This window comes from Pipistrellus hanaki (assembly GCF_964339955.1).
Source record: "Pipistrellus hanaki genome assembly, chromosome: 14".
NCBI lineage: Eukaryota > Metazoa > Chordata > Mammalia > Chiroptera > Vespertilionidae > Pipistrellus > Pipistrellus hanaki.
Genome location: NC_140516.1, coordinates 22417234 through 22705591, shown reverse-complemented (window position 1 = coordinate 22705591; position 288358 = coordinate 22417234). Strand labels below are relative to the sequence as shown.

The following is a 288358-nucleotide window of genomic DNA, read 5'->3' as shown; positions in this document are numbered from 1 at the left end:
GGCTGTTTGTGTTATCATTAAGACTCTGGTCAATAGTAGGCTATTAGTAACTAAGTTTGGGGGCAGTTAAAAGTTATACCTGGACTTTTAAACTACCCAGGGGTCAATGCCCTAACCCCTGCAGTATTCAAAGGTCAGCTGTATATTCCTACAAAAGGTAAACAAACACTCACAATCCAGAGATACCAAGAAGTTAGAACATTCTTATTCCCATGGTAACTAAGGTGGTGGACAAAGAACTTTGCCATGATATTATCTTAATCTTATTGTCAATTCTGTATTCTGGCCATAATAAATGGTTACCTGGATTGCAAGCTGCTGAATGATATTCTGCACTTCCACAACCACCATTCCATGCACAGATACCATGAATATAAAGCACTGTTTACCAAAGAACATCTGAGGTTAATCCAGGGAGCCCTGACTCAGGTCAACACTTAGTGCCATCAATAATAAGTAGAAATTCACAGTACATTAGGTCGGAAAGTACATGCATTTATTTCTCTGTTCGCATAGAGCTCGCAACTTTCCACCATATATTTGGTTTTCATCTTGGGTGCCATGCATAAACAAAGCCATGTGCACTGCTGTGAGGGGTGGTGAATGTGCATGCCTCTGTTTACTTGGGGAATGTGAGAGCTGTGGGGTTTTAATTACCCTGAGCTGGTAGAGATCAATTTGAAAAACAAACATATTAGTAAACCGAGCACTCTTTTGCTGCCAGAGGATTGCAACTTGAAATTAGAGTGTCCTACAGCTGAGATAAATGGCAGAGATTAGGAAAGCCAACCCCCTCATTTTGTAAATGGGGGCCCTAAGCCCCAAAATAGATCAAGAGCTTGGCTTCTGTTCTAAGACAGACCTTGCTCAAATCCCAAGTTTACAATTTACCAAGTGACCTTGGCAAGTAATTTGACCTTTCTGGGGCCCAGACTTCTCATCTAAAAAACAACCCTAGAAAATTGATTGGATGAAAGAAGATGAAGGAATTAGCCAAAGAACATATATGTACTAGCATAACACATGGACACAGAAAACAGTGTGGTGGTGGCCAGAGGGAAGGTGGATGGGAGCTGGGTGGAGAGGGGCAAAGGGGGTGAAAATAGGGGCATCAGTAATAGTATCAACAATAAAAAGAAAAGAAAAAATAAAGTAAATAAAAAATAAGCAATGTGGACACTGATAGAGTTGTGAAGATTAAATGAGATAATATGAAGTACTGAGCACAGGACTTGACATAGTCAATAATTAATAATGCTAATATTTATTATTATCATCATCATCATCGCTGTCTAAGTCACACAACTTATTAACAGCATTGCTCTTGCCTAATACTCTTTAACACATATCTGGGTTTGTTTTTATGGATAGTAAGAAATAAATATTTTTTAAGACTTGTTCTAATAATCCTATGGTCCAAATTATTTTCCAAATCATTTCATAGTAATTCAGTGTTCTCCAGTAACCACTGAAGCTTCCAATACCTGTGTAGCCTACATTATCCCAGTTCTGGAGATGGAGTTCACTTAACATGAATATATACTTGTCCTAAGCATGGTCACTCAAGACTATTAATGATTTACCAAGATGTTTTACTTTGAAGAGTACAGAATCTCTTAGGATATTTGACTAGAATTCTTTTTATGCTTCCCAAACGCCCCAATTTAACAAAACACCATGCTTTTTGTGGCCTGGTCCCAATGAATTCGTTACTCAGAAAAAGATGATTTTAGAGCATGACATGCAAATGCAGAATCCATTGCTGTTTGTTTAAAATCCAGGCCCTTTTCCTTGACTGCATTTACTAAAATTAGAAGACTGGCCGCTCTCACAAGGATTACACACACACCATTGGCAATGTCATATGTGAGATGCCAGAGAAAAGATTAATACTTTTTTTGCTGAGTGGCTAGAAGCTGTCAACTTGCTGTCTTAAAAAAATAAAATAAATGAGCTCTGCCGAAGTGGCTCAGTTGGTTGAGTATGGTCCCATACACCAACAGATTGCCGGTTTGATTCTGGTCTAGGCACATGCCTGGGTTGTGGGTTCGATCCCAAGTCACAGCACACGTGGAAGGCAACTGATTGATTTTTCTCTCACATCGATGTCTCTCTCTCTCTCTCTCTCTCTCTCTCTCTCTCTCTCTCTCTCTCTCTCTCTCTCTCTCTCCTCTCTCTCTCCCTCTTCCTCTCCCTCTCCTTTCCTTTCTCTAAGAATTAAAGAAGTGAAGTTCAGAGAAGGAAAATACTAGGCTGACAAGTAAATATTTGTTGGACAAGTAATACCCGAGAGAAGAGAAGGCTCTACAAGACTATCGCTGGGATGGTGGGAGATAAGAATGGAAGGACTGTGTGATGATCTGGCCTAGAATAACATGGTGCTTTCAATGGCACAGCTGAATTTTGTGTGGCCCAAAGCTTGTATAATTGACAGGAGCTTTCTTAAGTAAAAGAAAATAGAATTATAAATAAAAACTCCGGGGGCCTCTCCCAGGGTCTGAGGAAGGACCCTGGCAAGTGAGGGTCCCTGAGGCTTCAGCTTCATTAGCTTCATAGTAAATGTGTTCTTTGGTACTTTATAGCTTATTCCATTAATCTCTGCAGTTCTTGGCAGTCTTTGTGTGAACTCCCTGTTGAGACAAGAAAAAAAAAACTTACTCCTGATTTACAGATTTCCAATTTAACATTTTGACACTGATTGGGCTCATTTTAGTTCTGCCTTGTACTCCTCCCCCGGCACTAGCCTGGGTACATAATAGGTGCTCAATAAATACTTTTTACTGAATTAATATGATTTCTTTCATGCCAGCTCCCCCATTAGGATGTATGGGTCTGAAAGATAGACCTGATGTATTATGCATTATTTGCTCCCTTGCCCTCATTCCCTCGAGTGATTGGCATAGTATCTAGCACATGCGAAGGGCTCTATAAATATTTGTTAAATGAATGAAGTATTGATGGCAGAACTGCCAACCTTCATAGCTTCAAATTTCTTCTGCTATCTGTTCAGGCCTTTTGCTGCATAAATCTTTCATATTGGTGCATTACAGTACTTGAGAATTTTCCATTTGAAGAGCTCACCAGAGAATATTTCCCATAAAGAGGAACAGGCCCCTAAATTACCTTATTACTCACTAATTTCATAAGAAGTGCTGTTTGCTGAATTCCCCCAACCGGCTTCCTCCTTGTTTTGCACTTTGCCAGCTACTATCTGCTTTGCCCTCAGAGAGCCCCACATTCTGTGGGAGCCCCGGGCAGCCATTCGGAGCCAAACCTTCTTCCTATTGAAACGCTCTCCTTCTGAAACAAAACCTCTCCTCTTCTTGCCCCAGTGTAGCTAGCACATGTTCTATGCTGTCCTCCTTGACTGAAGGAATTTCCATTTAACACATCCAGCAAGCACCTTTATAGATCAATGACTCAGCAACTGACTTTTAACACTCAATCATTATGTGCTATGTTTCCATCACGGGGTGGTTAGATTTAATTTAAGACAAAAAGATTTCTCCTACGTCCTTATTCCACTTGGCTTCAGTTTCCAAGGCAATTTGTGTTCGCACAGAAAGCAAATGTGCTCTCTCCAGGCAGGTGGATGCTGGTGTGCTATTCAACAGGTGCTTACCTACTACTTATCTGCCTGCCTATCTGCCCACCTTTCCCTATTCCCTGCCTTAATCATTTCTCCCTCTGCATAAACCTGTTTTTTAATCAGTTTAATTTATTTCATCTTATTTTATTGTATTCATTTTTGTAAGCTACTTTAACCTATTTAAAATAATATGGTTATAACTCTATGAATATAAATACAGATGATAGAGATAGAGATAGAGATATATGCCTAACACAGACCTAAGGCCAAACCTAAGCATAGCTCCTGACACCCAGAAGCTTAGAGTCTTGCTAGAAAAATAAGACTAATTTGAACAATGGAAGGAAGTGAATGGCGGACAAAAGCATGTGTGCAATAGATTCCTAGGAGGATATATTTGCCCTAGCCTGTTTGGCTCAGTGGATAGAGCATTGGCCTGCAGACTGAAGGGCCCTGCGTTTGATTCTGGTCTAGGGCACTTGCCATGGTTGTAGGCTCAATCCCCAAAAGGGGGCATGCAGGAGGCAGCCAATCAATGATTCTCTCTCATCATTGATATTTCTCTCTCTCTTTCCCTCTCCCTTCCTCTCTGAAATCAATATTTTTTTTTAAAGAAGATTATGTTTGAAGGGACATTCGGAATCATTCAGCTGAAATCAGATTTTCTGAAAGCCACATGAATATTTAGTGGCAGAGTTGAAACAAGTTCTTAGATCTAACTTTAAGCCTATGCTGTGCCAGGTCCTTGGTACCTCACCCAGTGCTTAGTGTTAAGGCAAATATATATAGTAATCCATTTAAGTGGGTCACTCAGCAGATGTGAAATAATTTGTCATCATAGAACAAACAGCATGTGTTCTCTTAAAGTTAACCAAGCAAATATCTGTCCTTAATCATAAAGTCTTTTTCAACATTTTTTCCTGAGTTTAATGGAACTTTGGTTACTGTTTTGATTGGCTGAAAGATTCTCTACTTCGATTCGATTTTTTAAAAACTTTAAACAGTCATCTCTCTCCAAGAAGTATTTGAAGCAGCTTATGGGTGGAAAAATAAGATTAACAAAATAGGAACAAAAAAAGGAGATACAGCCTTAGAAAACATAGTTTTGACAATAGATGCCTTTGCATTTTAAACATGTCTCTGAGCTTCCCAGGAGCCCAATCAAAAAGGGAAACACAATTAGCTGCATGGTTCTCTTTCACTGAGAAGCAGAATTATATTTTCTCCAAAGAAAAGATAACCGAACTTTTCTTATGTCAACGTCTGATAATTTTCTCACAGGGAGCAATATGTGGAGGAATGTAATAAACAATATTTTCAATAACAGCTCTCAGCTAAACCAGGAACAAAATCCACTCAACTTTTTTCGTATCAATTCTACCTAAGAGACCAAAATAATGTCTTAAATTATATGAGAAAGATTCTGTGAGGGATGCAGCAGTCAACTTGATCAAAGAAAAAAATGTAGGTAATGTAGAGAAAAGAGCAAATTACATGAGCCTTAAGTTATCTTCCCTCAATTTTTCTCTCTTCCAGGATCTTGACAGGTTGTAGATATTACACAATTTCAAGACCTTACCCTCTAGCAAGAACATAGAGTACAGTTATCCTGAAGATTGTTAACTGAGAGCAAAGTTAAAACGTTGACAACATGTAAGCAGATGTTAAATTTGACATCCCCTCCTACAAGCTCTCAAGCCTAGGCAATATTCTTGCCTGAGTGGAAAGCCTTCACCCAGAGACTAAATTGTCTAGTAAGAAAGTTCCACAACTCCAAGTTGTCTTATCAAGGACTTCCTCAGTTTCTGCGCATGTAAAATGGGAATACAAATTGCCCAACTCGCAAAGTTGCCAGTGGAGAGTGATTGTGATGATAGGTGAATACACTTGCACTTAGTTGATTCTCAATCAAATGTTTGTTGCATGCATGAATAAAGTTGTAAGTTTCAACTGATACTAAATTTTTCACTGACTACTGAACATTCATCATTCCAAAAGACATCACAAAATCAACATTTAAAGGACATGTATATTGTCTCTCCTTTTAATGTATTGTTGGGTATATTAACATATACCCAAGTATCTGCAGCAGAAGTTGGCAAACTACAGCCCTTGAAATAAATAAAGTTTTACTGGAACTCAGCCACATTCATTCATTTACATACTGCCCATGGGTGCTTTCTTGACATAATAACAAAGCTAGTTACAGCAGAGCTAATATGGCCCAGAAAGCCTAAAATATGTATTATCTGTCCCTTTACAGAAAAAGCTTGCTGACTCTTTGGTGCCAAATATTATATCAAATGCGACACGTCCCAAATTAAGATTTTTCATCTAAGCATGTGCATTCATTCATGCACACACATATGCACACATGACCCCAAAATATCCACCTTTCCCTTTTCAACCTATCAATTCAGGTTATTATTATTAATCCTCCTGTTTTCTGAATCCAATTAATTAGTCAAATCCTATACCTTCTTTCCATTTAAGAACTTTCACAGCCTTTCCACTATATTCACACTAAGCCTTGTTCTAAAATGCCATTTTACACAATTACAATCCAGCTCCAGAGCTTACAATGGCTCCAACTTGCCTTTTTCACAAAATCTGAATTCATTCTGCCTGTCTTTTGAAATAGTCCATAGTCTGGCTCACAATACAAGTAAAACTTCAAGTCCCACCTCTTCACAGTCTACACTGAGAACTCTGGTGTGGCCCATCTCCATTAGCAGCCACCTTGCTAATCTCACTTCTATTCATCACTCCCATCATGGACTCTGTTCTGGATTGAATTGAGTCCCCCAGAATACATATGTTGAAGTCTGGACCCCCAATACCTTAGAAGATAACCTTCCTTAGAAGAAGAGTCAAGCAGACATAATTAGATAAGAAGAGATCATACTAGAGTAGTGTGGGATTATAAGTGTCATTATAAAAAGGGGAAATTTGGTGCCGGAGACACAGAGAGAACAATATTTGAATATCAAAGCACAGGTCCAGGGGTGCAGCTTCAGGAAATGCCAAAGACGTCTAGCAAACAACCAGAAGCTAGTGGACAGGCACGGAACAGATTCTCTTTCACAGCCATTGGAAGGATCCAGATCTTCTGATACCTTGATCTTGAACTTATGGCACCAGAACTGAGGAACCACTAATTTCTATTTTTTAATTGAATCTATTGAGGTGACATTGGTTAATAAAATTATATAGGTTCCAGGTGTACAATTCTATAACACATCATCTGTATGTTATATATGTGTTTACCATCGCAAGTCAACTCTCCTTCCATCTCCGTTTATCCCCCTTTCCTCTCTTCTACCTCCCTCAACCTCTTTCCCTCTGGTAATCACCATACAGTTGTCTATGTCTATGTTTGTGAGGTGATTTTTTTCTTAATCCTCCACCTTTTTCCCCAGCCTCCCAACCCCCACCCCTTGAACAGCTGTCAGTCTGTACTCTGTCTCTATGAGTCTGTTTCTATTTTGTTTGTTAGTTTATTTTGTTCATTAGATTCCACATATAAGTGAAATCATGTGGTACTTGTCTTTCTCTGACTTATTTCACTTAGACTTTTCACGCCCATCCATTCTGTTGTGAAGGGTAAGCTTTCCTTATTTTTCGCAGCTGAGTAGTATTCTATTGTGTAAATGTACCAGTTTTTTTATCCACTCATCTACTGATGTAAATTTCTAGTTTTTAAGCCCCACTGTCTGGTGCTTTGTTAGGGCAGCCTTCATAAACTATTGTAATACAGCCTATCTGCCCAAGGCTCGAAAGGCTTTCTGGAAGAAGACAGCTCTGAAGGCCCTACGACACGTAGCCATAAGAAGGGGAGAGGTGAAGACAGCTGCAAATGGCAAGGGAGCAATCAGTGAACCAGCAAACTTGCCTGGGCCCTTCCTTCCAAAAGGAAACCCAGTCTGCTGGCTCATAAGTCTGAGAGGCTTTCCCCAGCCTCATCCTGCTCCTACTGAGTCAGAGGGAGGACAGGAGGAAAGGAAGCCCAGATAAGGCAATGCTCTCCGGGGATCTGCCTTCAGTGAGCTAGCTGCTTTTGAATATCCAAGCTTCCTCACTCTTCCTTTCCTCTCTGAAGACTTTAAACCACAACTGTTGTAGACAGCAAGTTCTGGGCCAAATGAATCCACTTCGGGAGTCGAGCGCCTGCTTGCTTCTGTCCTGGAAGTCTGGAGAGTCCATAGTCCCTGAACAGAGGCCGCTGCAAGAGGCTGCCAGGTCCCGAGCATTGTCCAGGAACTTCAAGGAGGCTAAATCGGGACCTATCAAATCATTACAGAGACTTTTTGCAAGGAAATGTGGCCCAGGGGACTGGTGAGAGGCAGCGTGGAGTGCTGCAGTGCTGTTTGGCTATGACATGTGAGTCCACATGACTCTGGCTGGTTGTCAGTGAGAAAATGAAATCCCCTCCAAGGCACTGGATTCCAGGAGGCCAAAGGCCAAACTAACCCTCCAGCCACCAAGTCATCACAGACCGTGTGTCTGTGAGCATGTTATCCTCTTCCCGAGACATTTGCTAAGTCCAAATGGCTTGTTGAGCTTCTTATCTAAAACGATGCGGGGGGAATAGCAATCACATTTTCTTTATCTCAGAGAAAAAAGAAGTGCATGCACTAAAAGTGAGAACATCACTAATTAGGAGGAAGGAGCCAGGCCAGCTTCATGGGTGCAATGTGTGCACATACCCCCGCATATGGTTTCATGCTCTTCTTGCCACCTTCAAATTCTTAATAATTCTTGAACAAGGGGCCTTGTATTTCCATTTTACTCTGATCCCTAAAATTTACATAATATTTCTGGGGAGAAGTGTGTGTGTGCACACATGTGTGAGTATGTGTACACATGTGCACATCTGTGTGAATATGTGTTCAGCCGGGGGGGGGGGAGGTTGATGAGTAAGGAGTGGAGAAGAAATGGCCCCATTTCAAACCTGGGAGTAAACAGTAATGAAAAGGACAGTCAATTATCATTATTTGGGGTAGTTATGTTTGATAAAGTTGCTGCGAACAGTGAATTCGTGAAAACTGAACCATTGCTCCTAAGGAAAATAGAGAGTGAGGTTCCTGTGAGCCTCTGATCACATTTTCATCAACTTATTAACAACAAACTACTTTCATATGAGTTTCTGTTTAAAGACACGATATAGATATAGATATAGATATAGATATAGATATAGATATAGATATAGATATAGATATAGATATAGATATAGATATATAGTTGATTCATTAACATCAAATTCACAGCCAATAGCTCTATAACTCAAGTCTGAACTAAGCTTAACTTACACATGTTTTTCTCCACAAGGCACATCAGTCTTTTTGTCCTTAGGAACACTATTGAGTACTTCAGTGCTTGGGGGCTATTTTAAACAGGGGGCGGGGAGAGAAGAAGCAGCACAAAAATGTGAAAACATGGCACTAAACACTTGTTAAATGAATAATTTGTTTACCTTATGAGGGAGGAAACAAGAAGACAAAGTATAGCCTTGTTTGACCTCAGCTGGGAACATGCCTGTCAGGCAACTCAAGTTTTCATCTCTCTGCACAGTCCACAAATGACTGTGAAAATACCTCAAGTATTGGTTTGAAGTTACAGATCAATTTAAGTGAGTGGGCAAATTCACAAATGCAGAATTCACGAATACGGAGGATTGAATGTGCGCTCATTGACAATTCAGTTTCTGCTCTGTTACTGTTGTGTGACATCCATCAAGTTATTTACCCTCTCTGTCAGTTTCTTCTCCGTCTATTAAATTTCTACTCAACCGTCAAGACACCCAAACCACCACTTTCTCCATGAGGATTTTCCAATAACCTCAGTTGAGGACGGACTATTTCTTTTCCCCCCCTCTGAGTCACCACTCTTCTGTGGATATCTGCCATTCATTGGTCGCTGTGCCTCAGATGATGGCCAGTTTATTGGAGCAACACATCTTGTGCTGCTTGGTTCTTCCTCTCCACCTTCTTTGATTGCATTGACTGCTACCTTTTGGCCCTCATGGTCTATGATGCTGTGTGGCCATGTGATAACCTCTGCTTAAGCCACCTCTTTGAGCTTTGTAGCTGGGGTTGATGTTGACCGAATCTTCAGTCTTACTTTCTTCTTTCTCCCAAATATTCTTCATCATTTTGCCTGTTCTGCCATTATAATGCTGAGGTAATTATGCTTTATCATAATTCATTATTGACCCTCTACTATTTTGATAGGTAGATTATAAAATATGATAGGAAGGGATTACATGATATTCTCCTTTATATCCGCACACTGCTGAGCCCACTTTTTCATAAGGCAGGTAATGAATAGGGATTTATTAACTTGAAATGGGAATAATAAGCCTGGACTAATCTAGCAACATTTCTTTATTGTGGTAAAAAGTAAATAGCATAAAATTTACTGTTAGTAACGTTTAGTACATTTATAATGTTGTGCAACCATCACAGAATACCTCATCACCCCAAAGAGAAAGGCTGTACTCTTTAAGTAGTCATTCTCCATTCTCCCTTCCCTCAGGCCCTGGCAAGCACTAAGCTACTTTCAGTTTCTATGGGTTTGCCTATTCTGGACATTTCATAGAAATAAAGTTATAAAGTATGTGGTCTTTGTGCCTGACTTCTTTCACTTAACATGATGTTTTGAGGGTTCATCCATGCTGTGGCATATATCAATACTTTGTTCTTTTTAATACTAAATAGTATTCCACTGTGTTGGATATACCATGTTTTGCTTATTTCACTCATTTGCTGAAGGCCATTTGGGTCATTTCTGCTTTTCATTGTTTAAGGACAGTCTTCCATAATAATTTGATAATATGATTCACTATAGAAATGTTAGTGATGAATATTTTTGTTATGCAAATGGACTGCCTGTTTGCCTGTCCCTGCCCCATCCCCACTAGACTACAAGGTCCTGTAAAAAACTTTGTCTTGCTCCCTATAGATTCCCCAGGGCTTTGGCTAGTTCTGGCACAGAGTACATGCTCAATAAATCTATTGACCATTGAATGATTTCTTCTTAGAAGATTGACTGCCTGATCATAATGGATATGAGACATAGCTAAAGTTGCTCATAAAATTATAGAATATTAGATCTTGAAGCAAGGACCATCTGGTCCAAAATTGTCATTTAATATTCTTGGCACCTTTACTTCCTAGCTGTGTGACCTTGGGCAAGTATCTTAATCTACTTGTTACTCAGAGTCCTTATCTATAAAATAGAGGCAATAACATGATCTACTTCATAAACTGTTTTTGAAGATTAAATGGCTTACTATGTATTCAATGCTGATTATCAGGAACGAAGAATTAAGGTCAAAAAGGGTAAAAAAAAAAAAAAAAATACTCAAGATCGCATAGCTCATTAGAGCCGGAAGTAGAACTAGAACCTACATTTTTTAGCTTCCCATCTTTCCTGTGGTCATTTGAAGGCTATTCAGAACCTGATGGGAAATAGCTTTCCTATATAGGAGCAGCACTGCTTCCACAGTCACATTCTCTGGGGCAAACATCTCCTTTCTTTGGACAAGTGGCCTCCAAGTTCTGGTTTCTTTTCTCCTCCTTCCATATTCTAACCTCATGTCTACATCTGAAAGAAGAAAGATTCTGACTGTCTACCACTCAAAGCAATTTTCCCTATGTTCCCCAAAATGTTCATTGTACCCAGGGTAATTTGTAGGCTGGGGGGAAATAAGATTCCTTGGCCAAATACTTTTAAGAAATAGGACATCTCCTGGAAAGGGAAAATGCAAAGTAGTACATAGAGGCTACTAAGAAGTTATACATCTAGATATCTGCTCATCCAGAAGTTCCAGAGCATAAATATGCAGTCTTCCCTCAGCGCAATACGTATCCCTATACTTGGAATGCCACTGGCTTCAATTGCTACCCTTGGCATCGATTGGAAGGGTCATATTTGATGCAAGTTCTATGAGCGAGCAGGTTTTGACTAGTTTTTCACTTCTGGGACAGTACCTGGCACACAGTAGAAATTAAATAACCATTTGATGAAGAAATAAATGCATTTCTATGGAAATCATAGCTTGGAATTTGAGGCATCAGCCATTGTTAGAGAAGAAGCCAACACATCATCTGCTGGGTATTCAGTCTGGTTGTCCCCAAGCAGGAGATCCTCCCAGCGTTGGCTCTCCCTCAAGAAGGAGGCTCCCTTTTACCCAGTCCTGGTCTGGTCTCTTGCCTTCCTGGGTCACTAGACTCCTTCCCCACCATACCTGCTCATTTCCACACAAAGCTCAGGTTCCCTTACAGATCTGATAGGAGTCAACAGGCTCCAACCTGAATGCTCATCAAAGACTGAGCTCCCCTTCCCTGGCCCCAGTCAGCCCTTCCAGGCTTATCCAGGCAGCAGCCAAGAGCAGTAGGGAAAGGGGAGGCTGCTTCAACTGTCCTGGCCAAGTGGCCTTCCTCCCTAGAAACTTCAGCTCAGCTTAATGGAGACACCTGGTGTTTGCTGTCGCAACTTCAAGAACAATGCAGCAAAGATCAGGCAGAAAGTCAGGCTCCTCGTAAAAGCTGCTTCGTCACAAAGACAACTAGTAGCTCATCTCACCCCCACCAGTCTTTCTTCCCCTCTCAAATCGTCTGCCCTCTGCTTAGTGTTTTCTCCATGTTCTTGCCTTTTAAAACATGTAGGAAAAAGACAACTACAGGGCAACCCAAATCTGTGAGCGGCCAGGAAGGAGGAGAAATCTTTTCCTGGTTACTTCATTTTGTCAGGTATTAAATCAGAGTGCTAACTTTTGTGCAATAACTGTTTGGTAATTCTTATTAAGTAGCTGGTGTAGCATAGTTCCAAAACAAAATTTTTTTTAAGCCTATACAAGGCCAAAGGAATATTAAAGTTTCACTACAGAAGAAATATGGCCACTGCCAAGAACTGATTAGTCATAAAATCCACAGCATTATCTTCATCCATCATTGCCTTTCTTTTAATGACTGAACAAAAAGAGAGACATCAAAGTTTTCAAAATAAGGTTATAAAAACGCTGTACACTGATGAGGCCCCCAAATATTTTGGTAGAATCTGAACAAAAAAAAAAAAAAAAGAAAAGAAAAATCATTGAAACAAATCACAAAACATATGTTGTTATGTTTTGCTCTAAAAACCATGAAGTTTATCCAGAACCCTATTATGGTAACTACTTACTTTTCATGCATTCCTAAATTACCATGTAATCTAAAACCTTGTTTTCAGCTGCCCTATATTGGAAAGTCCCTTAAAATAATCAGGGTGATTGCAGGCTAGTACTCAGAAAGAAACTTGCTTGTATTATTGTAAATGAAAGTGTTATTTATAAGACAGGCTCCTTAAAAAAAAAAAAAAAAAAAAAAAAAACTTACCTCAGAAACACAATGCAATGTATTCAGGAAATACCTAAACCAAGGATTGCATTTTAGGCTTTCTACATTTTCAAACACGTGGATAGTTGGTGTAAAAATATGTTCCTTTCCTGCAGGGACTTGACTGTAATTAGTGTATGCCAAAACTCTCTCACAGAGATTTCATTGTCTTATCTACTTACATCATCTTAATGCGATTTTATTTTACTTTGTCAAAGTCATATTAATGTAAATGTGTTCTTGATAGCAGAGTTCTTTTTTATGCAAAACAGGATTCAGCTGACTCTAATAAAACAGCTTGCAGTCTATTAGACTATAACAGTAATGTGCTTATTTTGTTTCTCAAATCAAGACTGTGTCGGAAAGCTATAGATGGAGATTTGTCTTGTTTTTCACAATAATTGCTAGGGTGGGGTTACATTATGATCTTTAAATGAATAGTATCGCTTAGAACAAACACTTCATATATCTTTTATCTTCCCCTGCATACAGTTCTGAGCTTTCTTTGAAAATGCTGCGCTACTTTTCCACATAAGTCATCGAATGTTTCCAAAGAATTTTAACTGCCAGATTAATTATATCTTGCAAACAAAGATAGATTGCTTACATTCTTTATTCAGAATTCCTGCCAGTATGGAGCAACTGGCAACAAATTAATTTCTTTTGCAACCATGCAAAATGTTTTGCTATGAAAAATCTCTGGAAGGTAAATGGATCCTTTAAAAAAAAAAAAAAATCAGGTTGCTCATTCTGAAAGGCTAATCTGTAAGCAAAGAACAGAGGATTAAATGAACTCAACTGCTCCCCCCCCCTTTTTTTATTTTATTTTAGCATCTATGTTATAGCCTTTCGTTAATGTATTCAGTTAATTAAGCATTGCTGTGACCTAGTGGCAATTTTTGAAATCCAGGGAATTTTTCCCCTTTTCAATTCCGCCTCCCCCACAGAGCAGAATATAATCTGTTTCCAGTCAGTTTGTTTATGTCAGCTGTGCCTCCACCACAAGCCTCTAAAATGTTTTAATAAATTTATCAACCAAAAAACATTACAAACATTTCATTTCTTTTGATTCAGACGCACATATACACCAAAAAAAGAGAAAAAAAGAAGAAAAAAAAAAGCTTCTGCCTTCATTGCAAATTCTTGCTGGTATGAATCATCCTAAGTAATATTTGCTTTAACTTTCGTGTGGTTCTACAAACAACCTTTATATGGCTGCACTTCAAAGCTAGGAGAAATAAAGGTTAGAAATGCGATAGGAGTAATCTATTATTAGGCATGAAACATTAAACCACTTTTAGCTATAAGTCTTAAAACCTGAATAATCTAGGTGTGTTTTTTTTTTAAATGTAGCGCATATTTATTGTGCTTTCACTCACACAGGCATTTATCACAGAGGACTGTTTGGAAGAGAAATATTTTCCATTGCACTATGCGCCACAATTTGGTTTAATTTTTCCTAATATTTAATTTAGAAAAACGGTAATATTATAACAGGGTTCTCATGTTTCCTAGCCAAAATGCTTGGTGTGCCTCACAGAGTAAAATTAATCTGTTACCAGCCCGCTGACCTGCAAGTCAGGTTTCAGTAAAGTAGGCACAGAGCACAGCAGCGCGGGGAGGGGAGGGCAGAGCAGAGGAAGGGGGTGAGTTAGGGTGGGGAGGAAGATAAGATCTCTTTCTTTGACTAGGAGGGAGAAAAAAAAAACCGCTTGGAGGAATGTCTCAACCCACCCATGCCATCAAATGGCAGAAAATAAGCTGAACGTGTATTTGAGCCGAGGAGTGTTTGAAAACATTTATTAGCTCCATCCATAACGGCATCCACTGCAGGAATGTTAATTGTTAAAATCTGTACTGCAGTTATTTCTTTAAGTCGGGGGGGGGGGGGGGGGGGAGGGGGAAGGAGAGTGCATTGTGTGGAAATTCAGCTCCTTGTTTCTCTTTTTCCTCCACATATATTTGCACTTAAAAAAAACAACACACGAGTGTTATGAAATAAGTCAGATGTCAGATGGAGAGCTTTCTAGCACAAGGGAATGCAATACAGTGTTAAGGATATATGCATCCACGGGAACAAAGACAAGACGTTGGTAACATTTTGTTCTTGATTAAATTTGTGTTCCTGATACAGTAGATTCAAAGTAAGTCCAACAGGGAAGCACGTTTGCGGTCAGCCACCGCCCAGTGCCAGGAAGCAGCTACCCCTGGGCCACTGGCCTGACTCCCTCTGTAGCCTGGAGGAGACAGAAGAAATCTGACCCCCAGGAAACCTGACCGCTTGGTCCATCCATGACCCTGCGGTTTGGGGATTCCTCATGTTCCTCTGCTGAGTAAATCCCAGAATCTTCTTTGTAGCTTCTCACTCTTTGTCAAAATCCGTGTCTCCTGGCAAAGCTAAAAGAGAATTGGGGCTTGGGAAGCTGGAGAAAATGTGTCAATAGCCAACCACAATCAAGGCGCTCTTTGGGGAAAATTAAAGTTGTCGTCTAATGGGCGGTTATTTGTGAAACTTGTGTCCTTTAAGAAGACTGTTGCTGAAACTGGTTTGGCTCAGTGGATAGAGCGTCCGCCTACTGACTGAAGGGTCCTAGGTTCGATTTTGGTTGAGGGCATGTACCGTGGTTGCGGGCACATCCCCATAGGGGGTGTGCAGGAGGCAGCTGATCAGTGTTTCTCTCTCATCGATGTTTCTAACTCTCTGTTCCTCTCCCTTCATCTCTGTAAAAAAAAAAAAAAATCAATAAAAATGTATTTTAAAAAAAGATGATTGTTGTCAGTCCCACCTTCTGCTCCCCAGATATTTTATGATGGGGGCTAGAGATAGAATAGAATCCCCCAAATGCCTGACCTGAAAGACACTTGAGAGGTCAGAGCCAGTTCTGTCTTTCATGGATGATGGCCAGGGAGGTGAAGGACTGGGCATGGCCCGCATGACACCGGGAGGCCTGGCCTCGCTGGACACGGGACCTAGGCTTTGGTTTCCCCAAACCTGTCTGTTGTGTGATACCACACCACCCTTTCAGTGTGTTCTCCAAGGCTGGAACTCAACCTACGAGGAAGAGAAGTAATATATTTCTCCAGGTTATTATAGCAATGGCTAGTTACTTAAACTATGTTATTACACCTGTATTGTGTTTTTTTAGAATATGTGTATTTAAAAAAAAAATACCAACTCTTCTATTCTTACTCCCCCCTTCCCCCACACACATCCTCCCCTGCAGCTCCCGCTCCAGTGCTCTTTTGTGGTCTTTGGTCAATCTGGTTTAATAGGTTACCTGTGGCTGCCGCCCTCACTTCACACAGAAGGGGAGCTCTCTGCTGTAATGCTTTCTGGGAGCAGCGAGTATGAGGCCGTGGCATTTGTAAATCTAGGAAGTAATAGCCCCCCAAAAGCAATGCGCAGAGCTGCAGATATCGCCAGGAAAGAAGAGTTAATTGAAACTATTTGGGGCATGCAGCCTTGAACAAGGAGATGGTTTCTGGGCAACACATATTGAAACGTGGCTTGCCAAAGATCCGCACACTTTTAATTTGCTCTACAAATTTGGTTAGCCCAATAAAGTGTAAACATCAAATGCTGGTCGTAGAGAACATTAAACATTAACCAACTGAGACCCTAAAGACTTGAGTAGAACATAAAAAAAAAAAAAGATTACTAGAGAAAGATAGGCCAGGCCACTCTGGGAAATTAGGTTAAAACTCCAAAAGAGAATGTTTGTTGGCTGAGTAGAAATAAAGTAAAAACCATTTTGAGATCAGTAACCATTTATCTCTATAGACAGACCATTTCCCCCTGAGATTATATTTTTTCTTAAATCAAGCAAACTTACTAAAAGTCAATTTAATTTTCTGATTGTTCTCCAGGATGAAATGTATACCAGAAAATGAACCCCGAAAAGGGGTCTTTCAATTGCTGTTCCCAGATCCATGAATCCTTACATGGAACTGTGGCTTTTATTCATTTTGCATGTTTGTGTGTGTGATCCATGTTGCTTAGCCTGGGGTTCAAACCTCAAGAAGGTTCAATAACTTCTGTTGCAGAACAAAATGAAAATGCCCTCTGAGGCTATAAGGATGGCTCCCAGGTTCACCCATTTGGATTTTTTGGACAAAACCCAACAAAAACCTGCATGAATATGGGATATACCTCCTTCTCAACAAGAGTAAGTAAGTGCTTCCTTTGAAATACATGGTAAGATTCAGGAAAAATAAAACAATAGCATACTCAAGAACTTTGTTCTCTAAGTATTCTTTGCCCCAGCGGGTCTCACAAAATAAATTTCTGCAAGATAAGAACACCATTTTTTCTCAACTATTCATTTGATACAGTATTTTTTCAATATCTACTAAAATTCTAGAATATAGTAGGTAGCAGCAGAATAAGTAATGAAGAGGCTGAGGTAAACATGAATTAAACCACTATTACACCAGAACAATTTAAGTGGCTGCCTGTTTTCATAAGATTCAAAATATCCACTCATGACAAAACCAAAGAACCTGAGGAGCCCTGTCTTAATTTGTCTCAGAAGTAGACTCTGAGGCAAGGATTTGAGTGCAGGAAGCTGATTTGGGGGGTGGAGGGAGGGCAAAAAAAAAAAAAACCCCACCAGTTAGTGAGCAGGAAAATGAGAAAGAACAGGGAAGGCAGCCAACACAAAAAGTACTAACATGCCAGCTACCATTGTGGGCAACTGAAGCTTAATCTCAATGAAAACTCTGAAAGCCAGTGTAGAATACACACCTCAGTTACTCCACCAGAGAGATGGGAGCTGAAGTGTCTGTACACCAGTTGCCATCAGTTTTTGGATGAGGTTGTTCCTTGGAGACACTATTTCCAGGGCACTTGCTGCCGGCCACTTAGGCAGGCAGTGCGGGTTTTGATAGCTAAAGGAAGCTCTGGGGCAGAGTAATGTAGGAGATGGCAGCTGTTAAGCAGGCCAGCGTGCTCTGAAGTCATCAGGGTGAGGGACTGCAGACAGAGCTCTTAACTGGCCCCTTTGGTGGGGTATCTAAATATCAACAGTAAGTTCTAGGAAGTTTAACTGCAATTCTTGGTGTGCCTAGTGTAGTGGCTAATATCATTGGGAAGTAAGCAATATTTGTCAAAGGAAGGACAGAATCAATCAGTTAATAAAATTTTTTAATGCTTCACATATATGGTTTATGTTCTGTTAAATGTTGACTAGTTTAAACTTTTCTCTGGAAGCTAATGTAATATGAGCTCAGGCTTGGTATCAGACAGACCCAAAGTTTAAATCCCACTTCCACTACTTTCTAGCTGTGAGAGCTTAAGCAAATTACTTCACTTCTTGGAGTCTCAGTTTCTCTATTTGTAAAATGCCTATTTCATGGTATTAAATGATATAAGGTTTGGAATAGTAAATGACACATGGTAAATACTCAAAGCAAGTATAATAAGTCAAAGGTCAGTTCTCTAACTTCAAATTCCACTTATGTCACCAACTATTCATATACCTTGGAGCAAGTCATGCGGGCTCTCTGGTGCAGGCCTTTCCCATCTCGAAAGTGTAGACAAAACTTGCCTGCTGCTCATTGTCCAGAGGTGAGGTCCTAAGCAGATACCATGAACACTTTATGGTCTACACAGTCCTTGTATTTTATTTTATTTTTTAAAATATATTTTATTGGTTTTTTACAAAGAGGAAGAGAGAGGGATAGAGAGCTAGAAACATCAATGAGAGAGAAACAGCCATCAGCTGCCTCCTACACACCCCCCACTGGGAACGTGCCTGCAACCAAGGTACATGACCTTGACTGGAATCAAACCTGGGACCTTTCAGTCTGCAAGTTGACTCTCTATCCACTGATCTAAACCGGTTTTGGCTAAACAGTCCTTTTAGATGTATCATCTCATTTCTGATCAGGAAAATATTTTTTACTTACAAATCATTATTGCAGGGTAGGGCAGTGCTTTTCCATTTCTCCATATGCTCCTAAGTCTTGTTTGTCTTTGGGTTAGGTTGTAAACTGTGAAATTATCCAGAGACTTATAGAAGCTGCACATAGATACCCAGAGGAAATTGGGTTTGACTCATCAATGGTTGGCCAGCCAGTCGGGGTCAGGGCAGGGGCGGGGGGGTGGGGGGGGGATTGAGAGTCAGTGTCCAGCAGGGACACACTCAAGTCGATCTTATAGGCTTATGTTCAGGATAGGGTGTTTATAAATATTCCAATAAACCAAAAGTAGAATTTATACCTGGACCCATTGAACCAGTGAAATCACGTAGCCAGGGATCTGATTGAGCCTGTCTGGATGAGCAGGTAAGGTGGGTCTCGTGCATACCAAACCAGGAGCCAGCAACTTAAAACTTAGCCTGAGGATGATTCCTCTAGAATGTATGAGCACTACTTATGCACCAAGCATGATAGAGGCTACAAGGTGAATGCCCTTGTATTATCCCTGTTTCAGTTGATAAAACCAAGGCTTAGAAAAGAAAAAATTACTTGCCCAGACTTTGCAAAACTGTAGTCCAGGTTGGCCTGATTTAAACCAAGGCATAAACACTGACTTTCTAGGATATCATAACACTTATATACCATTCAATGTAACTATAATAGATAAAAACAAAATAAAGGAAATCTGATAATATATCTTTTTTAACTTTTAGCATCCCAGGGGGAAAATATTTCACAATAAGCATTTGCAGTCACTGGACTGGGTATTTGAATTATGAATATACTCTACTAGTGAAGACAAAGTCATGGTCGAGACTCTCCAAATGTTCTTATTCTAACGTGTGGCTAAGCCTTCCACAAGAATTCAGCCAAATCAACAAGAAAATTTTTAAGTAATTTGTTTTATTTGTGATAAGTTGGCTTCATTACATCTCAATCAGCTCACTTTAAGGGGATCTAAGAATCAAATAATAATTGCTAACTTACTATTCATTTACTAAGGCTTTGTGTCAGGCACTGGGCTAAATGACTTACCTAGGTTATCACTGTATTTCTCTCAATATCCTTCTGGGTTAAGTACTATTGCGTTCCCCTTTACTAGATGCAGAAATGAAGCTCATATAGGTTAAAGAACTTTTCCAAAATCCAGTTAAACCTACCAGTAAGTGGAAGGACCAGATTAAAATCCTGACTGCCTGATTCCAGGACTGAGTTCATGGTGCTATGCAATCTTTGGAGTCTTGAATCTAGTAATGGAAAAGCACCCATTTTCATTTAGACATTCCTTATTAGATGGGACAAATATGGGCTTTCAGTACTGTAAACAACTTTTTTAATGTGCTTTAGCAAACTTAGTTCCCAGGAATTCTTGAGAACAGAGTATAAATTCCAAAACAAAGCTTCCCCAATCCAGCCCATTTATAATTGTATAAAAAAATAGGATATTCAATTGCATACAATATATGATCCCAATTTCATAAATATTTTTCAAAATTTTGAGTAAATATATGTTTGTAAAATATACTTTCAAAAAACATATTTTATATGCAAGTTTATAACCCTGACTTTTACTTAGTTTTACAATCTTTATAACAGTCAGCCTGAAAAAATTCTAAAAAGGAATACATTGAAAGTCAAAATGTGATCTCTGATTTTTTTTTATCTAAAGAACAAATGTTACATGAATCACCAGGAAAGAAAATAAACATTAATATTTGCTCATTTGCATGCATTAGGGACAGGACTGGGGTTTTACAGTTATTGTCTCCACTAATATCCACAATAAGCTTATTTTGTCCATTTTTCTAATAAAGAACAATGTTCAGAGAAATTAAGGGACTGTTCCAGGTCACACAACCCAAAAGTGGCAAAAGCAGGATTTAAATTCTGCCTAACTCAGCCTGAGAGTTTTCTGCACTACAGCACAGCCCATCCTACAGAGCATTTATGGTGGCATTCATATACGTCTCTGTGACAAGACTGTTTCCTGAGATATTAATTATGGCATGTTCCTGATTTCACAGGTAGCTAGGAGCAAAACAGTATTTTCCCCTCCCAAAGTCAAATCTCTCCTTTCCCAAGATGGAAGAGATTGGAGAGCAGAGGTGATCTCCAAGAGGAGGAGACCTGGACTTGCTAGGGGTGGGGCAAGGTGCTGGGTGCCCTGGGAGGTGGCCCACCAGGCCCCCAACCTGGGCGTTTGCCCAAAGATCCCGCTGCCTCAGGTGACCTGCTGCACAGGGTAAGTGCGGCTGCCCATCTTTGAAATAAGGAATAATAGGATTACTCAGTATAACTCGAAAAGCTCCAAACCAAGGAATTAAAATAATGGGACTCGTTTCCTCTTTGCTGGGTCAGGGCTCAGACTTAGCAGGAAGGTGGTTACTCAAACATAGGCACGAATCCTGCCTCACCCAGGCCTCTGAGGCATTAACTCCCTGGCACCATGCCTGGGAATTCATCCCCGTTGGCAGGGGCAGGACAAGATGCAAAACGCGGTGAGTACTCCAACAGTCCAGTGCTTGTGTTTCTTTCCATCGTTGCTCCTGAGGCAACATGGCTGCCCTTAGGAATGAGAAGAGTTGACTGCCTGTGAGAAAAGCCTCTGATTCCACCCAATTCCATGGAGCCAGTGGACCATGCCATGTTGAACCCCCATCCTGTGCCCCCTTCTAACAGAAGCCATTTTTCAGTCCTACCAGCTACCCCTCTAGCTCTGGCCTGCTTAGGGGCTCCATTTCAATCTTTACCAATCGGTAGGAAAATGCATGAAAGCTCAGAGGGGAAAAAAAAAAGTGGCCTTTTCATTTACGGCACTGCGATTTCTGTGCCTGTGCTGTGGCTAACATCAGGCCACAAAGTGGTAAGGCAGCTCCCCAAGCCGCTCTGCTTCCAAGCTCGTTAAACTTCGGAATGGGGTTTGTCCTTCGTGTGCGCATGTGTTTTAAAGCTGTTTTATGACACATTGTCAGGAACTCAGGTACTGGGCCTCTTTAACTCCAGCTTTCAGCAGCTGCCTTTGCACTTCCCTTTCACATAATTAAACACCCTACGGTACTTAACAGAGTAATAAGTAGCACATCAATAAGGCAATAAATAATGGTATTCAAGAAAACTCCAGAGCCATCATCCATTAGCCAGCAGCTGTGAGCAATAGTTTGGATTGATCAATAAGGTTGTATAATAGGAAAGCAAACGCCGGTCAAGGGCCAGGGAAGAATCCGCCAGACTTAACTGCCACGAAGGAGTCCTATCTCTGAGGTAACTTGCAAGGAGAATAGCAATTGGGAGCACCAGCAGAGAGTCCCTGCAGCCGCAGGATGCCCCACCTCCAGAAACTAGTTAAAAACGCTAGTTAAAAACAAAGAAGCAGGACGATTGGGCTCTAAGGCAGGAGGGCTGCCTACTGCGAATATGGAGTGAGGGCCCCATAAAAGCGCAGTGTGTCTCGACTTCAGAAAATAAATACTCGCAGCTGAGCCGAGGAGCCAGGAGGAGCATGGTGGGCCCGCAACTTCATCCCTGCATCCACAGTAAGCTTGTTCGGGGACCACATGGGAGGGGGTGCCTCAGCCCCCTGCCAAGAGGGGGATCCTGTAGGAGTGTTGTCAGACCACAGCTCCACGGGCAAGGCCAGGGCGGAGCTGAGGGAGTAATTTGGGTAAGTTTGCTTATGGCCCTCAGATTCACCAATGGAGCTGTGCTTTACAACTGTTTGCAGGCCCGGTGCCTGCAAAGAGGATTCTGAATCTCTGGAGGAGGGACCCAGGAACGCGTTTTTTTTCACGCACCCCTCCACTCCTGCTGCTGGTGCTGCTTTATGGCTGATGAGGAAACCCTCTGGTTTGGAGACCTCCCCTGGGCCTGGTGGGCTGTGAAGTCCTCAGCTTGCAATGTGAAACAGATCTCTGACACTCTCATTTTGTAAATAAACCACGGGCTCATCCGTTCACACCAATAGCCTCTAGAGCAGTGGTTCTCAACCTTTCTAATGCCTCGACCCTTTAATACAGCTCCTCATGTTGTGGTCACCCCCAACCATAAAATTATTTTCGTTGCTACATCCTAACTGTAATTTTGCTACTGTTAATGAATCTTAATGTAAATAATCTGTGTTTTCCAATGGTCTTAGGCTCCACAGCAGCTGTTCTCAACCTGTGGTTCTTGACTTTGGGAAATAAATACTCGCAGCTGAGCTGAAGAGCAAGGAGGAGCACGGTGGGCCCGCAACTTCGTCGGTGTGTCCACGGTAAGCTTGCCCGAGGATCCCATGGGAGGAGGTGCCTCAGCCCCCTGCCAAGAAGGAGACGGTTGCCTAAGACCATCAGAAAACACAGATATTTACATTGCAATTCGTAACAGTAGCAAAATTACAGTTATGAACTAGCAACAAAAATAATCTTATGGTTGGGGGTCACCACGACATGAGGAACTGTATTAAAGGGTCACGGCATTAGAAAGGTTGAGAACCGCTGCTCTGGACTGTGAAGAGGTGCATGGTGCACAACATGCCAGGGGCTTGTGTCACACGTCCCCCCACTGACTCTAATGACACTGGCCCAGTAACAGTCATGTTGAGAAGCATGCATTCATTCAGTCCACAAAATACCGAGGACCTAATGTGGGCCAGGCCAGGGATTCTTTAGGGGTGAAAAGGAACAAAAACCCCTGCTCTCGGGGAGCCTCGTTCTGGTGGTGCCCAGGAACTGGCCAGGGCTCTCAGTGCCTGGGAGTGTGGGCCCTAAGCCAGTGGAGCCTTGCACCCCTGTATTTATTTTCTGAAGACAATTCCAACTCCATTTTAACAAGACAACTATGCTCTTATTATAGACACTTTAAAGCATAAACAAAAGTAGAGAGAATAGTATAATGAGCCCCCATGTATCTCTTACCTTGTCTCAACAGCTATCATCTCATGGTCATTTTCTTTTATACTCCACCCTCTTCACCCAGGTTTTTTTTTTTTAAAGCAAATCCAGACAACATGTCATTTCACCATGAATATTGTCAGTATGTATCGCGAAGGCATACATACATACATACATTTTAAAAACATACCACTATTCTACCGAAGAAGGTAATATAAATTGTGCAGTATCATTAAGCTGATACTCAGTGTTAGCATTCCCCCAAATGTCCCACATATTTTAAATGTATGCATTCAAATAAGGATCAAAATAAGGTCCAGACATTGAAATTAGTCCATATGTCTCTTAAGTCTCTTTTGCTTTAAAACATTCTCTCTCTTTCTCTCCCTCCTTCCCTCCCTCATTCCCTCTTTCTCTTTCTCTCTCATAAACATGTTCTTTATTCTGTACAATGCTGATTGCATCCCCATGGTATCATTGAACATGTTCCTCCTCTGTTGTGTGCATTTCCTGTAATGTGTTACTTATAGTCAGAGATTTGCTTAGGCCTGGTTTTGGTGTTTTGGCAAGAGTGTTTCAAAGGTCTATCAGGAGATCTTTCATATCTGACTGATGTTGAGTTCTTTGTGATATTAGCAGCCATGTATGGCCATTGTCCGGATCCCTTATTTCATTAGGGGGCTCATGAAAGAATTCACGGACCACTAAGAGAATTCATCAGGATCATTGTATTAGATCCTTATTCCGCAGATGTTATTCTAATTTTAATAGCTTTATTATCAGCTGCATACTCCTGTGATGAAAACTTCTCTTCATCAACTTTCTGGATGCCCTGACGTTTAGGAAAGGCAGGATAAATGATTGTGTGTGTTTTTAAGGCTCCTTAGCATCAATCCCAGGTTTTGTTTTTTAAGTATCATTTTAAGTATCTGGATTCTAACAAGTTGATGTGCTTTCATTCATTGCAGTTAGTGTCCTTCTGGATTCTCATGTTTTCACATTTCTGTGCAGTACAGGAGCTGACTCAGATTGGTTCCCAGGTCCTTGTTATATGACCCGTGTAGCTTTGATAACTTTTTCTCTAGTATGTCAAGATGTTCTAGGTGCTTATTGTACCTTTCCTGCCCCAGATCTGGAATTAGCCATGTTTCCAAGAAGCCCTGGTTTATTTTCAGTGAGCAGTGATATTTAAAGACCAAATTCTGCAGCCCCACTTTTATGTCTATTATATTTATTGAGCTTTGGCATGAGAGTCCCATTGAATAAAAGGTTTTACTACTTAAATATTTCTCTAAATGTCACCTGTCTTTGAAAGAAAAAAAAATAATGAAGAATCAACATGGAATATATAAGGAATTTCTTTAAATTAATTTAAAAATACCAATAACTCAATAGATGTATAGGCAAAATATCTGAATAAGCTATTAAGAGAAAAGAAAATACAGATGCACAATAAACACAGAAAAAGTTCAACCTTCTAGCTGTCAGAAATTATAGACTAAATCACTAATGAGGTATTCGTTCTCAGCCTTCAATTTGGCAAAAATGTAAAAATTTGAGAGTTGTGCTTTAAGTGGTGCCAGAGATAATAGAAATAGGCACTCTCATACACTGATGTTGGGAACATTAATTGAACCAACTTTTTTGGAAAGTGAAATTTTTAATGTGTACAGACTTTGACCCAATAATCCCATGTCTAGGAATCCAGCCCATAAAAATGAAAGCACACATATCATATTAGCAGATTTTGTTGCAGCATTGTTTACAACAAAATTAGAAATAAAAGGACTTAAATTTCCACTAGTAGCTCACCGGTTGAAATTGTGATCTGCATTATAGGATGCTATGCAGCTCTTTAAAAATATTTAAATTTGTATCTACCAGTATGTAAGCATATCCACACTATATAGTTTTAGACTAATATATGTAGAATGATAAATAAATTGGTAGAGGCAGAAAGACTGAAAAATAACCAAGAAAAGATGCAGAGTAAATTTGAGTGATTATCTTTAGAAGGTGGAATGAAATGGGAATGCCATTTAAAATTTTAATGGTTAATTTCACGTTATTGTTAATAAAAATTGGTGACAAAGGAGTGTTTTTAGCTCTTTTCTGTTTGTTTTAAATATAACATCCTTCCCCAAAACACACATACACATACACACACAACCTTATCACCAGCTGAGATAATACCATTTATCAAAGATCTTGACATAGATCAAATGTCTTCTTCATAAACCCATTACAGGTACTTATGTGAGAGCATTGTGCTCAATAGAAATTGCTACTCACGTCAACTTTCATAGTTGCACCCTCTACACCCTCAAAGCCTCTGTGGTCATAGTAAGATGAGATGTCCCCCAAGACACCCCTTTCCTTGAACTGAAGTGCCTTTCTGTGCTATGGCTTCTTTCTGTTCAGGTGTCTGGGAACCCGTTCCCCACAAAGCCATTGCCTCGGACAACTGTGGAAGCTCCGGAGTGCTCTTGCTAAACTGTAAATCTGTAGATCGTTATTGGTTTCCTGGGACTCTCCCCATGACACACTGTCACTGATCCCATGAACTAGTCAAATGAGGTTTTTACCAAGGTTTTATGGAAATTGTTAAGAAGAATATAAAACGTAATCAAAAGCATTAGCAGGGCTAGAGGCTGGCATTAAGTTTAATGCTCTCCATTAGGTACATAATAGCCTGTCCTGGCTTCCCCTCTAGGTCCCATAAATTTTCTGCAGGACAAGGTGGATATATGGCTCTTCATCCTCTTGGAAATGTTTAGGTACAGAACCCTTGATCATCAATATGAGGTTAATCTAACTCAATAGCCAAAGGACATGGATCAGGGTCACAATCTTAATAAGGAGATCTAAGCACTCTATTACCATTTCCTTGAGTCCCATAACATACTTCCAAATGTTGATCCTACCAATATTTAATCTCTTCATTCTTTCCATTCCCAGGTTAATAATTCCTTGGATGTTTCCCTTTTGCTTTATCATTAGTGACATCATCTCATTGATAGTCACCTCTTTTTGAGTTCTATTTACCAAGTCCTAGCCACTTGCAAAATCACACACTTGTCTGATGCCATTCCAGTTCCTTTCACAAGACTCCTCAAGATGCCTCCAGCTATTAAAGAAAAGGCTGTGTGTTCATTTCTTTGAATTTACGGAGCACCTGTGTATTTCCCGTGCTGTCTCTATTCCAGCTCCCTACTCCTGTAGAACACTGGAACATTTTGGATTTAGAAGGAAACTCAATTGCAAGCTGGGTCAGCCCCTTGTTAAAAACCCAAGGAAATACTTAAGTGGCATGATTTGCAATGTATCATAAAATCATATCAAAGATCATATCACAGTAGTCAGGGCTCAAAACCCACTAAAATGTGGTTCTCCTGGCATGGTTTATGCACATACTCTACTCCACAGTGTAAATTCAACTCCCTCTTTAGTCTATTTAAAAAAAAAACAAAAAAAAAACACTTTCATGCTTTCTCCATCCTTTTGGTTCAGACTCGCCTTCAACATTTTCTATCTTCCTACAGACATTCTTAAAATCCAGTTTTCCCCCTCCCCAAATAAACTTTTCTGAGCTCATTTCTTTTAAATGATGATGTGGCTGAGGGTGAGTCAACATAACAGAAAGGGTTGGGATTTTGGGGGGTGATTTTCCTTTTGCTTATCTGGCCAACAGCAAATTCCTATTTATCTTTCAATGCCCTACTCAAGTTCTAGTATTATGTCTCCTTGTGGCTTTCCCTATCACACACTTTATCCCTTGCTGGGCAGAATTATTTTCCTGCATCTGTGCTGTAGTTATTTTTAACATATTGGTCTCTTCTGCTAGACCATGAACTCCCTGAGCAAGTAACCAGATCTCATTCCTTTAATGCCCTTAGAGCCTAGTACAGTGTCTGGCATATGAAAAGTGGTTGGTAAATGCTTGTAAAAATAAAATTCAATGGAGAGCTACCACCTCTCCTAATGAATTCTTCATTTCCCCCAATATTGATTTCTTATTTATTTAACTTACAATCTCTCTATAACACTGAATAGTTTCTGCTTTTAAATGTGACATGCCACCTAAATATGGTTGGAGTTCAAAGCATTTATAAATCATACAATATCATCAAAGAATGGGGTGTTTCACATAACAAAAATTTTAGAGTCTTCTTTTCAGCAATAACATTTCCTTATTTTAATTACTTGTCGATAACCTTTGTAAAGAACACAATAGACAGACTTCCTTCCTTTCTTAAACAGAATATAATGATTATAATGTATTGTTTTCCTGACGAGTTAGGCAACTTTATACACACCACTTACTGCACTCTCACATCCTATAATGAAGCCCTTGAGGGCTACTAAGGCAAGTAAAATTACTGGCCCCCATACCAAAGACCCTAAGGTTTCAGTGCTTTTAGTGCTTGAGTCTGTCTCAGAGCTTCATGTTTCCTTATTCAAAGTATAATTGTTAGCATCAAAGAGTGAGACCTGCCTCTCCTTATTCATATTTTGTTTTCAATAAGTCATTGTTGAATTTGGCAAATTGGTTAAAAAGCAAGGGCTTTTTGACAGCCTCTCAGCGCTTGTTCCTGCTTTCCAAGGAAAAGGGAGCATTATTGATGTGAGAACAACCAGTCAGCCGCAAACCAGGAAAAATATTATATAAGTATTGTGTGCAGGGCTCATGAGATGAGAAGCTTAGGGGATGTGAAAGAATAGGAACTTTCTGAAGGATTCCAAGGGGGTAAATAGACAGAATTAGCAAATGAACTACACTCCCTAAAACTCCAATCTCCCCCACCAATTTCCAATTCTTACACTATCAGACATCATTAAGTCAGGGTGTTTGTCTTTCCTACTGAAGAAGGCCTTACAATCCTTCTGAGCATTTGTCTCCAGAGAGCCAGTCTCTGTCAAAGATGGCATTAGACAGTACACCTACTTGTTTTTAACCAAGCAATTAAATGGGGCTCATTCTATGAATACTATGAGGCAGGTACCATCCTAGGTTCTGGGGACCAATGGATTAATAGGTCCTAAAGAGATACATAAGTAAATAGAGAACAAGAGTTGATGTTTAAAAGGTACAAGGATTTTGTTTTTATTCAGGTTCAGTGAGGCCAACAGATCAGAATAGATTGCCATTAAAAATATAGTTTATTATTCACAGTTCCCAAGAGGAGGAGGCACACCATGGCACTCAGGGTCACATGGGAAGTACCCAGGTCAGCCAGGAGGCAGGAGTGAGGGGAAAGAGTGGTGAAGGCCTTCATCATGGGGAGGAATGGGTAGACCAGTAAGCATTGAGCAGATTGAGGATTAGACAGTGTGAATAATTTTGATGAGCTCTGAGCTGTACAGATGGTCTGTAGGACCTGGCCATGGGGTGGTTTAGGGCAGGGGGATAGTGTCTGGCACTATAGGACCTTGATAAAAGGAGGGGGTGGGGATACCACTCAGGACTGGTTGGTTTGCTGGTGTTGAAGGCAAGTCATTTGCTCTCTTTAGTAATTAGCTAGCCCTGGGAGGGGCCATCCTTCCCAGGACCCTATAGGGTCCCCAAGATGTCAAAGCATCTTAAAATATAGAAAATGAAAAACATGGTTAACACAATTGGGGTTTAGAGAAAGACAATGCTCTGTGGACTGGTTAAAGAAGAAGTAGAAATTGAGCAGAGGTGAGGTCTGGGGAGGAGCCTCAGACAAAGAGAAGAGCACATGCCAAAGCCTGGCCCTTGAAGGGGGGAGGAAAGAGGTGGGGAGAGTGAGATACAGATGAGGGGGAGGGGCAATGCACAAGGACAAGGAGTTTGAGCTGTCTTCAGAGTGTAAAGGAAGCCACTGGGGGGGATTTTTGGTTTGTTTGTCTGCATGGTGACTTCTTATTATAAAAAATTTCAAGCATTCATACAACTAGATAAAATAGTGTAACAAATCCTTATATTCTCATCAACCTGCTGAGACAATTGTCAACTCAGCTGGCCTAATTCCATCTAAACCCGTGTCCCAAACTCAGGTATTCCATAGAAAGAAATCTTGACATCATGTCATTTTATATATAAATGTTCATGCATATATTTCTGAAAGATACCTTCTTTAAAAAAAAAAAAAAAAAAGGTCATAGTATCATAATCAGGCCTAAAAAACAATTCCTTAATATTACCAAACATTCAGTCTAGTTGTCCCCCACACACAATTTTTATTTTAATAATACCCAAATAAAGTTCATATGTCTGTCTCTTAAGCCTCTTTAATCTACAATGTTCTCCTCCCCCTCTGCCATCACCAATGGGTGACCGACCACCCAGTTTACCTGAGACAGTAAAGGATTCTAGATGCTGGACTTTAAGTGCTGAAACCAGGGGCATCCTGGGCAAAAGGTAGGAGTCGGACCCCCTCTTTTTTTCTACTCCTTGCTATTTACTTATTAAAGTAGCCAAGTCATTTGTCTGGTAGCTTTTCCCACAGCCTGGATTTTGCTAAATGCATTCCCATTATATACCTTTATCCCCTGTACTACCTACAAATTGGCAATTGGCTCTAGAAGCCAGATTAGATTTGATTTTAACATTTGGGCAAGAAAACTTCATGGTAATAGTATATACATCCGCACATGTCAGGTTGTCTCTCGCTTTTTTTTCTCTCTTGTCTGAAATTAGAAGCCACTGATTATTGTTACCTAGATTTATTTTTTCACTAGGGGGATTTTAGAGAGTGGTTTTCTAATACTATCATTGCTTCTTTATTTATTCGCAGAAATACTTTTATAAAGAGAAGCTTTTCTCACCCACTGTTGCTTACCTCGAGACACAGTTGTTGGAGGGTTCTGACAGAGAGTGTCTCTGGATATTTTTCTAAACATCACCCTGGCTGCTGTGTGAACAGTGAACGGTTAGGACTTAAGAATAGATTCAAGAAAAATGTAAGGATGCTGACCCAGTATTTTAGGGAAGAGATGACAATGGCTTTAACGATGGTAGAGCCAGTGGAGAGGAGATAGCGTGGTCAGGGTCAGGTGGAGAGCCAATGCTGATGGATTGGATGTGGAGCGTGAGGGAATGAGGGGGGACATTAATGTCTCCAAGGTTCTGAGTAACTGAGTGAGTGACAGTGACATTTACTGAACTGGGGAGAATTTGAGGAGAAACAGATTTGAGTTTAGAAAAGACAGAAAGTAATACAGTGAAACAAAATCTTGATGCCTGAATTGCATCAAGAAATTTGAAACCATTCCAGAGGATCTTAGTAATCTCAAACTCCAGAGAGGCCTAGGCTGCTAAAACTATCAGCCTTTTCGTTGTTTTTTTTTATTTTTAAATCTGTGGTTCTTGCGTCAAATAAGTTAACTCTTCTAAATACTTAGAAGGTGCCTGATTTCCAGCTTATCACCAAGGCTATACCACCAATGCCATCTATGAAAGCTGTGACAGTCAAGACTCCAAAATGCCCATGTTTACCCATGATGGTGAGACATGAGGTCTAAATGGTCACAAACACCACATCCCCACATCTATGGAAAGCAGCCAATGCTGTTAGAGCAAACCAACTTAGTCTAGAGTGTATACTAACAATTCATGGAATCCAAGAACAGCCAATTTTCTCTCTCTGGGTGTAGCCTTCCTTCCGGGGCCACTGTGTATAGTTGTGTAGGTACAACGCCAGTAAGTGCCATTCACACTGTAGTCCATGTTCTTCCCCCCCCCCCCCTACACACACACACACACATTTCATTTCCTTGGAAAAATCCTGATAAGAAATGGAAAAGCTGCCCACCTAGGTGGAGGGGGTGGCTGTTCTCTATGCAACCAGAAAAGCCCTGAGCAACGCCTCTTCCTGCAGATTGCTGTCCCTGAGACACCTGCCTTTAGTCACACTTTTGTGGGCTAAACTGAAATAGAAACAGACTCATAGATACAGAAAACAGACTAACAGCTGTTAGAGGGGAAGGGAAATTGCGGAGGGCTGGGTGAAAAAGGTGAAGGGATTAAGAAAAAAACACTCATAGACACAGACAATAGTATGATGATTACCAGAGGGAAGGGTAGGTGGGGGAAGGTATAAGAGGGTCAAAGGGGATAAACGGAGATGGAAGGAGACTTGGCTTTGGGTGATGAGCACACAATACAGTATACAGATGATGTGTTATGGAATTGCACACCTGAAACCTATATAATTTTATTAATCTATGTCACCCCAATAAATTCAATAGAAATGTTTAAAAATGAAATACTACTCCTCATATATTCATAAGCTAAAAAATGCCTTTCGCCCAGAGCTCATCCAAAGTGCCTCCTTTCTTTTGATGTCACATGACCTTTTGAATTTTACAATCTCTGGTGCATTAAACCAAATATGAGGTGAAGGTCCACAGATATCACTAAGGGGAGAGGGAAAAAGCAAACAAACTTCATGCTTCTCAGTAAGAAAAAGCAATACACTCCATAGTTGTCAGCATGGGAAGTAAGGGAGGGATGTTAGTGAGTACATTCATAGATTTATTTGTAATCTCATTCTCACCATGGGGTTGGAGGCCATCTAGAAGATGTGGTACAGAGCTATAAAATATCATAGGACAATGGTTATAATAACCCAGAGGTAGATAATATTTTACCCTTAAGGAAATTTTTTATGCCATCTCTTGAAACCTGCAGCAAACTTGTGCATTAGTCAGGGAAGGGAGAATTTACCCCATTCTAGCAATGAGAAAATTGAGATTTGGAGAAGATAGCTGATTTGCTCATGGTCCCACTGTTTATGAACCACTTCCACATCTCCTGACTTCAGGGTCTTGGGTGTGGGGGCCTCTTGCCTGAGGAATAGTAAGTGGTAGACTTCAGGTTTCAGTGGGATAGATATTACAGGCCTCAGTCTTTCCCAAGGCCTTGTGCACAGCTGTGATATGAGCAACCATTCTTTCTGCCAATGCAACAGACAGAAAGTTCACTCTCCTTCCCCATGCCCTGGATGTAAGAACCAAACCCAGTGCCCATCTTCTCAGGAATCTCTTTCCTAGAAAGCAGACATCTATCAGAAATGGCTGTTTTGGTTTTCTTTTATAATGTACCATTCATTTTCTCCTAATTGTAAAAAGTATTACAAGTTCATTTTTTTTTAAAAAAAATGGAAAATACAGAAGTGGGCCCTTGTTTCTGAGATAAAAGCAATTCACAATGTGCTGTAAGTCATCTGGAATCATATAATACAGATGTTTCAATAACTAACTCTACATACATTGGGATCATAATGCTATTCCATTTTATAGCCTGCTTTTTTTTTACTTTATGGATTATGAGCATATTCTCAACCATTAAATATTTTATTAAAATATTATTTTTTACTTCTGCAGAGTAGGTTTAGCCTACCATATGGAAGTATCATCATATATTCAAACAGATCCTTTTTAATGGAACATGTCAATTTCAGTGGTTTGCTTTCCCTTTTTTCTCTTATCAGAAAAAAAATAACAGATTCATATGCACCCCAATATTTGTCATACACTTGAATCCTCCCTCCCCCTAATTCCACACATCTCACCAATCACTGAGTCCTGCTGCTTTCACTCCTTCCTTCTTGATCTTTATTTCTTCCCCCTCCTTACCTATTACTGGTACTCCAGTCTACACCCTCTCACATCTCTCTTCTGTGCTGAACCTGTGCCAACAGCATCTTCCCTGGGTTCCCTAAAGTCCATCTAGGCCCATCCCTATCCATCTCCAGATGGATAATATTCCAAAAATTCAAATTGGACTATGTCACTCTCCTACTTTTAAGTCACCCAGTGGCCTTCCATAACCAAAAGATAATGCCCAATCTCCATTACTTGGAAGAGGGGGCCTTAGTAATCTGGCCCCTATGAGCAGGTCTTCAGTCTCATCTCATGCTACTCTCAGCCTCCAAGTTTACACACCAGATATAGCAAATAGCCCCAAGCCCCCATTCCTGCCCTCAGCAGTCACATTGTACATTTTCTAGCTTTGTCATCTCTACCCATGCCACTCAGCTGCCCAGAAAAAGGTCATATCACTGAGATAGCTCCTATCAACTGTTCAAAACTCTGATTGGGGAATTTTCCTTGAGGAAATTTTCCCTTGATGCTTCACCCCATCTCCCCACCTATCCCCAAGGCTGTGCTAGGAGCTCCTCCCTGGTATTGTCACAGACACCTGAGCATACATCCATCAAACACCTTGCACATGGTGTTGAAATAACATACATACTTGCATGCCTGGCTACACTATAAGAAAATGCTAGTGCAGAAACCAGCTCTCTTAAATCTCAATACCCACAACACTTGGCACATCAGAGATGCTGAAGAAATATTTAGTAAACTCAACTAACTTTTTTCAAGTAAGTTGTTTCCTTGTGTGTTTAATGTAAAATGTGTCCTACATTGCTTCTGAGTCTCATTTCTTGATATTTACTTAATCTGATCATCTACCCTGAATGGTATGCTGATAGTCTACATGCTGTGCTTATTCACATATATCACTTCATTTAATCTTACCACAAATCATGCCTAGTAGACAGCTGGTATTTTTGCCTAGCATTCACTCTTTCTTCATCACACAACCTTACTCCAAATTTTCTTTGTAGAACCACCCAGCCCCTACTCCAATAATATGGGTGGAGTGAGGGGTGCTAACAGCACACAGCAGTGAATGGGCATATGACCAGGACTAAAGTCAAATAATATATCTCATTCCCTGGCCCAGTCATTGTTTCAGGGATGGCACATGACCAAATGAGTCAGTGGGAGGCAAAAAAACATGTAGCTGAGCTACTAAGAAAAACATTCTATTCCCCAAAAAACATGTAGCTGAACTGCTAAGAAATACATCCTATTCCCCAAAAAAATGTACCGCCAGAACTTCTACAGCCAACTCGCCCCACCTGAGCCTCTGATGACTCCAACAGAGGGGAAGGCAGAGCCAAGACAGGGGAGACATGAGTCGTGATGATGCTGGAGAAGCCCTGGACTAAGCTGGGCTTGCAGCCACTCCTATGAGGCCAACTTGTCATTTATGTGAGCAAATCAACTCCTTTTATTTATTTAAGTCAGCCAGAATGAGGATTTTATAACTTTCAAACCGAGTCTTAATATATAAGACTATAAAGGAAGTATTATTGAAAATAATTATTATAAATTAAGACTCCAAAACATCACATTAGTCAAATTATAGCTAATAAACAGTACAGCTAAGATTTGAATTTGACATTTCCTAATTCTATATTTTGATGTTCTCAGTCATGAAGTAAAAAGCCTGACACAGTGTTGATAAAAGAAACACACACACACACACACACACACACACACACACACACACACACACAATCTCTACACTTTCCCATGAGATTCTTAAGAAATCTCTATAGGTCATTCTGCTACACTGTCTAATCAAGATATAAATTACACTAGAAATCTCTGAAGGTCTGCCTCAAACAATATAGGTGAGTATTATTCCTAAAAATGTGAGTACTCATTATCTTTATTAACCAATTTTTATTATGTAGAGATAGTCTTTATTTAAAGGAATTTTATGCTGAACCTTCTACAAAGTGAAGCCTGTGCCCTAATTTGTATCTAGGCATTGATCAATCAGGATTTCTTAAAAATAAGCCTGTATTACAATTTAAAGAGAAAGGGAACCTTGACAACATACAGATTATGTATAAAAGATCACTTCCCTACTCTCTGTTTCAAACGTTTGGACAAATAAATCATTCAAAATGTCCAAAATGCTTCCAAAACTCTCACAGTCAGAGTTCCTCAACTATGTCCAGGAAACGCGACAAACTTTGAGTTACAACAATTGAATTATCTAGTGGCCAATTCATTTTATTTTTAATGTGAGTTGTTGCTTTAGTTGGCAACTACTAAATTCCAAGGACTGTGCTTGGGACTTAATATTAAGCAAAATCAAGAGAGCCTGTGCTCTGTAGAAATTGGGCAGAAGGAGATGAATAAAACTGACACCATTGCCACCCTCACAGAGCTTGACCAAGTGCAGCAGCTCTAAGCTTTTTTGATGGCTTCACTCCATTATTAAAAAAGCTCTTAGACATGTATCTCTGATAAATATATATTTACTTGTTTATAAATTTTGTACTTGCTTTACTTTCAAATATGTATAGTATAAAACACACACAGAAAGCAAAAAATGATGAGACCAAAATTTAATACAAAGAGTTCTATTATTTTCTCCCCAGACTGCTGGTCTAGCGGGCTGGGCTTCCAATGTCAATGCTTTGACCTAGCTTGGGTCAGCTCCCTTTAGGCATGGTCAAGGATTGACCTGCACGCTGGGCCTAGGGCTGGGCTAAGTAGTTCTCTTTGTCAGGAACCCACCAGTAAAAAGCCTAGCCTCCCTCACTGGTCCTGTCTGGGATCTGCAAACACCCAAAACCACTCTTGAAATCAGGGCAACCATGGTCATGTCAGTTGTTTGACTGAGTTTTCACTTTCTAACCATTCATTTTGCCATTGGGTAGACATACTGCTGGAGTGAATATTCCTCACAAAACATCTTATCCACTAAGCATAGCTGGTAATATTGACCAATGCCAGAAAACTCAAGGACTAAGAAAAACCTCTGGTGCATTCTCTCCAGAAATACATTAGCTGGACAAGGCTGACTGCACACTCCAACCAGGCCTTCGGTTATAAAGCATTAGTATTCTTGTCATCCTCTATTTCCAAGGCTAAATTGTGCAGCCCACAAACTACAAGAACATGTTGTTTCCCTACACCAACATCTACTCATATTTCTGCAAATTAATTTAACCAGCCTTTATTGAGTGCCTACCTTGAACAAAACACAACAAATAGCAATTTATTTCTGCCAGATGACTTGAGCCAGCATAGATATGTGGCTTAACGGATCCAGTTATAGACAGCGCCCCCACTTTAGGAAAATTATTTCCCAGAAAATGATTGCTAAGTGGGGTTTGCGTGCCCATCCCCTGCCATTATTGTGAGCATACATTAGCAGCCAACAGCATGCTTCCTTCCCACACACCCTAATGAAAAATGATAGCTTGTCTCTAAAACCAAACCAATTATTCTTGTTTTTGTTTAATAGAAATTCAGCTTGTGTTTAGTGACAGAATAACTAAATCAGTCTTATTTGGAATCCGAGCGTCAACGTGGATCCTGTCGCTTTGCTGACAGGAAATGTAACCCAGATAGCTTATTTGATAAAACAGGGCTATTTTGGCTTTGAAACAAACAAGCAAACAAACAAAAAAAACCAACCTCCACTCTTGCGACTTTAGAGCGAATGAACCATGTGCCCCCAGCTCCATCTCTCTCTTTCCTTGGCAACAGTCCCTAACGTGGCACATAACGAGGCAGCATTTTCCATAACCAGCGGTATCTGCGCCGAGCTGGTGTCCAAACGCCTACCTGATTGAATATCACCATTTCAGAACTGCTGTCTAATCACCTTGTTTCAGGCTGTGTGAACAAAATAATGTTTCTTTAATTACGTGAACTCTTTATTTTTGATATTTTAATGACATTTCAGAAGATAGAGCAGCCGCTTCTCTTAGATCGGGTGGTATTAATCAGGGATGACAGCTAGTTTATTTGATACATTTTTAAATCCCACTTGTGTTTTCCCACAAGTAATCTGGGACCTGATTTCTCTGTCTTGGGTCTGTAATGTCACTTGTGTTTCCACCCATAATGAGCAAAATAATTGAACCAAATTAGCACTATCTATAATTCAGTGCTAGCTTAGAGGCCTTACTGTATTTTTTAAATGAAATTATAAAGCAGTCTCCCCTCAGGATAAATGTTAATAAATAAAGGCCTGAGAGCAGCATCTTCACTGGGTGTTGGCCCAACCTACTTTCCCCGCGCGGCACCCAGCTGCCCGGCTGTCAACATGGCAGGTCCATTTCCTCACTGAGCATGTGCTCTGTGCTGGGAGATGCTCAGACACTCCTGGGGGCTCTATTACCTGGGTTGGAATGCTGGGGACCATTTAATGTGCCTTGGATGCTGTTTGGGGATCACAGAGTATTAGCATCACGTAGGGCCTGGGCATGAGTTAGTCGTAAGTGCCACAGTTGTTTATTCTTCTCTCTGGTGTACTGAACTGCGAGGCCCCAGGGGACTGGCCCTTGCTGCCTGTGCCTCATTGTGTTGGAGGCACTGGCCCAGAGGCCACACTGATAGTAAGTGTTGTTGTGAAATACAAAGTATAAATATTGCTTGGTTCGCTCACTTTACAGAGAAAGATGATGAGGCCCAGAGTAGACTTGATCAAAATTGGCACCAAGCAAATATACTTGAGTTCTATGCTCACTTCCTAGGGCACCTTCCATTTATTACCTGGCCTTTTCTGTAAAGCGAAAGATCCAAATATTCGGTCCAGCATAAGAGATACAGAGCAGTGCTTCTCGAACTGCAATGGGTAGAGGAATCACCTGTGGAGCTTGTGAAAATGCAGATCCTGATTCAGTAGGTCCAGAGCAGGGTCAAGAATGGGCCTAACAAGCTCCAGCAGATGCAAGGCCTGCTGGTCTGTGAGGGGTGAGGCCAGAGAGCAGTGTGACTGATCCTGCTGGCTCTGGGGTCACTGACTGGGTTCAAATCTGACTGCTACTTTCTGCAGGTTACTCTACTCCAAGCACAGCACGACTGCCATGTGCCAGAGACACACACACCCCTCCCCCCCACAGATAAAGCCTTTTATCTGTGTTCAAGATTTCTTGTAAAGGAACCAAGTGAACAAAGCAGACAGTAGGGAGTGCAAAGGACTGAGGCAAACTGGAGCACATGTGCTCTTTCTAAGGGAGTAGTTGCTGTTTATCTTTACTTAGTTGTTACATCAGAGAAACAAGGGTCTGGTGCTGCTAGATCTTATGAAGTTTTAGAGAAAATCTTTGCATTGTGAACTTCATATCTGGGGAAGGAAAGAATGATGAAAGAAGGTAGATATATAGATGATCATTAGATAGATTGATAGATATTTTTGTGAGACCTTATATGTTTTAAAAGTTGGCAACTACTTAAGACACTTTAAAACACTTTTTAAGGCCATGCTCGAGCTGGATCCTGCCTCCAGTTTGTTACTTCTTTACAAACATGTTCTCACTAATCTTCAAAACAACCCCATGAGGTAAGCAAATGTTATTATGATTACCATTCACCATAAGAAAATTGGCTTAGAACCATTCGGCACATCACTCCTTATAAGGAACTAGATGCAATCAGGGCTGACTCAAGGCAGGAATGACTGATTCCAAAGTTCATTCACTGCACAGCAACGGTGATTGCCACTAAGTCCTGCCCAAATCTCCCCGGTCTCTCAAGTGTCCCCTGGACCATGGCTGACACGCTGTGTTCCAGAAAGGGGGAGGGAACAGGGGGAGAACACTGATAAGCATTAAGAGAAGTTTCTTTCTAGGAAAACCCAACTGGCCCAAAAGATCAAACGTTAGACATGGGCCTCCTGAATACTGTGCTATCTCAGTCCAACCAACCACGGGCTCTCTCCTCACACTGTTTCAAGGTAATGGGATGAAATGACTAAAAACACAACGTTGAATCTTGACACTGCAATTTACTTAATGTACATAGGCCTTCATCTACTATAATGCCCACTTGTATTGGACTAGTGTGAGAACTAAGTGAGAGTTGTCCCCATAAATCATTTAAACCGAGTATGTAAGTGGCACTCAGTAAATCGCTGCATATATGTGTGTGTATGGTGCCTGCAATCTCGCCGAGGACCTGAACATGTAATCCAGATGCTCTTTGTATGCAGGAGCTCGGATTCACAACGTACCTTTTCTGGTAGCTAATCAAGAGGAAATCTCATTCCATGTGAGCAGCGCCTGGTATCCCAGGGTAAGCATACCTTGTCTCCCTGTATCACTTTCTCTCCCTACCACACCTGCGCCACCATTCTCCCAGTGAAGGTAATGCAGGTGAGACAGCCTAGCCATTGGTCGGCAAACTACGGCTCTCGAGCCACATGCAGCTCTTTGGCCCCTTGAGTGTGGCTCTTCCACAAAATACCACGGCCTGGGCGAGTCTATTTTGAAGAAGAGGCGTTAGAAGAAGTTTAAGTTTTAAAAAATTGGCTCTCAAAAGAAATTTGAATCGTTGTACTGTTGATATTTGGCTCTGTTGACTAATGAGTTTACCGACCACTGGCCTAGCCTGTGGAGACAAGAGCAGCCTGTCTTGGTCTGGAACCTGGTCTGGCCCTGGCTGTGCCCACTCGGTATATCATAAAAGCCATTGGAGCTCCATTTCCCCAACTGAAAAAGAGAATAGCAATCCCTATCTCCTAAATGTTCATTTTGTTTTTGTAGAAATTAAATGAGATGATGTATTTTTTATTTCTGCATCTATCACTTCTGGCTAACCTTGTCCAGAATGTCACCAGGTAAAGAGTGAGCAGATTACCAAACTACATTCTTTCTCCCAACTTTGAAAAAAAATAAAGGGATAGCTTCTTGTAAAATAAGGCAAAATCATACGACATTCAGCCCTGAACTGGGACATTTATAAACAACCAGGAAAGTGCCAACTATCACTCACCCCATTTTAAGGATGGGAAACTGAGGTTTAGAGAGGTCAAGTCACTTGCCCCCGAGCACTCTGCTATGAACCAGGACTCAGCGAGCCTCGCTCCCCAGTGGGTACACACCAGCACAAGTCATTTCACTTCATGGAAGCTTCAGTTTCTTTATCCACCAAACAGAGATATTGCCAATATCCAAGCACATAAGAAAATTGTGTTTTTGTTCTGGGTGCTCCCCGTCAAATCCTCCATTGAGACTAACTCACCATTGAGAGGGAGCCCAAGGGCAGCCTCTTGCCCTCAAGTGCACTGTTCTCAGGCAGTCATCATATTAGGCAGCTCTTGTTTGGTGATCTGCCCAAGCCTCCTTTCAAGCTGGCCTGTGTGGACAGTTGGGTATTCTCTCTCAGATCTAAACTATTTTCAAGTGGTTCAGATTTCCAGGATGGAAATGATCCTTTTGATACAGATCAAGTTCAGCTTTGATCATTAAACCGTTCCCTACTTCCCTGTGAATTTCAACCAAAGCAAGGAAACTGAGCCAACGCATGCCCGTCAGCTCAGAGGAGAGGGGCAGGGGTGACAGCAGAGTCCCCTAAGCTGCATGAAGACACCTCCTTAAGATCAAAATCCAGGGTAAAAAGAGGTACTTTAATTAGAAATCAAATACTGCTACTCACTCTTTCTCCCTCCCCACTCCCTTGCAGATAAACACAGAAGGTTTATGATTGGATAAAGTTTGGTTTCAGTCCAAGCATAGAAATGGGTTTAGAAGATTTCAGCTTCCTGTCTCCTAACTTTCCTGACCACAAATATTTTTTATTGTAAGCCATGAAAGCAAAGGGTTATTTAATAAATTAACACTTTAAATGCTGTTGGTTCAGCCATCACTTAGTTCTTAGCTCAATTACTGGCCTCTGATTCATGTTGCTCCTTCAGTCAGTCCTGCCTTGCCTGGCTCTTAATTCCTTTACCAAGAAAGCTTTAGTGCCCATCCTTGCTGTGTTTTATGGTTTTACAATACTTTATTGAATTGCTATATTGTAATATTTCTGCCCTTCCCCTCCCCCAAATAATCCTTTATGAGGAAGCAGACACAGTCTGGAATGCAGTGAGGTAAGCACAGCAGTCTTTATAGCATTTTACAAATTTCTCTTGGCCTCAGAAATTGCAAAATAATCACTTACAAAAAAAAAAAAAAAAAAAAAACCACCAACAAAAAAAACTAGCCTGCAGGACAATACATGGTTTTTTATTAAAAGAGGAATTTAAATTCCTTCTGTGCACAGGCTGTTTTAACTATAAAGACTTAGAAATTAATTTTTGCCTATAATCTCTTATAGATAATACTATAAAAATAGTTCCCCTTTAAGAAGCATATTTCATGCAAATATCAAAAAGCCTTTTATCTGTGTTCAAGATTTCTTGTTCTATTTCTGTCCCTTATTTCCTTCTCTGAGTAGAAGATCAGACTTTGAGAGTCCTGGCTCCCAGATTTTAGTGCTGGGAGGCAGAGCCCCGGGCCCGGCCACAGGTTGGCCTGCTTGTGGTTCTACGAGCAGAGAAACTGAGGATCGCAGCTCAACTTTCTGCTGTGTGTTGAGCACCGTGCCAAGCGCTGGGACATGGAAGTGGCAGATTCAAAGGGCAAGGGAGGCAGGGTTCCAGCCAGAAATAGGCAGGCGTCATGCTGGAATAGCAGATTGGGCTGGCAGTGCAAATGAGAAGAAAGGGAAAGAGATACCATCTTTTAAGCAGTGTTACCCACAATTCCCTCACTCACAAGCTACCTTCAGGATTTTTGCACACACCAGTGCCACCTGTATTATTATTTAAAAAAATATTTTTCTTTCGATGATTTACTGTTTTATTTTCATTTAGCCTCACTCTAAGAAATAATATTGGCAAAAGTCACTGTTTAATGAGCTGGTGTGTGAGTGTGTGTGTGTTTTCTAAATACACATTCAATTAATTATATAACTATTAAAAAAATATTCAACTGTATAGCCCTAAAAATTTCTCAGGTACACACACACAGGGAAACCCTGCTGTTATGGACTGAATGTTTGTGTCCCCTCAAAATTCATATGTTGAAATCCTACCCCCCAGTGTAATGGGGTTAAGAGGTGGAGCCTTTGAGTGATAATTAGGTCTTGAGGGTGGAGCCCTCATGAATGGGATTAGTGCCTTTATAAGAAGAAACACAGGCACTTGCCTCCCCTGCTCTCTACCTTGTGGGACATGGTGAAAAGATGGCTGTCTGAAACAGGAAACAGGCTCTCACCAGACACTGAATCTCCAGGACTGTGAGAAATAAATGTCTGTCATTTATAATCCACCCAATTTAAGGTACTTCTGTTACAATAGCTTGAACTGATGAAGACACCTGTCTTAAGATATAGAAGAAACCAGCAAGCCAAATTACAGAGGAAAAGGTAGCTAGGACTTGGCATTTGTAGAAAAAAAAAGAGTTTTCAAACTGTCTCTAGTGGTAGGAGCAGGAGGATTGGGGGGGAGGGGGTGCAGGGGAGGGTGTCTCCCCAAACCCATCTATATGCATACACACCCAATGATGCTCACTCCTTCCCCATCTGGGGTCCTTTCATCCTTCTGTCCCCAGAACAGACACCCAGGAGACTTCAGGCCAGGCCCTGGAAACTCAGTTTGACAGATGTGTGGGTCTGGGTAAACCTGCCCCACTCATCATGGTCACTGGAACACCCATCCAAGCACACATCCTATCATTGCAATCCATATGATAAGCTTCCACGGGGAAAAAAAGCAGTGCTCATTGTTACATTCAGCTGCCATCCACACAGTAAATTTAGTGCTCACCAAGGTAGTCATGCCCCAAGAATTGAATGTTTTGGTTTGCTAATTTTCTGAAGGCAGCTAAGAGCCGAATTACAGAGTCAATTCTATCTTAGCATTTCTGCCCAGACACTGACCAATTGTCTAAATCTTGTGTCTCAACCTCCACCTCTGTAAAATGGACGTAATGATACATACACCTAACAATTTATTTTTTTCCCTTTTCTTTATACTTTATTGATTTTTTACAGAGAGGAAGGGAGAGGGATAGAGAGCTAGAAACATTGATGAGAGAAACATCGACCAGCTACCTCTTGCACACCCTTACTGGGGATGTGCCCGCAACCAAGGTACATGCCCTTGACTGAAATGGAACCTGGGACCTTTCAGTCCGCAGATTGATGCTCTATCCACTGAGCCAAACTGGTTTTGGCAATTTCTTTTTTTTGAAAGGGAAGACAAAATAGTGTATGTAAAAATATAATGCCTAGCACATCATTTGAAATCACACAGCAACTATGTTTTAATGTGAACTATGTAACCATTAGAAATGACAAAATCATAGCAATGAGAACTACCAAAGCACTATCAACAAATCCTTAAGATAATTTCTAAATAGTACAAATATTCCAATATTTCAATTTTAATATATTCTAGTATCCCACTGTGTGTACGTGTATTCACTCTATTTTCACATTACAAAACATACGCATATGTATAGACAAAGACAAAAACATGAAAAAATAACATTTTTGTGTGTTAGGGCTGAGAGGCAGTTTGCTGTAAAAATTAAATTAAGAACATTAGCTCTGAAACCGGGCCTTAATCCCAGCTATGCCACTTCCTAAATATATTATCTTAGCTAAATGATATAGCCTCGCTAAGCCTTCGTTTTCTTTTCAGAAAACCAGGGATAGTAATAATAATAATAGCAATCTCCTAGGGTGGCTTAGCTGGTATTAGTGAATTCTGGTGTTTAGTAAATTCTCAATCAATCGCACCGATATTAAGATGGTAGGATTATGGTGATACTTTTTACCTTTTAATAAGGGAGCTTTGTTCAGAATAGAAACTGCGAGTTAGCCACATTACAACTCCATTCTCTGAGTTTCTATTGTTCGCCCCAACGTTGCCCTGTGGGAAAGAGAGAGCATAGCAATGGCACCGCCACCACCAGGCTGCCCCACTGGTGCTAGCCCTCACCTGGGCGGCTGGTGGCCAAATCAGAGGGACAAAGGCTCACCCCCCACCTGGCACAGCCAAATAGGGCCTAACGATCCAAGCGCTTTATTCTCGCAGAGAACAAATGCATCTGAAATATCCCTGGGCTGTGTCTACCACTGCCACTTCCAATTTTACTTTACAGCTTTATCAGAAAATGTCAAACTCTCTTCGACGGAGGCTGCTTTTATTTGTATTCAGACTAAGCTAGAGTGTGTGTGCGCCAAGGGGACAACTTGACCATTAAAAAAAAAAAAAAAAAAAAAAAAAAAAAACCTGTTTGACTACATATATTTTTATCAGTTTGGGAAAGCTATCAAAGCAGGCATGTTTCACTTAAAAGCTTGGAAGTAAAGCTGATATCTGGTTAAGGGAGGACTGAGGAAATCACTTATAGCAAAAATAAAATCCTCTTGCGGATCCAGTTTCACTTTGCTGTTGTCATGGACAGGATGTATATTCAAATGTGTTTGCATATTCTAAACGGATCGTACATCAAAATTAGAGCCATATTGTTCCTTTTACAGTGAAACTGTTTATATAGGAAATACTGTACCAAACATTCCCTGCCTCCACCCAGGGTTGTGACTGATTACCGAGAGAGATAAAAGCACTTATGTCCACAAACAGGAGAAAAGCCGATATACATGCAAGAAATCAAAAGAAGGTGAGATTTTAACACAAACACCATTATCAACCAAAAAGAAAGAGATTACTAGAGTTTATGCAAATCCAGAGAAAGAAAAATGCACGTACTTACACACTGACAGTTTGAAAATTAGGGGTGGGATTAGATGATAGTAAAATTCAGTTTGGTGCAGTTCAAAACAGCCTCTTGATGGCCTTTTGTTTCCATGTGTCCAACTGAATTAGAGTCATTTACAAGAGACAGATATGGCCCAGTAAGGGGAATCCGTTTCCTAATTTGCTATGGGAAAAGGTAATTTAAAGCTGGTCCCTTCTTTAGTGTATTTTCTGGAAGGGCTGAGTCCATTTCAAGAAGTTCAGCTGAATTTTCCCTCCTCCACAGTCAGCCATATATATATATTTTTTTCATCTTCTTCATGCTCAAAAGCTTGCTCCAAGTACAAAGTGAAATGGGAAGTTGGCAATTATCCTATAAATCCGGGTTATGTTGTTAGGTCAACAGAATTGCAGGTTTGATGGAGCTTAAAGGAATTTTAGAGATTATCCTATCCCACAGCTTTCGAACTTTAAATATTTTGCTAATGAAATCATGTAGAACTCCAACATATAAATTAGGTTTTAACAGTATTCCACTACTGTAAAGTTATTTTAAAAGCAAGCAAGAAAAAGTCCTAATTTTAACATTTACCTTTTATTAAGTCAAAAATAAGAATGATAAGATTGATTTGATAAATCCAAAATAATTGAAATTTGGAATTTTATATGTTATATAAAATTTGCCTCTTATATCTACCTCATTATCTAGTTTATTGCTATTGAGAACATAATTCCTCACACAAATATGAGTGTAAAATCGTAACCATTTTGCCCTAGCCAGGTAGTTTAGCTGGTTAAACCATTATCCCAATATACCAATATACCAGGGTTAAGGTTCAATCCCCGGTCAGGATATATACAAGAATCAACCAATGAATGCATAAATAAGTGGAACAACAAATATCTCTCTGTCTCTCTTTCTGTCTCAAATCAACACATTTTAAAAATTAGTAAGAGTTTTATAATTTTTTAATGTAATCAGGATAATTCATTCTAAAATTCAAATGTTAGAAGACATGCTATTCTAAGATCTTTACAAAAACAAGGCAACCTGCCACATAAATAAAAAGATTGCTAGACTTTAATAAACAGAATTTTAGGGAATATGGTTTCTGTTGTTACAACTATTAAAATTGAATAAAAATATACTTTAACATTAAATTTAAATAAATGGTTGCAAAACCTCTGAATATGGGTTGAAAAACCAATTACCCAGACAGAAAAACCAAGACCCAGAATTGAAATGACTTGCCCAAGGAGACACTGTAAAATAAGTGGCCAAGCTTCCTCAGCTACCACTCTTCTTTTATCTCCCATTTTTTCTTCCCTATAGATTATTCCTTGTGCACACACACACACAAAAGTCTTCTTATCTCACAACTTTAAAAGAAAGGCTTTGTAAGAAAAGTTTCAATGACCCAATGCCCCAACATCTTTATCATCTTATTACTTACAAAGCCTTTCTACTTTTGATTTTAACTTTTCTAAAAAAAAGTATCTACAAATACATATCTTCTTTAATCACCTCCAAACTGATCACTCTCTTACTCTTCGACCAAGTCCAGAGTCTACTTCCTTTTTGCTAAACTTTATTAATCTTTTACCTATATTAGATTGCAGAAATTATTATAATAGAAATGTTTATATTTTGTTCATTGACCCATCCTGATTACCTTGTACAATGTCTCATTTATAGTATAAATGTTTGTTGAATAAACTAATAAGTCATGTTAGAGGCCCTATCATTTGTGAATAAAGCAGATTGCCCAAAATCTCTAAGGACAGAGTTCTGTTTTCAAATAAAACTAGGTCAAAAGCAATTGCCCTTCACCCTTGCCACAGCAGGGGGTGGAGGTTCAGTTGGCTGGAGAGTCCCCTATATACCAAAAAGGTTTCAGTTTTGATTCCCCGGTCAGGGCACACACCTAGGTTACGGGTTTGATCCAATGTTTCTCTCTCTTTCTCTCTCTCTCAAATCATTCTTTTTGAAAAGCAATTGCCCTTCCATTATACCTCAATTAAATTTTAAAAAAAATTTTGAAAAATGAAAAATTTTAAAAATAAAAAGCAATTGCCCAGTAAGGATCACTACAATAATAATCAATCAAGGGCTCTGTAAACACTTGGATTGTTGTAAGTAACCAAGTTTGAATCTGACTTTGTCACTAATAGGCCTTCGCAGTTTTGTGTTTTATCAGAGTTCTGCTTCTAAACAGCTACATAAAAGGTTTGTAAACCACTGAAATCTCATGTGGCAAGTGACTTACTCTCTAATCCTCAATTGTAAAATATGGGAAATAATATGTTTTTCTGCCACACAGGATTGTTGCAATGCCCAACTGAAATCATTTTCATAAACGTGGGAGGTATTATCATTGTTATCTTTATCACTACCTTATTGAAGGCCAGCAACAAGATCTACACCTCAAAATCATGTCATCAATAGGGCATAATCTGGGTCAGCCATACTGGATATACATTATTTCAAGTTTAAAATAGGCAATAATATAGACTTCAGAGAGGAAAAGAGAGGGAGAGAGAGAGAAACATCAACAATGAGAATCATTGATCGACTGCCTCCTGCCTGCCCCCTACTGGGCATTGAGCCCCAATACCCCAGCATGTGCCCCAACAGGGAAACAAACCTGACTTCCTGGTTCATAGGTAGATGCTTGAAAAACTGAGGCACACAGGCCAGGCTAGGCAGAATCTCTGAAATTAAGACCTTGCATAGTGGTAAAGTGTCAGGAATCCAGGTTTTGCAAATTCAGAATATGTCACCCCTTGTAGGGAGCTCACGTAAAATGTACGATTGCACCAATTATGAAATAAGTACTTTATGTGTAAACAAGGCTTCAAGGGAGTATTGACCCTTCCCTTGAGTTAATCTTCAAAGCATTTTGCTGAGAACTTTACAAAGTATTTTCAAAGGACCTCTTCCTATAAATAAGTAATACAGCAATTCTGAAATATTCGTACTTCTTTGTTATGGCAATTCCCAGAAGGACCTACTCACAAAGCTTTTGTTAACTGGGGTTTTCTTAATTAAAGTTGTATTTGCTGGAAATATTTTATGATTTAAATATTATACCAGGAATAAAATTACCTCTTATTTATTTATGAGTGCTCATTGATGTCAGGCCACTGTTTAAATGTTTTCACATACATATCATTTCATTTAACCTTTATGATAACCCCATGATATATTGTAGAGGTGATTTTTTTTTTTAACTACAGGAAAGCCAGGCTCAGAGTTTATATAACTCATCCAGTAATCCTGAATCTTGAAAGTCTGATTCTAAAACCCCTTCTCATAACCATTTTTCTATTCTGTCTCTTCATGAAGATACCCTTTGATCAAGGATAGGCCAACTTTATAGGGACTTTACTGCTATGAACTATGCTAAAAGTCTCCATCTTCACACCATCCTTTGACATGTAGAAGTCAGTAGCCACCCTTGACCAAAATTTTATTAAGTCCATTCAGCCTGGCTGGCTGTCATTATCTGTGGATGCCACAGGCTTGATACTCATGATGACTTCCAAGTTCTTATTGCCAGAGAGCTGATAAGTTTAAGGAGTGATGTGTGTAAGATCACAAATTCGCCCTGCAAATGGGAAGTGGGTGTGGAAGTTTAACGGAAGGTCTAGTAGGCTACTCTATCGTTTTTCCATTGACCTTCTGTGACACTGTTCCATGCAGCAGCCCTGGCTCTTGGAGGGAGGGTAGGGGACAAGGAGCATGAGTCTTTCTTGGTCCTGTCTACTATAGAAAAGAGAACCAGCTGGAAAGGGCAGTGCAGCTTTTCACAGTAATGCAGGCTTTCAAGGGAGCTGGCCCCCATGTCAGGAATGTGCAACTCTATCTGCAACTGATTTTCTCCCCAACAAGAGACCCTCTGGAACATGAACTTCAACCAAGAGTTGGATTTTTCTTACAATGTCAACAATTACTTTGTTATTAAAGAAAAAATCTGGGAGGGAGACAGCAGATGGACACATCTGACAGGGAGCAGGGAGGAGGGAACAGTGTTCCAGGTAGTGGAGAAATTGCTCAAGGACAATTTGTGTGTGAAAATATAACCCCTATAAATCTGCCAGAGCCAACGGGGGTGAAGACGAATCACTTACAGAAATGTGTCTTCTCTCACAGCAAAGCTGACCACAGCTTAATTTAGGTGCCCGCCTTGTTTGTGCTGGGTTTCAGATTTTTTTTTTTTTTTTTTTAAGTGAAGCATGGGCAACAAAGAAGTAAACTGATATCAGTTCCTTTGCTTTGTCCCATTAATAGCATCTTTTGCCTCCCGGTATTTTTAGAGCTTTGATTCAAAATATAAAAGTCTATGCCATAATTCAGACCAGCGAGCATATCATTGCCATGGCAATAGAATATTGGCCTAAGAGCAAGAGAGCCAACTTTTGTTCCCAAAGCCACCATCAACTTTCTTGTTCTTGTCAGCCTGATTGAAAAGAATGGAAGAGCTGATCCATTATTTAGCCAGTTAAGAATTGCCTACACTGCTCATTCAACCTATTAGGATATAAGTCACATTAGGGCAAGAAATTTTTCTTTCTTGTTCACACTGTCTGTACCATGACTTGTTCATAGTAAGATGTCAATCATTATTTGTGGCATTAATGAATGAGTTATCTATCCATTTACATACAACCTCAAAGACTACTACAAAATATGGCTGGCTTTTCCTTCCATGGAATTGCAAATGATACTCATTATTTCTCTCAACTTTCTCTTAGGGGCCATGGGTAAACATACTTCTATATTACTTTAACCACTGGTCCAAGGTTTTGAAATAGGAACACATCTCTGGGAATATCATTCCCCAACAAATATTTCCACTTAATTTGCAAACCCTCCCCTACCAATTCTTTATTGCAGTGGCCCACTTTTTCAGCTTCATGTGTTCACCAGCTTGGATAATGTAGGTTGCAGACAATTAAACAAAGAGCTCTGCTCAGAATTATTTCTAGATTATCAGATTCCATCTTTATTCCATATGATTGTTTACATGAATCATCTGTCAGCTTTTCATAGAAGGTTTTAAAAGAGAGACTTTTGATATGAACTTAGTTAAGTCACTTCTTTTTTCTGGCCTTCATTTTCTCATCTCAGACAGAAGACAACAATTTCTTTAATTACTTTGTTATTAAAGAAAATATCTGGGAGATTTTTGGATCAGATTTATGACACCAATATGGCAATACTCAGAGTCAATGGAAACCATGGACACATTTTTATTTGACCTGCTCAGAAGTTTTCGGTTTTATGTTAGTATATGTGCGGTTGAGGTGGGAGTTGGGGGATGGGAGATAAGATAAGGGAATTTAGTTGCTTAGTTGTCAAGAGATAAAGAAATTTTCATATAAAAATCCAGAAATCCAAATTCCTGCTTTTTCTTTAGAACTCAGATCTAGCAACATTGGGTCCAATGTCTAACATAGGAATAGTTAGAGGCTGTCCCCCTTTCTAGATAGTCTGATCTCTCTAGTTCTCCCAGTGCCCCCAGATCCAAGTCACTCCTTAACGTTAGCTATAATATTTAACCCCTGACATAGGTGAGCTCTGAAATTCCTTCCATATTGAGCTTTCTATTATTCTACAATTGTATGAAATACTGTCAATCGGTATTGGGTCACTAATAAGCATTTAATGAAGTCTACATTAGGTAAGACTGTGTTTTCACTATATTATGACTTATTTGTTTTTTAAGATCATGGGTACATTTTATGTTCTGAGTTTCAGTTTGTTCATCAGTAATAAGGGAATGTTTCTTGCAACTCTTGGCCTCACATGACTCTGAAGCTAAAGGCTTACAATGCTACCTGTGTTCCTTCTTTTCAAATATGCCCAGATATTAACTTTGAATGGTTATTAACTATAACATTTTTCTCACTGGTATTCTTCTAGTCAATGAAGTAGATAGTTGTAAGATGGTACATTTTCCCCATGGGACTCAATAAAGCTATTTTTATTTTGAATGAAAAATAAATAAGTCCATAAATTTAGTTTATATTTTTCTGAATAAACCCATTTCTCAAATTATTTAATGCTGTGGGGTTTTTATGCCTTTTTCCATCTAGAACTGGAGATATTCTTCAAATATCTTATTGGTAGAAAAGAATAAAAATGAAATTGCCTAAATATGCTCTAAATTCTTTTTGCATTTCAGCCTCACAGGAGCCCTGTGAAGTAGATATTATCATCCTACTTTTATTGTGAGAGGCCAGTAAGAGCTGAAACCAACTCAGTGTGGTCTGATTAGAAATCCCAAGCTTTTCCCAGCATACTTCGCAGCCTCCTAGAAAAGTCTGTTTCCCAAACTGAAGACAATAAAATGATTTTAGATGGAAGTAAGCATTAATGAGTTGAATGTCCCTCTATTACTATTAATAAATAGATATATACTTCTCGTTTTAGATATAGAAATCTGTACAACTCTCAGGTTTACCATCATTATTTTTTATTGTTGTGTTTTATGTTCATTATTTTTTTGGTTAATCCTTATCTGCGGATATTTTTTTTCCATTGCTTCTTCAGAGAGAGTGGAAGAGAGTGAGAAAGAAAAAGAGAAACATCGATGTAAGAGAGACACATCAATTGGTTGCCTCCCCCCCACACACACCAGGGGTGGGGAGTGAACCTGCAACCCAGGTATATGCCCTTGACCAGGAATCAAATCCAAGACACTTTATTTTTAAAAAATATATATATATATTTTATTGATTTTTTTTTACAGAGAGGAAGGGAGAGAGATAGAGAGCTAGAAATATCAATGAGAGAGAAACATCGACCAGCTGCCTCCTGCACACCCCCTACTGGGGATGTGCCCGCAACCAAGGTACATGCCCTTGACTGGAATCGAACCTGGGACCTTTCAGTCTACTGGCCAATGCTCTATCCACTGAGCCAAACCTGTTTTAGCAAATCCAAGACCCTTTAATCATTAAAATTTAATGCCTAGACTAATACTTTAACCACTGAGCACACTGGCCAGGGCTATTTTTTTAAAACTTTTAAACAACATTTTGTTTTCTTTGTACTTATTTTTATGGTTACCTTCTGTTCATGGCAAGTGACAATAATTTTTCTTTTAGTCACAAAAATTTTTATAGTGATTCAAAATAAATAAATAGATAACTGGGGGGAAACCATAGAGATGACAAAAGACATGATAAAACTCAGAAAAAACAAAAAACAAAAAACATGTTAATGTCTAAAGTTGGAGGACCACTATCCTAAAGGAGGAGGTGTGTGGTCAAAGTTCTTGAGAGGAGCCTGCTCTATCTTCAAGTTAAAGTTTCTCCCCAAGGAGCAGCCAGGTCATTGGCCTGAGATGGAAAAGGGCCAGAAATAATGAAGTGTCAATAAGGGAAGATGTTAATCAAAGAGATCTCTTTCTGTATTCCCAGTGTTCCTCGTCAATCCACCTCTAGTCTGTCCCCCAACTCCACCCCATCCAGAAGCTGTTATTTTTTCTATTAGGAAACTCCTACATTTTTAAATCCAGCTTAATTGGTTGCTGACACATCTGGCTCCCTTCGTGTGCACTAAAGTCACTCAACTCAAATAAAATTTTTATCCTATCCTCACTACAGCAAATGGCAAGTATCTGTGTATTAAAAAACAACCTAGGTAAATAAAAATTACTCCTATAAGAAAGAGCATCAACAAGAGCAGAGAATACCAAACATTTAGAAATACAACATGAGCTTTATTTTATTTAAATGCTTCATTATTTGTAATAAATACTTAATAGCTTGAAAAATCCAATTTTTTCCACTACCAATTTTAGCCTTGGCCACTTGGCAAAAACTGTTTTTTCTCTTCTGCTTCTGTATCCTAGTGCAGAAGCTGGAGATTTGGATATGTGGATCCTGAATTATGAACTATTACAATAAAAATAATCAGTTCTATGCTGGGTGTAGCATCAAAAGGTATCAAGAGACAGAAAAATCTGTAGGGGTAGTTGAAATGTAATGAAACCCTTTTATAATTTAGAAAACACAATTGCCTCTAACATTTATACCAAACACATCCTTCTTGTAGCATAATTATTGCAGGATTAAAAATGTATGACAAATATGCCATAAACCCTCCCGTCCATATCATGGCAGACATTACTAATCAATCATCAAACTCTTTCCTCTTGGAATGGGTCTGGGAAGGAAGGTCATAAAGGGCAAGAATCTGCCCTACTCCAGGTGTTTCTGTCTGGTGGCGTGAGCACCATATAACACTTCTGGTTGCACCCTATCTCCTCACTTATACTTCCCCAGGGAAGGAAAAGATACATAATCTGAACAGTGAGCTTTGAAAGAACACCAGCCATGGGTTGCCAAGTACACTCACCCAGAGAACATATGCCTCTGATTCTTCTCCACCAGCTAACAGATATATCAGTGAAAGCCTTGGCCTGTGGGGGAGACTCGAAGTGACTCATGGCTGTCTGAGCCTGGGTGTTGTTTCTTTATTGCCAGAGGTAAGAATGAGAAACCGACTTACACAATAGCTATAACTCACAGTTTTTCAATATCAACTTTAGCAATAACAAAGGTGATGTTTTTACTCTTTCTGTCTTACTCTTCTGCCAATTTTAATTGAGTCAGACTGTGGGCCAAAGAATAGGGTGATATTTACTGGATCTTTTAAGATTCACCCCCCATTCCCAAATAGCAAGTGATTAGGGCACTTACAGGAAAATAATGTGCAATCTAATATACTTCAGGAGCCATAAGATTGCTCAAGTTTAAGTTAAAAGAGAGGCATAAAGTCAGTGTTTAGAACAATCTGTTGAGCACCTAGGTAAGACCTTTCACGGGTGCAACTCTTTCATCACCAAGTTCCAGAAACTGCAGTCCAGAGACTCAATTTTGTCATTGCTGCAGGCATCAGATTATGCCAACACCTCATCCAACTCATAAGCAACTCTCATGTGCTTCTCAGGGAAATATAAATTGGTACCATCCTTCTATGGGCCAATACAGCAGCATATAGCCATATTGAAAATTTATTTTCATTTTGTCTTGGCAACTCCACTTCTGTGTATCTTTCTCACAGAAAATGCACACACAAAAAATGACATGTCCAAGTTTATTGCAACACCTACTGTAATAAAGTAAAATCGGAAACTACCTAACCACCCAGCAATGGAGAAATGATTAAATAGTTATGGGATATGATACAATAGCTGTTTTGTTCTTTTATGAAGTATATCTATACTATGTGTCAGTGAGAGGCACGGGGATAGATGAGAAGGGGAGCATTCAATTATTATTCTTTATTTCTTACATTTAAAATTTTAAGTGAATATTAATTTTTATAACTAATAGTCAATTGGAACATTTGAACATTGATTTAATAATATTTAATTCATAGCACTTCTTTCTGAGCTATGGGATGCTGTTGCCCATCATTTAGATGTACATTATCACAGTCCCTGGAAGCTGAATGAGTAATCAGAAGACTTGTGGGTGAGCATAGAATTGGGCCAAGCTAGCAGTTGTTTGGAGGGAGGGTTCTCCTAGCCCCAAATGTGCCTGCTATGTCATGAGTAATACACTATAGAAAAATTTGAAACCACCAAAAGGCACAAAAAAAACCCAACCCTAATTGACTTAATTCTACTAGTGGCATGAACTTGTATGTCTTAAGTTAAAAATATTTTCTTTTGAATATATTCCCAAGACAATAAACATGTTTCTATTGCATTCTTAATATGTGCATATTTTTCCTTATTAGGGTTGCACCAAGATTTATTTAGCCAATACGCTATTTCAATTACTTACATTGCTTCCAATTTTTTGTTATTTCAAACAATTGTTCTGGTATGAAATTTTATATTCCTTTTTTTGTGAGCTTGTCCAAAATTTTCCATAGCATAAATTCATAGAAGTGAAATTTCTGGGTCTGGGGGTATGCTGTATCTATAGGACTTAGTATTTACTGCCAAATTGTCTTTCAGAAGGACTGTATAAATTGGCACTCCCCCCAGTGGGGCAAATTCCATTCTCTCAATTTCAACCCAATCCTGGCCACAATTTAAAATCTTTGCCAAGTTGATAGGTCGTAGATTTAATCTCATTTTTAATTTAAAATTTAGTCACAAAATTGTCCCGGGAATGTAAAGTACAGCATAGGGAATATAGTCAATAATATTGTAATAACTATGTACGGGTGCCAGGTGGGTACTTGAAATATGGGGGGGGGGGGGCACTTTGTAAAGTATATGGTTGTTTAACCACTATGCTGTACACCTGAAACTAACACAAAATAATCTTGAATGTAAACCATAATTAAAAAGTAAAAATTTAAAACAATTTATGGAAAGTGAAGAAGAACATTTGAATTTGTTCTTGTGTGACATCCTGACACTATCAAGGAGATGGTAAAATGTGTTAAGAGCACAGACTCTGGGCTGATTACCTGTGTTTGTTTGCTTTTGTTGTTGTTATTGTCGTTATCTTTGTTGTTGGAAGTATTATATATGTTCTCCTTTTCCCCCATTGACCTTTCCTAGCCCATCCCCTCTCCCTACCCCAGGCCTTCACCACACTATAGTCTGGGTCTGAGGGTTATGCATAGATGCATACAAGTTCTTTGGTTGATCTCTTCCCACCCAGCCACCCTTCCCCGACTTCCCTCTGAGATTCCCCAGTCTTTTCCCTGATTACCTGATTTGAATCCACGCTCTAATCTCTTTCTAGCTGGGTGACTTTAGGCAGTTACTTGTCCTCCCTGCGCCTCAGAGTCTTCATCTAAAATCTGGATAGTGCTTACCCATACAGTGAAGTATGTGCCAGCATTTAGGACAACAAGCTGTTACTGTTTGCCCATTTTTCAATTGTTGTGTTGGACTTCTTTAGGTGGACATGATGAAGAAGGCAAGGTGAGAGATATCCAGAAAAAGTAACAGCATAAACAAAGGCATAAAGGAACACTGGGGTGTCATGCTAGATCCTGCATTTGAACCTTTCCAATAGTTCCATGTGTTTTAAAGAATGAAGAACAAGAAAATCTTCATGTGTTGTTTTCCACTTCGTGAAACCTATTTAAACCAAACAGAAAAAAAATAGCTTTGACAAGTCATCATGAAGTTTTCTTGGTCTATGTATGACACTCTACTCCTCGGTCTAGCCCCTCCCAGGCTGTGATGTTTTTCACCTATAATGAGGTGATGGATAATAGGCATAGTAAGGTATGACTACATTTGTCCCAGAATCTTTGCCAACCCCAGCCTCTGGATCTCAAAATGCAAATGACAAAATACTACCAACACAAAGGGAAATGCTCTAATGTTCTCCTCCATGCTGGGTGATACTAGATATAAACACAAATGCCAGAAATTTCATGGATGGGCAACGGGAACCTCAGAGCTCATCTAGTTCAACCACTTCATTCACAGAGAAGGCCTTCTAACCTTTGGAGTTTAGAGGTCTTCTATGTAATTTGTTTTTAAAATTTTTAAACTCAACCCCAGGGTTGATGGATCAGCAAAAGATGGGAGGAGCCACAAGTACACAGCTCCATTCGGCCCAGACACGGTGTCCCAGAATGGTTTGAGGCACCTTATGAAGGTGGAATTCCATAGCATATATTTGAGAACCATTTATCTAATGACAATCAGCCACCTCTTCCTCCCCTCACCAATATCCCAAGCCCTTCTTCTCAGAGCTTTGTCTTACAGAAGTCACCCAACACTACTTAGCATTTCTGGGTCTCAGTTCCTCATATGTAAAACAAGAGCATTGTTTTAAAAGATTCATTCCAGCCCTACCTGGTTTGGCTCAGTGAATGGAGCTGAATGGAGGTTCAGCCTACCCACTGAAGGGTCCTGGTTTGGATTCTGGTAAAGGGCACATGCCTGGGTTTTGAGCTGGATCCCCAGTAGGAGTAGTGTGGGGGTACAGGAGGCAGCCAATCAATGATTCTCTCTCATCATTGATACTTGTATCTCTCTCTCCCTCTCTTTTCCTCTCTGAAATCAATAAAAATACTTTTAAAATAAAATAAAATAAAAAATAAAAGAAGCCCTCCAGGACAAACATTTCATGATCCCATTTACAGAACTATATATTGACTCAAATAACATACTTTCCTTAGACAGAGTATTTTACAACCACAGAAAATCACCACCCCCATAATTACTATTATTGAAAAATAGCCCAAGGGATCAGCAAAATTCTCAGCCTGACAAAGGATCCAGCTCAGGGCTCCTGATTTCCAGACCTTGGTGAGCCAGGTACACTCAGAATGGATACAGCCTCAAAAATAAAAATCCAGGTACTAACTCAGGCAAGAAGGGATTTAAAAGATCAGCTTGCCCACGTTTAGAATGAGAACTTTTAATATTTCTGAACTTTAATTGTTCTATCTTAAAAACTCCCCAGATGAGTCTAGTGTACCTCCAAAATTGACTGCCACTATTCTAGATGAATTTCTCCACAGTGGGGTGCATAATTCATTTGCATGCTGAAAAAAAAATAGAATTCATTTTCATATTTTATCTCATTCTTTTTTAATTTCTTTTAATTTATATCTTCAAGTATATTCCTTTATATTAGTACATTTGTAATAGATTGGTGCAGTAGTAAATATATAATTTTTAAATGAATACATATTTATCTGGTGTACATTTTGAAACAAGGGTTTTCTGATAATACCTACATGCTCCAAACTTTGAATCAAAATAGTTCATTGGGTAAGTAGCTGTTCCTGCTAAGTAGGCATTTCTTTAATTATAGTCTTTGTCTGTGCTTAGCTAACTTCTATATTGTTCATTTGCCTTTCATTTGTGCATTATGTCTTGTGCCCCAAAGTAGGTTGTAAATGCCTTTTAGGCAAAGACTGTTTTCTACTTTTTACTGTTCTTCACATTTCTTGGCATATTATGTAACCCATGGCTGTTCAACTTTGAGCAAGATTTAGTTTCCTATTAAAAAAAATATTGATAATAATAGTACTAACTTCATAGCATTATTATAAGGATTAAATCTGAGACAATTCAAACCTAGTCCCTCACATATATTATGGACTCAATGCATGGGAGCTATTTTATTGCTTGTTTATTGGATTGAATTCTTATATTCCACACATACGAAATAACAGGTACCATGCTAGAAAATGAGGGGGGGGGGAGTATATAATACATGTTTCCCCTTTAAGGAACTCATAGTCTAACAACAATAACAAAAATACAACATAATAGACGCTCAGATTGACATATGTATACAGCACTATGAGAACATAGCTAAGGCACTAGAAAAAATTAATCACTCCCTTAGCTATATTCTTAGAGTGTTACATACATAGTGCCTTGAAGCATAAATAGGAGCTTTCCTGTAGATAAGGAAGAGGCATATGCTTGGAAGAATAATATAAACAAATGTATGGAACACTGGTTCTCAAAATGTAGTCTGGGGAACCATGGGAATCCCTGAAATCATTTCAGTTGGTCCATTGGGTAAAAATAATGACTATAAGGATACTAGGATACTATCTCCTTTTTCCCCTTTGTATTATTTCACAAAAGTATAGTGGCATTTTCCAGAAGCTATATGACTTGTGATATTCAACAGATTAAATGTAGAAACAGTTATGAGAATCCAGTTGTCTTCCATCAAAGAGATTTGTAAAAATGTAAAATAATGCCTCTCTTTTCACTAAGTTTCTCTGTCTTGAAAAATATAATATAGTTTTTAATAAAAATATGTTATGTCAACATGTATTGGATTTAATATCATTTTTAAATAAGTTAATGAATATCTTTAATATTTCAATTATTTCTAATATGTTAAATATAAAAACATATTTTACATACCTCTTGTTAATATATAAAACCATCATAAGCAAAAGCTCTTTGAGGTCCTCAAAAATTTTTTTAAGTAAAGGGTCCTGAGACTACTAACATAAAAACATAAGATTGCATGGTGTGTAAGGAATAAATGAATATATGTAGTTTGCTGCCTCCAGTTCTTTTTGGGAAGTAGAGTATAAATTATAGATATATACATCACAGATTCATACACAATGAATATGATTATCATATACTTTCAGCCCATGAATAACATAAAATACACTAGTATGCAGAAAGGGTTAATCTGAATTTATTGGTAATATTTGGAAAGGAGAAGGGAGCAGATTTAGTTAATTCAATGAAAGTCATTGCATATAAATTTGCAAACTAAAATACTCCCTGGGCTGAGGTCATGGTTTAATTTTAGCAAGTAGGGTGAAAATGTTTGGGTAGGTATTTATATTGCGCAGTGGACTGAGCTGGAGATAGGTTTGACAGTGGAAACAGTGATACAACCTTTATTATTTTCAATGCAAAAAAAATGAACTATTAATGTGATGTTCTGGTTGAGAATTTAAACTCTCAAAAAAATCTGGAAATTCAAAGTCATGGTACCCATAGCAACCATAACTCTGCCCCCTTGCATGCCCAGTGTGGAGTATTTTGTATTGCAGTACATGCTGTGAAATCTATGCCTAAATGTGCTATATAGCAGAGTTACAGTTGCTGTGGGAACTGTAACTTTGAATTGCCTGCCTTTTGTGTCATTAAACTTTCAGCTGAAGTATTGCATTAAAGGAATTTTTTTTCTTCTGCTGCATTTCCTCATTTAAAAAAGAATTGATTGTGTATGTATTTTTAAAGGATGTAAATGATGTTAGTACTAAGTGGGAAGATAATACGTTCTTATTTCCGAGATATATGCACTGATATCATTAGTGAATTACATTTACATATATCAACCTGCAATAACAAGTCATAAAATAATCCTCTATTATATAGCACCTTTAATCCTGAAGGGTCCCTTCATGCATATAGGCACACAGTAACCGAACCACCTTGGATGAGAAAACTCAATAAATATTTAACATCATCCAACAAAATTATACAGTGCTTTAGGTCAGGCAGGGAGGAAGAAAAGCACTGTCATCAGGCAGCTGGAACACAAACCAAGGAGTGGAAAATCTCACGCTCCATTCTTACTTTTAGGAGAACAGTGTCTCTCTCCTTCATCTTGAGCCCATGAGTTGAATCCCACCCAACTCTGGGTATTCCATTTTCTGTATCTGTTTACTGAGGAAGTATTTCTAGGGCTAATGTCAAGAAAAGACTTTTAAAATCTTTTGGTTGTGTCTACTACTCCCAACCAAGGAATGTCCCTACATTTTCAAGAACAGGCAACTTCTACTCCAAATTTCTACTACAAATGGCAAAATAGTAAATATTTTAGGCTTTTAGAATCATGGTCAGAACTACTCAGTTCTGCCATTTTAGCCATAAACAATACATAAATGAATGAGCGTAGGTGAGGTCCAATAGAGTTTATTATGGACACTGAAATTTGAATTTCATATAAATATATATCTCAAAATATTTTTAATTAAATCTTTATTTTAAAATTATTACATAGGTCCCCCTTTTCTTCCTCATTGATCCCTTCTAGCCTGCCCTGCCCCAGGCATTCACTATTGTCTGTGTCCGTGGGTTATGCATATATGCATACGAGTTCTTTGGTTGATCTCCTCCTACCCAGCCACCCTCCTCCACCTTCCCTCTGAGATTCCACAGAAAATATTATTCTCCTAGTGACTTTATTCAACCATTTAAAATGGAAAACACAGTCTTAATTCAGGGGATGTACAAAAATGAGTGCCACACCTGCTCTAGAGAAATTTGGGTTGCATGTGAGATTCAGGCTACTTTTAGACAGAGGTGTGCTTCTATAAATGTTTAACTAGTTCTCCACCCATAAAAATCTATATAATTGTGTAGATCTAGATGTGTATATATGTTTGTATACATATATGTGTGTGGTGTGTAACTTCATTATATACTTTGCTACTACACAGGAAGTGCAAACAAATATACAAATAATAAAACATGCAACATTCTTACTGTAAATTTTATATAGCCAATCTATTTTCATTGAGTGGTCTTATTAACTATTTTCTGAACTCTTGTATCTATAGCTATGGATACAATCTATGGTTGCGATTTACAAGTGAGTATAGTTCCGCATTGAATGTTAGTTGATATTTTCGTTTATATTAAGGAGTAAGATGAAAGTGAAAAGAAAAAGACATATCCCAGAAAATCACCTCCTTTGTCAATGACTTGAGCTACCTCTTAGATGAATCAGATAATAACTTTCAAGTATTTTCTCAATGTTTTGTACTATTCACAATATAATTGACTACAGACTTGGCACAAATTTAAGTTTAATGTATATATTAGGGTTCGCCAAAGACACAGAACCAACAGGCTCCCATGATTTATGAAGTCTAAGATGTCCCAAGATATGTAGTTGGTTCCCAGGTGACCCAGCAGAGCTGATGCGTATTTCCAGACTGAGTCCAAAGGCCTAAGAACCAGGAGAGCCTATGTTGTAAGTTCTAGTCTATAAGTTGGCAGGCCTGAAACCTTAAACAGCTAATGTTTGAACCTGGCTGGTGTGGCTCAGTTGGATGAGTGTTGTCCCATTCACCAGGAGGTCACCAGTTTGATTCCTGGTCAGGACACATGGCTGGGTTGGTGGGCTCGACTTGATCACCAGTAAGGGCGTGCAGGAGGCAGTCGATAAATGTTTCTTTCTCATCCATGTTTCTATCACTCTCTTCCTCTCTCTCTCTCTCTCTCTCTCTCTCTCTCTCAAATCAATAAAAGTGTATTTTTTAAAAAGCCAATATTTGAGTTTGAATTCAAAGGCCAGAATAAAAAGCCCATGTCCCAGAACAATTAGGCAGGAGTTTCCTCTTACTTAGACTTTTGTTTTTTCCAGGCCTTCAACTGATTGGCTGAGACCCATACACATGGGGTCAGTCGAGTTGACACATAAAATTAACCATCACAATCTACATACAATATTAACATTCTCTCCATCACTTTCTTAAGTCTAAGCAATCAGCAACACAATAAATCAAGCACTGATTTGTAATGTTTGCTGAGTTCCAGAGTCTAAATACTCCCACCACAGCAAATTTCAAGCTACCAATGAAATGCCAATGGCAGAGATGCGAAGTAGCACACATTATATTGGACTGCAACCATAAAGATACACAAGTTCAACATAACCTCAAGAGTACAGATATAGTAAAATAATTAGAAAGTGATATGTTCTGGATCTGTTTTTAATTCATTTAATTGCAACTTTATATAATTTAATGTTTAATAATGGATGTGTTTAATAGCCAGCTTGCAAAATTGCTGGAAAGTCCTAAGAGCTGGTTTTAGCACCGTCTGAGAAAGGCATTGTGTAAGCCCTGAGTGAGGCTCTCTGGTCCTCTACCTTCTTTGTGAAAAGCTTACCCAATTTCATTTTGGCTAAAGCTTATTGAAGATGAGAACAGAAACAACCTCACTATTCTTCTTGGTATTATTTTTCCTGTGAAGTACTCAGATCTCTTTACATCCTCGGTGAATTACTACATCTACATATTTCAACCTGTAATAACAAGTCATAAAATTATCGGTCTGTGTCATGGCAAAATGTAGGTGGAAGCAGCCTAGGGACTTGCTGGCGCTTCCGTGGGTTTGGTTGATGACCTAGCAAGGGGTGGAGGAGAGAGAGGGTTTGTGGGGGGGGGGGGGGGGGGCTGCCATACTGGTACACAGATGACCAGTCTGGATAATTTTGGCACAATTATCTGAGAAATTTCAACAAAGCCAGAATTAGGGTTTGAGTCCTGCAGGTAATTATAGCCATGGACAAGGAGACGTAGAAAATCAGTGAAGAATGGCCCCCTTGACTTTCGGTCTAGTGATTTACCTACGCTACCCACTCTGCCTCTAAGTAATGAGTTACTTAATGCTTGTCAAGTAATTTAAGATATAAATCACCAAATACCAGGCATCGTTAATGTCCATTTGAAACTGCACAGAGAAATTTTTTGTAGGCAGTATATGAGTCCCCCAGTGGAGCCAAGACTTTATGTCTGTACATTTTTTTGTCTTCTTTTCTAAAAATCAGGTATGGCATGATGTTTTAATAGCCTCAGATGGCTGTGACCCCTGTTTTAGAAATGATCTAAGATAGCTATTCACAGCAACCCCCCAGCTGGGGGTCAATTTGATCAAATTCTTTATTAATGTAGGCATCCCAAATGAGTCTGAAGAACAAGCAGCTCTTTCCCCCAGCACCTCCCCACCTGACGTGGGATGCTGTGGCATTCTGCATATGGGGACAAGGTCACAATTTAGTCAAAAGTCACATCACCATGCAGTGCATGCCATTTTTTAAAAATAGGGGGGAGAAAAAAAAGCTTAGTTATTCCTAAACTAAATAACCCATAAATGTCAAGGGCACTTGAAGGTAATGAATTGTTAAATTAAAGGGTGTTTGGGTGTTATTTGTGATTAGGGTGAGGGAGTGGGAGTTGGTTTTAATTTACAAACAAATTAGAAAAAAATAAATAGGCTCGGCATTGCTATTGTAACTGGAAATGGCTTGGGCCAATTTAATCCAACTCCCCTGAGAATACTTGATTAATCTCAGACCTGGGAGGAAAATCAAGATAAGATAGGAAGTCTCCGTTTCTCCAAGGGCAGAGGAACGTGGGGCCTCCAGTGCCCACAAAGGGCATCACATGACCCCTCCCAGTAGATCCATTTCTCTGAGTCCCCTGCTTCTCTCCTGGTTCTGCCTCAAGTCCATGAAAAATCTGTCCCAAGCTACTGGCCTTGACTGCCTGGCCCTGAGTTGGAGACCTAACCCCAGGATACGCCTAGGAGATGAGACAAATAGGAGGAGCCCACAAGTTAAGATGTAGCTCAACCTTTGACCACTAGAGGTCTCCTGAAAAGCAGTGACCCGTATAACCCGGTTTATCCTCCTTCAAAACCAATAGACTTGTTGCACTGAGACCTGGCCAGCCTGCTCTGCTGGAGGCTGCCTTGTGAATAACGCTACCCACCCCCTCACGGTGGCGCCAGGCTTGCCAGGGGGAGGGAACTGGGCGGTGGCTGACCCTCGGATAGGGCTAGTTTTTCAATCCACGAATCAGTCTCGTGGATTGAAGGGGGTCGATCCTACTCGAACCCCATTTCTTGGAACTGAGAAGAACGAGACAGAGCCCCTAACCCCGAAGTCCTCAGGTGGGCATTGCTAAGTCCCACAGCCTTCCAGCACGCACTAGGCTAGCCAAGGGACCAATGTGCAGCATCACCTAGCATCCGATCCACCGGCAGGCCAGAATCCCCCCCCCCCCCCCCCAATCTTAGCTCCCCTCATTCCTCCCCGCCCCCCCTTCCCCTCCTCCCTTTGCCTCTGGGTCGCCAAAGTGATCGGAGTTTAACCAGTAGAAGGAGATAAGGGAATCATTTTGTTCTGATCCATGCCTGTATTTTCTGAAAAAATTAGAGGCTTCTAGCTGGAAGAAGAAAGAAAGAAAAAAAAGGGGAGGGGGGGGGGAGGGAGACGAGGGGGAGCAAGAAAGGAAACAGCCAGGTTGAATTCCCAGTCTTTATCAAGCAATCCGCTCACCAATGACAGAGAGCTGCAGTGGCAGATTCGAGCCACATGCGGTAGTGTGTAGCAATTAGTAGATAAAATGCTGACTAAAGTGCTAAAACATGAAGTATTATTGTAGCCAAGGTCAAAAATGCTTCAGTTGTCTTTTGCAATTTGGGGGGAAGGGGAGGCCCAGAGGCTGGCAGAGAGGTCCGGATTTTGGAAATGGTCGCCTTCTTTCTCCAAACTGTACTTTTTCAAAAAAAAATTTTTTTTTTTTTATGATCCTGTTTATTATAGTCCAAGCTGCCTAATTATGTCACTGCTGGTTTTTGCAACTAACTTAATCCTCCTGATCCTTTATGAAACGATTCCTAGACACTGAATAATGTGTCCACCGTTCCCTCAGCCCCTAGAGGGGTGAGACTGATTTTTATTTTTATTAGTATTATTTTTTTACCTTTTAAAAACCACATAGCTGAAAACAGAGTGGGGTGTTTGGCTAGCTAAGCAGCAGGAATATATAATATGTAGGTATGGGTTCCTGTGTCTCCACAGGAGAGCCCAGAAATAGTGGATCACATAAACATTCACTGCTCCCCCCTCCCCACTCCTCTTTTATACACAGTGAGTCCCAGCCTAAAGCTTTTTTAAATAGATAAATAGAGCAGTTGCTTTCATGATTATAACTGTCCTGAATGGATTGTCTTCTTACAACATCCAATCTGTTTATGAGTATTTACTTTACATTAGCCCAGGGACCCTGCGCGGCAGGAGTTTGCCTCTATTCCCCTGGGTGTCTGTGTCTCAAGTCTTACATCTGCTCTGTGATTGATGGAGCCTTGAATCCACGTTATTACTCTCTCACAAGCAGAAATCAAACAGGCTATTAACTACATTACTTCAAAGAACTGTTTCAGTGCAATCTCCTTATCTTAATTGAAAGTTTCTTTGTATGGATATTTGCTACACAGATAATTTACAGGTGCCTATCAAGCATCATACGAAAGGGGGTAAAATAAAAGGTGGCTTTTTGGCCAGTTTTTGTTGTTGTTTTTTTTGTTTGTTTTGTTTTTGTTTTTGTAAACACACACCATTGTGATCTATGCTTTTAAAAGCCATTCACAGTATTGGACCCGAGGTTTGATTTATTACATTTTATTATGTTCATGGGGATGGTGGGGATGGTGCTGTAAAAAAAAAAGAGAGAGAGAGAGAGAGAGAGAGAGAGAGAGAGAGAGAGAGAGAGAGAGAGAGGAGACACCCCTGTGATTCAATTTTGAAATTTGCCACTCATCTGATGGCAGGGCTGCAGATTTCAAACATATTCAGACCCAGATCCCTGCAATTGTTAACATCACAAAAAACCTTATCGGGGAGTTTGCGAGGAGAGAGATTACGCAGCAGGCAGCCTAGTTCAGCGCCTACCTTGAGCAGACATAGAAACAGGGTTTCTAATTAGATAAAGTCCCTTACAGATGCTTAAAGACATATAGCGCCACAAACAGTACAAGTTGCTTAGATGCTGTGTAAAGAGCTGTGTGTTTTCTGAGAGATTTAATATACAACCGAGGGATACCCTCAGGCATTCTTGTTGAGATTTCCTGCACAAATGCTGCTGCATTGGTCATACAGGAAACTGACTCAGAGTCGATCTTATATATGATCTTGTCAAAATACTGCAGCTCAAGTTTTTTAATATAGGATTACTTGAACTGAATATATGTATTTATGCAAACACGACAGACACACTGAAGCCCTAGGCATCTCTCATGTATTTAAAAAATTATGTAAAATGCCCCTCAGTCAAGTCCATTCATATGTTAAAAAATGAACAAAATGGGTTATTCTAATCAAATGTCTGCAGTATGCATCATAAAGTTAAAAAGAGAGAGAGAGAGAGCAGAGCAGAGGGCTGTAATTTCTCTTTATAACCCATGTTTATAAAATAGAAAGATCAGATGAAATTTCAAGGAAGATAATTAAAGAGTGATGTGCAAGTCATAATTTGGCTAATGGAAAAGCTGGGAGACTGTGAATTGTTATATTGTCCTTCTCCGTGATGCAGACTCGTGATATTACTTTAAATTATTAAAATAGTTTTTCGACATCTTTCAGAATACCGGCTGTTTGGCATGGGCTTTTATTACTTATTGTAATTGGAGGATCTGCCATTTTCTCTCGTTTATCTCTTTGTGTATAGGAGCGAGATAGATCTTTTGCCTTTTATTACTTCCCCATGTTCTGAATCAAAAAATGTGGTTTAGATAATGCTTAAGTGCCCTCATTCTTACTGCAGTGGACCCGGGCATTAGGAAAAGGCATAAAAAAAATACACACAGAGGATCTTTCCACCTCCAGTCCACTGAGTATCTGTGCTGTCTGCCCGGGTGCATTAACTTCAGCCATGTGAATATAATTTTCATTAAAGTAATCCTGTTTCAACTAGATGCTGTGACTAGAGGTGAAACGTTGCGAAAGCGTTAAAAATAGCTTACTAGTAATTTCAACATCCTGTAATTTTATCACAGATCAAGTTTCAACAGTCATACTATACAGACCTTATTCCCCATACAGTACATGTTTACTTTTTTAGCATTGCCAGACCCACTTTGAAAAGATTGGTGCCAATATAATAAGATCGGGGCGGGGGGGCGGGAGGGGGGTGCTGGGAGGAGGAGTGGGAGGAGAGCGGGGGAGGGGGTGGGGGAAGCGAGTACACCATTTTACATCAACACTGCGAAAATGCAATCTAGCCTGGCTCGGAGGACAGGCAGCTGAGTCGGAGCGAGAGCGAGGGCTTTGCAGTCTCTCTGCCTGTTCCTTGTTCTGTCGCTCTTAAGTTTCTCTGTGTTTGCATAATAGCCATGCATGCAAAACCTCGCAATTCTCCAGGGCTCCAGAACAATAAATATACACATGTAAAGCCTTTATTGTCTGACGGTTCATGCCCCCCCCCCCCCCCCCCCCCGCCCCGGTTTTCAACAGCTTAATTTCTGGTGGTATTTAACTAGTTTGCAAATGGATTTTTTTTTTTTTTTTTCAGTTTCAAACTATTATTTGAGGCAGCTCCCCTCCCCGCTTTGGGCTGGGGGAGGGCGTGGGGGTGGGGTAGGAGTCGGTATATTATTCCTGTAGCGCTGGGTTATATAAACACATTATCATTTGAGAGCGCCCTTGGCGTCCATCAGCATGGTAAACACGTACTGGTGTATATACTTCAAAATTAAAGAATGCACATGCAGAAACCGGGAGCCCGAATTCATATTCCGAGCAGACTCGCCGCTCGCGTTTATTGATTTATCATGCATCGTTTATTGTTCCAGTCCCTTAAATGCAGTCTCTGTCCGTTCAATATTGTTTGAAAAAAAAAAAAAAAAAAAAAAAAGAAAGAAAGAAAGAAAGAAAAAAAAAAATCCCTGAGATGTGTGTGCATTGCTCACTTGTCTTGCTGGTCTTTTTATTTATTTATTTTATGCTGAGTTTTTTTTTTTTTTTGTTTTTTTTTTTGCGAAGCGAACAAATGCATTAATATTTATATGTTTATATAATCGATAACCCACTTTCCCCCTCCCCTGTAAATAGGCATCCGAAGATGATTTAACAGATTAGTTCTCGAAAACATGGCAGTGAGGAAGCGTCATTTAACTATCAAACAAATCTACATGTCTAATAACAGCAAATCTGCTAAGGAGCATTAGAAAGAGGAGCAGCGCCCCGGAATCTCTGCAGGAAATGTTCTTTATATTAGACATATACAAGCAGGTCCTGTCAGCTGCACAGCGGAGCTCGTCCGCTCTCGTCTCCCCCAAAAAATCCCATCGGCCGACACCCACCGGCGAGGGAGACTGGGGAGAGGGAGATCTCATCTTCCCGCAGTTTCGGGGTGGATTTTATTTTTACAGACCTTCCTATACGCTTTTTTGCCTCGATCCATCCGCTCCCCGCCGAGGTCGGACGGAGCCTCTCTCCCGGTTATGAATTTGATCCGCCTGCCTTCGGAGGGGATCCTGCTCGGTTTTGACAGGAACCCAAAATTGAGTCGTCAGAGAAATATTAGGGCACATTTTCAATCATTTTGGTGCCGCAGGGGAGGCGAAAGCTCGGTTTTATATTGAGACATTACGCCGGCTGAAGACGGAGAATGCTTTCCCCTGCCAGGACCTGATGCAATCCATTCAAGCCAACAAGTTTGGAGAGAATGTTGAGTTCAATCAATTCAGAACGTCGAGATGGAGCCCAACTCACTCCAGGTATTTTCGCTCTCCTCCGCTCCTCCGATCCCGGCACCCCCCGGCACCCCCCGGCACCCCCCGGCTCCCACACACCTCCACACCCACCCACACCCCCCACAAACTTTTCACCAAACTTTTACCCTCTGCATCCCCCCCCCCCCAAATCATTTTTATTGTTTTAAAAAAAAAATCCCTGCACTGATCATACATACATCATGTAATTTTACCGCCTCGGATGGAGAGGTAGGGAGAGAGGTTGGGGTGGGGGGGACCCCTCCGGAGGGTTTTTTTTTTTTAATTTAATTTTTTTATTTTTTAAGGGAAGCAGAAAATTGGTGGGCTCTATTATTTTTTTATTTTTTACACCCAGCTTTCTATCGGATGGCCCTTCTGTATTCAGAGTGTGGATGTCTGTGTGTGTAAATGTGTCTGGAAATAGATGTGTGTGTGAGATCTTAATAGCTACATTATTTATTTGGTGCTTTTTTTTTTTTTTCCTTCTTCTTCTCCCCCCTGCAGTGGGTCGGCTCACCGTGTGGCTTGCACGGACCTTACGTTTTCTACAAGGCTTTTCAGTTCCACCTTGAAGGCAAACCAAGAATCCTGTCCCTTGGCGACTTTTTCTTTGTAAGATGTACGCCAAAGGATCCGATTTGCATAGCGGAGCTCCAGCTGTTGTGGGAAGAGAGGACCAGCCGGCAACTTTTATCCAGCTCCAAACTTTATTTCCTCCCAGAAGACACTCCCCAGGGCAGGAATAGCGACCACGGCGAGGTGGTAAAACTTCTCTATCTCCCTCTCCCCTTCCCCTTTATGATTTCCCTCTCTCCCGTAATGCTTATTACAGGGCAAGCTCGGAAAATACTGTATTCACTTCTGCAGGCGAGGAGCAGGCTCGGCTCCTTTTTTAAAGGGGTAGCGCCACTAGCTGGGGCTCGAGCATTTTTGCCATTGTCAGAGTTTGGCTGTCAGCTCTACAAAGAGGATCCAACTGCTGATTTTAGTCGAGATCAGATAACTTGTTCGGGGAAGGTTTTTTTTTTTTTGTTCAAGGATGTGTGTGTGTGTGTGTGTGTGTGTGTGTGTGTGTGTTCGCATTCCTGCTATTGCTCCCACCCCCATTACAAGCTTTTATTTTATTTTTTAATATATATAGATAAATATTTTTTGCCTTTTGAAAATGTACCTTCGCGTCTGGCTCGCTCGGGGGCTGAGTAGATGATTTCTTTTTCGGTGGGTTTCGATATTGTGCACGTCTTTTTTTTTTTTTTTTTCTCCTCCTCCTTCTTCTTTTTTTAAGTTAAGTATTTGATATGTTTAAGAGGGCGGAAATTACGAAATGGAGGCAAGCGTGAGATCAAAAGCGATTGAGTTGGCAAAGACGTGTTGAATAAAGTGATAAATGACAGGTACTGGAATAATACATCCAAAATAACTTGCAGATCTGCCCGGGCGGATTTCAAAGCGGCCGTGTAACCGGCACAAACACGTTAAGCATTAACAACTATCTCTCGCCCCTACCGCCCCCCCCCTTCCCCTCGCCCTCCCCCCTCCCCTCCCTCCTCCCCCCTCCCCCTCGGACAAGCCATTTGATGTTCTAGTTTCCAATGACTCCACGCCAAGTGGACGTCTTCCAGCGCGATCTGTCTGCGGGGCTGTGTGGGACGGGGACTGGGGAGGGGAGGGGAGGGCAGGGCAGGGCAGAGGGGTGTGTGCTCGCCCCCCTGGCCCTGCGGGTCCGGCGGCGGCGGCGGCGTCCCGGGCGCCCAGACGGCGCTCCCGGGGCGGGTGGGGCGGGTGCGGAGGCCGAGCCTCCCCGGCACGTTCCCCGGCGGCCGCGGGGGCGCTCGCCGCGCTCCCGGGAGGGGACGCCGAGGTGCGCCCGCTGTCACCGGGCGCGGGGCGGGCGGGCGCCTCCCTTGGGCTCTGTCATGTCATTCTCTCTCTCTCTCTGGTGTGGCCGCAGCTCTGCGAGCTCCCTCCCCGTGTCAGCTGACCGACCTCCGAGCCCCGGTCCCTAACCCGGGAGGGGAACTATTTTGGGGAGCCCGTGCCCACGGTGCAGCGGGGAGCGAGGGCGCAGCGCCGCCTGGCACAGGCTTTGTGTTACCCAAAGCGAGAGCGAGCGAGAGCAGGGTGCGCACACGGAGACTTTTGAGGGCAGCTAGCTCGGTGCCAGGCTCTCTCGAGCTTTCGAGGTAGGTAGGTGTGAGAATCTTTTTTTTGTTGTTGTTGTTAAATGAATGGCTCCCCCCCCCCCCCAGTTTAACTCCGCCCGGAGCTTGGGAGCTGCGGCCCGCCAGTCCTTGCAGAATTTCCTGGGTCTGGTGGAGTGGATTGCACTTTTTTTTTGGCATCGCCCGTCCACTCCCTCTCCCCGGGATCGAGTTACCCATCAGTGGTCTTTGCCGGGTAATTACCGGAGTTCGTCCAAAAAACGTTCGCCCTCGGAGGCCGGCCTCTTCGGGAAATAAGCCCCGCCCTCCGCTCAGAGCACCGCCCCTTCTCCCCCCCCCCTCACCCTCACCCCCCCAGCCCCGCCCTCCGGGGCCAGCTTAGGGTTTTAAATGTTCACGTTTCCCCACGCCTGCTTGCAGTTTTATCAAGGTGTTGTTTGCAAATGCTGCGAAAAACCCTGCTGCAACCTACCAACAGGTTGAGCTCTTTCCCCCTCCCGAGGTCTAGCTCGACCCCCTCCCCTGACCCAACTTTCCTGCGCAGCTGTCTTCCTCCTCTCCCGCCCGCCCGCACCCCCCCCTCCTGATTTCTTATTTGCTTTTCAAATTTATTACTTCAACATGGCCTGTGATCTGGAAAAGGAAGGATTAAATATCCAGAAAAAGAGCTGGTGCCTAATAGACTTCTGACTAAACCCAGAAGGAAATTATTCAGTGTTTTATGGGATATTTTGTGGTCACTTTTTTTATTTTTCTTTAAATTGAAATTGGGAAAAAAATTTTTAAAGACCCCCACTTGGTCCGATTTTAATTCCTGTTGGTGTAATTAAATAGTGAATCCTGATTTAGGAATAAAAGCCAATATTTTTAGCGGAAGGTTGCATCTGTTAGATCTGCTGATACTGAATAGATGTATTTTTAAATACGGTTTAAAAAAAAAAAGGTTCATTATGGGAAAATGAAAGTGAACCATTGTAATGATCTGTGTATTTTGTTACTGCTATAGAAGCCATACCTGAGAAAATTAATCTTGCCATTTAAAAGTAAATTCCAGGGGATTTGGGGGGAGGGAGATGGCTCTATTTATAATCCTCAGCTGCATATACATCGTCTAATATTATGCATGATTTGTTTTTTAATGCTAACATGGCTGGTAATTAGCTGTATGATTATACTTGTATATTTCATTAGGACTTTGGCTGATGTCATTGTGAATTATTCAGCCATATTAAAACAATTTTCAATTGAGATAATGACACGCCTCAAAATTATGCAAATACAGGCTGCATTGTGCAAAATAATTATGACAAATGTAAAGCAGGTAGAAAGTTTCCCAATGCAGATCGGCTTTCCACCCGGGTGATGTCATTTTCCCCCCTGGCCTACGTTAGTCATTCATTAGCAGAATGGCAGCAGCAGTCTCCTACAGAACCCGGCACTTACTGCTGGCACCTGGGGGGGGCAACAGGGCCCTCTCATTAAGGAATTTGCTTTGTTTTCACTTACTCCATTAACTTGTTTATATACAGTGAAATGATTTTTATTATTGATTTTAAATAGTTCTGAACGATGCCTCTGCCATTTACAACGTACAACCGCAAGAGAAAAGGTTTCTTGGTGATGTGCACTGCTACTTGGAGAAAATGTTCAGCACATTTAATCAGCCAGCACAGTTTATTTTAAGTAACCAAATGGAGGTTAATAATTTCCTGATTGAGCTGACATCAGCATCCATTTCCAAAGGACAGCCAGAACTCAGTACGCTTTTTTTGGGCTTAAGAGAAGCAGTCTGTCTTTGTATGATTTCTTGAGGTGCAAACACGTCAGTTCTAAAAGCAGGAGAATTGTCATTGTGCAGAGATTACAAATAGCATCCCCGTGTGCTTTGCTGTGATTGGCAGAGGGCTCTTTGGATGGCTGTTTTCTTGCTGACCTTTGTAATGATTGTGTGAGGCTGGAGAAGGCGGGGTTTTGTATGCCCATTTTACAGATGTAGACAAACAAAAGCTTGCAGGGTTTATAGGGTTTGTCAAAGGTTGCCAGGCTAGTAAGTAGGCCTTTTTTAAAGCTTTAGGGTTGGTTTATTTTTCCACGGAAACCTACCCTTGAAAGCAGAGCCTGAGGACATCAGATTATGTTGTAGGAGTGTGTACTAACGTGAACAATTTCTTAAACATTTTGAACTATGACTGGTTAATTAGCTTTGCCAAAGGTCACCAGATGTGTAGGTGGCAGAACCATTTTTATTCTATAAAGTTCAGCTAATGCTAGCCAGAGGTCTATGACAAGAACAGTTACAATTTAATAACATTATTAATGACCATTAATATTTTATTTTTAGTTTTAATAATTAGGATAATGAGTTGCATGCTTATATACATTGCCGCCTTCATTTACTTTCAGCAAGAGTCACATCTTGATTCTGCAACTTACTATTTATATGATGATTGAGTAATCATCGATACTCAGAGCCTCAGTTTGTTCAGCAACAAAATGGGAACAATAATAAGGATTGCTGTGAGTATGAGGAAGCATTGTATCAGCAATAGGTTTAAGAAAAAGAGTTACGATTATGGTGATCTTTATTCTAGATATTCTTAATTTATAAACAATAAATACAACAATATTTATGTCTATGTGGAGTTTCGTGGGCCTAATCATGTTTTAAATGAGCATGAAAGTGAATAGCAAGGCCATATGCAAGAGTTAAGTGTCTTCAGTAATTACCCACAATTGCCACATTCAGCCAGTAGCTCTTCAGAGGAGGAAAATGGCAAAGTGGGCGGGTAATTGGTTCTGTTCCTGGGTAACTTCTGATTACATTCATTTTCAAATTGCCAAGTGCTTGATCTATTGGCAATATTCCCTCTTAAAATAAGATAGGTGGATGTGTAAGCATGGATTTCAGCCTGGCTGTCCCCGCTGCATTCTGCAAGGTTTGCTGGTAATCTGCAACAGCGAGTGTACACGAGTAAACTAATGATGTCCGGGAATCAAGATCAGGCTCATCTGGGCATTGTAGATTCTGGCACACAGGCAGGATTTCTAAAAGTGGTTTGATTCTCAGCCTCACCATGGGTTAAAAACAGTTTAAAATGCATAGTCTGGTACCAGGTATGGAAATTAACTCAAAGCCCTGGCTGAGTAACTCCGTTGATTAGAGCATCATCCCCATAGGCCAAGGTTGTGGGTTCGATTCCCCATCAGGGTACATATAAGGATCAACCAATGGATCCATAAATAGGACAAATTGATATCTCTCTCTCTCTCTCTCTCTCTCTCTCTCTCTCTCTCTCCTCCTCTCTTTCTAAAACTAACTTTAAAAATTAAAAATAAATAAATTTACTCAATTAGAAGCTCTGGACTTGGGGTCCAGGATTCTGTATTTTAAACAGTTTCACTCTAGCTGTGTGATCTTGGACAAATGGTAAATTCCCCATGCCTCAGTTTTCTCTTCTATAAAATGGGAATATAGTACCTACTTCTAAGGATTATTTGAAAGGTTTATATGAGTAAATACATGTAAAGTACTTACAATGGAGGTTGGCACATAGTAGATTTTTCAGTAATGTCATTATTTTCATTAACATGACTGTTATTGTTCTCACTGAAGTATGAAATCACTACCATGGACCCTCCTAAAGAAAACTTTTCTCTGAAAGGATGGAATCTAGGTTAGTTTGCTAGAATATGTAGCCGGTTCAGATCCCCCCAAATCAGGTTGGCTCTCACCTATATGGTGGATTTAGCTGTGTTACCAAAATAAAAGGCTCCATAAGACATTTTAGTATTGATGAATGCTGACAACTGGATGGGCAGGATTTTTAAAAATATTGACTGATTGTATCACAACTGGGGGTAGGCAGACACATTCTGAAATCTAGGAGGTGCTGGACTGGCCTTACTCTCAATGTGAATGGTCATTCAGACTCTGGTCTGTATCATGTGGCTGAGTTTTTAGAAATTTCTGAGCTCTTCAGTGACCTCATTAGCCTTGGACATTTTCTTTAATTTGTCTGAGCCTCAGTTTCTTCATCTGGAAAATGAATTCAATGATCTCTACTTTGCTGAAAGAATCCTATATAATTAAAGGGTAATATGCAAATTGACCCAAAGGCAGAACGACCAATGGCTATGATGCGCACTGACCACCAGGGTGTAGACGGGGGTCACTGTGCTCCCACAGGGGGGGTCTCTGCTCAACCACAAGCTGGGCTGACAGCTGCAAGTGCAGCAGCAGTGGTGGGAGCCTCTCCAGCCTCTGCAACCCTGAGGATGTCTGACTGCAGCTTAGGCCCGATCCCTGGGCAAAGCGGGCCTAAGCCACAGACGGACATCCTCGGAGAGCCCCCAGGCTGCCAAAGGGATGTCTGATTGCCAGCTTAGGCCTGATTCCCCCAGGGATTGAGCAGGCCTAAGGTGGCAGGTGGACACCCCCCGAGGGGTGCTGGGCTGCAAGAGGGTACAGGCCAGGCTGAGGGACACCCCTCCCTGGAGAGCATGAATTTTCATGCATCAGGCCTTGAGTTCTAAATAATAATAATGAAAAGAGCTTGGCAACACAGTACTTCTACAGGATAGCTCAGCAAATTATAGATGGAGTTATAATGGTTTTATTTACTTTCAGTAGTGATCTTAAGAGAAGGAATATATTTACTCTCTGACAGGTAGAGCCTTTAGTTCTAGGGTGAGAACTAATGAGTTATATATATGGAGAGAATTTATTGGACAGTGACAAGCATTAGCAGACTAATAATGCCTGAGGGTCAAATCTGGTCCACTCTCTGCTTTTGTAAATAAAGTTTTATTGGAACGTAGTCAGACTCGTTTGTTTATGTATTGTTTATAGCTGCTCTCAGACTACAGAGGCAGGGTTGAGTAGTTGTGACAGTGACCATATGGCCTATACAGTGGAAAATACTTAATATTTGGTCTCTTACAGAAAAAGTTTGCTGACCTATGGGGTTCATCCAAAATAAGGAATGTGACTGTGTAACCTATTTCTCTTTCCTACTTGAGTTTGAAGCAAGATCCAGTAATTTAAGAAATAATTTAACATTACTATGTCAGAAAACATTTGTAAATACAAAACTGTATTTAAACATTGGGTCTAAGATGTTGACATTTGAGAATCAGTAGGCTAGTAAGAAGTTGTATTTTGTTGGTATCATCTATCTTGAGTTAACAAAAAACTACTCGTTGAATGCTCAGTGTTCTCCCAGTACAGAGACAGATGCAAAACAATTCATGGCGTGGCCCTTTTTCTAAAGAAGCTCATCAATCTTGATAGAGAGATGAGTTTTTTAAAATGTAAAAACAATATAAGATGTTGTATAACACATAGGTGAATTATGCTGATAATAATCAGTATGCATCCAAAAGAATACTCACTATCTACATGTTTTTGGAAAAATAATTTATTTAGCTCCTCAGGTGTGGTTGAAGACCTAGTATGTGCTGGACTATAGGATATAGAGATAAAGGAGAATGTCCCCAGCACCTCAAAGAGCTCATAGCCTAGCCCCGTGGATATAGCGGTTACAGAAAAGCTGTCAGACTCTTTGTATTCCCTAGTTAAAGTGGGAGATTACCTTTCAAGAGCTTCCTGGAAACTAGGAAGTGATATCTTTTTTTAAAAATACATATATTTTTTTAAATTGATTTCAGAGAGGAAGAGAGAGATAGAAACATCAATGATTAGAGAGAATCATTGATCGGCTGCTTCCTGCATGCCCCCTACTGGGGATGGAGCCCGAAACCCAGGCATGTGCCAACTGGGACCTTTCAGTCTGCAGACTGACGCTCTATCCATTGAGTCAAACCCGCCAGAGCTTGGAGGTGATATGTTCATCTGTGAAGTCTCATTCATTCCATGCATATTTATAGAGCACCTGGTTTGTGCCAGAGCCTGTTCTAGGCCCTTGTGATACAGCAGTGAGCATGTCAGACAGAAACTCATGCCCTCAGGGAGCTTACAGTCCCACTGTGGGTTTTAACCTCCCATGGAGGGTGCATTGCATAAATTCCTGTCTGTGTTCTTTCCCTTTGCCTTCTCCCCATAGCATTGTTCTCAGAAGCAGAGGGTGCATCTTTTTTACTTCTTGGTCCCTCCACAGTATTCAGTGCTACTCACTAAGTATTTATCGAATGACTAACAAAATAATTAAGATGCCTTCTTTCCCACAGCCTGCTTTCTCTAAGTTTGGTCCAATTTCTTTCTGGCAGGGGGTCTATGACCCGTCATTCATATGTGGGCCAGCCCCAGCACCCCATCTCACACTTTCCTCTTTTCTTTCTTTTCTAAAATCCATAGTCATGTTGCATCATGGGATATGGGAAAAAAAAAAAAAAAGTGAGAAGGTGTTTGTTGTTTTTCAGGAGTATACCAGAGAAATTAGTAGATGTTTGGGACTGGATGATCAGGCTAAAGCCAGTGTCTGTCTCTCTTTTAAGTGCTTTTTCAATCTCCAGCCATCAGTCCCTAAAATGTCAGGGCTTTGGGCTGGCAGTCTATAAAAAGACTCGACTTCCAGGAAGAAGAGCCACTCCTCACCTGAGTGTTGGTTGACAGTTCCTATGAGCCAGTGCATTCTTCAGACTGATTGCCCTTAAATTGTGGGATACTGAGTCAAAATTGTAAGCAATAAAACCTCCCTTGACATTTAGAATGTCAGGCACATACGAAGGAAATGTTATTTTTATGAAGTACATGAGTCCATACATGTAAATACTTCATTATTAATTATTAATAAAGCATACCATTGTTCCTAGTGGCATCTAGTGATACATGACTCAAGCTCATTTATCAAAGTCTAGTTTCAACCAATATCCAGAATATAATTGCTCGAATCAGAATATAAATGCATTTGCTTGTCATTTTTTTTTTTTTTATAGCCAGGGTAGTTGGATATTTGCCATCTTCTACTCAGAATAATATTGTAGCTAGTGATTACCCGTTGGCTTGGCTTTTAAGGGAATTTAAAACAAATTTATCGATTGTTGGTTTAAGGATTCAATCGCCTCTCATAAATGTGGTCATGGATCCAGCATTTCTTGAAAACTCTGTTTCCATTTATAACTCCCTCGCACAAGGATGTCTTTTTGCAGTCACACTGTGTTCTCCTCCATCTCGCTGGAGATTCGAACCCTGAGTCCTAGCCTGAAGAGAGCATGGCTCACATCCTGGCCTATGAATGTCTATATTGACAACACATTTCAAACGTGCAGATGATGATGATTATTGAAATGGTTCTTTAGAATCATGCTAATGGCATCAATCTCCCAGCACATACTTGCGTAAATTAATTCTGCTTTTAAAATCAGATGCACTGTTAGCAGCGTTAGAGATGGAGATTTGACATTTAACCGCCCAGGCAAGGATGGGTGGTTTAATTACATGAATTTTCTGTTGAATCTTTTTGGTTGTATCAATAGTCCTACTGTGCTGTGTGTCCTTGCTCAAGTGACCATCAAGCCCACAGTCCCATCTCCACCCAGGTGCCATAGTGAGAAAAATGGGGACGGGGGGAGGGTAGAGGCAATGTATTGCTAGTCAATCTAGTGGTCCCATACACATCTTTCCCCCTACCCTTTCCTCCCTCGTGACTCCAAGTGCAACCCAGCTGGGTAACACACCCCCTCCTCCCCACAGTGGAGTTCCAGCCCGATCAGTGGCACTAAACATTAAACTCTTGTCTTTGAGAATAATAGGCTTTGCTTTCTACACCCTCAAGCATGTTGAACTACTGTGCAGGCTGGAAAATAAAAATGTTCTAATTGTGTCTTTTAAATAAGCATAGGAGTGAATTAATTAGACCATATTTTGTCTTTAGTTGCTTAGTTACACAATAGTATTCCTGAGCACGAGTAAGATAAATTGGCTCTTTTTGTGCTGCCTGTCCCTTAATCATAATTATTGTACTGCTTAGGAGAGTAAAGCATACATAGATTTTGAATTTTTTATTAATAGTCAAAAATATGCATATGATATATAAAGTATATGCTGTTCAACCTGTTTTATGTGCTTTTATGTGGGAAGAAGTTTTATTGTGGTGGTAACATTTGCATTAGTTGCTCAAAGATGTAGTTCTGGGAAATACATAATTGAAATGTTTTTGAATTGCTTTTTCTGGCCTTTTCAATCATATTCAAAATAATAGTGCCTCCAGTCCTGGAGCAGTCATTCTCATTTGATTTAACATCTTTCTTTGCACTGCATACGCAGCGCCCAGTTTTAACCCTGCAAAGTCTAGATGAGGTTCTGTGTGAGTCATAGCCCTCATACATTACACCTTGTGTTTCTGGGCTCACACTGTCCAGGGTGAGGGGCATTGGGAGGGGGGCCTCAGAGTGCCCACATCCCACAGACATTACTCCAGTGCCCTTTGCTCTTGGCACGCTTCCACATTCCTTGCAGAAGGCTCTGGGGTTAGAGATCATAAGAGTTTGTTTTAGCTTGTCTTCTGGGGTCTTTCAAAATAGGATGTTGCTACTGGAACTTGGGATCCCAGCCCCCTGCTCCCTCCCCTCCACTCCACCAAGGAGGCCAGGAAGACTTGGACAGCTTGATATAGTTATTGAACAATGGGAGAGGCTGGCTTAAGACCCAGGATGCATGCTGGGTAAATGTATGTGAAAATTGACCCCATTGTTCCATGGTATTTGAAGAGCAAGTAAATTATTTACAGATATTTGCTAATTAAAGCACATGTTGTTTTACCAGCACAAAAGAACACTGTATAACTGGAGACAAAGAAGAACTAAGTGTGAATAATTTAAACTTGCTAATTCTGTATTTTTTTTTAAAGGGAGGAATATATTTTTAAATAAGTATATATAGATATATATTACAGTGGGTATATGTGTATACATATAGTGTGTGTGTGGAAGGGGGGGGCGTTTATTGGATTTTGGGTTGATTTAGCCCCTATAAGGGAAGCTTTGCATGCAATAGAGATAACAGGCCAAATTACCATCCAGTGATTGGTCACTAGACCTGTCCCAACTCCCCAATGGAGCACTGGAGGTGGAAATCATTTTGACAGAATACTGTTTTCCCTTTGGTCTGAGCTTTGCTTGCCATCATCTAGTTTGAGCTCAGTTCAGAGTACCAATGGGCAGGAGGGGAAGGAAACGAGTCAGATCTTGTACCAGAGAATAAACATCTTGTCACTCATTATCTTGTCCTCAGGCTTTCCTCAACGCCAGGCCCAGTTTAGTTGTTTTTCTTCTCTGACTACCCAACTTGGGCTGGCTTTGTTCCGGTTGGACATTTGCATTGGAGAATGAAGACCACTGACATGCACCAAGGCAGGGAAGGTTCCTGACAACTTTCTCTGAGATACCCTGGCTTAAAAGTCGGCGTATTCATGGGTGCAGTTGGTGCTTCTGGCTCTGCCATCTGCACAGGTACATTTGCTTTTAGGCATGAACGGCTGGAGATTGCTAATAAAGATGATCAAGTCGGTGGTCTCTCAGAAAAATGCTCTTGTCAAATTTGCCTTGGGCATTTTAATGACTCCCGTGATTTACAAGATCGGAGAGGTGGAAGAGAATGGGTCAAGCCCCCTTTATTTAATAGATGCAGAAACTAAATGTTGGACATGTGCTCAGAGCTAGTGAGTGACGATTAGAACTAGAACCCAGCACCCTCAGGCTTCTTTTAGTTCTTTATTTATGCAGCATCGGGTTCTTGGAAGCCTCTATCCTGCTCTCTAGGAACTTGCAGTCACATTGGCAGTTGACTGACACACAGATAAATCAGTAGGAATTCTGTGCACTTGTGTAATGAGATGTTTAAAAGGGCTCTTTGAATCCCATGACTCCCGCGGCAGGCACACTGTGCCTCCCGCACATTTTTCAAGAGAAGATTCCCAGACCCAGTCCCTTCCGAGTACCTTCTGTGTGCAGAAATAGAGGTGGGAAACCAGGCAGATCCTGCCTTCGTGGAGCTGCCTTTGGGTGGGGAGCACACACATAAATAATTAAACTATCACAAACAAATAGCTGATTTTTGTGATGTGGTCATTGTGATGAAGAGAAAATACAGATACCTATGCTGGGGTGTCTGGTCTTGTTGGGAAGGTCTGTGGAGGCATTCTAGATGAAACAATGTTTGAACTTAGATCTAAAGACATTCTGGTGAAGATTGGGAAGAGGTCCTTTGGCAAGATGTGGAAGTGGGAGCAGTCTCCTTCAGCATGATTTCTGGGCTGAGCCTGACCTTGGTGAATCTGGTAAACAGACTACAGATGCCTTCTGGTGCCAACTGGGTTGTACCTAGATGTTCTCGAGACACCTAGATAGCATCTTCAGAGCTGATTGACATTGTCTGGTTGAGGAGATGGCAGAAAATAGAAGTCAGCAAGGCCTTTAGGCCAAATCTGGTCTGCTTCCTGTTTTGTAAATAAAGTTTTATTAGCACACAGCCAGGCCCAGTTGTTCACAATTTGTCTCTGGCCTCCTTCACACTATAGTAGCAACAGACACACAGAGCCTAACATTCTGGCTCTTCACAGAAAATGATTGCCTGACCTCTAGCCTAAAAATAGCTTCATATGTGACCTTTTATTTATTTCTCATAGCAGTAATACTGTGAGATAATATGGCCAGGAATGTCATCCAGAATTGCCAAATCTTCCCATTTTCCCAGAGAAGTGCCAGAAATCCATATTTTTGTGTGAATTTAGTTGGCAATTCAATCCAGTTAGATAAACAACAACACACCAGTTGGTGGGTCAAATAAAACATGTCTTCAGTCTAGATGTGGCCCACAGGCCACCTTACAGTTCTGAGAGCAAAGCTTTGGATTATTACCGTTTTAAAATTTTCTCATTACCCTGGCCTTTTTCTGTAAATAGAGCAACAGGAGCCTGTTGGTCCTGAAGGGGCGGCAAAGGGAAGAGAAGGGGCAGCCAGGCAGATGAAGCGCCTCACCATTCTGTCTAGTCCGAGTTCTAGAGTTTGGAGGGACAGAAAGAAAGGATGTGCCAGGAAGGCTGGTTTCTGTCCTCGGGCCTCAGGGAGGAGAGTCCAAGATTGGGATGTGGAAAGAAACAAGTGTGTGAGTAGGAAGGTGGCTTGTAGCCATGCTGAAGGTGTCCCAGAGAACGGGAGCTTGTGAGCAGGCCCTCGAAAACAACTAGGACTTTCTAGGGTGGAGATTTGTGAGAAATGAGGGTGAGAGATGGGGAAATCCTTGGCAGAAGACGTCATAGGTAAATAGGAAGGAAGGTCATAATACTGGGGATGTGGCCTGCATTCAGCAAGAGAGCACGGGTATAGTGGAAAACAAGACTGAGGTCAGACCTCAAGGAATCCAGCAGGTCAGGTTTAGAAGATTGGGCTCGAATCTGAAGGTAGTGATGATTAATAATTTAACGTGTCTTTTCTCCTTCTAATTAGAACATAAACTCTTAGTCTTGAAGCTTGGTAGAAACAAGTGTGACTATTTATTCCACCGGTTAGTAGCTCTACATCATCTTGGTCAACTTCATTTCTCTGGAGTCTCAGTTTTCTTATCTGTGAAATGGGTTAAGTTTGCTGGTCTGTGAATATCAAGTGAGATTTACATGAGCATAGAGCACCAAACCACGCCTGGCTTACCCCAGCTCTTTAGCTGATGCTAGTTATCGACCCTAACTTTACTGGCCCATTGAAGCTTCTCATGGTTTTAGACTTTTATAGTGCATAACAAGTGATTTATTGGGTGAGTCACTGGACTACTAACTATTATTTGAAAAACAATAACTAATTAAACTAATAATTTAAGTGAAGTTAAGCTTCCTGGTTCTCTGGGAATATTTTAATTTATGTTAGAGGTTTTAGTCACTGTGAAGGGGTCACCCTCAAACCCATTGTGTTGGGTTCCATTTAGATCCTAAAGGATCTTTAGGGGCATCTCTTCTATCAGCCACCACAAAATAAAACGAGATGGGAGAAGGATGGAGTTGGGAGACAAAAACCTGCATTTCAGTTGTTCGATATCAGTATGCCAAAGAACTTCAACCTGGTGCTCCCCAAGTCCCTCGCCTCTCATGATGCAACTTCCAGGAAACCTGTTATTGACCCAGTGATTGTACACACTTACTTTATTTTTTAAAAATATATATTTTATTGATTTTTTACAGAGAGGAAGGGAGAGAGATAGAGAGCTAGAAATGTCGATGAATGAGAGAGAAACATCGACCAGCTGCCTCTTGCACACCCCCTACCGGGGATATGCCCACAACCAATGTACATGTCCTTGACCGGAATCGAACCCAGGACCTTTCAGTCCACAGACCGACGCCCTACCACTGAGCCAAACCGGTTTCGGCTGTACACATTTACTTTAAACACCCTCATTTTCCCTTCATTTTAAAGAAGCCTCTCCTGTTTCCTCTTCTTCAGAGCACTCCTAACTTGAGCATTTGTTTCACCCCCTTGTCATCTCTTCCTTCTCCTCTTCTGTTGGTGGTGGTGGCAGGAAGTGTATTAGAGACCAGCTCCTTTAAGATGTATGACATTGGGATCTTTTACAAAAGCAAGAGGCATCAGCAAAAGGATGTAAATGGAAGGGTCCCAGCCAAAATGGCTGGGGGGATCTTAGAAGAAGGATCTCAAACTAGATTGCCTGCTGGGCCATTAAATCCTTTTGCTTTGGGTTAATCCCACAGTGTATATCAGATTACTAGAATTCAGATGAAAATACTGCTCTAATACTCAGTCTCTTCGCCAAATTATTCTCAATTCTGGTGTACATGAGTTATAAATATAGAAAATAATTGAATTTTGTATATCTTAAGTGAAATAACTGGTTCTGTTCTGTTTCTTGTGAATATTCTCCATAATGGTCTAATTGTGTTCTGTGCTCCTGGCTGCTGAATGTGTTGTTCAGCAGCAATGCAATGGGTTGTAAGTATGCAACCTAACTATCTTGGCAGGCATAAAGAAGATTCTAGTAAAAAGGCTAAAGGTGGTTTCCCTAATGCAAATTGTATGAATCATGTAAATGCCAGTGTCTTTTAAAAATTATCAACAGGCTCTGCTTTGTTGGTTTTTTTGTTTTGTTGTGTGTGTGTGTGTGTGTGTGTGTGTGTTTTCTTTACTGTATAGGTCCTATTTTTCACTCCACATTTTTGATGTTACCAGATCAGTAATTCAATAGACAGCTAAGCAGGTGTGCAAATCACTCCTGACCCCCAGATTCCTTAAATGACCCCTTGAAGTAATGGAGTGAAAACATTCTCAGCATGTCAGAATATTGAGATATTTTAGTTGCCTTAATATTTTTTAGTCTTAATTTTTAAAGGCTGTTTTCTGCTTGTCCTTCTCCCACCACCCCACCTTACCACCCCCCACCCCACCATGCCTCTTGATTTTTAAGCAAAGAGAAGCCTTTATCTGGATCTTGGCCATGAGGATTGGAGGATGTGTTTCTACAAAACCTATAGATGTGCTTATAGGCAACAAAGTTATAAGTAGTTGGCTATGTCAAGGGTCTTTAAAAGATGAATATTGTAAAGGTGGGAGGATGAAGTGAGAGATGAGGCTTGGGGCTCTTGAAAATCATAATATTTCTATTTCTAAATATAGGACTTTTGACTATAAACTTCCAGTTCAATTCAATCAATATTTATTAGTATATACAAGGAACTATGGGAGTGATAAAAAGATGAATATGATTAGTCCCTCTCCCTCTAGTTGCTTAGAGGAGATAAAACATAAAGTTAGCCTTATTTAGTAAGATTCTATTTTATTTTGCTTCACCAATTCTGAGAAGTATGCTCATTTTATTAAATAATATTCTTGGAAATCTCTGTGAATGTCCCCCAAAATAAAACATATCCTGTATAGGCAGTTGTTTCAGGATTTAGGCAGTGGCATACAGTATTTTTCCCATGACCTGTTAACCTCTTAGCAGCAGTTAATTTCCAGGCATAGCTGAAGCTCATATTTAGCACCTTGTTTCGCAGACTATTTCATTGTCACATAAAAATGTGTAAATATATGCCATATTAAAGATTGGTGTATTAAGCTATCTATTGTTGTGTAAAAGTTACCCCAAACTTTGTACCTTAAAACACCATTGATTATTCAGTGTGTGGGTCTAGAGTCTGGGGAAGGGTTAGCTGGGTGCCCCTGGCTCAGGATCTCTCAGAGTTCTGTTGGGGAGAATTTACTTCCAAGCTCACTCACCTGCCTGTTGGCAGACCAAAGGTCTTGGCAGACTGAGGTCCTCATTGCTTGCTGGCTTAGGCTTCCTTCAGCCTCTTGCAAGGTGACATGGGCTTCTCCATAGGCCAGCTTCCAAAATGGCTGCTGACTTCCCTCAGAATGTGAGGGGGAAACAGAAGCCACAGTCCTTTTGTAACCTAGCCTCAGAAGAGACATCCCACCACTTTTGCCTAGTTCTGTTTTTAGAAGTAAGACATTATGGCCATCCCATACTCAAGGGGAAGGGATTCCACAAGAGCACAACTACAAGGAGGTGGGGGCCATTGGGCTTGTCTTAGCAGCTGCCTACTACCATCATCAATGGGACCAATCACTTTAGGATAAAGCTCATCTGATGAGGGTTGAAAGATATTTTTCTTACCCTGTCTTGCTTTTTCCCTCCCCTCCTTTTGCAATTATTATGCATTCTCCGTGGGTGGTTCCTTCCAAACACCCATTCTTCTGGGCATATGATTATAGGGGACATACATAGTAGCCAGCAGATTGCTTTAATCTTTTAAAGATTTGTTAGTATTAGATCATATCAACAAGCTATTTTGAGTCCTTTTTAAGCTTCATTTGTTGATAAGTGAATTTGGAGAGTTTTGTGGAAAGGGTATTGTGTCTGGTGCGATGATGAGTCTTCAGAGAGAAGGGAAAGGAGGATCATGGAGGAGGTATGATTAAATAAGCTCTTAATGCATAAGAAAATTGGTATGTTTCATACACAGAGGTTGAGGAGAGGCACTGTATCAATTCTCCATATATCCAAGTAAAGAAGATCTAAACATCTAAATGAAAGGGATTGGTGTCCCAGTTTGTGTTTCTAATGAATGTATCAACAAGAGATGAGCATCCCCTAGCCACCCTTCAACCTTGTGCATATATCAGGGAATAGGAATTTGTAGGAATTTGTCTGTTTTATTCTTGACTATAACCCCAATGCCTGATATATAGTTAGTGCTCAATAGTTTTTGAATGAATGAAATCATTTATGACACTTATTCTTCATTATATAAATCCCACTTAGCTGTGGGCTATTGTGTGCGGTTTACTGGACCGGTGCCCATGAGTCAGGGGCTTCTTTCCCAGCTGTTCCTCGTGCCTGGCCCAGCTCAGAGTAGATGCTCAGAACACTGAGAAAGAACGAGTGAGTGGATTTTCTGACAAAGGTCTAGGATGAGCGTTACCTTCATATTGTAGGCAAGGAAAAGGAGACCCTGGGCCCTGTGTGTTTCTGAAGGGCAGTACCAGTATCTTATTCATCCTTCTCTCTCCATGGGTGGTCCTGGCACAGAGCAGCGTCAGTTGGATCAGATGAAGTTGAGTTAGGGAAAAGCTAGAACAAAATCCCTCTTGACAACAACATTGGATGAAGCTCAGCTTATGAATGCTCCCTTAAAGGTGGCAGGGATGACTCCTTCTATATTTTCTCCTGCAACATTTTTTTTTTTTTTTTTTTTTTTAGAATGCCAGGTAGCAGCTCTGGCCAGATTGCTCAATTGGTTAGAGCAACTCATATGCTAACACTGTGGGTTCGATCTCTGATCGAAGGTATGGAAGGCAATGCAAGTTTCAGCCCTGCCTTTAAAAAGCTCACCTTGAGGGAAGCTTAGGCTTTTGCTCCTGAGGTGGCAAAGGAGTTGGAATCTTGGGTCTGTCCTCTGTGTTGGTTTCCACACCACAGTCTTTGAATAGAAATAGAAAGGTCACCAACTGTGGTCGCAAATTGGCTCTTGCATTAATCCTGATTTATTCATAAATACTCAGTATTTTTCTAAATTGAATTTAGGGCTTTTGATTGAAGCCTGAATCATTTACCTCGACAGAGCATATCACCAGTGTAGGAAAACTAGAACTTAAAAATACAAAAGCCCCTTTAAGTAATCCAATATAGGATAATTACATTATTAAATAAAGCTGTGTGTCTCAAATTATTTCTCTGCCATTGTACAGGTGAGGATAATAATGTGAACTGTGCTAAGCGAATGGAGAAAAAAAAGGGTTTAACAAGAAGGAGCATGTCTAAATCATATGTTTATGTTTAAATAGAGGCTACACAAAATGAAAAGATTTACTTGATTTCTACTTTAAAGTGTTCTAAATAGGCATGAGACTTTCAGTGATTCTATGTGAATATTGTTCTTCTATTAATGATAGCAGTAGATCAAGACACGGTGCCAGATCACCAATAACCTTGAAGAATTCAGAGAGTTTCCACCATGATTTTCATATTCCAACACGGCAAAAGTTTTCTTCCTTTTAGGGCCTTTGTGGAATGTGGGCCCTGTTGGATTGCATATCTGGACAGAGTGTCATATGCTGGTAAAACTAGTTAAAAAAAAAAAAAAAAAAAAAAAAAGGTTGAAACCGGTTTGGCTCAGTGGATAGAGTGTCGGCTCTCGGAGAAGGGTCTCAGGTTCGATTCTGGTCAAGGGCATGTACCTTGGTTTTGGGCACATCCCCGGTGGGGGGTGTGCAGGAGGCTGTTGATCGATGTTTCTAGCTTTCTATCCCTCTCTCTTCCTCTCTGTAAAAACTCAATTATATATATATATATATATATATATATATATATATATATATATATATATTTTTTTTTTTTTTAAGATCAGGGCATGTGAAAGTAATGGTTGGGCATCAATCTGCATATTAGAACATCTGGGTTGAGTGGTGGTTGACTTTGTGACTTTGTGTTACTGTTTTTGCTTTTATAGAATATTCTTATCGATAACTGAGCTTAAACACCAAAATGGGTGGCATTAATCATTTTTTTACTTATGTTTTAATAGCCGGAGCCAAGTGTATAGGTTTTTATTATAGCAACTTGAAAGTAGTTTAAAAAAACCCACAGAATGTAGAGTTAACACCATATTCATTGAGTCAAAGTAAGGTGGGCAGGTTCAACCATTGACTTAAGGCATTTCTATGTATAACAAGTGCTTGCCTATCTAGAGAGAAAATATCTAGGACTCTGAGATGTATTTTTTTGCTTTTGGTGTAAATTGGTTTTAATTTTAGGGAGCAGAAAAGGTATATACATGGTAAACCCAGAAGGAAAGAAATGGAACTGGGAATTAATGAGAGGCTATGTCTGGTGCTTTCTTTTTTTCTTTCTTTTTTAATATAATTTTATTGATTTCAGAAAGGAAGGGAGAGGGAGAAAGAGATAGAAACATCAATGATGAGAGAGAATCATTGATTGGCTGCCTCTTGCATGCCCCCTACTAGGGATCGAGCCCTTGACCAGAATCAAACCTGGGACCCTTTAGTTGGCAGGCCGAGGCTCTATCCACTGAGCCAAACCTGATAGGGCTCTGGTGCTTTTTTGAGATATGGCCTTCTGGTCAGGGGAGCAGGCTGCAGCCTAACAGGTTTCAGATTAGTGTGTATTAAAAATGTATTTAGGAACATAAAATATTTAGGATTTTTGAATTACTTGTTTGATACGCAAATGCCTTTGGCGATACCAAGAAGGATGATTGCATTACATTTGACAAATCTCGCCTCAGAGCAAGCTTCCCTTTGCTTACTCCCTCTCCTTGTGCCAGGATGGATTTCCAAAATCCACTGAGTCACAAGCTTCACCCAAATGGCTGGTGGGGGTGGGGAAAAGGTTGGAAGAGAAGGCGCTGGCTTGGGAAATAGGAACCCAATACGCTAATGAGCCTCCATGGCAAATCCATTTGATCATGTTAAGGGAGTCAAATTAAACCTCAGTGCATACTTGAGAGGATATCTTCATCACTCAGACAACAAAAAATTCTTCACATTTTTTACTGGCTCCTGAATGCTGATTTCTGTAGTCTGTCCTTTGGGACAAAAACACAATGCAAGCTAAAAAAATTAAAACTCCTTTTGTTGCAAAATGACTTTAAATCCCATACACCCCAGGAAATTGGAGGGAATTAGGGGAATGTTCTGTGTCCCTGGATGGCAGTGGGGTCAAGTGTTACTACTGAAAGGGCTTAAGAGACCAATTTCCCAGAAAGATGATGATGCAAGCAAAGCTGGCTTCTGGTTCCACTTCAGTTTTCTCCTCTCTAAAATGGGCCTAAGAACACTCGGCGAGTCCTTGTAGGGATTAGGGATAGTAATGTCTGTTAAATTCATAGATTAGTGTCTGAGTAAATTAAGGCATCTCAGAGTTTCTGCAGCTGTATGTATCCTTGAGAGCTGAGGAGAATGACTCAGAAACCCAGACATTCCTGATTGCTTTTGGCACAACTTTCCTTTCGAGGTACCCAGCAGGAGCTACAGGGATATTATTGTTCCCAGACAGAAAAGAAGTAGGTTGCCCTGGTTGGTGTGGCTCAGTGGGTTGGAACATTGTGGCTTCAATTCCTGGACAGGGCACATACCTAGGTTGCAGATTTGATCTTCTGTCCTGGTGCATGCAGGAAACAACAGATTGATGTTTCTCTCTCTCTCTCTCTCTCTCTCTCTCTCTCTCTCTCTCTCTCTCTCTCTCTCCCTCCCTCCCTCTCTCTCCCTCCCTCCCTCCCTCCCTCCCTCCCTCCCTCTCTCCCTCCCTTTCTTTAAAAGCAAGCTTTTTTTTTTTTTTTTTAAGAAAGAGATAGGAATTCATAGTTACTCATAGGCGTCATCAATACCACTCACTCTTATTCCTTGATTTTTCAGGTCAAGTGATAGTATGTGATATAAGTAATAGCCATTGTTTCTTGGATGCCTACCCTGTGCTGACAAGTGCATTACAACAACTTCAACATCTGAACTACCCTATGAGATGGTTCTTTTATATGGTTTCCCCCTTTGTTTAAGATGATGTCTCAGGGGCATTAAACACGGTAGGGCTGCATTTGAGCCTGGGCCCATCAGAATCAGAAGCCAGTGCTTTCTCAGTGTCCCTTATTTTCTCCCAGCGTGAAACACCTAGAGAGTGTGTACAATTAAAATAAGTATTTGTTGCATGCATGCTCTAGGCCCAGCATAATCCATGGCTCTCTGGGAAATATAAGAGAAGTAGATGTTAAAGCTACTTGCCTCTTAAAGTCTCTGTAATTCAGGTGTTTACTGTAGAAGGCAAAATAGTGCAATTCAGCATCAAATACTGATGCCTCGCAAATATTTAATATTATGCCACAGACAATAACAGCAATTCCCAGGTCTGGGACTATCTTAGTGTTTATATCATTTTATTTTGTCTAGTAAGGATATTAGAAAAACAACAACTACTAACATCTATTGCCATTCCCATTTCAGAGGGGGGAAAAAATGATAATACCAGATAAAAGGAGGAGAGATAAAGTCTTAAATGGAAAGAGGGTGTGGAGGGCCACTCCAGATCAAGGTGGCTCCCCTCTCTCTGCTCTGCCCTGGAAGGTTGACCTGTGAAGGCTCCATTAACAGGACCCCCAGGCCTGTAGCTTCCAATGGGATTCAGCCATAGAGATGAGGGGAGGAGAGTGAAGGCAGGTATCTATTCCCCGTTCTTTCCTATGAGGTTCCTCCAGGCTGATGGTGTCCCTCTCAGGAAGAGCCACTGCCACTAGCAGAAAGATCTGTTCTGATCCTGGTAACCACCCCCTCTCACTTTTGACCCTTTGGCTTAGGAGTGGTGGTAGCTGAACTGCTACTAGCTATACTATCTGTCTCATACGGTTGTTTTACATCTCACCCACACCTTTGTCATTAGTGTGGGGGTGGTCAAATCAGCCAGAACCAACGGTGGCCTTTTCTTTCCCTTGCCTTAGTCCTCTGGTGTACACCATAGGCACAAAGTCCTGGCAAGAATGGTTAGGGCACTAGCTGGTATAGTTGCTAGTGGTCTTTCTAAAAGGTGACATTTAATTTTATTTTCATCTGTAGCCTCTATCTGGATAAAAATTTCAGACTCTTATGGAACCAATTAGACTATTGCTTTGGTTTTACAATATATGTTAGCTAGCATCCCCAGTTGATGTGTTTTGTGTTCCCAACATTTATCACATTTTAACTACTACTACAAAGAACATGTTTAAAATCCAGGAAAAATTGAGGTGAATATGCTGTGTTTTGCTGTTTTCATCCTCCTCACCCTCCCCCCCCCCCCATTCCCCTCTAATATTATACTTATGTGTTTATTGTCATTTGGACTCTATTCACACAGCTGAGTATTTCTCTCCTCAGGAATGATCTGTGACTGGGTAATACATGGTGTTATAAGGAAGGGCATGGCCTGAGGTTTCACACATCACTAATATTCATCTCATAGTGGTTTGAACTTTGTCACGTGGCTGCACCTGGCTATAAGGAAAGCAAGGAAATGGTGCCTTTATTCTGTACCCAGCAATTTAGCAGTTTATTATCAAGAAGAAAAGAAGAATAGATATTCAGGGAAAGTTAGCCACAGTTGGGGAGTGTTAAATTCCCCTGTGTCAACTAAGATGTTTTCTTACACATAAGCCAAATGGGCTGTGCAATTCCATTGAGCTTCAGCTGACTCTGGGACATCTAAATTGGCAACAGGGGACTCAAGTCTAAAGGAATATTTGGAACCAAACTGTAGAATGTAGCCATGGGCTAACAGGCGAACATTGTAATTCCCAGGGAAAATGATTTCTTCAAGGAATGTTTTGCAGGGAAAGAAAACCTGGACCCAGACTGCATCTAAGGATGTATGTTTCCTACATTTTTTTTTTTGGTAGGGAGATTGAATAAGGAGGAAGGGAAATTGAACAAAGCAAAGGAATAGGGCGGTGGTAGGTGTTGGGTAGGTGCTCTTCTCCAAGGATCTCTCGAATATCTGCACATCTTGTGAGCACAGCCAGTGACTGCCTTTGTTCTGGACTGTTTTTGAAAGATTTTTATTTGTTTATTGAACAAACAGCCTGGAAGATAGAGCAAGTAACTTCCTCTGGAACAAAGGACAGGCATGCTTACTAACAGGTGTTAAAGATTTGGGTTCCCTACATTCAAGGTCCTTCTCCTATAATGCACCCTACAGTATATGCAGGTATTATCTCTTCCATCTCTTTTTGGGAAGTGGGTATTAAGGAACCGAAACAAAAGCTGATACTTTGACTACAACTATTGCTGTAATTCATCCTTTGTCAAATGATGAAGAGACCTGTGTCCTTTGCCACTGTCAACAAAACTGTGGCAACTGGTAAATTTTTGAAAGTAGAGTAAAATCTCAGACTCTTCACAGTTCTTAATAAGAGGAAGAGTTTCATTTCAGGGTAGAGCTATTCATTACCAAATGCTACTAAGAGGTCAAGGAAGATGAATAAGAAAAGGCCTTGGGCCCTAGCCTGTCAGGGTACTGTGGGAGGCAACCAATGGATGTGTCTCACCTTGATGTTTCTCTCTTTGTATCTCTCCCTCCCTTCCATTCTCTAATGGAAAAATATCCTCAGGCGAGGATTAACAAAAACAAAACAAACCCAAAAACAACATCAAAACAACAAAAGAAAAGAAATGACCTTGGTTTAATAATACAGTAGAGTGGTTCTCAAAATTTTTGGAATCAAAATCTTTCACACTAAAATTATTGAGGAGCTTGTGGGTTACTCTATTGATATTTAATGTGTTAGAATTAAAACTGAGAAATAAATTAAAATATTTATTTAAAAATAAAAATAATATAGCATTCATATGCAAAAAAGGAATGTCAAGCTGACCATCACAACTTATACAAAATTAAGTAAAATGGATTATACTTTTAAATGTGGAACTATGAAACTTTTGGAAGAAAACAGAAGAAATTCTTCATGACCTGATATTAGGTCATAGACATAACAGCAAAACCCCAATCCATAGAAGTAAAAAACTGATCAATGGATTTGATCAAATTTTAAATTTTTCTTTGTGAAAGACACTAAAAAGAATGACAACACAAGCTACAAATTGGAAGGATATATTTTTCAAACCACTTATCTGATGAAAGACTTGTATCCAGAATGTATAAGAACTCTCAAAACTCAATGGTAAGGAAACAAAACAACTAATTTTAAAAAATGGGCAAAAACTTAAACACACCCTTAACCAGAAAAGATATACATATGGTAAATTAGCACCTGAAAAGATGTTCAACATTATTAGTCATTAGGGAAATGAACATTTAAAACATGCTGAGAAACTACTAAATACATATTAGAATGGCAATAATAAATTAATTAACAGTGATATGCTAAGTGTTAGTGAAGATGAGAAACAACTGGAACTCTCATAAATTGCTGGTGGGAATGCAAAATGGTACAGCTACTCTGGAAAGCAGTTGGGCAGTTTTTACATAATTAAATATTCACTTACCATATGACTCAGTGATCCCTCTCCTAGGTATGTACTATGGAGAATGGAAGATGTGTGCTCACAGAAAACCCTGTATGTGAATGTTTCTAACAGCTCTGTTTATAAACACCCAAACTGGAAACCACTCAGTATTCTTTCAATGGATGAATGAATAAACCAACTTTGGACACATCATACAATGGTATACTACTCAGCAATAAAAAGGAACAAGCTATTGATATGTGTAGCAACATCGATTGATCTCAAAGGTTGTTATGCTGAATGAAAGAAGCAGTCTCAAAAGATTTCATACTGTAGGATTCAATTCCTATGACATTTTGGAAAAGAGAAAACTATAGCAAGAACAGATCAGTGCTTGCCATGTGTTAAAGCACATAGAACTGCACACCATAAAGGGATATTTAATCAAAGAACATAGATGCATATATAGCCATGGACACAGACAATAGTGTGGGGAAGGGCTGGAATGGAACATGGGCTGGGTGGAGGAGGGCAAAGGGAGAGAAAATGGGGGACATCTGTAATACTGTCAATAATACATTTTTAAAAAGAGGTATTTTACTGCAATTTAACTTTAAAAATAAAACTAAAATGGCAAAATAAACCCATTATGTAAATGAAAAACATTTTTATGAAATTTAACCACATTTTTGGAAATAAAAAAATTAGTAAAAACTGGTATTGTTTTACATTTTTGTCAATCTATTATCTAGCTTAATAGAGACAGCTGGATTCTCATATCTTGTGGGTTATCTCTATTGATAGATAATGTGTTAGAGCATTTGCTGGGTTGCCATTCCATACGTCATGTAGTCTCTGGAAAACCCCAACTTGAAAGAGACTAAGAAAGAAAAAAAGTAAATAATGTCTGAGTATTATTAGGATCATTGTTTTGACTCCGTGGACCACCTGAAATAGTCTCAGGGATTCCCCCAGGCCCCAGGAACACACTTTGAGAACCACGGATCTAATACATCTCAGTCATTTTCATAGCAACTTGGCTTTTTTTTTTCTTTTTTTCTTTTTGTCATACCGACATGTCCCCATGTTAACTTAATGGTTTTGTTCAGATTGGTCAATTTTTAAAAACATATCTATTTCAAGAGGAAACTTTCTATAGCTCCTGTAAATGAGAAACCAGTTTCATTTTCTTGTAAATGGAAAGTAGCCACACAAAAAAAATAAGCAATGTGTAACTTACATTTTAAAAAATAAATTTACCCATGAACGATCCAAACTCATCTCCGAATGGCATGCTTTGGAAAATGGAATGCAAAGGAGTGATGATAACGACAGATGACATACCACTTCATTTACATAGCCTATTTAATCCTCATAATTATCATGAAAGGTGGATTATTATTTTATAAACATTTGAAATATATGTGTGTGTATATATCTATATATCTATATCTATCTATATATATATACGTATACATATAATAATCTGGCCACTCAGTGTGTGTGTGTGTCTGTGTGTGTGTGTGTGTGTGTGTGTGTATGTGTTTTAGAAGCCCAGTGCATGAATTCGTGCATAGGTGGGGTCCAGCCTGCCTGGCCAGGGGGAGGGGACATGGGTAGTTGGCTGGTCTGCCTGCTGGGCCAACTCCTGGTCTAGGGGACAATTTGCATATTAGCCTTTTATTATATAGGATATACACTGAGTGGCCAGATTATGTGAAGTTGTCCAGTGTTCCATGTAAATTGCAGAGTTGGGATTTGAACCCAGGCAGATAGGAAATCTGGATTCTTGTCCAAGTTCTAGCAGAACTTGCCACTAGGCCATGTCCCTGAACATTATTGTCCTCATTAAGAAAATGAAGTAAGTGGACTAAATCAGAGTATGCAAGTTCCAACACTGGGTGCTTGCCCAAGGGACCAGACAGGTAAGGGGAATGTGGACAGAATGTAAGGCAATGCCAAGTTGTGGGGACCGTGGTAATTAGAGATCTCGAATCTTGTCTAAGGAAGGCAACTGCTACTCACATTCAATTGTTTTTTGTTGGTGATCGTGGGCTTTTTGTTTTTGTTGTTTTTGACAGATATACTTTTATTTCATTTTATTTTACAAGGGAAGCTGCTAGTCTGGATACTTTTGTATAATTTATCAGTGTTTAGAACCTTGGAGAGGCCAGCCATACACACGGGCTGGCTGATTTATGACCTCTTGACTAGCTGATCTCCTCTGACTTAAAGGATTCCATGATTGAATAAGCTGTTTTTACACAGTGGTGGAAACAAAATCCAAATTACAGAAAGAGGCAGTTTAAAACATTAATGAAAGGGAGTATGGATTTAGAAAGTGTCTCAACACAGCCTACATAAATATTGATTAGGAGCCAGGTTAATTGAAAAGCCAAGGTACACTAATAGAAGAACAAAGTATTTCTTTGTGTTCCTTTTGTGTTGTATTAGAGTAAATCAGCAATATTTATCCAGTGCTAATTCTCAGTTTGCAGACAGCTAATGTAATTATGAGATGAGCTTATTGAAATTCTTTCCTTAGACATAGAGACTTGCCTAAGAATGTTGAATATTAGGAACTTTAGTCAGCACTTGTTCAGAATAGTAAATTCGAGCATGTGATCTATGCCATTGTGTGTACAAAGTAATGTTTCCTGAGACATTTTCTATATATATATTGGCTGTTTTGTTTTTTGGGTTGGTTTGTTGTTTCCCCTCCTCTGCTTATCAGATTTCCTTCTAAATCCTGGCATTTGACAATGTTGCAGGGCCAGTTTCTCTGTGAATCCAGTAAAACATACTGGTGGTTTCACAATTAAGCCAAATTTGGGTTTATGGCTTATGCAGGTTTATGTGAATTCCTGCGTTTGTTTTTGTGTATTGTGTATATATTCTGAAGGTCCTTTTTCACAGAGAAAAAGGAGGGTGTGCAGAATCTCTGGTCTGAATCTTGAAAGATGGGTTTATTCATCAATGACATCATTAGGACTGTATTTTCTCTTGGTTAATAAACTATTTGTTTGGCGGGTATTGGAAGCCAGCCAGAGCTAGTCATGCCATTTCTTGGAAATGATCTGAAGCAACTGGTAATTGAAATGATAATCATTTGATCAGAGTGAGAGCTATTTGAAAATAACACTCATCTCCAAACTTGTCTCTTCTAAGGAACCATATTTGGTAAAATTGTTGTCAAATTCCATCTTGGCTAATGTTGAGACTTATATAGCATGATAATTATTTTCCAGTCTATTCTAAACTAGATTTCTGGTTTGCCCTGTCCAGAAGCTGTTCCCATATGTTTTGAAACAATAACCCAGGCTGAATTTTCAGTCTGACATTTAATAATAACCATGTAATAGCTATAAAATGCGTGACAACTACAGATCTTTTATTGCAAGAGGATAGTGTAGTGAATCAGAGTGAAATCATCCGTTGAAATGGGACTTTGTAATATGCCCCATTGTTTACGTAAAGCATTGAAATATTTTTTTTTTCTTGAGCAGAGGGTCAAAACAGTTTCCACTTTGTCTCCCATTTAGTGGAAGTTCATAGTTAATCGTGATAAGAGAAAAGATTCCATTACGCAAGTTTTACTTTTCATTTTTGATAGAGTATTTGTTATTTTGCTACTGCCTAACAAACTTTCTTCTCAGAAGCAACTTGGAACTGGAGGAACAAAAGTGTAATTTTAGATCCCACCTTAAAATATTTCTAAAAACTAAACCCAGGGTTATTGTTTTTTTTCTTGTGTGAGACTTATGTTAATAAACCCTTTTTTGTTTGCTTTGGAGTAGCGTGTATAATGCTGTGGTGTGTGTGTGTGTGTGTGTGTGTGTGTGTGTGTGTAGGAGGAAAGAGTCATGTTTAACAGCCAAATTTGTCAAAATCACTTGTGAATTCCTTTTGTTTAATAGCTTAGAGACATCTTCCTGTTGTTGTTTGTCAAAAATATTTCTCAGATTTTATAAGCTTGGGGGGTTTTCACAGCGAAGCTTTTTTTTTCTTCTTCAGAAATGTGAAGTAAAAGAAATGAAAGCAGTCAGTTCAAGTTGAAATGTCAAATGTTTCAAATAATTTAACTTAAAACCCAGTGAGATGATCTGAAGCCTTTTCCAAAGAATCTTTGAGTGAGAGAGGCCTTCCTCTGCTCCATGTATGGACATCTAATAAATATCTCGCTGGATTAATTCTGAGTCAGAAAAGTTGGTTGTTTCCTGGAAGCAATTAGAGATGCTTAAAATTCAAATTTATGAGCCATAGGAGGAACTTAAGTTTCAACTACTTTTCTTAGATTCAAAGGCTTTCTCCTCACTCACCCTCTCGCCTCTTACCCCATATGTATTAAAAGAAAAAAATCAGTTCATTTCTCAACTTACAAAGTTTTTAAGAAACATGAGTATGTGTAAGTTTCTTTCAGTGGGAAGCACATAACATTTATGAAGTATTTCTTTTGGGATTACATCACAGTTTTATTTAATTTTTAGGACAAAAGTTAAATTCAATATTTGTGTATAAGCCAAGGGAAAATGTACCATAAACATAGGAATTTTAGGGTGAGTCAGAGTTCCAAGAATCCCAGATTTACTTAGACTATTTATATAGAGACAGGCTAACCATTAGTCATCTAGTTCTCACTTTTTTACTTTTGCAATTAATTGCACTTAAAAATTAGCTTTCACCCAAGTGGTTAGATAGGCAGAGTGAGTTTTGGCAACTAGCATTAAAAAATGGCTGTTAGAATTACTGCCTAAGTTTTGTACTTTCTAATCATATAACAAATATATCTTATAAATTATTCCTCAACTAGACAACCAGCAGTGAAAAACCACTGAAATGCAGTGAGTTATTGAAGAATCTCTGTCATCGAAAAGCGCATTGTCAGCTGGCATAAGGTTAAGCTGCTCAAATAGTTTTTCAGATGGGCTTTGTTGAAAATTTAGCATTTACCCCAGAACCACAAATAATGATTTTTGTTCTTTCCCCAACCACCTATTGTAGGATGAAGTCATTGCTGTTTCTGAAAAAGTGATTGTGAAGCTTGAAGACCTGGTCAAGTGGGTACATTCTGATTCCTCCAAGTGGAGATGTGGCCTCCAAGCTGGGTCCCTGAAAGCAGAGGCCTTGGGAAGGAACGGACAGAAGGAAGCTCTGCTGAAGTACAGGCAGTCAACCCTCAACAGTGGACTCAACTTCAAAGACGTTCTCAAGGAAAAGGCTGACCTTGGTAAATACACTCTGTGCTTCTAAATCCAATGTGTGGGCGTACACAGTAACCTTCTTGTTTGGTTTAGATTTTCCTGGAAACCCTGATATATATTTGCCCATATATATATATATATATATATATATATATATATATATATATATACACACACACACACACACACACACACACTGATATATATGTATGTGTGTGTATAACTATATATATATATATATATATATATATATATATATATATATAATATCTCCTGATTATATATATATATATAATTTTTTTTAACTTTGAAGGGGCCTGAGAATATAGATGGACAACTACATCACCTGTTAGATCACATTACCTCCTATGTGTTAACCCCTGAGCCAGGAACTGGCTGCTGTAACTTCCAGTTGGGGTCAAGGTATAAGACTTACTTAGCCACCTAAACTGAATCAGTGAAGAGTTTGGATATTTGCTCTAAGTAGATAGTATGACATCAATGTACGCCATGTTGGAATTTCACATTTTCCATTGGATGGAAAGCAAAATGAGGACAAGATGAGTTGCTTAATGTGGAGCAGGAGAGCAAGGTCAAAGCAGTGCTGGTCAGCATAGGTTTTTCTGAGCTTTTGAGGCATCACTATCACCTACATATTTTTTTCTTTCCTTCCTTTCTCTCTTCCTCAGTAGATTCAAAGGAGAACTGGGATTTGGAAAAGTTATCCTAATTAGTGTTTGAACCCTAATTGTGCTGCATACTTAGCTGTGCAGCCTTGGGCAAATAATTTAACCTCTAAACCTCAGTTTCTCCATCTGAAAAATATTGGGACTTTATAGGGTCAGTGTGAAATGTAAGATATAAAGGGTCAAGCACAGAAATTGGTGTAGGAGGAGCTCCACAATTAATTATGTTGCTTTTTTTTTTTTTTTAAACATTTTTCTCCTCTACTGACACTTTTGTACCCCTTGTGGTTTTTTCTTTTGTTTGTATCTCCCTGTGGCATCCACTGACTTACTCTTCTAGCATTGCTCAAGACCCAAGCTGACCTCTGATTTAGACTAGTTATTTCCTCCATAGGCAAAGAGGAACCTTACTTTTAGTATCTTAAGGCATCTTTTTCTTTCATTCTAACATAATGCTGATTTTCATAGCCCTATTTTATGCCTCAATATGACAACTTCCTGTTTTTTTTTTCCACCTAGTATTTAACTATTTCAACAAATATAGACTATCTTAATTGGTGTAAAGAGACTGAATAAAACCAGTGGCTGACTATCTTTCATGTGATTCTGGTTTGTGATGAGCTTTGGGAATAGCATTAATATTTTCTTGCAATTTGAGTTTAATGATCAACAGTTTCCTGGCACCTTTTGGTAGATGTCAGACAGTAATATTTTGGACATGGCAGCCTGATTGTCATGTGCATAGTTAAAGACAATTATTAATCTAATGGTTTTCCTTTTAAAGTCCAAAGAACTTTTTTTTTAAAGAAATCTTCCTCTACAGTATATACAGTTGCACCCCTCAATTCTGTGAACACACAGACAAAAGTCCTCTGACATGTAACAGCGCTGAATAATACATCTGTTTTGTCACTTTCCTAATGTTTGATCTAAGGATTGCTATTGTCTTGTTTTCCTTACCATTAAAAGCTTTCTTTTGTTTGAATTTTTTTTTCTTTAGTTATGGAATATACTGTTACTAATAAAAAACTAAACAGGAAACCCACAGGGGACAAAAGGATGTGTAGATGGTTAAGCTTGATGTCACACATATAAACAAGAGTATTTATAGCAAGGTTATTTTGTATTTTATTTTAGAGGATGAGCTTTATTTTTTAAATATATTTTTTATTGTTGATAGTATTATAGATATCTCCATTTTTTAAGGGTGATCTTTATTTTTTATTATTTTAAAATATATTTTTAAAATATATTTTTATGGTTTTGTGTTTTACCATTATTAATGGACATGGAAAGAAACCAAATCTCTTAATTCCATAAAGAGATTTACAGGTTTTAATATTTTGAATTCTAAAAAAAATGTCCATATTCTACATTTTGAATAATTGATTTCAGAAGTAATTGGTTTCAAGTGAATATTCAAAGTACTTAGTGGTTTTAAAACCTAGTTGTTCATTACACACACCAGGGGAATTTTAAAAATAATACTGATTGCTGAGTCTGCTTCCCCAGATTCTTCTTTCAGTAGAATTGAGGCAAGACTATGGAGTATTTGCTGATAAAGGGCATTTTAGGGAATTCTAATTTTCTTTTTCTTTTGCCAGAGTGGGGTATCTCATTTGGGAAACAATTATACTATTAGTGTTGAGGAAAATAAAATAATCAACAGGAGATTTGATTGGAGGCTCTTCTCTGCTGAGCAAGAAACATCATGTACTTTTTCTTTATTTAATGTAAAATACCCCTTTAAGGATAGAATTTGGACCTTGAAATTCTACTCAGTTGGTATGAACTGTGGGGAATTTGAGACAAATAGCTTTTGTAATTGGAATGCACACTGTGTTGTAATAATGTGGAAAGAGAAACAAAAACTTTCCTTAATGTAATGAGTTTCCATTATCTGCTTGATCTAAGGTTTACAAGTCTACATTGTTAGGATTTATATTGGGGAGACAGGGGGTGTCACTTGCTATATGCATTCCTGTCCCAGCAACTTTCTCTTCAACCTCTTCATCTCTCTGTCTGCAACATCAAAATATTTGTTGTCTGTACTTTTCTTTATACACAGTGGTTTTCTTATCTCCCTTCTCTGGGCCACACTAAAACCACTTCCAATACCACATTGTTAATGGAAGTTCACACACTTATTAGGTTTTTTCCTTCTGTAGAACCCTTCCAACTCCTCATTGTTCTTACCAAAGAAAGAAGATGAACTCTGAGATTACTTAAGACCCCCCTCTTTTTTTTTTTTTCTGGTGGAAGTAAGCAAAGAATGGAAAGATCTCACCTTTCTGTGTATAAAGTAAAACTGCATTATTTTTCAGCTGAGTTATTTCATCATGTTAAAACATCAATAAAAACAAAATAATTAGGGTGACTCTTAAAGCAGGGATTTTACCATATAAAAGCTAATTAAAGAACTCTTCCTGCTCCTTGTTTAGGTAAAATAAATTCCCTTTAATCTCAGTTTGTGTCACTTCCTGTCTCTCTCTGAATAGTAAAAAAAAACACACACACACAAGAATGTTCTCATAAATGTGTGTCTGCCAACAAATTAATTCTCCACAAAGAGAAACTCTGCCCCAAATGGCAGCTTCCAATAACTGCTCTGATTCAAATCACAACTCCTTCATTTTTTTTTTTATCCCCTTCCCTTTCAAGGACAATATTTACAGATGTCATATTTGCTTTTTTAAAACTCTCTGGAGTTTTCATTTAAGATTCAAAATGACTGGTGACTAAAACTACAGATCTAGATAGTGGGAAAACTAATAATCTAACACTTCTGAGATGTGTTAAAATACACCGTCCCCTTCCTCCTCTTGGTCCTTTTCAAAGAAAGAAAGTTCAATATGAAACCAATTCAAATTGTGACTTTACTCAATGAGATGTTTTACCTTCTTTCAGACGTTTCATACCAAAGTTTGTAGAAAAGAAAAAGAAAACACAACCCTCTGTTAAAATAGAAGGGTTAAGGAATGTATTATTCATAAGCATAACGAACACAGGAACCTGTTTTTCCAGAAGAATCGGGTTGATTAAATCATTCACTACACAAGCCTCCTGTTATTTATTTTTGTCTTTAGAATTACAGTGCTTAGCTTTTGTAATAAAGTGGACTTGATACCCATATTTGGTATGGCAGTTGGAACTAACCAAATGAATTATTTCATTTTATGAAATATTTAGCATTTAAGGAATATAAACACTATCAGTTAAATGTAGCAAACTTGCTTTTTTTTTTTTTTTAATATTCCTTGGGCAATAGTTTGTAAAAAAAAAAAAAAAAAAAAAAAAAAAAAAAGAAGAAGAAGAATCAAATTATTTTATATAACACTGCTTCTTACAGAGTTCCTTTAAGTGAAGTATGAAAGCTGCAGTGTAAGCTTTATTGGCCTATAAATATGTCATTATAGTTGGACTACATTTATATGCTTTGGATTGTTGTTTAAGCCAAGAAAATATGTCTCTACAGGTTGACTTTTTATTGAAACCCTTTGAGGCATACAACAGAATGTATTTTAGGCCAAGGTTATTAAAACAGCATTTTCATTTTTTTTGCAGCAGGCTCATTGTCAATTATATTGCCACAAACTGTCTGTGGATGGGCAGTTATGAATGGCTTCATCTCCAAATGTGTCTTTAGAAAAAGAAAGAGGAGATAGAGGAGTCTAAACTGAAATTGAGAAAAGAGACCAAAAGATCTGGGTGGGGGGATATAGCTGAATTTAATGATGGGAGTTCCCTCGATTCAATTTCTGTTTCCAAAGTCCCATCAAATTGAATAAGAGTGGCTTCCCCTGTCCCTTCTGTTGCTGAGACTTTGGACTTTGGGGAATGGACAACATGATAATGTTGGAAGAGCAAGGATGGGATGTCAGGAGAATCTTGGCTCTCCCTGTAGATCTGTCACTCACTGGAGAAATCATTGACTGTTTACACGTTCAGGTTCCTTGTGTGTAAAATGGAGAACAGTGTGTATCTGGCTTTGTTTTGAGATCAACTGAGAAAAAAGAAATTAATATATATGAGAGCATTTAGTACTGAAATCTAAGACGATATTATCATTATATTATTATTACACAGTACAGTGTTAGCTTATCTGTCCCTTTTGAATTTCCCTACTGATTTAGGGCAGGGTTTACTTTCATTACTATGTGCCTCAATAGAAGGTTGTTATTAAAATTCTTCAGATCCTTACTTTTATTTACATATCTATAATAATAAAAGCATAATATGTAATTAGACTGGACATGCTTCTGGACCACCTTCTGCATGAAGCTGGGGCTGCGAAGGAAGTCCGGGTCCCAGATGCCAGAGGGAAGCCCGTGCCAGCAGCCGGGAGAAGGAAGGCCTACTCTTGCACGAATTTTGTGCATCAGGCCTCTAGCATTTTATAATACATAATATATAAAATATATACAACTGAAACTGGTTTGGCTCAGTGAATAGAGCGTCAGCCTGCGGACTGAAAGGTCCCAAGGTTTGATTCTGGTCAAGGCCATGTACTTTGGTTGCGGGCACATCCCCAGTAGTGGGTGTGCAAGAGGCAGCTGATAGATAATTCTCTCTCATCGATGTTTTTAATTCTCTATCCCTCTCTTTTCCTCTCTGTAAAAAAATCAATAAAATATATTTAAAAAAATAAATAAATAAAATATATACAAATGTGATTTACATATTTCTTTACATATACACGATGTCCCCCCAAAAAATGTGTACACACTGTAACAACTGATAGCTAGATTTTGAAAATATATTTTTATAAACATTGCCTTTATAATTATTCAAAGGGTGTGTGTACATTTTTAGGGATATCCTGTACATTTTCATCTTAATTAAATAACCTTTCTCCTCTAGAAAATTCTGTCAAAATAAGGGGACCATAAGTGGCCAGTAGTATAAGTCACTTCTCAGATACTCATAGTTAGAAATTAACTATGATCTTTGCTTAGAAATTCAGGAGGCCTTGTATTTAAGTGGTTATTTCAGATTTCTTTTGAGTTTGATATATCAACTTGCTTCTTGGAACATGGCTATGGAAAGGATTCTTACTCTGTGTTGAAGACAATATACATACACAGCAGGCAGTTTGTCATACTAAGGATTTTCACCTAAGACAGCTAGTGAACTTGTTAGGCTTCTTACTGGGACAATACTACCTTCCTAGATGTAAATTTTATATGTATATTAAACAGTCTTGTGAGATGTATCTGTTGCTTATACTTTAACTTCCACTGCTGAGCTAGCTATACTATCTTCCTTAAGATTGAAACTAGGGAGCTTTCTTCAAAGACAAAATCGTTGAATTATTCTACTCATGACTATTATGAGGAATCCCTACAAGAAGGGCCTCTTTACTGAAACAGATTTGGCCTTTACAGTACAGTATCCTTGAGTTCAAAATAGAAATCCATTACATATGGGGCTTACCAGAAATTTGTAAAGATATTTTCCAAAGGATTTTCTCACAAGGTTCTCTGACAGTGTTGTTGTGTGAACTGTGCATTCTTTAAGGAACCTAATCACAGCGTAATTAACACCGGGGAAGCATGCTGTTTAAGTTGCCAGCATGGGTCTTGCGTCAAGTGGTTGCTTCATGCCATTGTAGAGTGATGGCTCAGAGGACCTCTGAGAGGAGCACGCTCACACTTCCAGCGTCTGCATCCAAGACATTCAGAGCTTGGAACAACTTAGTGACAGGCTGTTTTTCAAGAACCTGGGAACACATAAGGGAGTTTATACCATTTCATTTCAACGTCAGAATTCAGCTTGGACAGCTAATCAAAGAGTTGAACATTGTCCTGCAATAATGGTAGAATGATTGTGTTAAAAAAAAAATGTCTTTAAAAAATAACAACTATGTCTGTTGTCTGCACTGAGCCATCTTGGCTATCGCTGCTGGAAGGAGAGTCTTTGTAAAATCACACTCTGTGTGAGCCATTTAACAGCTGGTCATCAATATTGCTGTCTAGATATTTACACGGCCATCACTCACGAAGGCCTCATTCTAAGTTGAGACCCTTTCATTTGGAATTTCTATTGACTTCTGGGTCTTCTAGTGTTTTCTAGAGTGAGGAATTTTTCTTTTAGAACTCTAGATTGATACATTCTTTTAATGATGGATAGTCAACTGAAGAGAAGTTTGTAGCATTTAAGAATTTATCCTTACTTTTAGAATTTGAGATGTCAGGACAGAAGTGGAAAAAAGTGGCCTTGCTGGTTTGGCTCTGTGAATAGAGTGTTGGCCTGAAGACTGAAGGGTCCCAGGTTCGATTCTGGTCAAAGGCTCTATCCCCAGTAGGGGGTATGCAGGAGGCAGTCAATCAATGATTCTCTCTCATCATTGACATTTCTATCTCTCTCTTCTTCCTCTCTGAAGTCAATACAAATATTGACTTTTTAAAACATATATATATATATATATATATATATATATATATATATATATATGTGTGTGTGTGTGTGTGTGTGTGTGTGTGTGTTTTATATATATGTTTAAAAAAGTGGGGGAAAAGTGAAATTGAAATTATATATATATATATATATATATATATATATGTATATATATGTTTAAAAAAGTGGAAAAAGGTGAAATTGAAATTTTCAGTGCTATTTTGATTATTCAGGTTGCTATTTTGATTTTTTATCTCTTGAATGCAATGTGTGAACAAGATAAGAAACTTGTGCTTTTTTGGAGCTTTTCATAGAATTGTCAGGCTGGTCTTTGGTCAAGTTGATGTCTCCTCCGCCTACCCTCCCCACTTCAGATAACACTTACTTTTGTTGTTGTTTGGCTAAACAATTCCAATTTTTAAATTCTTCCCCAAAATGTGGTTTCAGAATTCCTTACCACCCTGGTTATCCATCTCTGGACACACTTTGCCTCTTTTTTTAAACCAGTTCACCCATTTACATTGTACAAGCTCATCTTTGCTAAGAATCCTAGAGCTAGCTTCCAGTGAAGGCCATCCACCAGGCTTGGCTGTTTCCGGGTAGGACATGGCACTGGCAAAACTCCTTTGAGCTTTATGGTCTTTTTCTCCTCCTCAAAGAGCCACTACACCTTCTGAAGTTTAGTTACCTGTTTGTGTGTGTGTGTGTGTGTTCTGTTTTTGTTTTTTGGTGTTTTTTTTAATATACTTTTATTTATTTCAGAGAGGAAGGGAGAGGGAGAGAGGGGGCATCAATGATGAGAGAGAATCATTGATCGGCTGTCTCCTGCATGCCCCGCACTGGGGCTGGAACCCACAACCTGGGCATGTGCCCTTGACTGGAATTGGCCCTTCAGTCTGCAGGCAGATGTTCTATCCACTGAGCCAAACTGGGTAGGGCTGTTGGTGTGTGTGTTTTTAACAGTAGTGTTAAATGTAGACTATTAACTAATGAATATCATTGTCAACTAATATGGCTGGAGCCACTGTGGCTCAATATCAGTGCCTTTTGAGCTTCTGTAATGCCTGTAGTTGTATACTGTAGCATGTAGGCTTTTCCCAAATTGGTTTCTGCAGCAATCAATGTCCACAGTAGAATACCAACCTGATATCTAGCTTGTTTAAGCTGCTCTGATCAAATACGATAAAAACCAACAAGTCTTCTCTAAATAATTAAATGTGTTAGTTAAATTTATTATCCTCCTTCTAGAAATAAAGTTGTTTTTGCTTTAAAAATTTTTTTTTCCTGCTGTTTTGTCTTGGTCATATGTCCATACCTGTGATTAAAAAGACCATGATAGAGAAGGCAACCAACCCATATTTTTGTTTTAGCTTCATTATTGAGAAATGTGAATTTCACAATGAACTCTCGGTGGTGGTCACCAGCTGACCAGATGATAACCAAAAATGGCAAAAAGTCAACTGCAGTCTGAGTCTGACGCTATGTATGCTATAACCTTAGTTTCTGGTTACATGCCTGGGGCCTGCTGGGAAAAGTCTTTGAAGCAACCTTGGATTCTCACAAGATCATAATAAATTACTGGTATCATAGGTAGATTGGCAAAACTTGGAGCAATAACTCCATTTGCATTCGGTCTACTGTGAGGAGCAAATCCAGTCGGCCCACAATGGTCTATTAAATATCTCTTAAAAACTACCACAGTGACTGTGCCTCAAATTACTTTAAAATGAGGTTTGACTGAACAGTTCCCCTTCCAGTTGGAGGTGCATAATGCTGTTTTCCTTTTATTTCAATTCCAAAATGTTTTTGTTTGCTTTCCACTTCTCCTCTCTTTAGCAACTGCATGATTACTGGCAGTAGGCAGTTACAGCTGTTATCATGATAGCATTACCTTGGATCACAAAGCATATATGTCCTACATGTGAATTGATTTGGCTTTTTCCAGAGGGTTTTGTGAGCAGTTATTTGATTTGGGCATTTAGGCTTAATTCTCTTTAGTATTGACACTGATTCTTCCAAACAGCTCATTTATCTTTGAGAGTACTTTAAATGTGAGGTTTTATTGCAAAGCATTAATATTCCTTAATGTCAAAGATGCACTTTCCTTCTCTCCTCTAATATTATGTGTTTGAAGTCTGTAGTTTGTACAGGTCACTGCAGAGGAAAGCTGAGGTTTGGACTTTTACCCCATTTTAATAAATATGTTTATTTAGGACAGACTGGAATAACTGTGAGTTTTCAAACGCTTTCAGAAGAGCTTCGTGTACAGTAGGGGGCTGAGCAAATAGTGCTGCTGATTTGAGGTGTTCCTTGCTGCCTTGCCCAGTGAGTTTCCCAATTACTGTGCTGGGAAGAAGTGGTGTCGCTTCTTTTTCCCTATAATTCTAGAGCCATGCCCTGCCTTGAACTCTCTTCCTTTGGACCTCCCCACTTGCTTTCTCAATCTAATCATTTCTAAAGCCTTCCTTTAAAGTTTGACTTTCGGCCACTAGCCTCCAACCCTCAACCCTGTCTTCACCAACTTCATGCCTCCTGGATCAAGTATAGTATAATCGTCGGCAAGCATCCCATGAACGGTTCAATCCCGGCCTCCATTTCTTTTCTTTTCTATTAAATAACTTCCATTGTCATTGTATGTTTTGTCTTACCAATGTCATCCATGTTCGTTTTACAAAATATAGGCGCTGCAGATGAACAAAAGGCAGGAAAAGTTGCTTACTTCCCTCCCACCCAGAAGTAACTGCTGTTAGCACTTTTGTATGACCATATGCCAATGTGTAGGAATGTGTGTAAAGGTAGGAATTTACATGCATGCTCTTTTCCCCCATAAAAAAATGAAACCTAACGTTTGCCACCCCCCCATTTAAATGTATATGAATGTTTGTGACAATGCCTCCATCTTGAAAATTATTCTACACTGTTTTGTTCTACCTGCATACTGTTTCATTATAGAGTTGTTTCCGTGGTTGGGCATTTTGGTTGCTTCTGTTTTGAAATCTTTGTAGCTCTGCGCACATGCAGGACTGTTCTGTTGTGCTGTATATACATTTGTGGGGGTGGAATCGCCAGTTCAAAGTGCACACAGAATGTTAAGACAGCCTATCTCTCTACCTCATCTCCTGCCCCCTATGTACACCTTCTGCCTTAGCCTAACTAGTCTAACTGCTCGGTCTTCTTTCTCTTTAACCACATACTTGCCCCTTATACTCTCCAATGAGTTTTGAGTGGCTCATACCATGAGTCATTCCTAGAATATCTCTTCCAGGATTCCTACCTGTAGAATTTCTCTCTTTTATTTAAGACTCAGTTGAAGCCCTTGTAAGCCATTGAACTCATGGGATTTTCGCTGTGTGGAGCTCTTATCACACTGTGTCTCCACCACCTTATTTACACCTTCCTCTGTAACAAGCCATATAACGCTGTATCTTTTTTTTTTTTTTTATGTGTTTGTCTTATCTTCCCAGTAACAGTCTTAACTCTATTGTGTAGGCACTCTAACTTCAAAGCCGTACCTAATAGGTTAAGCAAACATGCAACTTTTATGATCAGACTTCTCAGAAATCTCCGGAGCTCTCTGTTCTGAGTCTACTGGGGAGTCCTTTGTACTTAATGGTTGACTAGTGTCCTAGGACCCCCTTCTAATGGAGGGTCTGTCTCATTGGTAGCTGGTAGGAGAGGCAATGTGCTTGCAGTATTTAGTTTCTAACTATGCTTGGCTTAGTTCATTGTCAACCATCTATAGACTTATTCTGGGGAAACGTATGGAGAGAGATTTGGAACATGCCTGAGGTTAGCCTGGTAGCCTAAGGACTATTGCTGGTGGTGCAGGGGGTTGCTGTGCATGGACATTTTATATATTAAAATTGGCACTTTTTCCTGCCTCTCTTTTTCAGGGGAGACTTTTTCATATTTCAGGATTATAGCAAGGACAAAAATGTACAGGGCAATAAACCAATCCTGACTGGACTGCTCTGCCTTATCTTTTTCCTTATCAGATTGTTTGAAATTCTCTCTCTCTCTCTCTCTCTCTCTCTCTCTCTCTCTCTCTCTCTCTCTCTCTCTCTCTCTCTCTCTCTCTCTCTCCAGGTTATTAAGGAAATGGTTTTAGAAGGACATCTAATAGTTGTTATTCTAGGCATTTGCCCTGTGTTAGTCCTCATCTACCGTAAAATGGTTACTTGCTAATCATGGCGGAGGGTATTCTCCACCTTCCGGACACCCATTCTACTGCTTTGGTTCACAAAGAAGGCACTCTATTAGGCTCTACAGAAACAATGCTTCATGCCTGGCCTCTTCACTCAATAAGAAATAAATCATTGTTTTCATAGCCATGCTGATAATAAGGCAGATTTCAAAGCACGATGAAACGTATACTTTTCTAGCAGAGAAAAACCTATAGTTACCTGGCTAATTACCCATCACATAATGGCTGTGTGCAAAGATAGGCTTTACACATGTGCAGCTTCTGTGTGGGTTTTTTGTTGTTGTTGTGTGTTTTGGTTTTTTTTAACTGAGAATGCTCATTTAGTTACCATCGATGTTTCTAACTCTCTTTCCCTTTCCCTTCCTCCCTGTAAAAAAATCAATAAAATATATATATTTTTTTAAAAAAGGAAACATCTCCAATATCACAGTGGATTAACACAAGAAAGATTATTTCTTATTTATGCACAGTACGTTGTGGTGTATGGGATTCTACAGAACAAACTGTCCCCCTTGAGACTTCACCTTGGACCTCTATATCAATGTGTGCTTCTGTGCTCAAAGGAAAAGGGGGGAAAGGTGGAGAGTTAAATCCTAAGTGTTTGCACTTGACAGTAACATGAAGTAACATGCATCACTGCTACTCATACTTCGTTAGTCAACAAGGTGATTAATTCCAGGATCATGTCTTCCATCAAGAAGGATATATAGTCCTAAAGCACTCTTAGAGAGGAAAATTGGATGTTGGTTGAACATGTCCTTAAGATAATGACAAATGCCATAGAATAATTAAGTCTCAGGGTCGATCATCCAGTTACAAAATTCTAGTTATAACATCTTTCCTGCACGTGGTACCAACTTAAATGTCCTCTGCAGAAATCTTGACTTTTTGACTTTGTTATATTTTTAGTGATCGGGGCGTCTCATTACTTTGCAAGGCAGCTCCATTTCATCTTTGACCCGTCTCTGTGTTAGAAATTACTATCTTTGATGAATTAAATTCAAAATGTATGGCCTATAGTATAAATTCTAATAAATGATATATACCATTGTTACTAGTTCTGTCCTCGCAACAGCAGAGAGAAAATCATATTTTTCTTCTTGTTGAGAGTGTTTCAAATATTTGGAAAGTGATGCCTCTGCCCCCCATTTTCCATTCTCTAGATTAGGTCAAACATCAACAGCCTCAGCCCCACATGCCTTCTACAGCAGGATTTCTAGTTCCTTCGCATTTCCGGGGGTCTTTACCCAAAGAAATCTAAAGTGTCTTTGCCACTGTCAGAGTGTAACTTTCCCTTTATTTAAAGAAAAGACAGATCTTCAATCTGGTTTTTCTCTTTGGTTTTACTTTTTATGCAATACATGTAAAAATTTAAACCATTCAGAATTTAATCCTTTATTACCTCCTTTCTAATTCCACGTTCTTTTCCCAGAATTAGCACAATGGTAACATTTGGTAGTTATTCCTCCAGTTATCTGTGTGCGTAAATTTTTCTGCTAGTGTTAAGTAACCTAGAACTGTGCTGTCCTGTATGGTAGCCACTAACCACATACAGCTACTGAGCATTTGATATGTGGCTACTTCAATAGAGAAACTGAGTTTTTAATTTTATATACTTTCAATTTAAAATTAAAAACTGTAGCGGTATAAAATATTTTTTGTTAAACATAACTTTATTGTTTTGGTAGGACAATATATCACTTTAACTGTTGAATACTTAGCATGCAAATTGGATACACTACAAGTATAAAATACACATTGGCTTTTTAAAATTTAGCATAAAAAGAATATATATCTCATTAATGATTTTATTTTGGTACCTTGTTGAAATAATAGGATAAATATTTTGGATATGTTGTGTTAAGCAAAATATTTTATTGCAATTAAATTTACCTTTTTATTTACATACATGGCTACTAGAAAAATGCAAATTATAGATGTGGTTCACATTATATTTATACTGGATAGTGCTGATCTTGAGAGATTTGGATAGCTGCAATTTTTTGCCAACCCTTTTAGTTTGAAATCGAATCACTATTGTATGTACTGAGTGCTTCAGAATGCTAGCACTATACTTGCTATGGAAGGAAGATGAAAATGAAAGAGACACAGAATTGCCCTCAGGAACACGAAATGTAGCAGGGCAGACAGACACCAGTTATAAGATAGAGTTCAGCTGGTACATGGATGACGCAAAGTGCACAAGGTGCATAGAAGAAGGCCCTTAAGTGCATATGTTACACGTGAACCAACTTGTAAATGCTTAAAGAGCAGGAATTATGACAGTAGTCTCATGTATATGACTATTGAATAAATGAGATTACCAACCCAAATTATCTCTCTATTCTACCATGATATTACTTTACCATGAGAAAATAAAGAATCTCATGGTCTACTCTGGCTTAGATCTTTCTGAAGGGTCTATTCATCCCACTAGGAACTTGTACTTAGTTCAACTTGACTTTCCAGACAGAAATCCTGTGCTTGATGTTAAGTGCTGAACTTTCATTGTCTCTTTCATATCAAGGTTGTCTGGTAAGCAGAAGAAATATGCATATTATATATTCCTCATTAAAACTCCCAATATTTGCCAAGGCTTTAAAAACCCAGAAAGTGTTCTGAGATGTTGAAGGGAAGATAATTAAGCTTAAGGTTCTTTCTTGATTTATTTGAATTTATAAAGTTTCAATTGTTTCATAAGTATGAAGACTTTTCATGCCTATCAATGCATGTTCTAGTGATAAAAGATCAGTTGAAACTCAAAATGTTACATTTTTATCCTCTTATTGGATGTACTTAATTCAACAAAGCAATGTTTTCATATTATATTCTTAGCTTCTATTACTTATAAGCTAAGAAAAAAGTTAGCAATTTCAGATTGCAAATGATAGAACTTATCTATGAAAATGTCAACTTTCTGCCTAGTTACGTTATTCGTGGTTACATATGGAGCTAGTGTGGTTAATAAAATTAACTCATACAAAACGGTGTCTGCTGAAGAGTGTTAGTGGTAGATTTCACAAAATCAAAAACTTCACCCTGGGCAGAGCTTTTTGGCTAAATAAAAACTTTTGTTGAAATTGTTCTGTGAGTGAAGATAGGGATTGTGTAGAATCTCTACTGTAGATGGCAGGTTCAGGATTTGGCAGAGATGTACTAATAATTATCAATTTTCTCTCCCACCCTACACCCTCTCTACCCCAAAACAAAACAAAACAAAACAAAACAAAACAAAACAAAACAAAACAAAACAAAACACCTGTAACTTAGGCTATAGGTCAAGGCCCTGAATGTTCTGCTGGGCAATCATCTGAGTCATGGGTTCTTAGCTAAGAACTGATGGATAAATTCTTATGGGTGTTCCTAACCCCCTTAAATCTTCATGCAGAATTCTGTTTTAAATACATGTTTTCTTGGGAAAACATTCATAGCATTCATCTGATTCTGAAAGGGGTCTATGATAATAAAAAGGTTATGAAATACTTTTTATGCCTGATTATCAGTTACCTTTCTCCCGACCTAACCCCCCCTTGGGTACTTTTGCCAAGCATATTGTCTGAACTCTCACTGTAGTCCATGCACATGTGACAAAGACAATTGGATTCACCTGCTCTGATGATGCTCAACCTTCGGGGCTGGGAGATGGCATAGATCAGTGCTTCCCAAACTTCTCTCATGATGAGAATCACCTGGTGGAGTTGTTAAAACACAGATTCCTGAATCCCAACTAAGAAGTGCTAAACTAGAATTTTTGAGAACATATAGGTAAAATTGCATACCTAACTTAGTGCTCTGTATATAAAATCTGTCTTAGAGCACTAGTTAAGTATACAATTTTACCTATATGTTCCCAAAAATTCTAGTTTAGCACTTCTTAGTTGGGATTCAGGAATCTGTGTTTTAACAACTCCACCAGGTGATTCTCATCATGAGAGAAGGTTGGGAAACACTGGCATAGATGACTTTCACAGTCTAAAGAACACTATGGATGCCCTATCCAGAATGTGTTTCCATCCACAAAGTTGGAAGGACATTCATGGGCATTCTCCTGATTGAATTCTTGGTGAAAGACGCTGGTTGACTCCCTTGAAAGAGTACAGAATTGCCGTGCTTTGAAGAAGAAACATGAGGATGCTGTGTGCCCACCCACAAAGTTGGTGCCACATACGGATTTCTTATTTTCCAGCTGTTGTGAGAAGGAAGAGCATGTCTCTTTTATCTCATGTATTTTTCTTTTATATTTTCAAATTAGAAATATTGATACCTGGGATGGACAGTTGGTAATTCTTTTTCTGCTGTCCGGATATGCTGTGGATTCCTGATATGTTTACTAGTTACTTTCTGATTAAAGTGCTCAAAAGAGTTATGTAATTGTGGGAAGGCCTCTGAAAACTCCTTTTGGTGGAGTGGATAATGTAAGGTGAATACATTTCACATGGCTTAATTTTTATATATCACATTTTCAGGATACGTGGCCTGCCTAAGGATTCTTTGGAAAGCCTTTTTGTCAGTTCGACTCGATGGCCGCTCCTAACAGCGGTTTGTTTATTTTGTGAATCAATCTCATGCTCAATATTCTAAATATTTATAAGAGAATGACTTTTGTTTTTACTTCGGGAGCTCTGCGTATTGTTTATGGGTCTCAATTCCCTCTGTTTCCTGGGAGCATGAGTTGAAGCCCAAGATAAGAAGCCTTTTCTTTTCTATTCTGATCAAGACCCCATCTGCCATTTACTAGACTAAACTACTTATAGGGAAGGGAATGAGGGTCCATCCCAATCTTCAGTCTTAAGAAACTGTCTGGTATGTGTTAAGCGCTCAGTAGTATGTTGGGTGGATGAATGGGCTTCAAATCTTATACCTGGAGGCAGCATAAGGTAAGGGTAGAAATTTGGCAGACCTGGACTTGAATCCCGGATCCCCAATTTTTAAAAATCTGAGTAATTCCTACCTCCCAGGGAAATGTTGTAGGATTTAATAACATATTGAATTCCAGATGCTTAAGACAGTGTCTGGCACAATACAACCTTTGATAAATGGTTGCATTATTAAAGTCTTAGACCTTACATTAGAATATCCTAGGCTTTCGTCATTTACAACCTAGCATTACAATTTTTTTTGTCATATCAATACCTCCCTATTTTATTATTCTACTTAATTTTTTTAAAAAAAAATTGACTGCTTTTTCACTTAAACAATTTTGTGTAATAGGAAATTTTATATAATGACTGTAAATGAAAAAACATATCACTTGCTATAAATAACAGTGAAGTTAAAGACATAATTCTTAAAATAAAAAAAAATATGTTTATCCACGTACCGCCTAAAGTTGACTTGGGTACCACTAGTGTACCCACACTTAAGTCATTTCCCTTGAGGCTTTTTTCTTGGGCAATGGCCCAGCCTAGGTTATTGATAGCAATGAGACCTGCCTGGGCTGTGGCAAGCCTCATGTCAACAGCAGGCTAGGAAGGGCTGGAACCAGTTGCACTGAATTAATCTATAGGCTTAGAAGTGTAACTGCCACACAGATGTGAAGTCTGAAAATAACCACCATGCACCTGCCCTTTGTGTGTGTGTGTGTGTGTGTGTGTGTGTGTGTGTGTGTGTGTGTTACGGTGTTAACGCAGTGCCAATAGATGCTGTAGGGACAGTAGAATGAAGATATGACTCTTTCCTTTGAGATGCCTGGACTCTTATGAATGGGGATGTGGACTTAAGAGTCTCAATGTGGGGCAGTTTTTGAATGAACATGCATCTTTATTGGGTAAGGAAAAGGGTAATTGTTGTTACTACCAAATGGCCCCTGAAGAGTGGTTGTGTAACCTTGCAAAATTGAGTCCTGGATAAAACTGGCTTCTTTAGAAACTTGCCTGGCCAAGTTGATTTGCTGAGATTGAATCCTTCAGATTTTCTGGATAAGAGCAATTCCCTTGCCTACCAAAGCATTGGGTTCAAACTAGTAACAAAGGAAACACATATGCTTTAAAAGGAAGTATATTTTAGCAGCACACAAAAAAAACAAAGGTGAAGGCTCGCATCTGTGTTGTATTGCATAACTGATAAAAATTGAAGCAGCTCTAGAAACAGGCTCATCGTCCATACCATTCTCCTAATCATTTAAGTTAGGATGCTCGCTAATGACTCTATGGACATCTTGGTACTCAGAATGTGACTTGTGGCTTGAGAAATATGTCTGCCTGTGTTTGCCAGAAATCTGATACCATCAGTGTGCTGAAGACCATCCTCAATTTGACTGTGCTGAACTCTGTTATGCTGTGAAAGAAAAGAACAACTCAGCAGAGTCTTGCACCATTGCCTAGAAACACCATGGTTCTGAATATAAATATGACTAAAGGTAAATGAGTCATTAAGAGAATAGTAGCATAAAATATTTGACAAATGAACTCCGAAGGTTGGAGTAAGATAAATGTTACCTTCCAAGCAGTTTCTTCAACCAACTACCAATAGTATTCGTTGTCCATTTAAGTCGCCAAAAAGCATTTATGGTCTTAGGGTAAATGATTGGTAATTAGGACTTACAAGGTTATAAATACAGAGCAGGGATTCGGTGATATCATAGTAAACCACAAGAGAAGCTAGAGTGGTTTCTAATGTTGGTAGAACCTTGAGAACTATTTAGAGCTGTGTTCTCAGCACCACAGTTAGATTTTTTTTTTTTATTGGTGGGGTGGGAGGGAGACAGCAACTAGTGTTTTATCAAAAAATGTGCAATTCTTTTCCAGGAAGGCCAATGGGAATAGACGGACTGTCTTCAGGAGGTTAGGCTCTTGGTTTAAATAATGCATGAATCTTTTAACAAGCAGAATATATACTTAAAAAGCAATAACATATTTCCCCCGATCCCTCTCTCAGTGCTTTCATTTCTAGTCCCTTTCCTTTGAATGAGTTTTGTATAAATGAAAAAAGACACCCAGGCAAAGGTCCTAGGCCTTTCAGCTAAAGAGCTCTTTGGCTGTTTATCTCCTGTTTCAGATTCTAAGAGGTCAAACATCTATCATCCCAGGCCTAGACTTTGTTTTTCTACCTTGATGCTTGTTGTTCTGCTTATGGTGGAGACATTGAAAGGTGTACCTATCCACACCTGTCTCTTGCTCACAGCCACAGAGGGATGGACCATGAGAGCTAGACTGAGTCCAAGACCACAGCCTGGAGACATCACAGCAGTGTCTTAGTTGAAGGATACTCTATAGGCCTGTGTCACTGCCCTGCAGGACCAGAGAATCTTATATTTGTGGAGCAAGGCAATTCCTTGTAAAGTCCGGCAATCCCACAGAAAATGCCACGGAGAATGATGGCACCAAGGGTTGGATGTTGGAAATTGCTTGCTGCTTCTTAGCTGCACTCTTGATTTCTGTGCCTCTATCTTTGTTTCGGGAGACTTGGATCATCCTTGACGATGTGTTTCTTGAGCTTCTTCTGTGTGCATTTACAATCATTGTATCTAGTAGGTGTAAGGCACAGGGAAAGAAATGACCTATGCAGTCAGCACACCTACATGGATGCCATTAGCAACGGTTAGTAAGTGGAGTTCGTGGGAAGGGACAGATGTGTGTGGTGTGAAAAACATTGCCGGAATCTGCCCCAGAATGGTTTTATTTTTCACACATTTTTGTCGTCCTCAAATCCCTTTTAGATTTGCACCTTTCTTAACTTTGAACTCCAGAATCAAATGCAAAGTGCAACTTATTGGATAATCGAATAGAGTCAAGGGTGACTATCAGCACAGTAACAATTGTAAGGCACTAGTCAGAATAGACACACACGTCAGGGCTAGGGCAGCAACCAGGGACACCTAGTGTGGCCAGGAGTTGGGGATCTTGGATCTCCCAAGGGAGGATCCAGGATGAGGGGGAGGAGGCAGAGAGGGACTCTGGAGGTCGCTATTTACTAACCTGCATGAAAACCTTTTGGTATTTCACCTGGTAAGGCCACAGTGGTGTGTATCAGCTCCCTGTAGTCCAGTGTGATAACACAGGGGCAAAAAACCTTCAAGATTCTGTTCCTGGCTTACTGAAAGCCCACCCTACAATGCTTAACTGAATAGTGCTCTTCAAAATGCACCAACTAAAAATAGTTTCATGTGCAGTGTGAACATAGTTTCGTATTTATACTAGCATCTGGCCTAAGGAATTGAATACTCCATTCTTTAAATAACTTCACTCCAGCTCTTGAATACTCTAAGAAGAAAAATCTCCCCAAGTCAAACACCTTGTTTACATAGCCATGTTTAAATGCAAACAAGTTCCCATTTTGAAATGCAGAAGAATACTAATTTGGGAGTTAATGGTACTTTTGTGTAGTCTTGTTTTGGGGGGAGGTGAGAGAGGAGAGGTTGAATGGAGAATGAATTTCAAGTATGCACATTTGGTAAAAAAAAATAAATAAATAAATAAAATAAAATTCTGAGATAGTTGCACTCTTTAAACTTTTGTATTTTACTAAATTTGATTCACAAGCATGGAAGTCATCTGTGTAAATTTGGAGGGCCTTCTTTACCATCATATGTGAAGCCTGTTAGAGTAAAGTTCTTGGGAAGAAAAATGTATGCTTGCTGCTAATACCCAACAATAATAGAAACATAAGCCTAGATATACTTTAACTTTTTCTACCAGCAAATGCTGGAGGGCCAGAAATCATTTGCCAGCAGGCATTGGATGGTCTTTTGTTAGTCTTAGGGGGATACTAATGGTTAGTCCCCATGAAGAAAAACGTGAAAATAACACACTCAAAGGTAAACATTACGAATGGATGGCTAATGATTAGCTGTTATAGTCCAAAGGGGCAGAGTATTTTTTTATAGTTTTATGACCCTTGCCCAGCCTTTATTGAAAGAACATTGTATATTCAGTTATATATTTCAAACTTAAACCTCCTTTGTACATCCTTCTTTAAAGATCATAGCAAATATGCACCACGTGAGATGTAAGGAGGAGGATTTAAAATGTAAACAGGTTTTAACATTATATTAAAGACAAGGGATGAATGATTATTTTTTAAATCCAGTTTATGAACCCAGAGAGTGGGATAAAATAACAAATCTTCACCCTCCACTGAAAATTAAGTAAGGACAATTGTTTTGTCTAGTAAATGTGTTAGTATTTAGTAATTATTGCTACAGGATAGTCAAAATACATGCCTGCCTGAAGTGAACCGCTTTTGTGCACATAGGCCAGTGCAGACAAATAAAAAAAAAAAATGTTCACGGGTTGCATTTTTTTCCCTTATTTAAAACAAAAATGGCTTTTTTTTTTTTTGAGTCCCTGAGGGCTCCAGTTTTACAACTTAGATTAACTACTTTAGTAAATAAAAGAATGTCAGTAGAGCATTGCCCACTAAAATGTTAACATGTGGGCATATTTGAAAAGTGTAACATAAAGGCAACTTTTCAGTCATTGATGTTGAAATTAGATTTGAGGCCACGGGTTGTTCTTCACGGTCTACGAAAGTAAATGCTTTGGCTCAATGAAAACTATGTATATTCTCTGGGAAACATTGAAATGTCACAATTTAAACACCACTTTCATTTCTCACCAGTGGGACTTTTCTAGATAAAAATCTAATCTAATTCTAAATCATCCTTCTAAAATGTTTTTCCCCATTGAAAATGTAATATCTTTTTTTTATTATTATTACAAGAAAGTAAAGACATGCAAAAAGAAAAACTAAAAATCATCCCTAGTCCCACCACCCAGAGGCTACCACTGTTAACAGTTTCGTTCCAATTTACTATGTTTTCTTGATCCTGAGATGCCAGTGGTTGGAAAGATGCATCATTGATTTTCAACAGCTTTTGGAGAACAAGAAACAATTTCATTCCAAATATAGACATAACTTTTAGGTACATAGAAAGTTTAGAAAATTAAAAATTGGAGGAGGTGGGGCAAGGAATGCCTTTTAGAATTGATTGTAAAAAGCCCAGTTCTGTTCCTTCTTCCCTGAGAAGCCATACTGCTCCCTCAGTTTCCAGCAGTGAATCCCTCCTGGGTACAAGATTCTTAGAATGGTAAGGAAAGGCAGCTGTGACAATAATCCTTTCATTGTTCTTCCAGTGATACTGAATTAACTTCCCTTACATAGTCATGGATTTTTTTTTTTCCTTAGCCATAGATTTGTTGTTGTTGTTGACAGTCTCTGAATTTTAGGAAGTTCTTTGTTTTTTATATTGGACGCAATGCTATGGCTCTGCCACATTGACCCATTGGGACCAGTTTCCTTAAAAGATCCCACAAGAGAAGGATATAAACTCTTCTCTCGCATAGAAATCTTTCAGATACTTCAAAGGCAGTTTTCACATTGCTTTTAAGAGTTCCTGAAATCTTGGTCATTCTGACATCTTTTTATTTCTAGGTTAAACATCCCTGGTGCTATCAACCTAGAGTATTCTTTTTTAAAAATTATTATTATTATTATTATTATTATTATTATTATTATTATTATTTCAGAAGAGAAGGGAGAGGAAGAGAGAGTTAGAAACACCAATAATGAGAGAAAATCATTGATTGGCTGACACTGGGGATCGAATTCACAACCCTGGCATATGCCCTGACCAGGAATCGAACCATGAACTTCTGGTTCACAGGTCAATACTCAGCCACTGAGCCACATATCCAGGAGTATTCTTTATACTTCTCTTCTGTTGGGGTGCTTTAATTAGTGAATCAAAGTCCATTTGAAAACACTGTCTGCAGTATTATGAAGTACTTTCTTTTGATTCATTTAGAAATTGTGGTTCACTAGGAAAAAAGGATCTTTTTTATATGAAATGTTGTTAAGATGGGCCATCACCCTCCCATTCTTATACAACAGTTTTTAAACTATGTTTAAGACTGAATTTTCCCTTATTCCATTTAGCATTATTTGCTTCCAGCCAGTTTTCACCTTTTTAAGAGGTTCTTCATCTTGACTCTTAAACATTTGCATCATATCTTCCAACAGTGTCATCTGCAAGTTTGAGAAATATCTTGTGTCTTGACTCAAGTAGTTGATTAAAACAAGCCACCATCTTATAAACACAAACCATGATTATTGCTTACATGTGATCAGATTCCTACTTAAATTTATTTTTAAGCTATATCTTCCTAACTTTACTCCAAGTATCTTAACAAAACAACAAAAAAAGTTGTCTTACTGGTAGCTGTTTGTATTATCCAGAGCTGCTAGTTCAGAGTTAGAAAAGTTTTGATGGATCCATTGGCCATTAGTGAATTGTGTGTCTACCTTTCTTTCCCTTCTGCCACACCCACAATTCTTTGTACATAAATAAAGGGGCTATAGTGGTGTGAGATCACACAGTGGACCTAGGTAAGATGATGCTTCATATATACTGTGTTACATATCGTAACAAAAAAAAAAAAAAAAAAAAAGCCTTTTCTTTCATCCATGTGTTTTCTTATACCATGATAAACAGAGCTGGTTGATAGATAAATGTTCGCCTTGCAGCTAGATGATTTATATTGTGCAGACAAACTGCCTGAACATTTAACTCAGTTTTTTCCCTTCCAAGCAGATGTTTCGGTAGAATATAGACAAAGCCTTCACAGGTCCCTTTATGGCCTGTGTTAATGTCTCTGTTACTACTGGTATCTGTGCCATTTACAACAGAAGAATGATGCTGGTATTTCATTTGACAAGGTGTTGGAAGTATAGCTCCATGTAATAAAGGAGAGCTACCCAAGTCCACATAGTAGTCCAAGTAACCTTTTGATTTAGATATGCTTGCATTCATGTAGATAACCACCTGTTTATATATTCTCATATTTATTCACTCATTAGTTTAGTAAATACATAAGGGCCTATTATGCTCAGTCTCTATTAGACTTTAGCTTTAAAATAAAATTTGTCTTTGTTGTTGAAAGTTATTACACATGTCCCCCTTTTTTCTCCATTGGCCTGCTCCACATCACCCCCTGCCCCCACCCCCAGGTATTCACCACACTATTGTATGTGTCCTTGGATTATGCATATAGACTTTAGCTTTTTAAAAAGATTCTTGAATATATCAATTTGCTTATTGCATGGCTGTGTTAGGGATGGCCCATTTCATGAAAATTACCTAGAAAAGAATTTTTAAGTATGCGAATACATCTAATCTAATGTTCAGTAATAATAATCCTAGAAAATTTAACATGGTGAGCTAGTATACACACACAAATATTTATATTATACATGTATATGAGTAAGTATGTAAATGTACAGATATACTGGTAAATATATAAATTTATTTATTTGAATCAGTTGTTTTCCCTAACGGGACTTCTCCTACTATGAATGATGTACTTTAGGATTTTCTTTCCTATTCTATTTCACTTCTTTAAAATATTGTTTGCAGCCCACCTAATAAGTTTTGTAATCCTACTGACGGGCTGCAAAACTCAGTTTAAAAAACACTGACCCAGAAATGATCATTTTTTCATAATGTCTCCTTTCTGGTTAAGCACACTATTTCCAAATTTAACTAAGTGTTTATGGACCTGAATTTGGCCAACTGTTACTTAGGTTCTCCCAGCCCTATAACATTCACTACAGAAATTTGTATTTCTTTTCCAAAGTCTAGTAAACCTTTCCAAGGTATCCTGTTTCTATGGACTATTACTGCTACGATTCTATACTCCTTTTGGTCATCTAATATACAGTATTGTCATAAGTAATTAAGCTGCCCATGGCTAAAAGAAAAAAGAGAACTCCACACTGTAGTTCATGAAGATCACAATGCCCTTGATTTTTTCAGAAAAAAAAAGTGGACAGGTTTGCAGTTCTCCCCCTATACAGTGTTTTCAAAGAATCCATTTTTTTAGGCATTGTCTGTATCGGTGTGTTATTCCTCGGTGGAGAAAAAGCAATAATTTCCTGCCTCTTCGCCTTCGACCTAAGAGAAACTGCTTTCAACATCCCAAAGACAAAGAAAAGCTTCTATTTATAGGCTTCATGTGGTTTCTAAAATTTTAACCAAAGTGAATAGAACAATAATAAATTGCTTTCACATTTCTGCCCATAGAATTGTTTATTTAGCATTTTCTGTAAAACAAGAGACCTTCCATCCACATGAAAAGACTGTATTTTGATTGCCTGGGAGATTTGAAATGATTTCTAATCTTGCCACAACTGTCTTCTGCTATATAAATGAAATGTTTCATTTTCAAAGAGACTGTCAGGATATTCTGAAGACAGTTTCTTCGCTGCTCTGCAGCCCCTCCTCCCCCAAAATAAAGTGCTTTGCTTGGTATTTTCCAAAAGAACAATGGCATTATTTTTTATATTGAAAGATATGATTTTTAGCAAGTCCTAAAAATGCTTATTTTCTAGCCTTTTTCTTTGTTTTATTAAGCTCGTAGGGTTCTTTTATGATTCACCAATTATCAAGAGTTGCCAGTTTTATTAGATGGTTAAGTAGGACAGAAACCCTTTGAATATGGACCCAGAAATGAACCTAAAATATTGTCTGCCTGCAAACCATTATTTATTTTTCAAGTATGTGTAGGGGGAGGGGGAAGTGGTCAGAACAATAATCTACAACAAAACTTTCTTCCTTTATTAAATTGGTCTTTTCCTGATAGCTGGACAAACCACACCATGGGACCTGCCATTTCATCATGATGTTGAAGAGGACTGAATTTACCCTTAATCACTTTTCAAATTACTTATATTTCCATACACCTCGCATTGCTTATCTCTAGACTTGCCCTGTGTGTGAAATAAGTTCAGTTTTTTAATGACATTTAACCCAACCAATTTTCACATGAGAATCATGCGAAAATTGGTTGGGTCAAATGTCATTATTTTATTGTCTCACAATTGAGAGAGAAAAAAATCAACATTTTCCCCATCAATTCACTAGATGCTTTAATTTTGTTTAGAAAAAGTCTTGTGATACTTTGAATATTATTTTGCCCTAAAGTTTTGATTTCCATGCTAAATGATCTGACAAGACTCCCTTTCTTCAATGGATGCATCCAATAAGGGGACTTTTTTTTTTTTGTATTATAATTACACTTAAATAATTGGAGTCAAGTTTTAGGCATATATTATGGCTTTCCATTATCAGAAATGTGACTAATATCGACACAGAAAATAACAATTAGCCCATCCTTGAATTGTGTTAATATGATCACATCTCCAAGCTGCACTTAATCTATATATTCTGCCTTCATTCCTTACATTGAGATACTTGAAACCCTGAATTATAACATGAAGCTCAGATAATACTTATAAATGCCAATAGCTCTTATTTACTTACAGTCAGCAATTGATGAAAAAGCCCTTACTTAAATGAATTGACTTTAAGAACCAGGGTGCAACCAGAAGCATAATTCATTCATTTTATAAGTGTTCCTCCCTGCTGTGGACTTTGGCCTTTGGCATCTGACCTTTAACCATCATCTATGGCTAGATATCGCCGGGGCATTGTAGGAATGCTGAGGTGAAACTCGAATTGCATAATGCTTGAGAACTCCAGTTAAAACAAGGCGGACTGAAATTTAAAACATACTGTAATATAGACAAAGGAATTGTTATCGTAGATGAAATGTATGTTGAAGATATAGGAGGATTATTGTGTCTGTTTCAGATGTAATTTCATGCCTGAGAATTTACATTGAAGGAAAAATGGTCTGGATCCCATTAGTGAAAGGCCCTGTTTTGCTGTCAGTTTAATTAAATGGAAACTGCTGGCAAGAGTGCTGAGGAGGTTGATAGAAGCAATATTATTTTGTATGTTGGAACAGGAAACTGCTAGGTCTTCCAGTTTGAAAAGGATACAAAAAAAAAATGAAACCTGTGATTCATTTTTGTTTACAAACTCCCTCCTAGTTTACAGTCACCTGAGTGATAAATTAACTACAGTAAGTTATACACAGTATACAGGACAATGGCTTGATCCCAAGATACGAAATGCTAATCTCTGATGAAAAAGGTAGAACTTATTTTAATGTGACTTTCCTCCTAAACAATGCATTATTCAACAAAGTAATTGTTTTCTTTGGTTTATTTTTCTGGGAGTAGATTGCGAAGAGAGGGAGGGGTGTTCAGTTTGCTTTAAAGTGTGTGTGTGTGTGTGTGTGTGTGTGTGTGTGTGTGTGTGTAGCAAAAGAAAGAAAGAAAGGAGAAAAAAGGAAGGGGAGGGAGAGCAAAAGAGACCTTGGAATAGTGATTTATCTGTTAAGTGTGTTTGGCACCTTGCCTTTTGGCTGGAATTTTGAGAGAAACATATTTGGTGTACTTTAATGGGCAAAAGCTCTGAACCTCATTTGTAGAAAAAATAAAAAGAGCATGTTTTCTTTTCCCTTTTTCAGTTCAGTTTATTATATCTTGACATTCTGTCTTGTAATTGAAGAGTAATTCTGAATTGAAGGCTGGGGAAGGAGGAAATTTAAGTGGGCCTTCCTCCTCCACCTCCTCCTCATGTTTCAGAGAAAAGGAATAGCTGATCCCAGCGTTTTATCTCTTTTCACAGCCAACCTTTGAACTGGCACAAAAATAAAAAAAAGAAAGAAAGAAAAAGAAAAAGAGAAAAGATTGTTTAATTTTGCTGAGACTATGTAGCTTTCTTTGTACCTTGGACTGTGCTGAGGGTTGTTATGTTCGTGTCCATTCTAATAATGTGAAGTCAACACGTGTTTTTAGAAGGAAATTTGCGACCTCAATTAAGCATAGATCGCCCATGAAAGCATTCTAGATGATGCTGTCATGGTGGATATATGGCTTTAGGCATTTGGCAAAACCCAGAACTACAACACAGAGAGTGAATTCTAATGTAAACTGTGGGTGTGATTAATAATGTATCGGTGTTGCTTTATCAGTTATTAACAAATGTACACACTAATGCAAGATGTTAAAAATAATATTTTGCATGAAGATTCTAGCAGCAGTATATATATATTCCTAAGTCCAATTTTCTTCCTTAGTTTGGTACAGCTGTTTGATCACTATTATTAACTAAATATGTTCATTGAATTTTCAACATCTTACTAGGCTTGTCAAGGGGGATATACCAGAGTTACAAAAACATAAAAATCAGGTATATGAGTTCAAAAAGGTCTGATTAAATATCTGGGCCATCCAACATTGGAGAATTGACAGGGTGTCATGTTCTTTCTCTGTGTCCACATTTTGTCTTCATCTTTTTTAATGATGCTTATTTTCTTATATTGTAAGTTATGCATGCCTATCATGATAAGATAATACAAATAAATGAAAATGGGAAGAGAACACTTAAGTTTCCCATAACACATCATGCTAAGCTTACTGCTGTATTTATTGTCTTAATCACTCCTTTCTTTCTGTCTCCTTATATGTGAGGGTATTTTATTTACACAGGATCTTCAGCTTTATATCGGACATTTTTTTTTTACTAATATGCTCTTTTATACATAACAGATAGTCATCTTCAGTATCATTTTTAGTAACGGACTCTCCTATATTTTATTATAAGGAAGTGCCGTAATTTATCTAGCTGTTCTCCTTTTGACTATGATAAACAGTGCTCTCAGGAACATCCTTGGAGTTATATCATTGTTTGTATCTCAATTGTTTCCTTAGGATAAAATCTTAGAAGTGAGACTTGTGAGGTCAAAGGTCAGAGCAAATGCTGAGATTTTGCTAGGTTAAATTGTAAAAAAAATAAAAAAAAATTGGAGTGTGATTGGTTAAGTTATAAAGAACATTTTTAGTTGAATTAGGATATCATATATATTGGAAAATTCCTCAATGCTTGGCATTGCTGCAGCCAATATAAAGTAAAAAGTACATTATTTAGTCTCAAGAGAAGCAGGGAAAATTTAGATATAGGCAATCTTGGGCAGACTTGTACTTGTGTGCAGAACATGTTCCTGGACCCAGAATTCTATTTCCAGTTCTCCCACTGTAATCAGGAAGAACAATCCCACCCTAAGAGAGCCCCTAACTATTCCCTTTTCCACCTGCCAGACCCTCTCACAGTCTCCTTTGGGGACTGTATTTACACCATCCTTCCAGTGGCAGACACACAGCCCCTGACTTTTTTCCCAGCTCCACGCTGTGCCTGTGTGTGTGTATGTATTGGGGTGGGCGTTGTTCTTCCCCATTCTCTCCGTGCTCTCGCAGGTGAAAATAGGGGACCCACATTAAAGAACTCACCAATGATAGGCTGGGGCATCTTTGAGAGGGTTAATCTGAAAGGCTGGTGCAGCCAATGAGCACTTATCCTGATGATGTCACAATGGTGATATCAGAAGCGCCCGGGAGCTTGTTATGAAATTACTCAGAACTGGAAATATTCATTCCACTCTTAGTGGCTTTTTTTTTTTTTTTTTTTTAGTGCAGCAAGAACAAGGATAAATGGAAGTGCTAATAAAATAGGCCTCTGTGTGTTTCTCCAGGTTCCTGAAGATCATTATTTTGAGTACAGTCAAATTAACACACAGCCACACATACACACACACACACACACACACACACACACACACATGCATGCACCAGATGCTGGTGTATAAACAGGGAGGAGAGAAGCTTTTCATCTTTGTTATTGATTTTCTGTGTGTACAGTTTTATCTAAAGAATACAGTTTTACCAGCCACAGCAGGGCTGGGCTTGAAGGCCAGTAAAAAAGCTTTGGTCCTCAGAAAATAAAATGAGATATTCAGGCAGCTAGTTTATTTTAATTCCTTTTTTGCTCCCCACTTCATGACAGTATTTCAAATAATTAGGTTGATTTATGATTACAGATAGTTTTAAGATGTAGGATGCTTTCGCAGTGCAGTCAGCGCTGGTTTATTGTATCTGGCCTGATCCAATTATAAAATTGAGTTTAGTCATGTAATGATCCTCTAACTAAAATATCAATCACGGTGAGTGGACTTCTGCAATGTATATATCGAGAGTCTATTTTGAGCTTCTCCAAGGCATCCTCGCATGTGAAGATGCTTACTTGGCTCTACTCTTTAACATGGAAGAACACATGAAACTTTGGCTAAATTTAGCCTCCTGAGCTAATGCACATGCCTGGTGACAGCAAAGGGGTGGGAGGAGTTGATGCCGAGCAGGATATGATAGACTAGAGTAATTATTTCTGCAAGACAATGAGTACCCTACATTATTTGTGCAAATAACACAAAGTGATTATGTGGCCGTGTCCTGGTAATGAAACAATAAAGATCATATTTAATTTAGAACAGTACCTCCCCCCCCAGGGTCTTCTTTTTAAATTCAGAGCATTTTTGGCTACTAAAACAAACAAGATTTGCTGCTACAGTTAACAAGAGCAATTTTAAGAGAGAGAGAGAGAAAGAGAGAGAGAGAGAGAGAGATTTTTTTTTCTCCCTTTCCATTAACTCTAGCATTCCAGAAATCACGATAAGGGCATGTGGGACAGGAATGTTGAAATGAGTCACTTATTGAAATAAGTCGCTTATTTCACTATTCTTTCCATATTGTCCACATAACTGTTTATTTACAATAATTTGAGTAATCTCAGAGTTCCTCCTAAAGGCTTTTTTTGGCCTGGATAAGAAAGTACAGCTTTAAGATATTTCTCCTAAAATAAATTTGAGACGGTCTCATTTATAGTCAGCAGTGCCTTGATTACTTGCAGACACACTGGAAATTTACATGCGCTTTTCTCCTTTATAAAACACTGATCTGTTCATATCATTAGTTCCCTCATGACTAGCGCTTGGCTGCTTGCCAACGGGTCTAAATCTGTAGTTGTAAATCGTGAGTTGAAATAGCAGAAAGTGGATTTGTAACTTAAAAAGTGTAAACAGTTTGGAAAATGAAGTAATTTTGGAGGATGATTGATTGCCTTGTGATTGTACTTTAAATTAGCCTGGGGTCTCGGGGGCAGATATGTGCTCTAACTGCTTATTATACATTTTCAGTTTTGGAAGGAATAAAAGCATTGTTGGTAGGCTTTTAAACAATGTATGCATCTCCTGGAGTGACCTTTTAGGAAATGAATAGTTTTATTGTGTGTCCATTACTTTGCCTGAAACAACATTTTTGAGTTATTAATTTGACTTGTTCTATAAATAAAGAATTCGAAATGCAAAGCAGCTGTGCAATCCCGAGCACAGTATATCATGCCTGAGCTTCAGAACCACTGTTGGAGATTGATAATTCACAGAACAAATGGTTTCTTGGGTGATAAATTAATAATGATTGCTGGAGCCTATGGTTACCAAAGATTAGCCTTTCAATATTGCAGAAGCCAAAAATTATTATTAAGGAGGACAATCGATTAGTTGGCCTTCTGGGGCACTGGAAGCATAGGTCTGCTTTTGTTAAGGGATCGCAATTCATTTAATGGCACAGACAGAAAGTAGGAATAATATAGGGACTGAGATAGAGAAGAAAGACATGGAGTAGGAAAGTCTGAGCCCAAATATTACCAGCTGGGTCATTCTAGGCAAGTCACCGAGTCTCCTCTGATCCTCTTTTTTCCCCATCAATAAAATGGGCATAAGGTTTCCAACCTCACAAAATTTTTGTGAGATTCATAAACAAGATATAAAAAAGAATTATGGAAATGGGAAATGCTCTATATTGCATGTTGTCATCAATATCCCTATCATCGTTATTATTACTGCCACTGTCGTGTTATTATTATATTGTCTTTGGTAACCTTGTCTGCCTGATAATATTGTAAATGACCCACGGATGTAAATTTGGAGCCACAGTCTCGTTCACTTTCTGCTTTCACAAAGAGGCATCTAAGGATAGTTTTTTTTGTGTGTGTTTGTGTTTGGTAACACTAGAATTCTAGTTTTTGTTTATGGGAACAGTTTTCCCAGTATAACTTTTCTTTGTGTTTTTTTCATTTTTCCTTGTCTAATTCAGTATTTCTTGGGAACACATTCTGTTCCCATGTTTAGAGATGAAGAATCTTAGTTCCTTAAGCATTTATTAGAGCGTTTACTGCATCAGGCACGGCCTGTGTTGGGCATAAGGGACATAGTGGTGAAAGAATTGCAGCTGACCCAGCCTCAGGCAACGCTTTCCAATAGAAGCTGCTGTGATGACCACCCGCTCTGTATCTGTGCTAATAAGGGCCCACCAGCCACATGTTGCTATGTGGAGCATTTGAAATATCGTTAGTGTGTCTGAGAAACTGAATTTGACTTTTTTTTTTTAATTTGAACTGATTTTAATTCATGCAACTTTCAATCGTTGCACGTGGCTAGCAGCTATTGTATTGAACAGCCCAGCTCCAGAATAAAGCTTGGCTATTTGGCCCAACTGGCATGGCTCAGTTCAATTCCCATTCAGGTCACATGCCTGATTGCAAGCTCGATCTCCAGTGTGGGATGTGTGGGAGGCAGCCGATCAATGATTCTCTCTCATCATTGATGTTTCTATCTCTTTCTCCCTCTCCCTTCCTCTCTGAAATCAATAAAACTTGTAGTTAAAAAAAAAAAAAGATTGGCTAGTTGAATGCCAGGTCTCAAAGTCAGCCTAAATATTTTGTAAACACATGGAGACTACATTGCCCTTGTTCCTATTCTCCATAATGAGACCTAATGCCAAAGCTCAAATAATTGGAATTTGGATAATACCAGTGAACAAAACTGATGAATTGCTTTTTAGTGTATATGTAGGGAATTGGTAGGTATCAAAGGGGGAAATGAATGAAATACTCAAGCAAGGCCTGAGCTCTGGGGAGCAAATGGTGATAATGCTGAAACAGGACTGCTGGCTGGAGAAAGCCCAGCCACTCTGGGGGTGTTCACTTGGCTGCCCCTGATGAGTGAAAGCGATTTGGGGGCATCAGTACCCAATAGTCCAAAGTGCGGGATTTATGAACATCGAACTACAAAGAATTCTGTGCCCCACAGAGAAAATGCAGCACTTCACACGTTCGTTTTCAGTTGTCCTCGTTCATTCACGTCCACGGAACAGAGACGGCTAAAGGTATTGGGTGTGGGATGCAGCTGTCCGAGATGGCAATACATAGACCTTTGGGACAGCGTGGTATGTGGCCAGAGCATGTGTGGCCTGCCCGTTGGAGGTGCTGCCTGCAGATTTCTGCGGCATGGGATGGTGATGCATCTTTGCAAGCCATCAGGTTCCTCAAAGGCCTTCCTTCGTTCCTACATGGCCGAGTTTCCTCTAGGACAGGAAGCAGCTTTTGGCACCGTGGAATAGTATTTAAATACTTGTGGTGAAAAGTCTAATATTAGAGTGGGAACGATTTTAGGCATCCTGGAATACAAGCTCCTGATTTAGATTTTATTCTTTAAATTCAGCATTCCTGGTTGAGCAGTGGAGATCTTACTAAGAATTTCAGAGTCCATGGGAGAGACAGAGGGCTTGGGTTATGTCCCACACATCATACTCCTATCCAATGCCATCACTGACACTTGATGCTTCTTCTCTCCCTGTCTCATTCTCATCAGCTGGCCACCCATAGAGGTCCTCCTCTCCACCCTTCTCTCACCCAGGACCCACCATGTGCAGGGCAGCATTGCTCAGGCCCGGCCTATCCATCCCCAGGCCTTCGGCAGGCAAGGAGCTTGCCCTATCTCCAGGGCCAGCTTCTCAGGTAGCCATAGCCGGCTGGGTGCCCGGGGGCCTATTTTTATTGATTTCAGAGAGGAATGGAGAGGGAGAGGGAGAAGGAAAGGGAGAGGGAATGGGAGAGGAAGAGGGAAAGAGGGAGAGGGAGAGGGAGAGAGAATATCAATGATGAGAGAGAATCATTGATCGGCTGCCTCCTGCAAGCACTTTACTGGGGATCGAGCCCGCAATCCGGGAATGTGTCCTTACCTGGAATCAAGCCCGGGACCCTTCTCTCTCAGGCCAATGCTCTATCCACTGAGCCAAACCAGGTCGGGCGAAAATGTTTTCATGTATAATATGTATAGATGCGTCCTTATCACAATGCAGTCGTAAAATATAGTTTTTAATACTTACCTGTGGAGGAAGGGGCCCAGGGGGGCAGTCATGCCTCGGGGTTGAGGGCCGATGCTGCCTGCCCTGGTCCCACCCTCCTTAGATGGCAGCGTCCCCACCGTGTTCCTGAGGAGGCTCCTGCGGCCCAGGGAGGTGCGAGGTTGGCCCAGATCGCAGAGCCAGGGCCCGGTGCCCGCTCCTTCTGAATGCCACTTCTTCATGGGCATCAGGGAGACTCCTCGAGACCATTTATCCCAGAGCTGATTTCCCCCGACCGTAATGTAATTGTACTTTAATCAATAACAAATTTCCTGTGGAACAACTGCGAGGGGGGGTGGGGAGCCGAGAAGCCCAGCGAATGTTGTTTATTTGTCTCTCTTAAACAATGCTTCACGTTTAAACCAGTTGCAAATGAAATGAATTGTATTATAACCATCTCAGAAAAAAAAAAAAAAATAGCCGCCGATCTCATAAATGCATCCAGCTTCCTGGTTCCAAAGGCCCCTCTTAAAATAATAATGTGTCCTGTACAGCTCAGAAAACACTACCTGCCTCCATTAGCGAGCAGGGAAGGAATTATAACGGCAAAACCAGAGCGCACCCCTCCTGCCCCCTCCTCCGAGGTAGGCGGCCGGTTCTCTGCTGACCGTGAACCGGAAAGAGGAGGATCATGGCTTCCCGGGACAGTGACTCCTGTCCTCTGTTTTATGTGATGCCCAGGTCCCAGATGCCATCGCTCAGCTAATAGGTTGCTCCTCTGGGCATCCGCCCTGCCCAGCCCACAGCGCACAGCCCTGTCCTGCATGCTGCCTCAGTGGCCGATCCCTGGTGTCAGGTTTATCTGGGTGTGTCTTCTCTCAAAACCACTAAGCAGTGGTGATGGGATCAGACAGGGGCTATAGGATCAGACAGACCTGGGTTCCAGAGTGACCTTGACCCAGCTGTTCACCTCTCTAAGCCTCAGTTTTCTCACCTATTAAATGGAAGCAGTAAACATGTCCCTTACAGGGTTACTGCATGGACTAAATATACATCAAGAGCCTAGCGCAGAGGATAGAGCGTCAGTCTGCGGACTGGAAGGTCCCAGGTTTGATTCGGTCAAGGGCATGCACCTTGGTTGCGGGCACATCCCCAGTAGGGGGTGTGCAGGAGGCAGCTGATGGATGTTTCTCTCTCATCGGTGTTTCTGACTCTCTATCCCTCTCTCTTCCTCTCTGTATAAAATCAATAAAATATATTATAAAAAGAAAAAAAAAGAAAAAGGCAGCTGTACCCTATCTACCTGGGCTATGTTGGATGACTGAATATTGGGACAGACAGCCTGAAGGTTTTTGTTTATATTTCTCGTTCGTTTGGTATCAAACATCATGACCACTGCAGTGTTAATAACCATTGGGAAGTGTGCTTGGCCTTCTGCAAACTTGACCATGTTTTACCTGCCCAGGTGTGCGAGGTCGCCTAGGAAAATGGCTCCTCGTCCGTTGTACACGAACGTTGTCAGCGCTGAGGCAAGTTTGTCAGGTTTAAGATCGCCTCAGAGCCTACAGTGTCTATTTCTTGGTGCAGGTCTCTTAACACCTGTCTGTCACATGGTGAGGGGCACATGAAGATGCACCAGGCAGGAAACAAACCCCCCGACGTGGGTGTGATGAGCTTCATTATCTCCCCATCAGACGTCCCTGGCACAGGAGGAGACTTCAGTCTCCACCGACCTGAGCCTCTGAAGGGTTTCGCCAACTGTCTTTACAGAGTCTTGTTGGAAACAAATGGCATTTTAAAAACGTTTTTCTTTCTGCAGGTTTGGAAATCTTATTTAAATCAACGTAATGAGACACAAACTGTAGTCATCTCACTTCTCCATGTGTTAGAGAGTCAAGGTTCAATTGAGCTGGTTCTTTTCACACAGACTCACATCCTTGCCATGTGCTCTAACTTGTCACAATGTACCATGTAGATAGGATTTTTTTTTGAGTGTTTACTAAGTAAATTATATTCTGGAGGAACTAAGAGGGCTGTTATTTCACTACAATGTTTGAGTCAGAAACCTCAGATCTGAGCAAAATTGCTAGACCAGGTCTCTGGTCTTCTCTTCCAGGTGCTCTTCAGGTCTGGAAACCAAGGTTCCCCAGTTTTCTAGAATGTTCTACTGAAGCACGAGTGTAAAATTCCATTAAAGTACAGAGGTTGTGAGGTCAAGGGATTCTTCATGGTATCTTCTACAGTAAAGATATACTTCTACTTTAGTTTTGAAATTAAAAAAGAAATGTGTCAGAAGAGAAGAGAATTACCTTTCTCTTCTGGTCTTTTCATGGTTACCAATGAAGGAGTAACTCATTGATGAATACTTGGGAAAGAACATTTTAACCCAAGATAGCATGTGGAGGGGAGTTTGTTGGAAGCATCCCTTCCACGAACCTGTGCATGAGAACACTCCCCCCAGCTCTGAAGCTCAGTTCCACTAGCGAGCGGTAAGAGAGAAGAGATGCCGGTGGGGACGAGAGCGAAGGAAGCCTCTGGCTTTGATTCTTCTCATTGTGCATGGGAGGACGAGACTCAACTTCCAGAGTTCAAAGTATGAGCAAACCAAAACTAAGAAATAACCACCCGACGTGGTATAGTAGATGACTTTTTAATCTAGAAAGGGGGCCCCTAAACAGAAAGAACAGGGATGACTTTAAGTAATCTAATTTGGGGGAAACGGAAGGTGGTCAAGGGATCTGACGGATCCCAGCTTCTTTCTTGGCTGCGTAAGACTTTGGATCGAGGTTTGTTTGGGTGCTGCGTGGGTGTGCTCCCAACCAAATCCTTAGAATAACTGGTGTTGGAAATCCTCTCAGCTTCAGGAGTTGTTATTGGAGCAAAGCAAGGGTATTTGGAGTGTCCTGCTGGACTTAAAGCAAGGACCTGCAAGCTTAACAGCCAATAAAATGAGAGCTGGATGCTAACTTTAGGCCAGAGCAGAACTCAGTTTCCCAGTGCAAGCCCTTTGCTGCCCCTCCCATTGAGAATGGCTTAGTCTTCAGGGAGGATGAGAAATAAGTGATTTTTCTTAAGCCAGAGAAGGAGATAAACGTGGAATTTTTCTAACACGTAATATTTGCTGGTATTATGTGTACTTTGGTGGCATCTTGGCTGGTGTTCAGACTCTCTTGAAATCTTCGTGATTGTGAAGAGTCACTAAATGGAGCTGTTACATGGTGCTTCGTGAATTATATTTAGCTACAAAGCATTGGTCGCATCTTGGCCTGGTGAATGATAACACGTTATTTACGTGTTCTCTGCCCTCATCCCATCTGAACAAAAGCAAATTGGGCTTGCATTTCAGGGGAGGCAAAATATATTAATATTAACCTTCATTATTAAAAAGGGATCTCTGCTGCTTCTATACCCAGAGCGTGAAGTGCTTGCCCGGGTGGACATGTGGGTTATTTGCAAGACAAGTGCCAGAAATAAAAATGAAAAAGGAAGCATTGAAACGGTGGGCGATGTAGTTGATGGATCCGTTTTTCTTCTACATGAACCTGCTCATAATCCAAATTGCATTTTTTAACCCCCCTTTTGTTCAAACTTTGTATTTCACTGACTACCGTTTCGGAAAATTTCAGACTTAATAATGAAATAAAAGAACACATCTCTGTAAGAGCCGGAGCACAATACCCCCAAAGAGTGGGGCTCTGGAGTGTGCTTTGCATGTTGATTCTTCATCCCTTGAGCTTAGTCCTTTAGGAACCCAGAGCCTTCACTCAAGCCATGGCGTTTTAATTCCAATGTCTTCACCGACTAAAAATGCATCTCTCTCTCTCTCTCTCTCTCTCTCTCTCTCTCTCTCTCTCTCTCTCTCTCCTCTCAATCATTTCTCTCTCTCTCTCTCTCTCTCTCTCTCTCTCTCTCTCTCTCTCTCTCTCTCTCTCTCTCTCTCCCTCCCTCCCTCCCTCCCTCCCTCCCTCCCCTATTTATCAACAATTATTTTATTTATTTACTAGTATTTAATTTAATTTATCTTTATTGTTGAAAATATTACAGATGCCCCCCTTTTTTCCCCATTGACCCCCTCCAACCCCAGGCCTTCACCACCCTATTGTCTGTGTCCATGGGTTATGCTTATATGCATTTAAGCTCTTTGTTTAATCTCTCTTCACCCAGCCCCTTTCCTCCCTCCTCTACTCACCCACCCATTGCCTTCATTTTGTCTCACTTCTTTTGAGGTAACAGTGGCAGGCAGACCTGGGCACTGGTTCAGATCCATTCGCTAAGCCTCCTTAGCAGTGTGACCACTGGCAAGTCACTGAGTGTTTTTTCTTATGTGTCAGTCTTCTCATTGGGAAAATGGGGATAATAATTACTTCCTGTAGGATTGTCTACCAGAGGAGACAGATGTGCTCATGACCAACACAGAAAAGAGACTCAGTGAGTGATGGTGTTTTTCCCTACTTACATCTTGTCTCTGTATCCTTCCAAACTCAGCTGGAGCTCTCTCTGCCTGAAGTCTTCCTTGACACTCCATTGGTACCAAGGACCTGTCTCAGTTGTAAGTCTTGTCAGAAGACTTATTTGTATACGAGAGGCCCAGTGCATAAATTCCTGTGTGGGTGGGGTCACTCGGCCTAGCCAGCAATCTGGGCCAATAGGGGCTGATTGGGGCCAGCCAGTTGGGGGTGGGTGTGAGAGGGTGAGAGGAGGTTGGCTATGGGAGCACACTGACCACCAGGGGGGCAGCTCCTGTGTTGAGCACCTGCTCTCTGGTGGTCACTGCACATCATAGCTGGTCATCTGGTCTTAACGGTCACGTATGCTTTTATATATATAGATTTTCTCTCATGCCCACCATCTCTACCAGGGGAGGGCCATTGGCTCTCTGATATTTGTTTTCCTGCCACCTGCCACCTCCTAGTCCTCAGGAAGTGGTGTCTGACCAGTTGATGGAGGGTCATTTTGACATTCTGTTAAAAGATACTATTCCTGCTATCTTCCATGATATAGAGCATACAGTTGTGTGAGCTGTGTATGTGAGATGAGGGTAAGATGGTTGTGGGCCTTTGTCTTGGAATCCAAAGTGAGGAGGCAATAGAAATAACACTATTGGTTTCACCGAGCCTACAACTGGCTTTGTAAGGGGTTAAAAGTGGAGAAGTGTGTTGATGAAGAGTATCTTATACAATGCCAATCTCTTTTCAGAGGTAATCTTCCAAGTATGGAAAAATCAAGCTTCACTTTGGGGATTGTTTTGAACACAAGACTGGCAGGGATACTTTAATAGCACAACCTGAAATGAATAGTTTGCTTCTCATTAGTTCATAAATTCATGAGGGATTCCTAAGGCCACTGGCCCACTGGAGAGTCTCAGATTCTCAGGAATCTGCCAGACTCCCTCTCAGAGGCTTTGGGCCAAACAGAAGGCAGCAGGGGTGTAAGGAGAACAGTGTGATATTGAATGCCAGGTGACCTGCCCCTGCCATTAGCTGGTGACCTTGGGCAAGTCCTACACCTTGTTGAGCTTTCTATGTCCTCTTGTACAAAATGGGGGTATTCGTTATAGACTTCAAGAGGGTGGTTCTGGGAGGGTTTCGTGAATCTAAGCACATGAAGGGGCTTTATAGATTGTGACGTGTTTATTCAGGTGAGTGATCATATTACACATAATAACCTATTTGTAATTATATAGCTAACTAAGTAGGGTGTGCTTGCAGGAATTGGAATTGAAGGGAGCAGGGATTGCCCTATCAACATTTGAGTGAGTAGGTACCAAAATGTGATCAGAGAAACATGAACCTGTTAAGGTGAGCCATGAATGACAAAGAAGAAGAAGAAGGAGAAGGAGAAGGAGAAGGAGAAGGAGAAGGAGAAGGAGAAGGAGAAGGAGAAGGAGAAGGAGAAGGAGAAGAGAAGGAGAAGGAGAAAAGAGTAGGAGGAGGGGAAGGTGTAGAGGAGGAGAGGAAAGGCGTGAAAGGGGATTCCATGATAGCATAAATTCCAGGAAAGTCAGCATATTTCCTCCCATCGATTACAATGCCCATTTGCATGGTGAAGACTCCAAAGAGACCATCTGTTTAACTTCGTTAAACTTAATGTTTTCCATACTCCGGTGCCCTCTTTCCACATAACACTTGGGAACACACTTCCTCCTCTCCCCAGGAACTAGCGTCTTTGGAATATGCTGAGAAACAACTTGCAAAGCAGTGATGATAGTGGCTATCAGTCAGGTGTTTACTATGCCCTATAGTATTGCCAGTACTTTTCATCTTTTTAACTCCTATGTCCTCTCAGGAATATGCCCATTTCTCAGATTAGGAACCTGATCTCCCAGTGAGTAGCTGGTGAACACCATGCCCTGCTTTGTGCTTGCATGAGAAAGCACATGCTTTCACACATGCTATCTTGTTGACTCCTTCTACAAATGCTTGAACTACAGGGCTCATACTTTGCAAACTCTCAAAGCAGTGGATCCTCATGCTCACAGCTATGCTGGTGCCGAAACCATTCAAGCCAGTATGATGGAATATGTGACTTTTCAATATGTAGCTTACAATATAAAGCTCAATCGTGTTACCAAGACAAATGAATAATTCCCATTTTTAGCTTCCATAGCACCTGTGGCTTTCTGGTAGGTAGGTAGCTCTGAGCTCCTTTTTTGCTTAATCCTCTCGTGCTGACACATCTGACTTCAGGACCTTTAAGACACTCTGCAGTTGCTTCAAAGTGGTTTTGTTTCTTATTTTCATCCCGTCCCCAAACCTGAATTTCACCATCTGTTTCTATAGGTGTATTGGTCCCTAAGGTACTTGTTGGAAAGCATTAGTCCAGAGACCCAGCACAGCCATCTTTGTTCAGCGTGACAGGAAGGGGGCCCAGGAACCTTTGTTTTAAAAAGCCCCTCAGTGGTACTGATGTGACTGGTCCACAGAACACGTACCCTTTCTTGGTTTTCACTTAACCTCTGAGTGTGGGGACATCCTACTGAGTTACCACTTGCCAGATGGGGCCCTGGAGAAATATCAGTCAAGGTTGAGGCAAAAACAGATTTCCATTCAGAGGGCTAAACTGAAGAGATGTTAACAGAGGGAAGACTTATAGAGTGTGGTGAGGGTGACAAGAACCAAGAAGGAAGGTTGAGCCCAGCCAGTGTGGCTCAGTGGTTGAGCTTCAACCTCAGAACCAGGAGGTCATGGTTCAATTCCAGTCAGGGTATATGCCCAAGTTGCAGGCTTAACCCCCAGTGGGGGGCATGCAGGAGGCAGCCAATCAATGATTCTCTTTCATCATTGATGTTTCTATCTATTTCCCTCTCTTTTCCTCTCTGAAATCAATAAAAATATTTTTTTTTCTAAAAAAAAGAAGGGAGGTTGAGGCACCCAGGATCTAGTAATATCAGGAACATGAGGAGGAAATGTGCTACCTAGTGGAGGCTGGAGCCCTGAGGGACTGTCTGATGGAGGAGTGCAGCCACAGCCAGAACCCTGGTGCTGGAGCTGAGAGGGAGCAGGAAAGAAACACCCCAACTTTTCTCTTTCCCCCAGCTGGTCTCCTGCTGTATCTTCCCATTGCTGAACTAAGCAAAAGCTAGGTTGTGAGGGAGCTCCCTGATACTGATATAACTTTTTCAGGGATCATACAGCAAGGTAAAGAGACCAGGTAATGGGCCGGGAGGTGGGGGCGGAGGAGGGAACACCAAATAGTGAAAAACCAGAGATCATGCATTTGACATATTAATGGAACAGCAGTTAAAATGAGCATTGATGGAAAGCCTACCATGTGCTTCACTACATTAGGGATTCACACCTGCTAGAGACCCACCCAGCTCCTGCCCTCCAGAGAGCCCGCAGACAAGAAAGGGGTGCCCGGCCTGAGTAAGTTCAGTGACGTATCGCAGGGCGACTGCATCTCGGGAGTTACGTTGATATCAATGATCCAAACTAAGAGCTTCCAGGAAGCAATTATCTGTTCTCCAGAGCAGGGGTCCACAGAGACAGAGAGCAAATTCTTCAGACTTATGGGCCAGAAGGTCTGTGTCACAGCTCCACAACTCTGCCTCTATCATGCTAAAGCAGCAACAGCCAGTGTGTTAATGAATGGCCATGGCTGAGTTGCAAATAAAACTTTATTTATAAAAAACAGGCCAACCCCTTGCTTAGCATAAACCTTCTAAGAGAAATATCTAAGAGACGCCCAGCACTGGGGATCGGTAGCACTGGTAACTCGTGGTGTGAAACCACAGTCTTATCCCTGGAATTAATGTATTAGTCACCAGCGATGTGTTTATTATGTCTTTTATGAGAAAAGGGAAGTTGGCTTGTATATAAGAGATTGGGGAAAGGAAGACTTTAGCAGTGGAAATGATTTTCAGCGGATGATAGGTATTACGGGAAAAGTGAATAAACCCAGTTCTTCTTCTTCCTGTCTGACATCGGCTTACTCACTGTCAACACTGGACAGCACCGAGTAACCCAAAGCGTAGCCAAACCGTCAGCCCTCAGTGAAGTTCTTCCACCGTGCCCTGGGAGAACACATTAGAAGGTGCCGGAGTTTTTATGTGACTGTGCTGCGGTGAGATTGAAGAGTGGTTTCAGTTTCCAGTAGGTCTTATAAGTCTCTCCTTCCCTCAGATGGTATACTAATTTTCATATTCTGCACACCAGAAAAAAAAGAAGAAAGGGAAAAAAAACCCAGTCTGAATGACTGGTGTCCTCCTGGCATTGGGACAGAGACCAGGGCGGTTTGTGGAAATGGCATCAGGTGAACTTGTGGCCAGTTATTGTAGGCGATCAGACATAACCCGTTGGAGAGGGCTCAGTTATAGCTGAAGTTTGTCATGTTTTTCGTGGTTTTTTGTTTGTTTGTTTGTTTTTGTTGTTGTTGTTTTGTTTTGTTTTTGTTTTTACTGTGAATTGATTTTTATCATTGACCAGAAACCAAAGGTGGCAAGCAAGGATCTCTCCTGAAGTAACGATACAGGGTTGCTCACTGCCCTTGGCCTTTGCTGGGTGTTGGTTGTCAGCACAATGAAATAACAGCCATTCTGGTGCCTTTTCCTCCTGTTTTGTTCTCTTCTCCCAATGGTGTTTCTGAACCTCTTCTCTTAAGGTTGTAGGAGCCCAGGACTGAAAGGCTCTGCCGGGACTGTGCCAGGTGCCCAGCACAGCCCATTCCTGCCAGCCGCCTCTTCAGGCCCAACTGGTCTAACCCACTGGTCTTCAAGTTTCTTTTCTGATGGACTACTAAAGCTATCTATCCTATATGATGGCCACTAACCGCATGTGGCTATTAGGCCCTTGATATGTGGCTTGTCTAAATGAAGATGTACTATAATGTGAAATGCGTACCAGATTTTGAAAACTTAATATGAAAAATGTAATGTAAAATATCTCACTGGTAATTCTTTATATTACTCATTTGTTGAAATAATACTTTGGGTATATTGGGTAAGATGAAATAGCTTTAAAAAAAAAAAAAAGAATGTACCCTATTTTATGGTAGCCTTGCAGAGCATTCCAGCTATAAGTAAAGGGATCAGCATCATTAACCTTTATTGCTCTGGCTTTTCTGAATTCAGAGCAACTTAACACAGGCCAGAGAACTCTATTTGTATGGCCAACCTTCTCCTCTAATAGTGGAAGAAGGGAACTATCACAAGCCTGTGGATTAAGGTGACTTGATATATCAACGCAGGCTTCTCCGAAAGCAATATTTTGATTAGTCTCTAGTGTAATAAACTGGGGTGGAAGGTGGGTGGAAAAGGAGATTGGCCATGTTAAATGCAGGCTCCTTCTCCACCAGATGAATTGAGGAATGAGTAACATAGATGACGAGGATCTGTCCCATTCCCATGTCAGTTCCTCCAGGATAGTCTTCCTGTACGCTCTGGGTAAGGATCCTCTGGTTTGAAGACCAGGACTTTCAGAAGAGCCACTGATAAAAGATAGAGGCCTTTACCCTCTTTTCCTTAGTAAGCTTCTCCAGAAGCTGTGTGATGCTATGAAAAAAGACAGTGCAATTTACATAACTCTTGTCACCTTAGGATGGGAGCTATCGGAGGTCAGTGTAGTTGTTTGGAGCTAGCTTAGCACTTTGAGGGTGTTTCACAAACTCCTCAAGTGGTCAGATTATTATTATAATTATTATTATTATTTTAAAAAGCCCGCCCAGCATGGCTCACTGGTTGAGTGTGGACCTATGAACAAGAGGTCATGGTTCATTTCCCAGTCAGTGCACATGCCGGTTGCGGGCTCAATCCCCAGTGCGGGGCATGCAGAAGGCAGCCAATCAATGATTCTCTTTCATCGCTGATGTTTCTATCTCTCCCTCTCTCTTAAAATAATAAAAAAATATATTTTAAAGAAAGAAGATGCACAAAAATGAGGTGACTGCCTGCACCCATGCCCCTTCATTTTACAAGGCCTGCCAGCCAAATGACTTCAGCGCTGTTTGGTAGTTAACTTTCTCCAGGTTCCTTCAGCCTTTGAGGAAGGTCTGTTGGTCCAGAATCTAGGGTGAACTGATGACATGACTGCTCTAACTCCACCGGAAGGTTCATATGTTTATTGCAACACTGTCTTTTGGCAATTACATTTATCAATGTCCCTTCAAAGATGGGCTAACAAGAAATTAGGACACTGATTCTGTGCCTGCTGGGAGTTTATATTCTCGTTGCTGGTTGAAGAGCAGCAAGAAATAACTAAGAGTGTATTGACACAGAAAATATAACCCCTATCAGATGTCCCTCTCTTTTTTATTTTATAAAATACACACACCACAGCATTTACCATTTTAATCATTTTTAATGTACAATTTAATGGCATTAGATACACAATGTTGTGTAACCATCACCGCGATCTATTTTCAGGACATTTTTCATCATCCCGAACAGAAACTCTATACTCATTAAGCAATAACTCCTCATTCCTTGTCCCCACCTCCCTGCCTACCCCTCACCCCAGGCCTTGGCCACCTCCATTCTTCTCTCTGTAGGAATCTGCCTAGTCTAGATCCCACATGCAAATAAAATCATACAATATCCGTCCTCTGATACCTGGCTTATTTCTCTTAGCATAATGTTTTCACGGTTTACGCATGTTGTAGCATGTCTCAGTACGTCATTCTTTTTCTTTTTCTTTTCTTTTTTAACAGCTGAATCATATTCCATTGTTATGTATATTCCACAACTTGTTTATCTAGTGATGGACACGTGAGTTGTTTCCACTTTTGGGCTCTTGTGAATAACGCTGCTGTCAACATTGAGATACAAGTATCTGTTTGAGTCCTTGTTTTTAATTCTTCACCTGGAGGTGAAAGTATTACGTTTAATAATAATTCTATGAATAATTTTTTAAAGGAACTTACAAACTGTTTTCCACCACAACTACACCATTCTATATGCTCACCAGCAATACACCAAAGTTCTAATTTCTCCCATACTCACCAACACTTGGGGCGTTTTGTTTTTTAAATAATAGCCATCTTACTGGGTATGAAATAGTGTATCACTGTAGTTTTAGACTAATGATGTTGAACAGCTTTCCATGTGTCATTTATTTAACTTCTTTGGATAAATATTTAAAATTCTTTTCTATTTTAAAATTAGATTGTCTTTTGTTGCTGTAAGAGCTCTTTATAGAGTCTAGATATTAATCCCTTATTAGATATATGATTTACAAATATTTGTTCTTATTCTGTGGGTTGTTTTTCACTTTCTTCATAGTGTCCGTTGATGCACAAAGGTTTTTAATTTTTATAAAATTCACTTGATCTATTTTTCTATTCATGTTGCCTGCATTTTTGGTGTCATGCTTTTAAAAAAGTGTGAAATCAAGTTCATGAAGCTTTTCTTCTGTGTTTTGTAGTTTAGCTCTTAAATTTGAGTCTTTGACCCATTTTGTATTACTTTTATGTATGGTGTAAGGTAAGAGTCCAACTTCATTTTTTTAATCTATGGGTATCTAGTTTTCCCCACGACATTTGTTGAAAAGACTCTCCTTTCCCACTGAATGCTCTTAGCATCCTTGTCGAAAATCAAATGATCACATGTTTGAAAGTTTATTTCTGGACTCTCTATTCCAATCCATCACATTTTATCCTTATGTAGCTTTGCAGTGAGTTTTGAAATAGAAGGTGTGAGCCTTCCAACTTTGCTCTTTTTTTTTTAAGACTGTTTTGAATATTTGAATTCCCTTGAAATTCAGTATAAATTGGCAGATGTTGCCACATTTTAAAACACTGCACAGTTAAAATGCAGGCAAACAAAGGAGAAAATAAGAACCACAGATAATTTTAAACCCTAGAGGCACACACTATTACAATTGTTAAATATTAAACAAGACAACATGAGATACCACTTCACATCCCCAGGATGACTTTCAAGAAGACCAATAATAACAAGTGTTGGAGAGGCTGTAGAGATATCAGAAGCCTCGTTGGAGAGAATGTGAGATGGCACAGCCACTTTGGAAAACAGCTGGCTGTCCCTCCAGAGTGTGAACATAGAATTAGCATATGACTCAGTAGTTCCTTTCCTAGGTATATACACAAGGGAAATGAAAACAAATGACCATACACATGTTTACACAAATGTTGTTTTCTGATAGCAGTATTATTCATAATAACCAAAAAGTAGAAACATCCCAAATGTTTCATTCCCTGTGGAATGGTTAAATAAAATGCGGTATATCCATACAATGGAATATTATTCAGCAGCAACAACAAAAAATACAATACCAATATGCTCTACAGTATATATTGGCCTTGAAAACATGCTTAATGAAAGAAGCCAGTAACAAAGAACCACACATTGTATCATTCCATTTTTATTCATTGTTCAGAATAGGTAAATCCATGGAGACAGAAATTAGATCAGTGGTTCCCAGGAGCTGGTGAGGGGCAAGAGGTGTGAGAGCAGGAGAGTTTTGTTTTGTTTTGTTTTGTTTTTTTAATGGGATAATGAAAATGTTCTAAATTTAATTGTAGTGACAGAGTACAACTCTGAATATACTAAAAGCCTGTACACTTTAAATGGATGAATTGTCTGGTATGTGAATTATGTCTCAGTAATGCTATTAAACAAAAGACATGGATGGGGCAGAATATATTTTTTCATACTTTTTCTTTCCCCCCCACTTAATATGACAGAAGCATCTTTACATGACCTGAAATGTTATTTGATTTTATTGTTTTTAATGGCCACACACAGTGTGTGTGTGTGTGTGTGTGTGTGTGTGTGTGTGAAATGATTCCAAAATGGTAGGCATTAGTCAATCTGACATTGTTTGGTATTTAGTTCTCCAAAATGTGTTTTGTTTTTGTTTTTTGGTCTCCCTGATATAAACCATGTTGGAAATTATAATATTTACTTAGCCTGATCAGTGTTGTGAAATAATATCCATGAAAGTAGTGATTAGTTATTTTGTTAAGGCACACGCTTGTATCTTACACGCTATGAGACTAATGGATGGAAGTTAATCATTTAGCTATCAATCTGCCCAGCTGCACACCCTAAACACCTTTATTCATGACTCTGTGGGCTCAGGAGGCCCTCTCAAATGTAAAGGGTGTATTCAGCTGCCGCAGGAATGGGAGTGCAATGGTGGCAGGCCCAAGGCACAACTTGAAAAATAAAAAATAAAAAACTGTGTGGATGTTCTAAGAGGAAAAACAGCAGGTGTTATTATTATGATTAAGGCCATTTGTGCTAAAAATGGTCAAGTTTGCTTCTCTTAGAGCACATGTGTCAAACACAAGGCCCGCGGGCCAAATCCAGCCCGCCAGGCCTTGCAATGTGGCCCGCACCGCGCTGTCATCACTGCACTCCGCTGTCAGTTTATGACATTGTCAGTTTATGACTGTTCAGTAAACCATTCAGCCCCTCGATTTAGGCTGGATTTTAGGTTTTGGCCCCTTCTCTGATTGAGTTCGACACCCCTATCTTAGAGCTACTTTGGATTATGATAACCAGGGGACTGGTTGGAGTAGCCTCTTGCAAAACAAGAAAAGTTGAGTTTTATGAAGTTCAAATCCAATGTAATAGCCTTGCCTGGGTCACTAGTAGGTAAACAAATGCATAAGCTAATGTCTGAGAAAACTTCTGGCGCAGTGTGAGGTGGGGAGTTTTTGTCTAAACCTTGGCTTCCTGGTGTTCTTGTGGGCTCACTTTATTTTTTTTTTCAGATACCGAAGCTCATTTATGCTCAAGTGAACAGCTGACTCTAGCTTCACAGTTAACCTTGTGAAGGACGGGGGTGTGGGGGGAGTGAGAAGGGGGGGCATGTTAAGGTAGGTCAGGTCCTTTCTATTCACATCTCAAATGTGGACCCGAGTTCACCCACACGCCAGCCGGGCCCTGTGGTCTCACCAGTAGGTACACTTATTGCATAATGCCTGTTGTGTGTGCCACTTAAGTTTGGCTTGAGATGAGCCATATGGAAATGAGATGCAAAGTTCTTAAGATGAAATCTAGAGTGGCTCCTGGAGTGTGGCGTGGCACTCAGGGAGGTGGGGCTGGCTCGCTTCCCAGTGGGATCCTGTGTTACTCAGCGAGGGCAGCGCTGGTTTTCCTTGAGCTGCGCTGTCTTCTTCTGAGTGAGGAAGCCCCAATAAGGGCAGAACTGATAGTAACATTAATAACATATTTTTATATTTGTGTGTCCATTTGTTGGAAGCGGCTTGCTTTTGGAAACAGCACAGTTAAAACCCTGGGTCTTGCATTTGAAATATTCTTTGTTCTGTTTGCAACCATGCCCTGATATATTTTCCCACATTTTCTTTTTTTTTTCTTTTTTTTTTTATAAGTTCTCCAGTGATGTTTTTGTTGCCCGTCCTGGGAAGATCTGTCTTTCCATTTATCAAAACAAATGGCAAGCTGGGGACCATTTAAAGTAGGGTTTTTTTTAGTTAATAAAACCAATCTTCTTGTTCTGTTATGTTAAAAGTACATTATCTTTTTATTGCCAGTTCTGTATGGCCGGGTCTGTTTTCTGTCTTAGCCATCTCTGAGCTGCCCCCCGCCCCCCCCCCCCCCCCCCCCCCGCTTGCTTACTGTGAAGAGAATTACAAAATCATTAAGGGTGGGGCTGCACCAGCTGACTTACAGTACAAACCATTTCTCAAAATAACCACAACAGTGCAAGACTGATGTGTAATTTACGTCACAGTATGTTTTTATGAAATAGTTTGTGGCATTTTCATTTCTATTCCGGATGGAATCTTGTTCTCTCTCCCTTTTAATCAGGCATTTAATTTATTTTCATTATTAATATTTTCCACTCCTTGATTTGGCATGCCTCCAATTTAACAGCTTTTATGGGGGGGCGGGGGGGGGCAGACAAAAAAAAACACACCAAAAACCAAAAACCCTGATCTTCTCCCACCTCAACCCCTCAACATCAGTTTAACTGCAACTGTATTTTTCCCTTTGATGTGTACTAACTTTGGAGACTGAGTTTACCATCTTAAGAGATTTAGCAATGTGGTGGGGCACATTACACATTTACACAGAGTTGTAATCGGGAATTGATAAAGTTGATACACAACTTTGGAATTTTAAACACTTTCAAACCACTCAGGCTATTTAGTCACATGCATTTTCCTTTTCTAAATGTCTTTCTGTATAATGTCCTGTAATTAGAACAGGAAATCATTGAGTAACTGTAAGATGAATAAGAGCACTTAGACTGAAAGGAAAATTACCTTCCGAGAAATTATATTCTTTTTTTCCCCTTTTTTCTTTTTTTACGGCATGTTACAATGTTGATAATGATAGTAACAGCTGTAGCTACTCTTATCTGTAGAATTTTCATACTTTGGTTTTCTGGAATAAAGAAAAATTATTTTCAGTAATAATAAAAAATGAATGGATGGAAAATAGGAAATGCCTAATTATGACAAATATTCAGTGTCACAACAGAGCAGCAATTAAATGGAAACTTCATTACCATTGTCAATAGCAGTAAGAATTGGACTGGTGCCAGGGATATAAAGTTGATGCTTTGCCTTTGGTTGCTAGGAGCACAGCGAAAAGTATAAAGCTTTGAGAAAGGAATGTCTAATGTAATAAAGTAACAGAACGAAGCATAAATCATTGCAAGAGCCTTTCATATTGATATTATTTTACTTAAATTGTCTCAAAACCAGACATCAAGTTTCATAACATGAACAAATTCATTTTTGCTTGGAAATGGGGGGCGGGAGCAGACAGGGAGAGGTCAATGTGGTGGGGGGAGGGAGGGAGGAGACATATGTACAGCTTTCAACACTAAAACTTATTATTTTTTTTTTTTTTTAAGAATACTGTATGTTGTCTTTGAAGGTTGAGGGACATTGTGTCTCCAAAGTAGCCTTCTTACATATTTGGAATCTTTTAAGTGAAAATCTTTAAATGCTTGTTTCTATTGGCATCCAAATGCATTTGCCCTAATACGATTAAGAGAACTAAAGGGCAAAATACTTGGCAGATTTTTCAGTTGAGGTAATTAGGTGCAGGAAGGAACATGCATACTTTTTCCACCAGGCTCTATAAAATCCTGGTGTGAAGGGTTGTTTTTTTTTTTTGAAATATTTTTTTTTACAGCTTACTGATGTTCGAAGTAGATTACAGTGGTTTTCAGTGAGCATAATGGTGTGATGTTTCTGAAGCAAGCTTTGCCTCCTCCTCCCAGAATGAAAAAGAAAGTTACATTTCTAAATTGTTGTGGAGGAGATAAAAGCACATTTCTCCTCTGGAATTTATGTTTTCAGCCTTCTGTGCGTTTGGCCACCATTATCTTTTTTTTTTTTTTTTTTTTTTTTAAGAAAATAGCATTATGGATATTTGAAAGTCAATGCTCCATTAATTCATTGTGTTTGCTATTTCATGCATCTCTCTTTGTACAAAGACAACTTGAGCAACATGCTATTCAGAATGAATGCCTGCCTTTACCCTCTCCCCCTCCCCCTCCCCTTGCCCCACCCCCAGCCAACTCTGAGCATTAAAAGCAATGGTATACAGTTACTGTTTGAAAAGCTTGGGTGGAGCCTCGCATTATAATTACAGTTTCTCTGTGGAATTCTGTTTTGGACTTTGAAAATATATAAATAAGTGAAAAATTGACATTGAGAGAGGTTAACAAAACGTGTAATTATGATATAAGCACAGGATTAGAGTAATTTTGGTTCAAGCATTACAAGCCGTGTACTTTAGGTATTAACTTTTAATAGGCAAAGTTTTTTTTTTTTCCACTGGAGTTGAAGTGAAGTTTGGCAATTTGGGTTCTCTTATTCCCTTTGAATATTTCATTTAAAAACAGGCATATTTGCTTTTTTTCCTCATGGAGTAGGAGAATGAGATGACATTTTAATAGGATATCATAATTACGGTTTTAAATTTCAGCCTTTGGTACCAGCAATTTATTGCTGATCATTTTCTGTTGACAGAAATCAAGTAATGTATATATAACCCAACCGGCAACAACTGGCTAGAGTGTGTGAGAGAAGATTCCTTGGGGTAATACTTTGATTTCTTTCCTACGTGGGCGTGGTTGAAAGAAAATCTTTGTTCCGAGAACACTTTGTTTGTGTTTTTGCTAAACAAACCTGCAGTTGATCCATTCTTTATTCATTCTTAACTTTATCTGCTGGACCCATGATGAATTGGGAAAGGGAAAATGTCCTACACAGCATTTGCAGGCAGCTCTGCCTCATGGGCAAACTTTACTTAGGAGTGTTTGTTTATGGGTATCTGAAATGCATAAAGAGAAAAGAAGTAGCTGCGGAATTTCAATAAGATTTCTTGAAAGGGTTGTTTGGCTCTGTTTCTTAGTATGCTCGGGCAAAATAAAAATATGACAGCTGTTGGACAATATAATATTGTTGTAGCTGTATCAGGAGGAAGCTAATTTAATGCAAAGGCTTAGGAGGGAGTTACAGGATCATAGAGTTTTAGATCAAGGAAGCTCTCCGAAACTCATAATTTTATACTCTGGCATGTATTCCTCTCATACTAAGGTGACCACGCTGTTCCCACGCTCTTGAGGAGGGGAAAAAGTGTTCCTCCAGTTGGATAAAGATGTCTGCTTAGACTCCACAAGAGAGACTCGGGGTGTCTTCACTCCGGGAAACTTTGACCTAGATGGATTGTTTTTTCCTCCAGGTCTCACCTTTACCCTGGAACTTCTCTTCACTCTCCCCAAGAATGATTTGTTCACCTTCTCAGGAGTCCTGAGGGTCTCCAGGGCTTTCTGTGGTTTTTGTAAATATTGAAGGCAACTCCTCTGGGGAAATCTAATTGTAAGGTTGGAAATTTGCCTCTGTCCAAACAATGCCAAAATCCTGGTCCTAAATGGGTGGTTCTGTTCGTAAGCAACATTATCATAATTTATGTTTTGGCATCACTCACCATTGCCACTGTAGACCGGGTCCCAACTGTGCCTCCGGCCTCTTCGTGTGGAAAGAGGTTAATGAGGAGCAAGGGTTCTAGGCTTGCACAATGAGAGTTGGCTTTCTTTCTTGTCACGTGGGTAGAAAATGGAAAATTGATATGCATGAAAGGTGTGTCAGTAATGTTAAATCGGTACAATGGGAATTGCAGTGTTCCAAAATAATAACAAGCTAACTTCAACAGAGTAGCAGAATTCTGGCCTCTAACCGCCTGCATTCTACAGTTCTCCATGAAACAGAAGGCTCATATTTTACTTGATCAGAAGCCCACATTCTCATCCCTAATATTGAGAATAAGTTAAATTATTATTATTATTATTATTATTATTATTATTATTAGTGCTCATCACACTTAGAGTTAAAAGATTGGGTTATAGACTGACCTCCATCACTTTCTAATTCTTGGAAAAACTGGACTAGTCTCTGCGGTGTCTGAATCTCAGTTTTCCCATATCTAAATTGGGGGATATTAACAGGAAGTAGTGCTACTTATAGGGTTGTGTGAGGAACAAAAGGGACAGGTTATGAGAAACACGTTTGTACCTTGTAGTGATTTGTTAGTAGTACTAGAAATCACAATAGTATTTGTTCTGCTTCATAAACAGGAGAGCTGTCCTTCAGCTCTTCATAGTTTTGGTTGAGAGCTTTTTTTTCATTTGCTGTTTTCTGTGATACCTGCAACAATCCTGGGAAAGTGGCAAAGAGAAGGGAATTTGGTCCTGGATTCTGTTCCAGGTACAATGGTGGTTTGGATAAAAGCATATACCTGAAAACTGAATTTATTTAATTTATATATATAAGAGAGAGGGGGGGTGTCAAAATGCAAACTAAGTAAATTACTATAGGTCTATGCAAAAAGCTAAACTCAGAATTAGAATTAGACTTTCCTGAGCCCCAGCCTTAAAGATTCTGAGTCGGTGGTTTCTGATAGGCCCCGGAACCTGCCTATGTGCAGGCACCTGTGTGGATCCCAGATGGGCAGTCCCAGGAGCACTCAGAGACATTGTCTCCAGGATGAATGGACTCATTGGATGTGTTTTCATGACTTAGGATCAGAGGGAACTTCTGGTTTTGTTCCAGCCCAAAGAGAAAACTCATGGCCTGGTTGCTGTGTTTAGGAAATGTGTGAAGAGGGGTAAAGGTTTCAAGTCAGGATGAGATGGAAAGGAAAAGGGAAAGGAAAGGGAGAAGGGAGAAGGGAAAAGGGGGAAAAGGAGCCATTTCAAAGCACAGAAGTTAGCTAGGAAGCTAATTTCATCCAGAGACTTGGAAAGGTGTGAGAGATAGCAGCCTCATGAAAAATGGTCAGAACAAACCAAGAGGAGAATGAAGGGATTGGAAGGGAGTGAAGTGGTCCCGAGAGTCCACGTGACAACATTTGCTAAACATTAACTCTGAAGTATCCACTCTTTCTCCATCAATCTGAAAGGCTCAACTTTCTCTATTGCATTTCAAGAACACTTCAAGAAACTAGTGCAACTTTCGCACCATTGCAGAAAGCCAAAGCACAACCAAGATAGAATTTTAGAATCAACAAGTATTTGCACAGACTTTCCTATGGACTGGAGATAGTGCTAGGTGCTGAACATGTTGAAATAATTCCTGGGGCTTCGTAGTCATACCGCTCTCTCAGCTTGCCCAGTCTTGGGCAGATCTTGATCATCTTGGACAAATAGAGTGTAACATTACAAATTGAAACATCGGAGTCTGTTTCTACAAATAGTAGATACACTGGAATTCTGATAATATTTGCTGAATATTTCCACTTAATATTTTTTGGGTGGTTTAACTCTATAGAAAGCAGAGATGCCTTGGTCTGTCGTAAAAATCTCATATTGGCATTTCTTGGGACACACATCAACATCTCAAACCTCTTTTCACTGGAGGACATACCTTCAATGTAAAACATGCTTCCTTTTCATTAAGTGTGCCAGCTGACAAAGTGGCTACCCACAAACCAAGCAGGAGTCTACGAAATGTAAACTGTTAATAGATGTCATCTTGAAAGCAGCTAAGCATCTCCGTTCTCGAAGAAGCCTCCAGCCTGAGGAACTAAGTGAACATAATTAGAAATACATCTGGGTATTGGCCTCCTATCGGAAAAGGTCACACACGCACCTTCCATTGGTGCTGGTTATGTTCCATCATTATGTTATGTCCTCACTCATTCGTCTCCCACTGGTTACCAGATGGCCACGATAATGTTGGGATCCTTAACAACTGTCTTGTGCAATTCCCTGCAGCATGGTAAGGGCTCGAAATAGTATTTTCCCTTTGGATAAGCAAGTGACATGTCTGGGAATTGCTCACAAACGCTCTGATGATGTGGTTAGAGAGAGAGATGGCAAAATGGGTCATGGGGCCTAAATTCAGCGTGCCATTGTGCAGGTGGCAGGCTACCAAAGGGGGTAGGGGGAGAGTGTTTGTCATTTCTCCAGCCTAAGAGGAAGGGAGGATTAATTCATGCAGAATCTGGTTTTTATAAATAAGCACTTGGTACAGTGTGGTGTAGGTAAGCATTAAAGATGAGGGTACGAGGGAGCTTCTTTAATAGTGCTGAGACTTTCTCCTGGGTTAACTTGGTTCTTTCACAAGGTTGCTCTGGGGAGTCCTCTCAGTGTGGATCCCTGAGCTGTGCCAAGTTACCAGATGGGTTTGAGGAACATTAGAAGATAGGGGGTATGCGATGAGGGGAGGGCAGGGAAGGTAGATGTATCAATCAAGTTGGGATAGATCACGCTGCAAAAACAGAGAAACCGCAAGGCACAGTCTCACTCAAAGTGAAATACAAAAAGTTTCTTTTCTGCTTACAGGTCCTTTTAAGATCGATCAAGCAGGGACTCTGCTCCATGTTATTCTCTAAGACCCAGACCGGCAAACTTGCCACTATCGGAAACATTACAGATGTTCAGAGCAAGGGGAGGAGAGAGGGTGGTCAAACACTGGCTCATAAAGGAGTCACTCACTTTCGTCATATTTCATTGGCCAAACCAAGTCATGTGACCACTTGACTCCATTGAAGACTAACCAAAGAACTTGCATGCATATATGCATGACCCATGGACACACACAAACAATAGGGTGGTGAAGGCCTGCAGGGTGGGGTTAGAAGGGATCAATGGGGTGGGGGGAGGGGGGAGAGATATCTGTAATACTTTCAGCAATAAAGATAATTTTTTTAAAGGGAGAAGGAGGGAGAACCAGAAATATCTGTTAAAGAGCACTAACCACCAAGCAGATGATGATGCTCTTTGGACATCTTTTGGGGGCCAGATGATTTTCTGAGCCTCCAAGCCCTGAAATATTTATAATAAAAATAAAAAGAGCCATACCAGGTTGTGGAAATAAGCATAAAGGAGCTCAACAAAATTCTGATTTTTCCTATAAGGATGACTTTCATGGTTAAAATATATATCCAATTCTTTCACAACAGTTTTCTTTGGTTCTGCTGCTTGCTGGGGACCCCAAAATTGCTTAAACCATCTCTAGGGCCATCCCTCTGTTTGTTTTCTCTGCCTTTTCTTTTCTCTACAGGTAGCCTGAGGCTTTGGGGGGGATCTGGACCGAGGAGGTGAGGCTAGGAAGGTGCATTAGCCAGTCTGTAATGAAGATGAGCTGGTGTAAGAGTCTTGTTGAAGACCTTATTTTTATTACAAAAACTGGAAGAGACTGTTGAAATCATGCCATGGCCGTGGCACTTGGAGGGGAGAGGATAATGGAAGTGTTTTCTTGTTTGTCCAGGAGAGGACGAGGAAGAAACGAATGTGATCGTGCTCAGCTACCCCCAGTACTGCCGGTACCGCTCGATGCTGAAGCGCATCCAAGACAAGCCGTCTTCTATCCTAACGGACCAGTTCGCGTTAGCCCTGGGAGGCATCGCCGTGGTCAGCAAGAACCCCCAGATCCTGTACTGTCGGGACACCTTTGACCACCCTACTCTAATAGAAAATGAGAGTATATGTGATGAGTTTGGTGAGTCTTTTTACTTTCTTTTTTTTCCTACATGAAACTTGTGCGTGCGTGTCTACTTGATTTCAGTTCTTGTGAAGAGCAGTGATGGGGAACAGGGCTTATTTTCACAAGCCTAATGTGCTGCCCCACCCCACCCATCCCCCAAATTATTGCGGCATAAGGCCTCACTGCCTTCCTTTATCAGCCTCTGTTTACTAGGGTAAAAGATTATTATTTAGAATTTGTTGTTCAATATAGAGTCTGAAGTTGCTTGGTCGACCTTGAAATTGGACTTTAGGACAGGAAGCTTTCATGGTAGTTTTTTTCTTGAAAGGCTCTGGCACTCAGATACTATTTTTTTTATTTTACTGATACTTTTCAGTTATAAGGAACTGTGAAAAGGCACCAATTGTAACTATTTTCATACTAGAAGGTGAATAGATAGATAGATAGATAGATAGGTAGATAGACAAACAGATCCCCATACCCCTAGATTTTTTTTTCATATATATGTATGTATATGTACATATATATTCATCTTTGGTGGGCACAGTATATGAAGAAATAGGTCTATATCTTTATATATCCATATACCTTTATATATTGTGCCTACCAAAGATGGATATATGCACACATATGTTTATCTGCACCTCTGCCCAGCCGCTTGGTCATTTATCTCTGTAGATAGAAGGGAAGGAGGAAAAGATGTATCATCCGTTTGGAAGAACTTGCATGATTGGAGGCAAGCCAAGATCTCATCTCTCACATCTTTCTCATCTGTGTGTTGAAGTGATTGGATCTTACCAGTGCTTCTCAGTGGGCAGGAATATTAGAATACCGTGGGGGCACTTTATCAAAATACACATGTTCCCTGGGGATGGTTATACTTACTGAGACGTGAACAACCCCCAGCCTCACCGTCTCCCTCCCCTGGGAATTGCCACCATTGAGTGACCAATATGATGAATCCCTCATGGGTAACTGGGTTGCAAAGAAGGTGAGACTCTGGCCTACAAAGCGCATGGGTTCCCTTGAGCTGGAACATTCCTTGTTTCTATTGGCTACATTTTCTCAAGGATCCCTAGTCTGCAGATTATTCAGATACAGATTATTCTGCTTAACCATTGCCGGCCTTGGCATGGCTTTGGAAATCCACTCTGGCCTCTCGGATCTAATTATTCATGAAGTCAGCAGCCCTGTAGTTTCTGTGGGAGGGTTATTGAAGGAGGATTACGGCAGAGGAAGGGTGTGGATGAGGGGATGGGATATGATGATCCAAGAGGAATGGGGACCTAAGTTCATTGGACATAACATTGTTTTTTTACAGACTGCTTTGTTAGATGCCTTTCACATCTCTTTGTCAAATGGCTGTCAATCAAACTAGAGAGCCATAGTTTTTATACAAGTTATATTTTCCTTCTTCCAAGAAGAATTTATTCTCATATTTAAAATTTTTTATTGATTGGTTTGAGAGAGAGAAACGTTGATTTGTTGTTCTTCTCATTTATGTACTCATTGGTTGATTCTTGCACATGCCCTGATCTGAGATCAAATCCCCATAAGCTTGGTGTATGGCGATGATGCTCTGCCCAATTGAGCTACACAGCCAGAGATATTGTTTTATTTTTAATATCCAAAAAATCTGTATATTCAGCTGGATGAATGTATCCAATACATTTTTAAAAAAAATACCCTCTCTTTTCAGATCAGCATTTACAAATCTTCCCATTTCAATACTTCCATCTTGAGTTTTTCTTCTCCCATGCTCTCTACCCTGCTTGGCCTTAAAGAGATCTATAAATTCCTGACACAAAATAAAACTCAAAGAATGCTTTCCCTCCCTTAAGAGTACTCAAAATTAGAGTTTCACCATGTAATATAATGAAAAAAATGTTTCAACCTTTTGAGCTAATTTAAGAATTATTAGTCATTGAGTTTCAAAGCTTTTGCATCTAGAACTCGTAATAGAAAGAAATTCTAGTTTAACAGTGATCACAATAGTTAAGTTACTAAATTGGTTTTAAATGTTCTCACAGACACAAGCTTCTGACTTGAATGTTTTCCTGGACTTTCCCCTGGTAAAGCACACTTTAATGCTCTTTTTCTTCTCCAGCCTCTTAAAGTAGAAGCTTTCTTTTGAAATAAAGGTGTCTTTAAACAGCTTCTAGATGGCTAGTTTAATCGTTAGAATATTAGATTTTTTAAAATTACATTTGTACTTCAAATAAGAGTTTTGCGTTTTAGTAAGTGAACCAAAAAGCTTATTTTTGTCCTGATTTGAACACCTTCACCAACACACCTCCCCCACCTTCCACTTTTACTCACACCCTAAATTTCCAGAGAACACATATTTAAACCTCCAACTGGTTGTATTAGAAATCAACATGAGTTAAAGGGTTTGTTAAAACGTGGGGTTGGGTTTCTCCAACCAAGTAACAGTTGGTGGAAGAACATAAATTTAATTAGTGACTAGCATTAAACAAATGTTCCTAATATTAAACACTGCCAGATGACTGAAACACTTCTGTCAGATTACCGCGAGTGCCAGGGGGCCCACAGATGAATTTCCACACAGTATATATTCTGTACCACACGCTCGGTGACTTCAGTAATTGGTCAGATGTAATTTAGGTAACAGTATGCCTTGGCTGTAAAAATCAAATTTTATTAGCCATATCACCAGGTGGATGAATGGCGGAGCTGATGGCAAAGGGTTTATAGCGTTTAGCAGCTACACCTTTGACACATGAAATTCATAAATTGTCATAAAATACCTCCGAGGCCCTTCTCAAAAGGACAGTGTCTACTTTCCTATGATTAAATAATGTTTATTTTATTAACTAATATATTTCTTGCTTTCTTCTATTAAATGGGATTATGGAGTGGAGCGGGGAGGGGTGTTCAAAAGGTAAATAAAGCACAGTCCCTGCTAGTTTTGAGGATTTAAAATCTAATTGGGGAAGACAGGAGTAAGGCACCTGAAAGTTAACGAATGTTACAAGAAAGTCGGTGATGAAGTATTTGGTGAGTACTGCAGAACGCAAGTGCAGTCAGAGTCTCACAGTGCATTGGGGGTGGGAGGAGTGAAGTGACTGGAGCTCATGATTACGAAGAGAGGGAAGCCGAGTGGAAAGGGCAGGACTGGATCTGGTGTTAGGGTTAAGCACAGAGGTTATGAGAAACCTTTTACACATACCTGGGTCATTTAAAATTCATGTCCTGCCCTGGCCCATGTGGCTCAGTTGGTTGAGCGTCATCCCATGCACCAAAAGGTTGCCAGTTTGATTCCCCTTCAGGGCATATGCCCAGGTTTCCACTCTGATCTCTGGTATGGAAAGCAACCAATCAATGTTTCCCTCTCACCTCAGTGTTTCTCTCTTTCCCTTTCTTTCTTTTTTTTTTTTTAAATATATATATTTTATTGATTCTTTACAGAAAAGAAGAGAGAGGGATAGAGAGTTAGAAACACATATTGGGGATGTGCCCGCAACCAAGGTACATGCCCTTGACCGGAATTGAACCCGGGACCCTTTAGTCCGCAGCTGATGCTCTATCCACTGAGCCAAACCAGTTTCAGGTCTTTCCCCTTCTTAATAAAAAATCAATAAAAATCAATTACTTACCTACTTACTAAATAAAATAAAATAAAATAAGATAAAATTCATGTCCTGGCTTTCCATGGTAGGAATTGCTACCTTCACCCTGGTCAGTTGTTGGCCTCTGGTAGGTTTCCTTGCCCTTAGTTACCACCCTGAGCAGGTTTTTAAATGGCCGGATGCCCTCTCTACCAGGGAGTCATGAACTGAGTGTGTGGACCAGGGCTGAGATGATCCTAAGCAAATGGCTTTGGAACTAGACCTGAACGTCCCTTCTTGGGCTGGGATGCCCCACATTTTCTCTGCATGCTCCAAGGCTTCCTTGCATTCCTGGGGTTCATCTCTGAAAACGGGCATCGCTGTGTATGTGACAACCTTGCCCAGCTTCCCAGACACACCCCCCCTTCCCTGTCCTTTCAATGTTGTCCACTGAATAAACAAGTTTAATTGATCAATAAAAGTAAGGCATGGAAATCTATCGTGAGTCCCCATAAATAAATTCTCTGTGGAATTTTATAAAGCTGTTTAATGAAAAGTTTGATTAGAAACTATTAAAGAAAAATAACGTAGATGGAATTTCATCATTTGGTCTCACATTACAGTAGTGTCGTTTCGATTTTTATTTACATTGAGATATTCCGAACAGAGTAAATATATCCTGGCTTTAATTAACTATCCTTCTTACTTGCAAAAGGTTATTTTAGGCTTGAAGGGTTTTGATAGCATACCATCTGCTTTCTTCACTGTTTTATTCAAGTCCTTCCCTTGCTTACAGCACTGTGCGGTGTCTAAACCTATGACATAAGCATAAATTGAATCATATTAATGGTAGGTGATTGAAAGCCTTCAGCCTCCACATCCTGCCCGCATTCTTCCGTCTTGTCAGTCACACTGCTCTTAAAGGCAATGTGCTCTTTTCTCCGCACAAGGAAATTGACTATATTTAAAATTAAAGCAACTGGACTCCCTATTACAGCACGATGAAAACCGGTTGGATTGCTCATGCAATTAGGAAATGAGATTATAATAACATTTGGGGAAAGTGACATTTTTAAAATGACACTTTTTCTCATAAAAATCTTTACCCTGCGAATAATTCCTGCCCCCACCGCCCTGTTAGAATCACCTACCATGAGGCTTTCTCTCACAGCCCTCCCCCCACTTGCTTTTTACCTCTTTTATATAATTCACTTCCCCTTTTTGTGAAACACATACTGCCACTTATATTGTGTTATTGTCTTTGCTGTAGGGAAAACACATGCATGCAAACATATTGTCTATTTTTCCTGTTAGAACAATGAAATGTCCACCAGTTTGTAATGCACAATGTTTACATTAATGTCACACAGATTGATTTCATCTGTGCAAAGTGTTGACAGCTCACGCCAAACAAAGGCACATGCAGTACAGTAGGTAAATGGATAACTCAAAGGTACTGGCTTCCATCAAAGAGATGTAAGGTGGAGCCAAAATGCATACCCTAGATCAGCCTTTAGAAGTGGGTGGAACTGCCCTGACTAGTATGGCTCAGTTGGTTAGCTGGTCATGTCATCCCACACACCAAACAGTCTTGGATTCAAGTCCCAGTCAGGGTACATTCCTAGGTTGTGGGTTCTGGGCAAGTGCTGTGGCAACCAATTGATAGTTCTCTCTCACATTGATGCTTCTCTCTCTCTCTCTCTTTCTCTTTCTCACTCTCCCTTCTCCCTCTCTCTAAAAATCAATAAACATGTCCTCCAGTGAGGATGAAAAAAAAAACAACAAAAAAACCCACAAGTGGGTGGGACTAAATGAATTAAGATATGTTTTATTAAAAAAAAAAACTAAAAAATGTATAGTTTATTTCATTCTGAGTTTTCCATTGCAAAGAGATATTAGTGTATGTTGGGCTTCTAAAGTTCTTTGGAGTTGGTGGGTGCGTGTGTGTGGGTGTGTATTTCTTGATTAAGAATTGGGATTGAGTTGAAGAAAGTATATGGTAATTTACCTGAAAAGTACACCATGAGATAGACCGCCATCTAATTGATCCACGTGTAGAATACCATGAGCTCTCACCATCAGGGAGAGGTTGGCTATGTCAATATCAGTGGGCAGAGGGGTCAGCATGGTGTAGTGAAGAGTACTAGGCTTTCAAAAATAGTCCAGATCTAATTAAGACTCAACTGTCTGATTTTCTATTCTCTGAATGAGTGATATAGGCCCCTCACTTATCCCTCTTAAAATTGAGTAGTAACAGCCCACTCACCAGGCTCAGAATAAGTTTGATTATTCATTTTATTAAAAAAAAAAAAAGTCCTCTTGATAAATGAAGATTCTCTACTGTTTCTGTAGAGTATTAGACCATGGACAATTTATAGTCGTCTAAATCGATTTGCTCTTTGAACAATAAAGAAATTATTTCCCTAAGGCTTTGAACTCTTATGAGAACTTCAATGGAAAAGTTTTCTACTTTTTATAATGTTTTAAAGAAGTTTTTCTGACGCTGCACTGAATTTTCCCTTTCTGAGGTGCAATAATAACATTATGGCCAAAAGAAGTAAAAGCAAAGGGAAGGAGGGAAATGGAAGAGAGACAAAGCCTTGATTTACAAAAGAAAGTGCAGGACCTAGAAAAATTAGTTTGAAGCATAAAAGATGAGCTGGACTTTGCCTCTTCCCCTCTAAACATCACATGTTTTGCTGGAAATGAAAGGAAAGGCAGTTGTTTTGTTAAGGATCATGAGAATTTGTAAGTGAGTAAACATTTTTTTCCTTGCCAAAAGTAGGTTTCATGGTCACAGTGGATTTCGATGCTTAAATGGCTTTGTTCCTGGCCCCTGTCCACATTCAGACTTTTGCTGCCTGCCTGCGGTGCCCACCGATCTCCCAATGATAACAAGGCAGACATTTCCCTTTAATTGAAGCCAAGTGGGAAAGGAGCTGTGCTCCTTGTAGACGGGGCTGTTTGTGCAGAAAACTTAACCTGCAGAGATCTCACTCCGGAGGACTGCTTTGTCCTGGAAATTTTCTAGAGGTTCTGTTTATCATTAGAGAGTAATTTAACTAAGACCACTCTTGGTACCCTCTCTTTTTTTTACATGTGCTGCCAAAGTAGGGACAGAGAGAATGTTAAGTTCATCATACAACACAGTAAACCCAACTCAAATAAATCTGCTGGTAGAGGTGTACTGGACGTGCTCTGTAGGATGTGTAATGATTAACATATGGCCTTGGCTTCCATGACAGTAAGGCACAAAGAGGGCCGGGGAGCAGACGTCCTTGGGCAGAAGTGCAGGAAGCTAGGGCACCATCTCTCAGGGGTTAATGAAAGGAATGTTTATGTTTCTACTATAAATTAATTTACAGAGTCATGATATATGGAAAGGGCGGGATTAGTGGATTCCTTTTCTATTTTTAGAACTTGAAAGGATACTTTAAAATAACTCTGAACTCCTTTTGTAGCTGAGTGGACTCAATGGGTTATTAAAAACTATTTGGACTCACGAGTACAATAAACTCTTGTTCACCCCAGAAGAAAGGATCTGTGTCTATATTGGCTAATATTTCACCTAGCATTTTCATCTAGAAAAGCAAGAAAGTTATATCCTATTACATTATCAAGATCAACATATTCCTCTTGAGGGTGAAACAGATATTTTTATCAATTAAAAAACACACGCTCTAGGAAAGAGCCAGACCATTGAAGAAAAAAAAAAAATCACAAGCAGAATGATGGTTAGGGGTAGGGATGGTGGGATGAGGTTCAGGATAAGTCTGTATTCACTTGATTTTTAAAATCCTCTTGATAAATGAAGAGTCTCTCTACACCCCTTCATTCTGTCCTGTCAGGAGAGCTGGATTGATTCAAGTTCATTCCAGTAGGTGAACTGTAGGGTAGGTTGCCTGGGATGTTTAGAGCCAAGAACCTTGCCTAACACTGTGCCCTTAATGCATTCATGCACTTCACCAATCTCATTGCATACCTACTATGTGCCAAGTACTCCTCTGGTCCTTATACACATAGTTGTGAATGAGAGGAAATGTATTTACACTGTAGTATGTGGGCAGGGGAATGGCACAATTAGGATAGCCACGGACCATGCCTTGGAGATATAGACCATACCTAACAAGATTGTTGTGAAGTGTGAGTATGACTTAACGCACTGAGACAGTACAGGGGAAGTGCTCCTTCAGTACTCATTTTTATCCAGTTCTTTTTGGGCCTCTTACACCTCTCAGCACAACCATAACTACACATTGAGTTTGTAGTGGTTCTTTAAAAACACACCCATAAAATTGTTTCACACCTATACTGCTGGGAATAGTGAGGTATCATTTGCTACTAAAAATCATTCAACATCATTCATTCTAGAAATACTTGTTTGTTTGTCCTCCTGCATGGAATGTGTTTCTCCAGATATCATAGGTCTGGCTCCTTCTCATCATTCCAGCCTCAGCTCAGATGTCTCCTCCCCAAGGAAGTATCCTCTGACCTTCTCCTTTCCACAAGTCCAGCTCTATTCCATCATGCATTGTGGAATTATGTTCCTATAACTCATCAGTATCTGAAATTAACTCCTCTACTTGTTTCTTTATATGTATACTAGAGGCCCGGTGCATGAAATTTGTACATGGCTAGAGTCCCCATCCCACCCATACTATAATGTCAGAGCTGGGAACTTTTCTGTCTTGTTTACAGCCATGTTTCCAGGGACCAGAACAATACTTGGCACAAAGTAAATGTGTAATAAATATTAGTTAAATGAATTTATGGATACATGCATGCTGTGCATCAATATAATTGATTATCCCCAGTTTACAGATAAGGACATTTAAGCATGGCAACTTTACACAACTATCAAGTGGAAAACCAGGATATGAACTTGGACAGTCTGGCCCAGCATTCATGCTCATAAGCCATTACATTAGACTGCCTCTTAGGGTGGAGCCAGCACAGAAAGATCTTTCAGGCTTCCTGAGATCAGGCTGACTGAAAACAGATGCACAATAGGTTCAGCAGGATTTAGAGAGATTGGTGTGTGTGAGAGTGGTTAGGAGAGGAGTTATCATGAAACCAAAAAACCATTGGATTGGCACCCTGACCAGTGTTGTTCAACGGTTACAACATCAACCCTTGCACCAAAGGATGGTAGGTTCGAGTCCCAGTCAAGGGCATGTACCTGGGTTGTAGGTTTAATCTCTGGCCCTGCTTAGATTGCATACAGGAGGCAGCCAATAATGTGCCTCTCTCACATCTATGTTCCTCTCTCTCTCCCACTCCTTCCCTCTCTTCCACTATCTAAAAATCGATGGAAAAATTATCCTTGGGTGAGGACTAACAATAAATAAATAAATAAATAAATAAATAAATAAATAAATAACAAATACTATTGGATTAGGATCAAGAAACTTTGATGCGAACCACCAACCTCTCTTGTCTATATTATACCAGTCTCCCTGCTTTAGCCCTTGCTATCCTTTTGTCTCTTTTCAACACACCAGCCAGATTGATCCCTTCCCTGCTCAAATTTCCCAAAGACTTCCCATCTCATCAGAGAAGTCTATATGAACATAGAGCCCTTTAGAAGCCGGAACTATTTAGAAGTTGAAAGGGACAGATAGTCAACTGCCCTGTGTTCTCAGGGGCTCCTTCTAAGACATGGGGTTGCGATGCTGACAGGATTCTCATTATCTACCTCTCTATAATTTTCTGCTTAGAACACATTGGCTTTCACAACTTGGCATCCTCCTATAATGAAAAAATTACAGGTTTAATTTCAAAAATTGAAATGTATGCAAGCTTTCCTGCTTCTGTCACTTCTTTATTCCTGTAGCACATAAATCATTTCCCTTTTCAAAATTAAATTTTGCTTGCCATGATTTGGTAATGGGTTTTCAAAGGAGGCAGAGTAGCCAAGCTCCTGGCACCAGTGCCGGCTGCATAGCCTGCTCAGGAAATCTTCTCACTGCTGGCTGGCCTGGGCCTTGATGCCATCATCTGGGCTTTATGCTCCCTTTGGAAATGACCTAGAAATTCTCTCCCTAAGAATCTCTTCTGTGAATGGCCTTCCTGGCTCTCCAGTCTTCATTTTGGAAGACTAAAGAACAGATGGGACTTGGGCAGTAAAAGACTAGTGTATGCAAATATTTCTTGGGTGCTCATTCATTCATTCATGCATTCATTCATTGAGCACTGGGTTTGTTTATGGCAGAACTGCAGGTACGGTTGGGATATCGGTCTCAGTTCTCGAGATAACTTTAAAATCAGTTTGGCTGAGATAAGACATAGAGCAATGGCATACTACAATTATTATCTGGGATCCTCTTAACAATCGTGCTTTTTACCACGAGTGACTTGTGGTGACATAACTACAACATGGTCATAGACCTAGCCTGCTGCTGAAGTGGGAGTTGGGGCCTTCACAGTCCAGTCTGCTGACCCCAGTGGGCAGACTTTTCTACCACAAGGACGAGCATGGAGCTAGGAGTCAGGAGTTACTCTGACATTCAAAGGAGATGCTATCTGCCAAGCTTTGTAAATGGGAAAGATTTGACGTAGAAGCAACACTGAAAGGCCTTCACCTAAGGGCTAACTGCAGAGGTTAAAGGCTGTGTGAAAGAGGGTCCAGATGTCAGGGGAGGCCTCTCAGAGGAAGTGCGTCTACAACTGGGTATTGAGAGATTGAAAAAGGAGGAAGTTATTTCAGGTGAGGAGGTGGAGAATAATCTGGACTTTGAAGCTCAAGGAAAGAGATTGTTTCCTCTGCCATTTTTATCTTTCAGCATAGATGAGGAACAGCCTTCACGAACAAACCTTTTTTTGCTTCCTAAAAGATGTTACCTTCCCTTGAGCGAGCAGGTGCTCCTGGGTCCTTCTCTCACAGGCTCCACTGTGGTTAGGACCCAGGGGAAGCCTCTCCGAGGAAACCTCAACTTGTCGATGATTAAATTGGAAATGGCCCCTTGGGTATATAAGAAACAAAAGGAAAGATGTTCCAACTTTGCAGTAGGGATAAAGGAGTGAGGTGCTGCCTGGCTGGTTTGGTTCAGTGGATAGAGTGTCAGCCTGCGGACAGGAAGGTCCCAAGTTCGATTCCAGTCAAGGACACATGCCTGGGTTACATGCTTGGTCCAATGTGCAGGAGGCAGCCAATCAATGATTCCCTCTCATCATTGATGTGTCTATCTCTCTCGTCCTCTCCTTTCCTCTCTGAAATCAATAAAAATATTTTTTTTAAAAGGAAGGAGGTATGTTGCTTGGTCTCCAGGCTGTGTAAAGGGCTGCTTCTAGGCAAAAGAGTTGCTTCAGAATAATCATCTTTACACCCTGCTCCTAGTTCCTCCCATGTCATTCTGTACTTTTCCAAAGTTGGTTTTTCTTTCTGCTTGGTATTTAAGTCAACAGATTCTATTACATTTCTCTTCACTAGATTCTAAGCTCCTAGAGGGGTAAGAATCATGCCTTACTCATCTCTATATTAACATATGTTTGCTGAAGTAATATAAAAACCCGGCTAGATTCCAGAGAGCTCCAAATCTCCATTATCTTATCTCCTTTACTACAGACAAATATTTCTTGTCCTCCATCATTAAGCTTTAGTTAATTAACAGTTGATTTAATTCTTAAGGGAAAATGTCTAGCTCAAAGGAACTGTTTTGTGTGTGTTTTCAACAGTTACTCACCTTTCCAAACCTGAGGAGTATTTTAAATAAACTGGTCAGTATCTTTGGTTGAAGATTATTCATTCCTTATGATCCTTTACTGACCTGGAGGCTATATACCCTAAAAGGGTGTTCTTTCTGGGGACGTTGAGGAGCATCCTTAAGATGGGGAAAATGGTAACCGGAAGTCAGCATATCCACCCTTCCAGCCTTTAACCCACAGATACCAAAATTCATTGTGGAAATCAAGGAAGAATGGGAGGACTGTTAGCATACAATACATTGGCAGGCTCTAATTAAATATGGGCTCCATGGACCAGGAACACAATATAGATCACAGTCCAGGCTGGAATCGTGGCAGGAACTTGTAGGGAAAGGAAAGGCTCAGCCAGTACAGTGTTCGTTATTAGGAAGCCTACTAGGTGGATGGCACTTAAAAGCCAGAGATATGTTATGGGTCATTGACTTGCCCCGTGTTACTTGCAGATGGTGATGAGACCTTCTGTCTCTCAGGGGAGTTCCATGGAGGATCCTGGATGAGACATGTTCACAACACACGGTGTTTAGCAGATCACACTTTCTTCCTCACAGTTTCAGACGTGAACATTAGGTCTTTAAAATGAGGGCTAAAATAGTTTAAGGATGACATCACACACAGTGTTAGAACCTATATCAGGACAATGATTCCTGCCCCATTCCCCAGTGCATTTTTTTAAATATTTTTTATTGATTTCTTACAGAGAGGAAGGGAGAAAGAGAGAGAGTTAGAAATATTGATGTGTGAGAGAAACACCTATCAGCTGCCTCCTGCACACCCCCCACTGGGGATGTGCTCACAACCAAGGTACATGCCCTTGACCGGAATCAAACCCGGGACCTTTCAGTCTGCAGGCTGACGCTCTACCCACTGAACCAAACCGGTTTCAGCCCCAGCACATTTTTTACTAGTTGGTCCTAGTTGGTTCTTTTGAAGTTTGTCTTTACTACAACACATAGGGCAGGTCCCGTGTTATAGAGAATGCATTCTGTGCCGTAGTTCTTGAAAGAAAAGAAATTGAACTGTGTCGGGATTAGAATAAACAGGGACTGTTGTGAAGCCCCACTAAATCTTGCTGGGAGGTGGACTCAGAGATGTGGAGAGCATGGCCCCACTCCCAGCACTGGCAACTGCTCATCCCACCCTCAGGCCTGCCATTCAGTCCTCACAAGAGAGGACAGTCCTTCACATGGAAGAGCACCCCTCAGACTTTTCATAGGGCCTCCCCCCACTTTTCAGTGTCTTGCCTATGAACAGCTCTATAACCAGGAGGACAGGCAGTATTGATCCAGTTGGGCAGCTGAAGAACTGGTCAGGAGAACCAGAGGCCACACATTAGTGCGGCAGTAGGGAGACCAGAATGGGACTCGGGCATCATCTTCTCAGTCTGTGCTCTTAATGCCATCCCCCTGAACGTGGCCCAGTGCTGAGGATGTGACATCACAGCGGCACGATTGTATGCAGCGAACCCCGATTAACTAGAATCTTCAGTTAACCAGGTGCTTCTTTCCCTCATTCCCTTTATACAATATTTCAGAGATAAAAACAAAGTAAATGGTAAAAACAGTTTAGTGTTTTCCAAAATATTTTTTTCATTATGAAATTATTTCCATAATGGGAAGTAGACGTAGAATAACAATAATAACTATTGCCACTCTTCTCTGCGCATGTGTGATATGCCAGGCCTTATATTAAGTCCTTTTCCTACGGGTATACTTTCTTACTCACTTCTGAGAGTGCCTCTGAAAGGAAACTCATGTTAACCATCCCTGCACAGGGGAAGAAACAGAGACTAAGAAAGGTTACATCAGCCCTAAGTCACACAGCTAGTAAGTGGTTGGGCTGGATTCCTGTTCAGGTTTGTCTGGCTTCAAAGCTGGAATGCTTATCCAGTCTCTGATACTGCCTCCCAGGGAAATATCGATAATATCATCGTGTCCATCTATTCCCTTACAGTCCTTGTCCACAGCATTTGTATTTACTTAAAAAAAAACGTTTTCCGTATGCAGTTGTTACATTTTAAAATTTTAGTTTTTATAAAGTGAGCATTTCCCTCTATTTTCATAGACATTTTTAGAAACACCATTTTAGTGGTTGCATAATATTGCATAAAATGGGTTTATTGGGGACCACATAATCCCTTTCTATTTGAAGTTTATGTTTTTCCTCCAGGATTTTGCTTTTTGTTGTTATTGGTTAAATGTATAATGTATAATTAACACTGCAATGAACATCTTCATATATATATATATATATATATATATATATATATATATATATATATATATAAAGCATCAGCATTCTTATGGTTTCTTTAGGACAAATGCCAGGTATCCCTTATTGCCAAAATTCTTTCCTTCTAAGCGATAGCAGAGCTATCAGATGATCGGAACCTGCTCCAGGCTGAGTTCACCATCAGCCCTATCTGCTGAACTTTTTACAGCGATGGTGGAGGACACTGGGAATCAGTGTTCAGAGTGAAGAAACAGAGTTTCGCCTGGCTCTCAAAGCTCAACAGGAAAAAAACTTCAGTGAATACTGGGCTTAGGCAAGAAAATGAGCCCAGGCAAAGATTGCCCCATCAATGTCCATCTCCTGAAGAATTTATTAAACTTTTTACTTTTAGTCTCAGATGTCCTGTTACTGGTATTTTAATCACACTTAAGATTGAGACTCAGTGCTGTAGGAAACGCCTGAAGTTGGGGTCAGTGGCGATGGTAATGGAGAATGGCAGTGGGCAATGTAGTTATTAGCTCCAGCTCCTCCTTTCTTTTTTAAGAAAAGAATTTTTAAGCCGCACCTGAGGATTTTTAAAAAATTGTTTTTTAAAGAGAGAGGGAAAGAGAGAGAAACATCGATTGGTTGTCTCTCCTATTAGGGATCAAACCCGCAACCTTTGGTGCAAAGGACAACGCTCAACCAACTGATCCACCCAGCCAGGGCTCCTCCTTCCCTAACTGCTCTGTCCAGGTACGATGGAAGAACAGCTGAGCAGCAGCTGGTGGCGACTTGAGCTTTAAAGTGTGGTGAGAAGTAGCTGCAGAAGGTGGGGTATGCTGCCTGGGCAGTCAGGCTCGGGAGCAAGGCCTTGCTTTCAGTAAAAGTGCAGAGCCCAGAGCCATGACTTTGCAGGGATGAAATTACCAAGAAATTACAAAAAAGCACAATGCATAGAGAGGGCACTTGCCTGGGAGTCAGGAGAACTGAGTTCAAAACTGGACCCTCGTACCGAATATGGCTGCATGGTTAACCCCTGTCTCCATGTCTTATATGCTGGACTGGATCTTTGAGCTTTTTTGGATCTCAGCCCCCTTTGAGAACCTGATGAAAGTTATAAATCTTCTCATGAAAATGTGCATACAAAAATCATCATCATCATCGTGGCTGTGAACAATGGTATGAGCAAAAATTGATATATCAAGCAAATATTGAAAATTCTGCATGTATTTTTTTCATGATTTATAAACTATGTGAAACCTTGGATTAAGAACTCCTGGACTGAAAAGTCTTTAGGTCCTTTTCTGTTCTCACTTACTTGCATTCTATCAGTGAAACAAAGAATGATTTGTAATGATTCTCTGTCAACTTTACATTTTGTTAACTAAGGTAGCTCATTTCTGAGAATTCTGGTTAATTAAAAAATAGTGCCTGGTCAGCGTGGTGGCTCAGTGGTTGAGCATCAACCTATGAACCAGGAGGTCATGGTTTAATACCGGATCAGGGCACATACCCGGGTTGTGGGCTCCATCCCAACTGTGGGGCGTGCAGGAGGCAGCCGATCAATGATTCTCATCATTGATATTTCTATCTCTCTCTCTCCCTATTTCTTCCTCTTTGAAATCAGTAAATATATATATATATATATATATATATATATATATATATATATATATATATTAAAGTAATGCTAACAGTAGCTCATGCCTTTTATTGAGACTATATGTCAAGCACTTCGTTAGGTGCCTAAGACAGTTAGTGGCCCTCAATGATATCCATTTGATAAAGCCTGTGTATTTAATCTGATGAATCGAATCAGTGAAAGGATCAGTGAAGCCAACCTTAACATTGATTGGTCACTTGCTCCATACATTATCTCCTTAAACTCTTACAACAATAATTGGAGGATTTTGTTATCCATTGGGCAAATGTATAAAGCAGTGTTTCTATGGGGGAACAGGGCATGGGCTTCGCATCCCCTTGCGGTCTCTGCTCCCCCTGAACCATGTCCAGTTAGTGCGTCATGTGAGTTTAGACATGCCCAGTCCCCTCAGCCTTATCTGCCACGCATTGGGCGCCTGCTGTAGGTGAGTCGGTAGGCTGGGAAGACTGTCCAGTGTGACAAGGTTATGCCCTCAGTGAGTACAACATCAGGCTTGATGTCCCACCAGTGTGCACAGCCGGTTCTGTTCTCCCCGGTCAGTGTGCTGATTGCAATCCAGTTTCCATAGGGCAAACGATGGCCTGTGGGCCACATCTGGCCCGTCGCCTTTTTATAGAGTTCGGTTGGAACCCTGCCACGGCACTCATGTGCTTGTGTCTTATCTTTGCCTGATTGTGTGCTACAAGGGCAGAGGTAACTATGTTCCACAAAGCTGAAAATATTTATGCTCTGACACTTTGCAGAAAAATTCGCTGACCCCTGCTACAGACCAAACAACTAGGTGGTATATTTCATCGTATCTAAGACAACATTGTAGCGCACATCATTTTTATTTGTATTGCCAAGAAATAAAACGCATTATAATTGTAAAATGCCATCGAGGGACCACCCTTTCTGAAGACATGTGAAAAGAATTGTGTGTCTTATCATCAAAATTCGGCACTTTATTAAGATGTTTTAGAGACATCTTAAAAAATGTAAATATGGATTGTCTTAAAGACTGTTTTCCCCTGTCCATAAATCAACCAGTCCGTTGCCTACCCATGAAACCTATAACAGGCCATGTGAGGGGAACCAGTGAATTAGGAAAAACGCTGGCTTTCTTGGCATCTGTCTTCCCAAAGACTGCTGCTATTAATGAGTGGAAAATATTTTGGCATTGTTCTCTGAGACTATTTTCAACTCCTGTTAGTATAAATATTTAGGGTGTTTCAGTACAGTGGCTTGTGTGGCGGTAAAATTGTTAGTTCTTTTATCTTAGGGCTGGACTATTTAAACAATATGCTTGTTCTTAAAAATGTGTTATGAGGCTGCGTATGGGAGGCTTTGCAGTAGTTTTAAATGGGAAGCTTCTCAGATGCTGCTCGTGGTCAGATTTTTACCAGTCTGAAAAATATGCTAATTACATACAAGGCTCTGAGCAAAGCAAGTGAACTCAGTATCACAATTCTTCCTCAAAGCCAAAACAAGATGCTACTTAGGGCCTTGTTTGTGGTCACAGATTTGCCGTTATGGGTAACACACATTTGTAGATTCACATAAACTGCCCAGTTAGTATCCATATTTGAAAATATAAGTCATGGCATTATGATTCTTTTTTTTCTTCAAGAATAGAAACTTAGGCCTTCTGAGTCAGGCCACTTATTTATGTGGCTAATTCCGCTGCAGGGTAAATTATTAATGACCCCCAGATGTTGTTTAGGTATTTTCAGTTGTGAAATTATATTTTCTTTTTTTTTTTGTACACAAGTGATATTTCTTAATGTGCTGTACAGCATCCGAATAAAAGTTTGATGGCAGAACAGTTTGCACGTCCCATGTAATAGTTTCTAAGTGAGCTCTTCATTCTTCACATTTTTGCTCTAATTGCTTTTTTTCCCATATGTCTAAAAATAAATATTTGCAAGTCTTGTGTTCTGCTACTCATTTTAATACATAAAATATTTGTACACTGAGCAAAATTCACTGATAATGTTCACAATGAGTGATTTAGAGAAAGTGAGGTTTGTGTGGTAAGAGGAGATAGAACACATTTTTATTAGTATAAATGCCAAAGAAAGCCTTTTATCACATCTTGAAAGAATATTTTTAAAAGATTATTTGACCTCTGGGACTGCTTAAATAGATTCATTTGGTAAAAGAGATCCAGACTCAGAAATAGTCTGTTTTGCTATATAATGGATATTTTAAATGATCTTTGGAAGGTAGCAATTAATTTTTGATTATCGAGAACAGGGGCCCACTCTGTAGATTATCCAAGCTCCTGGCTTCCCTGGCAGGTCTCCTCAACCTTCATTTGAGTTTATTCCAGCTCATTAGCACCTCCACCCGAAGGTTGGCAGAGAAAAGGAGAGGAGGAAAAAAAATGAAATGACTTCTGCTACTCTTAATAGCCTTTGGAAAGAATAGATCATGAATGAAATAGAAACCATTGGGAAAAATAAGCTATTGGATTTTCTGTGCTTTCTTTTATCCATGCCTTTCTTCATCGACACAGATAATCAATAGTTGGCTTAAAGACTTTTAAATGAACTCTACATTGGAAGGCTTTATCATTATAATAGCAATATCATTATTCTCTTTACACTCCCAAAGACTGGGTGAATTCAGTATTATCCAGTAATATTTATTTATATTTATTTATATTTACTGGATGTAAATATTATCCAGTGTCTGTGTTGGCAAGTTCCTGAGCCTTTTTTTTTTTTGGGGGGGGGGGGGGGGGGAGGGGTGTGTGTGTGTGTGTAAATAAAAAAAGAAAAAACCCTTCCTTTAATCAGTTTTTACACTCAAAATACCCCCTCTCATATTAAAGGTAACAATTATTTGTCTGTGTTCAGACAAATAAACATCTGCTTGGCCACCACCACCTATTTGTGATCATGTCTTATATGGACCTGGAAATACTTTGCATTAATGAAAATTGGCAGGCTTGGTCTTCCTCATTGTGTTTGCTTCTTTTTAAAAAAATTACTTCATTTTATTATTTTTAATTGATTTCAGAGAGGAAGGGAGAGGGAAAGATAGAAACATCAATGATGAGAGAGAATCATCCATCACCTGCCTCCTGCAAGCCCCCTACAGGGGATCGAGCCTGCAATCCAGGCGTGTACTCTTGACCAGAATCGAACCCAGGACTCTTACAGTCCACAGGCCAACACTCTATCCACTGAGACAAACCTGCTAGGGCGTGTTTGCTTCTTAATGTGTTGTTATATTTACAATTCACACAGAACAATCTGTGACAAATGTTCCCTTTTATCAGAACAGCTGCCAGATTTATACCACATCCCAAGGTTCTATGAGATGTGACAATGCAGTCATTCTTCAGCGTTTGTGTTACTCAGCCATCTTTTTGATATGTGTTCTTCAAGGCACCCTGGCTACATGCATCTCCAATTTCAGCCCCTCTTTTGGACCACCGCGCAGCCCAGAGCTTTGGAGCTTTGTCTTGGAAGCTCCTTCCATCAATCAGAATCCCAAATTTACATTGTTAGGTTCCCTGGAGGTGTGAGAGCCCTGGATTCAGCAATTATTGTGAACAAGAACCTTGCAGCCAGGGTGAGTGCCAACATTCCTAGTGCGAGCACAATGGAAAAGAGAAGTAGTTTATGTTAGAATATGGTCACATTCTTCTGATTAAACCCACTCGAAAAAAAAGACAACATTGTAATATTTTCCAATGACTGTTTATCATGAATTACGTCAGCCTTCGTTTAAATTGCCATTATTTCTCCTTAATGCTCCGTGGTGCCTGCATAATTTACGGCACCGGCTGCCTCGGGACTATGAAATAATCTTTCACAACCAACATACAATAGTAAAGAACATGGCGTTTTTGTTGTTAATTATTATAGGGCTCCTTTAACTTTTACAAAGTGACATAAAATATTGTTGAGGTATTTATGGCTCCAGCTACTTTTACATGGATCTATTTTGCTTCTGGCTAGTTCTTAACTAAAGCAATCATTTGTGGTTATTAGGCCGCCGGAGATATTATGTCAGAACTGGTTTAAGAGTATTATTATGTATCACATGTCATACACGACATGTCAGCACTTGAGGCTGTCTTTCAATAAAAACAAATGTAATTTTCGTTTCTGCTCTTTTAGGGATCGGCGAATTGTAAGCTAACCTGAGTTCACGAGAAGGTGTCCCGAACTGCTGGGGAGGGAGCCTGTCTCAGCCTTCCATCATACGCTGTTAGTCTCTTTCCTGTGGATTTAAGACCTTTCCAAAACAAACTTTGGCAAAGGTCTAATTCAGAGTGAGGATTTGCTTCTGGGGAGCAACAGAATTAGCAAGGACTGGTTAATTGCCCGTGGCTGAGCTGGTTTTGATTTCCCCATTCTGTGGTTTTTTCTTATAGGTTTTCTAAGCACTAGGTCCTATGGCTCTCCGACTGGAGGACTACCCCAGCCCCTAGAAGACCCTGCCTCACCCTGTGTCTCTCTACCCCAATATTTGAGAGCAGAGTCCTGGGCGAAGGGTGACAGAAACCAAAAGGATAGGAACACAGTTGAATTTCCACACAGCTACCCTTCCAAGCAAACTTTCAATTAATATGTCACTCCCCTGGGTTCCAAATCCTATGCATATTTTCCAGTCCTTGCTTATTTAAAGCAAGAAAGGAAGGGCGTGCCAGCAAGTTTTTAACAAAGAATGAAAACACATTAATGACTCATGTGAACAATTACTGATTTTCTTAACATATAATTTCTTAATTACTGTCAACCAAAACAATTTGCATGATAATATTTCCCCTCCCCATCCCCCACCCGTATTTCAGAGCCTCCACATAGGGATCAAAGAGCCCCGTTTGATCAATAGGAGGGAAGTTTAACTCCTTAATTCTTAGTGGATTGATGGGACTGACACTGGATATTCTTTAGCAGAATCACCTCCGACACAATGGGCGAAATGAGCGTCCCAGTAAAACAAACAGCTTAGCCGTAGAGCTCAGGGGCATTTTCTTTAGCTTGAATTCAAGGAGGAAATGGTGACTTTTATGAAACTTGCATAAATTTACATGTATCCTGTCAGAGTTTTAAAATTAGACAACATGCCTGAATGCCCTGGAAATGAGTCTGCCATCCAGATTTAGAGTGCTTTTTAGCTTTTTTAATTAAAGACATTTCACCAGCCAACCCAGGAGAAGAAGAGAATTAAGCATTGCATAAGAATGTAGCAAAGTTGGAGACTTAATGAGTGAATATTGCCCATTTATAAAACGGAGATAAAAGGTATGAAAGGAGCAGTTATTGGGAGTTTTCTGCATTTTTCTTTATGTAAAAAAAAATTTAAAAAAATGGAAGAAGTGAAAAGGCCAGGCTGCCATTTGCTGGAGCCTCATTCTGGAAGCGGTTCAAAGCTCTCAGAACCCACTGTGGGGCTGAGAGGCTTGTTAATGAGCACTCATGGCAGTGAACTGGGATCATGGGTTTGTCACATGAATATATATATATATATATATATATATATATATATATATATATATAGCAAGGGTTGTTGCTACCATGTGGTTGTGAGAAACCCAAAACAATTAAAATCATCTGAAAGACCACAGTTATGAGAACTCAATGCTGAAACCTACAAGGGCTCATTTTTGCATTCTTTAATAACTGCCGGTAGTGAAATATCGTTATTGAAAATTGTTTTTAGCTACAACATGTTATACCATTTTAAAAACTTAGACTAAATACTGTCAGCCTGTGTTTGCTTTCCTAGCGTGTTACTCATTTATTGAGAAATTCAGAATGTAAAACAGCTGGGGATAACTCGGTGTATGCAAAGTCATCTTCAAAATGTGTATATTTTAGAACTTCTTTTGTGTATTTATTTAGAAATATGGGAGAAAAAAATCTGTAAACATGTTCCGGGATATATGTAGCATTTGAATATGAAAGGGGAGAGTTGGCATCACTGAAAACCCAAATTTCATTTTCTATAAATATTCCTCTCTTAAGAGGAATGGGTTTCTGAAATTAGAAGATTCAGATGATGGTGAGTGATATTTACAAGGAAGTGTCTCTCTTTGCCCTGCACTGGATGTGTGAACCGGCAATGTCCATTCTGGCCCTTTCTGTAGTGTGAGGTGATGTTTATGTCTAAATAAAGGAGTTAATTTATTTCAGCATTTCAAGGCCTAGCTGGAGCTGTACAAACCCAATGGTGGGGATATAATAGAGTATGACCAGAAGGGCTGCACACTGCGGAGTTAATAGCTCCCTGGTTCAGTTCAACAATTAGTTCCCATATTTTATAGCTGGGCCTTTAAGAAACTGGTGTCATCAGCACAATCACAACAGTTGGAAGATGACACAACATAGAGAGGAGTCAGAGAAGGGAACTTATTAATGATTTATAGTTTTCTCCATTGGGAAAAAGGAGAAATAAGACCAAATATCATATAGCTCTTCCTACTGCTTATAAATTGCACGTTTTGTAACTATTTAGAAGCTCTAAAGCCCCAGGGTCATTCCCTTGCCCCAAGTTTCCTAATCCTCTTCTTTTACTGAAATAGAATCCGTTCCTTGTAATATGGCAGAGCTTAAAGAATTAACTTTCTTGACGTAATCCAGTGGGCTGCACCAGACGAACTGGAAGATCATTCCAAACGCCTCTTTCTTGTTTGGAGTCCTCTGGACAGCACATAGGTTTCCAGCTAAGGGACATTCTTGCTTTATTTTAACCCACCAGGGTCCTTTGAAAACCTCACCGCTTTCCTTGTGCCTCATAGTCACTATGATCTCTCATTTGTAGCTTTGGCTCTGGACTTGATAGGATCTGAGGGCCATCATCAAAGAAATATTAATATCAATTTTGTTTTCCATGGGCAAATATTTCCTGGTCTTGTAAAGAACAAAAATGAAAGGGATTGGGAGCATATTTTCTGGCAAGGAAATTGACTTAAAATGCAAACCAAACATGAAGTGTGAATAATTCACAGAGATCTCCTATAACTGAAAGACAAGGTTAAATTTGTTCATTGACCAGGGCAGCAAAACCCATTGAGTCCACGTCACTCACTTCCCATCGAGTTTCTTAAGAGTTTAGATGAGGTCTCTAGATCAAGGAAATACTGAAAACAAGCCAAGGAAATGTGCCTCTGAGTTTATCTCTTTCCCCTTCCTGGACTTGCAACACACTTAGGCAAGTCTCCCACCCTATCCCTAGCACCTAGTAGGAGTGACAGAACTAGGTGATAGTGGATGATTCAGAGATGACTGTTTAGAGGATTTTAGCCCTTTGAGGTTGGCCAGCTCACACCCATTCCTATGAACTCTTATCTGTTAAAGTAACATGCTCTTTGGACATGCTTTGTTAGCAAATAGTTGAGTGTTTGAAAATAACTTAATGCGTATTAGAATATTCATTAGTTCAGACTGCCCTTGGGTATGCACCTTAAATTTCAGCTCGGGATCCTTCCCCACCATGCCTCCTTTGACCACCATTCATTGTTAATTCACCAGCCCTGAAAGAAGTATAGCTATCTTCAGTCTACTCAAACCAACTAGACCAAGTGGCATATTGATACACAAAAGGGTAGGCCATTGCCAAATTATGAGGCATATTCTTATACCAGAAGAGTGAAATACTGATGATTAAACAGATTTGGAGGGAAAAGAGGTTAAAGATTTGGTTCAGGACAGGAAAAAGTGTGTGTGTGCACAGGGGAATGGGGGTGGTATGACAAAGAAGGAAGAGACAGCTGTGGCTCTGAATAGAAAGACAAGGAGATGTGACAGTGATCAAGTGAAGGGAAGCCTTACTAATAAAATTAATAATAATGGCCCTGGTTGGTTGGGATCATACCATGCACCTAAGGGTTGCCAGTTTGATTTCTGAACAGGCCACATGCCCGGTTGCAGGCTCAATCCCTGGTCAGGGGTATGCAAGAGGCAGCCGATCAATGTTTCATTCTCACATTAATGTTTCTCTCCCTCCTTCCCTCCCTTCCTCTGTCTCTGAAAATCAATTTTAAAATCTTAAAGAAAAATTAAATTAAATTAATAAGAACAGTACTTTTGGACAAAGTTAAAAGGGATATTTCTGATCTGTCAGTCAAGCCACAAATATTTATTGAGTGTCAGCTGTTCTGTTTTGAACTGTGCCCTAGGCATATTGGAAAACACAGCCTATTTGGGAGAGCAAGTAAATGTATTTGAACTGGTTAATAAAACAAACTGTGAATAGAAGAATAAAGAACTATCTGTGTTATGAAAACTACATAGAATTGAGAAAAGATAATAATTATGGCCCGGATGATCAGGGCAGCTTCCTGGAAGATCTTTAATTTGAAGGAGGATAGAGGCTTAAGTACCGTATTTTCGGGCGTATAAGACGACCCCCTAATTTTACAGTTAAAACATAGGTTTAGGCCTATATTTGCTGCATAAGACTACCCCCCACTTCCGAGGCAACACCAGTTCTTTTTTTAATAGACCGCCTCTCTGACTCTGGCCAATCTGAGCAGGCTTTTTTTCATTTCAAAAGTCATCTTATACGCCAGAAAATACGGTATATCCACACTGTTGGTACACTGTGTTGACAACTTTATCACACTGCTAAGAGAGGGCAGTCACAGCTGTTAGTATTTATAGCCCATTGGGATTGGTGGAGGTTTGGATGGATAGAAGTTACTAGAGGCCTAGTGCAAGAAATCTGTGCTAGGTAGGGTTCCTAGGCCTGGCTGGTGATCAGGGCCAATCTGTGAGGCAACTGGCGGGGCTATCGAGGGGCCTCTGCTGGCACCCACCTTGACCAGCCTGGAGCCATTCGCTCTCCAGACCCACCCCTCGCTGCCTGCTCGCTGGCCAGCCCTGTCCCCTGTCACCACTGGTCACCTCCCTCTATGGGGCGACTGGAGAGGTGATGGGGGCAGGCCACCCTGCTGGGGGCAGCTCCTGCATTGAGTGTCTTCCCCTGGTGGTCAGTGCATGTCATAGTGACTGGTTGTTCCACCAGCTATTCCGCTGTTCAGTCAATTTGCATATTAGACTTTTATGATATAGGATATGAGTCCATTTCTCATTATTGATGTCTCTCTCTCTCTTCCTTTCCCTCTCCCTTCCTCTCTGAATTTAATAAAGACATATTTAATTAAAAAATAATAATAAGCCGAAACCGGTTTGGCTCAGTGGTAGAGCGTCGGTCTGCGGACTGAAAGGTCCCGGGTTCGATTCCGGTCAAGGGCATGTACATTGGTTGCGGGCATATCCCCAGTAGGGGGTGTGCAAGAGGCAGCTGGTCGATGTTTCTCATCGACATTTCTAGCTCTCTATCTCTCTCCCTTCCTCCTCTCTGTAAAATATCAATAAAATATTAAAAAAATAAAATAAAATAAAAAATAATAATAATATGAGCCCATTACCACAGATGCAGAAACAGTGTATTGGGACTCTTGAGATAAAATGTGTTAGTAGAAGAATCTGCAGTAAACCAGTACTTGATTCAGGCACTACTGCTCTTCTTGTTTTCTAGTAATGGGATGCTGAGCTAGAGGCTTCTTGTGGCACTTAAAAATGAAACCATTGCTTTGCCATTGCTACTGTCCATTCACCTTTGGGTAATAGACAATAAATATTTAGGAAATTTACCCTCAGGTTTTTGTAATGCTTGGTCTGCTTTCTTGTTCATGCCGTTGTTGTTGTTTATTAAGTTAGTTAACTTTTTGAGTTTTCTCATCTCATATACAAAAATAACCACACTTGTTTCATATGGTCATCATAAAGATTAGCCAAGATAATGTATCGGAAATCTTCACATTATATAATAGTGGTCATAAAATAATAACAATAGTAGTTATGATCCAGGTCATACAACAATGGAGCTAGTGGTATACCCTCTCCTGCTTTACTCCTTTTGTGTCTTGGATAAAGATAAGAGACTTCAGATATTGACTTAAATGCCTTCCCCCTCTGCATAATCAGCTCTGTGTTCAAGCATCAGTTTCATTAGCTTTAAGATAAGCATGATGCCTTTTGCTGCTGTGGCTCAGTTTGTTGGGTGTCATCCTGTGTGAGGAAAGATTGCCGTTTCAATTCCTAGTCAGGGCTCATGCCTGGGTTGAGGACTCAGTCCCCAGAGGGGGAGAGCCAATTGATGTTTCACTCTCACATCAATGTTTCTCTCTCCCTTTTCCTTCCTCTTTCTCATAAAAAAGTTAATTAAAAAACCTTATATAAAAAAGAAATGTTTAAAAATAAGTAAAATAAGTATGATAGCGCATTGGGACTGGTGGAGGTTTGGATGGATATAAATAATGATGATGATTAATATATCACAGTGCATTATTACCCATCCATCTGTTCTTCTTTTGATTCAGGTCATCATTCGTCAGCTCAACAAATATATTATGTACCAGATATTTCATTAGATCCTGAGTCAACCTTGGTGAATTAAACAGACATAAGTCCCCGTACTCCTGAAGTCTAGATAGAGTCTAGGAATATATATATATATATATATATATATATATATATATATATATATATATACACACACACACACACACACACAATTTCAGAACATCAATAAAAGAATATCAATGCAGATGATAATTTGCATATAGTGGGAACTCTGTTAATATCTACCCATTAAAACTTTTCTGGATTTTCCTCAACTCAGTGATTTGGTATTCTTTGTATGTTTTATGTATAGTTGCACACATAGACACAATTATAGATCATGATAAGAGCTACTAATATAAGCCCAAAAAGATGGCTGTCTGGATTCAGTGAAATAATGTGTGTGCAAATGTGTCATAGGCTATAAAATGTAAAACTTTTTTGTTTTGACTAAAGTTTGACTAAGGCAACACCTGCTGTCTTTGTGGCAGCTCCTGGCGACTGCACATGCTCAGTGCCTGAGGCTTGATGCTATTGCCACCACTCGTTTTTCTCTGAGGCTTATTTCAGAAAGGAGAGTGGAAGGGAACCTTTCTGTTGGGTTTATAATAGCAATTACAAGCTGATAAGGACAAACCATTCATCAAATGATCATACCTCCGGACTTTATCTCTTTGGGTCAAATGCTTCCTGATTGATATTGACTATCCTATCTTAAGCAGCTTAGAGTAGATAAGAAGCTAGAAAAGAAATTCCTTTGAAGGAGATTTGATGAAATTATGTTTTCTGATTTTTTTTTTCCCCTTTAAGGAGAGAGATTAACTTCTCATTGTTCTTCTTAAAGAATACCAAATCACTGAATTGAGGAAAATCCAGAAAAGTTCTCATGGATAGATATTAGCCAAGTTCCCACTATATGCATATTATCATTTGTATTGATATTCTTTTATTATTATTCCAAAATTGTTTTGAAAGAACTTTTAAAATATTGAGAATGGCTCTGTACCAGATACTTAGGAATGGACAATTATTCGAAGAAGAGATAGCCCCTTGATTACTAAAGTATATAAATGCCCTACTGGAAACAGCTCTACGTAAGTGTCTTGTAGGTTAACTATGACTCATTTTCATATAATATTATTTGTAGAAGCAAATGTTTTAAATGTGGGGAGGGCAGATTTCTGACCATGGGCCTGATATCCAGCTTTTAATTGAAATGACCATAAACATTGTAATTAATCAACTATGTACTCAATTATAAAGTATATAATTACATTCTGAACAGCAAAAAAGCTTCCCAAAGTGTATATAAATCACTTAAACGGGGCCATACTGTAACTGATCACATGAAATTATATTTAATGAGATGTGTCATCCATCACAGTGTTTTCCACATCGTTCTTATCTTACATCTTTGTGATTCATCTGTGCCTCATTTTTTTGCTGCAACAAATCTCAGAGTCAAGGAACTACTTTATCTTGGCCACAGAATTTAGTAACATTATTTGGAGTAGATTTACATGGGTATCTTTAAAGAGAGTTTAGAGGGGGTAAGATTTTGGATCATTTCTAATCATTTTTTGGAAAAGTAATCTGGAATTGTCTGCCTGCCTTTTCTTGCTATATACATTTCCCTATAACAAGCTTGGGCATTTGTACTTACATTGTGGTCTTGTTAACTGTACCCACAGTTGGCATCTGTTGCCTTCAAATTAGCTAGATGACCTATGTTTTCTTGTGTACTAACTGCAGGAGCTGCTAGATATTACAACAGAGGTGTAATTAGAAAAACATGCTAAATACGAATCGCCCTTGATCAAGTCACTACACGTTGGGAAGTATAGGGATAACTTGTGATTATATCATGGCGCCTATATTTATGTAAGTCCTTCAAGTTTTATATATACAATCAATCAAGTCATTCTAAGCAGGCTGACCCAGGGCCAGTGGAATCGAAGCAAAGAAAAAGCATATTCACATGTTTAACTCCAGCAGATTAAAAAAAATGTCTATAATATTTTGATAAACATATTCCAAAAGTTACATGAAAGTAAAGAAATATCATGTAACTCCAACAGGGATGACTTTCTAATAAGATGGTGATGCCGCTCATTTACCTCCTCCTCACTCCTTTTAGTTGGGTCCAGATCCCAAGTGACTCTTCCATAAGTGAAGTCAGACTCGTGTTGAGTGGTTATACCCAATCCTTGTTGCAAGAGACAGAGCCATACAGGACAACCAGCCGAATGGGGTGACATCAAGTCCTCTCCTCCATCTCACTGGGAGCTCATGTGTTCTTTTGATTCCTTGTTTTCCTGAATTATGAACTAGCAGATACTTGCTGGTTGTGAATAGTCTGTTTGTGCATTTATTCATGTGTTCAACAGATATGTGTTGATAAGTAACCATGTAATTGTATGCTGCTCTATGTAAGGATATAAAGCTATTACAACAATGGACACAGCACAGTGCTGACTATTGAGACACTCACATGCTAGTGCTGGCATTAAACAGACACAAAACATTATTGAAAAAACTGTGATAAAGCTTACTGACTTCTTCCCCTCAGATTCAGAAGACAGAGAAGATACTTATCTCTTTTATTTCAATGATTCCCTTGAATATTTTACTAGAACTGATGTAATTGAGGGGCTGGCAAGTTTTACAAGTGACTAATATATTAATCCCACTCTTTCCTTCTGCCTTATGAGATTGCCGGTTGAGTCAGGGCTTAAAAATGGAACTTGATGAGATTTGCAAAGATGTTGACTAATACCAATTAAACTCCTAAACATCACACACAGGTTGATTATGTCTTTCTCACTCTTTTTAAAGAGTCAGAGATGCACCTACTTAATAACCTGCTCCATGTCCTTAATAAAGAGCAGGCTAATTAAAAAAAAAATGTTTGCTAGCCGAGAATGAATAAATGAAGAATCACATATTAACACAGGCACCCGTCAGCCAGCACAGGAGCCGAACAGGGCTAGTGGGGAATGAAAGGAGTAATTGCAGGCCCTTTATCACTGAGGATGACATGTATAAATGTAAAGTTGTGCCATGGTGACTGGGTACTGGGGCAAGGAGGCTCTTGGAGGGGCAAGCAGCCAGGTTAGTCTCCACCTGTGTCCATAATAACAGAAGGAAAGAGCAGGGGAATGGAATCTGTTTTTCCTCTCTTCCTTCCTTCCTCTTCCCCAATCCTGCTCTCCATCAAGCCCCATCCTACCACAAGTCCTCCACCAGCCTTGGAACCACTGTCCCAAGTTCGCATCCTTCATATCCCAGGTAACCTGTCAACCTCGAAGGGATGTTTCAGTTCTGACTCCCTGAAAACTTGATGTCACTTCCCTAGAAAGCAAGAATCGTGGCTTATGTTTTTTGGTGACCTTCATGAGTTTAACTGGTGTCCAAAAATTATTCATTCAAAGGAACTCCTAGTTCTGGTATTATATTTCTCTCAGCTGAGAATGAGAAGAGGTAGTTTGTTTTTTATTTAATACTGTGTGGGACAAGGGAGAGAAATGAACGAGCTTGGGCTTGTTTCTTTCCTAGTTGGAAGGAGTTCCATAAGCACAAAAATACGGCTTGATAGTATTGAGTGAGCAATCTATGTTAAGAGCGTGCCGTTGTCACTGCATCCTGCTTTACAGTCTGTCTCCTCCTTGGCCCCCTCAACTCGGGGAACCAAGTCTGTTCCCAGGGAGGGTCTTCGAGCAGGCTGCTCTGCAAAGGCAGTTGGCACAGCGCCGAGAAGATGAACTCTGAAGACACAAGAGTCTGGGTCTCAGTCTCCACTCATTCTTACTCACCACCTTGTGCTCTACTTAACCTCTCTATGCCTCAGTGTTCTCATTTTTAAATTGACAATAATGATACTACCCACCTCAAGCGGGTATTCTATGAGGATTAAATGAAGTGCTTCACGTACAGCTCTTAGCACAGTGACGGGGATAAAACACTTGTTAGAGATTTACGGTATATACAAGTCACCTAAATCGAGGTAGATCTGCTAGCTGCCATTTGCTCTGGTGGTAGGTGCACAGAGAGGCCTAGGATTTATTTATCTGTGCAGAATATTCCAGAACCATGATGTTCCTACCTCCCTTTTTATTCTCTTCTTCCCCTCCCACCACCCTAACACTTGTATACATCATACAGACCACTCTCAGTTCTAGGTATGTCATGTATCTCTGTGGCTTCCCAAAAGTTAACTTGAAAGTCTAAAACCATATATATTTATTTTAGTATATTTTTTATTATCATTGATAGCAACCTCTGATTTTTCTAAGTCTATTATCCTGAATGTTTTTCTAAGTTGATTTCAAAGGAAGGCATAATCTTTGATTGTAATTATATGAGAATATTTGGCTAAGAAATAGTGAGAAGTCAAATGTAGGACCCATGACTCAGAAACAATAATGTTAACAATAATTAATAATAAACAATAATGCTTATGTGTCATTTATCATGTGTCAGGTGCTCTTCTGAGCCCTGAGTCATTTTCTCCATTTTATAGATGATGAAACTAGTTACCCAATGTGAACCATATAGTGGAAAGAGTATGTAATTAGACTAGTTTTCCCTTAGGACCCTATCCTGATTGAAAATTATTTTTCTCCACTTAATACCAAACAAAAGAGGGAGATGACCTTGTCACAAATTCAACCCTTGTTTAGTTTAGACATTTAACTCGATTTATAGAGTCTCTTTCTTTCTAGCTTGATCATGATATTGGAATGTCAAAAAATGCAAGGAAAACACACTATAAAATGAAATCTACATTTACTGGTAAGAAGCACAAAGCACTTGGCATCAGTGGAAAGTTTAGTCTTTGATGTGGAAAATAGAAGAGTTCTTACTGTTTCCACTTGGGTCAGAGAAAGAGATGATTGCTCTATGATAAGTTTAGTGGGTTCTAAAGTTAGATGCAATAATTGAGGAACCACAGTTGACCTGCCCTAAGGACATGCAAGTATGAAGTATACATGTCAGGAAAAATATGGTCAATGAGGGACCACACAATAGGAAGGCAGAAAATATTTAATAAGGCAAATTCCAGTTATCCTGTGAGTGAGACTTTTGTTATAAAATGAGGCTACTTGTGTATCTGAGTGGGAGGGGGATGAATAGGAATGATAGAAGAAACAGAGAGTGCAAATGAGTAATTTTAGGTGAATCATCTAACCCCCTGACTTACAGAAACCAGCAGTCTGCAATATCCCTAGTCTGGACAGCAGCCTAAAGAGGAAATGTTTCCTTTTAGGTATGGCAATGTCCTCAGTTTTAAATATATTTCCCCTGTTTTTGAAAATGTTCACACAATGCCTCTTGCATGTATTCAATAATAGTTGCCTAGCAACCACCAAGAAGCATTTTTGGAGAGCAAAGGGTCTAAAAATGAATGAAGAGCAAATACAGTTTGAGTTGCAGCTGAGATGACCAAATTTCTGATACCTATTTCAAAGCAGATCCTCCAGGAACCAGGTCATATGTCTTTAAGAGTAACGAGATCTTCCCAGCCCATGTGGTTCACTGGTTGAGTGTGGATCCATGAACCAGGAGTTCATGGTTTGATGCCTGGCCAGGGCATATGCTTGGGTTGCATGCTTAATCCCCAGTGTGGGGCGTACAAGAGGCAGCCAATCAATGATTCTTTCTCATCATTGATGTTTCTATCTCTTTCTCCCTCTCTCTCCCTCTCTGAAATCAATAAAAAAATACATATATTTTTAAAAGAGTAACAAGATCTGGTCTGGCATCTTGAGAGACTCACTAAAGTGTCCTATTCATCTTGGCACATGCAAAGAGGGAATATGTCAATTTAAGAGGGACCTTGTGTAGCTTGCTCCACTTTTTGTTCCTTGAGGCAGGACTGCCTCCTACCTAATCCCAATTGGATATGTAGATAATAGAGTTTTGGGAAAGTCTTAAGAAGAAGGACCTCCTCTGGTAATCCACTTTAGAATCTTCCCTTTTTTGGATAAAACTATGGGTTAATCAAGGAATTAAGTTCCTCTCTTCAGATTATTGATTTATCCCATTGTTTGTGTCTCACAGTCACACCTTATTTGAAATGAAAAGAACCTAAGGGACCTTCCAGATCAGAGGCCACAAACTCAGGAACCAAAGGTGCCAACAGGGAATTTAGAGGGGGAAGGAAATTTGGGGCCTCTAAGAAATCAAAAAGTAGTGGATATCCACTGCTCTTTTCAGCCCCAGTCTTTTGTTGTGTTGTAGGCGTAGAAGCCCAGTGTTGTCAGATCTCTCAATTCTTTAAGAAAAACCAGACAAGTCCTGTGATTTTCAATTGATGATGATAATAAAAAATGTTCAAGTTAAAAAAAACGATGCCTCTGGACAAATTTGGTCCATGAATCTTGTCTAATGAACCCCTATTATCAATGAGGGAACTGAGTGAGACCTGGTGAGTGAGGATACTTATTCAACATCATTGAAAATGTTAACTCCTTAAAGTCAAGAACTCTGTTGTCTTCTCTGTTTTATCCCCAGCTGGACTAGCACAGGTTCAGGCATATGATGGCAATTCATATTTACTGAATCCACAAAGGTTAGATGTGAGAAGCAAAACCAGGACCTTAAATGCTTCTTCTTAAATGACCCCTTTTTCCCTGTCTTTTACATAGATAGAACTTGCTGTTCTCTTTTGCTATATAGTGACTCCTTTAAAATGAGATCTGATTAATAGGAATGTTTGAGTGAAAACCCCAGAACAAAAGCCTTGAACCCTATCTGGGTTTCAATCTTCTCATAGATTTATCTATATCGGGATTACTGCAAATAATAGGTTGCTTTTTTTTTTTTCTTGGCTGACCCTACTAAATTCTATTCAACTTATTGTCTATTTATTGAGCTTCTATAATGTGCAAAGTCCTCTGTATGCTCTTTACAAGACTTAGGGGATTCTGATTGGCCTGGAAGTAAAAAGAAAACACTCAATGATTAATTTTAGAGAATGAAAATACTTGGCATAGTCTCCTTTTTATTTTTATTTTTAGGGTCCAACTTAGGCAACACTTTATGGTGTGGTAATTTCCTTTCTTTACATTCTTGTTTTGGTATTTAAAGTTGCCCGAAACATAGCATCAATTATCTCAGAGACATGTTCTCCTCTTTTAACCACCTAGTTATTGCCTCTATGTTGGAAGGCACTGCCAAAGTAGATACAGTCAGCTTCTTAGTAGATATACAGATGCTTGCGTCAAATGATCCTCTACCTTTCATGGCGCTTATGCTTTCTTTCTAGCTACTGCAAGGTGTTTGTGCTGAGGATTCCAGTGTTCCCAGAGTGTCCATATAATCTTCCACCAAAGAACGATTGGCCTCTTGAAAATGCTTGAAGGGATAATATTGCTTCCATGTATCTGTGAATATAATAGTAATAATAATGCCATCCACCATTTATCAGTGTCTCTGGACAATTTCTACCTTGATACTGAATGGTGTGCTAGGCATTGTTGTCTCTTTTTAGCTCATCCGTAGCTTTTCTCCATCATACTCTTTCGATCTGAGGATATAATCCCCTTTTGGTAAATGGGATTTCAATCCCAGAGAGAGATGGTGACTGACCCAGGCTCACTCAGTTACCTGGTTAGTGAAGTTAACGAAGGGCTGCCTGTCCCCAAAGCCTGTACCTTCTTTTCCCCCCTTGGGAAACTGGGATATCCAGCGCCTGTTTAACCAACTTCACCAGCATTTGGGAGGTGAAAGGAGAGATGCCATATCTTTTTTCAGAAGCAAGCTTTGGGGATATTTTAAATTGAGTTGATGAGTTTGCATGATACTGTATTTAGTTTCAGAACGGGAGTTCTTTGCTGGCCAAGATGATCAGATGTAACGTCATCTGCAACCTCTCCGCATGCGTGATTTCATAAAACTCATGTATCAGTTTATTATTATAAAATTGCTATACCATAGAACAAACCCGGGATGCAAGCCAGACGAAATAGACAATGAATAGTTATGTAAGGCTTTGGAAGCACATGCAATAGAACACAAGCTCACTGTATTATCTCCTCAATTGTCTGCTGTTTGTTAATGTTTCCTTTTCAACATGATTGCATCTCAGTTTAATAGCACTTGCCATCTCAGGCTTTATGGTGCCAGCCTGACATAGCTACATCCCCTCTGTGCTAAAAATATTGCATGTATATATTCAACCGCAGCCTGATGTGTTTACCTAATGGTTACTCAGGAGCTGTGCACTTATATAATTAAGTGATGTATGTAATTTAGTGTTAACACATTTGCAATGTGTGTTTCCCTGGTGATTGCAATGCTTTATTCTGTATAAAGCGTGACATTTTAATTCTAACTGAACAATTTCCTACCTTGATTGGCCTTGTTTGGTCTTTATTTTTGTGTGTATGGAAAGAGATTATTTTGCAATCAAGATAAAAATCATTACTTATGAAATTTCTAGACTGTTCCATTACGGGGAACTTTTAACTTCAGACCAATCTCCTATTTTATTGATCTTTGTTAAAAAATCTTTATTAGAATTTAAATGTAATCTCTACACGATGGATTTGCTTAGACTTTCGTCTGCAAGCACATTTTTTTTAAAGGCAGCTTTGCAGGGATGGGGCTCCTTAAAAATTAATTCTCACTGGACAGACTGCCATCTGCCCCGGGGACCTTTATTTCTCTCAGGTGTTGCTGACTTCTCCCTCATTAAGTTCTCCGGGACAGTGAGCTTCTTCCCTGTGAGCTGGAGGTTCTTGGCCAAACAAGCCAGACCTGTAGATTTGCAGGCAAAGAAGGTTTCTGTTAAGCATTTAGGTGGTTGACAATAACTGGGTGTCAGAATGACATAGTGGGAATGAAAGTGTGGGTGCACATTTACCCTCTTATTAGTGGCATTTGTGATCAAGGGAACCTCCCAGGACAGCCCAACCATCTTGCCTTCTTCAGAGGTATATCTTTTATTCCGTAAGGTCAGCAGTCAGTACAATTTAATGAACACTTACTAGACTCTCGTTAAGCACCAGGCATTGTTTTTTCAAAATATGATACAGAGAGAGCCATTTGTTCAGTCAATGTTTACTGAGCATCTACTATGACAATGCTACCGTGGCCAAGATAGACAGCGTCCTCTGGAGATGAGGGAGAATAAGGACGCTTTTTAGGGGAGATGATGCCCAATCCTGGTCCCGGAGAGCAGACTCCTAGATGTAGGAGCTTGGGCAGAAGGGACAAAGGTCAGAAAGTCGGGGCACTGTTGTGGGAGGAAGCCCCAGAGCATGGGCACTCCGGTGTGAAGCCCTGCGAGGTGCTTGGGCCTCTAAGGCACATGTGTCAAACACAAGGCCCGAGGGCCAAATCCAGCCCGCCAGGCCTTGCAATGTGGCCCGCACCGCGCTGTCATCACTGCACTCCGCTGTCAGTTTATGACATTGTCAGTTTATGACTGTTCAGTAAACCATTCGGCCCGCGATTTAGGCTGGATTTTAGATTTTGGCCCCTTCTCTGATTGAGTTCGACACCCCTACTCTAAGGCATCTGTTACTGCGAGAAAGTCACAAGGATGCTCCAAAGCAGGGGTCTTCAAACTACGGCCCTCGGGCCACATGCGGCCCGCAGAGGAGTCTGATCCGGCCCGCCAGGTTTTTTGGGCAGTGAGCGCAGCTGAGGTGTTACAGTAGGAATTAGTAGTTCATATAGTCCGGCCCTCCAGCTCTCTGAGGGACCGTGATCTGGCCCCCACTTTAAAAAGTTTGAGGACCCCTGCTCCAAAGCAAAGTAGGCTGGAGTCCATTTCTCCTGGCCCCCAGAGGCCTGGACTTCCCCAGGTCTCTTCTCATCCCCTTCCTTTTACAGAGAAGCCCAATAAAAGCAAGCAGGTGGCAGGCACCGGAAGCCAAAGGCTGGAGTATTGCCCTCACAGTTCGCTGGGGCTTTCCTCCCAGTCCCTCCCTCCCCTTTGGGTCTGAGCGAGCTGCTGGGAGTGTGGTGCTGCACAGAAGTCCCGCCAGAAGGACCCACAGCCCCTGCGCTCCAGAGAGCGTTCTCGGTTGTATGTTTTGGCTTCGGAGCACAGCGGGGACCTCCTTGTCAGCTCCCATTGGCCTTTATTAACCGCAGCTCCTTGGAAAGTGCGCTTTAATAACGCGGTCTTGGGATGACACATCTCGCCCTGCAGAGACCCAAGAGGAGGCATTCAGGGCCCATTGAAAAGCCATCTGCTGCCAAGGCGCCCAGGCGGCCCGCGGGCACCAGTGTCTCTCACAGCTCTGCCGCTCGCTGTGCAACCTCAGACTTCGTAGGCCACCCTAATGCTGCTGTGTAAAGTAGATGGGATATATCTAAGGTTCTCGTGAAGCTCTAGAATGCCGTCATTTTATACATGACTCCAATGAAGATGCCTGCTGTCATCACATCTGTGGATGCACCACCAACTCCTACCCTGTTTCCCCGAAAATAAGACAGTGTCTTATATTAATTTTTGCTCCCAAAGATGCACTAGGTCTTATTTTCAGGGGATGTCTTATTTTCGGGGAAACATGGTAGCAGTGATCTTTGGTTCCAAATCTGTTTGGAAAGCCAAGAACCACTTTCTGAACTTCATGTCCTTACAGGAGCCCTGAACTCTATATTGTAATTTTTTATTTATTTATTTTTTTATGATGCAAAGGGAATCATCAAGCCTCTGACTATTCCCAGGGTGTATGGACCAACCAGCTAATCCATTTTATTAGCCTGGTCTCCAGAGGCCGCCACCTAGCAGCTCCCTATTGTTTCCAGGCCCCGCCCCCACCCCCACTTCCCAGAGCCCCGAGGCCGTGGTTCATAATGTCAAAAGAATGTTTTAAAATTGCTCTTCTGTTGGTTCCAAAGAGTCAGGGCCCTCACGTGGTTAGTCCTGGGCGAGGAGTCAAATTCTAAATTTAATTCCAGCCTCTGTGAACATCTTAACTTATTTCTTCCCTTCCTCACCTTTATCCACGTTTCAGTTTTCTCATCTGCAAAATAGGCGTAAGATGCCTGGCTCCCCCGAAACATTTGCAAACAGCTTTGCTGTCCTCCAAGGATTGGCATTCTATTAGGGCAGAATATCATTTTCCATTCTATAATAGGAACCGAACAAAAGCCCTTTTCATTATGTACCTTGTGTGAACGCCCTGTGCTTAAATGCCGATGAATTTCAGAGGTCAGCAAGTACCAGCCCCTTTCTTTATTATTATTATTATTATTTTAAAGCTAAACAAGGCTAACTAGGGAATTCATTTTGGAATAAAAAGACATGAAAGGAAGGGTATTTCAGCTTGCACAATAGTACAAAGAGGAACAAGAATCATCATGTTTGCTAAAGAACTCACAGCTGTTTAATTTTGTAGTAAAATTACTTTAAGAACTTTTGCTAATTCAAAGGCAAAACCAAACAAGTGTTGTTGAAAAACTGAACTTGCACGTGTGAATGGAAAAGCCAAGTTAAGATTAATCTGCCCCTAAATTCATGTTAAAAACACAGAGCGTTTTGTGTCCCCCCCCCCCCCCCCCCTCCTTTGGTTAATGCTGGTTGGAGGAGCGGCTTTTATCAAACGAGAAGACACATTTACGGGTAATAAGATGAAAAATAGTTTATGATCTCATGTACTTTGCCCCCAGCTTTTTCTTAAGCTGCTCGGTCTGTTTTTATACCAGGTTTGTTTGCTTTGTGGGGATGGGCCTGTTAGGCAGGAAATTGTCAAAGAGAGTACAGCAGAAATTTTAAGTGGTGTTTTTAGAAATTAAATACCAAATTGGGTAACCAATGATTAAATGTGCAGTTCAGATTTTTGTAAAATTTAGTGTTTAGAGGTTATGGATAAATTCTGTACCTACACTGGCTTCTATGAATTTCAAGTTTCAACATGTTGCCCATTGTCAGAAACAAATAAATTGTTCCTTTTTTAAAGTGGTTTCTTCCATATTAGGGAATTATTCAGACTTCTTTCTCTGGTTCCTATGATTCCAAACCAGTTGGGACACCAGTCTATTTTGGGTTATGAAGGAACTTTTAAAATGTGGGTATGACTTTTAAGGCCCTAAATCTCATAAAAAATCAATTTGCCACATATATAGCAGTTACAGTAGTAAACATAGCTGTCATTGTATTCCAGAAAGACAAAGTTCTCATTTCCATATTATAAGCCCCTCCTCCTCCGATCCCTTTCCTTCTCCACATGGGAGGGCTGCTAAATGTAAATTCCAAAACATATAAAACCACATAAGGTTGTGATTTGTGACTTTTCTGTCAAAGATGGATGTTCTTACCTGTATTTGATTAAACTCTCTGGATTTTTATGGTTTTCCCACGGCATCACTTAGACTCACCACGAGAGGGCAACCGAGAGTCGGCTTTCAGCTAACAAAGCTAGAAAATGCTTCTAATATCGGCTAAGTGTTTTAACTCGCTAAGGATTTATCTCCCCGCCTTCTGATCGCCACACAAGCAGCCTCTGAGCTTTCACTCACAGCAATAACCCAAATAAAGTCTTTCTGAGGGAAAATATAGACAGGCTGGTGCAGACAAGAGCTTTTGCCCAAATAAGGATCCCTTTTGTGGAGACCCCATGTGTTAGATAACCATCAGCTGACAGTTGGTCATGAGTTAATAATGTTGGATGCTGAAATATGCATGCCATGTGCTATAAAAGAGTGTGGAGGACAAAGACAAATACTGCTATACTTAGATATCAGAAGCATGCCAGAGGTGTGCAGACTGCTTCACTGGACATAGCTTATAACCCGCCAAATAATTTCATAAAGAGTGTTGTTTTAATTATTATACAGTGGAAGGCATCATAGTCATTGTCTGTTTTGTTGGTGTTGCTGGGATTTTGGTCTTAATCTCTCTGCATGTTACTGTCTAAAATGCTACGGTAACCCTTGCCTTCTGAGAAAAGAAAATATTTCCTAAGCTTATTTCCACTGCTACCATTGTTGTTCTTTTATTTTTACCATGGGGGCCATAAAAGGGGGTGAGGGGTTCCCTAAAATAACCCACGTGGGTGTGTAGCCCTTTGATTGACATGCTGTATCTGGAGAGCTGTTAACTGTCTTGCTTATATTTTTGTGTTGCTGCCTCTGCAGAAATCAAAAAGTGAGGGTGTGGAGGGTGTAGGCTTTGGTTTCTCCCATGAGACCAGTTATTTGAGAGGATGGGACACTGGACCAAGTGGGCATTGAGCAGCCATTTTCTCAGAGTGATGTCCCATAGTCTTTTGGTGCTAAGAGCTATTGGATAAAGAATGCTTGTCCTCCTCTGCCCCCTGGAGTTCAAACCTTTTAGTCCTGTCAACTTTTCTGGGTTTATTGGAGTCTGTCTTCGATGAGTCATCTCAGGTTCTTCCTATAAAACTGTGGCACTTGAAGCATCTTGGCAAAGCCAAGAAGGCCATGCCCCTGCATTCAGGCCTGGCTATCTGTACCTCTCTACTTACTTCCCAATGAAATCTCCAAAAAGGAAAACACTGCCGGACCATGAATGTACTCAGCCATTTGTGGATAAGAAGCTTCTACCTTATAAACAGCCAAAGTCCCGAAAGATTTATTTTCTCTGATTCTGTTTGCAATTGGCTCACATTATACCCATGTTGGTAGCAGAAGAGCATAATTAGTAAAATAAGTAATTAGCCTCTCTCTTTCTCTCCCCCAAGCCTGTGGTCCAGGCTTAACATTTGCTTTGACATTTTAGTTAAGGAAGTTAATGAAATAACATCTTCACCAGGGCCATTTATTAACTTTGAGTCAGTGATTACCAGATTTGAATTTTACAAGGGAGACAAAAATTTCAGATACTAACGTCTACACATGACTATCCTCCATAACAGTAAATACAATCCAGAATTATATTGAAATTTCCGAATCATCACTTCTGCTGATTATTCTAGGCACAGATGTTAATCTTGTCATGTCTGCACTTCAACACATATTTCCAAGGACAGATCTATAATCATAACACTGAATTGTTGACTAAACCAGCAACACCCAAGAGAAAGATAATGCAAGCCACATGTAACTTAAACTTTTCTAGTAACCACATCTTAAAAGAAATAGGTAGAATTCATTTTAATAATATATTTTATTTAGTCCAATGTATCCAAACTATCATTTCAACATGCAACCCTTAGAAACTGTTATTAATGAGATATTTTGCATTTTTCTGCATTGCCCTGGCAATCCAGTGTGTATTTTACACATATGACATGCCCCCATTTTGGACTAGACATATCTCAGAGGCTCAGTGGCCCCATGTGGCTAGTGATGTTCATCATGGGCCCAGCAGCTCTGAACAGTCACAGAAATGATTTATCTTATCCTGACAAAAAAGGGGAAGAAGTGCTAACCTTCCCTGTGTGTTCTCTGTTCGTCATAAGATTTACGTGAGGATTTCTGATGGTGCCCATTTCTGTTTGTCCACTCATGCGGAGTCCCTGATCACCCTGGCTGTCCTAGTTCAACACAACACCGAGTAGTATGGACCCTGTCGCAGCCTCTCCATGCACAACCTTGATCCTTTTTCTTCTCACTGTGGACCCTGACTCCACCCTGCTCCAGCACACCCTCTTTCCTACCATCCATGAGTGCCCTGGTATCACAGTAGAGCTTTTAAAGTAGTTTTCTAATATGTGGCTCTTATATACCCCCAGACAAAGGAAGCTCAGAGCTGGCACTGGTAGCTCATGAAGGTAGGAGGGATGAGAGGAATTCACCAGAGCAAAGGGGATTCACCCCAGAGTCTCAGACAAACAAAAATAGTTACCTTTTTACTTTTAAGTAAGAGACTCTTCTGCTTATTTAAATTATTCTTTCTGAAATGTAGAAAAGTATAAACAGAGTAACAAAGCCCTATTAAGTACACATTCCTTTTGGGATTAAAAAAAAAAAAAGAAATTGGGAGCTTATTACTTGACATTTTACTTCTTCTTAAGTGTATGTGTTTGAAAAAAGAAAATGTCTCTCATATTAGTCCAAGTCTGCAAGAAGTTAAACATCTCCATGTTAATACACACACACACACACACACACACACACACATGCTCACAAACACACATACATACAGAATTTCTTTTATTTATTTCCAAGAAAGGGATTTTTTTCTTTTTCTTTTAAGAGATGTAGCAAATCAATTATCCTCAATGTTGAAAATGGAGTATCTCATTTCCAAACCTGGAGAAATGGCTGAACAAGAATGTTCTGTTTATATATGACTTTAAAAACTGTACTGAAATTTACTGCTCCTTGCCAGGCTGTTCAATACAAAAATGTAGCTTTCATTTTTGTGCTGTCATGTTCAATAGTAACACCACAGAACATATCAATCAAAGACTAGAATGAGCAGGTTTATTGATTGTGACAAAACAGAGAGGGAGAGAAAGGGAGAAGGAGACAAAAATTAATTCTCTATGTTTTAAAGGTCCTATTTTTATAAACTTTATAAATTACAAAAATCAACATGTCCTTAAAAAGCATTTCTAGGACAGATCCTTAAATAGCCTTTAAAAAGACAAGTATCTTAAATTAATATTCTGTTCTTATTATAGGCAGTCATACTAAGAAAGACAAAATCTGTGTTTATTGAATAGTTCTCAAGAAATGGAAACATGAACTATTTTGAAATCTTAAGAAAAAGTACATAGTGAGCATTGAAACAACACACCCATTCTAATTGTAATCGCTTTCACATAGTTGTTTTCTCAAAGGCCAGCGTGATCTTTTCTATAAAGGAGGAGCCTGGGGGCTGGGCCTGGAAATGGCTATGGGTCCCAGCATCTGGGAAGAACAGTAGCAGAAACGAATTGCCCTGAAGATGGGAAAGTGGACATTTGAGCCACTACACATTTTTATTTTATTTTTATACTAGAGGCCTGGTGCACAAAATTTGTGCATGGGTAGGGTCCCTACACCTGCCCAGTAATCAGGGACAATTTGGGATTTCTGCCTGCCAGCCTGGGCCTTCCTTCATTCTGTGCCTACCCCTTGTGGTCAGCACATGTCATAACAAGCGGTCAAACTCCCAGTCGGTCGAACTCCCGAGGAGACAATTTTCCTGTTAGCCTTTATTATATAGGATTTTAAAAATATATTTTTATTTATTTCAGAGAGGAAGGGAGAGGGAGAGAAAGAGAGAAATATCAGTGGTGAGAGACAGTCAGTGATCGGCTGCTTTCTGCACATCCCACAATCTGGGCATGTGCCCTGACATCCTGGTTCATAGGTTGACACTCAATCACTGAGCCACGCTGGCCGGACAAGCCACTATGTACTTTTAGAGTCCATTTTTTGTTGTTGTTGTTATTGTGATTGTGACTTCATGATAAGACCTTGCAAGGAGGAGGGGGGGGGGGGGGAATCAGACCCTCTGTGTGCAGTATGAACACCTGTACCCTAAGGACCAAGCTAAGTCCTCAGGTATCCACTCCGCCCTTTTGGCTCTTTACATAATATTTGGAATTCTAAGGCAAGAGAGTCTTCCCACAGGCTCCTGATGCCATGGCAGCTAGACCTCATTACCCCAAAGACAAAAAAATTCTTTGCACAACAGCCTGAACCACCTCCTCCGTCCTCTTACAGGTCCAGGAGGGGCCCTTTCACTGAGGACGGCTCCCAGGGGGATTTTAGGGCTAGCCACAATAGACCAAAGGGAAAGTGGGAGCTGGACTCCTCTGGCATGGATTCCAGTTCCAGAATTCTTTCAGAGTCAGTCTTCTAAAAACCCAGGCTCTCTCCTCTCCGCCTAGATTTGGCTCCCAGATTCCCCCCTTATTCTGCAAGCGGTAGTGAAAAGTGTCTTATAATCCCTCTCTTCTTTGCCAGTGCCCTTGTGGGCAAGCCTATTTCTAGGACATTTCTGCATTCCTTTGGAATTCACCACGTATTTCAGAATAATATACAATACCATGTGGTCATTTAAATTTCTCTCTCCTCAAGACACAAAGATGAAATAAAGGGAGAAATCCGCCCATCACAGCTGGTGAAGCCTAACTAAAAAAGAGGTTTGTTTGTGTTTTAATGGCAAGAATGCACGGAGTCACATGCTTTCCAACCAATTAGCAGTGCAGATGAGCTAACAAGTCTCATTCCATTTATAGGGTGGGGGAAGGGGAGAAGGCATACTTGTATTTTTAAGTGTTTCTGAGAAATGAAGACCTCCAGGGCAGAAGGAGGGCGGATCAGGAAATAGCTATGCAAATCACATGCCTATAAAATTACTAACATTTTGATCAGGAGCATTAACAATGGCTCAGCATTCTCCTGTAGGAAGCAGGGGTGAGTAAGACTGAGCATGTTTTGGAAAGGATTACAAGAGTGTTTACTTACATGGTTTGTTGAGCAGTCAATGAAGTCCACTGCTGTTTGGGACTTAAGCTGCCCAGGCAATCCAGGTATGACAAATGCAGTCACACATTCCATTCTCATTAGTGATTTTTTGGGATCTCAGCGTATTTGATAACTAGCCAAAGTGACTGGGCCTCATACACAGCCTGTTTCCTGTGTTTTTTTCCCAACCTCTTTCTACCAACACAACTGCTCACACTTCCACAGGAGGCAAAAGGGGACCTGGATTCCGTGAGAACAGAGTCCACTGGAAATACGGGGTGGTAGTTTGCAGGAACTGTGGTCCCAGCCGGGGCAGGGCTTGGGCGAAAGTAAACTTGGACACACAAAGCGGCTGTGACATCCAGAGTGGCCAGAGGTGATCACTGTTCACGGCTGTGTGGTCTTGGTGGCATTTGAGAGTTAAGGGCATTTGTGTTTGGCTCTAGTTTCTGTTCATAACTCTAGACTCGTCTTTTTAGTGCTTTTAGTTGAGAGGTGGGGAAAAATACACTTAAAAATGAAGCTGTCAGAACAATTACAGAAAATGATGTAACATACTGTGTTTTATTTTAAATGTACCTTTTGCTTTAAATTCATTATTCAGGTTAGAGTGTTCTCCAAGATGCATTGTGCTTGATAATGGCTCTGTTTGTTCACATCCCAGATAATACAGTTGGTTCTCAAACATTTCTCTTGGGTATAAAGGCTGTTTATAGGAAAACAGAATAGAAGGAAACTTGATGTTCTTCAGTCTTTATGTAATTAATGCTTTGTAACTTCATGGAAAGACACAGCCAATGAACAGCTGATGAGTCCCAGCGGCTCCAGCTCAGGGAGGTGTGGCCTACTGAGTAGATTGAATAAACTGTGGATTTAAAATAAAAATTTCAGGAACTCATTTATGAATTCTTAAAGTAGAAATGTTGTCTTTTAAGTTAAAGCCAAAATGAGGGCTGAGAGCTTCTGTTTTTCTTTTCTTTCTTCCCCCCTCCCAAGTATTTGAAAACCGAAATTCTGTAAGAGATTATCTGTGAAATGCCTTTCTTTTATTACACCCATAAATTTCAGGAGTGGCTTTGATCAAGCTTTCTGCCATTCTTGGTTTCTAATCTTTTATTCATACGTTAATAACTTTAAAAAACACTCACCCTATTTTTGTTGTAGTGAAAGAGGAAGTTTCTAAACAGTCAAAAGGGAAACAATGAAAATAGAACACAGTAAATGATAACTAAATTAGGGTAGTGTGTGTGTGTGTGTGTGTGTGTGTGTCCATGCTGAAACTTGCCAGAGTTTTTTAAGATTATTGTCTGCGTCTAAAGAAAATGTTTCAGAGAATTGATATCCTCAGAGGAAAGGCATTACAGAAATGCAAAGCATTATCAGTAATGCATACTATACATAGAACAATGTTTGTCAGTCCCTAATACTTCAATCCGTGGAGTTTAGTTTTCTGGCTTGTGCTTAGTGTTTAAAACACACACACACACACACACACACACACACACACACACACACACACACCAGGCAAATCAAATGAGTTAACGCTCTGCCAACTTCCTCTAGACATTGACCCTGGGGGTCAAACTCTTAGGAAAATGATGCCTGGTTTTCCATTCTCCTAATTCCAGTCCCCACCAACAAGCAAATCCTTTCTCTGAGTGGAAGCTCACAAAGAATTTCTCGAGAGAATATGTAGCTGTGTTGGCAACAAAATCCTCTCTGCAAAACGAGGAGAGAGAGAGAGTTGTTAACTGATGAGTCAATCCAGCTTTTATAGTAGTTTATCTTCGTGGTATTTCCAAGAGCATAAATGTGATTAAAAAAAAATAGACGGTCATGACAGGAAGAACACAGTTAAAAAAAACACCCCAGAAACACTGAAGCCAAAAGCAATTTACTTTGCCAGTAACTGGTTACATTTCCTTTTGTTTTATTATTATTATTGCAAGAGTTGGGGTTGAGATGAAAGTTTCCCACACCTGCGCTGACACAGAATCTGTCAGAACCCATTGTAAAGCAAATATAGAAGTGAATGCCTGGGACTCACTTCTAGACTCTAGGAAAAAAACACACACACCCCAAAACTTGTTTTGCCATATTGTCTTTAAAAAGACACTATGAGTCTTTAATATGTGAAGGAGTTAAAAAAAAAAAAAAAGGGACATAACAAAACATAACACAAGGGTTAGATGTCAAAGTATTAGAGCTTGGAGCCCCTGGGGGTCGCTGATTCTCCTGGTATTAACACCTGTAGAAAGAGCAGTGACTTTCCAAAGGTGAATACTTGTTATTTTCATGGCACTGAGGAAGAGGAACAGATGGACAGTCATAGAGGAAAAGTTTTGTGTTTTATTTTTTTTAAACCACAGAGGTCTTTCACGGGATTGGCCAGAAGAGTCAGTGACTGCAAGGGTAATGTGCATGGCTCTCCCGGTTTTATCAGAACTCTGTGGCTTTGGTGGCAGTCTTGTCACCTCCTGCTGAGTCAGGACCTACCAGTGGGGTTCCTGATGGTTGTCAAGTCTGTAGGGTGCTGTTTGTTGCTTGAGACATTATGGAGTGTTTTCACTCCCTGGTGACTACCAATCCAAGTTATTAATATAAATACCTCATTGTGAGACAGAATGAGTGTGTGTGTCCATCTATTAGAGAGAATAACTTACGGCAGAGGCTCTGGATAAAGTCCAGGTGCCTGGACTGGAATCCTCCCGTTACCAATAACCCATTGGATAACCTAAAACAAGTCATTTCATCGCTAGCTCAGTTTCCAGGCATGTAAAATGGGACTCATCACCGCACTTTCTGTGGGTTTTCTGTGAGTTGTAAATGAGTTGTTGTATGCAAAAGTCTGGCTAGTACAGAGAAAGTGCACGGTCAGTAAGGATCAGCTCTTATTATTATTAATGTATGATATTAAAAACATTCGTGCAAAGAGAGTTGCCTGAACTCTGTGAGTGAGCCAGGCCAGGGAGGGCTAGTAGAATAGATACCCATGGAAAAGCAACTGTGCATTCATTGTCCTAGGCAGTTATGCTATTGGTCAGTATTCTGCTGCCTTCCAGAATGGCTTTGCTGGTCTCACCTAAAGTACTGGAGCCGGTGTTATTATGGAGTCTAGGATTTCGGTTCTCTCAGTAGGTACTCAACCCTTAGTTGTTGTTTTTTTTTGTTTGTTTGTTTGTTTTAATAATTTTTAAAATATATTTTATTGATATTTTACAGAAAGGAAGAGAGAGGGATAGAGAGTTAGAAACATCGATGAGAGAGAATCATCGATCAGCTGCTTCTTGCACACCCCCTTCTGGGGATGTGCCCGCAACCAAGGTACATGCCCTTGACTGGAATCGAACCCGGGACCTTTCAGTTCACAGGCCGACGCTCTAGCCACTGAGCCAAACCAGTTTCGGCAACCCTTAGCTGTTGATGGGGCTTAAGTAAGTCCAGGGCAGCTGGGACCAGGTGGGTCTGTTTCTCCACCTGACTCCTGGCCACTATTAAACCATAAAGCACTTATTTTCATCCATCTACCTAGCAAATGATTTTTCTTGACCCCCGAGGAAAATAAATGTAGCTCAGGGACTAAACATGTTGGTCTCCCCAAAAGCCAGCCTCGCAGTCTCAAAGCATCACTTGGGTTCTGTGGATCCAAAAGGTCTGGAACTGCACTATGGGAGCTCGGGTTTTAAACATCTGCTCCTCGGGGCAAATGTGAGACAAGATTCTGGCCCCAGCAGGATGCCAGGCAATTTGGCTTCCCAGGAACCGGGAGCTAAAGGCTGCAGGGTTTCTGTCTGGATTCCCAGGACAAACTGAAATTTCTGGTTTGTGTCCCCAGAGTTCAAGGGTCAGTACTAAAGGTGAACACAGTTTTATAGGTGCCCAGGGTGGCAGGCCCAGCTCATGGAGACCCAGAGGACCTATATGGGCATCTCTATTTCCATTAACCCCTCATTCATTCGACAAATTCATAGTATGCAATGCTGCCTCCTGGATGTGAGCTGGGAATGATGAGCGGGGCCTCCCCTGGCCCCGTCCTTAAGGACTCTAAATGTCGCGTAATAAGAAGCCACAAAACACGGCTAACGTACGAAGAATAACGTGGAACGTGATACCCAGCGTAGGAGAAGGTCAGAAAAGGAGTCCAGAGGGCAGACTCCAAGAGGAATTTGAGTTTGGGACTTGAGTGATTGGTGGGATTTCGCCAACATACCTGAAATATCAGGGTCCCTGCCTTCCGAGGAACGAGGGGCTTTTTTTTCTCCTCTTGACCAAATCCCACGCAGAGCTGAAGTTTGTGTGACCAGCATGTTAGGTGCCGGTGAGTTCTAAATCTGTAATTCTCAGAATCTGCTGGGGCAGGACATGTGCTCCCCCGGTTCTGAAAAACAGCTCTAAGAATGGAGAAAACAGACCCGACGTGGGGATGACTGATTGTCAGTTCCCGGAACCTTTGTCTTTATTTAAAACAGCCTGTTCAATGCAAGTTCTATCTCAAAAAAAGGCCTTTGGGATTTGAACGCTTTTCTGGAAATGAATGCCTTTTAGGTTCAAATGCTCCTTTGCCAGAACTGTTGGGAAGGAAAGATCACAGTAACAAGTGTTAGAACAGAGGCGACTTTGTTTTTGTTTTCTTTCAATGAAGCGCCTCAGATCTACCCCTCCGAGTTTGTCAGCTTTCTGCTCTGCTATTATTTTGATCCCGGGGAACATGCAAGTACAGTCCTTCCCTGGCGATCCTTAAAGCCTAGCCCTCGGGGCAGTGGTGCTGCAAGTCTTCAAACCAGGAGTCCACGCCCTGGCTCCGGGCTGAGGGCCCTGTCACTCCTGGAAGGTGGCCTCCTCCTCCTGCTCCCGCAGGGGAGCGGGGAGGTCAGGAGCCACCGAACAGGCCAGATGAAGTCACCCTCCCATCCCGTGCAGCAGGGAGGTGGAGAGAAGCTGAGCCCTCTCTGCCAGTCTGGCAACTCCAGCAGTGTCCTCGGAGCTCATCCCACACACTCAGTGCTAGTCACTGCTGTGTGTTTACATGAGTAATGAGGCTGCCGGGGGAGGGGAGTAGTGAGCCCAGCGCGGAGCCTCGCGGCTCTCACTCGGAGAAAAGCTGACATCCACACACCAAGTCAAGCCCAGACTTCCAGGGACGTGGCCCGGGAGCGGTCAGGCATACGCTGTAGCTTTCCGGGAGCCCCAGACATCCTCAGGCAGATGTTTGTCGACTGGAATGGGTAATCGCTCCTTTCTCTTGATTTGTGTTTGTTTGTGAGCTTGTTTACCGTCTGTAATTCCAGGCTGGCTTGGGAGGGGTAGATGGTGATGGGGACGGGGGAAGAGACGGTTTGTACTTTCAGACAAACGTTTTGGGGAAATGAGAGAAGGGAGAAGGGTTTTAGGAGGAGGAAGGGGGGGCGGGGGGGTCTGAGCCAGCCGGAGCCCCAAAGCCACTTTTTTAAAACTTTTGCCTGATTGTAAAGGCAGCTCTATAGACTGGGTTTTAGGAATAGCCAACTGTTATCCACAGCATACAATCAAATTAGTGGGATTAGCTGTGTTTGTAAAATGAGTACAACATAAAACGTCCTGAAACCACCGGTTAACTAACTGCATGGCAATTAAAGAGGGTTCGAGCCGTCCGGACTTGGCGTTGTCACAGTCATAAAGAGTGTGGGTAGCCACCTGGGAAGGTCTGAAAGGAACTGCTTGGGGTCTAATTCATTCCTTTGGAATTCTTCAAGGGCTAGCTGGCTAGTTGGTTTGTTTTACTTTTGTTTGACTTGGGTGACTGATGAAGTTAAATGTGAAAGCTGATGCCGGACAGCCCTAGTCTTCAGCTAAGCAGCAGCCTCTATCCCTCTGCTTTGCGTGAGGATCTTAAAGAGAGTCAAGCTCAGCATCAGGGTTGAAATACAACTTTGATTTGCATCTCGCCTGTGGCTTTTTAGAAAGTATAAATAATCTCCACGGAATCTGGCTAACCTCAGTGTGATCTTTGGAAGTTATTTTAAATAACCCTCAAGATGGTCATTAAAAAATATATTGGAAAGAAAAAAAGAGCATACTGAGTTAAATGTATCTGCCAGCTTTGTTCAGATTTGAAACGTGCTGGTCACAATATTATTAGTAAACACATATAATAATATGTGTTGTTGTTTTTTCAGATTGTTATTTTAAATCCCTCTCTCTCTCTCTCTCTCTCTCTCTCTCTCTACTTATTAGTATAATTTGAGAAAATGCTCATGTCTCCATATTTGAAGAGAGATGTTTTTGAACATAATATTACTGTGATACTGTAATGGGCTGGCATATCACTTAGGTTTCTGAAAGGAGTCAAAACAAAACAAAGACTAATCTTGGAGCCTGGCTCAGGGCTGTCTTCAGCCCAACCTGTTTCTTTTCTAATAATGGGGAAAGGCATTTTCCTTTCATCATCCTTTAGCGCCAAGGGCTTCATTTTATTTATATTAATTAGACATGTGAAAGCGCAGTAGATTAGCTTTGGGAAAGAAGGTCAGATGTGTATGGTCTTCTGAGATGCAGCCTTTCCGGGAGAGAAGCATTAGATGAGGGCTGACACCAACAGATGCATACATTTGTCTGCACACGTGATGGGGACCACTGGAGTTAAGAAGCTGGCTTTTGAATAAGGAAATCCATGCCAATGAAAATGTATATCAATTGCTCTCCATTTGTTTTCAGCGCCGAATCTTAAAGGCAGACCACGCAAAAAGAAATCATGCCCACAGAGAAGAGATTCATTCAGTGCTATGAAAGATGCCAACAACAATTCGGATGGCAAAGCCATTGCCAAGGTACAGTTGTTTGTGCCGTGGTGTTCATTTTGCGCACAGTTTTATTTTCCTTGTTCTCTTTATCTCTCTACTCTGTATCTTAGTGGCAGTGTGCAATTCCAGATCTAACTTTGGTATTCACAGCTCTCTGCTATGTCTGTTCTCACTACCTCTCCTGCCTTGGGAGGTGGAGGGTGGGGGAGGGAGGTAAGCATTTTGATTAGTCAACAGAAAGACTTCCCACCTCCCAGTTTGGCCTGTTGGGTGAAGGACAGATGATTAAGCGCCCACGTCATTGAGGCTGGGATTTCATAGTAGGTGACACAATGACATAGTTTACTCTGCTTGGATCAAAAATAGACCAGCTGAACCATCCTTTTTCTGAATGTGTACAGCTAAATCTGCTTCAGAGATTAATGGAGGATGAAATTAGAAATGGCTAGAATTAATCACTTTAGTTCCATCTCTTTTTTTTTTTCTTTTCAAAATCACCTCTAACTTACTTTAGAGTAAAATTAAAGACACATAGCAAAATGTTTACATGTATACATGTACTCATCCATACATTGTTATGTTTTTTTAAGATCTCTCTTTTTTAATTACATTTATTAGGGTGACATTGGTCAACATAGGTTTCAATTAAATTTATTAGGGTGACATTGGTTAACGTATATGATAATAATCATATAAGTTTCAGGTGTGGGTTTCTATGTCACAAGATCAGTATATCTTACTGCAGAATAAAGGTTCAAATGCAAGGCTACTTTTTTGAGGACCCAGGCCCATTTGGCCTCAGCATTCTTTGGAATTTTGAAAGTGTGTGCCTGAAGTATTTAGCACCAGGAAGTGTGAAGTGCCACTTCATATTTTTAGACTTATCTTTTTTACTTTAGTGAGTTTGGATCAGATTTCCATGGTTCCGTTTATGGGGTGTTTGCGTTTAGGTGTTGTTTCTGTGCCAAAGGCAGCAATAGTCCCTTTAGGATCTCAATTGAAGACTGAATGTCAATGGATACCACATTTCCAGACTCAAGGACTAAGCTTATGAAAGTGGGGACATTTAGATTTTTGGTGATTTTGGAAGATTCAGATGTAGAAAAACATGAATTCACTTCTATGTTGAAAATCTACTGTTTTTCTGCCACGTACTCCACGCCTCTTCCCAGTGTAACGAAGCAAATCCTCAACATTCACATTCCGTAAATCCTATCTTCATGAAAATTAGTCTCATTTTCTGAGACTGCTTTGTTATCATTGCTTCATGCTTCCAGGATTGCCAAGGGTTACAAAGAGATCAACCAGGAGAAAAGTATATTTTCTGGCTAAAACAACAACAACCAACTTCTTTCCCTAAAGTTATTTTTTGTTCTGTTCACTCCACCATCTGCAAGTGAGTCCACCTGAATACCAAGTGTGACATTTTCTAATAATTTGGACATCTCGGCTCCTGGAGTTGCCTGTCTAGGGCTTTGGTTTCCATGGTCTTCGAGGATGTTAGCAGGAACAGTGTATTCCCTGTGATGTGGTTTGCCATGTAATAAAGAATGGAGTGAGAAGGCTTTAGGATTGTAACATTCAGCAGAGCTTGTACTGCTAATGTCTGGTGTTGGTTCCCTGCCCCATACCTCTAAGATGACATCATGTGTTTATCCCGGCATTTCCTATACCTGAGCCCAGCAGGATGACGCTCCCTCTCATGTCACTTGGAGTCACTACCTATGGATGCCTCTGGGGGTTTTATAAAACTCATACAACTGACCTGAAGGCGCAACCCTACAACATCTCTCTCCCTTGAAGGCAGCTCAGGACTCACACTAAGAACCACCAGACTAAAGAGAACAGGGGCCTGCTCTGTATTTGATGTTCACGGACTTATCCTTCGTAGGAGTGATGGTCTTCAAGCCATTTCTACCCCACCTCCCACCAGTGCAGCCTTTCAGAATTTTTACCTGGAGGAGCATTATCCTTCCATCGTTGGTTTTGATGATGCTTGTATGGATATCCCACCGCAGCCAGCTCCTGGGACTGGTCTAAATGTCCAATTCTTCTTGGAGTCTTCGATTATAGTCCTGCTATTCCAGTGGGTCAGGCAAGACCACTTCATATACGAGTAGAAGAGAGACTGGTAGGTGTGAAGTATGGTGGGTTTATCTGATGGCACCAACAAGTCCGATATAAAATCCCTATAGAATGAACAAGCCACATCTGGGCCAGGACTCCCATTAAAAAGGCACCTGTGTCATCAAGTGGTCTTTTCTCATGAAATCCTACCATAGAGATTACAAACCTGTGACCATCTGATCCTTTGCCAAGCTGGGAGCATCATTTCAGGTGACAGTTAGTTTGGCTTTATGACCAAGAGCTGTGTGACTTTTTCCTCCCCAAAGTTTCCCAAATGGACCATTTCTAACGACAGCTTTCTGCAGCTCCACCTGGCAGTGCACTCAGCGTGAGGATACACTGGGGTTCTTGGGTGCATGGCTGGAAAAACAAGTCAAGTCATCTACCTGTCTCCCTCAAAGGTTGTGCTCTCTCAATGCGAACATGAAAACCAGCTTTACAAGACTCTGAGGAGATCATGGCTTCCCAGAGACAGCACAGGTCACGTGGGAAAAGGGTCCAGTTCTCTGGAGATGTCATGAAGGCGTCCAGCACAAGTTCTGCTGTTTCCCTTGGGATCATCTTACAGCAGCAGATCTGGGGCCCGAGCCAGAGAGGTCTCAGCTCAGGGCTCTAATGAGAGGCCTCCGCTGTTAGAAGGCAAAGTGACTTCACCTCCTATAAGCACTTTCCAATGGCCAGACGTGTGTAACAGGTGGTTTGTAGCCTAAAAGAGACACAAAAAAGGAAGCAATGTCTTCTTCCATTGACATCACAAACACACTTTCAACATTTTACAAATAGGATGCTTTCATTATTTTTCCTTTTTTTTTTCCCCCCATCCCATTTGGTTCTCAGAACTACCTCCACAGTTTATCCTCCTGGTTTCCTGAGCAAGAAAATGAGTGTCCCCTAGCACGTGTGTGGCTGAATTGAAATGACTCCAGCTTCTTTCCTGCTGGTTCAGCACATCTCGCTGTCCCAGTTAAAAGCTGGGTTAGTTATGTGGTTAATATCAAATAGGCGGTGGCTCGTTGAGAACAGTACATGTGGATTCTTTGCTTAGCACTTCCTCAAGCACTTTGGAAACCCCAAAGCTCTTAGGGAACTCAACAAGTGTGAGGCGTACAGGTCGGGAGAAACAGGTCTAGTAATTAACAGTTACCATCAAGAGGGTGTGCTTTCCCAAGGTCAACACGAAGACCAGCTCTCTTTTTAATATTTCAGTAGATTAAAATGCTGAGGATGTTTTGGGTCAATGTGAGAAAATGTAGGAAGGAACTTGGCCTGTTTCTATCCAGAAACGGAATAATGTCCTAATGGGCTCATTTATATTAACTGAAGAGATGTATGGAGCTAGTCTGAGAAAGGAAGCCACCTTTCACTTCTTAGGAAGCACCTGAGAGACACCAACTGGGAAGACACCAACCGAAGGGGGAGGAAGGGAGAGGGATGGAGGTCAGGTGGTGGCAGTCTGCATCACCTGGAGCCTTTTTCTGTGAAGCAGGGAGTCTGAATGGCATGGGGCCTGATTTGTGCGCCCCTCCGTGCTTTCCTTCTGTTTCCGGGTGTCTCTGCACAGGTGAGGCAGAAGGTTAGGCAGCTATCTAGACGTGGAGGGATAAACCTCTTTCTTCCTTAACAATGGCATTTATGACCCAATAATATAGAAAAGTGGCCCATATCATTACAGTTTGAAGGCTCAGATTATTATATATGCAAACCTTATATCTACTCTTATTTGTACAAGACTGGGGTTTAGCACGAGGGAGACCTCTAACCCTAGAAGCCTGCCCCAATGACAATGCATGACCTCGCTGAGCTCCAGTTTCCTCATCTGTAAGATGGGGCTAAATACGGGTCTTTTGTGAGTCTTGTGTACATTAGGTAGACTGTATAAAGCCCAAGCACTGTCCCTGGGTCATTGTAGGTGCTCAGTTGATAAATCACCTTTCTAAATGTAGGTTTTGTAAAACCTAGTCACTAAGATGTGCTTTTTCATTGGAAGTATGTTTTTATTGCCAGTTTAATATTTTTGTAGGAGTGTCAGTGAAATAGTATAGTGTTAAAAATCACAAGCCCTAGAGTTGAGACTACCTGGATTCCAACCCCAAACTTGCCACTTACTAATTGTGTGCGTGTCATTCATCCTTTCTATGCCTCAGTTTCCTCTAATATGAGAATAATAATTCACCTCCTTAGAGTTGAGGGCATGAAATGAGAGAATACCAGCCTTGCTGGTTTGGCTCAGTGGATAGAGCATCAGCCTGTGGACTGAAAGGGTCCTGGGTTCGATTCTGGTCAAGGTCATATGCCCCAGATTACAGGTTTGATCCCCTGCTGGGGGCACACAGGAGGCAGCTGATCAATGATTTTTTCTTAACATTGATGTTTCTATTTTTCTTTCCCTCTCCATCCCTCTCTGAAATAATAAAAAACGTATTTTTTTAAAAATTGAGAGAATACCTAAAAAGTGCTTAGAAGAGCCTGGCTCCTAGTAGCCACTCAAAAACAGGTTGGGACCAATGCAGATTAAAATGGGAGTAATTTTATGATCTCAGAAAGCCCTGAAATAGTAGATTTCATCAAGACTTTAGACTCGACAGTCTAAAATTTGGCAATGAAAAAATGATGATCACATAAAGTTTCACTGGATGTTTCCCTTAATATATAATGTTACAATGTACTCAAGTATGAAAATACTGTTAAGTAAAAATTCCCCATGGAAAAATTTTTAATACCATTTCCACAGGCCCTTAAAAATTAAAATCTTATCTAGAAGCTCAGTTGAATGAGTTGTGCAGGAAGTTTTATTTTTAGCAGGGCCAGTCTGAAGATATTAAACTATCGTGTTCACTTGAGAGGCTAAGCCATAAAGAAAACCTTTTAAAAGGATAGATTTCCCTTTAATAAATAAGCATAGCCTTTTATGTTCTTAGTGCTTGGAAAGGAGAACCTGAAGGCAAAAAGAGAGACAGGTCAAAAATCTGAAATGGAAAACGTTGTTGAGTAAGTGGGACATTTTTATTCATATCATTCCCCCAGCCCTTGCCCTCTTCTCTCCGATGTTAGATATGGAGATGTAAAGAATATTGGAATGTACACATTCCCCAAGGGCGCACTTGAACTTAAAGTTTGACCCTTTGTACTTCCCCCTTTTACAATTAAAATAGCTCAGCAACTTAGCGTTATATTTAACAGCCATCAAAGGCCTCTTGTAGAGCATGGCAGAGAGGAGGGAACATTCGGTTAGTCTCTCAGTAGGCCAAGTTCCGTATTCGCCTGGAGTCTGGGAGGAAGAACATCTGGAGCATTCACCACCATTTATTTGTTAATTATGAAGCTTTTCACTTAGCCTTCGTGAGTTTTTAGCCGACCTTTACTCTTTTCTTTGTGGCAAGTTCACATTTCCTATTTCCTATAGTCTCAGAGCTGACCAAAAAGCAAGAAGGCCTCGTTAAAGAGTGGGCTCTTTCCTCTCCTCCTGAGGGTAGTCCTGGCTTCACTCTCAGGTGAGATAGCAAAGAACCAAGCTGATGTTCCTGACGCCATTGTCTGCTGGCATCTATGTGTCTTTCCAGGTTGCTGGAAAGAGTAGCAACAAGCTAAGTTTCCGGTGGAGAGATGGGCTTGTCTTTCCTGGTGGTTCAAAGTGTGAAGTGTAGGACTCTTAGGGAAGAAGTTAGGAATTGTTCAATGACATTAACAGATGGTGCTCCCTAGGAGAAGTATATAAAGAAGCAGGAGAATGGCCCCACCAGATGCCAACACTGTTTCTGGTTTCACATCAACATACTTGTAAGGAGTCCAAAAGAGGCTGGGGAAAAAACTGGCCACCTATTTTCTATAAATAAAGTTTTATTGGGACATGGCCACACCCATTTGTTTACATACTGCCTAGGACTCCTTTCACACTAGAGTTGAGCGGTCACAGCAGAGGTTGTGATGGCCCAAAGTCTACCATATTCACTCCTTGGCTTGACAGAAACTCACCATCCCCTGGTCTAAGACAATTCTTATTTATTGATGCCTCTAGAAAGCTTTTTGAGGGCAAGGGCAATTTATTGACTGACCCTTCCCACTCAGTGAAATGTGTCACTCGCTATGGCTTTGTCAATGGTCCAGGGCTGCTCTTGATTTGATGTGGCATTTTTCCCCCTTTTCCAGGTGAAATGTGAGGCCAGGTCTGCCTTGACCAAGCCGAAGAATAACCATAATAACTGTAAAAAAGTCTCAAATGAAGAAAAACCAAAGGTTGCCATTGGTGAAGAGTGCAGGGCAGATGAGCAGGCCTTCCTGGTGGCACTTTACAAATACATGAAAGAAAGGAAGACGCCAATAGAACGAATACCCTATTTAGGTTTCAAACAGAGTAAGTATACGTGTTTTCATTTTTGAAATATGAAAACTGCTCAGATTCTTTTGACTTGGAAAAAAAATATTTTTGACTCAGGATTATGTTGAAATCCTAATCTGGGGATGATGATGTTCTCTGTTTATACTAAATCTACAAATCATCCGAGCCAGGAATTTTTTTCCCTTCCTTTTTCCGCTACATTGTTCCCTTCTGGGGCAGTTGCAGTGAGATATTTATAGGCTTGAATCCACTGATTATGACTGGAAATAGACATGTTGAAAGTTTCTCATTTTCTGTTTTGTCAATCTTGAGTGTTTGCAACGCCTTTCTTCTGAGATAATAATATGACGTAGCTTTATCAGACACAGATGTTGCCTGTGAAAAAGACAGCTTTTAAAAGGAGGACATTTAAAGGTGGTCAAAACAACAACAAAGAGAAAGCATATTTTTCCTAAGTCCCAGATTTCTTAAGAGATAACAAAAACCTGATGACTTCAGAGGAAACAAGAAATAAACAAATTTGAACCGAGGACCCAATTTTGAATTACTTTGGCATGTCCGTTTAACCTTCCTCAGTATATTTTTTATGCAGATCAGGGAACTCACAGCTGAGCAGAATTCCACATAAAAAAATTAGTAGAAGAAACCCAGACCCCGCCTTGATTTCACAAATGAATATATATTTGGCCTCTGTCTGGATTTTGTGGCGCACAAAGCATGAGCCTCTGGCTTGGTACAGTATTTTCTCCCAACCTATCTTCCTAGATTAAAACCATGTGTCATGTTGATGAAGAATGTCAAACCTGCATGTTTTACATAACAATTTACATACCTAATAGCAACTGGCACTGATTGCAAGAGAACCCTCACAGCCATTATAAACTTATATAACTACGAATGATTACAATGTTTGTCTGAAAACTGGTTGCTGGAAATAGAAGTAAAATTAATGTACTATGAACAGCTTTGTTGCATTATGCATTGGTTCAGATTAAATCAAGGCCGAGGCAGGGCTCTTGATAGCTTTGAAACAGTGCAAGGTTCAATGAGGCTTCTGAACGTGTTGTGTCAAAGAGCCTTTTAAAATCGATTTTATTCTATTTTTTTTTTCTCTTACGAAGGAATTACTTGAAGTCAATTTTCCCCTCTTGTAAAGGAATCAAATCCAAAGCAGTCCCAGTATCTGGTACAAGTGAAGAGTTGCTAGCGATTTGACATAGTTGTTTAACAACATAAACATATGCAAACCCTGGGAAGAGAAATCTGTTTGAAAGAAGTATTTTTTGCAATACCATCCAGGCGAGTTAGGGGACTAAGTGGACTCATTTCCTCTGTGATGGAGTATCTTCCTTCCCTTTGATCTGTTGTATCACTTATGCCTCAAGGGTGAAATATTTTTTCCTGCTCACTGCAAGGCACCACATGTTAGTGAAATACAGTGTGAGCTTTGTATAGAGTGCTGCCATCAGGCATTCTATGAAAAAGATAATCATACGTTAACTTAGCTATTTTTTTATTGATTATGAAGAGTTCTTATCTGAAGGAAGCATCTATTATTACCCTTTAGTCAACGGCTTCTTTCTAAGAGTAGAACCAGTCCAGCCCCGATTTGGAAAAATCCCACAGTTCCCCCAAGGACACTGTAACTTAGCTCCTGTCTGTCTGCTGATGGCAACAGGACGCAAACTTGTGTTGTCCTTTATCCTAAAAGTAGATCCATTTCCGAATTTGTGACTGTTCTTCTGAAATATTTTAAGTGGTAATAATATATCCTGTTATTGAGTGCCCTTTGGCAAATGGTTTCCTAAGAACTTAGATCTCTAGGGTACGTTAGTATTTCTTTTCTTTCTTTTTTTTTTTTCTCTTTCTCGTTGAAAAACAAAACAAAACAAAAATGTTTTAATTGACATTTCTTGGAAATATGTTAATGCAATGCTTATCTAAATACTTATTGTCCCTCTAACAGTTAACCTTTGGACTATGTTTCAAGCTGCTCAAAAACTGGGAGGATATGAAACAGTAAGTGTTTAAGCAACTTAAATGGAATAATTTTGCAATCTAAACCTCTCCCCCCCCCCTGCTTTGACCAAAATAGAGACAATACAAAAGCAGACCATCCCTGACTGCCTTTTCCAATGGGCTCTACACTTTTGGGGGCTTATTGGGCGGCTTTTGGAAACAGTCCCAATTAGTTCCAGGTTTGGCAAAATGGTAAACTTGTCGTAAAAACTACAAGTGGAAAACATATGTAACTCTCCCCCTGTCAGGGAAATTAGTTGGGTCTGTAATTTTTTCCCATGTTGAGAAAGGGCTATTATTGTACAACAAGCCAAGATTGCATAAAAGAAATTTCCCTTGGCAACATACCTGACATCTGCTCATGTCTAATATGGGAAATGTATTAAAGGCTTTCAAAAGTAATCAGTATTGGCCATTAAGGAATAAAATGCAGCAAATCTCTCATTCTGGGGCAGAAAGGCTTTATTAGACAAGGGTCAGCGCTGCATAAACAGGAAGTTATCAGACTTATTCAGAACAGGCTCTGACACTCTTTATCAGCTAATTCTAACTGACAGGAACGGGTTATTTTTAGCTCACGGACAATTTGATGGCCACGGATTTTTATAGCTTGTATTTTGAACCAATAAAATGTTAGAGCAACAAGCTAAGATTAAAATCTTGAAAGAAGAAAGAGCTGCATTAATATAGCACACAGAGATGACATCTGTAATAAAATCAGTTGACATAGGAAGATGTCGTCATTGGAAATATTTTCTCCTCCACACAATGATCAGATTAAAGTTGTGCAGTTTCTTCTGCAATCGAATAAGAAATTGTTGTTTCTTTCCTTACAAAGCAACCTGGGATGTCTCTGTGTCATAGTAAAATGACAGTAAGAGACACAAAATCAAGAAAATGAAATTCATTTTAGCCCAAACATAATAACTAGTGTTTCTTGGGCAGATATAGCATATTGTTCCACAAACTAATGGAATAGTTTGATGTCAGGAGCTTGGGATAGGAAAAGATGACAAACATTATATGATTCAGATAGTCTGGTATTTACTGTAGAGATATCTGCTGTGAATTCTGACTAAAAAACTCTTTGAGTAGGTGTGCATATAATATTTTTAGTTTATGTATAGGTTACACATATATGTTTGTGAAGAAATATAATACTGATATGAACTACATGTAAAATGTGCATTTTGTAGACATGAATTTACTGAAAATACTTCTTTTATCAAGTGCCCTATTTAAAAATAAACAATGTTATTTTTTTACTTGGTTGGATCTGCTAAGGGAACAAAGAATGGACTCTTTGCCACTGTGACTCATAGTTTTGCAAATTCTTGAGCTAATTATAGCTTTCATCTATGTGAAAAAGATATCTTATTCAGGGTTAGTCTCATAAATTTAGGAATCAACCCCATAGCCTAGACTTTTAAGTTTTAACTTTTAGTGTTAAGAATAGGAGTATATGTTTTTATGAACTGTGACTACAGATAAGTTACATGATATTGCACAATATTATGAAATGTCTTTTTAAATCCAGGAACTTGTTGTTATTCACTGATAAGGAGAGTGCTAGCAAATTTCACAGAATCAGTTTTTCCTGCTTTTGTATCTTCTGTATCTTCACAAGGACTTTTTTCCCATGAAACTGCAAATTGGTGTTGAATATACAAAAGAAACTTCTGCTAAGTTTCAGGGCATTTGCAGTACTCTTTGAACAAGTAGTACTTAATTCTTTTGTTGGATGAATGAATGGATGGATGAATGATCACACAATTAGAAAAATCACCTAAATACATACAGGGTGGGGCAAAAATAGGTTTAGAGTTGTTCATATGGAAAATAATACAGTAATTCATAAATAATGACACAAGAATAAACTCTGTTTCACATACTGTAAAACTACTTTTGCCCTACCCTGCATGTATTGAGTGTCTTTTGTGGACATGGCATTGTGTTGGACATTCTAGGAGATGCCAATATATCTAGGCCAGTAGTTCTGGTTGCTTACCATCCACAAGAGTTGGCAATAAGAGGTAGGATAGAAAAACTCCTGCACCTCCTCATTTAGAGATGAGGGAAGGAAGACTTATTGCTCTGATGACAGTTGAGCAGAATTTTAGAGAATGGATGGAATTTAGACCTGGCAGATCATGGCCTTCCAGGAAGAGAAAATCAAATGGGGAAATAAAACATGGAGGTTGAATAAGGTTGGGCATAGCGAGTTTAAGTCACTTAAAGATGAGTGACTAGCTGGCCAGGATGAATGATAATGAGAGAAGGATGGAGCCCAGTGAGTAGAGATCCTGGATGCTAGGCCCCAGAGTTCTTCAGCAGGCAGCAGGGGGATACCTCGGAGACTGTTATGCTTTGCCACTTATTCTGCCTTCACTGTGTGTGAAGGTGGAGTGGAGTAGAGAGAAGCTGGGATGTAGGGATATGGAAAACCAGATTAGCATCTGCCTTTTATCTGGTTATCAGTTTCATGTCACTTCAGCAAAGCCACAGAGGACTGGTGACCTCTGTGATGGCTCTTTCCCCTTCTTCCGTTTCCATTCACACGTCAACTCCTTCATTGCTCATTGAGTCCCTCCCATTCTTCATAACACTCCAGATTTTCTCATCTCACCTCCAGCGGGGAATCTCCATAGCCACCTTTCTATGAAATCTTCATCTGAGGCCATAAACTAGATGGAGCTAATTGGTGGGACTTTTTCTTCTCTCCCTCTCTCCCTTCCTTCTTTTCTTCCCCCTCCCCCTTTTTTTTATATGCCTCATGTTACCTGTTGGCCCTGTAGGCACTTAAGGTTGCCACTCCCATTCTACACTTAAGCTTTTGAGTCTCCTAAGTGAAGAACAAGTTTCTCTCTTGGTATATTTTGGCTAATGAAATGGTGACATGTTCAGGGAAAATTCAGTTTTGAATTTATTCCAGAAGCTGTATGAATAATATCCAAAGCCTGGGAACTTAAGTTGTCATCACAGTGTTACCAAAGGACACTTATCTGTGAGATTATCTGATACCAGAACAAGTGCAGACTTGTCATTTAGAGCTCAAAAGAGGTCTTAGAATTGTCTAGATCAGTGGTTCCCAAAGGTTACTCCACAATAAGGGTTCAAGTTTTCAATGGGGAACTTGAAAGTCTAAGCCATTGTTTAGGCCTCCACACTGACATAGTAACTTTGTTGTAGGGCCTGAGCCTGAGATTCCCTTTTCTTAAGCTGTCCAGGTGAGGTGAATTCAAAGCCAAGTGTAACAGTGATTGTTAACACTTCACCTCATGGGTCATAGCTTCAAAATGGGATCCCATTTAAGTCAAATGTCAAAGAGTAGAAAGCTATCTTCATGCCATTACCAAATAAACATCCAACATATTAACATTCTGTTGACTCAAAAGAAGCCAAAATTTTCCCATGAGTATTTTTCCATTTAGTAAATGGTAATCTAAATTGGGACTCAGTAAGCTATTTTCAGTTTTGAAAAATGTAGCACCCTAACATTTTTTATTTTTCACAAATTGGCCTTTGTGTAGAAAAAGATCCTCGCCATGTTCCAGCCCCAGCCTTTGTTTTACAAATGGGAAAACTGAGGTACAAGGAGATGAAATCATTTGCATGGATCATCAGGGCATTCTCCTAAATCTTGACAGCTGAGAACTTTGTGCACAATTGTGTTACCCTCCATAGCTCTGGAAGTTACAGAAGGTTCATAAGTGATCATTCTTTGAGCCTTCCATTCTCTGCAGTCCCTTATGTATCCAGATTGCTTTCTACATAATTTGGGTGATTCTTGGAAAAAAATATTTAATAACCTACTTTTGTTGGTAGCATCTTTCAGTCAGTTCTTTGTATCTAACATGATCCTTAGCAGATAAACTATAACCTGCTGAAACTTTATCTGATTCTTGAGAAAAATGTGTCAGTTTAGGAAATGAGTCAAGAAGTCTGGATGGTGTAAATATTCAGCAATAATAAAAACATATCAAGTTTAAAATTTGTAAATGTATCTCTTCTGCAATTAACTTGTGATTGGATAAAGACATCCCTCTGGAATTCCTTCTGGTTATAAAAAGAGGCCATCTTAATTGGTTTGTTTTTGTTTGTGGTTATAAACTATTTCAGATCTTCTGGTTTGAATTGTGAATTATGGATTATTTCATTTCAGTTCTTCAGTACCCTCACATTTAATTTTGAAAAAGAAAGAGGAGCAAAAGTTTTATTTTAAGCCTTTATAACATTTGACTAGTGGTTATCTTCGGTTTTCTTGGGGTCCTCTACCTTTGCTGGAAATGTACATTGTATCTCTGCATCCTTAGATTTAGAGATTATAAATATATTGAATGGATTTGATTTCTGAAAAAAAACAAAAACAAAAAAAAAAAAAAAAAAAAAAAAACACAAAAAACCCTGGCATTTTGATTGGTTGGCAATGAAGACCCTTCCTTTGCAGTCCTATTTTAGAGTATTGGTACTGACAGTTGAAGATGCAGAACTGGATAAAGTTGCTGATGAGCTAAGAGGCCTGCACTTCAGTTTCTGGTGAAGCAATTAAAGCTCACAGGGTAGCTTGGGATATTAGCAGGATGCATTGAGTTCAAGGTGGTTTGCTAAAGTGATTTCCATTTGGCTACCCGTTTGATGGCCTGCCAGAGGCACTGTTTGGAAAGAGGGTAGTAGAACAGGGAGATGGGTCTTAAGTAAAGCGAGAGGCAGAAGACCATGCACGTGGTGCCTTTGAAGAATGTTAGCTATTAGCTCCAGTCTTCCCATGGGTGAGACAGGACCATCATTTCTCATCTGGAAGAAGAAGTTGCTTATCTTCTCCCTGGAAGGATTAGGCTTTGGCATCAGATTCTGACTTTGAAGAAAGATGTCAGTAAATGACAAAAATGAGAGAAATTCTGTCATTTCATGACATCCTCTCAATCTGCTAACCCTAGTTCTCTGGACAGACAAAACCTCTTGCTTAATTCAAAATTTGTGAGGCCAAAGATGATGTCATGTAGTTTTGAAAGGCTCCAGTTCCTGGAGTACTACCAGGAAAAAAAAGTCATCCTCCTTTAATTCAGCACACCCTCAAGGTGTCCTGAGAAAGACGCTGTTTCTCAGAGCAGCCTGGGCAGCACTGCTTGCCGGAAAACTCTCCTTCTGACTTCATGTTTCCTGCGCATTCTTAAGCCATGGAAACTCCAGAGTCCTACAAGATCTGATTGCTGTTTCCTCACCAGGCCACAACAATGCCAAGATTATTTCATCCCTGCAACCTCAAAGGGAGCAAAATCAAGGCTTGAAGTCTGTGTCTTGGCTTAAAACAGTTGTCCAGTTTTTCTTAAGTGACAATTCCTTTCCCACTCACTGGGCCTGTTTTCTTTTATTTTCTTTTTAAAAAAATATAGAGGAAGGGAGAAGGAGATAGGAATATCAATGATGAGAGAGAATCATTAATTGTCTGCCTCCTTCAGGCTCACTTGAGCAGAATTGAACCCAGGACCCTTTGGTCCATAGACCAACCCTCTATCCATTGAGCCAAATCAGCTAGGGCTGGACCTATTTTCTTTACAGGGTGGGCAAGATGAAGAGTTAGCTTCAGGCCACCTTTACCACATCGCCTGGGTTCCAAAGCGCAGTTTGAAAACCGCTGTATTGATGAGCCCTGAAACTTCATGAACATAAAAGGTGTGGAGTGCTTTTCAGAGTTTCTCAGGTCTGACCACACTGGGGAAAGAAGTAACTGTCAAGTGTTTTCCAAGTATGATTGGGTCTCTCTCTCTCTCTCTCTCTCTCTCTCTCTCTCTCTCTCTCTCTCTCACACACACACACACACACACACACACACACACACACACCTAGATTGGTTTATTTCACTTGGGTGTGGTCTACTCAGCTTTTCTTTCTTGCTTCATGGTTCATGGTATGGGGCTGTGCTTCCTGCTAAATCACCTTGAAAGTTGCAACCTCTCTTTCTGTTCACGATGCCTTCGCACCCTCAGCCCTCCACCTCCGTGCCTCTGCACCTGACACAGCGCCCTGAGACAGGCAGCACTAGCAGATGGGTTGCTGTCCTGAACCCCTGTCATCGAAGTGAGGACCTTGAAGGAGATGACAGGGGAAGCACAATCCAAAAGAAATAACTGCCTGGTGAATGTGGCCATTTTCTTGAGGAAACAAAGAGCCAGAAGTTCTTTGTAGCTTTAAACACCTAAAATAAATAGAGGGAGAAGTTGAGCGTGAACATGAACAAGAGGCCTGAAGCATAGGGAAAATTGATCAAACTAACCCCTTGGCTAGATCACTTTACAGCAAAATGGGGCTGGGGGCTGGATATAAGGAAGCAGCCGGTGGTTCTGCCCCAGATAGTGTTTAAAGCACATTGGACAACAGAATAAAAACCCTAAGTAAATGAGTAATTAGGCCTGATGCAGGCATATTACAACAGAAGGCAGATTTATACAGGTGGGAGCACGATGCCCAGTAGCTGGGCCAGGAAGAGTTCTCATGTCTTTTCCTCTCTCCTAATAGGGTCCTGTGACCTATTATAAAGTTTGGATAATGGGAGGATGCAGACCTTGCTTGCTTTAGAGCCTGTGGTCAGCATTTGTATTAGAAGTGCACCTGAACCCACAAAAAAAAAATAACATTGGGCACCTAGGAGCACCGTGCACTTAAAAGCATTTAGCAGTTGGAAAGAGCACATTTTATGACTTTCCTGTGGAAAGAAAATGTCTCAAAATGGCCCGATTCATCCAGGCTGGCCCGTGGACCCTGGGGACACAGAGAGACCTCTTCCTTGGAGGCCCGGCCCTTGTGGTCTTCACTCCGGATGAGTCCTCACTGGTCAAAACTATTTAAAAATGGGAGCCTGCTGGCTTGGGGCTGACACAGACCCCTGGCCTGCTGCTCATGGCTTGTTAGCACCAAATGGTGCTTGATGCTGGCTTCCTGATGCCACATTTCAGTCCTAGAGGGAGGAAGATTTTGGTTTCCATTTTGAGAATTCATTATTTATTCTTAAAGGAGTTTTGTCAGCTCTGTGATAGGCAAGTATTTAACAGGGCATCCCCTAGTCTAGACGATAGAGTGTGCGAGGGGGACATGGTCAGTTTCCAAAATTATCCCTATCAGCCATGGTCTCTTCTTCATTACATTTTCCACAATCTGTATTATTTTGTGTAGGTGTTTGGCCAGTTGTTTATTGCTGACATCCATCCGTTTTCCCTTCCCCAAGGATGCAGACATGTTGGGTCTGGTTGTCATCGTTGCATCTCCACTGCTACCACAGTGCCCAACAGATGGGAGATGTTCAGTAAATGCTGAATGGATGGATGTGTGCATGGATGGATTCAGATATAATTGGAACTTATCCGTGACTCTATGGGGTGAACATAATAGGAAAACCTCTGGTCTACCTAGAGACAGGTGCAGCCAGGACAGAAGGAACCATAGTTTTATGGGGTTAAGAGCAACATTTTAAAGCATTATTAACCTAGCCCACCCCCTTAGATCCCTGCTGACCTCGTAGTCAGGCCCTTTGCCCACTAGGTCAAAGTTGAGAACTTGTAGCAGAAGTAATACTTCCCACAGTCATCTGTGAAGCAAAGGGCCCCTGTAGTTCTGTATTATCACCCCGCTCCAACCATGGGCTCTTCAGGAGGCCATTCTGATATGGAGGCTGCTTTAATGTCGTAGGAAAAGGTCGCTCTTGGGACCATGAGACATCAGTATGAACCTTGGCTTTGCCATTCTGCTGCTGTGTGCCCGTAGGCAAGTCATGCAGCCTCTCATCGGAGTCTCCCTTCTTTAATATAATCTGCCTCACAGGCTGATGGGAGGATTAAACGATACTATATGGATGTGAAAAAAAAACTCTTTATCAAATATGGAATACAGTGTACATGAGATCCAAGAGTGACAGGAGTGATGGTCCGTTGTGAAGTGATGGCAGGGACAGATGCAGGCTGTTTCCTGGCCCTGCTGGGCTCCCAAGGCTCACACACCCTATCTGAGAGAGGGTTCTTCTTCCTTGATTCTTCCTGATTTCTCTCATAGACCAGCCTGGAATTGTATTATCTAAAAGGCTGGAGGGAGATTGTAATTAAATGCAACACAATCACCAAAATATGTATTCTGAGTGTTTTGAAAGGGGCTTGAAACCGTTAATTATCATTGAAACCAAGCCACAAATAAAGGAGGGTTTATTTTTAGCCACACCTGCGTGAGGTCAAGGTGGTTCTTTCTAATGAGAACCATTGAAAGAAATTATTTCAAGCGTGATGTCTGTGAAATTGAACAATGCAGAACTCGCATAGTCTCGGGGTCCCACGTGGGCCTGTGGAGAAGGCTTTGTGGAAATGAAGGGGTTCTCTGGACTTGAAATGGAAAAGGTACCACTTACCTTCTAATATTTAACCACCCCTGCCCTCCTCCATAACGATTACATGTCCAACCCCTGGTTCAAGTGCAGATTTCTTCCCCCTGGATTCCTGTCTTTAGCCCCGAAGTGTACTCCGTGGGCAGCTCTGGGGTAGTTCTCACCAGAAGCCTCCTGCTCTGATTGTATGAAATGCCACGGGCCCCGTGGCCATGCCCTGCCCCCTCCACATTCCACTCACAGTTTTCCTGTGACCTAATTTAGAAACTTTTACGGGGGCCTTAGATCTTGCTCTGCCTTCCTAGTTCAAGGAAACACTGGGCTTGCTGGGATGTCGCAAAAGATGGGTTTCCCGCAATTCATCATCTGCCAGCTCACGCATCTGTTATTTTGTAAAAAATCTTAATTTACGTAAGGAAATAGAATGAAAGAAAGATAAATAAATAAAACTAGGCCATAGTGTGCCGTTCAGTAGATTGCAAGCTGTTTGTTTTTATTCACCTAACTCAATAATGTATACGCCTCGCATTTTAACTTTGGAATATGGTCCTTTTCATAGGATTTGATGGATACCCCATTTTCCTGACCTAAGTGGATAAAAATAAACAGCTTGCGCGATATGTACACTTGTAGATTTTGATTTTGTTTTGGTGGCTAGAGGAGCTGTCATAAAAATGTAGCTTGAAATGACTGCAGATTCCATAACCAACTTGATCAGTTTAATTCGTTTATGTCATAATTTATTTAGTTTTTAAAGCAGGCAACGTATCACAGGGTTCAAAAGTCAGAAGATATAATAGTATGTTTGGTGAAGAGGGTTTCTCTCCCCGAGGCCACCCTTTTCCACACCCCCTTGAGCAACCTATGTTAATTCTGTTCGTTTACACGGAAATACTAAGATATATAGTTTAGGAATGGACCATTTTATTTTCTTGTGATGCTGTATCACATGACATCAAGGAACAGAGTACAAGTTTGAGACCTTGGGGGGCAAATAACTACCTAAGTTAAGGTGACCAGATGTCCTGCTTTTGGCGGGACAGTCCCAATTTTTAACAGTTTGTCCCGTGGTGTTTTTAAAAAGTCCCGATCCAAAAATCGGGACTGTCCCACCAAAAGCAGGACATCTGGTTACCATTAAAGAAGACACCTTGGATGAAAAGACACTAGGGATGAAAAGACACTAGGGGTGATATAGAGCCAAAGGTAGAATTCCATTTTTACTGTAAAGCAAAGCGCTGAAAGCGAGAACTCACTGTAAAACCATGTCCCCACCGTGTACCCATTTGGACTCCCCTGCTTCTGGGTTTCCAGTACAGACCATTGTCCTCTGACTGTTGCATATGTATTGAATCCTGCCACTGCGAATCTCTTCCGATGCCAGATTGAATTTCCCATTGCCATTCTTTCAGATAACAGCCCGCCGCCAATGGAAACACATTTACGATGAATTGGGTGGTAATCCTGGGAGCACCAGCGCCGCCACGTGCACCCGCAGACATTATGAAAGGTAATTTTTTTTTTTTTTTTTAATTTTGGAAAGTTCTTGCTTAATTGAAAGTGTGTTAATTAGAAGGCATTTCCGGTTCAGGGCTAAGACCAGAGGGAAAGGACCTTTTAGGAAACAGAAAAATATCCCGCTAGCATTTTCCTTGGCATACCTCCTTGTGATTTTTAAGGGACATGGCTTTCTCTGGTTACTGGGGCTAAAATTAGATGTTCTTTTAAGTTTGCCTTTATCCTGTGACCACCTGCCTGACAATACTGTCCTCCAACCCCCCACCCAGATTACTCAATCTGTTTTCTGAGAACCTTTAGGATCTAGGAAACACAGGTCCGCATTGTTACTAGGAGGTCACCATGTAACTGTATTAACATTAAAATGTGTTAATGTTGAATGTATTAATATTGCAAAGTAGGCATTTCTTTAATAAGGAAATTGGCCCGAGATAAGGTCTTTTGTTTTCTCCTATCTTGGTATTTTTATTCCATGGCCATGCTTTTGACCCGGGCAATTCTTTCTTGCCAAGCTCTGTGAGGTTTGGTTTTCTAATGATTAAAGCTTCTTCAGGAAGGTGATGATAATGCAAACAAGAAGTAATCAAATCAAATTAGACTAATCTGAGGGTTGTGTCCACAGGAGTATTTTCCCCTTTGAATTAGGACTGTGATACCCAACATCGAAGTCCAGTTAGCTAATCCATGCTTTATCCTTGCTCTGTGCTTCCAGCCCATATTTAATTTATTTAGGTCACACCAACTTCTTTATCAATGGCATTTCCCTTCTGAAGTGTTGACTGACTCAGCTCCCTGATTTCAAATTCAGAGCTTATGAGATCCAAGTAGAGGCTGTGTGTGTGTGTGTGTGTGTGTGTGTGTGTGTGTGTGTGTTTTAATAACGGCCATGGATAGAATGAAGCAAGACACAGTCAGATGAACAAACAGGCCAGTGAACTTGCTTGTAAGTTAAAACACAACTGATAAATTTGATGTTTTTTTTTTTTCACATAGTTACCATTCCAACTTCAACCCATATGCTTACCACCCACCTTTGGATCTTACAAATGAATTTCAGCTAATACTGTCATCTAACTCATTAACCCTTAGTCATATTTCTTTAGACTTCAATTATATTTTTATCTGTATTTCATTTAACACAGAGCCTCTTTTAGTATAGCCACTCAATGAAATTTACCATGGTTTTGTAGTTTTTATAAGACACTGAATTGGGCTTAGTACCCCATGGAAAATTCCCACAAAGCATTCCCAAGAGATTGCCTTTCTTAACAATGTTACGATCCAGAAGGATTTGTAACAGGAATTCAAGTTACTATTCTTTATAGCATTGTTTACAATATGGTACATTAATTTCTCAAGTGTGAGTGTGATTTCTCCCAGTACTTAATACGGAAACCCACATTCTCACTGTACATAACAGGTATACTACGAAAATATTAGCTCAAAATAGCATTGTTATCTCAGGCGAGTGTTCTGTAAGTAGCATCCAAGGTATCATAATCAACTTGGTTTTGACTTATGATTCAAGGCTTTAATAAGAACATTTTCATTAGAAACTGATTCTATTCTGATGGTGAACCTTTCTTACTTCCAGGTGCAAATGTTCCCAGTATGTGAACCATCAGACTTAATAGCAATTAAGATTTGAAAAAGGAATGTATCTCAGCTGTTAGCTAGCTCACCCAGTTGAAGAGTGAAAAATCAATCAAACATATTATAAGGCATCACTTGGTTAAAAAAAATAGATATGGTTTGGGATGGAAAAAAGGATTGACTTTAATTTACTCTAGCAGTTGTGGATAAAACTAACCTCAATCTTATACAAAATGGCAAGATATATTCTTTTGAAGACTGTGTACTTTGTTTCATGATTTATCTCTTCCTGGAAGAGCAGATACCTCAAATTTTAGCAACTAAGAAATATTACTAAAGATGTTTAAAAATTTCTCTTCTCTACTCATATTTGGGAGTATTTTCCTTTTGAATTAGGACTGTGAAATCCAACATAGAAGACCAGTTAGCAAGCCCATGCTTTATCCTTACTCTGTGCTTTAAGCCCATACTTAATTTATTTAGGTCACACCACCTTCTTTATCAATAGGATTTCCCTTCTGAAGTGTTGACTGACTCGGCTCTCTGATTTCAAACTCAGAGCTTGTGAGATCCAAGCAGAGGCAGGATAGTTCATAAAGGTTTGGTTTCCCACTGGATTACATTTTCTAAAAATATGTTTTAACTGATTTCAGAGAGAGGAAGGGAGAGGAAGAGAGATAGAAACATCAATGATGAGAGAGGACCATTAATCGGCCTCCTCCTACATGTCCCACCTGGGGGATTGATTGAGCCCACACACTAGGCATGTTCCCTGATGGGGAATTGAACCCTGACCTTCTGGTTCATGGGTCGATGCTCAACAGCTTAGTGACACTGGCAGGGCTGGAATACATATTTTTTAAAAATTTTTTGTCTTTGAATTTGAACTGTGAATTTGTCTATCAGTAAAGAAAACACAGAAACCACACTAGGTACCAACAAAGAAAATTTACTATTGGGATAGCTTAAACAAGTGTTGGTGTGAAGCACTACATGAATATAGGTCACAACCGGTTTTCTTAGGGCTGGGAGGATAGAGAAAAGAGGTGTTGCCTGCCGAAACCGGTTTGGCTCAGTGGATAGAGCATCAACCTGTGGACTGAAGGATCCCAGGTTCGATTCTGGTCAAGGGCATGTACCTTGGTTGCGGGCACATCTCCAGTAGGGGGTGTGCAAGAGGCAGCTGATGGATGATTCTCCCTCATCGATGTTTCTAACTCTATCCCTCTGTCTTCCTCTCTGTAAAAAAATCAATAAAATATATTTAAAAAAAAAAAAAAAAGAGGTGTTGCCTCACAGAGAGTGGGCCTCACAGATCTGGGGTTCAGATCCCTGCTGGGGAGAGGCACCCAACCTATGCTGGTGCTTCAGAGGAGGAGCCTGTGGAGCTGGGCTCAGGCTAAGTTACTGTTGGGTTGGCGCTGAAATGAACAGCAAGCAAAATACAAATAGGTCCCTTCTCCCTGGACCTGGTAGGGCCCCACTTGCAGAATCCCACTAGGAAGAGAGCTGACAAACGAGACGTCATTGACAGAGCCCCAGCATCACCAAATAGAGCACAGAGGGTGGAACTGGCGATGAGACCTTCATCCCCCTGCTGAGTGGGAATCCCTGTGCAGAGCCTGAGCCCAGGTTCAAGCACAGCTGGCCCCAGGCAATGAGCGAGGTCTTGAACCCTGCCTTGGTGTGTCCCTTTACTGTCTAGGCCCCTCATATTGTGGTGATCAGATATGAGGGTGTCTTGAATAATTAGTAATTAATACAAGTTAAGTTGCCAAATTTGCAGATGATAGATTGAAAAAAGAAATCAGCCCAGCCGCTGTGGTTCAGTGGTTGACTATGAACCAGGAGTTTACAGTTCGATTCCCGGTCAGAGCACATGCCTGGGTTGTAGGTTAGATCCCCAGTGGGCGGGGCGGGGGGGAGGGGGGGGTCGTGCAGGAGGCAGCCAATCAATGTTTCTCTGTGATCCTTGATGTTTCTATCTCTCCCTTTTTCTTCCTCTCTGAAATCAATGAAAATATATATTTTAAAAATAACTAAAATTTAAAAATCAGACTCAATGTAAAATAATGCCACTCTTCCTCATTTGAACCCATCATGATTTTAAAGGAGTCAGCCATGTTCCTGTGCGCTGTGGGAGGAAAGTTTAGGAATTACTGATCTCAGTGGCTTTACTTCCCTTTCATGGTTTCAGCGGAGAAGGGCAGAGGACGCTCCGATCTGTCCAGGGGCCTGACAAAGTTCTGCTTTGGGCAAAGAAGAGCTGAAGCTCTCGGCTAACACTGTACTTAATGAGCATGGCCTATTTTACTCATTCTTGCTAGTCCCAGCCTATGCTAATACAACTAAAACAGGTGACTAGATTGGTGAAAGACCATTGTCTTCAAAAAGGGTTCATGGAGTTGAAAGAGTCAGGATGTTGTGGGCAAAACGTCTAGCAGAAGATGATCTTGGAAATTTGCAAATCCTTTTAAATCAGAGGGGGTTTTTCCACTGTCACTGGTTCCTCTGGTCTCTCATTCCTTTCACAATGGACACTTGGTCCTTTTCCTGTTTCCCTACCCCCAACTTCATTGTTCTAGAAGATGAAGAAGAAATGAGTGATCTCCCCTGCATTATCCACTGATTTATTTTTCATGCAGTGTGGCTCAACGTTTCCCGTAAATGTTTTCATTTTCCTACAAGGAAGAAAAAAAAAAAAAAAATAGCCAGTTCCTCAGTAAATATTGCTTGTGTATTAGTTGTGCACTTTTGGTTTATTAATGAGTGTAATAATGAAAGTGCGAGTTGTTGAAAAGAATCAATGGGTGTTTTTATTTAAGGCATAGTAGGAATGGTACAATGCCTGTGAATGCATCGTTGTTGCTGAAGGCCTGACGCGTCCACACTTGCCTCTGATTGGCTTAAATCAAATGGGTCCACGCACTTCATAAAAATGTCTTTGTCAGCCTGCTTCTGCTCCCAACCCTATTCATCTCTGTCAGTTTTTAATATCAGTACCAGGCTCCTGGCCACAGTCCATTAGTACTGTACTTAATTGCTCATGTTACAGCTGATCACCAATATAAAAAGCATTAATGTTTCCCCGTCATAAGACCGTTGCTATGTAGATGTCTCAAACTCAGCAAAGCTTATGAAGTGTGGTTATTCTGGACATTTCTTGCTCAGGATTTATAGGTCAAAGTTACTGTCGATGAGAATGTAAAAAAAAAAAAGCCACCTCTCCTGGACAGGAACCTTTGAAGGGGAATGTTTTCTTCCTTACTCAGCCCTTATGGAAGGTGCTCCCAAATGCCAGCTTCCATCAGTCAAGGAACAGAAAAGGGAAATGATTACTTTTATGGGATTCTCTTAGTTCGATTTTCTGGAACAGCCATTCCCTTTAAAGGCTTTGTTTTCACATGCAGATCTGTTTTCTTTCTAAATGTTTTTTGAGCACGTGCAAGGGGGAAAAGATCTTTACACAGAATACCAGATTACTGGATTTGATTTTCCTGAATTAAATTACATGGTCTGTTTCGGTAGGGCACATGAAGTTGTTATTGGGGATTGAAAAAGAAGCATCAAGGTGAAAGCACTTTATGCCGTGTTTTTGTCTGAGTATTTCGAGAATCAAAATCATAAAGTATTTGTTTGTGGGGGAGGAGTGAGGGTGAGCAATTGCATTTCACCTTCTTGCAGACTTCGAGCCCAATTTCAAATTCTAACCTTTTGCTCTTTCCGTAAGCATTTCTCGGGCAAGACTGTCCTGCTGCGTGGCTCAGGCGGCTTCCTTTGCAGTGACTTGGGGTGAGCTGTCCCCAAGCCAGATGCATTCGCGCAGAATCTGGGTGACAGTCAGCTGGCGCTTCAGCCTTTTTTCTCCGAAGTTGGAAGGCCGGGTGTGGGAGGTTTGTGCTTTGAGGGAGATAAGTATGTGCTTAGTTAAGATATATGCCAAAAATATATCAGGTTCCAAGGAATTCAGCTAATTATATTGTGGGGAAAGGCCAGGGGAAAGTAAGGTGAGTTATTATCCTGTTCGTGTCTGTTCATGTCCAGGACGTTGGTGTGTTCTTGCTCATGTTGACACCCTTGAAGTTAATCGATGCACATTGCAGCAAGTCCCAGGCAGGATGGCAGCCTTTTAGAGTTGAGAGGTCCCGGAGCCATCTTGCGGGCCAGTGTTGCCCAGTGAGGTTTTCTGACCCCGTGTGAACTGTTGGATACCAGGCCAGGGTGAGCCAAGCACAGCAACTGCAAATAAGCAGCGATGCACTGATGGAGCCACCTACCAGAATAACTTTGTGTCTGTTGGATATAATAAAAAAAAGTGAGGCTGGTATTTTGCAGGCCTGTTTCAATATTGCTTTTTTCCAGTAAGATGGTGTTTTATGGAAGTGTTGGTAGACAACAGATGGGACGTTTAAGAAATAGTCCTTCACCCGGGGCACTGGAGAAGTATTGCTCTGCACCAGTGGTCACAAGCTTGAGAGTGTACAGGAGCAGGTAGCGTAGGTAGTGCAGGTGGCCAGCTGGGAAAGAAGGAACCTGACACAGACAAGCCAGGCCAGGGAGGCCAGGTAGGATCAGCCAACACTCTTGCCTCAGGCAGATACAGTCTCTCTACTTCCAGACCTTTCATGTTTTGGAGATAATTTTTACGGGAAATCATCTGACTTGCAAATATTGGTCCCAGTATTTCTGAAAAGACTTTACATAAGCTAAACTAAACATGCCCATGGGCAAAATGTAGCCTGCAGGCGGCCAAGTTCTGTACCACAGGAATCGAATCCAGTCTCTGCATCAATGCCCTGCCCTGGGAGGACAGGAAGAAGCACCACCATTGGAGGCACTGTCCATCTAAACACTTCCAGGTGCTGAGCTCCACGCCCTCTGTGGCTTCCCATGGACCCCACTCTGCTTTTTGGGGCTGCCTCATTCTGCTGCTCCCTCTTCTAGGTGAAGAGCCGCCGTATGATGGGCAAAGCTCCTCTCTCATATCAGGTCCTCCTGTTCCATTCAGCCAAGCCTCAGAACAGGAGCTGGGGATTGAACCAGCTTGGCTTGCTCTCGTGTAGATGACTCTGGTTTGTGGCCCTCAGAATACCTGAAGCCGATCCCGATGTGGTCATTAGAATTTTCTGGGACAGCGTGAGCAGTGTCGGTCTATCGGTGCAGCCTGTGATGGTGTTTGACATTGATAAGAAGCCCTGTCTCAGTGGCCAGTTTTTCCTGGGCAGGCTAGATTTGCCTTTTGGGGTTGTTGCTGTCCTCAAGGGTCAGTGGTGACTCTTGCACATCAATCATGTGCAAAACACTCGCAGGGATGATGAAAACATATGAGCCGAAGAGTTTAGACGAGGGCTGGCAAGCAATGAGGAGGTGCCCATGCTACCACGTTCATGGCAGAGGCGGCCAAGGGAACACAGTGCTGCTTCCCAGGAGCGGGAGCTCTGTCTCAGAACTCTCCTCTATACAGCACCCCCAGCCCTTCCCCCAACGCCCTGCAGCTCTGAGGTGTTGTACTCTTGGCTTACCTTGCTTATCCTGTGAGTCTACTCAGTCCACACTTACATGAATGGGATTTTAATATGTAGGGAGATAAGTAAGTAACAGATACAAATAAGTTCAACATGGACCAAAGAGAGAATTTCCAACTGGAATGAGCAGTCTTCCAGAAGCATCCAGAATGTAAACTGGATCTTAAAAGAGATTATAGGTTAGAACTTGAGATAGATCATCCTAAATTGTCTAAAACAATTCAGTTGTAAGAATTCAAGAAGAGTGTAACTTTGAGGGCAAGGATCTTGTGATATTGTTTCCTTGAGGACCCTCCTCTTCCCAGTTTAACTTCCTTGTTTTACATAAACATATCAGGGACTCAAGAATTAGGGGTTAATGAATTAAATAAAATCCAAACAAAAAGGAACAGTTTCACCCTGGCCAGTTTGTCTTAGTGGTTAGAGCATAGCCCACAGACTGAGGGTCTCAGGTCAAGGGTATGTGCCTTGGCTTAATCCCCAGTCCCGGTCAGGGCGCCTGTGGGAAGCAACCAATCAATGTTTCTCTCTCACATTGATGTTTCTCTCTCTAACTATCCCCATCCCCTCCACTCTCTGGAAAAATCAATGGAAAATATCTTCAGGTGAGGATTAACAACAACAAAAAAAGATGGTTTTCTCTAGGAAATGTGTGGAGAGGTAGGAGCTAAGTGGTGGGGAGGGGCTGTCAGGAGAGATCTAAGGCTGAATTTCCAAACTGGATACACCAAAGACAGATTCTGTGTCTTTTAACTCACTTGCCCTGAGGTCCAGCCGGTAGATCATGCCCCATCCTAACCCGTGGTGGAGTTGACCAATCATGGACTTGCATTTCCTTTCTATTTTTAAAAAATATATATATATTTTATTGATTTTTTTACAGAGAGGAAGAAAGAGGGATAGAGAGTTGGAAACATTGATGAGAGAGCATCATTGACCAGCTGCCTCTTGCACACCCCCTACTGGGGATGTGCCCGCAACCAAGGTACATGCCCTTGACCAGAATCGAACCTGGGACCTTTCAGTCCACAGGCCGATGCTCTATCCACTGAGTCAAACTGGTTTCGGCGCATTTCCTTTCTAAACACTGTCTTGGTAAAGGGGCTCTAGGGAGTGGGCCCTGTGTTGGTCACCTCTCTGCAACACTGCCACCTAGGTACTTTCATCTCTCCTTCCCCCAAATCTACAGAAGGCCCCCTGGCCCTTATCAATGGCCAGCAGCCAGGAATCCTAAGACCAGGTGCTGGGATTTAGGCTGAGGTTGTGCTCCTGCTCTCCCGTCTCCACCTCCCCTCACTTGTAATTCCAAGGGAACCGAGCTGAGTGGGTGTAAGCACCCTAAGCCTGGAGTAGCTTCCTATCGCCTTTAAAGAATTTCCCCCTGAAGGACAGTCAGGTAATTTCATAAGCAAGAGCCTCCCTCCGAATCACTCAGCATGCCTAACATGCTCTGATAACTTTCCAATGCCTGGATATTTCTAGAAACTTTTCAAAAGGAAAACAAAACCCTTGCCAAGCCCTGGAGTAGAAAAACTGGTTTCAGTTTTTAAAAAGAAATAAATACACAACAGCTTTGGGGGGAAAAAAATCTCTATTTAAAAAATCTTAAATTTGTCTCAAAATGCAAGTTGTAATTAATAGAAGTTGGAGTTTACACTGTTGAGTGTAAAAACACCCTCAGGCACAAGCTAATCAAGTGTGTATGTCATGCTGTAAACTACAGCAAGTTCTTTGTTTGACCCAAAAAAAAAAAAAAAAAAAAAAAGAAAGAAAGAAATTAGCTTGCCAAACAGCAGTTTTTCTTTGTCAAGTTCCTTCATTGTCTCATTTTTGTTTTTGCCCTATCTCCCCCTCCCCACTTCCCTCTGAACCTTGCTGTTGTATTTAAGAAACTTTGCAGGTCCATGTCTTATTGATAGCTTTCATCAGGCATGAATTTAAATTTGAGAATAGATTAGGTGTCTTAGCCCCATTTCTTTTTGATAAATAACAAGAGGTTTCTACTTATGATTTTTCTGTCCTCGGGCCTTTATCATTAAGATTAAATAACTGTACTCTCAAGCATGCCACTGCACAAACATCTTTTCAATTATGTGAGGAACAGATGCCTTCACAAAGGAACTATTGAAAATTCAGAAAGCATGTTCCCAAAAAGAAAGGAGGGGAAAAAGTATCAGATGACACAAGAATGTAATTGTTTACCATTAAAGTATATCCTTAACTCTCCCACTGAAAGCCTCTTGGAACGTTTTGTTTTTGTGCAAGTTATTACAAAGTTTGATCAAAATAATAAATGTTTGGGGTAATGATTGAGCATTTCAGCAGCCCTGGAATCCATGGTATCTCACATACATGGGGCTTAACTGCCATAACTGTTGGCCTGTTTTGACATATTAGACACTGCCTGCCTTCACTTGCGCAGGGCACATGCTGCAAACATTGTAGATGTATTTGTCCATTATTCTTGACATGATGTTCATCTGCTCTTGAAATGGACCCGGGCAGCGTGATTCTGAGTTAGCTGTTGTTTTCTTGTTGAGAAGAGTAATCGTTGCCATCTCGGCTGGCTGGCTGGCATGGTGGAAGGAGGGCTGGGTCTGTTTATGATCCATGCCCTCTGTTGCAAGCCTGTATTTTAATCCCTGGGGCATAAAATCAGTTTTTTTCATATCCATTCGAACTTTTCTTCAGTGTGGTCTTTGCATGAAAGACCTGGAGGTAACATCCATCTGCACACTTTTAGGGGGGGGGGGGTGCGGGGGGGGGCATCATAGAAGCAGAGCCACTGAGGGGCTTCCAGTCTAGCTGGGAGGACGATGGGAACCCCAGACTTGGTAAGATTAAGTGCTCCAGGCTAGTGTTCCTGGAGGGATATGGCTCTTGAGATTCTCTTGCCATCCAACATCAAATTGGGCCTGATCCAACTAGGGTTCCTACCTTTTGGAGAGTTGTGGCCCTTTGTAAAAGCACGAGTATGCCCAATGCCCAAGCCACAACTTTTGTTGTAGGGGTTGGCGCTTTGTTTCTGCATAGGTGCTGCCTTTGAGAAAAGGAGTGCTCGCTCTGATTTCTTAGAGAGTTCTTTACCCCATGTGTGATCATCTCGGTATCTCCCGTATCAGTGCTTCTGTGACCTTGAGATGAAGGCTCTCAGACTAGCCGAGGCAGGCAGGTCTGTGTTTGCTCTCCAGTTTTGGCATTTTAGTGGCTGCATGCCTTTGACTCGTCATTTAGTCATTTCACTTTGATCCTCCTTTTCTTCATCCATGAAATGAGGATAAAATAATATGCCTGTGGATATTTCCTTTTGTTAGGGTTGGAGTTAAGACATACTAAGCACCTGGTGTGGACAGGGACTTACTACCTGGGGGCTGCTATTGATATTGTAATGCCTAACCAATTTGTAAGAGCAGTGTGAAGTTTTTCTCCCCTCCCTCCCTCCCACCTCACCTCTCATCCGGCCTCCGGCCTCCGCAGCCCATGTGACTCCAATTCAAGGGGCCCTTTGTCCCTGAGCTGCCTCTTCCACTCTACACCTTTGTGAGGGTCAAGCGGCCACCTTGCTGGGTCCTGGCACCACGGCCCTTCCTTTCCTCTCTTTGCTAAGTTAGGGTCACAGTGGCTCCAGGACCATGGAGATAGGTGTCAGAATCATCAACAGGCCTAAGAAATGAGTCTGTCTCCTTCCAGGGGCACGTGGAATTAACCTTGAAAAAGTTTTCTTGTTCCTCTTCTGCTGCCTTTTGAGCAAGTAAGGAAGCCCCCGGTGAGCAGGGTGTTTCCCCAGGGCAGAGCTTTGCTGAAGACCAGTGTCCATGCTCTGTGGTGGATAGCCATGGCTATCCTGGCATAAAATACAAATGATGCCATATATATATATATATATATATATATATATATATATATATATGGCATCATTTGTATTTATAGTAATCTTTGTAATAAAGATTATATATATATATATATATATATATATATATATATATATATATATATTAATTTCAGAGAGGAAGGGAAAGGGAGGGAGAGATAGAAACACCAATGATGAGAGAGAATCATGGATCGGTACATGCCTCCTACCTAGGCATGTGCCCCCAACTGGAATCGAACCCAGGACCATCCACTGAGCCAAACCAGCCAGGGTACAAATGATGCTATTTATACCTACTTTCTTTGTAAAAAGCTTGCTACAGTGGATCCTTGGTAGCTCCTGGGCGAGCCCAGTCTTTTGCACAGAATCCATGTTGCATTCTCCCACCATTTTGTTGGCGAATGCTAACTTTATTCTCCTCTGCCCCCAAAATATCCTGTTCCCAGTCACCAGCAGGTCTTTGGTCTGGATATTTATTTATTTATCTTACTGGTTTGATTCTGTAAGAGAACCTATGAAGTAACTGGGGTGAGGTACAACTAAAGACACCCCCCCCCCTCCCCATTACTTTCCCCCACTCTCCAGATTGAATCAGTTCCAGAACATTATTAAAATATCATTTTTCAGAGCTCTATAAATAGATGGATTCTCATTTCTCCTCTTAAGTACTGTTTACTAAATGTTTTGGCCCAAAAGTTCAGTCATTCCACGCCAGCATTAATCAATATGGGAGACATTAGCGGTTACTCGTGCAGATGAGATGTGACATTAGTTTTCCTCTGCCCTCGGGGAGGGGAGGGGACTGTTGCCTAATAAAGATGAAGGGTCTTTTCTTCTTTTGTATGAAATGTAAATGTTGAGGACATGGATGGGTATCCATTTCTCAAACGCAAGCAACGCTGCTGCTTTTTGCTGAGAAAGAGAGGAAAGGCCTAGGAATTTGTAAATATAAAATTATCTGCCTCGGCGTTTAAAAAAAAATAATAAAAGGGAGAAAGAGTTGGCAGGTTGCCAGATTACTTACATTACAGTAATAGATTTGCTGACCCCTGACTTCAGCTGCAGAGAAATGTATTGAATTTTTCATAATATCAGATGAGGCAGATCTAAAATCCTAGTACACTGAGCACCATTATTTAACTTGAGATTTAACAAAGCCGAAATCTTTACAAACCAGCAATTTCATGTAGGATGATAATTTAGTGGCTCAGACGCCAATAAATCAGGGTTATAATGCCATTGATTTGTTCATTTTAATTTGGGTTGATTTTAAGTTGTCTTTATTTAAAAAAGAAAGCAAAGAAGCAGGAGGGGAAAAAAATCTTGCTTTTCACAGTGACTAAATTTAATAAGAATCTCCTTGATAGCAAAAGGCTCCCCTACTGTTTCTGCTTTGGGGTGGAAAATGTTATTCTTGTATTGTTCCTAGGGGGGAAAAAATCTCATGCTGCTACAAATCTTATGTGTATGGCAAGATGTTATTTTTTAATACAGGATGGCTTACCTATTTCAGATCCATTAATGGCATCGCAAATAAGCATTTTGCTAATCTGAAATGTGAAATCTGGATAATAATAAAGACCCATTTATCTGCCCAGCTTTCAATTCTCAGACTAGATGGAGATCATGGGGGGGATCATTCTAATGAATATATTGCTTCTTTCCCCATTACTTCCATCAACCTTACACGCAGCCTGCGTTCTCAGCATTGCAGTCCATGCAAAGATTTCTCCTTGTATAATGAGTTTTGGGGGGCTGAGGTGCCTTTTTGCTTTTATCGGTGCAGTTTGGAGACTGATTGAATCTGTGTTGTACTACAAATGTCTGAGGCATAATCATCTGCAAGGCACAGGCATGCTGCATTATACTACATTCTTTATATAGTCCGAACCTCCTCAGCTTCCTGCATTGGGCAATGTTGACCTTCTATTGGCTAACCTGTTTTTAATGCTATCGCATGTTATGTTAAACGTTTAAATGTTCAGAAACTTATAATAGCTTCCCTCCCTTAGACTGTAAAAACCTCTAATAATCGGATGATAAGATCACATCCTGTGGGGTAATTGTATTGTACCCTGACAGGATGACTGAAAAACATTCAGTGAAAATCGCAGCAAACGGAAATCCCTACATGAACAGCGATTGTTTGGGTGCCGTGCGAGACCATGCCCTGTTCTTCAGGGGCTTAGCTGGTCATATTTCTGCTGGTTTCCTTTTAGCTGCTGCCTTTCTTGTTTTATTTTGGGAGCCTTTTTTTCACTGAGCCACTATAATTATCTTTCAGTGATTTAGGAAGGGAAAAAAAAACAACACACTCAATTGACCTTTATACACACACACATTCTCTCTCTCTCTCTCTCTCTCTCTCTCTCTCTCTCTCTCTCTCTCACACACACACACACACACACACACACACACACACACACACTCCCTTTGGAAGCCTTGAACAAGCAGGGCTTATGTTTGGATTCAGTTTTACCTTAGTCATGCCTCTTTCCAGATACAAGAAACATTTAATTCCAGATTTCCTGCTTCTGGCTTTAGGCCTTTGACCAGCAAAGTGAAATGTATTTTTTACCGCTGTCGGCCAGCCAGCTGCTGAGTTGAGTGAAGAGTTGGGGGGGAAAAAGAAAAGAAAAAAAGAAATGAAATGGAAATGTTGCCCTGCCTCTTGAACTTGCAAATTTGTATAAGGAAATTACAGCCTCCTTAGCACCCAATTAGAGAGCTGGGCTGGCCCAGGACTGTCAGGACCGGAGGTGAGGGGTCCTTTGGACCCCCCCTTGGGTGTCTCTTCCACCCAAGTCTCTGCTTCTGCTCAGCCCCTCTCCCCACACTCAGAGATGATGCTGTCATCCTCTCCCAGGAGAGGGTCTCCCATGGCATCACTATCTCAATGGGAGAATAGAATTGGGAGAAGGGTGGTAACCACTGGAATAGCCAGACTTCAGTGCTCCTTGGATTCCCGTGGCAACCAAACAAAAGCAAAACAGACCTATCTGCCCCAACAATAAAAAAAAAAATACGCTGTCATTGAAGTCAATTAAAAATATTCTTTCCAATTTAAAACATCCCATGCATTTTGCTCCCGGATTAAAACCACCCCCCCCCCCCTCACTTGCTGATGTCAAAGGGGGACCACGTCCCTGGCAGGACCACGCAGATAAAAGGAACTGGGGAGGATGGTGGGACTTTACAGGTGAGACAAATAAATTCAAGTCTGAACAAGATGGCTCCCCCCCCCCTCTTCTTCTGCTTCGTTATGCTTTTTATTACATAAACATTAACTGTAATATTACAGTGGGAAGCAGGTATTTGGCAGCCATATATTATTTTAGTAAGTCTACATGGAGAGAACAGTTTCCAGTTTTAGCAGCTGTAACATGTTTAAACTCAGTTTGTAATGGGATCTGAAGATAGCTATTCCCCATGGGCCAAGTTGATCTTCATGGCTGGCCCACTGCCAGACGTAGGGCTCACAACGGTTATTCACGCCTCCTTGCACATACCTTGTCCGAGCATGCTCAGTAAATGAAATTTGTGCCTACTATGCTATAAATAAGGGATTTGATTTTCCCCATCATCTGCATGGTATTTTATTAAAGGGTGAAATCTTGTGATCACAAATGCCCCCATGTCTATACTCGCAAACCCGGACGGCTGTGTATGTGGAAGTCGTTGAGATCCAAATGACGTAGTTAGAAACCAATTTCAGGATTGCCAGCAAATATCCACACCAAAGAAGTTTCTGCCTGGGAGTCTGAGTTTAAAAAATAATTAGGGTTCCCGATATTGGAACAGATTTATGTTGTTTATGAGCCAAGTACATTTTCTTCATTGAGTCAACTTGTCTTATTTAAAACAAATTATGGTGGCTGTATTAAAGTTCATATTTTTAAGGCTGAGTCTTGTATTAATCCCACAGTGAGTCATTAATCATACCAAATGCATTATAAGAACTTTAATCACTGAAGTTGAAACTGAGATTGTAATGCAATCCATCCCTTTTAATTACATCAGCTATTTTTCCCTTTCAGATCAAGAGCTACGGCGCAAAGGGGAAACAGATTAAAACTAGAGCCGTTTGATGTTTCTCTTTTTAGAGCAATTTTATGTACTTTGTATAAAAAAGTTATGTAATTAAAATGCTTGAGTTTTTTTCAGCCCTCTGATTTTTATGGCCAGAGTGGTCTGTCCACCTCCCTTCTTACTGGGGCCCTCTTTTACTTGGTACCCCTAAACCCCACCTCCTGCTGGGGTCACCTCCCTCTCTGTACCCCCTCCCCCGGCCCCCCAGAGCTGCTGTGTGAGACAGCTGTGCTAGCCTCCCATTAAGGCAGTGCTTCTCAACCTTTCTAATGCCCCGGACCATATAATACAGTTCCTCATGTTGTGGTGACCCTCAACCATAAAATTATTTTCGTTGCTACTTCATAACTGTAATTTTGCTACTGTTATGAATCGTAATGTAAATATCTATGTTTTCCGATGGTCTTATGGTGTTTTCAGGGTCTTGGCATTAGACAGGTTGAGAACCACTGCATTAAGGTCTTTATCTTAAGTGTCCAGTCTATAGTTTGGCATGACAAAAATATAAACTTTGGAGATGGGCAAAAGTTGTTCAGACTCTACCTCTATCAACTGGTGTGACTCTCAGGCAAATTCTTTAACCTTTTGTCTGTTGTCTCATCCGTTAACAATAATAATAGTAATCGTTTTTATCATTGGTATGATTATAATAAATATTATGGTAATTTACTCCCTGGGGATGTTATGTAAACTACATGAAATGATATATATTATGTACCTAGGGCAGATACTAGTACATACTAGAATATAAGCCTCATGCGGTCGGGTGTTGAATATTTTGTTTGCTGGTACATCTTAGTGCCTAGAGCAGTGTCTGGCACATAGTCCGTGCTCAATAAATAGTTGTGGGCAGAATGATGAGTAAACGGCTGCTATCATTATTGCTATTATTGTTGTGATATCATTGCTGGCACTTAGCCAGGTTCCATGGACAGCGATGATGATGTAAATGTGGATGCTTCCCCTGTCATCCTTGTTGTATAGATTTACAGAGCCAGAGAGCAATCTTGCAAAGAAGTATGTAAGTCAGTAGGCACTGGTTTTGAGTAGGGAGGTAACTGTGGAGTAAGTTTCTAGAAAAGCATTGGTGTCACTGGAAATAAAGTCACACAATAAATTGCTTGTATTGAGAAAAGAAAATAAACCATAACATTGATGCTAATGGAATTGCCTGATTAATCATCCCCGGATTGATCATGTCTCCTGATATCCTTTCAGATTAATCCTGCCATATGAAAGGTTTATTAAAGGAGAGGAAGACAAGCCCCTGCCTCCAATCAAACCTCGGAAACAGGAGAACAGTTCACAGGAAAATGAGAATAAAGCAAAAGTATCGGGAACCAAACGCATCAAACATGAAATCCCCAAGAGCAAGAAAGAAAAAGAGAATGCCCCGAAGCTCCAGGATGCCTCAGAGGTGAGTTGCTCTCCTCCCCAGACATACCACCGGGATGTGTCCTGCCTCAGGGTTTCCCAAATCCTGCACCCACAGCTGAGACCTACACCCACAGCTGAGACCTACACCCACAGCTGAGACCCTACACAGTTGCAGTGCTACAATGAGAAATCAAATCATCTCAGCTTCACTGTTCCCTCAGTAGTGGCCCCTTCCGCTTGTTCTAGGGCTGAAAGGCAGTCCATTGTATTGAATGGGATAGGCCCACGATAGGAACCAGAAAGATGCGAGCATCCTGTAAAAAACGGATAGCGTCCACCGACTTTGAGAGAGAAGGAGCCAGAGCTCCAGCTCTGAGAAGCCAGGGGACTCCGACATCAAAGTTATGGCTTTGTTGTTTCACAGCCAGGCTATCTGATGAGGTGGTGTGACTTTAAAAGTGCTCCGCGGGGCCTAGTAGGCAGGGCTGTTGAAATTGATGTCTCTGCAGGATGGACCTGGAAACTTTAGGGATGCCTTTGTCTCCCTAATGGACCTGTGTGCAGCAGCCTTGGGTTGAGACCAGTTTAGAAACATCTTAAGTACATATTATTTATGAGGAAATTTTGAAATGGTTCCTCTGAAACCATCATTATCTCTCATGTTAACAGGTAGTTTCTAACCTTTTAAAACAAGCCCCGGCTACCCGCAGCCCCCCACAGCTCCTTGGTAGAAGCCATTAATGTCAGCGCACAGCCAGTCATGGAGGCTGATCTGGGCTCTGTTTCAACATGAATAATAAAAACCCTGCTGCCCATAATAAAAAACAAAACAAAACAAAAAAAACTTAGCAGCCACATTTGGAGACAGCATGTTCTAAGATTCAACCCCAGAGGGAATTTCGTTGCTGATATTAAACACCCCCTAAAAAATCAAGTTTATAATGAACACATAAGAGACTCCCTAATTAAACACTGGTTTAAAACACACACAACACAACACCACAATCTCTTCCCTGGAATTCAACATACCCCCACTGAATGCTGTGTAAGAAGATAATATTAATACGAAGATGAAATTTGATTTTTGTTTCACAATTACTTAAAGCTCTAGAAATTAAAAAGATTGGGGGGTGGAGGAGAAGAGGTGATGCAGCGATTTCTAAATATCTGCAAGCTTGCAACACAAATAGCCAAAAGCAAGGAAATTCCAAGTGAAGGCTTGCATTCCATTCTTCCTTTACCCTGTTGGCCTGGTGATTTATTACGGGTTTGGGATCAGCGAGTTCTATTAGATACCATATGTACAGCATTGCCAAAGCACCGGGGAGCAAACTGAGGACCAGTTTGACCTTTGAACTGACCTTTGAACGGCTCCACTTTGGGGACGAAGTTTAAAATGGTTGGTTTGTAAATTGTGGGAAGAATCCTCAGCCTGTGCCCTGAGCCCATCAGCTGACGGGATGACCTCAGGTGTGGAGCCAGATGACCTGCAGGCCATGGAAACCCTTCAAGCCTTTGTCCTATGGGTCCCAACAGTCCCCTTCAGGGAGCTGTTAGTGAATTGAGTATCAAAGATTATTATGATCAAGTTATCTAAACTACCTGGAATCTGCCCTGGCCAGTGTGGCTCAGTTGAACTTTATCCCATTCACCAAGAGGCTGCCAGTTCAATTCCTGGTCAGGGCATGTGCAGGAGACAGCTGATCGATGTTTCTCTCTCACATTGATGTTCCTCTCTTCCTTCCTTTCTTTCTAAAATCAATTTTTTAAAAAAATTATTAAACTACCTGGAATCTCATACCTTCTTCAAGGTTGACCTTTATAAGTAAGAATTGTTCCCCACCTCCAACATAGACCCGTACTATTGTCCAGGTATATTTCTTCCCACTAATTATGTGCCTGGAGCTTTGGGTCAGGATTTTATTATTGTCATTGTTTTAATTGTTTTTCATTTTTGATGTTTTCAATATAAAGTAGTAAACTCAGTAGAGACAGGAGAGCTTATAAAGCTCTCCTCTTGCTGGCCGCTTTGGCTCAGTGTGTAGAGTATCAGCCTGTGGACCAAAGGGTCCTATGTTCGATTCGGGTCAAGGGCACATACCTCAGTTGCAGGATCCTCCCCAGCCTAGGCCCAGGTGCGTGCAGGAGGCAACCAATCGATGTGTTTCTCTCACATCGATGTTTCTCTCTGTCTTTCCGTTGCTCTTCCACTCTCTGAAAAATCAATGGAAAAATATCCTTGAGTGAGGATTAAACAAACAAACAAACAAATAAATAAAGCCCTTCTCGTCAAACCCAATATTCTCAGGTAATTGGATTGGATTGCAAGTTGCCTGGTGGGAAGATGCACTTAAAATACTAAGGGCAGATCAGAAAATTTCCATCCTTTACTTTTTTCTGTCTAGCTTTCAAAGACCTCCTAAACCTGTTTTACAATAGAAATCATGGAACTCCATGTAACTGAAGGTCTAGGTCATAGAAAGTTCATTGGAACTGAGTATCCTTGATAGCTCCACCTCAAATTCCTGTCCCATCAGGAACTGACATTCAAGTGCAATTTGCCTTTTTCCTTGGCTGTACGCATTTGTTCTGCATTTCTTGTAATGAAAAAGCTCAGGAGACCAGTGATGCTGTTAATGTAGAACAAGTAATGATAGTTGTACTGAAAAGGCAACTGGTAGTACAAAAAAAAAAAAAAAAGAAAAAAAAAGAAAAAAAGATACAGGTTCTTAGGTATAACACAAATCTAAGAAAAAACAAAACCCAGGGATATCTTTAAGTGGACTTAAGAAGAAATATTGATTAAATGGATGTGATTCCTTAAAATTTTTATCCCTATGCATCCCTACACCAGTATCCCCAGTCTTACCCGAAAATGCTACTGTGGTCAAAACTTCTTTTCTTAGCAAAGAAGAACAATGTTCATGGAGATGAGACTGGGGTGGGGTGGGGTGGGGTGGGGGGGGGGGTGAAGACCAGTTCAATACAACTGTTTTGGGACTATTCTCCACTAAGACATGTCAGGACAGAATGACAGGAGGTTTAAAAGAGCTTGTCCGTTGGCTGGGTCACAGATGGAAAGTTAAAATGACCTTCAAAGGTCAAAGTTTGCACAGCTACATAAAGCAATGAATGGGTCGAATTGTGCCCGCAACTTCTATGAAAAGGGACACATAAAGAGCATCCATCTCATTGACCACAATTGATTTCACTGAACAGAGAAGCAGTATTTGTGCTGGCGCTCACTGCCTGAATTTTGACAACTTCATTTTCAACTTTCATGGAAATGTAGCTTGCTGTAGCCTAGAAGGACTTAGAGCCCTCCTGTCCCTCAGGTAGTCAGGCCGATATTGCATCTCCATCGTCTTTCAATACTTCAGCTTATCTGCATGTCACATGACACGGAGTAGAAATTAAAAACACTTAAGCATCACTGATTTTATGCCTCCAATTGGACACATTGGGACAAGATACGCTCTGTCAACGGCAGGGAGTGTCAGGGAGTTTGTTGATTGTTTGTTGACATGGAGGTGGTTAGATATTTGAAAGAGAGATGCTTAAAAAAAAAAAAAAATCCTTCTCCACAGTGTCATAAAGCACAACATGTAATTTAAAACCCATTTGGATAATTGACTGATTTGACAAGAAGACAACCTCAGAATTAAACTGTATATTAGACTCAAGGAGTGATATGATTGTATACCATCAGTACATAACACTTGGATATTTTGATAAGTGTCTCCTAAGGGACTACAGTGAATATGCATATTTCCCCTAATGTTTCTGTAATTTAGATTTCTTTGTTTAGAACTATGATCAGGGAGTGATAAAGCTCTACCCGAAACGATGTGAACTGTTTGACAAGCCTGTTTTAAAGAAATACTGCTGCGTGTAATATTCTAGTTCATAGCAAAACATGTCAATACCCTTGGCTTCCTTCTGACTGTCTTGCCATATCTTATCAGGTCTCTTCAGAGCAAGAGAAGGAGCAAGAACCTTTAAACCAGAAGAGCATCCCCGAGCCTCTCCCTGCAGCAGACGTGAAGAAGAAAATGGAAGGGTACCAGGATTTTGCAGCCAGACCCCTGGCATCTACAGCAGACCCAGAAAAGGAGAACAAAGCAGACCAAGGTGCCAACAGTGAGAAGATGGCAGAGGAGGCGGGAGACAAGGGCCCCTCTCCTCCGCTCCCCAGTGCCTCTTCGGCCGCCGACCGGGACCCGGGGGCTGGCAAGCAGCCTCTCACCTCTCCCAGGGCTCTGGCCGACTCAAAGCCAGAACCCAAGCCCTGCCGTTTCACAGAGAGCCCTGAAAACGGACCCCAAGACGCCACCTTCCCCGGCTTCCCCGCCACGCAGCCACCGCTGGCGAACCAGAGCGAGATGGACGATGACAAGGCACCCCCGATGGCAGACTACATCGCCAACTGCACCGTGAAGGTGGACCAGCTGGGCAGCGACGACATCCACACTGCGCTGAAGCAGACCCCGAAGGTCCTGGTGGTCCAGTCCTTCGACATGTTCAAGGACAAAGACCTGACGGGGCCCATGAATGAGAACCACGGACTCAACTACACGCCGCTGCTCTACTCCAGGGGCAACCCGGGCATCATGTCCCCGCTGGCCAAGAAAAAGCTTCTGTCCCAGGTGAGCGGGGCCAGCCTCTCCAGCAGCTACCCCTACGGCTCGCCGCCCCCTTTGATCAGCAAGAAGAAGCTGATCGCCAGGGACGAGCTGTGCTCCGGCCTGGCCCAGGCCCACCACGGCCAGAGCGCGGACCACGCGGCCGTCAGCCGGCCCTCGGTGATCCAGCACGTGCAGAGCTTCCGCAGCAAGCCCTCCGAGGACAGGAAGAGCATCGGCGACATCTTCAAGCACGACAAGCTGAGCCGATCGGACCCCCACCGCTGCAGCTTCTCCAAGCACCACCTCGGCCCCCTCGCCGACTCCTACGTCCTGAAGCAGGAGCTCCAGGAGGGCAAGGAGAAGCTGCTGGAGAAGAGGGCGCTCCCCCACGCCCACATGCCCAGCTTCCTGGCCGACTTCTACTCCTCCCCGCACCTCCACAGCCTCTACCGACACACGGAGCATCACCTTCACAACGAGCAGTCCTCCAAGTACCCGTGCAGGGACCACCTGTACAGGGAGTCGGAGAACAGTTCTTTCTCTTCCCACAAACACCAAGACAAGCTCCACGGGGGCTATCTCTCGTCCCTGCACCTGCAGGACAAGAAGTCGGCCACTGCCGAGGCCACCACGGACGATCAGCCCACGGACCTGAGCCTCCCCAAGAACCCGCACAAACCCACGGGCAAGGTCCTGGGCCTGGCCCACGCAGCCCCGGGGCCCCAGGAGAGCAAAGGCGCCTCCCAGTTCCAGGTCCTCAACAGCCACAGCCGAGACTGTCACCCCAAGGCCTGCCGGGTGTCCCCCATGACCATGTCGGCGGCTCCTAAGAAATACCAGGAGGCGCTCTCGAGATCGGCAAAGCCCCACCACGTGAGGCTGGAGAACTTCAGGAAGATGGAAGGCATGGTGCACCCCATCCTGCACCGCAAAATGAGCCCGCAGAACATCGGGGCGGCGCGCCCCATAAAGCGCAGCCTGGAGGACCTGGACCTGGTGATCGCCGGGAAGAAGGCCCGGGCCGTGTCCCCCCTGGACCCCTCCAAAGAGGTGTCTGCGAAGGAGAAGGCCTGCGAGCAGGAGAGCGAAGGCGGCAAGGCGGCCCACGGGGGGCGTGCGGGGGGCGCCTCGGAAGGCCACAAGCTGCCCCTCTCGTCCCCGATCTTCCCAGGTTTGTATTCCGGGAGCCTGTGTAACTCGGGCCTCAGCTCCCGGCTCCCGGCAGGGTATTCCCACTCTCTGCAGTACTTGAAAAACCAGACTGTGCTTTCCCCGCTCATGCAGCCCCTGGCTTTCCACTCGCTCGTGATGCAAAGAGGCATCTTCACGTCGCCCACCAACTCCCAGCAGCTGTACAGACACTTGGCCGCGGCCACGCCGGTCGGAAGCTCGTACGGGGACCTCTTGCACAACAGCATTTACCCTTTAGCTGCTATAAACCCTCAAGCCGCCTTCCCGTCTTCTCAGCTGTCATCCGTACACCCCAGTACGAAACTGTAAGGCCGGCTCTGCCCAGCATCCCGTATGGTGGCGTGGCTGAAAAGATCTTCACTCCTTAGCCCCGGGGCGATGGCTTGTAGAATTAGAAGTCTGTACATCTTCTAATCTGGGGGGTGAGATCCGTTCCAGCAGAAGCGGCCGAGACGGGAGGTGGACAGACCTGATTTTTCTGGGACGACACCAGCCTTGGCTGGTCAGTCTGGAGTCCCTGGCAACACAGATGCCCTCGCACCACAGACGGTTGGTTCACTGCGCACGGGGCTCTCGCGGAGGGGTTTATGCGTATCCGGGAAGAACATAGAGGACCCCGTCCGAGTTCCGGTGGTCAGGAAACAATCTGGGCAAAGAGGGGCAGGCATTTCAAAGAAAGGGGCGAGGAAGACTGGCAGACATTGCCAAGCGAGGCCCCTATTTTCATAAAACTCCAAGGTTCAATCAATGCAATGTATAGTGAAACTTCAATAGACCTTTCCTTTTTTGACACTATTGAACAATCCAGAGAAGTAAACACTGTTAAATTGACTGTATATATATTTGCTTCTTAAGACTACCCGTATCACTGTTTTTTTGCTCACCTAATTTATATACAGGTAGTTCCATTTTCTCCCAGTTCCTTCTTGTCTTTTTTTTTTTTTTTTTTAACAGTATCGCTTTTGTTTGCAGGTCTTTTCGTTTTTGTTTTGTTTTATTTGTTTAAGACTGACTGACTATCCTAGTTTTTGATGTGTGTTTGTAATCCTCCTCCTTCCCTCCCTCCCCCCATCTTATCATTATGTGCAGCTTTGGGTGGTAAAGTTAATTGTTTACAAATTGAAGCAACTGATTCTAGTGGAACAAATGAGAAAGAAACAGATGAGCACACCATAGTGCAAAGAACGTTCCTTTGCAGATCTGCAGCTTACGGACTTTGACCCTCATTAATGGCATAGCCGAAAGAGCTTACACACTGCTTATCCGACCAAATGCTTTGCTTTGAAGTATGGGGTTATGTGAACATATCGAGCATTGTACTTACCTTATCTAGGCTGTGAAACTGTCCTACATACCAGAGGAATCATAAAAAACACAAACCTCACTGGCAGCAAGCTGCTGAATAACAGCAGAGTCGAGAGGACATACTTGTGGGCTGCACAGATATTTTAGGAATTTCAGAAATTAGAACAGGAGCCAAAATGATTTACATTGGTGTTGGCCCTGTTCCCTTTAAGCAGGCGGGGAAAGGGGTGGTTGGGAAGAGGATGGAACTCAACGCCTCCAAAGAAAATGAGCAACTGGAGGCCTGTGCTCCAGGTACCTTCCCCTGGGCCATGGTCTTTGGAGTAATAGGTAACCACGTTGCCTTCATCATATTGGTTTCTTGATGTTTCCAAGAAGACCCTGTGCCAGGCCACCTCTTTGGGGATAATTGGCGTGCTGGGTTACCCATGTCAAAAGAAAGGCATCCTCCAGGTTCCTGGGCGTGAGTTTTATGTATGAGCACTCACTTGGCACTGGTTGGTGTCATGTTTGTAACCACCTGGCAGTCTAGCCCGCTTTCTCGTGTATCTGCGTTGGGAAGAAGCAGTCGAGCTGTTCAAGCAGTCAAAAGATGTGGAGAAAGCGTATCTTGTCATTCTTGCCACTCGATCCCACTTGCTGCCAAGGTGTGACATCAAGGTGGACTCACTTCCTAAGTGTGTCCAAGGTCAAGAGGCGCAGAGCCCGATTTTTCTCCTCAAGTCCCATCCCTGCTGATTAAGAATGCTTTGACGAACTCCCCGGCCAACCTGCCCCTCCCCTCCCCCAACACTACTCGTAGACATTAGAACCATAGTTAGCCAAGTCTTTTACCTCTGAGATATTTAATTCTATGAAAGTTGACGACAATTTTCAACCTCTAGGTAACTCGACTGCAAAATAATCAAAACTGGTAAACAATGAAACCGCGGCTCTTAACCGAAGCCATGCATGCCGTGCATTTGTATTGAAATGTCTCCATGATACGAAGCCAAATATTCCGTGTAACATACTTACTATCCAAAGGTGGAAACAAAAAGAATGTAGAGATCTAGTGTTAAGAGTTCCATTTGCTTCAATTAATTATTTACCTTCCTGTGGAATAATATATATATATATATATTTAATAGAACCATAGATAGACTAGTAGAATTTAGATTATAAATGTGTGAGCGCAGATTATCCTGCTATTGCACAAGATAGAGTTGAGGGGAAGAATCTCAATTCCAGCTGGCGAAGCACTAGCCAGGACGGATCTAAGAAAGTTGCACTAGATTGGATGGTCACAGAATCAGAGGACATGGAAGATAGAGCAAACTTCCAGTGTTTTCTGCAGCCAAGACCCGGGCTAGATCAGACGTGGTTTCTGTGAGTTTGTTTCTCAAAGGAAATGGGGAGCCGTCTGTCCCTGGTGGAGCTCACCTCTCCGTTTGGAATATGGGCCATTTGTTTCCCCCACTGGGATGATTTCAGTCTGGTTTCATCATGTTGGAATTTGATCACACCATTTTCAAACAATGTTAACATAGTCCAGCTTTTGTTTTTCTCATCTCTTCCAAGAGGAGACGACTCACTGTTTCTGTCTGAGGAAGCTCATACCCTCGGCAAAACATCAGGACAAATAAAGAGAAATGGGGGCACACATTCCCAACAGAAGCAGTGTGTTATTTGTTTTAAAACTCCCGAACAGAGATCTTGGAAATCTTTCAAAAAGACCATTGAATTCTTCATTGGCTGAGAAGTACATTTTAAAAAGTCTTAAATGGGGCTTTGTTTGCATTGTTTGAGTTCAAGGGGCCTTATTATTGAATGGAATTGCACAAGCCTTTCTTTGTGCAGTCAAACCATTGTTATTGGTAGTTCTGTAAAGGAAACTGTGGAATCTAATTGGCAGCGGAGTCATAAATCTATTTACTGAGTGTGGCTTCCAAGAAATGTTGCAATTCAAAATGCACTAACTCCCTGATTTACTGGAGATTTGAAGATTCTAAATAATGTTGTTGTTTTTTTTAAAGCCTTTCCATGCAACTTCTGGCAACTCAACATAAAAAAAAAAAAAAAAAGAAAAAGAAAAAAATAGCCCAACCAAGTTTTAGAATTAAGTATTCTCCTACTAGTGATTGGAACTTGTAATATTTGCCACAGGACTGACTTATTTATTTTCTAGTTAGAAGCTCTTAAGTTCACTTGTTTATCAGGGCATATACAGAAGGGTTTGTGAAAACTCAATGTTGACTTTACAACTTTCTGACCTGGTGCATGAATTCTCAAGTACTGTATTTCACTGTGTTGGTGTGTCTGATGGAAATTTCGAGGTGATCCCACAAAAAAAATATTTTATGTAGTGTGCCTTCAAAGAGAACCATTTATTTCTCTTCACTCGTGTCCCACAAAAGTCACATTTGGTGGTGGTCAGCCAAGTCCCATCTGGTCCAGTTTTACTCTTGTTCCCGATTTTAAAGAGAAATGGGGACAAGGTTGCCCTTGTGAGACCCACACCATGGCAATGATTATCTTGAGCACTTAAATTCCAGTGTTGGCTGTTGATGTGTTTGATATTCTGCTTGTCTCCCCATGGTTGAAATATGTCTGAAGAATAGCAGCATAATCTCTATTGGCTGTTTATACTTTTTTAAACTTTCCTGTGTTGTAAATATTGTATACTTTTGGTGATCCCAGCTATGTAACCTCTGCTCTGTAAGGTGATTATTTGTATATAGCAACATGGCCCAGTGATATTATATAGTTTCCCAATGGAGAGGTTATTGAGTAACCTTTGCATTAGTTTAAACACTACCAGAAGAATGCTGAGCCAACTATAAACACTCAATTTTGTATGTTTTCCAAATTGTACTTATTACTGCTTTTGATACTGTATTACGTGCCAATAGTTTCCCAATCACATAGCAGGCAAGAGATATTTTGTACTTTTTGATCCACTGTAATATTTAATAAAAAATGTTACTATCTGTTTCCTTTTGGGTCTGAGTGATCTGTCACTTCTTCCTGAGGACCCGATGGCCTCCCCAGAGTACTTCCTACCCCATTGTCTCCAAATCGGATCACAGCAACAATAATAGTGGTGATGATGGAGTCTGTAGTTAGTTGAGAACCTACTGATGTGGAGAGTTAAATCAACTTGCCCCGGATCACCTGATAACAAATTGGCAGGGTCAGGATTTGAACCCAGGACTCTCTGGTCTGTGACTTCCTTTGTATAACATACTCCTCTCCTGACAGAGAACAAAAATCACTATTTATTCAGTCAACAAAGATTTACTCACATCTCCATTGCCAGCCATAGTAGCTGGGAATACAATGGTGAGTGAAAGATGAATATTGTCTCTGGAGCTTATAAATCTTATGGGAAAGAGAACTAACCAAATAGTCACCCATATAAATAGAAAACCTCAGCCTGACCTAGTTCTGGAGGAGAGGAGTGTGGTGACTAAAGTGATACATGAAGAGGAAGTGGTGACGAAACTGATAAATGAAGGATGAGTATCAGTTGACCAGATAAGAGGGAATTGGGGGAAGACTCATCCAAGCACAAGTACCACATGTGTAGAGACCCTGAGGCAGAAACACATGAGGATTATTTTAGGAATCAAAGAAAAAGCCTGTGTGAGAAAAGCATCATTACAAGGTCCAGGGAGTGAGGTGGAGGTAAGGTTAGAGAATAGAGCAGGGGACAACCAGGTATGCCCCAATAGGTATGTCTTCTTAATTCTAAGCAAAAAGAGGCTTAAGCAGGGAAGTGGCCTGTTGAAATTTGTCTCTTTCAATGTTTCTCTCTGGCTGCTGTATGAAGGCAGATGGGGAGAAATCTAATACCAAGATGGTCATTTTAAATCAGGTGGTAGAATGGGAAGGTAGACACATTTCAGAGGTGCTCAGAAGGATAGAGCAGTGTTTCCCAACCTTCTCTCATGATGAGAATCACCTGGTGGAGTTGTTAAAACACAGATTCCTGAATCCCAACTAAGAAGTGCTAAACTAGAATTTTTGGGAACATATAGGTAAAATTGCATACCTAACTTAGTGCTCTGTATATAAAATCTGTCTTAGAGCACTAGTTAAGTATACAATTTTACCTATATTGCATACCTAACTTAGTGCTCTGTATATAAAATCTGTCTTAGAGCACTAGTTAAGTATACAATTTTACCTATATGTTCCCAAAAATTCTAGTTTAGCACTTCTTAGTTGGGATTCAGGAATCTGTGTTTTAACAACTCCACCAGGTGATTCTCATCATGAGAGAAGGTTGGGAAACACTGGGATAGAGGACCAGACTTGGTGATGGATTTAGTGGGTCATTAGGTGGCTACTCAGGAAGGACTGAGAAGCTAAGAAAAAAGCATATTCTGGCCTCTGGGGATGATATACAAAAGACTTCTAGATTCCTTCCCTTAATCCTCTTCATCCAGACTCTCCCTGGGTTTTCCTCAGCTGATTATTAGTTGAGATGAGGGGTTCACAAAATAGCACCCTGCATGTTCTCTTCTTAATGTGTCCCAGTGACTGGAGCAAGGGGGAAGAAGAGGCGGACAGACTTTGATGGGTGTGTTGGTTTACAGCCCACACCATCTAGGCAGGAGGGATTTTGAAGAGACAGAAGAAAATAAGCCACTATCAAGCATGTCACACAACTGGGGCGAGGAAGGGAACACATTTTGATAAATGACACAAAACCCTTACTGTGGCTGAGTCCCTTAGGAACCCTGCCCACCCTCAGGCCAGTAGGAGTCGCAGCAGCATGTTAGGGCTCCCACCCTCTTCTTGTTGGCTGTCATCCCTTTGTTAATCCAAACCCACCCAGCACAGGAAGGACCCCTGGCCCCATGGTCTCCTTGCTCTCATTCTGATTCATGTGTATTTCACCATACCATTGCATTGCTGTGAGTACATCAAAAGAATGTTCTTCCATCTATGACACACTCAGCATATAGAGATCTGATACTTGAATCATACACAACAGGAAGCATAATGATAAGTTATCTGTTTTTACCAGGCCTAACTGGCAAATAGTGTGGGGAAAGAGGGTGCTTTTGCTAAAGTTGTCACTTATAGTGCAAAGGCAAGGAAAATGCTCAGTGATTTATTATAGGAAAGTGGCCAAAGTTGACAAATGTTTCAGGGCTGATAGTGACCAGGAAAGGGTGATTGTTTACATCATCAACAAGTGGTAAATGGCAGGAGGGGGAAGGGCGGTGGGTGACCTCTGGCCAGGAATAATACGAAAGAAAGTGTATTCTTCAAGATTGGCTTAGGGAGTATAGAAAATTGCATTAATTTGGGCCTTGCTAATACAGAATTTCTGAATTTTGGAATCCCCAGGAGAATTTCTGAGATAAAAACGAACAAACACATTTGTTTAACCTTCTTAAAAGAACAAACTATTTTAATCAAGTTAGCCATAACCATGAGCACTCAACCCGCCCAGCCAGGGCAAGGTGATCTGCTCCCTGAGGCAAGCATACAGGAGTGACTACTACTTCAATTAGTGTAGAAACTTCCTTCAGGACTGAGCTATCCAGTGGAACTTCCTGAGGTGGTGGAAATGTTCTATCATTCAGAGTTTCCCAACACTATAGCTACTAGAATAAGTGGCTGTTGAGCCCTTGAAATGTGTCTACTGTGATGAAGGAACTAACTTTAATTCCATTTAATTTTTATTCATTTAAATGTAAATAGTTACAGGTGGCTAATAGTTACTATATTGAACAGCAAAGATCCAGAAGGTCCTGTTGGCCAATGTGTGTATACAGATAGACTCAGTTACTGATAGGCCAATACCTGCACATAGACTTTAACATAAACAATAAGGCAGGCAACATCATGTCTTCTTGCCAAAACTTCATTAATCGATTAGGGGTGACTATAGATTTAACACTATTTTTCACTCAGGATTTACACGTCATAGGCATTTAAGTACTAACTAAACAAATAACTCATTGAGAGAGCATTAAGAAAAAAGTCTGGCCCAACCGGCAAGGCTCAGTCGTTGAGCACCTATGAACTAGGAGGTCATGGTTTGATTCCGAGGCCAGGCACATGTGGGGGCACACAGGAGGCAGCTGATCAATGATTCTCTCTCATCCTTGATGTCCTATCTCTCTCTCCCATTCCCTTCCTTTCTGATATCTATATCTACATATCTATATCTATATCATCTATATCTATATCTATATCTATATCTATATCTATATCTATATCTATCTGTTAAAATCTACAGTATAGCATTTTGTAATCCAGTCCTGCCTTTTATGTTGTCTGATTGTGTGAGACTTGAATGCAACTTCTGGAAAATCTATGCAACATTAGTGTGGCCATGTTTAAGCCACACTGCTTCTCTCCATGGCAGTTCAAAGGTTATCTCTGGAGACTGGGAGAGTATTCAGCATGAGGGAGAAGGCCAGGCGGGGAGAGAAGAACTGATGGACCAAAAGTGGAAGAATCTACAATATGATGAACATAACTTCAGTGTCCTGGTCCTTGTACTTCATGCCTGGGTGCGGCCTGCCACCCTGGCCCAGAAATTCAAGTGGCCATCCAAAAATGTTGGCAGAACACCCTAAGGTTGTTTGTAAATTAATGAGGCAAAAAAGAGAGATGACTCCAAGAAATCGTATTAGGAAATAAAAAGAATGCAGTAGAGACGTTTTAAATTATTAGCGAATAGCATTTACTTTGAGCCATGAACTGGAAAATTTCAGATGAAAGAAGCTATTTCCTACAAAAATAGAAATTAACAAAACTTTCCCAAGAAGAAAAATAAAACTCAAATAATAATTTTTTTAAAATTTCACCAGGAGTCAAATAGTTCTCCACAAAATAAAAACACAAGGTCCAGGTGGTTTTAAGAAGTATCAGAAAAAGTGAAAAAGAGGAAAAGCTACCCAATTCTTTTTATGAGTTTATTTTTACCTCATTACTAAAATTTAACAAGGACAGTGAAAAAGAGAAATAAGTATAGATGAATTATACTTATAAAGCAGATGCAGAAATACTAGATAAAATATCAGCAAAATATAAAAGTTTATGTTTAAATATATACATTCATATATACATATAAATATGCATATCTATGTGTGCATACATATTAAATGGCATATGTATGTAAAACAATATTTTATAATGATTCAGAAGACTTGGTCCTAGAAATATAAAGATTATATTTAGAACATTAGAAATTCTATTAATAGAATAGCATATTAAAGCCACCTGGAAAATATGAAGTTTGGTCCACATTTCAAACAATACACAGAATACTTAAAAAAAAAAAAAAAAAAAAGGAGAACTATTTTATCATCCTGGAGTGCAGAAAGCCCCATTCTATGATTCAAATTTCGAAACTATAAAAGATTATCTAAATAAAAATTATCTACAGGCAAAAAACAAGCAAATCCAAAATGCAAATGTTACTTTGGTAATAAATATTGTAATTCATATCCCAAAGGGCAGATCTCTCTATTATATAAACGGGTCTTAGAAATCAGGAAGAAAATGGTAAAATGTCAGACAAATATACAAATCTAAAGTGTACAGTTCAATGAACTTGGACAAACATGTACAGCCATGTGACCATGACTAAGAACAAAATATAGTTCACTTCTATTTTGACAGAATGATTTCTCATGATACTTTCCAGCCTGTTGACCTACTCTAACCCATTAGGCAATCACCGTCTTGATTTCTATCATCAGATTTATCTGAGTTGTTTTTAGCTTTAAAAAAAAAAAAAAAAAACTGGGAGCACAAAGATATTTACCATCAGATCGCTGTTTTTACTTTATATAATTCTCCAGGACATTTTACTTAACAAAGTATTTGAATGAGAGAGCTCAGCACATTTGTTGCATACAAGATTAAAATACCGAAGGCCATCACATTTTCAACTACCAGCAACAATTAAAATGATACTTAAATTTTTCTTTCATTTACAGTAGCAATAAAACCAGAAGGTACTTAAAAATAAATCTAACAAAATAATTGGGGAAGTAATTTGGCAAAATCCAGGAAAGCTGTAGATGTGGTTACTATAAACTCACAGGGACACTTCCAGGCATTTACTGGAAACCTTCACATTTGCATTCAAAGGAGTAAGTAGGGGGCTGCTTGTTGCAGCACTGATGCTCATCACATATACAGAAACACAGGGACGCAAAACAACATAAACGTCCCTAAGTTGAATAATATACAGTCGGTCAAGTGAATATGTTAAATGTCTATGTGTCAATGTAAAGAAGCAATCAAAAGTGCAATGTCGAATGAAAACAAACAAACATGTTGCCAAAGGGTTCACACAGTTTGAAAAAAATTCAAAGCATAATAGGGTAATATTGTTTCTGGATATATTTAATGAATATAAGAAGACAAAAACAGCAACACTTTAACATCAAATTATTCACAGGAGGGAGGAGGAGACGCTGATGGGGGATAAAGAGGCCTTGAACTACCTGTAAGATTGATTTCTTTTGAAATCTGGAGCAAAAATGGCAGAAAGTTGATTTTTAATGAATTTGGGTGGAAAGGACGTGGTGTTAGTATGATATATTTTTTTGCATATTTTATTCACAGTAGCAATGTGCCTAGTTTATAAAGTAAACTAATTGGCTTTTAACATCACACATGGAGTGAAGACAGGTGGGTACACAGCCTCCGAGCTTCAGTTAATGCATCGTTAAGTTGGCGAAGCAGAACCCCTGCCTCATCTCCTCTCAGCATTGTTGTCAGAATATGAAAACATTTCTTAAGAGTGAAGTTCTAGGCAGCTAACATTGATGTTATTGCTAATGCTCAGGATTGTTGCATCGTAGGACTCCAAGAGTCACCATTCCGACGGAAAGTGCCAATTCGCTACCATTGGTCAGCTCCGTGCTGAGAATCCGCCAACGCTTTCGCCCAGGTGTTCCTCATTCCTCATAACAACCTAGAGAGGGAGGTGCTGCGCTAGCATCGTTCTCATTCCTCAGCTACACGCAGGCAGAGAAAGGCTGCAGCAGGACCCGCGGTTCCTGGAAAAGTGAGTGAGTACAAGGGCCACATTTGATGCAGGCCCATTTCCTTCCAAAACCTCTGTTCTTGGTCACTGCAAGGCTGTTTCCCAGCCCAGGCATGTCTGTGTTCATTCAAAGTTATCTCCCAGCCCTCTCACCTGTGTATCAGGACTCCTGCCTCCTCTCTTCCACCTAGGGGTGTGTGTGTGTGTGTGTGTGTGTGTGTGTGTGTGTGTGTGTGTGTGTGTGTGTGTGGCAGGGGAGACTTCTTCCTGGGTGCCTTGGCTCTATACCCCCCCCCCCATTCCTCCCCAGCAGAGGCCTGGCCCTCGGCCTCAAAGCCAAGTGGGGCTGGGAAGCAGCTATCACCCTGGTGCTCAAGAGGAGCAGCTCCCTGCTATTCTTTGGGGGCAACGCTTTACAGAGTTTGAGGACATGATGGGAGTGATTTACATATAAGGCTTCTAATCCAGGGGTGGGTGGGACACCGCTGTGCGCAGAGCAGCAAACGGGCCTGTCTGGAGTGGGGAGATCAGGGCCAGGCCGTGAGGTCCTCCCAACTTCTCTCCTGAGAAACTGAGGCTGCAAAGTAACGGGATCAGATGCTCCCTCCGTGTGTATAAATCACGTCCTATTCAGACCATACAGTAAAACCTCGGCATAACGGACTCATTCGGGTGAAGGTAAGTCCCTTGTATAATAAAGTAGGTTTTTTTTCAAATGGGTATCTTAAAAATGTGGCAAATTCGTTCACCTGTTCTCACTTATGTAGACACATTTGTGTAATCAAAATTAAGTGTGTATGGCAAGTTTAATTTCACAGAAAAGTTTTCTATGCATATTACTGTAATTTTAAATGTATACTGAGTAGGTCTAGGAAATGCGTGCATTTCACCAGTCGCGGCGAGTGAGCAGATGCACACGGTGGGGGCATGGCTCAGCACATGTCAGCAGACAGGCCGGCACACATTAAAACTGGTGCAGACAATCCTGCTCCTGCGACCACAGAGCTAATTACCGCTCCTGATGCGGCGTGATCACGTGCTAATCGTTCACCGAATGTTGTTTACAAGCAGTGACTCTTGGATTTCAATATATATACTAGAGTCATAAATATGTAATATTTATGTTGGCAAATTTACTACAATGTTTTTCCAACATATGGCCTATTTGCTAAAACTTGTTCAGTGAATTAATAACAAAACAAAAAAAAAACAGTTAATTATAATCAAATTTTGGTTAAAAGCATTTGAAAATGAACAGGTTGTTAATTTTCACATTGACGTTTGGACCAGAACTTTTGTCGGTTGAATCTGAAGTAAGTTCCTTAAATTGAGGTTCTCAAAATCCAGGGTTTACTGTAAGTCAAGCTTCCTTTCATTTGGGGAATTCTATACGGGAACCAAAAAGCAAAGGCCTCCTCCAGCTGTGGCATCATCTTAATTAGTCACCAGCTCAGGATATCAGTGTTACTGGGTGAAATATGGACTTTTTTAGAAGCTTAAGCTGGTGACATGGTGATAGTCGGGTTTATTGATGTTTTTTTGCAATACAAACAAGGCTCTGTGTTCTTCATACATAGTAGTTTATTTTTCCATTAAAACTCTTTAGAGATGAGGAAACCTGGGTTTGGAAAGAGTAAGTAAGCCACAGTCACCCAGCGGGCACGTGTCAGTGCTGCGGGTGTGAAGGTAGTGTCTGAAGGCCCAGCCTCTACCTTGAACTGAGACAGCAGGACTCCACCCCCCAACCCCCCGCCCCGGTTTTGCAGCTTTGCTGCCAGGCTCCTGGTGTGAGTGGCTGAGGCCTGCATACAGCCACCTCGGCCCCTCTCCATCTGGCCTCTTGGTGATGGCTCGTTTTCAGTTGCTCTGAGTCTTTGGGATGTTCATCTGTGGGAAGTTCATTGTTTATTCATCATCTGTTCTTGCCCTATCGCCTCCCCACCCCGACCCAAAGTTGATGGTATGTTTGTGCCAGGCCCGTAGTTCACCCATGTTTCTAATTTTCATCAGAGCCTAGGCCCTGCGTCTTGCTTTGTGAGGGTGGCCTGGAGGAGCCCACAGAATGAAGGTTCCTCCACTCAACTCCAACTAAGATATCCTGATCCTCACAGAAAATATTGTGGGAAGGAAATATCCTCATCCGTCACTTCACTGGGAAGCTAACTCATCATTGGTGTTTTAAGTTGAAAATGGAGAGTTGAAAGCTCTTATAGGTCACAGAGGCATGGGAAAACCATGGTCATCTCCTGTGGTGCTGATTTACTCCATCATGTATGCACTCGCTGGTTTGGCTCAGTGGATAGAGCATCGGCCTGTGGACCAAAGGGTCCTGGGTTTGATTCTGGTCAAGGGCTAGTACCTCAATTGCAGGCTCCTCCCCAGCCCGGGCCTTTCAGGAGGCAACCAATCAATGTGATTTTCTCACCTGGATGTTTCTGTCTTTCCCTCTCTCTTCTACTCTCTCTAAAAAAATCAATGGGGAAAAAAAAAATCCTCGGATAAGGATTAAAAAAAAATAATATTAAATTAAAAAATTAAAAAACATTGTCTTTATATGGAAAATAATACCAATATGTAATAAAAAGTAAAATTCTTCTGAGTTTATGATAAAACCAAAGACATTAAAGGATGTCAAACTTCAGCAGGCTGCTTTAGGCTGCAATCCGACGAACACTCATTGGGTGATTCTTATGTGCCAGGCAGTGCAGAGTCGCCAATGACAGCACTAAGAAAGGCAGCTTCTTCCTGTTTCTTCCAGAGCTTGAAGTCTAGCAGGGAAACAGATATGAAATCAGTACTTCTAAGAGTGTTGATATTATAAAAGATGGCTGTGAGAGAGCTTTAAAACCAGAGAAAAGGGAGTGGTAATTCCAACTAGGATTCAGGAAAGTCTTTCTTAAGAAAATGAATTTTAAGGGGCTGGGCAGAGGGGGGAGGTCCAGGGGGCAGAACGGGGAATATCTGTAATACTGTCAACAGTAAAATATCTATATCTATATCTATATCTATATCTATATCTATATCTATATCTATATCTATATCGTTTTTGAAAAGAAAGTGACTTTTAAGTGGATGTGGGAAGTGATGAATGGGGAAATAAGATACATGAAATCTCACAAACAGAAGAGCCTGGGGTGTTCTAAGAACTGAGAGATGGGTCTGTGGTTGCATTGGGGAAGCAGGACTTTTGGGGGAAGTACCTGAATAAGAAAATATGAAAAGCACTGACTTGCATTACAACCATAGCACCACCTCCCGTAAAATAGGAATAGTCAAATATTATTCAAATAAATGACTTGACATACATCACCCCTTATGGGATCATTTATACTCTAAAAGAATGCATGGCCCAGGAAACCAACTGGAAAACAATATGAAACAACAAGAGAATTCAAAGATCAGTTGGAAAGTAAATATATAAACTAATGCTTTTCTTAAACCATTACTTGTTAGAAATTGTGGTAAAAGAAAAGATCTAATTTAAAATAACAACCAAAAAGAATCCTAGGGATAAATGTAACAAGTAATTTTCAGGGCCTTTATTAAAAACTCTTTTTTAAAAAAAATATTTTTTTAAATAAAAAATATTTTTTATTGATTTTTTTGTATAGAGAGGAGGGGAGAGGGATAGAGTTAGAAACATTGATCAGCTGCCTCCTGCACACTCCCTACTGGGGATGTGCCCCCAACCAAGGTACATGCCCTTGACCAGAATCAAACCTGGGATCTTTCAATCCACAGGCTGATGCTCTATCCACTGAGCCAAACCGGTTAGGGCTAAAAAACTCTTTAATGGACTTTTAACAGACCTAAAGATGACTTAAGACATTGATAGACAAACTATTGTCTTTGATTAGGAGACACCAATTCTTCCTAAATTAATTTATAAATTTAATGAATTCCCAATTTATAAAGTTATTTTTTAACTTTACAAAAAGTTTACTTGTAAAACAAATAATGAAGATTAATCAGAAAACATTTCTAAAATATTTTTTTCTTGGACAATAGTTATTCTATTCATCATATCCCCTCCATCAAATATTTTCACATATTGAAACTGACCTTAGTATTTCTTGCAAGGCACACAATTCTGGCAAAAGATTTACACAAATAACTCTGATAATTTATATTTTATTTTGTCTTTTAAAAAAATGTTCATTGTGACTCACAGAATGGACTTCATGACCTAATAAATGGGTCACACATACAATGTGCAAAACACCGACATAGAGACATTTTCCACTGTTGGTAGCTTGAATATTTCTGCTAGATGGTCAAAGATACTGGTTGATCTGTTGATCTTCTCATGGCACACATAAGCTAATTACTAAAATTCTGTGCTACACCAAAAAATATATATTTTTTGCTGACCTGAAAAAAAAAGGTATAATTTTGATTCATTCACATTGGATGGCTATTGTGGTGTTGCTATTTCATTTTTTTATTTGACAGTCTAAGGGAAAAGAGGTCAGTGCCTCTGACTAATAGTCAGGTATTTCATGTTTTAAATATTTTTGTGGCACACCAGTGCGCTGTGGCACCTGGTTGAAAATTGCCGGTTAGACTGTGGGTTGGTAGAGGAACTTTCTTGATGTGGTAGATATATATCTCAAATTGTCATTCCTGATATTTTCTGGTGAGAGCGTTTCTAAGAGTGCCAATTATGGTTTGATTTAGTGAGGCTCCATTGAGGGTTTCTATGGTCAGGTCAGCTATCAGGTTGGAGCTGGTGATCTATTTTAAGCACTTTCTTGGAATGCATCCTTGACCTTCAGCCCAGGGCCACCAGCCTCAGGTCTGGACAGAGGAGCAGCAATTCTCCTAACCCCGTCCCCCTCTTCCCAAACCCCCTGACAGTTCTCTGTGCAACATCACTTCCAGTCTAACCTCAGCATCCACAGATATCCCCAGAAAGCTTCTTGAAAATAGAAAACAATAAGAATAGCCCAGTCTGATACTAAAACTATTTTTTTTTAAATATATATTTTATTGATTTTTGTACAGAGAGGAAGGGAGAGAGATAGAGAGTTAGAAACATCGATGAGAGAGAGTCATCGATCAGCTGCCTCTTGCACATCCCCTACTGGGGATATGCCCACAACCAAGGTACATGCCCTTGACCGGAATCGAACCTGGGACCCTTCAGTCCCCAAGCCGACGCTCTATCCATTGAGCCAAATCGGTCTCGGCTGATACTAAAACTATTTTAAAGTTATAATAATTAAATACTTTGTCATTAGGGGAAAATGGATCAATGAATAAGAATGAAGAGTTCATAAAGGAAACCAAATTCACATGAGACCTTCACATATGAAATGGTCGCACTTCAAAACAGCTAGGAAAGGTAATTAGTCAATAAATGGTATTGGAACAACTGAATGACTGGAAAAGCAAAAGGTAGGGCTGGAACTCTACCTCATTAACATCAATTCCAGAGAGATCACAGATTTCAACATAGAAAAGAAAAGGATAGCCCTGGCTGAGTGGCTCCATTGGTTGGAGTGTCCTCCCATACACCAAAAGATAGTGGGTTCGATCCCTTGTTAGAGGCCTATGGCTGGCAACTGATAGATGTTCCTCACACCAATGTTTCTCTCTCTCTGCCCCTTCCTCTCTCTCTCAAATCATTTTTTAAAAAAGAAACTATAAAAGTTCTGGAAGAATAAATGACTGGGTTTATATACCAGGAATAGAGATTGCCTTTCTAAGAAGCACTTCAAACCCAGAAGCCATAAAGAAAAAGATTGAAAAATTTGACTATGTAAAAATTCGAAAATTTTCATAAAGATATACCATAAACTAAGAGAAAAGACAAGTGACAGTTTGAAAAATATTTAGCTCATGTGACATGAAAGGGGCTAATTTCTTTCATTGTTAGGAAGCTCATGCAAATGAAATAAAGAACTGATGAACAATACATATCAGTTGTCAATTACCCAAAGAGTGAAATAAAATTATGAAATATGAAAATGTGCTCAATATTACTCATAAGGAAAGACATGCAAATTAAAAAGCAACAAGAGACTTGTGTTTTTTAAAAACTCAGATTTTGCAAAACTCGAGTTGATGAGGCCCTATTCAGGTTATGAAAAGACAAGCACTGTTCAACACTGAGCTGTGGTAAGGGGGAGTGAGAAGGCTCATTTATGGAAGGAAATGTGGTCAAATTCTTCTAATTTTAAAGGTTCTGCTATAGACTGAAAATTTTTTCCTTCTGAAGTCATGTGTTAAACCCTGACTCCCCATGTGACTGGGTTAGGAGCTAAGGCGTTTGGGAGATGATTAATGGGATCAGCACCCTTTCAGAGCTTCCTTCGCCTTCCGCCATGTGAGCACACAGTGAGATGACAGCCATCTGTGAGCCAGGAAGGAGTTTCCACCTGACATTGAATCTGCTGATGCCTTGATCTTAGACTTCTCAGCCTCCAGCGCTGAGAAAGAAATCTCTGATATTTATGTGACCCAGTCTATGGTATTCTATTATAACATCCTGAATGGATTAAGACAGCTACACATCATTTAACTTAAGAATTACTCTACTAGAAATTTACCTGCAGGTGTTGATCAAGAAATGTGTACAAATGTGTTCATTGTGGCATTGTTGATAATAACAAAACAACAAGAAGAAACCCACCAATTAGGAGTTACATAAAGTATGGGGCGCCCATATGATGGAGTCTTATGCAGCTATGAAAAAAGAATAAAGTAGTTTGGTGCATACAGAGATAGGGAAAAAAGAGACCAAGATTGTGTGTATAGTGTCAACAATTTTATAGGCATCAACACATAAACAATAGATGATGATAGATACTTAGATAAACAAATAGACATGCACACTGTATATGCATAAACAAATATTCTGCAATTCTGTGGATACCTGTGAGCAAAGGCATAGGCCTGAGGGATTCAGGCTTTCACCTTTCATTTTACATTTTGGTTTACTGCTGGAAGTTTTAAATATACCGATTAACTAAGTTCATGAATTAAAATATGAACATGGATTACCTGGGTAGTGAAATAATGGATTTCTTTTCTTCTTTAAATGTCTGTAGTTTTAAAAATCAGTTCTGTGGAGAGCAATAAAGACAAAAATACTAGGCATAGTCTTGACCCAAAGGAATAAACCTCAAATGACACCCATCCTACTGCTAGAGCCCCAGGAGGAGGTGTTTCTAGAGGAGAAGGCTTTTAAACATCTTACAGCTTTCCCCACCTGCCTCACATACTGATGGTCTTCCCATACATCACCATCAGGGAATTTGGCTTCAGTATCAACAGGGTTAAAATAAATCAAAGGAAGTCAGGCTTAAAAAGAATGTTGTGATGATTTGTGCAAGCATTTCCTCCCTATCGATAAAAATGGGCGAGATGACAAAAACAGATACAGGCTCACTCACCTCCTGTCTTCTCTTCCCCTTCGCTTAGTTGGGAGGCTAAGATGGCTCACACCCATCCTGCCTTCTCCAGGGCCCTGCCTGCCCCAGGGGTCTAAACAGACAGCAGGTGTCAGCTGGATTCCAGGACCCCAGGAACATGTCCTGAGCTTCCAGTTGAGTCCTCTACCTTCATCACAGGTTTCTGGGGCTCTTCCTCTTTATGCTCTTCCTGAAAGGCAATTCTGTCCAATCCATTGTATTGAGACCAGCTCTGTGTGCAGCACCATGTGGGGTGCAAGAAATAGTAAAACATGGCCTCTATTACTCAAAGGATGGCTGGATGTTTTTGAGGCTTCTCAGAAAACAACTAGGCAGCCTTCTGAAAATAGGGCTCTAAAGAAAGAATTTCGGCCAAGGAGCTGAGACGGTGGAGTACAAGGTATTAATTGACGGATCCAATCTCCAGCTAACTTGTTCTTTATCCATAAGCCAAGGGCAGCCCCTTAACATTGTTCAGCTAAAGAGATATAAGCAGAAATCTTTGGGCGAAAAAATTAAAGATTTGTAAGAAGGACAGACCCAGTCAGCTTTTCCCTCTGACCTTTTGGCCCTTTGCCCTATTTTTTCATTTGGGAATGTGGTCAGGAGGCTGTAGGCTCAGCAATCATCATACAACCAGTGGCAACATGCATGTGGGTGAACCATAAGAGGGCAGATTGGGAGAAAGATAGAATCAAGTCTCTGCTGACATGGTTGCGACTCTGCATCATCCCTGATGACCCACATCTGGGTTTTTCGTTATGTGAGAAAAATAGGCTTCCCTTTTGTTTAAGTTACTGCTGATTGCATGTTCTGTTTTTTGCAGCCAAGTCCATTATTAAATGATTCACCTGGTCTTAAGAGGAAGTAGCTTTGATATAGTGGAAAGGGCATTGACCTTGGGATTGAAGTGTTTGGCCTCAGGTTCTAGTACATTCTCCTATTTATTGGATTCTAGGTAAATATTAGTTTATCAGGATACATCTTTACTTAACTTTTCTGGGTTTCTATTTCCACAAGTACAAAATGAGGCTAATAAAGATATTTGGACAGAGATTGGAGGACTCCATAAAAAGGGGAGGCAAAAGTTGCTGCATATAATAGGTCTCAATTCAATAAACATCTGAAGTTTTTTTATTGAGAACATGGAGAAACATCCAGGCGGTGAGGCTTACAAGAACAAGGTGGGTGGAACGCAATCCAGGAGGAGTAGACGAGGCAAGATGATTTGCCCACTGCCCTTTTTGTTGACATTTCTTGAGGTTTCCCTCATCTACTCCTTCTGGATTACATTCCACTCACCTTGTTCTTTGGGGTAGAAAAGGGTGGTAGATAGGGGAGGAGTTGCTTACATAAGCTCTTGAGTATATTCTCCTACTTTTTGGTTTCTTGCAGTTCTGGTGCACCGAAGGGGACGTTTGATTGCTCATTTATCCCATAAATATCTCTTGAGCACTTACTGTACCAGGTTTGAATACTGGAAATGCCACTGTGAATTAAACAGACAACATCCTATTTCCTGATGAGGGAGACAGACAGTAAGCAAACCAGTGAAGAATTGGTTCATTTCATGCTCTGGCCAGTGTTAGAGAATTAGCCTGAGCACCAAAGGTTCTAAGTTTTGATTCTCGGTCAAGGGCATATACCTGGGTTGGGGATTTGCTCCCTGTCCCTCCCAGGTCACGGCAGGTGCATGAAGCAACCAGTAAATGTGTTTCTCTCACATCAATGTTTCTCCCTCCCTCCCCCTTCCTTCCACTCTCTGAAAAGCAATGGGAAAAATATCTTCAAGTGAGGATTAACAAAAAACAGACAAGAATTGGATCATTTCTGAAAGTGATAGAAGCTGTTAAAAAAAAAAAAAGGATGAAATAATAGAAGGGAGTATGCCTGTGGGTCAGGAAACTACTTAAAAGAAAGAGGTCAGAAATGTTATACCGTTGTGCTCTATCGAAACATGGAACCAGCCTCACCTCAGCTTCCTGCAAGATTTCTGGCCTGGCCCTTTGACTGGATACCCAGACTGGTCTCACTACAGAGTATATAGCCACCCAGTCTATGGCATTTAATTATAACAGCCTGAATGGACTAAGACAGAAACACATCATTTAACTTAGCAATTACTCTACTAAAAATTTACCTGTATAATAATAACCCACAGGCACCTCAACTGGGGCCAAGGATCAAATGAACCCACAACCCAGGTACATGCCCTGGGTTAAAACTACATGCCGGCACATGTACATTTATATAAATTTACCTATATAAATTTATAACAGTCCATGATGGCATCATCAGAACTACATGTAGGCACATGCAAATTTATATAAATTTACCTATATAAATTTATAACAGTCCATGATGGCATCATCAGAACTACATGTAGGCACATGTAAATTTATATAAATTTAGAACAGTCCATGATGGCATCCTAATGAGCCCAGACTGGGGTCTTCATGGCCCATTGGAACCATGAAGGCAGGTGCAGGCAAATCTAATAGTGTCCAAGGAGAGGATGAGGAGGCCCAGAGCTGTGGAAGCCAATCCAAGTGCAGGCAGAAACACCATACTTCTATTTCATCTATTTTTAATATTATTTTCATACTTTATGGGCATTTCTAAATAATGAATATGATAAAGTATTGGGATAACAATAATAGTGAACTCTTATTCGTGCCTGCTATGTATTTAGACATCACTCAGAGTACTCAGATATATTAATTTATTTAATCTTTACAACAATTTCATGAGGTACATACTGATATTATCTCCATTTTACAGGTGAAGAAACAGGCACAGTGAGGTAACTGACTTTCCCAGATCATGAATGGCCAAATGGGACTTGGCCCCAAGCAGTCTAGTCTGTTCTCTTATTTAACCATTACGCTGGGCATCCTTTGTGTACCAAATCTGTTCGTTCTTAAGCATATGTATGGCTTGGTTGCAGGTTTCAGTTCAAATTTTTTTTTAGAAATCTTCTGTCAAAGAGATTGAAGAGCATTGGCTATGACGTTGGAGAAAACTGGGCTTAAATTTTTATTAAGAAAAAGATTACCTATGACCCTTGTTAAAGATGGGAAGGGCAGAGAGATTAGGTTCCACCCTGAATACAATAAGGATAAGAGGAGATTTACAGCCATCAAGCAGAGTGGGGTTACTGGCTGGAAAATTAATAGAGGAAACATGGCGGAGTATGCGAAATTCTAGGTAAACCAACTTGGATGGGATTTTTTTTTTTTTTTTTTTTTTTTTTTTTTTTGCTGAAAGCAGGTCAGGGTGGGGAATGAGAAATTTAATCAGATATCAAGGCTGGGAATATTCACTAAACTGAACCAGCAGGATTTGGGCTGAAACTGGACTTCATGGGCCAAAGACAGAGCCCAAGGGTGAAGCCTAGTCACAAAGAGGCCTTGGAATACACCTGACTCAGGTTTGATTCAGGAAAATCTTGGTCATCGCCAGGGCTGTTACTTCCTGGTTGGGTTAATTTAGATAAATTACCTAACCTCTTTGAGCTTCAGGTTTTTCATCTGAAAAGTAGAGATAATATCTTCTTTATACATTATACAGATTAAATGAAATAATGCTCAAAAAACACTTGCACGTTCCTTGGTCTAGTAAGAGCGATTAATTTTGTTATTAATGTTATGGGTGGAAACTAGGCTCTTCCACTGGATCATGTGAAAAGCATTTCAAGGGTCCACATGTGGGAGATTTCGGTCTCTGGGCTGGTGGTTTATTCCTGCTGCAAAATCAAAGGAGTTCCCCTCCTGGTTTCCCAGTATCTCTTCTCCCTCCATCCCGCGACTGAAAAAGTCCAACTGTGACTTAAGCAGGGCTAAAATAAAAACCAGTGTCCAGGGTTTCTGCTTTATATTAGTCTTTTCAGAGTCCATGCAGTCTGAAGGTCCTAGTTGCTGCTAGATCCACATTGTTGAGTGCTCATAGGCAAGGGGCAAGGAGATGGAGATGGAGATGGAGAGAGACAGAGACAGAACTTTTTTTTGTTTTTTTTTTAAATAACCAATTAGCTTCCCAAGTTTTCCCAGGCTTGCATTATTAGTCTATTGACTCAGTCAGCATTGCTCTTGTAGTCCAGGGCTGGCCAATCATGGCCTATATTTGCAATTCTTTACCGCCATTTCCAAAGCCAACATTGCTAATCAAAACCACATTTTTTCTCCACTCAAAACAGATGCAGATTCAGAATCCTTCTCAACACACCTCTATAACTGTACACTAGGAAATGGGTGTTAGCATGAGGCAAACGTACTTTGCCATCTCTAGTGATGGAGGACCTCACTCAGGGCTTGCAGGCAGCTGGCATCACACTCAAATCCAAGGTGGGATTTTAGTCAGGAGCTGGGGCCCACTGGAGAGGAGGGGTGAGTGCTGATATTGCATTTAGTAGGTAAATGGTGGTATGTGACCTCAGGAGAATCTGAAGCCAGGCTTAACCAGGAGCCAGTCTTTAAGCAAGCCTCCCGGGGCAGACATGTGCCAATGACTAAATGAAGATTTAAATCAAAATCAACATTAACCTGATTTCCCCCTTGCAGTTTGTATAAGATTATGTAATGTGGAACTTAAGGGAGAAAAACAGAATCCCAAAGAGCCTGTTGTGTGTTGGAACTTCTTTGCTAATGTTTTTCTTGGTTTGGAGAAACTCAGAGGCTCCTATGGCTCTTCCATCTGCAGTGCCACTGGATTCTCCTTTTCTCCCATCTGGTTCTGAAGGCGCATCCTTGTTCCCCTTCTCTGCACCCTTGAAAATTCCCCTTGAAGTCCTTTCCCAGTCATCTTCTCCACTCAGTGGTAATCACTACTGACTTTTATGACTACTGGTTAGTTTTGCCTGTTGTAGATTTCATATAAGAGATCAAAGTGTATGCAGTATTTGGTGCCTTACTTCTTTCAATGCACAGAATTCTTTGGTATTCATCCATGGCACCTACCCATAGTTTGTTCTTTTCTAATTGTTGAAATATTCCACCACGTTCAGATGTCACACTAAATTTATTCATTCCTCTGTTGATGGACATTTGGTGGTTTCTAGGTTTGGGCTATAATGAATGAAGGTGATTTAAACAATATTGTATATAAATTGTTGAAGTCTTTTGCTAATTTTTGTCTCTTTTATATTGATTTGTAGGAGTTCTTTATGTATTTTGGATTCAAATCCTTGCCTATTTGCTTTCCTGGTGAAGCTATTGCTAAACAAAAGTTCTTCATTTTAATCTATTCCAATTTATTAACTTTTAGTGACTAGTGCTTTTTGTGTCTTATTTTTTTTTTTTTAATCTTTACCTTTTCTAAGATCATTAACACAGAAATCACACATATTTTTTCTTTTAGAAAATTTCAGCTTTAGGTCTATATCTACACTTACTAATTTCTGTACATAGCGTGAGTAATGACTAACGTTAATTTCTTTAAATTCAGATATATGCTTTCAAAGTCATTATTGAAAAGGCTAACTTCTCTCCACTGAATTAAAAAAGGACCTTTTCCATAAATCAAATGACTGTATAAGAATGAGTCAATTTATAGCCTCTCTATTCTGTTTCTTCAATTCACTTTTCTATACTTATGCCTCTATCACATTACCTTAATGATTGTAACTTTATAGTAATATTCCAGGAAGTGAAGGGTGGGGGATGGGGGATTGAGATTGAGTTCAGTCATGTGACTAATGATTCAATCATTCATGGCTATATGATGAAACCCTGAGAAAAACGCTGGACACTGAGGCTTGGATGAGCTGCCCTGATTGGCAATCATACATCAACTAGGGGCCGGATACATGAAATTCATGCAAGGGGCTCGGCCCTCGCAGCCCCAGCTGCCTCTCTGCCTCATGGCCCCTCGGCCCCATCCACGGGCCATTCCAGAAGGTCGTTCTAGAAGGTCGTTCCACCATCCGGTCTAATTAGAATATTAGCTCTTTATTATACAGGATAAGCTAGTGGGTGGCATGTCCTAAGGACAGGAAACGTCATATCTGGGACTCTCCCAGACCTCAATCTATGTGTCTCCTTATTTGGCCGATACTGATTTGTATCCTTTATAATAAAACTAGTAAAATGTACAGCACTTAACTGAATGCAGTGTGTTATTCTGGCAAGTTATCAAACCTAAGGGAATAGTGGGAACCCTTGAATTTGCAGCCAGTTGATCAGAACTGTGGGTTTCCTGAGACCCTTGTAGCTTGTCGCTGCTGACTGCAGTGAGTGGAGTTTCATGGAGAACTGAGCCCTTAACCTGGGAAGTCTGCACTAACTCTGAGGAGTCAACATTAGAACTACAGGCAGGCACATGTACATTGAGGACTGCCATGTCTTTTAAAGAACTGGCCCCTTTATCATTACGCAATGCCCCTCTTTATTCCCTGATCATTTTCCTTGTTCGGGAGTTGGCTTTATTTGAAATTAATATAGCTACTCTGGATTTCTTTTGTTGAGTGTTAACATGCTCTATTTTCCTCTATCCCTTTACTTGTAATCTGTGTCTGTGGGTTTCTTGTTGAAAACATAGATTGAGTGTTGCCTTTCTGTTAAATCCTCTCTGAGCCTTGATTGGTGTGCTCACTGGTTACAGTGTCAACCTGCACACTGTATGGTCTAGGGTTCATTGCTTGGTCAAGGGCATGTACCTGGGTTGCAGGTTCATTTGATCTTTGGCTCTGGTTGAGGTGCCTGTGGGAGGCAAGCAATCAATGTATCTCTCTCTTCTCTCTCTCTCTCTCTCTCACTTTCTCCCTCCTATCCTCCCTTCCACTTTCTCTAAAATATCAATGGAAAAATATCCTTGGGTGAGGATTATAAAAAAAATTCCCTCTGAGAATCTGTCTTTTAATTGGTGTATTTAGATTACTGATATTTAAACTGATTACTAACATAGATTAATAGCTACCATATTTGTAACTAATTTATATTTGTTTACTTTATTATGTTTATTATTTTTCGTCTTCCATTTTTCCTCTACCTTCTCTGGGTTTGATTGAGCATTTTATATTATTCCATTTTCTCTCCTGTTTTAGCATATCAATTATACTTTTTAAGATTTTTGTTGTGGTTACCCTAGAGTTAGCAATATGCATTTTTAGTACAGACAGATAACAATATATCACTTCACAGGTAGTATAAGAACCTTGAAATAGCATGTTCCCAATTACTTCTTCCTATCTCTTTTAATATTGTTATCATTCACTTATCCATAGCTATAAATGCTGAATATGATTTTGCTATTATATTTTTGAAAAAAAAACCTGTTACATCAATTAAGAATTAAAAAAATTAAAAATTTTACTTAAATTCATTTATTTCTTTTCTAATATTCTTTCCTTGATGTACTTCTGTGTGTTTTGTAATTTTTATTTTTTACATATATTATTTTCCTTCTGTGTAAAGGACTTCTTTTTAACATCTCTTGCAACCCAGATCTACTGGAAATTTTTGTCTGAGAAAGTTTTTATTTCTCCACTTTTGAAGAATAATTTCACTGAATATAGAATTCTAGGTTGGTGGTTTTGTTTTTTAACACTTTAAATACAGGGTGTTCTCCAAAAATATATACATATTTTGAATAATTATTAATTTCAAGAAAGAAGAAACATAAATTGAGCTATTAAAGTATGTATACATTTTTACTTTTATGGTTTCGGAAGAGAAGTCTGCTGTAATTGTTATTCTTAGTCTTCTGTTCACACGTTTTTTTCTTTGTTTGTTTGTTTTCTTTTTTGGCTTCTTTCAAGATTTTCTCTTTTTTTTTATTTTCTGCATTTTGAATATAATATGCTTAGGTGTGGGTTTTTGTTTTGTTTTTAGTATTTATCCTACGTGGTATTTTCTGGAGCTTTCTAGATTTGTGGTTTGCTATCTGTCATTATATTAGAAAATTCTCAGCCATTATTGCTTCAAATAGTTCTGTTCTTTTCTCTCTTTTTTTCCCCTCCCAGTGTTCTCTTACATGTATGCTATACTTTTTTCAATGTTCTTAGATTCTGTTTCTTTTTTTAATAAATATCCTATTTTATTTGTGCATCACAGTTTTTGAATTTTTACTAACAAATCATCAAGTTCATTGATTCTTTTCTTGTCTGTGTCTAGTCTGCTGATAAGCACATCAAAGGCATTCTTCATTTATTTTACAGCATTTGATTCCCAGAACTTTTTTTTTCTTAGAGCTTTAGTATCTCTGTTTACATTACCAATATGTCTTTGCATGTTGTCCACTTTTTCACTAAAGCTCTTAGCATATTAATCATAGTTATTTTAATTCCGTAGCATTTGCCATGTCTATGTCTAGTTCTGGTGCTTGCTTTATCTTCATATTGTGAGGGGTTTTTTCCTTTTGCTTTTAGCTTGCTATGAAATTTTTTTTTATTGAAAGCCAGACATAAAGTATTAGGTAAAAGTTACTGAGTAAGATAGGCCTTTAATGTGACGTCTTATATTTCTCACTATGAGTTAGGTGGCGTCTACTATTTGGTATGGCTGTGATGTCAGGCTAAGATGTCCTTCACTGTCATTATTTTTTGTCTCCCCTGTGTTTTTCTAGAAATTTCTGAAATAGGGTCTGCGGCCTGCAGTTCTTTTAGCTGTTATCCTCTATTATACAGGAACTGGATTGATGTGGTAGTAAGGTGGGGTGGGGGAAGTTTTCTATAGTTCTATAATTAGATTTCAGTCTTTCAGTGAACAGATTTGGGTATTTCCCTTTCCTTAGGGTGGTTAAGCTTTGGTAAAACCTCAGTAGGTTAGATACTTGTAAATTAGTTTCCTTTGAGAGTAGGTCTCCTTATGGAGAACAGGGAACTCTGGTTGTATTTCAAAATGGTTGCTTTTCCCCTCCCCCTGCTGGGGATTTTTCTTCTATCTTCACAGTGACAAACTGATAGGACTCCTTTCTTGTAAGTAGACAAATGTGTGAAGTCCTCCCTAAAACAGGACCACCTCAGAATTTTTAACTCTCATGCTCATCTCCACTGAGCCTTCAGAAGTTTGTCAGTTTAAAATGTCCTACCCACACTGGCTGCAGTAAAGGTTTTCTGTTCCATGTAAGCTGTGGTCCTCTGTCTCTCCTGTTTGCAGGGCAGTCATTTTTCCTGGAACTACATTTTCACAAGGAGATCCAGGAAGAGTTGTTGATTTTTAGTTGATTTAGCTTTTTTCTTGTCGTGAGGACAGGAGTGACACCTTCCAAGTTATTTACATGTTGGACCAGAAACCAGTAGCTCTCCAGGTCTATTTTTGAAGCTTAAATTAAGATAGTGAGCCACCATATGTCCATATTAGGAAGTAGTATGTCTTTATCTTGGAAGTCCCCACTGTATTGGCCTTCACTCCTGGCACTTCATCTAGTTAGTTGAGTTTACAAATATCCTACAGGTAGGAACTGCAGAAGCTGACCAGTCCACTTACAGATTACCTTTTTAGCCCTCGATTTTTCACTGCAATGACTATGTGAAACTATGTCACCATTGAAATGATAAGGCTCTCCAAGCCCAATGTACCTCTGCCTACCCCTGCCACAATACTACTCACAGTCTCTAGGAGACTGTTTTGTGTATTTTTTTTTATCTCAATGTCATGTGTATGAATATGCACTTCATCCTTGGACTCCTGAGTATGTAACTGCCCCCACTCACACAGTCAGCCAGTGTTCTGAGCTGAATCTACCATGCCAGGTAGATAATTTAATAGGAGCATGTACAAACCCACATATCCCTATCTTCATGGTAGCTCACGTGAGCTTCCTTTCTTAAAAGTAGACCTCACTCAGGACACCCTCAGTTTACCAGATCTTCAAAAGGAAAGGGTTCAAGTTTAAAAATTTGTTTTGCCCAACCTCTATTGGGAGAATAGTTCTCAATTCCAAGGAATGTATAGAGAGGTAGCATAGTTAAGGCACCTGTAGACTGCAGGTGCCTCTGATGTTGTAGCCAGTGGCTTGCATTTTCACAGAGCTCAATGTGAAATTTACATTCAGCATCCCCTCCAACAGTAGCCCATCCAGGAAACCCAATTCCCTTTCCTTAAGTTGGACAACTATGAGGTATAATTAACAACCCAAGATTCCTCTATGGGATCAGGGTGAGGCTGCCTCATATCCTTGCTTGGTTTCCTTCCTTTCCTTTTTGTGCTTCTTCCACATTCTTCTTTAGTCTTCTTCCTTGGAAGCACTGCCCTAAGCAACCACTTCCTCATGGCTCTCATCTTAGAGTCTACACTTGAGAAACTCAACATAAGACACCATCCAAAGAGTTCAAGGTGGTGAATGCCTTCGTACATTTTCATAGCCAAAAAAAGGCCCCCTTGATTTGTTTCAAAGTGATCTGCTTTCTCCAACAAGAAGTGCTGGCACCATGTTGCTCACACAAGCTGCTCACACAAGCAAATTTTTCTATTTCTGCCTAACCAAATCCTTTGCTATTGCCTGTTTCCAATATTTTTACATAATACTTTTCTTGTGACTGGCCCCTCAGAGGCTGAAAAGGTCAGGGCCCACAGTAACCAAATAATTCATTTGATTGACCACTGTATTCAAGGAAGCTTGCTTGAATGTTTACTCTGACATCGGTAAGACTTTCTGACTCTTCCTTTTCCAGCTTCTCCTGTTCTCTCTCAGTGCCTTCATTCAGGCAAAAATGCCACCCATCTCTCTCCCCACTTGCCCCACCCAAACCTATTCATGAGAAATAATTAAGCCAGTCAGTGGTTGAAGTGCAGTTTCTTTTTTTCTTTCTTTTCTCTCAGTATGGAATGGGGAGGTTTGGATCCGAGTATTTTATATATATGCTTTTTTACATAATGAAAAGCTTTGGTTAGTGTTCAAGGTATTTCGGGGATCAGACACTATACCCCAGCATCTGTCCCGGGTAATTGAAAGTTGGTTTTAGGCAATTCCTTATTTGTAGAGCTTGTAGCTTATTCATAGTGCAAGGGGGAGTTGCTCTGTCTGTATCGACCTCCCTCTGCCCCCATCTCTGAATCTCACATGGTGCTAGTAAGAGCTCAGGGAAAGGTGACTTCAGTTTTTGCTTAACAACTCTGGTGGCAGGGGAAGTCTAGATGGAGTGCCCAACAAGGCATCAGGTTCAGCAGAAGACAGCCTTGGTTCAAATCCCAGCTTTGCACTTGCTAGTTGTGTGACTCTAAGAAAGTCACTTAACCTTTCTGTGGCTCCATTTTCCTGGAAATAAAATGAAAATAACAGCATTGACCTCTAAGAGCATAGAAATGAGATCGGGGTGTACAATGGCTGGTACCAGGTAAACACTGAGGAATATTCGTCCCTTCCCTCCCCCTCTACTGCAGGAAATGACGCTGGGTTTATCTGAGACATCATTCTGCTTCCCTGGTTCAGAAACTGACTCCCAGTTAACTCCCAAAATTAAGATTATGGAGCATCAAAATTAGAAGGCATTTTCTTATAATCTTGTTTAACACATCTATTTTGCAGATCATAAAACTGAGGCTTAGAGGGTACAGGAGCCTTGTTCGAAACCCTGCTGTTCCTCCTCCATTGCTCTTTGTCCCACACCTCATTAATTATCACTTTTTTGAAGTTTATGTTTACAAATCTGGGTTAATGTTTAGCTGTTTGCATCTCCAGTATTATTTGGGAGGAGTTGCCACATGGGTAATTTCAGGCATTTAGCAATGGTCTCCCGAAAGGCTAATGCCCCAAATCCCTCACAGCTCTCCATAGGTGCCACACAGTGCATGGCCACTGGCCTGGGTCCCAGGTACTTCTTTCCTGAGAGATGAACATTCTCTCAGGAAGCTCTGGTAGAAAACTCATTTTTTCCATGGCCTCGGTGGTGAGGCTGGAGGAGAGTCTCAGGCTGAAGGCAGTTCCTTTCTGACCTTCAACGGGTGGCTTTGTCACACAGCTGTGCTCCAGGGAGGCAGCCTGCCCTCTGCCCCAACCCCAAGATCTGATTGAGATCCAGTGGAGTAGCTTCAGGGCCAGAGACCTCAAGCAAGCCAATCAGCTTCCCCTTTTCTGCCAAGTAGCCCCACCAGGGTGCGAGGGCTCCCCAATGTCCCAGGGGAACTGAAGCAATAAAAACAGCCCAACAGAATACAGTTAGGAGGGCCCAGCAGATTCCCAAAGAGTTCCTCACAGTGTGGAACGCCGTATGTTCTACCAGGAAGAACCACAGACACATGCCTGAAACACCCTTGGACCCTTGTCACCCCACAGCACCCCACATTGCACACAGCACTGACTGCAATGCCTCCCTCAGTCCCCAGCTTCTGGGAGTACCTTGGGAGGAGACTTCAGATGCTGAGTGCTGGCAGGCAGGGGGACAGCCACATCAGGATCTGGCTGGAGTGGGGACAGAGGACCAGTTTGCTGACTTTGATGAGCTGCCCCTACCCCCTAAGGTTGCCAGATGCAGCAAATAAAAGCACAGGACCCCCAGTGACATTTGACATTTCAGATAAACAATGAATACTTTTAAGCAAAACTATGTCCTATGTGATATTGGGGATGTGCTTATACTAAAAATAATTGTTGTTTATCTGAAATTTAAATCTAACTGGGAATCAACTATTTTTCTGGCAACTCTCCCATCCTCTCCACCCTCAAACAGGAAAGTGACATTTTCAAATACCATTCTAAAAAAAAAGAATACAGTCACTGTCAAAAACTGCAGAGAAATATGAAATATAAAATTAAAAGCAGTCATAATTTTACCCTCCAGAGTTGTTAACCAATGTCAACATGTTAATATTTTAGTTTATTAAAAAATACACACACACACACACACACACACACACCACACACACACACACACACACACACACACACACCCCACAACACAGTCATATATTTATAAATAAAATCTGGATTATACCAAACATCCAAATATTCAATTTCATATTTTCATTTTCCCTATAACATTATATGTACGTTTATATAATATATATAATGTGTTTATATATATATATATATTATATATACAATGCTTTATTTCACAGTACTTGGCATAAAACAGGTGCTCAATAAGTGTTGGAATAGATTATCTGCTCTTTTGGTATTTATACTTCATCCAATTCCAAAAAGTTTTGAAATTGTGCACAGAGCTACATATATTATTAAAACACAAATATAAATGAGGAAACCAGAGGAAGGGAATGTGAAGGTAGGAAAATAAGATAAATCCAGGGATAAAGTGAGTGGTTAAAAATCCTTAATGAGTAGTTTTGAATAGAGGTGAATTACAAAGTCTTCTGGCAGCCAGGGAAGAGAGAGTAAAGGTCAGTTGCTAGAAACAGAAATAAGAACAGTAATAAGCAGCCAGTGTCTCAGGAAAAGCCTAGCTCTTTCTAGCACTGAGTCTAAGACATTTTTTCTGGCTCTTCGTGGAGAGATTTTCTGGGAGATAGTACATAACAACATTCCTAAAACAACACAGTTGTGAGTTTCAAATGGCTACTTCTTAAAACACCCCAGGCATGTCTGAGCACAACTCCATCAAGGTGACTGGACCAAGGAGGGAAGGCAGAGCATGCCATTCCCATGTAAGCTTGCTGGGACCACCTCTTGGACCACCGTGTGGAGGAACCCAGGCGGAGGTTGGGGAGTAGGGATGGGTGGAGTTGGCTGAGACCCCCTAGTATTTGAAATCGGTGGGCCAGGCACGTGCATACACTTGCACACCTTGGGAAAGGAGTAACTCCCAATGTAGGAGATACTCCCTTACAGACTGTGTGGAGCAGTCCGTTCTGCCCTCCAGGAACAAAATGACAAAATGATGGGAGGGAGGCCTCCACAGAGGAGGGATGTGTGGAGGGAGAATCTTCACAAAGTGCTATTGCAAACACCTCATATTTCAACTCTGAAGAAAGCATCTCCTGGCAGACAAGCTCACAAAATGTGCACAATTAGTGTTGGGGTCATCCTGACCCACATGAGGCTCCATCATGGCCTCCATTTCCTGGGCCATCAAAACACGCTCCTGTCTGATGGCTGACATAGGAGGTGACAGGCAAGGATACGGTTTTCTTTGGCTGCATGTGTGTCCCAACTTGCAGCTCCCCTGAAATTAGCAAGGGCAGATGCCTCCACTGATATTGCCTCCAGTACAGACTCCCAGGGCCACCTTTATGGAGGAGAAAAGTTGGTTTGGAAAAGAAAACCATGATGAATCCAAAACAGGAAAGTAACATCACTTTTCAAAATATCGTTACTTTTGCTTGATTGTAAGCACAGTTTAAATTCACTGGATTTTCTACCCAGATCACTGTGTGCAGACACAACTTCCGCTATGCTCTTGAGAAGAGAGGGTTTTTATTTTGCCAGATGCATTGCCTTGTTGAATCCTGACACAGCTTTTAGAGGGGAAGGTGACGGCTTGGCAAAGGTGGCTCCTAAATCCCCTTTCCCTACTCCTAGCTCTTTACAGGTGATGTTGATGAGGTACTTAGCCCTGTGTTGGACACCAGCAGGAGGGACCCAGTACTTATTCATTTCCCCACCTCTTACTTTTCTCTTCTTCGCCTTTCTACTAAAGGGATATTCCACTTTCTCTCTCTCTCTTTAATCATCACCTGAAGAGTGATATTTTATCCATTAATTTTTAGAGAGAGAGGAAGAAAGGGGGGAGTGTGGAGAGAGAAACATCAGTGCCACAGACACATGGATTGGTTGCCTCACACTCATGCTCCAGTGAGGGGATGGGGTCCGTGCAGTTGACTGGAACCAAACCCATGACTCTCCAATACACGGGCTAACACTCTTAACCACTGAACCACGTGGGCCAGGGCAAGAGATACTCTCAGATTGAGGACCAAGAGCCTAGTTGCTTCCTGGGCTTACCTGCTGTTTCCACTTTGCCCAGATATCTTTCCTTGAGTCACAAGTGGAAATGCTGTAAACACATGTGCTTTGTAAAATGCTTCAGAAACGGAGGAGGGTTGTGGAAGGTTGTTGAGGCTCAACTCTACAAGATTGGTGTTAGAACCCTCTCCCTCTCCTGGACTTCTGACCCAGGCTCATCATTGACTCTGTGACCCCAGATCTGTCACTATATCCCTGTTTCCCATTCAGCATCACCAACACCCCATGGGTTTTGTAAGTGCTCACAGTACCCGCTGCCAGTGCCAGAGCTGCCATTCATACCCATTGCTGACACCAGCCCCAATTGCTCTGCACCATCAGCTGGTGTGAGTGGGGATGGCGCCATCAGTGTGTGGGAGCGGTGGGAGTGGGGCTGCCAGCAGACAGGGGACTGGGACCAGGGTGGAAGGAGCCAGGCAGGGGTATGGAGGATGGATGGACTGAGGCCCACCACCCCTGTGCCCACCTCAGCCTCTTGGCCCACAGTTCCTTTCAAGGTGCACTAATTCATGCACTGGGTCCCTAGTTTATAATAATAGTGTGACTGTAGTACTGGATTTTAACTGTTTTCAGCTTAGATTGAAAGTCAACAACCAGCACTGTAAGGGGTACTTTCTATGTGATCAGACTCTTTTCATTAGGCATAAAATTTAATAATTATTTCAGGCTAAAGAATACACTCTGACTTCAAATTTTGTATTTGCTTTAGGCGCTATTGCAGGTGGGGAGGAGGTGGAGGAGATAGAGGATGGGGACAAGGCAACAACACAGTGCCAACCAATGCTGACCCTAAAGAGATTACTCTCTCAGCAAATGCCTCTAGAAGGTCCATCTTTTGAGTGAACATACCTAGCCCAGGGAGGGTCACCTGGTGCTTCAGAGGACTATAGAAGGCATATATTTATAGCCATTTTTTAATGCAGAACACAAATATCTATAGGAGACACAAGGTGAACAGGATGGGGATATACTGTAAATGCAATTTGATTAGTGCCTCAAGTACAGAAAAGGAGACTAAGGGCCTTCCAAAGGATTTTGGGATCAGGGGTTGGAGCAAAGGAGGTTTTGCTGTCTAGTAACTAGATTGGGCTATCCCCTGATATCTGTCTGTTTGCAGATGCTGATCCCTAAGTCTCATTCTAGCCAGAAAACTCCCCAGTCAGGATTACCTCCAATATATGAGCTCATTTCTCTGCACTTACTCCCAAATGGTCAACATCGATTTGCAACGTTAATGAAGTAAGTACCCAACTATCCTTGTTCATGAGCTATTACCTTGGTATTGATTGTAGCCTTAATTGACAATTACTTGAATGGGTCGGGCTACACCGAGCTTTTATTAATTTTCCGTTACGATGCTCATTACTAAACTACATTGCAATCATGTAACAATGTAAACTCCCCACTGTGGCTTTCTGAACTGAAAAATTCCACTGGCCATTTCCCAGACCTGTTTATCCGGGAAAATAAAGAATTTGGTGTTGTTAAATTTGATATCAGGAGTCTAAGGCCTCAATTCTGAAGGAAGAGAATTGTGACTTTGGCGGAGACAATAAATAGAATGCGCTGAATTATTTGTCCTTCACTGTTATTTCAGAGGATATGTATTGTCCAGAGACTTGTTTACCCCTCCCCTTGCTGCCGAGGGGACCAGTGAATTCCATGCTGCTGTAAAATTATATTCACTCTTGTAGCTCCCTTCCTCTCTTTTTTTTTTTTTTTTTTTAAATCAAGGGTAGGGAAGGTGCATCAAGGTAGAGTTTTGGGAATTTACATTTCCTTTAGCTGAGCCCTATAAATAGATTTTTTTTGCCACTCTCACAAACAAAATACTTGATTTCAAACTTTCTTAAAATAATAAGCAAAATATAGTAACTATTAAAACCCTGTTGGAAATGAAAGACAGAGCATCATCATGGGCTTGCTTCTCAGTACATTTAGATATCGTTTCTCCCGGAGACACATTTGGATATCATTGATTCTGGCCTTTGCTTCTTAGAGAGCCTCATACTAGCCTTCCTTCAGCACCCGCATGTACTTGACCATCTCTGAACATGTTGGGGCTGTCACTGTGCATGGTAGGCTGAATTACAACCACATTTGGAAAGTGGGAAAATATAATTGTAGGGGTCATCCTTTCTGGTTTGTGGTTGAGACTAGCTGAGTTTGGGGCATCTGATGAGAGAAGACGTGGGGGAAGGAAACCATGTTTCTTTCACCCTCTTATTATATTAACTATCAGTGCAATAAGAGGGACTTGTGACTTAAACTAACAAAGAGCAGGTGAACAGGAGAAAATTAATAAGTATTTATTTAATTTGAAGTGTGTGGAGGCCTCACAGAAAAGAAGGGATTCCCAAGGAAGCAGTTAGACTTGGAAGCTTGTATACCATTTTAACAAAGAGCAATAGACTGTGGACAAGAGACTGGACAAAGGAAAGAGAGATTTGTGGTGGTAAATCATGGGAACATAAATATATGAAGAAATCTAATAGTAGATAAGGATTATTTGTAGGGTTTGCTTATGTAGCCCCTTCAGTGCTGTCTCTGCCTCTCTTAGTAAGGTCTGTTCTCCTTCCTGGTGGGAGAGAGTAAAGGGGGAAACCTTTACTAAGGAAAATGTATGCACTTCTCTTGGGCAGATCTGGGAGGGCAGAAAGTTCCTCTTGTGCCTGCCATTTCTCAACCGCCTTTCGCTCAAAATAATCTTTATACCAAAGTGGCATGTTTTGGGGTGGACTATTTTGATATCCTTTAGAGGTGTTCTGAAATATGACTTATGATTTGGATCTAACCAGAGCAATGGACGTAATGTGATACAAAATTGAATAGAGTTGGAATTCACTTTGTAATGAACTAATAAAGTGAAGCCACTCCTGTGGCTTTCTGGGAGAATAACTGGTACAGCGTAAGAGAGGGGGTTCAAAGGTTTATCCATAAAGGAAATGTTGGATTCTTGGGCTTGTTGCTCTAGAAATATAGCCAGTGAATAGCTACACAAATTTCAGGGGAAAAAAATATTGACTGGCATCCAACAAATCCATCTTTCAATTAATCATATTGGTGCAGTATTTATTTGTCTTATTATGTTGACCATTAACCTCTTGGGAAGTCAATGATAAGAAAACAGGTTCCTATTAGAGAGGATGTTTTGAAAGAAAAAAAATAAGAGACATGTTTACTTTGACTACAACAACCTCTGCCTTATATGAAAAGGCTTCAAATTCCTGCCCTGCAACAGGAATCAAAATTCTTATGTCTTAAAGTCTCTAGACCTCATTATGAAAGGAGGGGTTTGGTCCATACAACTTCTGGAAAGATTTCTGTGCTCTTCAATACTATGATTTTGGTACTGAGACATTGAGTCCCATGCAGGAAAAATAGTGGGACAAGTACTACACTGGGAAGCCAGAGCATCCCTTTGATTTTAGTTCCCTTAGCCAAGTGTTCCCTTGGACAAGTCACTTCACCCTCCTAGGCCTCATTTTCCTCTTCTGTACCATGAGTGCTAGTGAGAAAGGCAATCTGTACAATCCCTTCTGCGTCTTAGGTTCTTCAATTCAATGTGGAAAGCAATGGTTCTTGTGGTAGTTACTTCTATTTGTAGACGCGAAGAGGTGATAGTACCCAGTTACTTAATTAGACAGTAATCCAGGCGTTGCTATGAAAGTTATTTTGCAGATATGATTAATATCTACAATCAGTTGACTTTGACTAAAGGAGATTACCCTCAATAATGTTGGAAGGCTTCCCCCAACCCATTGGAACTTCTTAAAAGCAAAAGCTGAGGTTTCTTGGAGAAGAAATAAAGTCTGCCTCGAGACTACAGCATTAACTCCTGCCTGAGTTTCCAGTGGTTAACGGTCAATATAACAAAACAAATAAATACTGCACCAATCTGATTAATTGAAAGATGAATTTGTTGGATGCCAGTCAATATTTTTTCCTGCCCTGTGAATTTACAACTTGCCAGCACCCACCATCTGTTTTTTTTCTGGAGAACCCTGAATGAGACAGTGCTCCAGGTGAAATGGTAAATTTATGGCCCTCCAAAGAAGATGATCTGATATTTCTTCTACTTTTTCCAGTAGAAGTAGGGGTAAAAATAGAGCACAGGTAGTCTCAGTAAATATATTCAGCTCAGAAGCATTTCTTCCTTGACTCTATACAGTTTGTTTGTTTGTTTGTTTGTTTGTTTGTTTTGAATTAGTTGTCAGCCTTAAAAACTATGGAGGTATCACTTAAAGTGTGAGTTTGTCATTCACTTGAATAATTGGAGATCTAGCAACCTGAGGCCTATATTCCTGCAAGGAAATACTTAGCTTGAGCTAAATCCTCAAACTGGGTTACTTGTCACCCTGGGGGTGCAAAAAGACTTTCCAAGGAGCATCAATTTCTAGGTATTCAAAGTCCATATGTTCTCATTTCTAAAGCTGACCTGCTTGGCAACCAGCTTGTCTTCTGAGCCAAAGGTTCATCCTCTTTTTCTCACTTGCATTTACAAGTATTTTTTTCAAACTTGACAGAATGTGGTGGATGCAAAGATACACCGCCTGGCTACCCCTTCAACAGAGGACTGGCTCTTTGTAGTGGGTTGAATGGTGACCCCCAAAAGATAGATCCATCTGGAACCTCAAAATGTTACCTTCTGTGGCATAAAGGTCTTTTAAAATATAATTAAGTTAAAGAGCTTGAGATGAGATCATCCTAAATTACAGTGGATCCTAAATCCAATGATCAAGGTCCTTATAAGAGACTGAAAAGTAGAAAACAGCCACAGAGACACAGAGAAGAAGGCCATGTGCAGAGGTGGAGACACATCAGCAAGCCACAGGCACCAGGGAGAGCCAGGAGCCAGCTGCAGCTGGGAGAGAGGCATGAAACAGACACTCCCTCAGAACCTGCAGAAGGACCCATCTTGGAGGACACCTTGATTTTGGACTTCTGGCCTTCAAAACCGAGATAATAATTTTTGTTACTTTAAGTCATCAATGGCAGCTTTAAAAAAACTAGTTCACTGCCCCTTGTGGGGAGTTGTTTTGGGGTCTGCCTCAGTGCAGAGAGCCACCCTGACTGAGGTCATAGCCTTCAAAGGACAGCCCCACACCTGGTGATGGAGCCGGTGGGACATAAAGACCCGCCATCTCGCCCTAGCCAGCTTGGCTCAGTGGATAGAGCATCAGCCTGCAGACTGAAAGGTCCCAGGTTCGATTCTGGCCAAGGGCACATGCCTAGGTTGCAGGCTCGATCCCCAGTTCGGGGGAACGTGCTGGAGGCAGCTGATCAATGATTCTCATCATTGATGTTTCTCTCTCTCCTTCTCCCTTCCTCTCTGAAATATATATATATATATATATATATATATATATATATATATATATATATATATATATATATATATATATATATATATATATATATATATATATATATATATATATATATATATATATTAAGACCTGCCCTCTCAGCCTGTCACCAAGACAACTCTAAAGGGAAGTATTCGCCTCAGAGCTGCTACTGGCTTGGCCCAGGCTTCACCAGCTCCCCTCTGTCGGGGCTTGCTCTCTCCTATATCTTTTCTAAGGGGTCGATCCCTAGTAAACATCTTGCCCCCAAAGTTTGTGTTCAGCATGTTTCCAGAGGACCCAGTCTGCCATGCAGAAGAAATGCACACCTTTTATCCATCTCAAGTCTGACTGTGGTGAACTGCCTCAGGGTGTTACAACTTTCTGGATAACAAAAAAAAACAAAACTATTGGAACTATTTTTATTGCTGTTTTGAAAAAGTTCCTATTCCCATTTACTTGCTTTTATAAGCCAGTTTCTCAGCCTTTATGTCTATAAACATTAAACATGGGAACAGATTAGTGCTGAAACCTATCTCATCCTCAGATCAAGAAATATTCATTCATGCATACAAGAACTAACTGGAAAAAATAAAGCCCTACCTATCTTATATAGGTATGCATTTTAAATAACATTTTAATTTTGTGGTTAATTATTATTCATTAAAAATTTACAAGTATATTGAGGTTGTTTTCATCAATATTTCCAGATGAAAAATTAAATGTTAATCCCTATGACCTTATGGTCACAGGAAATAAACTTTCAATTTGTATTTTTTATTTATGTTATAAAGAAGGATGAAAGTGTGATAAATAAAACAATTTAAAACAAACAGTATATTTGAAGAATAAAATTTTGAGGGGGGAGAGAAAATAAAACATGAGTTCAAGGAAAGAAGATAGACTTTCTCTTTGCCAAATAAGAACTCGTTTGTGTGTATTATTTTTTTATGGTTGATGGTGTTCATCAAATAGCTATAGGGCTTAAACTCTATAGGAGTGATAATTTTTTATTTTTAAAATGTCACTTTTACATTATACACTAAATTATCATTTAAAATAATTATTGATCTTATGATGAAAAATTTTAGGTGTTTTTCTAAAATCTGAGAAAGGGTACATGATCTTTTATTTAACTTAATAAATCTTTATTGTTCAGATTATTACAATTGTTCCTCTTTTTCCTCTCCATAGCTCCCCTCCACCAGGTTCATTTGCTCTCTGCTTTTCCGAAGGAGTGTTTTTCGCTTCTTGGTATTCCAAATCTTTGACTTGATTTTTGCAATCCTCCAGTCTGCTTTTAGGTCTCTGTATAATATTTTTTATTTCAGTTAGAGTATGCTTACTTTCTAGTTGATCCCTTTTCATATCCTCAAGGGTCTTGTTTAATTTATCAGCCTTTTCTAGGAAATTCTTGAAAAACCTTATAACTGTGATTTTGAACTCTATATCCAACCTTTTGCTTTCCTCCATTTCCTTCAATTGAGGCCTGCCTCTTTGTCTCTGCATTTTAGCTGCTTCCTGAGTTGATGGAGTTGCTTTGTGTGTTAGGTGTCCTAGCAGAGTCCAGTAGCTCAGCCTCCCCAGTTACCGATGGTGGACCCTCTTGGTGCAGTCCTTTGTGGGCTATATGTGCAGTCTTGTTGTAGTTAAGCCTTGCTTGTTGTTGGTATCACTGGGGAGAGTTGATCTCCAAGCCAAATGGCTGTGATGATCAGCAGTGTCTCCACTAAGAAGGCTTCTGTGCTCAGCTTGTATGGGGCGGAGTCTCAGGGTGGTGCAGACAAACTTTGGTTTCCCATCAGCCCTGCCCTAAGAGGGTCCTGTTCTCCGAGTCCCATGGCAATGGGACATCTCTTGAAAGAAGGCTGCTTTCGAGTTTTGCCCGCTGCCTGACAGTCCAGTTTCTCCCTGACCAAAGCTGGATATCGGTGCAGTTGGGAGGTTTTGCTTTTCTCCCAAACGAGAAAGCTAGCCACTGGGAGGGCTTCTGTGCTCAGCTTGGATGGGGTGGAGTCTCAGGGTGGCACAGACAAGCTTTGGTTTCCCATCAGCTCCGCCCCAAGAGGGCCCTGTTCTCAGAGTCCTGAGGCAATGGTATCTCGAGTTTCGCATGATGCCAGACAGTCCAATTTCTCCCTGCCCGGAGCTGGATATCGGTGCAATCGGGAAGTTTTGTTTTCCACCCTAACAAGAAAGCTAGCCTTGTGTTAGCTGTCCTCCTCTGCGCACACTGCGAGAAAGCCAGCAGCATATTCAGCCACTTGCCCTTTCTGCACTCATGGATCTCCATACCTCCACGGCCCCTGAGGCTCAGCATCCTTTTCTATTTTTTTCTAGTTGGTAGAGCTTCCACTCAGCCAGCTTTCTGGTGGTTCTGGACAATGTCCACTCTGTTTTCCAGTTAAAATTTTAAAATTGTTGTGGTAGGCTACACTTAGATGTTTACCTTATGTTGCCATCTTGGCTTTTCCTGGGTACATGGTTTAAAAAAATTTTTTTTTAGGAGGTTTATGAACAAAAAGATTTGACTACTACTGATTTGTATTGCCTGCTGGCACCTGTGGGCATTTCAGTCTGTGACTCCTGCTTTAGCTAAACAACTGATTATGTCTGTGCTAAAGCCTGCCAGGGAGGAAGGGGCTTAAATAGAGTAGGGTAGCTTTGTCTAATTCTCAAATAAGGTCTTTTTGAAAAATATATTTTTATTCATTTCAGAGAGGAAGGGAGAGGGGGAGAGAGATGGAAACATCAATGATGAGAAAGAATCATTGATTGGCTGGCTCCTGCATGCCCCCTACTGTGTATCAATCCCACAACTCCAGCATGTGTAATGATCAGGAATCTAACTGTGACCTCCTGGTTCATAGGTCAACACTCAACCACTGAGCTATGTCAGCTAGGCTCCACATAAGCTCTTTAATAAAATCAAGGGTCACAGGACAGTGCTCTGAGGGGCAGAAGAGACTGACTTACAAATTTCCTCAAAGGAATTTAAGAGAAGTTGCTCCTTCTATACCCACAACCACTTAACCTTCAGCTTTCTCTCTTCCCTTTCTCAACAGGATCCCATTATGAGTTAAGGAAAATAAGATACCTGAGGAGAATGTATTAACTGTGTATCATTGCTATTCCTTCCAAAATAATAAATCTATACTAATAAAAGGTTAATATGCTAATTAGACTGGGTCAATTGGACATCTTCAGGACATCCAACTTCCTTCTGGACAAAGCCATGGTCTGGGGGCTGAGGCAGAGGTGGTTAGAGGTGATCAGGCTGGCAGGGGAGCAAGCAGTTAGGGGCGATCAGGCCAGTATTGGGGAGCAAGCAGTTAGGGGGTGATCAGGCCGGCAGGGGAGGACAGTTGGGAGCGATCAGGCTGGCAGGGGAACAGTTAGGGGACAATCAGGCTGGCAGATAGGGTAGATTAGGCAGGCAGGCAGATGAATGGTTAGGATCCAGCAGTCCTGGATTGTGAGAGGGATGTCTGACTACCAGTGTAGGCCTGATCCTATGGGATGAGGCCTAAACCAGCAGTCACACATCTCCTGAGGGGTCCTGAATTGCAGAGGGTGCAGGCTGGGCTGAGGGACACCTGCCCCCATGCAAGAATTTCATGCAATGGGACTCTAGTATGCTTATAATAATGACCACCATTTATTGAGTGTTTACTATGAGCCAGGTGGGAAAATGAATGAGCTTTAGAGCTGACATCAGAATTCCTCACAGGAAGAGAATTGTCTTTTGATAATCTATTCATAAACACTGTAAGGGACTGATTCTAAAAATCATCCAGAGGAAGCATAGGAAAGCAAGAAAATTTTGGGAAAAAATTATTATAAATAATATCAGCCAGCACGTTTATAAACGCTCACTCTGTGGCAGGCATTGCTCTAAGTACTTGATATACAGAGATTCATGAAATCTTCACACTCACTCTGATATTATCCTCATTTAAAGATGGGGAAAAACTGAGGAATAGAGATTTAGCAACTTGTCTCAGTGCTAGTAAGTGGTAGAGCATTGCCTGGCTGCAGAGTCTGTGCTCTTATCTATGCTATATCAGGACATTTTAGTAAAATGATAATAATTGAACCAATATGGTGTCACTTCATCATAAAGTAAGGACATAGAATAGAGATCAAAATCAGACCCATAGATAGAAAATTAACATATGATAATTAGGCATTTCAACTCAGCAGCAAAAATGAAAATAAATTTCTATTTCACACCTATACCAAATTATATTCCAGATGGATCAAATGTTTAGGAATGTAAATGTATCAAAAGTTTTAAGTTCTAGGAGAAAATACTGGAATATTTTTGTAATGTTGGCATTTCCTTCCAGGCATATGAAACCCAGTATCTCTCTCTCTATATTTTTTTAAAGATTTGTATCTTTAGCTACATATACAGTAAAATCTTCTACATGGAAAAATATACTATAAGTAAGGAGAAAAAACAGTACTCTGAGAAAATATTGCAAATATGTAATAAAGACACAGAAACCATAATATATAAAAAGCTTCTGTAAATCCACAAACAAACCCAAACAATACATTAGGATAAAAAATACAAATATGAATTCACTAAAAAAACAAATGCAAATGGCCAGTAAACATAGAAATAGGCGCATAACCATATCAGAAGGCAAACAAATGCAAAATTTACAAATATGGAATACCGTCATAAAGAAAAATATTAGGAAATATTAAGATATGGCAAGCCTTTGGGGAGAACATTGATAGTAGCTCTTTCAATAGGAAATGCAGATTCCCTTTGTTCTAGTAATTGTAAGAAGACATTATCATGTCCCAATGATTAAGGACATAGAATGAGTTCACATGTCCCTCCGGGGTCAAGTTTCTGCATCTCAGCCTGGTTTGCAAGGCCCTTCATAATATGGGCCCACATACACCCACTCAGTGTTACTTCCCCACATCTACCTTTCACTTCAAGCCTGACAGGTCCCAAATAGCATTCCCTCCGCCTTTGCCTTTCCTCATGCATTTTCATCTTCTTGAAGGACCCTTCCTCCTTGCTTACATCTCTCTTCACCTGTTTCAAGGCTAAGCCCAAACCCCATCTCCTTAATGAAGACAGGTTCTTTGCACAGCACCCCAGCAAGTAAGGGCTCAATAAATTCAAGCTTTTGTTACTTTATTAGTATTGACCCTTAAATATCTACTCTCTCAGGTGACTCTCTAATTTAGTGGGGGGTGGGTAGTATGTTTTCTTTAAAACCAGGTTGAAAGTCTCTTGAATACAAGAAAAATACTTTGAGCCTCCCATGTAAAGGCAGTACAGTTTATAGGGTTTTAATATCAGACAGACCTGGGTTGGACCTAGATCTGCCATTTTTTACCTATGTTTCAAGGTATTTCACCTGTATGCACCCACCCTTAATACATGCTAAATCAATTGTTATAAGTATGGTTGCTTACCTGCTCCTTGCATCATCTTGCCCATCTATTAATGTCAAAACAGAATCACACCTATGGAAAGTGGTCAGCAAACTCTTCATGCAAGCTGATTAGCTGGAGGTCCAAATGTATTTCAGATACATGTAAAGAAATGAAACTGGACCACTTCTTACACTGTATACAAAAATAAACTAAAAAGATGGATTCAAGACTTAAATGTAGTAAGACCTGAAACCATAAAATTCCTAGAAGAAAATATAGGCAGTAACTTTTTTACCTGGCTCTCACACATATCTTTTTGGATATGTCTCTTTGGTCAAGGGCAGCAGAAGCAAAAATGAACAAATGGGACTACACCAAAACTAAAACACTTTTGCACAGTGGAGGTAGCCATCATGACAGCCTGCTGAATAGGAGAAAATATTTGCAAATGATACATCTGATGAGAGGTTAATATCCAAAATACATAAGGAACTCATATAGCATAACACCAAAAAAAAATAATAATGCAATTAAAAAATGGGCAGAGGACTTGCATAGACATTCCTCCAAAGAGAACATACAGATGGCCAACAGACATATAAAACAGATGCTTAATGTCCCTAATCCTCAGGGAAAGGCAAACCAAAACCACAATGATACCACCTCACATCTGTCAGAATAGCTATCATCAAAAAGTCAGCT

At 40.5% G+C, this 288358-nt stretch overlaps 1 protein-coding gene and 1 long non-coding RNA gene across 4 annotated transcripts; both read left to right on the top strand.

The window, feature by feature from the left end:
* Positions 1 to 68446: 68446 nt before the first annotated feature.
* On the top strand, positions 68447 to 246420 carry ARID5B (AT-rich interaction domain 5B). Of its 3 annotated transcripts, XM_084903951.1 has the most exons (10): positions 68447 to 68798; positions 69300 to 69554; positions 98369 to 98594; positions 153871 to 154101; positions 203601 to 203713; positions 209960 to 210164; positions 212116 to 212168; positions 221946 to 222043; positions 238348 to 238546; positions 242472 to 246420. In XM_084903951.1, the coding sequence occupies exons 1-10, from the start codon at positions 68778 to 68780 to the stop codon at positions 244629 to 244631; spliced, it is 3561 nt and encodes a 1186-aa protein (XP_084760077.1). In that variant the 5' UTR covers positions 68447 to 68777; the 3' UTR covers positions 244632 to 246420. The 3 variants fall into 3 exon arrangements, with proteins under 3 accessions (XP_084760077.1, XP_084760078.1, XP_084760079.1); XM_084903952.1 differs by lacking the exons at positions 68447 to 68798; positions 69300 to 69554; positions 98369 to 98594; positions 153871 to 154101 and adding an exon at positions 196876 to 196972; XM_084903953.1 differs by lacking the exons at positions 68447 to 68798; positions 69300 to 69554; positions 98369 to 98594; positions 153871 to 154101 and adding an exon at positions 201500 to 202132.
* On the top strand, positions 222054 to 232661 carry LOC311632458. Its single transcript, XR_014796794.1, has 2 exons — positions 222054 to 224647; positions 230223 to 232661. It is a non-coding gene; the product is annotated as an uncharacterized lncRNA (long non-coding RNA).
* Positions 246421 to 288358: the final 41938 nt, after the last annotated feature.

Excerpts from the sequence above, each read along its gene's own strand:
- ARID5B (XM_084903951.1), top strand. The coding sequence starts at position 68,778 with ATGGAGCCCAACTCACTCCAG. Across the intron at positions 98,595-153,870 it reads CAAGGAAAAGGCTGACCTTG|GAGAGGACGAGGAAGAAACG; the intron begins GTAAATACACTC and ends TTGTTTGTCCAG. Across the intron at positions 238,547-242,471 it reads AGCTCCAGGATGCCTCAGAG|GTCTCTTCAGAGCAAGAGAA; the intron begins GTGAGTTGCTCT and ends ATATCTTATCAG.